General features: G+C 42.6%; 10 protein-coding genes, 1 long non-coding RNA gene and 1 pseudogene across 29 annotated transcripts; 5 read left to right on the forward strand and 7 right to left on the reverse strand.

The window, feature by feature from the left end:
* The first annotated feature begins 37,176 nt into the window (after positions 1-37,176).
* LOC131485331 (cystatin-9-like) lies at positions 37,177-43,345 on the forward strand. 3 transcript variants are annotated; one of them, XR_009248779.1, is made up of 5 exons: positions 37,177-37,477; positions 39,213-39,332; positions 40,217-40,386; positions 42,224-42,337; positions 43,238-43,345. XR_009248779.1 is itself a non-coding variant. In XM_058684704.1 (3 exons), exons 1-3 carry the CDS (start codon positions 37,238-37,240, stop codon positions 40,307-40,309), a joined length of 453 nt encoding a protein of 150 aa, XP_058540687.1. In that variant the 5' UTR covers positions 37,177-37,237; the 3' UTR covers positions 40,310-40,502. The 3 variants fall into 3 exon arrangements, 1 of the variants encoding a protein (XP_058540687.1); XR_009248780.1 differs by lacking the exon at positions 42,224-42,337 and having other exon boundaries at positions 43,238-43,323; XM_058684704.1 differs by lacking the exons at positions 42,224-42,337; positions 43,238-43,345 and having other exon boundaries at positions 40,217-40,502.
* A 5,251-nt stretch (positions 43,346-48,596) lies between these two features.
* Positions 48,597-61,319, reverse strand: LOC131485332 (cystatin-13-like). 4 transcript variants are annotated; one of them, XM_058684708.1, is made up of 5 exons: positions 61,097-61,319; positions 59,241-59,313; positions 58,255-58,589; positions 52,508-52,621; positions 48,597-48,772 (listed from the first exon to the last, which is right to left on the reverse strand). In XM_058684708.1, the coding sequence occupies exons 3-5, from the start codon at positions 58,480-58,482 to the stop codon at positions 48,689-48,691; spliced, it is 426 nt and encodes a 141-aa protein (XP_058540691.1). In that variant the 5' UTR covers positions 58,483-58,589; positions 59,241-59,313; positions 61,097-61,319; the 3' UTR covers positions 48,597-48,688. The 4 variants fall into 4 exon arrangements, with proteins under 4 accessions (XP_058540691.1, XP_058540689.1, XP_058540688.1 ...); XM_058684706.1 differs by lacking the exon at positions 59,241-59,313 and having other exon boundaries at positions 58,255-58,586; XM_058684705.1 differs by lacking the exon at positions 59,241-59,313.
* Positions 61,320-62,494: 1,175 nt separating this feature from the next.
* On the forward strand, positions 62,495-68,487 carry LOC131486232 (uncharacterized). The gene is made up of 3 exons (XR_009249253.1): positions 62,495-62,573; positions 66,500-66,755; positions 68,212-68,487. It is a non-coding gene; the product is annotated as an uncharacterized LOC131486232 (long non-coding RNA).
* Positions 68,488-90,012: 21,525 nt separating this feature from the next.
* CST8 (cystatin 8) lies at positions 90,013-104,305 on the reverse strand. Of its 2 annotated transcripts, none has more exons than XM_058684710.1 (4): positions 104,211-104,305; positions 100,483-100,832; positions 96,809-96,922; positions 90,013-90,189 (listed from the first exon to the last, which is right to left on the reverse strand). In XM_058684710.1, exons 2-4 carry the CDS (start codon positions 100,711-100,713, stop codon positions 90,106-90,108), a joined length of 429 nt encoding a protein of 142 aa, XP_058540693.1. In that variant the 5' UTR covers positions 100,714-100,832; positions 104,211-104,305; the 3' UTR covers positions 90,013-90,105. The 2 variants fall into 2 exon arrangements, with proteins under 2 accessions (XP_058540693.1, XP_058540692.1); XM_058684709.1 differs by lacking the exon at positions 104,211-104,305 and adding an exon at positions 101,044-101,330.
* On the forward strand, positions 91,881-95,176 carry LOC131486138 (large ribosomal subunit protein eL31-like; annotated as a pseudogene).
* A 13,061-nt stretch (positions 104,306-117,366) lies between the features above and the next one.
* On the reverse strand, positions 117,367-121,539 carry LOC131485334 (probable cystatin-15). Of its 2 annotated transcripts, none has more exons than XM_058684713.1 (3): positions 121,233-121,539; positions 118,312-118,419; positions 117,367-117,567 (listed from the first exon to the last, which is right to left on the reverse strand). In XM_058684713.1, the coding sequence occupies exons 1-3, from the start codon at positions 121,425-121,427 to the stop codon at positions 117,487-117,489; spliced, it is 384 nt and encodes a 127-aa protein (XP_058540696.1). In that variant the 5' UTR covers positions 121,428-121,539; the 3' UTR covers positions 117,367-117,486. The 2 variants fall into 2 exon arrangements, with proteins under 2 accessions (XP_058540696.1, XP_058540695.1); XM_058684712.1 differs by having other exon boundaries at positions 118,312-118,422; positions 121,233-121,533.
* A 4,265-nt stretch (positions 121,540-125,804) lies between these two features.
* On the reverse strand, positions 125,805-129,274 carry LOC131486233 (probable cystatin-16). Its single transcript, XM_058686355.1, has 3 exons — positions 128,724-129,274; positions 126,827-126,935; positions 125,805-126,001 (listed from the first exon to the last, which is right to left on the reverse strand). The coding sequence occupies exons 1-3, from the start codon at positions 128,915-128,917 to the stop codon at positions 125,921-125,923; spliced, it is 384 nt and encodes a 127-aa protein (XP_058542338.1). The 5' UTR covers positions 128,918-129,274; the 3' UTR covers positions 125,805-125,920.
* Positions 129,275-148,461: 19,187 nt separating this feature from the next.
* Positions 148,462-151,024, forward strand: CST11 (cystatin 11). The gene is made up of 3 exons (XM_058686397.1): positions 148,462-148,695; positions 149,322-149,426; positions 150,941-151,024. The coding sequence occupies exons 1-3, from the start codon at positions 148,471-148,473 to the stop codon at positions 151,022-151,024; spliced, it is 414 nt and encodes a 137-aa protein (XP_058542380.1). The 5' UTR covers positions 148,462-148,470.
* CSTL1 (cystatin like 1) lies at positions 150,524-163,888 on the reverse strand. Of its 4 annotated transcripts, XR_009248781.1 has the most exons (6): positions 163,791-163,888; positions 162,729-163,145; positions 159,566-159,679; positions 158,742-158,827; positions 157,937-158,041; positions 150,524-152,001 (listed from the first exon to the last, which is right to left on the reverse strand). XR_009248781.1 is itself a non-coding variant. In XM_058684716.1 (5 exons), exons 2-4 carry the CDS (start codon positions 162,945-162,947, stop codon positions 158,744-158,746), a joined length of 417 nt encoding a protein of 138 aa, XP_058540699.1. In that variant the 5' UTR covers positions 162,948-163,145; positions 163,791-163,888; the 3' UTR covers positions 157,220-158,041; positions 158,742-158,743. The 4 variants fall into 4 exon arrangements, 3 of the variants coding, with proteins under 3 accessions (XP_058540699.1, XP_058540697.1, XP_058540698.1); XM_058684716.1 differs by lacking the exon at positions 150,524-152,001 and having other exon boundaries at positions 157,220-158,041; XM_058684714.1 differs by lacking the exons at positions 150,524-152,001; positions 157,937-158,041 and having other exon boundaries at positions 158,710-158,827; positions 163,791-163,887.
* Positions 163,889-178,772: 14,884 nt separating this feature from the next.
* Positions 178,773-219,831, forward strand: NAPB (NSF attachment protein beta). 8 transcript variants are annotated; one of them, XM_058684725.1, is made up of 11 exons: positions 178,775-178,963; positions 194,559-194,638; positions 197,303-197,419; positions 199,251-199,297; positions 199,446-199,523; positions 206,778-206,833; positions 207,006-207,090; positions 214,259-214,363; positions 215,342-215,396; positions 215,781-215,831; positions 216,826-216,894. In XM_058684725.1, coding segments are annotated over exons 1-10 (723 nt in total). In that variant the 5' UTR covers positions 178,775-178,865; the 3' UTR covers positions 215,783-215,831; positions 216,826-216,894. The 8 variants fall into 8 exon arrangements, with proteins under 8 accessions (XP_058540704.1, XP_058540707.1, XP_058540708.1 ...); XM_058684720.1 differs by having other exon boundaries at positions 178,776-178,963; positions 215,342-215,410; positions 216,826-219,831; XM_058684722.1 differs by lacking the exon at positions 178,775-178,963 and adding an exon at positions 184,731-184,948 and having other exon boundaries at positions 215,342-215,410; positions 216,826-219,831.
* A 1,796-nt stretch (positions 219,832-221,627) lies between these two features.
* Positions 221,628-232,888, reverse strand: GZF1 (GDNF inducible zinc finger protein 1). 2 transcript variants are annotated; one of them, XM_058684718.1, is made up of 6 exons: positions 232,764-232,888; positions 228,758-230,156; positions 227,263-227,357; positions 225,509-225,676; positions 224,598-224,755; positions 221,628-223,784 (listed from the first exon to the last, which is right to left on the reverse strand). In XM_058684718.1, exons 2-6 carry the CDS (start codon positions 230,131-230,133, stop codon positions 223,434-223,436), a joined length of 2,148 nt encoding a protein of 715 aa, XP_058540701.1. In that variant the 5' UTR covers positions 230,134-230,156; positions 232,764-232,888; the 3' UTR covers positions 221,628-223,433. The 2 variants fall into 2 exon arrangements, with proteins under 2 accessions (XP_058540701.1, XP_058540700.1); XM_058684717.1 differs by lacking the exon at positions 232,764-232,888 and adding an exon at positions 232,139-232,415.
* Positions 232,889-253,463: 20,575 nt separating this feature from the next.
* On the reverse strand, positions 253,464-256,757 carry NXT1 (nuclear transport factor 2 like export factor 1). The gene is made up of 2 exons (XM_058684727.1): positions 256,395-256,757; positions 253,464-254,211 (listed from the first exon to the last, which is right to left on the reverse strand). Exon 2 carries the CDS (start codon positions 254,150-254,152, stop codon positions 253,730-253,732), a length of 423 nt encoding a protein of 140 aa, XP_058540710.1. The 5' UTR covers positions 254,153-254,211; positions 256,395-256,757; the 3' UTR covers positions 253,464-253,729.
* Between the last annotated feature and the right edge of the window lie 30,136 nt (positions 256,758-286,893).

Genomic DNA, 286,893 nt, shown 5'->3' on the forward strand with positions numbered 1-286,893 from the left:
CCTGACAGTAGACTAGCTTGGGATTAGCTACTTGCAGATCAAGAAGGAATTTGTGTAATAACCAACACCTGCTATATCTGGATAAATACTTCTGGGAAGGTAGAGATACAGTTACGTGAAATACATAAGAGGACAATTAATTTAAAGATGTATCCCCTTCTTTGGGATCATTTCTTGACTTACTTGATTCTAGCTGGTTTGGTTCATGGGGACCCTGTCTCAGGAGTGCTCTCCAAACCATGGGTATCATTTTTAAAAAATATTTTTTTAATGTTTATTTATTTTTGAGAAAGAAAGAAACAGACAGAGCATGAGTGGGGGAGGGGCACAGAAAGAGAGAGAGAGAGAGAGAGAGAGAGAGAGACATAGAATCTGAAGCAGGCTCCAGGCTTTGAGCTGTCAGCACAGGGTCTGACATGGGGCTTGAACCCACAAACTGCAAGTTCATGACCTGAGCCAAAGTCGGATGGTTAACCGACTGAGCCACCCAGGAGCCCCTCCATGGGTATCATTTTATTGCTAATAATTATTATTATCTCCCTAATACACTACATTCCCTCAAAGGGTGTTTTTTTGGTTTTTGGGTTTGTTTGGTTTTTTTGTTTGTTTGTTTGTTTGTTTGCCAGAGAGAGTGCAAGCAGGGGGAAGAGGCAGAGGGAGAGAGAGAGGTTAGTCAAAAATATCAAAAGGTTTTTAAAACACTTGATCAGATAGGATCATAGGTCACTCTGAAACAATACTTAGTTATCCATTTAATCAAAGTGACATTAAAGACTTTGAAGGCAAATACAGAAAATAACATAGCTATTAAAAAAAGGATCCTACCAAGTACTCTTGACCACTGACACTGCTGCCTAGTTACAGGGTATTGAAACTTGGGTCCATATTTCAAAACCATCTGACATCTTGTCCTTCACAAGTGCTAGAGATTCAGAATCAAATTGATGAGAAAGAGAAGTAGCCAACATTGAAGAAGGCTGCTCCACCCAAGATGTTGGATCAAGAACATATTTTTCCTTCCCTTTTTCCCTCTCTAACCACCCTTTTCCTAATTCTTACATTCTCAGGGTGGAGCCCAATGCAGGGCTTGATTCCATGACCATGGGATCATGACCTGAGCTGAAATCAAGAGTTGTACACTGACCCGACTGAACCACACGGGTGCCCTCAAAAGTTTTAAATGCATGTAGGCAATCATTGACCAGGTGATAAATGGCCTCTGACCAACTAAAACAATGAAAGAAAACAGAAGAGTGTAACCAGCTCCAAGAATACAAGCTTGACATCTCTTGTAACTACTACTCTGACACCCCAGAGGCAACGATAACTGAGAGTTACACTAAAGCCAGTATCTTCTCAGAACTCTTGAATGGTCAAGAGGATGATCAAAAGTGAAGCAAAGCTGTTGAAACAAATTTTTAGATTCAAGATAGAGCCACTGCTGCTCAGGATGCCACATCAGCAAACCTAACTTTCATGTTCTGTAGAGTCTCCACTTGACCAGAAACACAAAGCATCCAGTCAGCCAAACCCCAAACGCCAGTCCAACTCTGAGCTTTATACTTATTTTCTTGTTCTTTGATCTTTCCAAATAAGGCCAGATATGCATCCTCAGCCAATTATGCCCTGTCTCCATGTTGCTGCTCCTAATGTTATATAAAACTTTCCCTTGACCAAAATTCCCCAGGAAGAGTGTGCCACCACTTCAGTGGCACTGTAGTCTCCCAATTCGTGCAGTTTTTCCTTGTATATAAGACATGACACTTACTACTAAATTGTTTTAGTTTAGTTATTTGACAATCCCATGAACAAAGACAAAAGACAACCACAGAATGGGAGAGAACATTTGCAAATAATATAGCTAGAATGGAACTTGTTTCCTGAATATATTACAACTCAATAAAAAGACAACTAACCAATTTTTAAATAAATAAACCTAATTTTAAAAATTAAAAAGTAACCCAATTAAATTTTTAAAAAGACAACCTAATTTTAAAAATCCCAAAGGATTTGAATACACATTTCTCCAAAGAAGATATGCAAATGACAAAGAAGTATACACACACACACACACACACACAAATGCTCATCATTAGCCATTAGGGAAATGCAAATCAAAATGGGATATCACTTCACACCCACTATATGGCTATAGTAAAAAAAATTAAAAATCAAACAAAAACAAAACAATAACAAATTGGAACCTGGTACTGTTGGTAGGAATGTAAAATGGTGCAGCTGCTTTGGTAAACAGTTTGGTAGTTCTTCAAAAGTTTACACAAATGGTTACTATACCACCCAGCAATTCTGCTCTGATACAGATACCCAATATAAATGAAAACATGACCACATAAAGACTTACACATGAATGTGTGTAGCAGTGCTATCCATAATCTCAAAAAAAAAAGAGGAAGAACTCACAAATGTCTGTCAATTGATGAATGAGTAAATAAAATGAAGTACATCTATACAATAGAATATGGTTGTGCAATACAAAAATTAAGTTCTCATAGATGCTACAACATGGATGAATCTTGAAAACATTACGGTATTTAAAAAAAGTCAGCAACAAAAGGACCACATATTGAATGATGTCAAATGGCTAGAAGGAACAAATTTATAAAGACAAAATGTAGACTGGTGGTTGCCTAAGGCTGGAGGCAGTGGTGGGGTGGGGAAAAGCAGAGAAGTGGATGGTGCTAAAGGGTAAAGGCCTTCTTTGAGGGTAATGAAAATGTTCTAAAGTTAGATTGTAGAGATATTTGCCCATTTCTGTGAATAGACAGAGAACCGCTGAACTATACACATTAAATAGTTGAATAGTGTGGTATGTGAATTATATCAGAATAAAGCTATTTGAAAAAATCCATCCCGAAGCTCCATTTATCCAAGCCACATGTTTACTCTGTGTTCTTTCCCATTTCAAATAATTTCCAGCCACATTGTCCATTCAAGCCTCAACAAAATTAAACAAGTACAATTAAACAATTGTACTCTCATTATAAATCAACATAGAAATTTCCCACCATACCTCCCCCCACCCTTATTAACTCATTCCCAGGAAAAATTAAAGTTCAAGACTAACTCCCCTTGCAAGGTGAAGTGCTAAAACATTAAAATCCAAAGGAATTAAAGCCCCAGGCAGAATTCTCTTATTCTTGTGTGACGTAAAACATCCAAAATTTTAAGTCAAAGTTTATAAACTATCCTCCCTAAATTCTTATTCAACTCAGACTCAGCCAAAATCTGAACCATTGAGATTCCCAGTTTCAGTGCTTGGGTAAAGTCCAACTTCCTACAGCAGCTAGAGCCTGATTCTCACTATGATTGGGTATAGGGTTGAAAGCAGCAATTCCCAAAGTGTGGTTCTTGGATCAGCTGCAGCAGCAGTAACAGCAGCCAGGAATTTGTTAGCAATGCAAATTCTCAGGGCCCACCCCAACCTTGATGAATCAGAAACTCTGGGGGAGGGTCCAATAATCTGTGTGTTAATAAACAGGCAGCCTCCTGGGTGGCCCCCATGATCTTCTCCTGGTCTGCACACCCTTGTGTAATCAGCCCCCTTCCCCTGAGCATGGGCTGGTCTTAGTGACTAGTTTGCAATGAAAAGGCTACAGCAGAAATGAAGACATGTTACTGGCAAAGCTAGTCTATACAGTCCCTAAAGACTGTGACTTCCATCTTGGGTACTCCCTGGCTCTCTAGCTCTCAGATCACTAGCTTCTGTGATGAAAAGACACTCAGGAAAACTGTGGAGACACTCACATGATGGGAAAACAAGGCTTGCCAGCAGCCACGTGAGAAAGTTTGGCTGCAGTCCCCCCACCAAACAACGCCAGACAGGCCTCCATCAGAGACCACAGCTCTGGCCAACAGCTTGGCTATAACCTCACAGGGACCTTGAGCCAGAGGCACCCAATTAAGCTGTACACGCATTCTTAACCCACAGAAACTTAGGTAATAAAAGGTTACTGTCTAAAGCTTCTAAGTTTTGCAGTAATTCATTACACAGAAATATGCAACTAATTTACATATTATTATGTAATTAGGTGATTCTGATACAGGGTAAGGTTTGTAAACCACTGCTTTCATGTTGGAGGAGGTCAATCCCCAACTGGAGCAGAATTTCTCACTCTTGCCCTTGCTTTGCAGTAAGGATCAGGTAAGTTTTGATGGCTTTACCTACTTCTCAGATTGGTCATTAACTTTTCCTGACTCTGGTGGGGCTTGTGTTATTTGCCAGACTGAGTGCCTCCCTTTCTTGCTTTTACTTTCTCCTTGCTTTCAAATCCCGCTCATTTCCTCTTTTTACACTATATTTTGCCCGAGTGGTACCCTCTAGAAAGATATAAATCAGTAAGAGCTAGTCTGTCAAAGTCATCTGCTATTGAAACAAGTCTTGTCCATTATCTCTTCCTGAGATGGACAATTTGCATCTAAGGAGACATTTCCCATCACAACGTCCATTCACCTCCGCTCCCTGTGGTGTGTCCTGTCTCTGCTGCACTCTCCCTAGTTTCCTTCTGTTCATCAAGCACACTCTCCTGGAAGTGAAGCAAACTTGCATCTCCACCTATAGTGTCCACATCACCTGGAAACCCAGCAAGAGAACTCTAATGAGTTTACATTGATGAAATTGATTGACAAATCCAATCTAAGCTGTTGTCCTCACCCTGGCTGCACAAAGAATCACCTAAGAGCATTGGACACATACTGACCCCCAGACTCCACCCAGACTGCTGAAGTCACACTCCTCAGGTGATTCTCATGGTTTTAGGGAACAATCCCTCAACTCTTCTTACTGTGGGTACTCTTTGTGCAGCACCCTTCCCCATCCCCATAGTTTCATGGATCTTCCCCCTCCTCTACAGGTGTCATTCCAGTCTGTCCTGAAACCTCTCTTTTCACCAGTGGGATGCCTTTGGCTCCAGGCACTGTTTCTAATTCAGTTATAACATATGTCTCCTTTACCTCACCTTTTTAGTGCCCCCTTCAAGAGCAATTATGCACACTGGTCTCTATTTCCCTTTCCTGGCCTTCAAATCCATTTTGTGTTTCATGTCAGTCTCATTGATCCAGGTACTTAAATTCCTAGGGAAGACTCTTCCTTTAGCTAAATTGGTGGGTATATCAGTTAGTGTTCTCCAGAGAAACTGAGTCAATAAGTTTTATGTATATATAGTAAGAAATTTATTTTAAGTAATTGGCTCATGTGATTATAGGGGCCAGCAAGTCTGGAATTTGTCAGGAAGGCCAGCAGCCTGGAAACTCAGGAAGAATTTATGTTATTATCTTAAGGCAGAATTCCTTCTGGGAAGCTCAGATTTTGCTCTTAAGGCACTAAACAGTGGTTGGACAGGACTTATCTATAACATTGCCAAAGGTAATCTCCTTTACTTAAAGTCAGGTAACTGAAGATGTTATTCATACCTCCAACAATGTCTAGACTAGGGTTTTACTAAATAGCAGAGTCAAGGAGATACCTAAAATTTAATATCACCATTGGTTTTCTTCATTTTTGTTCTTATTCTTCCTCTGTTCCAGTTTTGGAAGCTAATCTGAAGAATGAAACACTTCTGTTCTTGCTTACATTTCCAAAGAAATATCATTCTAGGGACAGAATGTTCCATACAGAGGTCTTTCAGTGGTATTTCTGGCCTTTAGCTTTACAGTGATATCACTGAGAATATAAAAAATTATTTTTAGAATTAGAGCAAGGAGTGCAGTGACATCAGCAAGAAGGCTGTTTTGGGCCATAATATGAGCTTAAAAATTTGAGAGGATACTCACCTGGGCCCAGGTTTGTCTTTCAGAACCAGTGTTATGGCTGGACTGGTCTTTGTGGTTCTTATTATGATGGCAAGATGCCCTCAGTAATAACCAGAAATATGTAGAAAACTTAAAGATGCAACAACAACAACTATTAGAACAAATAAATAAACTAAACAAAGTTGTAGGATACAAAATCAACACACAAAAAAATCAGTTGCCTTTCTATACACCAATAATGAACTACCAAAAATGAAATTTAAAAAATTCCACTGACAAGAGTACCAAAAGAATAAAATACTTAGAAATAAACCTAAGTGAAGAGGTAAAAGACATGTACACTGAAAACTATAAAATACTAATGAACAAAATGAAAGCAAAAACAAATAAATGGAAAACAGTCCATGTTCATGGATTAGAAGAACTAGTATTATTAAAATGTGTATACTACCCAAGCAAATTTACAGGTCCAATGTAAGCCCTATCAATATCCCAAATATATTTTTATATAAGTAGTAAAAACAACCTGAAAATTCCTAAGGAACCATAAAAGATCCATGAAAAAATCCAAAGCTGAAGGCATCACACTTTCTGGTTTCAAAACATATTACAAAGGTATTGTGATCAAAACAGCATGGTACTGGTATAAAATAAACATACTGACCAATGGAACAGAATAAAAAGCTCAGAAATAAGCCCACGTGTATACATTCTACTGATTTTTGTTAATGGTGCCAAGAATAAACAATTGGGAACAGATAATCTCTTTAATAAATGATGTTGAGAAAACTGGATGTCTATGTCCAAAAGAATGAAATCAGACCCTTATCTTTCACCATAACAAAAATTAACTAAAAATGGATTAAAGGTTTGGACGCAGATTTGTTACCCCAAGTTCCCAGAAGAAACATTACAGAAAGTTTCTTGACACAGGTTTTCAGCAATAATGTTTTGAATGTGATACCAAAAGCATAGACAACAAAAGCAACAATAAACAAGTGGGACAATATCAAACTGAAAAGCGTCTGCACAACGAATGAAACAATCATCAGAGTCAAAAGGCAATCTACATAATGGAAGAAATCAGCTGCAAACCATATATCTGATAAGGAGTTAATTTCCATAATGTAATTTCATAATGTATAAGAAACTCATAAAGCTCAATAGCATAAATAAATAAAAAACCCAATTTAAAAATGACCAAAGAACTTGAATAGACATATAAACAGTCAAGAGTTCTATAAAAAGATGCCCAATATCACTAATCATCAGGGAGATGCAAATAAAAATCACAATGAGATGTCACTTCACATTGCTTAAGATGGCTGTTATCAAAAAAACAAAAGATAAGCATTGGGGAGGTTATAGTGAAACTGGAAATTATACAGTGTTAGTAGTAATATAAAATGATGCAGCTGCTGTGGAAAATAGTACGTAGATTCCTCAAAAACTTAATAACAGAAGTTTCATATGATCCAGCAGTCCCACTTCTGAGTAGATATACAAAATAACTGAAATCAGGATCTCAAAGAGATATCTCTTTATCACATTATTCACAATGACCAAGATATGGAAACAATTTAAATGTCCATCAACAGATAAATGGATAAAGAAAATACAGTATATATTACACCACACACACACACACACACACACACACATACACACACACACACACACACAATGAACTATGTAATTCCTCCTTTTAAAAGAAGTAAATCTTACCATTTGTGACACTGTGGACGGATCTAGAAGACATACCAGGTGAAATAAGTTACTCACAGAAGGACAAATACAGTATGATTCCTCTTACTTGAGGCATCTAACATAGTCAAAGAGGTAGACAACAGAATGATGGTTTCTAGGGGTGGGGGAGTATGCAAAGTTGCTGTTCAAAGGGTAAAAAGCTAATTTTACAAGGGAAGTAAGTTCCAGAGATCTGCTGTACAAACATAATGCCTATGGTTAACAATAAGGTATTGTGTTCTTAAAAATTTGTTAAGAGAGTAGATTTTATTTTAAGTGTTCTTATTACAAAAGAGGAGGGCGCAAGAAGACTTTTGGAGGTGATGGATATGTTTGTTACCTGAACTGTAGTGATTGTAACATGAATGTATGCATATGTCCAAACTCACCAAATTATGTACATTAATTATGTGCACTTTTTGCATACCAATTATACTTCAATAAAGCTGAAAAAAAATAAAACAAAGTAAATTCAATGTGTGACCCTGGATTGCATCTTGGTCTGGGGAAAATCATTTCTATGATGGATATTAGTTGAACAAAATCTGTATGTGGACTGTAGATTAACTATTAATGCTATATCAGGTTAAGTTTCCTGATACTTATAATTGTCTTGTGTTTCTGAAAAGAATGTCCATATTTTTAGAAAAGACAACTAAAGTATTTTGGGGTATTACATAATTGTAAAATGTACACACGAAGAAAAAAATAACAAAAATGTGGCAAAAAATGTTAATAATTAATGAACCTGGATATATGGGAGCTTTTGTACTATGTTTACAGCTTCCTTAGAAGTTTTAAATTATATCAAATAAAAGCTTAAAGGAGAAAAAAGATCAGGGAGAGGAGTTTATGACGCTCATGAATCTGCATTCCTTCTGCCCACACCTCCTAGCCAGTCATAACTCACTGGGCACCCCCAGCTGCAAGGGATCTGAGAACTGGTGTCCAGGCAGATGGTCTTGTGCCAAGTAACAGCTCAAGAATTCTATTGTTAAACAGAATACATACAATATAGCAAGAATGAGCAAATGGACCCAATTGTTATTCACATAAATAAAATGTATCTGTGTCACTGCTTTCTATATTCTATAAGTTAAACGTCAATGTCCATGAAATTGAACTGATCTTGTATGAATGCAAAATATACCATCACCCTTATATGTGACTTAGAATCAAGGAGGGAATCTCCACCTCCATGAAATACCTTCCTTCTTTTATGTGTCCTGGATCCACTTCCTTGGGATATGCACAGCCTTCTGAGAGCAATCTCCTTTCAGACATCTCTCCCCCTGTTTCCTCTAGCTAGACAAGTCTCCTGCTGGTGCCACCCTACCCCCCACCCCAACTTGGCAGAGCCCAACAGAGGGCAGCTGGTCGCTGGCCCAAAAGTGCTGCAGAGGTTCATGGCCAGTGCCAGGGCAGAGACTGGAGGGGGACCTGTGAAGCTTAGAGGCAGCAGTTGCTGACAATTGGAGAAGGTAGTCACAGACCCTTGTTCAAGATACAGTTACAAATTTAAACCCAGCTTGCATGTGTGCAAAATATTTTCCACCACTTAATAGTTTTGTTCCTTCTTTAAATACGTGTGTATGAGCAAAGGGAGGGAGAGAGGGGGATTGGTTCTCTGATGGGTTAGATCCTTCATTTGGTTTGGGAAGGCAGGAGACACTATATCTTAAAGAAATTAGGGTATATGCTTTCAGGTTTTTAGGATTTGTGAGTCAACACCCCAAACGTGGATAAGTGGGAATCAGACAACGGAAAAATCACTGGCAGAACAGACCAGGTGTGGGGCAACAGTGCTATCATTCCAGGTACACGTTTTTGCTCTTTGGTGCTACATTTTCAAATAAGAAATTCCCTTGGGGGCCAAAGGTTAACTAAAACTCTAAGTGACCATTAGGACAAGAAACTTAAACACAAGCACATTCTATTTCCAGGGGAATGACTACATTTTCCGCTAATTCCCTAAAGCTCTTCTTCCTTACCTTTTCCTTAACATTCTTACCTGTGTTTTAAAAATATGTGGACAAAGCATTCTTCTACCTATAAAATTAACCCCTGACCCTAAGTGCGGCCCTTATTCCTTCTCGCTGATATTTTTCCCCTTTGACAATTGTTTCTTCCCTGTATCCTATTCCAAATGGCTGTGGCCCTCTGTTTTTCTCTTTTCCCTTCTCTCTCAGAGCTCCTATCTGGTTTTAAAAATGTAATTAGCACATCATTTCAGATGAATGCTATTTCCCAATCTCTAGTTCAAATACCGTTCCCAACCTCTTGTTGGAGAATTTCATTTGGATGTAGAGAAAGTCAGACACAAACTAATATCCAACCCCACATGGAAACGTGGGCAGCCCCAGGACGTGATGAAAATATCCCAATCCTGAGGTTCCACACTGAGAAACAGATACTGTGTTGTCTTCTGTCTGTACTGGGGCCATTTGACAGGTTGCTGTGATGATGCACACGTTTTCTATCCACTTGTGGCAATTGAGCACTTGAACTGTAGCATGTGTGACTGAGAAACTGAATCTTTAATTTGTTACTTTGTTTTGAATTTTAAAACTGAGCCATATAAAACTTTTTTCATTAAACACAATTCTGTTGTTTTGGTAGGATTACATTTAAATTTAACTGCTGGAAATTTGGTGTCTGGATCAAGATAAACTTGGTACTACAGAGCATCTTATTAATTTTTTTATGTTGGTTGCCTATTGAAATGATAATGTTTTGGATACATTTGATCGATAAAACTATATTATTAAATAACTTCACCTGATTCTTTTTCCTTTTGAAAATGCAGCTCCACGATACTTTGAAACTATACACATGACTCGCATATTTCTATTGATAGTGCTGGTAAGTATGGTAATGCATTTCAAATTATTTCAGCATAAACAGTGGAAAGTGTATGTGTTCACAGAGATAAAGTTGCCACAATCTAAAAACAGCTGAGTGCTCAGGGCTTCATCAGGAATCTCCATCCCAGGGTGGAGATTTGAATCAGAAGTCACTAATTAGCAAAATGGCCAGCAAAGTAACATCCACTATTATTGAAACCTACACCAGAAGGTTTAATCAGCATAAAAGCTGATAGAATTTGTGTGTGTGTGAAAATGGTATAATGTTTTGGCTGAAGAAAAGTTGCACAGAGTCTGCCACCCTCGGATAAAGGAGGCAAGCCCAGAAACCCCCAGCATCTCGCAGCAATGCTCAAAGTGGGTGGCTGTGCTGGCCCTGTGACACTCCATTTCCTGGAGGTCCTCATGCTGAGCCACGCCCAGAGAAGGGAAGCTGGCCCACATAATGTCTTCATTCCTGTGTCACCTTCTCAAGTAAACACCAGCTAGAGAACGGAGAGTGAGCCACAGGGAGAGCCCACAGGACTGCTTGGTGCCTGCAAGTTAATAATGTGTGTTTGGAAAAGTTGGATCTGAGGCTTGTTTCTATAGCTGTGTGATGCGGTTGGGAGGAAGGGGAGATCAAGTAGCCCTCTCTTAACTTTAATTGGGAAGGATTACTGATACCGATGAAAAGAATTGACTTTTACTAAATGACCAAATTAGCTTACTTTATTTCAGGACATCCCTTCATGGGCAACAAGGCTAGGATAACTAAGTGGGTTATAGTGCACCACGTGCTACTACAGACATACATCTTTTTATTCCTCTCTCCCTCCTGCACTCTTAACCTACCTCTTTTTTTTTAATGTACCTTCTTTCTCTTTTCCCTTCTTTGTCCCTAATCACCTTCTTTCCTTAATTTCCTTATCTCTGTTAATACAGCCATCATTTTCTTTACTACCCAAACTGAAACCTGTGTTGACTTCTCCTCCTCTCTCTTTTCTCACCCCTCTCCATATTAAAACAATCTTCATGATTGAGTCAGTAATCAAAAACTTCCTAACAAAGAAAAGCCCAGGAACAAATGGCATTCACCTTTCAGTAGGTGAACAGATAAATATGCTGGGTACATCCACACAACAGAATATTATGTATTGCTACAAGAAAATGAGTCATCAAGCCATGGGGGAAACTTAAATGCGTATTAGTAAGTGAAAGAAGCCAATATGAAAAATATTGGGGAAATATGTGGGATTCCAGCCAGATGACATTCTGGAAAAAGCAAAACTATAAAGGCAGTAAAAAGATCAGTGTTTCCAAGACTAAGGAAAAAACAGGAATAAACAGAGCATAGAAGATTGCTCTTGCATTCTCTCTCTTTCTCTCAAAAATAAACATTTAAAAAAAAACCTCTCTTTTAAAAATTCATTTAGATTTTTTTAATGTTTATTTATTTTTGAGACAGAGAGAGACAGAGCATGAGTGGGGGAGGGGCAGAGATAGAGGGAGACACAGAATCCGAAGCAGGCTCCAGGCTGTCAGCACAGAGCCTGACGTGGGGCTCGAACTCGTCAACTGTGGGATCATGACCTGAGCCGAAGGCAGACGCTCAACTGACTGAGCCACCCAGGCGCCCCAGAAAATTCAAATTTTTAATGATAAAAATGAAAAATAGAGACAGAGGAAAACTACTTCAACATATTAAAGGTCATACATGAAAAACCCACAGCTAACCTCATTCTCAATGGTAAAAGAATAAAAGCTTATCCTCTCAGATCAGAACAACACAAAGATGTCTGCCTTTCCAACTTCTAGTCAGTGTAGTACTGGAAGTTCTAGCCAGAGCTATTAGGCAAGGAACAAAGACAAAAACCATTCATATTGGAAAAGAGAAAGTACAATTATATCTGTTTGCATATGACATGATGTTATATGTACAATACCCTAGAGATCACACACACGTTCGAACTAATAAATTCAGCAGTTGTAGATACAAAATCAACATAAAAAATTATTTGCATTTCTATACACTAATAACAAACAATCTGAAAAAGAAAGAAAACCATTTTATTTCAAACGCATCAAAAATAATAAAATACTTAGACATAAACTTCACTAAGGAGATCAAAGACTTATATACTGATGAGTACAGGGTGTTGATGAAAGAAATTAAAACAGACACAAATAAATGGAAAGACATCTCGTATCCATGGAAGATATGACAATATCATTAAGATGGCAACACTATCTCAAATAATCTGCACAAACTAATCCCTATCAGAATCTCAATGACATTTTGTAGAAATAGAAAAATCCATTTTATAATGAATCTAACCTTAAGAGACCCTACATAACCAAAACAATTTCAAAAAAGAACAAAGTTGGAGGTCTCACATTTCCTAATTTCAAAATGGACTACAAACTTAATCAAAGCAATGCCATCCTGACATTAAAAAAAAAAAAAAAAAAGACATAAAGACCAATGGAATAAAATGGAGAGCCTAGAAACAAACTTTTGCATATATGGTCAAATGATTTTTGAGAAGGATACCAAAGCCACTCAGTTGGAAAAAGAGAGTCCTTTCAACAAATGGCTAAAACAAGGCAAGGATACTGCACAAGCTGGGAAAACTGGATATCCACATGTAAAAGACTGAGGTTGGACTTTACCTAACACCATATACAAAAGTTAACTCAAAATGGATATAAGACCTAAATGTAAGAGATAAAACATAAAACTCTCAGAAGGAAACATTGGGGAAAATCTTCATGATACTGGATTTGGCAATGATTTCTTGGATCAAAAGCACAGGGGACAAAAGAAAAAAAATAAATAAATTGGATGCTTTTGTGCATCAAAGGGCATTATCAACAAAGTGAAAAAACAATCCAAGGAACAAGAGGAAGTATTTTCAAATCACATATCTAAAAGGCATTAATATCCAGAAAATACAAAGAACCCCTACAAGTCAACAACAACAACAACAAAAAACAAACTCTATTCAAAGATGGACAAAGACTTGAGCAGACATTTATTCAAAGAAAATATGCAAATGACTAATAATCCCATAAAAATAATCAGCATCACTAATCATTAGGGAAATTCAAATCAAAACCACAATGACATACCATTTCACACCCATTAAGTATTAACAGAAATGATAAGAAAAAACAAAGCAAAACAACAACAAAAAATGCTGATGAGGATGCAGGAAAATTGGAAATTCAGTCCACTGTTGTGGGAATGTAAAATGGTATAGCTGTTACGGAAAATAGTATGGTGAGTGTGGTGATTTCTCAATAAATTAAAAATGGAGTCATCAAACAGTACAGCAATTCCACTTCTGGGCATATACCCTCCAAAATTGGAAGTAGAGACTCAAAGAAGTATTTGTATGCCCATCTTCATAGCACCCTTACGACAGCCAAAAGGTGGAACAGCACAAGTGTCCATGGACCAATGAATGGATAAACAAAATGTGGTATATACATCCAGTTGGGTATCATTCAGCTTTAAAAAGGAAGGAAATTCTGACACCTGCTACATGGATGAAACTTGAGGACATTATGCTAAGTCACAACAAGATAATCGCTCTATGATCCCACTTATATGAAGGGCCTGGAGTAATCAAATTCGTAGGGATGGAAAGTCTAGTGGTGGCTGCCAGGGAATGGGGGGAGGGTAGAATGGAGAGCTGTGCAATGTATACAGATGGGGAAGATGAAAAGTCCTGGAGATGATGGTGATGATTTCAACAGCAATGTGAATGTACTCAATGCCTCTTAAAATGGCTAAGGTAGTACATTTTATGTTACATATATTTTACCACAATAAAAAAAATGGGGGAAAAAACCTCCAAATTCAGGCAAATTAATTTTCCCCTAGAGTGTTTCTTGCATTGATCACTTCCTTTTCAGTGGTTGCAGACACTGAAGTCTCGCCTCATGCCAGAAACAATTTTCCAAAATGGCAAGTTCATTCATTACCCATCACTAAGACTAGGATGATCAGAGCAGGGTTTGGAGTGTGGATTTCTGAGGACAGTTCTCATCTCCCACAAAAGGCTCTGATGTTCTCCAATAGGGACTTGCTGGGCTAGGACCCAAAGAGGGTCACAATAAGAAGGAACGGTGTGTGCTCTTCCCATGAGAGCTCCTTTCAGTGCCCAAAAGATCCATGACTTGCAAGAGGCATGACATGGGCAGGACACTCCTTATGCAGTGAGCTGTGGGTAACCCTGAAGAAACTTCAGATCCTCCTCCTATTAACATGTTGTCTTGTGCTTAGGGATGCATTCATTGCATCAAAAGATGGTGACACAGGAGAGGTCACAGGACCCTTGAGACCTTCCGCTCAGTGGTTTCCAAAGGCTGGCCTATAGATGATGCCCTTCCTGCTGCATCAGACTCACTTGGAGAGTTTGTTTTAAAAAAAATGTAGATTCCCATGTCCCACTGCCAGAGGGTCTGAGTCTATCAGATAAAACCTCAGAATCTCTATACATTTTTAAACTCTCCAGGTGTTTCTGAAAGGAAGTCAGATTTCAGATTGTTGCCAATGGCAAGTAACACTGAATGTAACCTGCAATTGAAGTTGAAGAGTTTGAGTGTAAGTCTGGTGGAGCTTGGTGGTCTCCCTGTAGCGTAAGGAGGATTTGGACCAAATAGTCCCTGCCCATGCCCTCTAGGACCCAAGTAGACTTTGAGATTGGTCACACCTCCAAGACTTTAGTAACCCATCTAAGGACACAGTAGAACGTGTGAGCCTCTGGGGCTAGAGCACACCTGTGCTGGGCTGAATTCAGTACTCTGAATTTTCACTAAGGAATCCTTTGGTTCCTTGGGTATTTTTGTTTGTTCAGTTGGTTGGCATTTTTTTTTTGGTTGTGTGTGTGTGTGTGTGTGTGTGTGTGTGTGTGTGTGTTTAGTGGTAGAGTGCATAAACATTGTTGTGAATCAATTTTTCCAAAGAAATCTTGCAATATCATGAGGCAGGATAGTGTGCAAGCTCTGAGGAAAAACGTCCAGAAGCAGAGACAGGAGCACTGGGGAGCCTGAAGGCAGATTCCACAACCTCAGAATCTGACTGTGAAGACCCAGGCTTCAAGCTCTTGATACATGTGGTAGTGAATGAAGAATTTTCCAGGATTATCTTAGACCATTTAATTGTAAAACTAAAGACAAGTGCCACAAATTATTCCCCAAATGTCTCACTGTATTTTTCAGGGGCTTTCCTGCCCTTCTGTCCTGCTGCTCATTTGGGTACCCATAAGGAGAATGGAACACCCCAAAGGAAGAGGGAGCATCCCCTAAAGAGAATGGAGCACCCCCTAATGCACTCTTTCACCCTACTCCACCCTTCTTTCCCTGATCCCCAAACTGTATCATCCTATTGACTCTGACAGCTTCCCTTTACAGTCAGGAAGATGAAAAAAAAAAAAAAGCTGAGAACCATTATTTTATTTTTGTCAAAGTAATCTCTGATAGAATAGGAAGCATAGCTGAACTTAAGATGAAAAACAATAGTCTCCTCTGCTCCAAGCTACTGTCCCGGCCCCGAGAGCAGGCTGGTATCCTCCAGTTCCTCTAGTGCCTTCCCTTATGACTTGTCTAGGCCACAGTCTTATATCACCCTAACCATATTTTTCAGTGTTGGACAAGATCTGTCAGGTCTCTGATATGAAAGGTAGCAATTGATCAACACAGACATAACCCCATCTCCAATATTTGATGTTTATACTTCAATACCACTATTTGCTATCTTTTAATTTGAACTACTATGTATGTGGACAATGGAGATATATATCCCAAACCTAATTCCTTAGCCTGAATTCACATGGATTTCCCTGAGGCTTAAGAAAGACATTAGCTTAGTCAAGGACAGCTGATGTGCCTAGAAAAGTAAAAAAGGTGGAAAATGGACTGGTTTAGTATTTTGTTCCCCAAAAGGAAGTGTTATCTTTGCAGCAAGTTGACTGTTTTATGTTTCCAAAATAAGTGCCAATGTTGGACATTTGTGGTTGATCTCCAAACGACACTAATTGAGGAAGTGGAAATTTGGCTGAGTCAACGGAAACTGCTGCAGAAGACCCGAAAGGAACTCTGAATGGAACTATTTCAGGGAGAAAGCAGCCGTTGTCCATGCATGGATAACCATTAAGGAAGGCAAAAAGGACAGAGTTGTCAAATTGGCCAAGTTTAAAAAGACTGTTTTGAAAGAAGCCGCAGTAAACATTGCCCCAAACTGCCAAATTGAAAAGAATTGAGAACACTGTGCACAATGTGAGTAAAATGTCTAAGGCAGGACAACCTCGATAGGCAGTGCAGACAGGGCTCCTGTGACAAAGAGCCAGTGTGAAATAAAATGGAGCAGTTGGATGGAGATTTTTTAGGTTCTATTGCTTATTTCTTGTTTTATAATGCAATAAAATTTGCTCCCAGTAGAGAACAAGAAGATCCCAAGGGTGCTTGGACTTCAGCATGGGGGTAGAGAACAGGGGTAATACACAAGGCAGCAGTTAAATTGTGTGTAAGAGGCCATACAGCATCTCTGTACATGCCTTGCATGTAACTTGACACAAGACCATGTCACGGATGAGGGGAAGGGGCTGCAGGAAAGCTGAGTATGGGGCAGGGAGTTCCCAGCTGCAAGGTCAGAACACAAGGACTTGAACCCAAGCTTCTCAACACCAATTTGAAGCTTAAGAGGGTGACTTTGGTCGGCAGAGCCTCTCAAAGAGAAAACCATCATACTTGATTCTCCAGAATACGTTTTTTTGAGCTCTGATCTCAACATGAATCAGACCATAAGTCTAAACTTAGAGCCAAACAACAGTGTCTGTTCCTACGTCCACACCATCCCAGGGAGCCTGATAGATGGTAACAGAGCCATGGAAACCTCTGTTCCCCTGCCTTCCCCACACACGCCCTGGTCCCACAGCTCAGAATATGTAATAGTGCACACCTTGGCTCCAGTCATCTCCTGCTGGGTATGATAATTGTTAGAACAAGCTTGGGCCCTGAGGGACAATTTTCCAATAATCAAGGAGAAGAATCAAGCACCACAAATATCATTTGTTGAGCACCGAGTTCTGCCAGACATTCTGCCATTGGCTTATGTACCATTGTCTCATTCATTTCATAACAACCCCTTGGGTGAGATACCAGATGATTCTAATTTCACAGTTGTGGAAACAGAAGCTCATGTAAAGTAAAAATGTGCCCCAGGACTGCAACCAGCAAGAGGTGCAAAGGGGACCCAAACTCAGGTGTGTCCAACTCCAAAGACCTCGTAAACTCAGCTTTGCCTCCTTCCATGGTTTCTATAAATTACATCATACTGATGATGCAAATCATCTGAAAACTTGAGCTTCTATAAATGGATACAATGATGGTACAGCTTGTTCATAATCAACCCATATTCTCAGTCTGCATCCCCAGGTTTTTCTCTTGCTCTTCTGGGCAAGGACTTGCCTATATCCAAGAGATAATTCCAACTTCTTTGCAATACAAACTTCTTGAAGAATAAAACTTAAAAAAGTTCAGAAAAGGATAAAAGAACAAATTTCATGTTTCCAAATGATAAAGGAATAGGGTGCTGGGGATGCTAACAACAGCATAGCTTATAATGGCTCATCAAGGAAGACCTTCCTAAAACCTGGAATAAACCCAGACCACCTTCCCCAAAGCCAGACTCTAAGTGCAGAGTACAAAGGGCCACAGGCCTACTGACCTAAGGCCACAACCACAAGTTTGGGGCTGGAAGGGAACAGCCCTGTGCAGTAAGCAAGGCCAAGGCCTACTAATAATGTGTCCTGACATTTTATTCCCTTTTCTGGCCAAGGTTAAATAATCACCTGCTTATGTTAGGCCTATACCTTCTTAACCCAGCCAAAAGAATATAAAGGAAACTGAAAAGGAACCAACATGTCTGGAAAAGAGGCATAAGATAGATATGATTTTGGAATCTGAGAGTAAAGAAAAAATTGTTCCATGAACAACGCCAAAAAGCCACCTGTGCACCTGGGGACAGGTGTCAAGCCTCAGATCCCTACTTTACACCTAACACACACTCAAACTCCAGCTGGATCACACACCTAAAGGAAAAAATCAATGAAAATAACACAGTTCAAAGAAAATATAGGATAATATGAGAAAGGATTTTAAAAATAAACATAAAAAGAACACCAACCCTCAACAAAGATGTTGATACACTGAACTGACTTCAACTTAATCTGTATAATGTAATGTCTTCAGTTTAATCTGTATAATAACAGAAATCATTAGCACAGTGATCCTTGATGAGGCTAAAGGGGGGGTTATCCCATATCCTAACAATATTTCTTCAGAGGTCCACCCCAGAGTAACTAACACATCTGCATGTGGACACCAGGATGAAGGTGCCTGTTGCAGGACCAACTCTAACAGGAAAAGAGTAGGTCGACCCAGTGTCACCCAGAAGAGAATGATTTCATCAACAATGGTCAATTATGACAAGGTTCTAATGCATTACTCAAAAGCAATGCCAGTGGAAGAACTAGATTGACAAGTGCCCACATGGGCAACCTCGCCGATACAATTTGAGTAAAGCATAAAGTTGCAAGAAATGCAGTATGATATTATTTATGAAAAATGCTAAAAGCCTGTAATTTAATGTTATACATCATTTTGGCTGACTTTCTCCTTGTAAGCATCAATGGGACAATACATGTAGAGAGCCTGGGACAGTGCCTGGCAAGAGTGAGCACACATGAATATCAGCTACCGTCCTTATTAAGAGAAAAATAAACCTCTTGCTTGTTGAAGGCCCTGTTATTTGCAGTTTCAGTTCTGCTGAGGTGGGCTTACATTTTACCCAGTAAAAGTGGTGGAGTACCATTTCATATTTGTTAAATTTATTTAGAATATTTTAAAATAAAAAAATAAAGTACATACAAAAGAAAAATAATGGGCAATGTTAGGAGAAAATTCTGTTCTGGGCACACAGAGACTTGTTGAAGGAGAAGGTGGGTGCAGGTGCACCTTAGACAAAAGTGAGACAGTTCAGGACCTGTTGGAGTGAAAGAAAGATGTTTTAAGAGACAAGATCTCAGCAACTACAGTCACATTTATAACAGGATTGGCTGTTTTTCTCCTTGTTTCAGTTTTCAAATCCACTTTGTCCACATATAGCTAACCCTTGAACAACATGGATTTGAGCTGCATGGGTCCACATATAGGTGGGGTTCCTTCAATAAATAATATCATACACTGCTATCAACACATTTTTCTCTTCCTTGTGATTTTATTACTAACATTTTCTTTTCTCTAGCTGACCTTATACAGTGTACAATACATATAACACACAAAATACAAATTAACCAACTGTTAAATTATCAGTAAGCCTTCCTGTCAATCATAGCTAAGTTTTTGGGGAGTCAAAAGTTATAGGCTGCACAGAGGTTGGTGCTCCTAACCTCCACATTGTTCAAGGGCCAGCTGTATAGACCAAAGTTCACAAAAAGCCTCTATGTTCATGTAAACAGCAATGAAAGAGATGGAACAGCCAGCTCTGGTCACAAGAAAGGCAAAGGACAGTTTCCAAAAGTGAGGAATGGAGTGGTGAGTGGGGCAGCACTCTGGCTCAGTGGGAGCATAGCTTCCCTGAGACAAGAGGCTGGTGGGTTCCACCTATGTGCACTAGGCAAGACCACTAGCTCATGATCACACTGCAGGCTGGATGGGTGAAAGGAGGAGAAACTGCCCTGGTGATTTTCCACCCACGCATACTGCAAGTGATTCCTGATTGAGGCCTCACCTATTTTACGGTAACGTTAACATTTTTATTCTTCCTTTGGCCATTTATACATTCAGTTGTTACTCTTCTTCATCAGTTTAAATTTTCTGGAAGTTTAAATGAGATGCAGAGATGCATGCCTTAAATGATCAGGACTCAAAGTCTCCTGAAGACTCAAGCAAGAAGAGCACTCCAGATGGAAGAACCAGGTGAAGGGAGGGCCAGGGTGGAAAGAAGCTCTGCCATACTTGGATATTTCCTGCTCCCTCAGTGTTTTCCTTTGACCTAACTGTGATCATTGTATTCTGTGATGAGTCCTGGGGTTCTCTCTGGTGCTGTTTTCCTCTTTTGCTCACATAGACTCTGGGCACATTCTTGTTTCCCAGTACAAGAACATGAGCAATCTTGGGTTATCGGGGTAGAGCCCCATGAGGGAATATTAAGCTGTAAGTGCAGGGCCCTTAGTAAGTGGTCTGGAAACAAAACAAGCAATCCTGAGCAAGATGGTGCAGGACAGTTGGAGGGTGGGGCTGAATCAGGCTGGATAGTGAGTTAGACCACCTGGTAGGTGTTGAGCTATGAGGTCAGAGGGAGGGAGCTCAGGAGGAGGAATGCCACGTGTCCAGAACAGAGATGACGGCTTTTGCTCACCTGCTGCCTCACCTTTGGCTCCACAGAGAAGAGCTGGTGGTTTGGTCCTGGCCATGGCTGACATTTTCTGATTTCTGAAAGGAATGCTTCCAGAAATATAAGGTTTTGCATAAAGAAATTCATTGATAAGAATACAGCAAAACTAGGGCACTTAACATGCCACTTACAACAATGAGAAGATCATCTAAGCAAAAAATCAACAAGGAAACAATGACTTTGAATGACACACTGGACCAGATGAACCTAACAGATATATTCAGAACATTTCATCCTCAAGGAGTGGAATACACATTCTTTTCAAGTACACATGGAACATTCTCCAGAAGAGGTCACATACTGGGTATTAAATCAACCCTCAATAAGTACAAAAATATTGTGATCATATTTTCAAAACACAATGCTATGAAATTAGAAATCAATCAAAGGAAAAACAAGAAAAAATTGGAAATCCCTCAAATACATGAAGATTAAAGAACATTCTACTAAAGAATGAATGGGTTAACCAGGAAATTAAGGGAGAAATAAAATAGTATAAGAAAACAAATGAAAATGAATATGTGACAGTCTAAAACCTTCGGGATGCAGCAAAAGCAGTACTAAGAGGTAAGTATATTGCAAGAAGCAAGAAAGGTCTCTGAAAACGATAGCATACCTATGAAAGAAATTTAAGAGGACACAGAGAAATGGAAAAGCATTCCATACTCATAGATTAGAAGAACAAACATGGCTATAATGTCTATACTACTGAAAGCAATCTACATATTTAATGCAATCCCTATCAAAATACTACTAGCATTCTTTGCAGAGTTAAAATAAACAATCCTAAAATTTGTATGGAACCACAAAAGACCCTGAAGAACCAAAGAAATTCGGAAAAAAAATGGAGGCATCACGATTCCAAATTTCTGGCTAAATTTTAAAGCTGTAGTTATCAAGATAGTATGTAACTGGCACAAAAACTGACACATATATCAATGGAACAGAATACAGAACCCAGTAATGGACCCACAACCATATAGTCAACAAATCTTCCACAAAGCAGAAAAGAATCTCCAACACAGAAAAAATCTCTTCAGCAAACGGTGATAGGAAAACTGGACAATGACATGCAGAACAATGAAACTGGACCACTTTCCTACACCATACACAAAAATAAATTCAAAATGGATGAAAGACCTAAATGTGAGACAAGAAACCATCAAAATCATAGAGGAGAACACAAGCATAAACCTCTTTTACCTTGGCTGAAGCACTACAGAGGCAGAGTAGAGCTCAGGGAAGCACTGAACCATGGCCAAGTGTTGCAGGATGGTGCCTGAGCCCTGGGAACTCTTGAGACAGGCCTGGATTTGGGGTCAGTTCCAAACTTCCAGTGGTGAGTTTCTCAAGTCACCACCTGCCCCAACACTGGGCTCTTGGACTTTCCCCTGAGAATCTCTGAGGATCACTGAGTGTATAGACCTTGATTTAAGTCAAGCGGCTATAAACTTTACCCCAAGAAGGACATAAGACCATTGGGTTACCTTGCTTCACCCCTGGAATAAACCTTGGGGACAGTCACCATATACAGCTCCCTGAATTACAGGGAGACAGATCTGGATGCAAAGGCAGCTTACCTCCTATCTTCCTGCCTCCAAAGTTCCGAGGTTAGGACAAGGCATAGGCAGGGAATGAGTTGGCTCAGTGCCCCAGGCCAGATGAGCTCCCAAATCAGGAAAAAGGCATAAAAATTATCAAGGATGCAAGAAGAAGCTAAACCACTCTCCCAGAAGCCTACAGAATAAGGAGAGGAAGTTCCAGAGGAACCCTGGCCTGGAAATGAGGCTGCTTAGGGGCATGGAGGCTGCTTGGAGCTCTAAGCACCTCAGGTCTATTCAGGGATGGGAGATGAGAGCTCTGAGTGAAGACTGCAATGAGGGAACCCCAGCAGATCAGCCCTTTCTGCCTGCCAGATATACACCAGCCAAGAATCCTAGGGGAGCATGGCTCAGCCACACTCACTGAGCCCCCTGTGTTCTATGCAGGCCCCTTCCGGACTCAGTGAGTTCAAACCACATACTCACGGTTTGATAAAGTCTTAAATGCATTTCCATTGAATATCACTCAATGCAAAAAGGGATAGACACCAACATTGCCAATATACTTTTCATGACTTACAGCCTAACTTCTGATCCATGAGGAATTCCCTATCAACTTCTGACATTGAGGCATGTATATCCATCAGCCCTAATGTTGCTGCTTTCCCTTTCATAGACTATAATTAACATCTGCACCAGCTTCTGCTGGCCTTTGCTTCTGAGATCACCAAGAACTCAGCCTGGGCTCTCAGTGGGAGCACTAAGAAGCCGGCAGACCCACCTTGAGAATGCAGACTCCGGAGAACATGCTCTCACAGAGGGCATCCTCCCAGGACAAGACAGAGTCTTCTGGAGAGTTGTTCTGCCTCTTTCATCACTGTCTGTCTTTTGTGTTCCCTGTACCTTGCTCATTGGCCCTTTATATTTATTTCTCAGTCTTATCCACTTTGCCTTCTATTCTCTCAAGTTTGTCCTCTCTCCAAATTTTTCCTTTTTCTCTTCTCAGTTTTCATGTTGATTTCTTCCCTAATGGATTTGATAGGCATTTAAGACATATTGTTTTTTTAATATGAAATTTATTGTCAAATTGGTTTCCATACAACACCCAGTACTCATCCCAACAGGTGCCCTCCTCAATGCACATCACCCACTTTCCCCTCCTTCCAATCCCCTATCAACTCTCAGTTTATTCTCAGTTTTTAAGTCTCTTATAGTTTGCCTCCTTCCCTCTCTAACTTTTTTTTTCCCTTCCCCTCCCCCATGGTCTTCTGCTAAGTTTCTCAGGATCCACATAAGAGTGAAAACATATGGTATCTGTCTTTCTCTGTATGACTTATTTCACTTAACATAACACTCTCCAGTTCCATTCACGTTGCTACAAAAGGCCATATTTCATTCTTTCTCATTGCCAAGTAGTATTCTATTGTATATATAAGCCACTTCTTTATCCATTCATCATTTGATGGACATTTAGACTCTTTCCATAACTTGGCTATTGTTGAAAGTGCTGCTATAAACATTGGGGTACAAGTGCCCCTATGCATCAGCACTCCTGTATCCCTTGGGTAAATTCCTAGCAGTGCTATTGCTGGTTCATAGGGTAGATCTATTTTTAATTTTTTGAGGAACCTCCACACTGTTTTCCAGAGTGGCTGCATAAGACATATGTAAAATATTTATTTTGCTACCTTCATACATTTTCTGTGTAGATATGCTGCAGTTTAGTGATCTGTTCACAAAGTCTTTGACATTCTTTGACATGTCTTCAAGACATGTAGTCTGCTTCCTTTCCCAATTTCTGTTGGCTGTATTCAGTGTCTTGCTTCTAACTGATAAATAAAGTAGAAGTGACAGTCTAAAACTTCAGGTACTGGCTTATAAATGGCAATGAGGTTTCCTGCTTTCCTTAGTCCCTAGCTTTTTCTTGGATCACTGCTTTGGGTTGAGCCAGGTGTGGTGTGGAGCATACCTACAGAAAGGCCCATGAGAAGATATTTGCAAATAACATATCAGATAAAGGGTTAGTATCCAAAATCTATAAAGAGCTTATTAAACTCAACACCCAAAAAACAAATAATCCAGTGAAGAAATGGGCAAAACTCACGATGGGACACTTTTCCAAAGAAGACATTCACATAGTTAACAGACACATGAAAACTTGCTGAATATCACTCATCATGATGGAAATGCAAATCAAAATCACAATGAGATATCATCTCATACCTGTCAGAATGGCTAAAATGAACAACTCAGGCAACAACAGATGTTGGCCAAGATGTGGAGAAAGATGAACACTTTTGCACTGCTGACAGGAATGCCAACTAGTTCAGCCATTCTGGGAAACAGTATGGAGGTTCCTCAAAAAATTAAAAATAGAACTATCCTACAACCCAGCGATTGCACTACTAAGTATTCATCTGAAGGATACAGGTATAGTGTTTTGAAGAGACAGGCACTCCAATGTTTATAGCAGTACTACTGACAATAGCCAAAGTATGGAAAGAGCCCAAATGTCCACTGACAGATGAATGGATAAAGAAGATGTGGCATATATAGAGGAGCCAAGATGGCAAAACAGCACAGAGGCCTTTTGTGTGTTTTGCATCCATGAAATACAGCCAGACCAACACTAAACCATCCTACACACCTAGAAAACTGATTGGAGGATTAACACAACAATCTGCACAACCTGAACCACAGAATTCAGCAGGTACTTGGTGCGGAGAGCTGAACTTGGGAAGTGAGAAGCCATGAAGGGTAGGGAACCCCTTTTGCGGGCAGAGAGAAAACGGAGACTGGGGAAGGGGGGAGAATACGAGAAAAGCACCCTCCCCAAAAGCAGCTGGAGAGAAAGTGGAAAACTGGAAATAGCCACAGGGACTAAACTAAAAAGGGAGAAGGGAGAAAGGAGAAAGGAGAGGGTTTAAATTCCATTAAGACTGTAAACAAGGGGAGCACAAAGGCTGCAACTCCGCAGCTTGATACCTGGTGGTGCTCTGGTGGGAAGAGCGAATCCCCAGGAACAGAGTGGTGTCCAGGACGTTCTCAGGCTACACAGGCAAAAGCAGTTCCACTGCTGTAAGGACATTTGGTAGAGACTGTTGAAGCCACCTGGTCCCAGCAGACTCCAGAAGGTGGCCACATTTGCTGGTGCTGGATAAAGGTCATTAAGGGTCTGGCCTGGTGCCAGATGTGTGTGGTGATTTTTCCATAATCCCTGAAATGCTGCTGCTACACTGTCTTGCGAACATTTTCTGGGACAGGCTGGCACCTGGCTGCAGTCTCGGGGCACTGGCAGCAGCAGGGTCCAGCAGGTGTTCCTGGGAGCAGCCAACATTCGTCCATTGCTCATTTGGCCATTGCTCCTGTGAGACCCTCCTGCAGAGGAGCAGAACGGGTCAGAGCCACAGTCCTTCAGAAGTAAGGGGCTGGAGAAAACAGCTGCATCTGAGACAAAACTTGGGAGAGAGGTACTGCCTGGGACCTGGTCACAGAGAGTGAAAAACCAGGGATTGGACAAGAGCTGAAGACAGAGGACAGGTCTGTGATTGCTGATCCAAGAGAACAGACTGTGTAGCTGGGTGGCGCCATTTACACCACTCCCACGCATGTGCATACGCACCTACAAGCTCCGCAACAATCCACTCCAGTAAGCTATCACCTCCATCTAGTGGAGAGCAGAGCTGTTACATTGAGCCCCGCCCAGCTGGGCCAATTTCGTTCTTCAAGAACACAAGTCTCACCGCCGGCTTAATTTATGGACTATAAAGAGCTACACAGACTGACTTCTAGGAGAAAACGAAGCAATGTTAGTCCTACTTCAATCTGCTAGCAGGTTCATCTATTCAATTTTCTTGTTTTTTTTTTTTTTTCATTTTTATTTCTCTCACAATTCTTTTCTTTTTCTTGGATACAGAAAGAGAAAAAATTCATTTTTATTTTCAATTTTTGTTAAAAATATCATTCTCTAATTTTCATTACCATATTTTTTTTATTTTGTGTAATTTTTTTTTCAAATTCTACTTTACTTCCATCATTTTATTTTAGTCTACTTCAGTGTATTCACCTTTTCAAATTTTCAGTCAATTTCCTTTTTTTTCTTTTTTCTTTCTTTTTCTTTTTTTCTCTTTTTCATTTCTTTTCTTTTTCTTGAATGCAGAAAGAGAAAAAACATCATTTTTACTTTCAATTTCAATTAATAATATTCTTATTTAATTTTCATTACTGTATTTTTGCTTTTAAGTAAATTTTTTAAAAATCAATTTTACTTCCATCATTTTATTTTAGTCTACCACACTGTATTCACTTTTTCAAATTTTCAAATGATTTATTTTTTTATTTACTTTTTATTTTTTCATCTTTTTTCTCCTTTTCATTTATTGTCTTTTTTCTTAAATGCAGAAAACAAAAAATTCATATTTATTTTTAATTTTTATTAAAATATTTTTCTTTAATTTTTTTTTTTACTATACTCTTTACTTTTGTGTATATTTTTTCAAATTATGTTTTACCCTTACCATCTCATTTTAGTCTACTTCGGTGTATTCATTTTTTCAAATTCTCAAACGATTTCCTTTTCTTTTCTTCCCACCTCATTTTTATCTTTTTTCTTTTCTTTAATATGTCAAACCACTTTCAACACCCAGATCAAAACACACCTAGGATCTAGCATCATCTATTTGATTTGTGTCTGTGTGTGTTTTAATTTTTAATTTCAATATTTTTTAATTTTAATTTTTTTATTTCAATTTTTCTACCTCATTAGTTCCTTTTCTCCCTTCAAAATGACAAAATGAATGAATTTACCCCAAAAGAAAGAGCACGAAGAAATGACAGCCAGGCATTTAACCAACACAGATACAAGCAAGATGTCTGAACCAGAATTTAGAATCACGGTAAGAATATTAGCTACAGTTGAAAATAGAGTAGAATCCCTTTCTGCATAGATAAAAGAAGTAAAAAATAGCCAGAATGTAATTAAAAATGCTGTAACTGAGCTGCAATCATGGATGGATGCAGGGGCAGCAAGGATGGATGAGGCAGAACAGAGAATCAGCGATATAGAGGACAAACTTATGGAGAATAATGAAGCAGAAAAAAAGAGGGAGATTAAGGCAAAAGAGCACAATTTAAGAATTAGAGAAATCAGTGACTCATTAAAAAGGAACATCAGAATCATAGAGGTCCCAGAAAAGGAAGAGGGAGAAATAGGGGTAGAAGGGTTATGTGAGCAAATCATAGCAGAAAACTTTTCTAACCTGGGGAAAGACACAGACATCAAAATCCAGGAAGCACAGAGGACCCCCATTAGATTCAACAAAAACCGACCATCAACAAGGCATATCATTGTCAAATTCACAAAATACTCAGGCAAGGAGAGAATCATGAAAACAGCAAGGGAAAAAAGGTTCCTAACCTACAAGGGAAGACAGATCAGGTTTGCAGCAGACCTATCCACAGAAATGTGGCAGGCCAGAAAGGAGTGGTTGGATATATTCAGTGTGCTGAATCGGAAAAATATGCAGCCAAGGATTCTTTATCCAACAAGGCTGTCATTCAAAATAGAAGGAGAGATAAAAAGTTTCCCAGACAAACAAAACTTAAAGGAGTTTGTGACCACTAAACCAGCCCTGCAAGAAATTTTAAGGGGAACTTTATGAGGGGAGAAAAGATTAAAATATATATATATATATATATATATATATATATATATACACACACACATATATATACATATATATATATATACATCTATATATATATATATATATATATATATATATATATACATATATACCAAAAGCAACAAAAGATTAGAAAGGACCAGAGAACACCACCAGAAACTCCAACTCTACAAGCATCATAATGGCAATAAATTCATTTCTTTCAGTACTCACTCTAAACGTCAATGGACTCAATGCTCCAATCAAAAGACATAGGGTAACAGGATGAATAAGAAAATAAGATCCATCTATATGCTGTTTACAAGAGACCCACTTTAGACCTAAAGACACCTTCAGATTGAAAATAAGGGGATGGAGAACCATTTATTGTGCTAATGGTCAACAAAAGAAAGCCCAAGTAGCCATACTTATATCAGACAATCTAGACTTCAAAATAAAGACTGGATCAAGATATGCAGAAAGGCATTATATCATAACCAAGGGGTCTATCCACCAAGAAGACCTAAGAATTGTAAACATTTATGCACCAAATGTGGAGGAACCCAAATATATAAATCAATTAATCACAAACATAAAGAAACTCATCAATACTAATACCATAATAGTAGGAGACTTCAACACCCCACTCACAACAATGGACAGATCATGTAATCAAAAAATCAATAAGGAAACAATGGCTTTGAATGACACACTGGACTGGATGGACTTAACAGATATATTCAGAACATTTCATCCTAAAGCAGCAGAATATACATTCTTCTCCTGTGCACATGGAACGTTCTCCAGAACAGACCATACACTGGGACACAAATCAGCCCTAAGTAAGTACAAAGACTGAGATCATACCGTGCATATTTTCAGACCACAACATTATGAAACTTGAAATCAACCACAAGAAAAAATTTGGAAAGGTAACAAATACTTGGAGACTGAAGAACATCTTACTAAATAATGAATAGACTAAACAAACAGTTAAAGAGGAAATTAAAAAAGCATATGGAAGTCAATGAAAATGATAGCACCACAACCCAAAACCTCTGGGACACAGCAAAGGCAGTCATAAGAGGAAAGTATATAGCAATCCAGGCCTCCCTAAAGAAGGAAGAAAGATCTGATACACAACCTCACCTTACGCCTTAAGGAGCTGGGAAAAGAACAACAAATAAAACCCCAAACCAGAAGAAGACAGGAAATAATAAAGATTATAGATATTAATATATTATCAAAACAAAAAAAAACCCCAAAAAACAGAAAACAGTAGAATGGATCAATGAAAACAGAAGCTGGTTCTTTGAAAGAATTAACAGAATTGATAAACCACTAGCCAGTTTGATCAAAAAGAAAAAGGAAAGGGCCCAAATAGATAAAATCAAGAATGAAAGAGGAGAGGTCACATGCAACACAATAGAAATAAAAACCATAATAAGAGAATATTATGAGCAATTATTTTCCAATAAAATGGGTAATCTGGAAGAAATGGACAAATTCATAGAAACATATACACTACCAAAACTGAAACAGGAAGAAATGGAAAATTTGAACAGACCCATAACCAGTAAGGAAATTGAATTAATAATCAAAACTCTGCCAAATACAAGAGTCCAGGGCCAGAAGGCTTTCCAGGGGAATTCTACCAAACATTTAAGGAAGAGTTAACACCTATTCTTTTGAAAGTGTTCCAAAAAATAGAAATGAAAGGAAAACTTCCAAACTCTTTCTATGAAGCCAGCATTACCTTGATTTCAAAACCAGACAGAGACCCCACTAAAAAGGCGAACTATAGACCAATTTCCCTGGTGAACATGGATGCAAAAATCTTCAACAAGATATTAGCCAACCAGATCCAACAATACATTGAGAAAATTATTCACTACGACCAAGTGGGATTTATACCTAGGATGCAAGGCTGGTTCAATATCCACAAAACAATTAGTGTGATTCATCACATCAATAAAAGAAAGGACAAGAACCATATGATCTTCTCAATAGATGTAGAGAAAGTATTTGACAAAATACAGCATCCTTTCTTGATAAAAACCCTCAAGAAAGTAGGGATAGAAAGAGCATACCTCGAGATCATAAAAGCCATATATGAACAACCCGATGCTAATATCATCGTCAATGGGGAAAAAGTGAGAGCTTTCCCCCTAAGGTCAGGAAAAAGACAAGGGATGTCCACTCTCGCCACTGTTATTCAACATAGTATTGGAAGTCTTAGCCTCTGCAATCAGACAACACAAAGAAATAAAAGGCATCCAAATCAGCCAGGAGGAGATCAAACTTTCACCCTTTGCAGATGACATGATACTCTATATGGAAAACCCAAAAGATTATACCAAAAAACTGCTAGAATTGATTCATGAATTCAGCAAAGTTGCAGGATATAAAATTAATGCACAGAAATCAGTTGCATTCCTATACACCAACAATGAAGCAATGTAAAGAGAAATCAAGGAATCGATCCCATTTACAGTTGCACCAAAAAACCATAAAATACCTAGCAATAAATCTAACCAAAAAGGTGAAAAATCTATACACTGAAAACTATAGAAAGCTGATGAAAGAAATTGAAGAAGATACAAAGAAATGGAAAAAGATTCCATGCTCATGGATAGGAAGAACAAATATTGTTAAAATGCCGATAGTACCCAAAACAATCTACATATTCAATGCAATCCCTATCAAAGTAACACCAGCATTCTTCACAGAGCTAGAACATATAATCCTAAAATTTGTATGGAACCAAAAAGACCCCAAATAGCCAAAACAATCTTGAAAAATAAAACCAAAGCAGGAGGCATCACAATCCCAGACTTCAAGCTGTACTACAAAGTTGTAATCATTAGGACAGTATGGTACTGGCACAAGAACAGACACTCAAATCAATGGAACAGAATAGACAACCCAGAAATGAACCCACAAACGTATGATGAACAAATCTCTGACAATGCAGGAAAGAATACCCAATGGAACAATGACAGTCTTTTCAGCAAGTGGTGCTGGGAAAACTGGACAGCGACATGCAGAAGAATGAACCTGGACCACTTTCTTATACCATACACAAAAATAAACTCAAAATGGATGAAATACCTCAATGAAAGCAGGAAGCAATCAAAATCCTTGAGGAGAAAGCAAGCAAAAACCTCTTTGATCTTGCCCACAGCAACTTCTTATTCAACACATCTCCGTAAGCAAGGGAAACAAAAGCAAAATGAACTAGTGGGACCTCATCAAAATAAAAAGCTTCTACACAGTGAAGGAACCAATGAGCAAAACTAAAAAGCAACCGACAGAATGGGAGAAGATATTTTCAAATGACATATCAGATAAAGGGTTAGTATGCAAAATCTATAAGGAACTTATCAAACTCAACACCCAAAAAACAAATAATCTAGTGAAGAAATGGGCAAAAGACATGAATAGACACTTCTCCAAGGAAGACATCCAGATGGCCAACCGACACATGAAAAAATGCACAATATCACTCATCATCAGGGAAATACAAATCAAAACCACATGAGATACCACCTTACACCTGTCAGAATGGCTAACATTAACAACTGAGGCAACAACAGATGTTGGCGAGGATGCGGAGAAAGAGGATCTCTTTTGCATTGTTGGTGGCAATGCAAGCCGGTGCAGCCACTCTGGAAAACAGTATGGAAGTTCCTCAAAAAACTAAAAATAGAACTATCTCAAGACCCAGCAATTGCACTACTAGGCATTTATCCACGGGATACAGGTGTAATGTTTTGAAGGGACACATGCACCCCCATGTTTATAGCAGCACTATCAACAATAGCCAAAGTATGAAAAGAGCCCAAATGTCCATCAATCGATGAATGGGTAAAGAAGATGTGTGTGTGTATACACACACACACACACACACACACACACACACACAATGAAATATTACTCGGCAAACAAAAAGAATGAAATCTTGCCATTTGCAACTACGTGGATGGAACTGAAGGGTATTACACTAAGTGAAATTAGTCAGAGAAAGACAAAAATCATATGATTTCACTCATATGAGGACTTTAAGAGACAAAACAGATGAACATAAGGGAAGGAAAACAAAAATAATATAAAAACAGGGAGGGGACAAAACAGAAGAGACTCATAAATATGGAGAACAAACAGGGTTGCTGGAGGGGTTGTGGGAGGGGGGATGGGCTAAATGGGTAAGGGACATTAAGGAATCTACTCCTGAAATCATTGTTTCACTATGTGCGAACTAATTATGATATAAATTTTTAAAAATTAAAAATAAAATTAAAAAAAGATGTGGCATATATACACAATGGAATATTACTCAGCAATCAAAAATAATGAAATCTTGTCATTTGCATCAATGTGAATGGAACTAGAGCATTTCACTTATGCTAAGCGAAATCAGAGAAGGACAAATGTCATATGACTTCACTCATATGTGGAATTTAAGATACAAAACAGATGAACATAAGGGAAGGGAAGCAAAAATAATATAAAAACATGGAGGAGGACAAAACATAAGAGACTCATAAACACAGAGAACAAACTGAGAGTTGCTGGAGGAGTTTTGGGTGGGGGAATGGGATAAATGGTCAAGGGGCATTAAGGAGGACAGTTAACTGTTGGGACGAGCACTGGGGTTATATGTAGGGGAGGAACCACTGGACTCTACTCCTGAAATAATTATTGCACTATATGCTAACTAACTTGGATATAAATTTTGAAAAAATGAAAAAAGTAAATAAAAATTTTTCTTTTTATGTCAAAAAAGAAAAAAAAAGGCCCATGAGTATTCCTAACACAACTGGTTAGGAAGTGTGGCCTCCAACCAACAGTCATGGGGACAGATCTCTTAGAAGTAGATCATCCAGCCCAGTCAAGTCTTTAGGTGACAACAACCCCTGCTGTCATCTCATCTCAACCATAGCATCATGAAACTCTGGGCAAGATGTACCAGCTAAGTCACACTTGAATTTCTGACCCACAGACATTGAAATGATAATTAAGGTTGATTTAACCAAGAAAAAGAATGTGTGTGTGTGTGTGTGTGTGTGTGTATGTGTATAAAATGACGTGAAAGATAGATAATTGACAGATGATAGATAGATGATAGATAGATAGAGATATATAATGATGATGATGATGATAGATAGATAGATAGATAGACACACAGACCTGGTTGAAACTAAAATGCAAAGCCCCCTCTCCCCACTAGTTAGGAAAGTTGCTTCTTTGGAGCCCACAACAATTGACTTTTTTCCCTTGGGTACTCCTTCTATTGCCTGATGTCCTTGCATGATCTGATCCTGTGCCTCAGCCTCCGCAGCATGCTAAGATGAGATCTAGGGACAACTTGAGTCTCATCCTCCCATCCTTAATCCAGCAAGAAAGAGGGTCTCCACTGTTCAAAAGCCAAACTGAAATATCAATGTGTCCTCTTTTTGTTTCTAGTACAACAGTCAAACTCTTTTGTGAGCTAAAGATAAGAATTGTTATTAACCACATTGTAATATGATGGTCAATAAGTCTAATATGATGGTCAATGAGTCTATTGGGGCAACGGCAGGAAAGACTTGAGACAAGCCACCTTGATTTCATTGTGAACCTTTTAAATCCTAGTACCATCTGAGCAACGAATCACCCTGCAGCTACAGTCCCCATGCCACACACACACACCATACCTCAGTCTTGGAACAAGCACTTAAGACTAGATTTTAAATACTTCCTTGGGATATTGTTGTTTCCGTATCAATAATGAGATGGTGGACAGAACCACTTTTATGCCCTTGACTCTTTTTGTCATGAGATTATTCCACAGAGATGTTCTAGAATGGAATATCTTACCAGCAGAGAGATGATCCTCACTGATCATTTTGAAATCAATGCCATAGAAATAATCATCTTAAAACAGAGAATGACAATGTTTGAATGACCTAAGAATGGACATTTATACAGACATATCCTAAGAGAGGGGCAATATGCAACCCTGACTGTGGGGAATTTGCCTAAAAATCACTGGAGCCCAACGCTTGATGGAAATGACCCCAGCTCAGGCAGGAACACTCAGGGAGCTCATTGCAGAGGGGCATTACTAATTTAGCACACTGAGAGGCCTGCCTCACATTTGCTGGAAGTGGACAGTGCATGAAAGCAATAATCTGAAGGAAATGCTGTTTTAGACTATACACTTGCCCATGTAAGGGTCAGAGCTAATGCCACCTCCAGTGATGCCTCACCGGCTGTGGGCATCTGCCAACGCAACAGCCTGGCTCTGTGCCCTGGACTCATAGGCTGTGGGGACAGGCTTTGTTCCCAAGCTTCACCAACGGGGGCTAGAAATTGGCCTCGCACAATGATAACAGCCAGAACACTGGGCAACCTTGGAAGGAAAGACATATCTGGACATGAACACCTGACACTATGTGTTGGTATTGGCAATTTCCATTCCCTGGAACCACCTGAAAGCCAAGATTTCTGACAAACATTCTCAGGAATGAATTCCCAGGCCTGTAGTCGGGAATCATGTGGGACATTAGAAGAGCATACCTATGTTGGTTATCAAAAGCTCAGCTCTGTGGTCTCTTCTGCACCAGCCAGGGGACACTGGACACTACTTTCGGCATTCCCACGGTGTCAGAGTCTGGACACATCCTAGGTAAAATAAATACAGGACTGCACACAAAGTAGCAATGAAGTGGTGAATAGCTGCCTAGCCTTCCCCCTTAGGTAACAAAGAAAGGAGGAAGAATGCTAGAGCAGGGGACGATGGACTCTCTGGTAATGTACATAAGGACCTACTCCAGCTGTCTGAAGTCCTGCCATGTGTGTGAGACTCACCAAAGCTCTCCACATCTCTGAGGAAAATAAGAATACCTCCATGACATGGAAACATATATGGCAGCATCAGGTATATTGCAGTTTTAAAAAATATAAAGGTGTAGGGTAACTCTGAAGGGGAAAATAGCACCAAGCAACCTATATCAAGGCTGGAGGGGCTTCCAGGATGGATAAACAGGTACAGAGTATTCCTAGAAAGGTCAGTGATTGAGATTTGGACTTATCAGAGGGTAAAGCAATTGCTTACTGTCTGGAGAAGCCAATATAGATAGAATCATCATCAATATGACTTGGGAAAAATTTTTTTCAAGAACAATTACAGGGGACATTTACAAAATGTGTATTCAAAATTCTGAATAAGTTAAACAATATAAAATAAGCAATTGAACATCTGGAAAATTTGCTTACAAAGAAAGAATAATCAGGTATAAAAATAAAAACAGTAAAACCTTGGATTCCGAGTAACTTGTTCTGCGAGTGTTCTGCAACCTGAGCAAACATTTCTAATAAGTTTTAACTTCACTTGATCTTAGCCAAAAGGCCGAGAAGCGATCTAATAAGTTTTAACTTGATAAACAAGTGATGTCTTGTCATACAAGTACTATGTGATGCCAAACATCACATGATCACAACTGAGCCAATGGTTCTTGAAATTCACTGTGATATACAAGTGCTTTCTATTACAAGCATCACTCCAAAATGAATTATGCTCGCAAACCAAGGTTTTACTACATAAAAAAGAAATATTTGGCACAACACTTATCACAATAGCTGACTATAGAAAAAAAAATGAATCAGTCAATTCATGGGCATTGTTTAATGTGAGAATGAGTTTTGAGAGGCCTCATCCTGGGAAGGACGCCAGCTCTGAGGGCCTCTGTGCATGAGAACAGGCTGCCAGCTTCAAAGCAGCCTTTTTTCCATCCATAGGGCCATATGGTCACTGAGGCCTGGGGGTCTGAAATCTTACAGCAGGCAAGGAGTGGCAACCCCTTCCCTGATCCACTGCAGCCTCTACAAACCAGCCTCAGCTTGGGCCCATGCCCTACACTAGGGTGACTTATTGTGATTCAGTGGCATCCTCTCCAGGGACTCACTCAGAACTGTGCTCCCCAAAATGTGGTCCAGGACCAGGACCAGCAGCATCCCCCAGGAGCAGGTGAAGATGCAAACTCTCCAGCCCTGCCAGACTTGACTGGGTCAGAATCCTGAGTGAGGAAAAGGTCCAGGGTCCTGGGTGTCCACAGGCCTTCAGGGCATTCTGGTCCCCCTGAGTTCACAAGTAGCTGCAGACATGTGCTGAAGCCTTTCACAGGCACAGAGCTGAAGACTTGTTTGGAAAGATGTGTTCTTTAGTTCTTCCAGGGCCTCATTTGCTATTCCAGATGGAGGCTGTGAGGGTCTTTCTCTAGAACCCAGACTGCACACAAGAGATTGTGTCCACTGAACCCTGAGAACCAAGGCCACTAGAGGGCACCTATGCTCACCTACTGGTCACAGCTCAGCTATCTCGAAGCTCACTGGCTTTGCTCTGGGTCTGTCTCTTACTCCACCCTCCCTCCCCTAGAGCAAATTCCTACAAAGGGATCTATAGGCCCAGGGTGTGTCAAGGGTCACCCTGCTGCAATACCTTTGGAGACAGGACTCTTACATCATCCAGCCAGGCCCCCAGGCTGAGCACATGGCTGAGAAGTGCAAAGGGAGATGCAGTGAGCTCAGCTGGAACCTCCTGCTTCTGGGATCTCAAACTCCCATAGCCTGGCATAATCCCAGGAGTCAATGAGCCTTATCTGCTCTCCTGCTCAAGGTGGGCTGGGAAGCTGAGGAGGGACACAGACACATGGACCCATCAAGACCTCCATGGTCTTTCCTTCACAGGATACCCATTTTCTCTGGACAGGATGCCTTCTGTCTCCCCCAAAGCTAACTCTTGGCAACTAACTCAACCTTTTGGCTCTGTCCTTGTTTCAGTGGCTCTTGTTCTACTGTTTTGCCCTGGGATCACCTTCCACTTCTACCTCTTGCTCTTGTGTCCTTGTTTCAGCCTGTGATTCTGGGGCATACAAATGAAGTCCCTCTCCAGTGAGGTGCTGAGGGAGAGGTTGTCTGGAAATCAGCTACAGGGGACCCCTCCCTCTCACTGCTGGTTCTTTTCAAACCACCCTGCCTGAGCTTGCCCCCCTCTCTAGACAGGAGGCAATTATGCAGCTTGGGATGGGGGAGTCAGGGTGACATGTGGGAAGGGACAGGGTATAATAGCAGAGAGGAGATCCAGAGGGGGGAGCTGTTCTGAAGCTGATATACTGGACCAATGCCCAAGGAGGCTCAGTGGGAGCCTGAGCTAGAAGGACAAAGGCCATGGGTGTCCAAGTATCTGTAGTCATTCCAAACTGGCGGTGCCGGTGGGCTCTGCCCTGGGCCATGCTGCTGCTTCTCTTAGGTTCTGAGTTCCTGGAAGAAGTAGAGAGTGAAGATGAAAAACCTACGATGAGCTACTTACTTGCAACTGTGGAATATGCCATACACATATTCAACCTGCAGAGCAACGATACAAATGCCTACAGGCTGGTGCGCATCTTAAAGCCCAGGAGAGAGCAGGTATGTACCACATCTTCTGGCCTAATTACCAGCACTTGCTATGAAGTCAGTATCAGAGGTGCAGTCAGGGGTCCTATCTAGGGATATTGTTCACCATCTGAAGTCCGTAATACAGCAAAAATACAAACACCACAGTTAGTTACAGTTTTATGAAAGAAACAATTTAAAAATGCAAACACCCAGCTCAATGTATACCACATGTAAGATGTTTTCCTCTTCATCATTTTTAGAAGTTACTTATTGATGATCAAAATATGGACTATGGAATGGTAGTCCTATGAAATGATCCTGAGTAAGGCAAAGACCAAGACAGAAAGGAGGAGAAGGAGACAGATTGAGAAATGCAGAGGAGACATAATGAAGAAATATTCTAAGAAAACATATGCAAACAGGAACAGAGAACAGACACCAAGAGAGGAGGGAGTGGGGATGGAGGATCCAGGGAGAAAGGATTCTTCCTCATCCAGAGCAGCCACTGTGACCTCAGGGCCTCTTCTCTGCACTCCTCCCATACTCTGCCTAGACCATGGTTCTCAATCCTGGAGTACTGTTCTTATAATGGAGAGTCTACAGAATGCAGCCAAGAATGCCATTTTCACAGGGGCTCTAACAGGAACAGGTCTGGTTGTGTGTATGAAGGGGTTTGGGGTGTGTAAGTGTGGGTGTGAGTGTCTCAGTGAATTTGAGTGCAAGTGTATATGTGTGTTAGTATTAATTTTTGAGTGAGTGTGTGACTTTTTGTGTGTGTAGGTATGAGTGTGAGTGAGTGTGGGTTAGTGTGTGGTATGTCTGTGAGTGTGAACATACAGCAAGTGTATGTAAGTATGTATGTCTGTGAGAGAATTGTGTGTGCACATTGGGAGCCCAGGACCTTCCTCTCTCTCCCTCTGGACCTCTGCCCTGAGAGCCTGAGGGAAGGGCAGTGGGAGCTCCACCCTGCATGAGCTCCACCCTCTGTGGACACTGCAATGCCAGCTTCCAGCTGGGTCTGCCACCGAAGCTCTCTCAGGCTGGGCTCTCTCTACTGTGGGTTTCCTAGATCTGCACTTGCACTCAGTTTGGGAGTTGGGGGAAATGGAGGGTGGAGTGGGGGTTATGGGATGGAATGAAGCATAATAGAGTGGAGAAGAGATAAAAAAAATCAGAATGTACTTTGTATTAGAACAAGAGGTATCCAGAAGCCATGTTCATGTGCGTGTGTGTGTGTGTTATGTGTGTGTGTGTGTGCGTGTGTGCTCACACATGTGTGTGTACATGTGAGTGTTCCGGCAGCATTGCAGGGCATTTTCCTATTGTCAGGCAGGTGACAGGTGTGACAATGGGGCTGTAGATGCGCCTCTCACTCTGGGGCTGTTACTCAGCAAACTCTTACAGAGACAACACCCTGCCAGGCCCTGGGCACCTGTGCCCCAGGGGTGCTGTTGTAGCTTTAGAAGCATGCTGGACGTCAGGCTCGGTCTCCTTGGGGTATTTGGGGACATGGGACAGTGGGTGTGATGTATTAATGCTGAATGACTCACCTGGCATTTCCCCCTGGCCTAAATATCAACCACAGGCCTCTTTGCTCTGAATTCCCCAAGCTTGGCCTTACCCCCAGCAAGCTGACACAGCCCCAAAGGAAGCTCCTTAGTGGAGGAGTGTTTGGGGCTGTCTCTACACTGCATGGATCTACAGTAGCAGTTGCTCAAGGGTACCATGTGGTGGGTTCTCATGTTAATGTCCATGTCTGTAACAGTTCAAGGAGGACAGCACATTGGCATTCTCTTTTGAGCTTCAGCTTAGAAGAACAAGATGTGGGAAATTTGATGAAGACATTGACAACTGTCCCTTTCAAGCAAGTTCAGAGAAGAACGATGTAAGACACACAGCAGGTCCTTTGGGTTACACAGCTGAGGATGCAGCATGGAGCTGAGGGGAGGTGGTGAAGATGACAGTGCCATTCCTTGAGACACAGAGGAGTGAGGGAGCTTCAGGCCTTGTCACACCCATGGCTGGTGCTGCAGTTGGAGCCAGCTGGGAAAGCCAGCCCCAAGATCTACTTGTAGGTCCCTAGCCAATCTGGGAACTGATTCTGAATGCTCACCCCCTGCTAGCTGCCTGTCCCCAAAGCCACAGTGGTATCAGATTGCTCCTGGTCACGAGGATTCAGGTCTCCTGGGAAGGCCATAGGATATCCCTTCTCTGGTCTTTATTGACCTCCTTTTTCTAAATAATTCATGGGGAGCATATTGAGATGGGCAACACGACCTTTGCCAAAATGGCTTTCTCAGGTCCCACTGAGAAAAGAATCAATGGCATGGGGATTGAGGAGGGACCCATGACCCTCCTTCCCATGCCTTGACCAGGTTCCACTGACTTATCAGCTGCAGCTCCAGGGGAAATGGTCAAGGTGAACCCCAGCTCTGGGATATACCTCACCAGGAGTGAAGGGCTCTTCTGAGCTAGCACCCCCTGGGAGAGAGCACCCCAATGCTCTACTAAGGGTCTGGGTTACACTGGGTCAGCCTAAAGGTCCCCTGGAGACCACTGGCCTAAAAATGAGAAAATGACACAGGAGTCCCTGAGATCAGGACAAGGGCCCAGGTCCAGAACAGGCAAGAGGATGCACCTGAGGGCCACAGCCTGCCCCACAGGTGCTCATCCTGTGATGTGTGATTGGGATGTGTGCTGTGTTTAATGCTGAAGCTACTATTTCTAACCACTCTCCACTCACCTTCCATCCCTGTGCTTGACCCTCAGATCATCACCTGCTTTTTCACCATCGCCAGTGAGCCCTGGTTAACACTGTTTGAACTCTGGAACAAGACCTGCTTGGATGGCTTCCACAAATGAGACTCCAGCCTATCTAGCTCTGGCTGCTCTCCTCTGGGACACCAGTGATGTCCTGTGGGTGGCCTTTCAGTGGTTGAGTAGGTCCAAGTTTTGTTCTCTTTATTTGTAAATATCTGGTATCTCCTATTGGGGCATTGTGAAAATTCCTCATTACTTCATATAGAAAAATCATTAAACATTAGCATTCCAAGAAGCTTTGTGTGGCATGGTTCCAGAAGGATGGGACGAGCAAGTGAAGAAATCATCCAGCAGGGAAACATCATAGTCCCAAGTGTGTGAGTTCTCTTCCCTCTAGGACCTCTGCTTTAGTAAGTCATTAGTCTTATTATCATTGTCTCAATGTTGCTTTTAAAGCTCCATAGAGAATGTGAACACATATTACAATGTTGTCTTTCAGTGAGACTGTATCTACACACACACGGGCAAGGATCGGATTCGGTCCTCAAGGCCACGGATGCCTCCCACCCCCACACAGATTTTCCTCTAGTGCCAGTGCAGCTGGTGACCCCAGGACCTGACACTCCATACTCCACATCAATATCTTCCTCCACCCCTAGCTTTGGTTAGCAAGGCTTTCTCTGTACCAGTGGCACTTCATCAGCAGAGGACACACATCTCAGTGGGGAAAGATAAGGACTATGGACAGCACTTCACCCCCAGGAAAAGCTTCAGTGGGGAAGGGCTTAGGGTCCCAACCTCAGACTGGCAGCCAGAGATGAGAACCACAGGGTTCTCACACACTTCAGCAGGACAAAACTCGTGGCTGCTCAGTGACTCATAAAACAGCCACATTAACTTTCTCCCTCCTCTGCTTCCCTTCCTCTCTGTGTCCCCCGTTATCACTTCCTAAATGCACTACTTGCCCCAGAAAGTCTTCATTGCAGGGTCTCCCTGGGGACTTACAGCAGACATGTATGCTACAGGGCTCATCCTCTACAGCAGACATCTTCAGGGCTCATCCTCTACAGAGACCTGGATGGACCTCCCAGGAATGTATGATTCTAGGCTGAGCCACAGGGAGCCACTGCAGCGTCCACAGAGGCTGGAGCTCATGCAGGGTGGAGCTCCTACTGCCCTTCCCTCTGGCCCTCAGGAAAGAGGTCCAGAGAGAGATAGAGGAAAGTCCTGGGCCCCCAATGTGCACACACACACTCATTCACAGACATACACACTCACACACGCTGCAGTGCCAGCTCCCGGCTGGGTCTGCCACCCAAGCTCTCTCAGGCTGCACCTCTGCTGTGGGTTTCCCAGATCTGCACTTGCACTGAGTTTGGGTATTGTGGAAAATGGAAGGTGGAGGGAGGGTATGGGATGGAATGAAGCAGAATAGAGTGGAGAGGAGTAGAGAGAATTCCAGCAGCACTTTGTAATAAGACAAGAAGTATCCAGAAGCCATGTTCATGTGTGGGTGTGTGCACGCCTACATGGGAGTATCCCATCAGCACTGCAGGGCCTTTTCCTATTGTTTGGCAGGTGGCAGGTGTGACAATGGGGCTGTAAATGAGTCTCCCACTCTGGGACTGATGTTACTCAACAAACTCTACAGAGCCAACACTCACCTAGACACTGGGCACTGGGCACCTGTGCCCCAGGAGTGCTGCTGCAGCTTCAGAAGCATACTGGATGTCAGGCTGGGTCTCCCAGGGACATCTAGGGACTTGGAGCTCCAGGGTGTGATGTATTAATGGTGTATGACTCAGCTGGCATCTCCCCCTGGCCTGAATACCAATCACAGGCCTCTTTGCTGTGAATTCCCCAAGCTTGGCCTTACCCCCAGCAAGTTGACCCAGCCCCAGAGGCATCTCCCTAGTGGGGGAGTGTTTGAGCTCTCCCTACACTGCATGGATCTACACTAGCAGCTGCTCAACAGAGCCATGGTGGGTTGGCATTTAATGTCTCCATGTACCACAGATAGAAGAGAGCCTGGCCTTCTCCATGGAGCTGGAGCTTTGCAGAACCAAATGTGGGAAATTTGATGATGACATTGACAACTGTCCCTTCCAAGAAAGCCCAGAGCTGAACAATGTAAGACACACAGAAGACCCCTTGTGTTACATAGCTGATGTTACAGCTTGGGGCAGAGGGGGAGGGGGAGTAGATAACAGTGCCATTCCTTGGGACACAAAGGAGTGAGGGAGAAACTGGCCCTGTCACACTCATGGCTGGTGCTGCAGTAGGAATGAGCCAGGCAGGCCAGGCCCAGGGTCCACTGGTAGGCCCTTAGCCAATGTCATAACTGACTCTGTCCACTCACCTCATTCTAGCACCTGTCCCACGGGCCATAGTGGGGTCAGGTTGTTCCTGGCCACAAGGGTCCATGTCTCCTGGGGCTGAGACAGGAAGTCCCTTCTCTGAGCTTTATCCATCTCCCTCTCCTGCCTTCAGGAGAGGGGCATGTCAGGATGGGCTACATCACCTGGCCTGTTGTGGCTATTTCTGAGGTTCTCTTGTCTCTGCCAAGTGCATGAGGGTGTGAGGGTTGAGGAGAATCCCACACTCCTCCCTCCCATGCCCTAACCTGCATCCCACTGATCTATCAGCTGCTGCTCCAGGGGAAAAGTTCAAGGTGAACCCCAGCTCGGGGACATGACCACCTGGTACAAGGGGCTACTCTGACATAGCATCCCCTGGGAGAGAGCACCCTAATGCTCTACTAGGGGCCTGGGTCACACTGCATCCACCTGAGTGTTCCCCTGGAGTCCACTTGTCTAAGGATGAGAACATGGTACAGGAGCCCTTGAGGTCAGGACAAGGCCCCAGGCACAAAACAGACAGGGCTCAGGCAGAGATGCACCTGAGGTCCACAGCCTGCATCCCCAGCTGCTCATCTCAGGAGGTGTGGTTGGGATGTGTGCTGTGTTGAGAGCTAGAGTCTCTGTTTTCCACCACTCTCCATTCACCTTCCACCTGTGCTTGATCCCTCAGACTTTCAACAGCTTCTTCACCATTGCCACTATACCCTGGGAAACCACCTTCAAACACCTGTACAATGTTTGCTTCGAGGGCTTCCATTGAGTGCTGCTATACCCTGCCTGACTGTGGCTGTTCTGGATCCAGTTGCTCCTTATAGGTGTCTCTTCAGTGGCTGTGCAACACCAGCTCTGTTTGTTTTCTAGCAAGTGCCTGGGTCTCACTTCCAGCCATTATGGAAATTCCTCATTGTCCATTTTTTTCATATAGAATAGATTATTAAAAATCAGCATTTCAAGAAGCTTTGTGTGTCAGGGTTCCAGAAGGAGGGGATGAGCAAGTGAAGGAATCATCCAGCAGGGAAACCTCATGGTCCCAAGTATGTGAGTTTTCTTCCCTCTACGACCTCTGGGCCAGTTCCAGGTGGCACAATCTAGAAGCACAAGTGCTTCTGAGCTGCTGTTCTGGGCTCATGGGGGATGACCTACATCTCCACATGTGCAATGACCATGACTCTGAAGGCAACCCAAAGTAAAAGATGAACCCAGACAGGCCCTTGGCCCTCAGGACAAATGTGGCACCTGTCTCATGAATCTTCTAGAAGAAAATTTGGCAAACTTTTGTCCTTTGAGGGTCCAATGGTCTTGTTCTCAACTCCCCAGTGCTGCCTTGAAAGTACCATAGACAATATGAACACAAATAAGGGTGTTGTATTCCAGTCAGACTGTATTTACACACAGGCAAGGGCCACATTTGGTTCTCAAGCTGTGGCAGCACCACCTAACCAGTCATCCCTTCAGTGCCCATGCAGTTGGACTACCCGGTGGCTGACATTCCCTGCTTCACCCCAATGTCCTTGTCTCCCTCAATTTCTGTTCAAGTCTTCCTCTGTGCAAGTGGCACTCCAGAAGCAGAGCAGGCACACCTCAGTGGGGAGAAGTAAGGCAACATTCCATCCCCAGGTGGGGCTGTAGTGTGGAAAGGCCCAATATCCCAGCCTCAGAGAGGCTGTCAGAGGCAAGATCCACAGGGTATCACACTCTCCTGCAGGACAAAACCCATGGCTGCTCAGTGACCCATAACAACAGCCACATTGACTTCTCCCTCCTCTGCCTCCCTTTTTTTGTGTGTGTGCCCTTGTGATCATCTCCCAAATGAATTATCTACATCCTCCAGCCTGCCTCACAGGGTCTCACTGGGGATTCAGCAGACATGTGGTATTAGATGTCTTCAGAGCTTATCCTCCATAGAGACCTGGATGGGCTTCCCATTATTCCAGACAGAGACGGGGGAGAGCCTGGCAGTGGGCATCCTTGCTGCTGGCTGAGCATCACTCAGCATGGACACAGCTGTGCTCTTGTCCCACAGCACCCCCAGCTAGTCCCAGACTTGAGCAGATTTTTCTGAAGATCCTCCCACCCACCACCCTCCTGCCTGCTCCCACATTGGTCTGTTCTGAGTTGTGCCTCAATCCACAGAGGGAAGCATAAAGGGGCCTCTTTATCCACTGTGATCCCAACATATTTTCCACAGTCAATTCCACTAATTCTACTGAAGTACCATCATGTAGCTCTAGGAGACAGTCTCCTGTGGTGGGAATGGGAGAGGTAACTGTCCAGGCCCTTTGTGAGCTCATCCCACCTCCTGGAACTGGGGGAGTGGAGCCAACAAGGTAAGGCATCAAGTTGTGGTTCCTGGCAGGGTCTCACTAAATTTTGTACCAGATCACATTTGTGGGGCTTCGTTAATCGTTCCGCCCCTCCTTCTCCCATGGGAATCTACAGAGAGTAGGGATTTTGTCACAGTTTCTACTGTGCCCAAGGCCCTGAGGGTGAGTACATGTTTCAGGTGTTCCAGCTTTTTAATAAGTGTAGGACTGAGAGACCAGTTCTTGTGGGAACACCCCTCTCCCTTACCCTGTCCATCCTTATTGGTTTGGGGTGGTCCTGCCTGCTTCTTTTCCGGAGTCTGTGTGTTAAAGGCACAGGGAAATGGGTTTCTGCATACTCACTGTTGCCATGAGGTAGGTCCTTAGCAAAGCCCTGCCAGAGGCAGAGACAGAGGCAGCAAGTTGCTAGAAACATAATTCAGCTGCCTGGCCAGGTCTCAATTCCCAGAAAGGAAAAGAGGCCCAGTCCACGGCTTAGTCTCAGGAGGGCTTCTTCTTCTCCTGAAACATGAGTCAAGTGTTGACTCCACCACCCTAGCTGTTGGTTGACCTGCCAGCCTCAGTCTCTGGGTCAAGACCTGAAGCCTTGAAAATAGCTGTACTGGCTATCAAATGCTCTTCACATATTAATAGTGTTCTGCTCTGTGGCCACTTCACCAACTACCAGGGGACATTGACACTTTCCTCAACTTTTCCAGGGTGTCAGGGTCATGATATAGCCTCAAGTAAATACAGGACTGAACACAAAGTAACAACAAAGTGGAAAGCTTGAGGAGGCCTTGGAGGATGCCCAGGCTTCTCCCATTGGGGCCAAAAGGATAAGGGGGGTTGGAATCTGGGGGAGGGGAAGCTGGCAGGTGATGTACATGAGAATATATCCCAGCAGCCTGCAGTCCTTGCCATATGCGTGAGCCTTAGCATGACTCTGTACATTCCAGATATCTACTCCAGTCCCTGATGCTGACACCCCTCAGATCTCAATACCTTACATGAGATTCAGACATGGGTTTCTCCCTGGCCCTTGTCTAGCCCAGGAAAGGAGCATGCCCTGCTTCAAGGTACATATTTGACTCTCTTTTTTTCAAAATTTCTCATGATCAAAGGGAAAACTAGGACATGGTGGCAAAGCCAATGCTTCTGGCTTCCATGTGTCTTCTAAAGAGCACAATTTCCAGAGAAGTGTGAGAGAAGGATGCAATTTCTCTTTGGCAGCTGCCTCCCCACACACACCAGTGGCCCAGGCTTAGCCTTAATGAGCCTTCGAATCTTGGAAGGGAATGAGCCAATATTCAGACACTCAAGTGTCTCAGAGCCTGTACATCCACACATTCCAGTTCTCTTCATGCTCACATATACCCCTGCCAACTGTCGAAATAAAAACTCAGAAATCTCAGTCAATGTAACTGTCTTGATCCTGATTCTTCATTCTTACTAACTCAGTGCATCAGAAGGGCCCAGGTAGTTTTGGAGAGTTAAACCCAAAGCAGTATCCCACTAATATTATCCAGATGACTTGACTGTGGTTAGTACAGTCTGATTTGCCCCAGATGTTTCAGGTATTATGGATAAGATGCAAACAATCAGTCAAGGGTGTGTGAATGTGTTAGGTCTTTCCATGTGTGGAACCTTATTGTCAGGGCTAGGGGAGAAAGTCATGTGCCAGGGGCTGCTCATGGGAACAAGTGGGGCTGGCTAACTCCAGTTATAGAGCAAGAGAGAAAGTGTGCTGGCAGTTCAGGCTGTTCACCCACAGTGGTTGCAGGCTTAAGTGCAGAGGTGGGCAGAGAAGTACAAGATATAGGTGCTGCAGGTATAGGGATCCTCATCCCAAGGTAGGGGGAGCAATGTGATGAGACCCACTCTGACTGTGTCCCCAGAGCTCCATGACCATGTGGAGGAGGATGGAGGCCAGGGTGTGCCTTCCCCAGGACACCACTGCTGGCTGAGGTGAGAAGGTGCAGACAAACTGTGTCCTGTTGCCTGGCTTCCCCCAGACATAGCTCAGGTGGTCCCACGCTGTCCCTCACAGTGGATCTGAACTCCACTATGAGGTTGTTTCCTCCAGAATCTGACCTTAAGACAGAAATTCAAGTGCAAGTTGTTTATTTGGAGGTAATTGTAGAAAATACCAGAAGACAATGGGGAAGTAGGAATGGGAAGCAGCATACAACAGTGAGCAGATTAACAATGTGGGCAACTAGGGCTTTTGTCTTTTTACCTCTCGGAGACTGGATAGAATATGCCTCAGTGTTTTCTTCCAGGGGTACAAAGTCTGAGGCATTCCCTCCACAGCACTCCAGCCACCTCCCACAGGTGGAGAGAAAGCCTTCAGACAAAGAGGCTCAGTGTGGGTAGTGTTTACCTGTCAGCCAGGTGGCCTCTGATCTTCACTATCTCTTATATGTCTAAGAAGACGTGTCATCTAAGTAGCTCCTGTGCTACTACTGACACTGCCCTGGCTGGCCTTGACCTGCACATTAGTGCTGCAGTTTCCACATCCAGGTTTCAGAAAGTGCCTCTTTCTGGTCATGTTAACTATCTTCATTATCTTAGCCCACATCTACACACACACACACACACACACACACACACACACACTTGTGCACAAACACACACACAGTGGTAGCCAACCTCCAACATGGCCTCCACTGATCCTCATCTCCTGGTCTCACACCCTTGTAGAGTCCCCCCAACACTGAACCAGAACTAATCTGGGTGGCAAATAGTACAAGGAAGAGGTGATCGTGTGTGACATCTGAAGCTGGATCACAAAGGGCTCAATGCCCTTTGGCTTCCATCTTGGTCTCTCAGAACATTCTATCTGGAGGAAGCCATATGAAGCACATAGCAGCCCTGTGGAGAGACTGACATGGAGGAGAACAGAGATCTCCTGTCAATGGCCAACGTCAACTTGTAGTCATGAGTGTGAGCCACCTGAGAAGTGGATTCTCCAGAGCCAAATTAACCCTCATGTGAGGGCAGTGTAGTCAATGACTGAGTGTAGATACTCAGACACTCACTCAAGAGAGACAGTGACACCTGGAAACACCCCACCAAGTCTCCCTCAGATCCCTGACCCACTGACACCCTGAGAGACTTAAATTTCTTAAGCCACTAGGGGCAGGGTGATTAGACATGCAGCATTAGATAACTAACACATAAAACTGTGCACACACACATACACAAAACAGCTTACTATCCATGAAACATCAATCCCCTTGCATTTTTTCTGCTTCACGTCAAAACCAAAAGTACATTGCAAATCTAAAAATGACCCAACTATCTTCCAGTTGGATTGGTTGTCTAAAACTGTTTCTAAACCATTGGACTGTATCTTCCCTGGAGTCCTAGGCATGGAGATTTTTGTGGAAATCCATGGAAGGAACACTCCCAAATAAGTCAGACCCTCAGAACCTTGATGAAATAACCCACAAGCTCAAAACAGTTGAGCTTAGTTAGTTCTCCAGAAACAGCTGTCCTCCAGTTAGTTCACCAGAAACAACTGTCAGTGAAAAGTAATTTGTCCTCAGAGTTCAATGAGATATTGGAAACAGGTTCATACATTCTTCCATTTATTGGTAGCAGATTGTCCTGCTAGTAGATGACAGAGTCAATTAGAACAGGCTGATCAATACTGTAAAAAGGCATTATGTTCTCAGTATCAGCCCCTAAAGAGCCGATAAAAAAGCAAAAAAGTCACAAAAATGAAGTCAATGGGTCAGTTTATTTAAATGTTTTGCAAGTGTCTTTGCTTCTTTAAAATGGAAGTGAGAGCAGCTGAATATGCTAGAAGATAATTATACCTCTTTGCATTGTTTCTTCAGCATAGTGAACTCAAATTTCCAAGGTTTGGTTGCAACAATAAAGGTGCAATAAAACATCTAAAAAATACAAAAAGAATAATCAGCTTATAAGAAAGAAAAATAAAAAGCAAACAAATAAACATATGTTTCTATTTCCAGGTACCAGGATTTGGCTTCAGGGTGGCTAAAGGCTGCCTGAGCCAGTCATGCCTCCACAGTCTCTGGAACTGTTGAACCTGAGGCTGTCTGGCAGAGGAGCCAGCCTCATTCACCAGGAAGGACCACTGCCAATTCATCTCCATGTGATCTGAAGCCATCACGGATGTCTGAGCCATCATGGATAGCTGGACCCCAGAATAGCTGGACCCCAGAAACTGATTATTCTCAGAAATCCTCATCTTCAGATCTGTTGCTCATCTAGCCACCCTGACTTCCCTGCAGCCCACTGAGACTCCATGTTGCATGGAAAGCCCAGTGAATCCTACCCAGGAGCTACAACCCAACAAGAATAGTATAGAGTCTTGTATCCCTTGGTTAGGCTGGTCAAAATCAGGCCAGAGATGAGAAGCAAAGACTGCAGCCAGGGAGCTAAGGGGACACACAGAGCTCTTCCCAGGGCCTTCAGAAGAGCAGAACTTCAGGTTCCTGGTGTGGGATGAGTTCAACTAAAATCTTTATTCAGTTAGAATAAAAATATAAACTAGGAATGCCTCCACTATATCAATGGAAACATGAATGGCAACATCCAATAGAATTGAAGTTATATAAGATACAAATACTGATATACAAGTACTGATAAAAAATCAGCTTGAGGAATAAAATAGGACCAAGCTACCAGCAATCCAGACAGACCATTGGAGAACTAAGGCCAATCCAGGGATGCATCCCAGCTAGAGTGGCATCTGGGATGGGTTCAGCTGGTTCCCAGCAGTGGTAGGAAGGGGAGAGAGTGGATTTATCAGAGAGTTAACTAATTGCTTAATTTCTGGATCAGCCAAAGTAGACAGGAAACAATCAGAAAGAAGAGAAATTGAAAAACAAAATATCAGGATCAATTCTAGAGGACATTTAAACAATGTATATCAGAAATCTTTAAGAAGCGAAAAATCACTAAATGAGTAGTTCAACTTCCAGGAACTTTACCTGCATGGAAACAATAACCAGATATACATTCAAATAGAAATAAAGGATATTAATTAAAGCACTGTTCATAATAGCTAAAAATTAGGAAAACTTAACCAATTCTCAGGAATTGGCTTAGAAAAATGTGTAAAACCATTAAATGAAATCACAGTTTCACTATATGATGCTCTCACATAATTTTACAGTTTTAGAAATTCTTAGAACTTATTATTAAGTGAAAATCTAGATTATAATACAGTAGAGAGTATGATCCCAACTGCACAAAAATACAAATATAAAATATAGGAAAGTTAATATAAATAACAATATATTGACAGTGGTAAACTCTACATAAGGGTATTTATAGTTGATTTTAAATAATTTAATACTTTTGAAGGTTCCAAATTTTCTACATGAAATGAATCAGGCCAATAACTATTTAAAATCATATCAAGTTTTAAATTTATATTCTAAAGAGCTCAGATGTTTGCCTTTTCTTCATTTCTAAATCCCAACAAATAATTGAAGGAAGTGTTTAGGTCAAATCTATAAGAGTTCTATGAAATGAGAAAGGACCCTGTGCAAGGACAGAGACAGAGAGGATTCTCCATGTGATAAGAAGTGGATGCAATCAAGGTGATGAAGTCTTCTGAGCAGCAGAAGCTCCATGTAGAGGATGAGATCATAAGAGGAAACCAAGCAAGCAAACTGTCTCTAAACCCCACAAGACTTGAAGTCATCCTCAATTCTTCTCTCAGTCTCCATGGCCAATCCATCAGAAATTAGAACCAAGCCTTTCACAGACATCCAGAACCCAGTACCTCTAGCATCCTAACCAACATCACAGACTCCTACTGATCTCGCTGTCTCCATCCCTGCCCCCATGCTGGCTCTTCTCCATGTGTCTCTCCATGTCTGCACTCCTATTTCTACCTGGCATGTCTCGAAAGCCCAATGACTTCTATGGGCTGTGTCAATGGGCACCTTTACCCTATGACCTCTACTGTCTGTGCCAAGGGTGCCTTTGCCCTCCAAGAGCTGTGTCAGTGGGCACTCTTGCCCTCTGGCCTATATAGACCACATCAATGGTCACCCTCTGGCTTCCAGTTGGGTTCAGCCAAGGAGAGACAGAGGCAGGAAGTGGGAGGCATGAGGAGTTGAGGTCAGAGGGTTCCAATGGGTTGGCTGTGGTTCCTGACAGGGACCCACAGATTGCTCCAGAAAAAAAAAAAGATATTAAAAAGAAAATCTTAATGATTACTAGGGATATTAAAACATCTCAACCTTACTAGAAATCAGGAAGTGACAATGTGAAAAGGTGACAAGATCACCTTTCTCATACATCAGAATGAAAACATTTAGACTCGACCCCAAGTGCTGAGGGAACATGAACAACAACACACACCACTGATGAAAGGTATGCTGGTTCAGCCACTTTGGAGAGTAAAACAGTTTGTAAGTCACATGTGGTAGCCCACGAACGCTTAAGCTGCATGTGTGGCAGTATGGTGGCCCCACTCCCGAGCCCCCCCTGCCCCGGGGGAAACTCCCAAACCTGCTCAGTCAGCACCTGTCTCAACAGTCACTGCTTCACTTGTTAAAAGTGAAAATTTAAGACAACCACAGGTATGTAAAATAGCAAGATAGTTACATACAATGTAATACAGTCATATAAGAGCTTAATATGCACTAATACAAATAATTTTAGCCAATTTCTATATACATTAAATGACCCAAGAAATCATTTGGCATAAATAATATTAGATTGTACTAACATAACAAATCTCAAAACATATTGTTGAGTGGGAAATAAAAGAACAAGAGAAAGTTCCAAAATTTGTGTACCTTTTGAAAAACACGCAAAACTCTACATACACAGATTAAATATATTTTTTTAAAAAACTGGTTAAGAACACCTCTCTCTCTCTCTCTCTCTCTCTGCCCCTGTCCTGTTCACACTGTCTTTCTCTATTTCTCAAAATAAATAAATAAACTTTAAAAACCTTAAAAAATAAAAATATTACTTAATTGAAAAGAAGTTCTAATAATTTATAATAATAGCCAACTTTCTAGATGTAGCCATCGACTTGCATTTGGTATTCATTAGAATACCTACTATTCATTGGAATATGAAGATGTGTTTTATTTGCACATTTGGGCAATTTTCAGGAACCACTAGTCTGCCATTATTTTTGCTTAGCCATGTGTCATGCCAACTTTAAGTATATACTAAATAGGTGTCTTCTGTGAAGACACAGAAATATACATACTTCTTTATGCAGCTTCAATTATGAAAAAGAAAAAATGGATCTTCTATGAAAAGATAACCAAAACAAATTTGAAAAAGTGAAAAGGAAATTTACATCTGTCCACCTGAACCTAGCCCGGCTTGCACAATAGTGAGAAATAATGAACAGGTGTTGCTTTAAGCCACTAGGTGTCTACATGTGTGGTGGTGGGGGTTAGGGGAAGGTGGTATCAGCAAAAAACAAAACAAAAAATAAACAAACAAACACCAATAAAAACGATAGAAACAATCTCTGTGTCTAGACTGGCCATCCTGGATCCTGAATATGATTTAGAATATGGTTTAGAAAGGAAACTAGAAAATCAAAGCAGGATTGGTCCTATTGATGTTCTCAGTCTGGTACACAGACCTAACTAAGGACTGTCCCCACTTGAGGCATATACCTTTTGCATTTGGGGGTCCTGTTGTAATAAGCAGTTTTCATTTTCTCCTGAAATTTTCTTGCACATTGTTCGGGCAATTTTGACTTCAAGAAAGTAATCCAAACTCTCTGTGACCTGTCAAGGAGCAATTTAAAAATTAGAGATCATAAACGAATACATGATATCAACTGTCATCTCTGATAAACGAGCATGTCGTTGACTACTTACAGCAAAGACTGTCTCCCTGTCTGCCTCCCTCCTACAGTTTCCTTGCCAGAAACTTTGGGATAACTGGAGGGGCAGGGGTTCTTCCCTTGATCCCTCTCCTTCTGTCTGTCTCTCATCATGATGTTGAATGTTAAATAATGACAACTGTCCCCAAGATAAGGCAAGAAAACTATCCCCCCAAAAATGCTTTCCCCAGAAAGGTAATGGTTTGCTTATTGGAACCAGGTAAATAAACAGCAGAGTTTAAAATATCTTCATACTTAGTGAATAGATATTGGGGGAAGAAGACAAGACATCCCAGAACTCAAATTTACTTGGAGGTATTGCTTCTCTCTCTAGCTTCTCTCCTCGGTATTTTTAACAACCCCTTGTGATACACTCTCCTAAGTCTCTGACTTCAGGTCCTCTTCTTTACCTGTGCAGAACCCCCCACCAGTCCTTGTATTCCAGAGGGACCCATGGGGAAATTGAAATGCACAATGGCAAATGGAGACTTTCATTATTTAAAAGTGAGAACAAGGTAAGATTTTACAAGACTTAAGGGAGAGAAAGTATTAAAGAGAATGACTAAGTTAAACAGAATAATTGACCCTAGAAGAATCAGAGACAATTCAGAAAATACAGTAAGCATTTTGGACATTCAAAAAAGTTGCCCAGACATTAAAACAAAATGGTTGTGGAGGGCAGAATTCTAAGTATGGATTCTTGAATATCATATATACTTTACATTTTTTTCAGTTATGTATGTATGTGTATATAAAATGTTTGTAAGGACAGAGCCAACTGCCCTCAGGAAACGATGAGTCAGAAATTGAATCTTCATTTCCATTTTTTAACTCAGCAACATCCAAACATACTCCTAGAGTTTGTTTTTATGATGGGATAACAAGTTTCTTAATGTCAATACAATCAGCTTTTGGGACTGGATCGATCTTTGTGGTGGGGGCTGTCCTGGGAACTGTAGGGTGCTTAGCAGCATCCCTGGTCTCTGCCCACTAGATGTCAGCAGCAGCCCCCTCTGGTTGTGATGACCAAAGATGCCTCCAGATACTGCCAAAAATTCCCTACCAAGCAAAATCCACGCCCACTTAAGAAACACTGCTTTATATCTGAGTAATACTTCCAAGTTAAAATTATTATAAAAACAAACTGCTCTGAATCATACTCAATAGCCACCAACTGACCACCAGCCCTATCTTGACCCCTAATTGCCCAGAAAAGGGAGGGGAATGGGGGTCCTGGCTGCTGAGGCAGCCCTGCCATAGACAGGCCCTCTGACCCTCCAGCTACGGTGTCCCACTACTCACACTTCATTCATATCACTTAATCAGTAACATGTGCTCATTCCTAGCAGATATCCTGGGTTTAAATCTTGGCTTTTCTACATACTAGCTGTGTGTCCCTGAGCAAATTACTAAACACTTCAGTGCCTGTTTCCTCTTTAAAGTGGAAGAAAGTAGTTTCTATGTAATGAGTTGTGAGATTTGAATGAGCATATGAAAAGCAACCAGGCCCCAGGGCTGCTGGGTAGTTAAGTTTCTGACTCTCTGGCTAAAATGAACAAATCAGGAGACTCTAGATGCTGGAGAGGATGTGGAGAAATGAGAACCCTCTTGCACTGTTGGTGGGAATGCAAACTGGTGCAGCCACTCTGGAAAACAGTGTGGAGAGTCCTCAAAAAATTAAAAATAGATCTACCCTATGACCCAGCAATAGCACTGCTAGGAATTTACCTAAGGGATACAGGAGTGCTGATGCATAGGGGCACTTGTACCCCAATGTTTATAGCAGCACTTTCAACAATAGCCAAATTATGGAAAGAGCCTAAATGTCCATCAGCTGACGAATGGATAAAGAAATTGTGGTTTATATACACAATGGAATACTACTTGGCAATGAGAAAGAATGAAATATGGCCATTTGTAGCAACAGGGATGGAACTGGAGAGTGTTAGGCTAAGTGAAATAAGTCATACAGAGAAAGACAGATACCATATGTCTTCACTCTTATGTGGATCCTGAGAAACTTAACAGAAGACCATGGGCAAGGGGAAGGAAAAATAAAGTTACAGAGGGCGAGAGCCAAACCATAAGAGACTCTTAAAAACTGAGAATAAACTGAGAGTTGATGGGGAGTGGGAGGGAGAGGAGGGTGGGTGATGGGCATTGAGGAGGGCATCTGTTGGGAGGAGCACTGGGTGTTGTAAGGAAACCAATTTGACATTAAATTTCATATTAAAAAAAAGCTTCTGACTCGATTTTGGCTTTGGTCATGATCTCGTGGTTATTAATATGGAACCCCACATTGGTCTTGGCAGTGACAGAAAAGAGCCTGCTTGGGATTTTCTCTCTCCCTCTCTGTCTCTCTGTCTCTCTCTCTCTCTCTCTCTCTCTCTCTCTCTCTCTTAAATAAACTTTAAAACAAAAGAGAGAAAGAAAAGGAAAACCAACCAGAGTTTACCCTTGAACAACGTGGGGGTTACAGGCACAGTCAAAAATCCAAGTGGAAATTTTGACTCCTCAATAACTTAACTACTAATAGAAGCCTTAACAATAACATAAACAATCAATTAACACGTATTTTGTGTGTCATATATATTCTATACTGTATCCTTGCAATAAAGTAAGCTAGAGTAAACAAAATTGTATTTAAAAAAGTCATAAGGAAGAGAAAATATATTTACAGTACTGCACTGTATTTCTTGAAACAAATTAGCATATAATTGGACCCATGATGCTCATTTTTACCATCATTCACCTCGCACAAAATCTACAGCAGAGCCTTAGTCAACTGTGAACTAGAGCAAATGGTTGCAAACTTCTTTAAGAACTGGAGGGTGAATATTTTAGGCTCAGAACACACAGTCTTCTCATTGCAGTGCAAAAGTAGCCTTAGACAGCACTCAAATAATTCAGGTGACAATGCTCAATAAAACTTTATTTATAGACACAGAAATTTAAATTTTATGTAATTTTCATATCACAAAATACTATTTTTATTTCTTTTAACCATTCTTAGTTCATGGGGCATACAAAATAAGCAGCAAGCCAGACTTGGCTGGAGGCTATAATTGTCTAACTCCTGATATAGATCTTTGTACATTTAAGTTAAATCATCCAGTAAAATAAAGCTCTTTTCTTTATATAGAACCTGTGTGTGTGTGTGTTACTAAGTTTAATCTGAATTATCACCAAGCACTTTTCTCTTTGCTTTTGTTTTGTTTAACATTTATTTATTTTTGAGAGACAGAGAGAGAGAGAGAGAGAGAGAGCAAGTGGGGGAGGGGGAAGGAGAGAGGGAGACAGAATCTGAAGCAGGCTCCAGGCTCTGAGCTGTCAGCACAAAGCCCAGTGAGGGCCTCGAACTGACAAATTGTGAGATCATGACCTGAGGTGAAGTCAGACACTTAACTGACTGAGCCACCCAGGTGCTCCAAGGAATTTCAAATACCTCTGTTCTAGCCTCTTTTTGAATCCGTTTCAACCTGATTCTTTTGAATTCTTACCTGCATTCAAGAGTTACCATGAGCTGAGAAATAAAATGTACATTCGTGGGGAAAAAAATAGCACACAGTACAAAATAATTTATAATTTGGAGGACATGAGAATTTGCAGTATATTTGATTAAATACCTGCCTGTTAAGCAGAACCATTTATTTGTGGAAGTGAAAAAGCACAGATAAAGAGAAGTCCATGAAAGTATAGTTTTGGACAAGGTGGGAACTTCATTAAGGACAGGCACTAACTATAAATGATACCCAAAGACAATTGATATTTATGAGGCTTTACTTTGGCCACCCCGTGGTGAGGAAGAGAGTCAAAGTCTGTGTGTGTGTTGAGGATGGACAAGGGGTCAAATGTCCCAGCCTCATAGAGGATGAAGCTGCCAAATGAGCCTTCTCTCCTGACCCTGTTAAGAAAAGAGTAACCTGAGTAGGTTCCTGGTGACCTGGAGGGATGTACAGCAAAAGTTAGAAGGAAGAGGGGCAAGAGGGGACAGAGCTAGCGAAAAAGGAAGAAAAGCAAAAAATGCATCCCTGTACTACATGTCACTTTGATGTTGCAGGGTAGCCCCCATGCCCCATTAGCCACTCTCTCTTCCCTTTCTTAAAGTCCAGCCAGACTGGCTGAACCCCCTTTCCTTCTGTGTGCCTACTGATTACTCTCTGGGGTTTTCCCAAACCACAGTCCAATCATCGTTCTCAGGAGACAGCATCGGTACTCTCTTCTATGATACAGTCCATATTCCAATTCCTCCAACTAGTCCAATAACATCTTTTATATGTTTTTTTAATTATTCAAGAGATAAGACAAGACCACACATTGAATTTAGTTGTCCTGTTTCTTACATCTCCTTTAATCAAGCAGTTTTCCTGCTTTTTCTCCTTGTCTTTCATGACACTGATATTTTTAAGAGGTCTTACATAATGCTCTATAATATGGATTTGTCTAACTGTTCCTTCGTATTACCTTCAGGGGATGGATTTCTTTTCTCCCAAGATTTTATTTAAGTTCAAGTTAGTTAACATATAGTGTAGTATTGGCTTCAGGAGTAGAATTTAGTGATTCATCACTTACATATAACACCCAGTGCTTATCACAACATCACTCCTTAATCCCCATCACCTGTTTAGCCTGTACCCCCACCCATATCCCCTCTAGCAACCCTCAGTTTGTTCTCTATAGTTAAGAGTCTCTTATGGTTTGCCTTTCTCTCTGTCTTTATTTTATTTTGTTTATTTTATTTTATTTTATTTTATTTTATTTTATTTTATTTTGTTTTTCCTTCTCTTCTTTCAGGGGATGGATTTTAGACAAGAACACCATAGAAAGATAAGGTTGTGTCCTTTCCATGACATCACATCAGGGACACATGATGTCAATTTGTCCCAGTGTTGGTGATGAGCATTGGGTGAGCCAGGCATTCACCAGATTTCCTAATTGTAAGGGTATATTTTCCCTCTTATAATTAATGAAAGAATCCCTCCAGCAATTTGTCCTCCACACTGTCCCACCAAGTGGATGTAGGATTCATTGATGATGTTTGCCTGAAGTAGTTGTTGTCATTATGATTTGCTACTTACATAGTCTTTTACATCTAGAGGTAGGCATTTTCCTGTAAAGAAGAGCCTTCCCTTCTCTGTCCTGGTTCCTTTTTTTCAGCAAAAGCTGCACGTGCACTTTCTTTGCTTTTTCACTGTTACAATCCATGCCTGTAATTACTCATTTTGATGATACCAGCCCAAACTATCCCAAACTGGGTCCTTCAAGAGCCCTTCTTGGGTTCTTACCTATGCTTTCTGATATGACTGTAATCAATTTTGTTATTTTAATGGATATTTTATGTTTCATCCTGGAATAATAAAGGATGAATCCTAATTAATTTTCCTCCCAAAAACCCTAAAATAAAATTAATATATATTTGGCTAAAGACATTTCTCAGCTCTTTTCCACTCCCTGGTCTCTGTGGCCCTCCATGGATAATAGTACCCCCATGACTGCATCTTGGAGAGAAAGAGCAAGAAGAAAATGCTCACTGACCTGCTCCTGGGATTTCAGGACCTTCACCACCTTGTAGCTGTACTTGTCTTTGCTGGTCTTATTAAATTCTTTCATGGCGAACCACAGTGCTTGTTGCACATAGACGTAGGTTTCAGGGATGTCTTGGAATTTCCTCACCACCTTTGGCCTGCCCCAGGCATGAACACTTCTGGATACAAGGGCCACAGTGGCCACCAGGAGCAGCAGGCTCTGGCAGAGTCTGGCCATGGCACCTCAGCCAAGGGGGCACACACCTTGTTCCTTTTTTCCTTCCAGGGCTGGACTGGGCTGAGCTGGCCCTGCTGCTTCTGCACCCCTAGATCTTCCTGGCACTGCTAGGAGTGAAACAGGGATAACTTCTGTTATCTTTGTGTCTTCTGGGCTTCTCTTTCTTCTTTCCCAAAGAGAAGAGGAGTGAGAAATCACAATCACAATTCAGAGCATTTTCCCATTTTGGCTGTTTCTTTCTGGAAGGATGCATGCCTCCATGCACTCACAACCTTTCCCTTCCCTACCAGGAGATTCCTGCCTCCTTGTCTGTGAGGTCCCAACACATCCACTGCAGGTGCCTGCCTGTATCAGGTTTCTATGCACAGAATGGGATAAGGACCTGCAACAGACACACTGCCACAGGGAGAACATTGGTCTCAAAACTCATCTTATTATTTCCTCTCCAGGAGCATGTATGAAAATCCTCAGCCAGAGCCTTTGTCCTGCCTCAAAAGTACCCCCTGCATCTCCCCTGTTTCCAGTCAGGCTCACTACCAATCACACTGAGATCTATTTATGGAGTATTATTGAGTCTTGCCAGGCCTCATAATAAGGATGTTACATGTTTCTCTTATTGAACTATCCCCTTTGGGGCCACATAACGAGTAGCCCCTTTTTACACAGGAATAAAGTGGGACTCAGAGAGTTCAAGTAAATGCCTCAGGCTGTTTGACTGTCATAACTTTTGCCTGCCTGACACATACCTTCATACTTACCTCAGTCTAACAGATGAGAATGTGTAGATCACAGCTTGTAGTGTAAATTTGTTTTTGAGGAGATTCCATTCTACTACAGAAGGTGAATCAGGATGTAGTTTGTGAGACAGAGGCACAACAGTTAATGTGTTAAATATAGGTAATGAAGAAACAAATCGCTTGAGAGATGCAGGGGTCAAGATCAGACCACCTCAAAACGAGCCACTTTAGCATGAAGATTATTTTGATTTAAAAAACAATCAAAACCAGGGCTCCCAGGTGGCTCCAACTCTTGATTTTGGCTCCAGTCATGATCTCATGGTTCATGATCAAGCCCCATGTTAAGGCTTCACGCTGACAGTGCAGAGCCTGCTTAGGATTCTCTCTCTCCCTCTCTCTTTCTCTCCCTCTCTCTCTGCCCTTTCCCTGCTTGAGCTCTCTCTCTTTCTCTCTCTCTCTCTCTCTCAAAATAAATAAACTTTACTTTTTTATTTTTTTATTTTATTAATGTTTATTCATTTTTGAGAGAGAGAGAGCACTAGAGAGGGAGAGGCAAAGCAAGAGAGAGACACAGAATCTGAAGCAGGCTCCAGGCTCTGAGCTTTCAGCACAGAGCCCAATGTGGGGCTCAAACCCACAAACTGTGAGATCATGACCTGAGCCAAAGTTGGACGTTTAACCCACTGAGCCACCCAGGTACCCCTAAATAAATAAACTTTAAAAAACTAAAAATTAAAAGTAAAAAACAATCAAAATCTAGTAGATTCAGGAAAAGTTCTTTACTTCCTTCCCTCCCTCAATTGCCCAAAAAGAATTTAGATAGAGGGCCTGCTCCAGAAAAAGAGCTACCACCACAAACAACTATATTATGCTGTGAACAAGGTATGGTAGACAGGAAGGAACCTAGCAAGGCCTCTTGGATCAAAGCCCTCTCTGTGTTCCATTGTTTCTGTGGGCCCAACAAAGATTTGTTTACCAAACATCTATTCTTTTTCATTCTTCCTGAGGATTACATCCCTTCCCCCTTGAAGTTCCAGACCCTGCCCCTTTTTCCTTAATTCAGAATCACATGCATACCTCAGTTTGCCTGTCTTTGGAATTTCCATATCTGTGTGGGTTCCCCATGTATATGAAATTAAATTTTATTTTTCTCCTGTCAATTTGTTGCATGTCCATTTGGTTCTTAGTCTGGTTAGAAGAATCTTGAAGGAGACAGGAAATTTTTCCTCCCCCAGCAGAAACAAAGGCAGAATCCACAAGTTGTGTTCATCACAGACAAGCAGTAAGTACATCTTGCCTAAGTTGAACAAAGAATGTGATGGCAGAACGAAAAGACACCTGATATCCATCAGACACTAACTACACATGAGTTCCATGGAACACAGAATATTTATGATGTCTTATGTCAACCACACAACAATGATGCTATCCTGGCCCCATGTGTCCTCACCCTAGGAACCACCAACCAAATCCTCAGGATGTCTGGCTGTGACAGGCAGACCTGCCTGTGTGTCTCCTCAGTGCCAGGGTGTGCTTCTGACCTGCTGTGCAACTTTGATCAAACCCCCACTGTGGACACCATAACCCCATCAGTGGGGAGCCTGAGGCAGCAGAGAGTTGCCCAAGGTCCTGGCAATATGGCCTTTCCATCTCCCCTGCTTGCTTCCATATGTGGAGTGTGTTAATCTGCTCCCTTTCCTTTCCTAGCCTTTCATCTGATGGTTTGCACTGACTTGATACACATGGGACTTGCTCAAGCAGCCAACTTTGGCCTATGAGTTTCTCTGCTCCATGATATCTGAATGAATTTCCCAGGGCACACTTGGAGGCCACCCAGGCATCACAGTCCTTCCCCACCAGCTACACCCCAGATGTACCTTAGAACTAAGCTCTTCACCACTTTCCTGCTTGCTGAGGCTTAAGCTGGCTGTCCTCACCCACAGGTGGTATCTTTCTCCTTCCTGAGGACTTGAGCTCTAAGCAGCTCCCTTCATGAGCCACTCTCCAGCCCCAACACATTCAGTTCATGCCTCTGGTCAGGGTGTCAGTCAGACCTGAGCTCAAGGGTGCTTCTGCCCTCTGGTTGCACTCCCTGGCCGGGTGGTCACATCTATGACCCCTTTGTGAGGTAAGCCCAGCCCCTCTGATGCTGTTCTAGTGTGGGGCACCTCTGATTGGTCACTCAGCTCTCAGAGGCCCACAAGGTCAGTAAGAGCCACCAGTATCTGCCCCTAGTGCAGAAATCTTGCCTGTTCCATACCTCCTTGCTTTCTAAATTCCTGGGCTTTGGAATTGACCCCTTGGGAATTAAAGCACCTCCATGGCCATTTCTGTCAGGCTTCTGTTATATGACTCCATAGTCCTAGAGGCAGGATGAGGCACCACACTGCCAGTCTTAGGGAATCTGGGACCAAGAGGCCCTTGAAGAGGTGGTATCTATGGCTTGCCAGGAGCTGCCCCAGAAACACCAAGTAGAAGGCATCATTTGGCAATGGCAGTGCTCACATAACATACCTCTATAGGATGAACAAATGAGCAGACCCATTAGCTATATTTCCATCGTTAATCTTGTCCCGGATAAGCATTCCCCATTCTGCCTCCCTCCCCCTTGTTGGGGTTCCCTCTTCTGGTAGTGATTCTCAGGCCCCAAGCCAGGCTCCGCTGAGGAGCACCTTCCATCCCACTCTGTAGTTAGAGCTTACAATGACAATGAGGGAGCTCCCAAGAATTCAGAAACCTGGGAATTAATATTTGTGTTTCCAGAACAAAATATAAATCAGCATAATGAGGGTCATACCTGAGGTATATAAGCTAAAACTCCAAACAGGAAATCTTAGGCACATAAAACTTGAGTCACCTGGCTAACAGGTGTTAACACAAACACAACTGTGTGCTCTATTTGAGGAGACCTTTCTAAGCATGCATAAAACCCAGACACCAAAATGGTAAAGAGCGACTCATTTGGCCACACATTTTGTTGCACATACACATATGTACACAGAGTCAAGAGATTAATGGGAACACAGACTAAGTTATTTGGAAGATATTTCATATTTGGCAAAGGACTAAATTCTCTTTTATGGAAAAAGCTCTTTAAAATCCAAAAGTAAGAGACAATTTCCCCATTGGCTTGGCTCAAAGTGAACCAAGAATTCAAGCAGACTATATACTCAAAAGAAATCCATTTCTCCCCTTGGCCACACATCAATTGTTAGAAAACAACTGGCCTGTGGTGAGGCCTCTCTGTAGCCACCTCTGTTGATCCACATTATACCTGGCATCTGTGCCATAGGTCTGGACAGGAACCCAGGCATTTGTGACCCCATATCTTCTGAAGAAGGTGGTATTCATAAGGTAAGAGGGGCTGTGGGGTGGGAGAGTGGATGATGCTGTGATGGGTGTGGACCCACAGGTCATTTTGCTCATGACTTCAGCATCAGGATTTGAAGAAAGGCCCAGCTGGGTGCTTGTCACTCAAAGTGTCCCTTGTGTTCGAAGTGCAACTGGGATGCATCTGGGCTCACTACTCATGTGTAGGGTAGTCTTCTAAACAACTTTATCTGAATCTAATTCCCATACCATGCATCCATGTATGTAAACAATTCAGTGGTTTGTAGCATATTCACAGAGTTTAATGGCCAAACCCACAATCAAGTTTACATTTTCATTACCCCAAAAAAAGAAACCCAGCACTACTAAGCTGTCACCCCAGCCTCTTGACCCCCTTTAGCCCTAGACAACCATTAATCTCTTTCTCTATTGATTTACCTATTCTGGACATTTCATATAAATGGAATCATATGATACCTGACCTTTTACTGGTCATGGCTTCTTTTACTTAGCATTTTTTCAAGTCATCCATGTTATAGCATGTCTTGCTACTTCATTTCTTTTTATTGCCAAGTAATATTCTCTTGTATGTGTACACCACATTTCATTGATCTATTCATCAATTAGTGCACATTTTGATTGTTTCTACTGTTAAAAAGAAAACCACAGGTCCAAATATCATCACTGAGGTTAAGGCCCCAAGTAAGTAAACCAAGACTTAATACCTAACCTAACTACAGTTTCAACCACATAGAGATGGAATCTAACCAGCCAACATGGAATTTCCTGGTCAGCACTAGGAAATTAACTGATAGGCCCCCCTTTTTTTTTCCTTAGAAGGGCGACTTTGCTTAAACTTATTCCTTGCAAATAAATTCCTTTTTTCTTCTCCTACCCCTCATCCTCCTCTACCCCTTCTTCATCTCCCTCTCCCTTCTTCTTGTGCCTCTTCTTCTCCTCCTCTTCCTCCTCTTCTTCTTCTTCTTCTTCTTCTTCTTCTTCTATTGCCCTCTACCTTTAAAAACACTTGTTTATTTGCTTGTTTGTTTAACTCAGCAGAGTTCCCTTCTACTTTCTAGACAGGTAATGCCTAACTCATGAATCATTTAGTAAATCCAATTAGACCTTCAAACTTATTCATTGAATTTCCTTTTAACACCAATTTTTGGTTATTATGAATAATACTGTTATGAATCTTTATTCTAAGCTTTTGTATGGACAGTTGAGTATATACCTAAGAATGGAATTATTGGGTTGCATTGTAACTCTATATTTAATTTTTTGATGAACTACTGGATGGTTTTCCAAAGTGGGTGCACCATTTTACATTCCCATCGGCAGCATATAAGGTTTCTAATTTCCGTGCATCCTTGCCAAAACTGGTTATTGTCTTTTTGATTATAGTCATCTTAGTGGGAAGGAAGTAAGACAAGTGCTAAGAATTTGACAAATGTGACACAGTAAATTTTAATTTCCATAATATCAAAGTGCTTTTAGGAGTAATTTTTTAAGACAAGAATCCAATAGGAAACTCAGAAAAAAAGTCATGAACACACAAATCACAGAAAGGAAATATATATGTCTGTGATACTCATGTGGAAATAAGTTTAACTTCAACAATAAAAATTCAAGTTAACCCAGCAATGAAATGTCACTATTCTCCCATACATGGGGGGAAAATTAAACACAATGACAATGCCCTGTTGATAAAGCACCTTCATCTGCACTGACAGAGTAGGAATCAAACAGTCTTTGTTAACAGTGATTTAGCAATAACTGTTAAACATTTAAAAGTTACATATTATTCAGCATAGTGTTCCACAATCTGGGACATTGTCTCACAGAAATACTTTACTATCAGCACAAAATTGAAAATTATTCACTGTATTACAGTTTCTAATCAAAAAAAAAAAGACATGAGGAAAACAGCCCAAATATGTATCTATAGTAGACTACTAAATAAAATGTTTAATATTCTGCAGCCACTGTGGAAAACAGTGTGGAAATTCCTCAAAAAATTAAAAATAGAACTACCCTAAAATCTAGTAATCACACTACTAGGTATTGACCCAAAGAATACAAAAATACTAATTCAAAAGAATATGCGCACCCCTATATTTATTGCAGCATTATTTACAATAGCCAAATTATGGAAGTAACCCAGGTGTCCATCAATAAATGACTGGATAAAGAAGATGTGATGTGCGATATAGGTATATATATACATATACATATATATATATATACATGTGTATATGTATATATATATGACTGGATAAAGAAGATGTGAGATATATATATATATATATATATATATATATATATATAATACATCCATAAAAAAAGAATAAAATCTTGTAATTTGCAAGAACATGGGTAGAGCTAGAGTATAATGCTTAGTGAAATAAGTCTGTCAAAGAAAGACAAATACCATATGATTTCACTTATATGTGGAATTTAAGAAACAAAACAAACAAGCAAAGGAAAAAAAAGAAAGAATGAATGAGAGAGAGAGAGAAATCAAGAAATAGACTCTTAACCACAGAGAACAAACTGATAGTTACCAGAGGGGAGGTGGGTGGAGGGATGGGTGAAACAGATGATGGAGATGAAGGAGTGAACTTGTGATGAGCACTGAGTGATGTATGAAATTGTTGAATCACTATATAATACACCTGATACCAATATAACACTATATGTTAACTACACTGGAATTATGATAAAAACTTAATAAACCAAAATATATGTAATATCTATGAAATGAGATCTAAAAAAGTCAATCAAAGCATGGGCATGTATTAACAAGGAATGATATCTGCTCTATATAAATAAGCAAGGTGTAAAACATTAAGCAGAGAAAGGTCTGGATTTGTTATGAATACATCATGATTTGTCAAGCTCAAAAAAAAAGAAAAGGAAATTTTAGGGTTTTGAACCATTCACAGGCCAGTGCCTGATGTATGGGAATACACAGGAACATCATATTCTAAGTTAATTATTTCCATAATGCTCTAGCTCTTAATAATAAAATAGAACTAATAATAAAGTGGAATAACTTCTATAAAAATTTCAAAGCTCCATAGTAAAAATAAATGTAGAGAAGACCTTAAGATGCAGAAAAGCAAGTACCTAATCCACTCTTAACCTCTCAGTTCCATTCCACATGTCTCATAAAAGATATTGTGAGTTCTTGATACAAAAGATGAGGGTTTGGTGCACATGCTAGCTCTTTATCTTTCCCCTTCTGCTCATTGGATGGATGGATGGATGGATGGATGGATGGATGAATGGATGGATGGATCAATGGATCAATTGATCAATCAATTGATGGACTGATGGACGGATCAATTGATGGATGGACTGATTGATGGATCAATCGATAGATATTCTACTTGTTACTTGTATAAGTTTAAAAATATAATCAAACCTCTTTTGATTCGTCAACTTCCAGGAACTTCTTTTGAACCTATCTCCATAGGATAAGGGTGTTAGCAGCCCCATCTATTCAATTACCTCCTTTATCCCTCTGTCCCACCATATGTTGTTCAAATCCTCATTTGTCCCTCTTCCCACAACTGTGCTTTGCCTGTTGGATGATCCAAAAACTTGAAAAACAAAACAATAGATGCTTAAATATGGCGTTATAGAGGACTGCCATGGTATGATTTCTATTTTTTTTTTAATGTTCATATCATAAATTTTATTGGGCCAAGAAGCTGACAAGTTTGTTCAAAAATGATGATGGACAGATTTCTGAAACAAAAAGTATCAATAGCAGCTTTTAAAGTAGGATGCCTTTGTTCAAAACATTTAATGTCCAATGTAGTGAGTACTTTCTTCCTTTTCTAGTCTTAGAGTGTTTTTTATGGCAAAGTCCATATTTTCTTGAAATTCTTGATATGTATTGGTGATTGGAAGAGCTAAACATTTATTACACTTGTTTCCAACAGGACAATTCATATGAAGACACTCAGTTGAAGGAGTGGGTTTAAATCCAGCAGGTGGAATGGAATTGCAACCAGTTGCAAAAATAAGAATGTCTTCCATTGTTACTGCAGATTTACCATCCTCAACAGCCTGTAAATAACTGTTCCAAAACCCCAAAGACTGTACGTTGGATAATGTGAGGACTGTAAAAAGATCACTAAGGATTTCTGCAGAAAGATTCTCAGGTTTATGACAGAAGATGCTATAAAGTGCTTCTGGGTAAGTCTGAATTTTCTCCAAAACACCAAGAGTTTTCAGACCCTGCTTAAAACTTTCAAAGGGTGCTTGGACTCTCTTAATTACATGGTAAACTAGTATATCTTTTGCCAACATGTATTTGTCACTTATTGATGTTATAAGTCTTAGACATCCAATAAGCTAGAGATAGTTATAGCATTCATTTACTATTGAGTTTAAGTCAGCCACAGTTGTTGCAGTATTTACCCTGATTATCATTTGCGCCACGTCAAAGTCTGAAACATCGTCTAAAATTGGTTGGGTATTTTCTGGTCCATAAGCAAGGCAGTCAAACAAGGTTTTAGAAAAGAAACCAGGTGAAGGACCGCCATGAACCAAGGAAATGGCAAGGATTTTGCCAGCTTCATAGTAAAGATTCTCTTTCAGAGCTTGATAATTTAGAGACAAGTTTTTAGACAAGGACCCTTCAAATATTGGTGAATTCTCAAGATGCTGCATTAAGAGACTTAGGAATTCTTGCTTTGATCCAGGTGATTTCTAATTTTTAAAATATTCTCTGTATGATGAGAGATGATTGATTGAAATAAAACAAAAGTGGCAGAGGTTTGATTCTCAGTGAAAAGGTTGTTGGGATATTGCAGTTGGTAGGAGATGGCTGCTGCTGGAGTATAAGCAAACAAAGGGGCAAGTAATGCCTGGAGTTATGAGCTGGTTGAGCTAACCAGGCCTGGAAAAAGAAGAATCAAAAGTCAAACATGACCTTATATAATAAGTGGCTTATGCAGCAGATGGTGTGTCATGAGCTAAGGTGGAGACTGGAGAAGGTTTGGGCAGGAAACATGACAGTTGAATGTGGGGCAAATGGAATGTCAGGTATCTGCATGATACACCGGTTTCGGGTAGTCCTCACCCTTCCTACCCCCTTGCCAATCAATCTCTAACCCACTAACCCATTCCATTAGCACTTATGAATACTGGAAATAATGTTATTCATTTGTTCATTGGTCTGTTGTCTGTTGCCATCTCCCTCTTTCCCCATCATATAAACAAGACCTTTCCACCTGTGATGGCTGAATAATGTCCCATGATTGATTTAGTCTAGCCTCTATTCTGAACACATGTCATCTGAATCATTGCTAGTATTATTAGCAGCATAATGATCATTCTGTGCATATCTCTTTGCACATATCCAATTTATTGCTTAAATATTTTCTTGAAAAATCACATAGTCACCATGCATGCAAATGTAATAAGCAGAAACTCCCTCAAGCACTGTAGAACAATCTCGTGTGTGTGTGTGTGTGTGTGTGTGTGTGTGTGTGTGACAGAGAGAGAAAGAGAGAGGGAGAGAGAGAGAGAGAGAGAGAGAGAGAGAGAACATTAGCAGTGTATATAACTCATTAAATTCCCAAAACCAGGAAGATAAGCTTCTGTACATGGACTTAGTGATTGACATATACCTTGTTCCCACATCAAGGCCAGTGGAGAGATGAGAAGGAAGTGGAAAAGAAAATGAGAGAAGAGGAAAAGAGAAACAGGGAGGAAAGTGTGAACCAAATGGAAAGCAAGTAGGAACAAGAGGACAGTTCTGAGTCAAGGTTAGGGATTCAGTGAGGCCTGGGAGCTCTCAAAAACCAGGACAGAGACCAAAATACAGACATGTGTCTTGTACCTTCCAAGGCTTTGGATGTTCCTCATCCCCTTCCTGAGGAAGGGGAGGCTGGGCTCTGTTCCTGCTCCTTCACCTGCTATCTTTAACCCACAGTCAATCCTCAACAATGGGCTGGAACCTCCTGAAAAATGGTTCCTGGTCCCACAAACCCACTCCAGGAGGGTGGCAGGCTCTACCTGGGTACCTCCCTTTTTGGCCTTTCTGGTTCAGGGCTGCGTGTTCTCACTTGCTGGGACAGGTACCTGCACAGACACCCACTATCATTGGAGATGTGTCTGTGCCATCTGGTGGTTCTTCTGACTTCTGCTGTCTCTATTTTGAAGCATATATATAATTTGGGGTGCATTTAAGTTCAGAATTAACTACATTTTCAGGATGATTCATCTTTTATGACATTAAGTATTGTCAAGAGATATTTTCTAAGGTCTCCTGCATAGTCACACTGTTCTAAACATGACAGTCAGGGCTGGGCTTCCATAAAGCATGGATGGTAGGCTGCACACCTGCTCAGATAACTTATACAGGTCTAGTGACTGGGTATATTTTTCACCAGACTCTCTTAGATTCTCCAGAAAAACAGTCATACAAAAAGAGATTTCTTTAACCTATTTGCTAGTATTTGCACCAGTTCTTCCTCACTGCATTTTATAAAACTTTCTAAACCAGCATCTATTCTAGTTCCTGTGTCCTATTTTCATCCATCTATTCACCTACAATCTTTCTTTGTCATTTAGAATGACAGTTATCTCTTGTAAATGTTATATTTCTGGACATTAAAAAATATGAAATTATCTGCTTTTGAAGAAGGAATTTAATCCACTCACATTTTTATGATCTCTAATGGATACACTTTTAATCCTTACACAGCTATTTTATTTTCTTTAATCATGAACGTAAGTAGAAATTTTTCATTTTAATTCTTTTCTATTGGTTTTATGTATTAAGAAATATAACTCATGAAGATCTTGAAAGGGCCAATTATCCAAGATTATCAGGCAGGTGCAACGTAAACACAAGACTGCTTATGAGGGAAAGTGGGAGGCAAGAGAACGAGTGAGGATGTGACAGAGACAGATGTGAAAGAATAAAAGGTTGGTGCAAGGATGCTGCATTGCTGAATTTGGAGATTGGAGAGACAACCAAGAGCCAAATGCAGGTGACCTCCAGAAAATGGAAAAGACAAACAAATGAATTCTCCCCCAGAGCCTCCAGAAGAGATACAGCCTTGCCAATCCATTTTGGACTTCTGGCCCCAGAACTACATGGTAAAAATAAGTGTTCTTTTAAGCTCCTCCAAAAAAAAAAAGAAGGAAAGAAATGTAATTTTTCATATGCCTTTTGTTTTGTCACTAGGTTATCAATAATGCTAGCCTCTATTCAAACAACAGAAATTTAGAAAGGCTTTACTTAATTCTGCTCACCCACCATCCTAACCAAGTCTAACAGGTGCTGTGGAAATCATTATTACTTTTTATAATAATTGAATAAATTATTAAATTATTAAATTGGTGTGATAATATTGATAATATTGAAGATAACATTGATTTTTAAGCATAGCTCATGCTGGCCTTTTGACAGCTGCTGTATCCTGGATTGCACTCAGCATTTTCTCATATACTTAAGAAGTCATTACATGTGTTTCTTTGTGCCTTTTAAACTGTTCTTTCTCAGCAAAGGGAACCCTTTCCAGCTGAACCATACAGGCTATGGGTGTGAGATGATGCAGGTAAGAAAGAGCTGTGTTCCTACCCTTCCTGTGTGCTACTGGCAGGTTTCAGGACGTTGAAGTTTCTTAAGTGGATCCCAGAGGTGTTTTTTTTCACAGAGAGCTGTCTAATTGATGCCCTTTGTGGAATGATGGATGCAGGGTCTCCCATGTTGCCTCTTAGAGATGTCACTCCAACTTTTTCTTGGTAGCCGGACTCAATGTCTTGGGTAAAGTGAACTATAGTAAACATGCCTTCAAGAGTGTAGTGGTGGGTGTGGGGGAGGGAAATGCTCTATAGTCCCAGGGTTAAATCTGTTTTTCAGTGATCCTGTGCCTTTCATCTGTGAACTTCACAAATGGCTCCCCTGTTGTCACCCCACATAGGTGGGGACAGCATGGCTAAAGCCAGCTAGAAGATGTATAGTTCCCTTCCCAGTGTCAATGAGGATCTGACAATATCCCCAGCAGGCCAAGCCCTGGTTAACTTGTTTCCCCTGAGGGTAGGCCTGGTTAAGGACAGGGAGCTTATCAGGGATATTGGCATAGGCCTGTAGATATTGGTTGTGTCTATATCCTTGATGAATCTGGATGTAAAAATTCTCAACAAGATACTAGCATATTGAATTCAACAATACATTAAAATAATTATTCACCATGATCAAGTATGATTCACTCTGGGCTGTAGGGCTGATTCAATATTCACAAATCAATGTACATGATGTACCACATTAATAAAAGAAAGAATAAGAACCATATGATCTTGTCAATAAATGCAGAAAGGCATTTGACAAAATACAGCATCCATTCTTGATAAAAACTCTCAACAAAGCAGGGACAGATGGAACATAACACCAAAAAGGCCATCTACAAAAGACCCACAGTTAATATCATCCTCAATGGGGAAAAACTGAGAGCCTTTCCCCTAAGGTCAGGAATAAGACAATCACATCCATTCTTACCACTGCTATTTAACATAGTACTGGAAGTCTTAGCCTCAGCAATAGGACAACAACAAAAAATTAAATGGCATACAAATCAACAAGGAAGAAGTCAAACTTCCACTATTTGCATATGACATAATACATTATGTCGCAAACCTGAAAGACTCTACCAAAAAGTTTCTAGAATGAATACATGAATTCAGCAAAGTCTCAGAATATAAGATCAACATGCAGAAATCTGTTGCATTTATATACACCAATAACAAAGCAGAAAAATAAATAAATCAAGGAACCAATCCCATTTACAACTGCACTAAAAGCAATAAGATACCTAGGAATAAACCTAGCCAAAGACACAAAAGATCTATATGCTGAAAACTATTGAAAGACTATGAAAGAAAGTGAAGAAGACACAAAAAATTGGTAAAACATTCCATTCTCATGGATCAGAAGAACAAACATTGTTAAAATGACTATACTACCCAAAGTAATATACACATTTAATGCAACCTCTATCAAAACACCAACAGCATTCTTTGCAGAGCTATATCCAACAATCCTAAAATTTGTATGGAACCAGAAAAGACACTGAATAAACAAAGAAATCCTGAAAAAGAAAAATAAAACTGAAGGTATCACAATTCCAGATTCCAAGCTGTCTTACAAAGCTGTAATCATCAAGACATATGGCATGGCACAAAAATAGACACATAGATCAATAGAGCAGAATAAAAAACCCATAAATGGACCCAAAAAACTATATGGTCAACTCTTCTTTGATAAAGCAGGAAAGAATATCCAGTGGAAAAAAGACAGTCTCTTCAACAAGTGATGTTGAGAAAAATGGACAGTGACATGCATAAAAATGAAACTCTACCACTTTCTTATATCAAAACAAAAAGGAACTTAAAATTGGTGAAAGACCTAAATATGAGACAGGAAACCATCAAAATCCTACAGGACAACACAGGCAGCAACCTCTCTGACCTCAGCCAGAGCAACTTCTTACTAGACATGTCATAGAAGGCAGGGAAATGAAAGCAAACATGAGCTTTTGGGACTTCATCAAGATAAAAAGCTTCTGCACAGCAAAGGAAACAATCAACAAAACTAAAAGGTAGTCTACATAACAGGAGAAGATATTTGCAAACTATACATCTGATAAAGGGTTTGTATCTAAAGCCTGTAAAGAATTTATCAAACTTGACACCCAAAAAACAACCCAGTTAAGAAATGGGTAGAAGCCATGAATAGACATTTTTCCAAAGAAGACATCCACATGACTAACAGACACATGAAAAAATACTCAACATCACATCATCAGGGAAATACAAATCAAAACCACAATGAGACACCACCTCGCACCTGTCAGAATGGCTAAAATTAACAACACTAGCATTCTTCACAGAACTAGAACAAATAATCCTAAAATTTGTATGAAACTGCAAAAGACCCCGAATAGCCCAAGCAATTTTGAAAAAGAAAACCAAAGCAGGAGGCATCACAATCCCGGACTTCAAGCTGTATTATAAAGTTGTAATCAAGACAGTATGGTACTGGCACAAGAACAGACACTCAGATGGATGGAACAGAATAGAGAACCCAGAAATGGATCCGCAATCGTATTACCAACTAATCTTTGACAAAGCAGGAAATAATATTGAATGGAATAAAGACAGCCTCTTCAGCAAGTGGTGTTGGGAAAACTGGAGAGCGACATACAGAAAAATGAACCTAGGCCACTTTCTTACACCATACACAAAAATAAACTCAAAATAGATGAAAGACCTAAACATAAGACAGGAAGCCATCAAAATCCTAGAGGAGAAAGCAGGTAAAAACTTCTTTAGCCTTGCCCGCAGCAACTTCTTACTCAACACGTCTCCAAAGGCAAGGGAAACAAAAGCAAAAATGGACTATTGAGACCTGATCAAAATAAAAAGCTTCTGCACAGCGAAGGAAACAATCAGCAAAACCAAAAGGCAACCAACGGAATGGGAGAAAATATTTTCAAACAACACATCAGATAAAGGGTTAGTATTCAAAATCTATCAAGAACTTATCAAACTCAACACCCAAAAAACAAATGATCCAGTGAAGAAATGAGCAAAAGACGTGAATAGACACTTCTCCAAAGAAGACATCCAGATGGCCAGCCGACACATGAAAAAATGCTCAACATCACTCATCAGGGAAATACAAATCAAAGCCACAACGAAATATCATCCCACACCTTTCAGAATGGCTAACATTAACTACTCAGACAACAACAGATGTTGGTGAGGATGCAGAGAGAGAAGATCTCTTTTGGACTGCGGGTGGGAATGTAAACTGGTGCAGCCACTCTGGAAAACAGAATGGAGGTTCCTCAAAAAACTAAAAATAGAACTACCCTACGACCCAGCAATTGCACTACTAGGTATTTATCGAAGGGGTACAGGTATGCTGTTTCAAAGGGGCACATGCATCCCAATGTTTATAGCAGCACTATCAACAATAGCCAAAGTATGGAAAGAGGCCAAATGTCCATCAATAATGAACAGATAAAGAAGATGTGATATATATGTGTGTGTGTGTATATACATATATATACACATATATATGTATATATACACATATACATACAATAGAGTATTACTCGGCAATCAAAAAGAATGAAATCTTGCCATTTGCAACTATGTGGATGGAACTAGAGGGTATTATGCTAAGCGAAATTAGTCAGTTAGAGAAAGACAAATATCATATGACTTCACTAATATGTGGAATTTAAGATACAAAACAGATGAACATAAGGGAAGGGAAGCAAAAATAATATAAAAACAGGGAAGGGGACAAAACACAAAAGACTCTTAAATATGGAGAAAAAACAGAGGGTTGCTGGAGGGGTTGTGTGGGGCGGGGGTGGGCTAAATGGGTAAAGAGCATTAAGAAATCTACTGAAATCATTGTTGCACTATATGCTAACTAACTTGGATGTAAATTAAAATAAAAATTAAATGCAAATTTTTTAAAATGTAAAAAAAGAAAAAAGAGCCAAAAGCTGGAATCAATCCAAATTTCCACCAAAAGGAAAGTGGAAAAGTACAGTGGGTATATGGAAACAATGGAATAGTACTGAAACATGCCATACATTATAACATGAATGAATGTACAGACAAAATAAACAAAAGAAGCCAGATATTTAAAAAAAAAAACTATATAGTGAATAATTCTATTTATGTGAAATTCAAAACCACTAGGCAATTAGGTAGCAATATTCTATTTCTAACCATAGGTGTTGGTTACACAGGTGCTGGATTTGTAAAAATTTGTTCACTGAGCCATACTTTTGCATTATTTACCATGATATTTTGCACAATAAATAAGGTTTTAAAAAATCATTAAAATTTTAAATAAAAATAAATAAAATTAACAACAAAAGAAACCACAGGTGTTAGTGAGGATGCTGAGAAAGGGGAAACCTCTTGCACTGCTGGTGGAAATGCAAACTCGTGCAGCCACTCTGGAAAACATTATGGGTGTTCTTAAAAAAACTAAAAATAGCACTATCCTATGTTCTGACAATTGTACTATTAGGTATTTACCCAAAGGATTCCCAAATACAGATTTGAAGGGATACATGCACTCCAACGTTTGTAGCAGCATTATCAACAATAGCCAAACTATGAAGAGAGCCCAGGTGTCCATTGACTGAGTGGATAAAGATGTGATATATATATATACAATAGAATATTACTCAGCCATCAAATAAAATGAAATCTTGCCATTTGCCATGATGTGGATGAATTAGAATGTATTATGTAAGTGAAGTAAGTCAATCAGAGAAAGACAAATATATGATTTCACTCATATGTGAAATTTAAGAAACAAAACAGATGAACAGATGGGAAGGGGAGGAAGAGAAGATAGGGAAACACACTACAAGATACTCTTAACAATAGAGAATAAACTGAAGGTTGGTGGAGGGAGGTGTGTGGGAGATGGGCTAGATGGGTGATGGATATTAATGAGGTCCCTTGTGATGAGCACTGAGTGCTTTATGTAAGTGATGAATCGTTGAATTCTACTTCTGAAAATAATATTGCATTGTATATTAACTACTTACAATTTATTTTTTATTTAAAAAAAAAAAAAAGAACTGAGGACTCTGGGGTATTTCAAATGGTTCCTTTTCCTTCCTCCTGCCTCAAATAGGAGGGGGATTTTCTCTATTTACTGTGGGAATCAGGTTGAATTGCCAGTGGTCAGTCTCACAATATTGTCTCATAACTGCAATGCCTGGGCTTCCCTGGAGTTTTTCTCAGAGCTGTGCTCACTGAGCCTCTAGCAGTTTGTCAACTGAAGTTTAGGCTTGCCTTCTCTGACACTGGCTCCAGCAGCAGTTTCTGCTAGTGTCTGTTCTGGTAAACCATAACCCCCTGAACTTGCCTCTGGGTCTCTCCAATATTGGGGGAAGCAGTTTGTCCTGTATCTTCCAATCTCTTCTGAATCCATGAAGGGTTGTTTGTTTGTCAATCTATTGAGCTTGTTCTTTGTTAGGAGAGAGAAGTGAATACCAAGTTCTCAGGACTTTTTTTTTAAAACTTCTTAAAACTTAAACTTATTTATTTTGAGATAACTCCAGTTCACTTGCAGTTGTAAGAAATAATCACAGATTCTGTGTATCCTTTACCCAGTTTCCTCCAATGGTAGCATCTTACAAAACTATACTCCAATATCACAACCAGGATATTGACAGTGAGGCAGTCAAAATACAGAACACTTCCATCACCACAAGGACGCCTGTATAGCTTCACCGCTTCATCATGCTTCCATCCCCACCTCAATCCCTGGAAACCATTAATCTGTTCCTTATTTCTGTAATTTTGTCACTTTAAGAATATTATATGATGGAAACAGGCAATATACAATCTTTGGGATTTTTTTCACTCATCATAATTCTCTGGAAATTCCTCTAGGTGGTTACCTGTGTCAATGGTTTATTCCTTTTTATTCTTCAGTATTCATAGTAAGGGTGTGCCATTCACTGAAAAGTGTCTGAATAGTTTCCAGTTTGGGGCTATTATGAATAAAGTTGCCATAAACATTCATATTCAGATCTTTGTGTGGATACAAGTTCATTTTCTGGGGTAAATGCCAGGAGTGAAATTGTTGGGTCTTATGGTAATTGCATATCTAATTTTTTTTGTTATGATTTTAGAGACAGAGGGAGAAAGGGGTGGGCAGATGAACAGAGAACCTTAAGCAGGCTCTACACTCAGCGTGAAGCCCAATACATCTCGAGTCCCACCACCCTGGAATATGGGTCCCACCACCCTGGAATCATTATCTGAGCAGAAATCAAGAGTCAAATGCTCAACCGACTGAGCCACCCAGGTGCCCCACAATTTTTAAAGAAACTGCTAAACAGTTTTCCAGAGGGGCTTTACAGTATTATGTTCCCACAAGCAATGTTGATTGGAATTACCCAGCTTTTCTGCCTTCTCAGCAGTATTTGGCAGTGTCACTCTTTTTTCTCCAGCCATTCTGATAATGTATAGTGGTATCTCATTGAACTTTAATTACAATTTCCCTAATGGCTAGTAATGTTGAACACATTGCATGACCTTATTTGCCATCTATATATCTTTTGGTTGAGTTCTGGTAGTTTGTGTTTTTTGAGGAATTGGTTCATTTCATCTAAGTTGTCAAATGTATGTAAATAAAGTTGTTCATTCCCTTATTCTTTTTATGATTGGGTCTGTAGTGATACTGTCTTCCCCTGTGTTATTAGTAATTTGTGACTTTTCTCACTTTTTAGACAGTCTTGCTAGAAGTTAGTCAATTTTATTGATCTTTTCAAACAAGCAACTCTGTTTCATTGGTTTTTTGTTTTGTTTTGTTTTCAATTTCATTGATTTTTTTTCATTATTCCCTCCCTTTTGCTTGTATTGGATTTATTTTGCTCTTCTTTTTCTAGGTTCTTTAGGTGAGAATTTTCATTATTGATTGGTGAGTTTTCTTTTTTTCTAATACATGCATTTAGTGCTATAATTTTCCCTCTCAGCAGTTTTTGCTGTGTCTCACAATTTAAATATGTTGTATTTTCATTTTAATTCAGTTCAATGTATTTTTTATTTCCATTGAAACTTCTTCTTTGGACCATGAATTATTTGGAACTGTGCTGTTTAGTCTCCAAGTGTTTGGAGATTTTCCTGTGATCTTCCTGTTATTGATTTTTAGTTTGATTCCATGTGGTCAGAAAACATATTCTGTTTGATTTTAAGACTTTTTTGTTAATTTGTTTTTGAGAGAGAGATAGAGACCAAGTGGAGGAAAGGCAGAGAGAGAGGAAGACAGAATCTGGAGCAGTCTCGGAGCTGTCAACACAGAGCCTGATGTGAGGATCAAACTCACAAACGGTGAGATCTGAGGACCTGAGGTGAAATTAAGAGTCAGGCATTTAACCGAATGAGCCACCCAGGTGCCCCATAAGATTTTTTTATAAGTTGTTTTTTTTTTTAATTTATAAAGTGTGTGTTATGGCCCATAATGTGGTCCATCTCAGTACATGTTCTGTGGACACTTGAAAAGAATGTGTAGTCAGCTGTTTATGAATGTTGATTATTCCTGTTGGTCAGGGGAATTGTCAGGTTCTTCTGTATCCTTGCTGATTTTATGTATAGTTTTTCTATCATTTGTTCCATCTACTGTTGACAAAGTTAAAGACAACTGAAGTCTTTAACTGTAATTATGGAATTAGGTATTTCTCTTACTCAGTTCTATTAGTTTTGTTTCACATATTTTCAACCTCTGTTGTGTGGTGCATGCACATTTAGGATTGTTATACCTTCTTGACTTTTTTGTCATTACATTATGTCCCTCTCTGTCTCTTTTAATTTTTTTTCTCAGAAGTCTACTTTCTCTGATATTTATATAGCCAGTCCTGTTTTCCTTTGCTTAATGTTTGCCTCACATATTTTATCCATCCTTTACTTTCAACTTTCCTACATGATTAGACTCAAAGTGAGTTTCTTTTGGACAGCATATAGTTGAGTGATGTTTTTACTTTTTTTTTTTAATTTAATTTCTTTTTTTTAATTTACATCCAAGTAAGTTAGCATACAGTGCAACAATGATTTCAGGAGTATGTCCCTTACCCATTTAGTCCATGTCCCCTCCCACAACCCTTCCAGTAACCCTCTGTTCTCCATATTTAAGACTCTCTTATGTTTTGTCCCCCTCCCTATTTTCATATTATTTTTGCTTCCCTTCCCTTATGTTCATCTGTTCTGTGTCTTAAAGTCCTCATATGAGTGAAGTCATATGATATTTGTCTTTCTCTAACTGACTAATTTCGCTTAGCATAATACCCTCTAGTTCCATCCACATAGTTGCAAATGGCAAGATTTCACTCTTTTTGATTGCTGAGTAATACCCCATTGTGTATATATACCACATCTTCTTTATCTGTTCAACCATTTGTGGACATTTGGCCTCTTTCCATACTTTGGCTATTGTTGATAGTGCTGCTATAAACATTGGGATGCATGTGCCCCTTTGAAACAGCATACCTGTACCCCTTCGATAAATACCTAGTAGTGCAATTGCTGGGTCGTAGGGTAGTTCTATTTTTAGTTTTTTGAGGAACCTCCATTCTGTTTTCCAGAGTGGCTGCACCAGTTTACATTCCCACCCGCAGTCCAAAAGAGATCTTCTCTCTCTGCATCCTCACCAACATCTGTTGTTGTCTGAGTAGTTAATGTTAGCCATTCTGAAAGGTGTGGGATGATATTTCATTGTGGCTTTGATTTGTATTTCCCTGATGAGTGATGTTGAGCATTTTTTCATGTGTCGGCTGGCCATCTGGATGTCTTCTTTGGAGAAGTGTCTATTCACGTCTTTTGCTCATTTCTTCACTGGATCATTTGTTTTTTGGGTGTTGAGTTTGATAAGTTCTTGATAGATTTTGGATACTAACCCTTTGTCTGATAGGTCATTTGGAGTGATGCTTTGAAATCCACTCTGCCAGTCTCCATCTTTTAATTTGTGTATTTAGACTATTTAAATTTAATTTAATGTAATTATTAGTATGTTAAAACTTAGGTCTGTTATTTTATTTTCTGTTGTCCTTTCTCTCCCTCTCTCTCTCTTTTCCGTTTCATTGATTCTTCCTTCCTATGAATTACTTGACAAATGTTTTCAAATCTCATTTGTATTTGCCTTGTTTTGGGGTGATATCTCGAAAGAAGTGACAGCTTCTTTAGTGGTTACTGGAAGTAATTATATACACACACACACACACACACACACACACACACACACACAATTATCACTGTTGCTGGCTCCATCATTTTACCAGTTCAAGTGAAGTATAGGAACCTTTACATTTCTCTATATCTTATTAACTTCCCACTTAATATGTTATCTTAAGTATCTCCTCTACATATATTTAGAACCACTTCAGACAATGTTATGATTTCACTTCAACCATCAAATATAATTAGAAAACTCAAGAGTAGAAGAAAAGCCTATTTATTTACCTACATTTTTGTTTCCTGTGTTCTTTTTTCTTTTGTGATGTCCTAAGGGTTTCTCTTCTTCTGTTTCTTTTCTGTTTAGAGAACTTTCTTCAGTGATAATTTTAGTGTATGTCTCCTGGCAACAAATTTTCTTTGTTTTCATTCATCTGAGAATGCCTTGATTACCCCTTCATTCCTAAAGTATTTTCTTTTACCGTATATATAGGATACTGGGTTTACATGCTTTGATGGAAAAAATTTATACCAGTTCTTTCTTGCTCCAAGGTTTCCAATGAGAAATAAGCTGCCCCTCAAATTGGTTTTCCTCTATAGTTAGAATGTCATTTTTCTCTAACTGGTTTAAAGATTTGTTTTATTTATCTGTAGTTTTTAGAAGTTTAAGTTACAATTTTTGTGTAGATTTTGTTGGAATTATTCTGTTTGTGATTTGCTCAGTTTCTAGAATTTGTACAGTTATGACTCTAGCTAAATTTAGGAAATTTTCAGCCATTTTATTTTAAAGTTTTTTTTCATTTATGTCCTCTTTCCCCCTTTCTAAGACTCTGATGAAACAAATTTGAGACCTTTTTGTGGTCATACAGGTCCCTGAGCTCTGTTCTTTTTTTTTTTTTTTTAAGCCTATATTCTCTCTGTTGTTCAGGTATCTATTATTCTTTTTTTTTAATGTTTTTTATTTATTTTTGAGACATAGAGAGACAGAGGATGAGCAGGGGAGGGGCAAAGAGAGACAGACAGACAGACAGAATCCCAAGCAGGCTCCAGGCTCTGAGCTGTCAGCACAGAGCCTGACATGGAGCTCAAACTCACAAACCAAGAGATCATGACCTGAACTGAAGTCTGACGCTTAACTGACGGAGCCACCTAGGCACCCCTCTATTATTCTATTTAAAGCTTAGTATAATTTTCTCCGTGCCCTCCATTCTTATAGTGAGCCCATACATTCAGTGTTTTTTTTTCTTTTTAATTTCATCTATTATATTTTTCATTTATAAAATGTCCAGTAAGAAGTATGGTGGGCTATGGTGGAAGCCAAGGGTCTTGGTGCCCCTTTTTCCATGGTTATATCGATCAGTATTTTCTCCACTTGATATGAACAATTGTACCTTTCTCATTCCTACATAAACTGTGGGAAAGCAGATCTAGACAAGTCCTCCAACTCCTCTTCCACCCAGATTGCTATGGGTGAACCCATTCTTTGCAGAAATTCTGGAACCACCCAGGCTATAGGACCAGGTAACATTACTGAATTTTATTGTTTATTTCTCTCTCTCTCCCTCTCTCTCTCTGTCTGTCTCTCTCTCTCTCCAGGCCTCTTTCCCTCTGCTTTGACCACCCTTAAGTCTTCTTCACCTGTACAACTGAGGATCTTCCCAGGGGCATGGATGCTAGCCATTTCCCAGAGAGAGACCCCTTGTAACAGGTTGTGTAACTAAGGCTTCAAATTCTGCCTCAAGGGAGCCTGTTACATTTGGATTAATGACTTTGAGAAGCAAATGAGCCTGGGAAGTAAAGTGGTCCTATCATCCATTCCTTCAGGTTGTCCATTGTTTACTGGCCATTTGCCAAGGCAGATGCTGAGCTACTGAAGCAGTAATAGCCAGGGATGTTGCCAATCCAGCAAAACACAGGACATACCAGCCCTGGAGTCAGGACACCTGGGATCTCATCCCATTTTGGAAAAGCTTATCCTTCCTGGCATTCTGCTCTCTCTTTGGAGCAGCTGACTTATAATTCTAGCTATGTCTTATAATTCCAGCTATGATAGTCTGACTTGATTCTTCTTATAGCAGTGCCTTTAAGCTTTGTTACACGGGTGCCTGAATTGGGAAGGATTCTGCAGAAATCACCCTCATTTCAAATAAAATCTCTTTTTGGCAGGAGGAAGTCCAGGGACTTTAGAACAATTCTCTCACCTGTAGCCTGGCTCAGGGCCTTCTAGTATTGGTGAAACTTGCTGTAACACGAAGCAAATTGAAGCTAGTTCCACCATAGGTCAAGCTCCCTATCTTGGCAATGAGAACAGTCCTACATCCCTTCTCTTTTTCCAGTGGAAAGGAGAGGCTGAGTGAGTGAGCGCTGAAGGAGTTTCTTTTGTATGCACATTGCAAAAGGGGTCAGGTGTAAGCCATGAGTTCCCAACAGAACAGATCAGAGCAAACTGGGCACCTGAACGCATGCGCATGCCTTGGGGTAAGCCCACTCTGTCAGGAAGCTCTGGGGGGCCATCACTACAGTCTCCAAGATGGGAGGCTGTGTGGGGCAGGGAATGAGATCATTACCCTCTGGCAATTCTTTTTCTAAGAGTGGCTCACAAATTCATATCCCCATTCACATGGATAAGAGGGTGCATGCTACAGATGTGCCCTTGTATCTAAACAAAAGCTGGAAAGCTCCCAAACTCAAGCCCTCCCTATTGCCAATCCAAGGACTCTCTGTTCTTTGGCCAAGAGCATTGCAGTCTCTCTTTTGTCCCTGGCCTACTTAGAAGTTTCGACAATCAAGCTCTATGTCAGCTCAGGAATAAAGGAGAGCATACAACTAACATTTTTCAACTCTTTGGTGGGACAAAGCCTAGAGTAAGCGGGAGGAGGCAACAGAGGCAAGGACTCAGATATTGCCACTTCTATCATCTGTCCCCAAGGCCACTGCCCTGATCTGAGTGGTGACTACTGGTGACCCACAAATGTAAATGTCCTAACAGACCCACAGCCAGACAGGGGACGCTCAGCCCTGCCACCACGTGAAGTGCACTGAAGCTGACCTAGTACCTGCATTCCCACTCCCTCTCCTAGTTGTCAACCACCCTGCTGAGACAGGCAGGCATATCATTCTCCCAAGTTGAAGGTGAGCCAACTGAGACCAACTTATGTGGTGAAGGCCTTAAAATGGACAACTTGGGACAAGAACTCCTGTCTTCTGAGCTGGCTCCCTACTGTACCCCTGCCCCTATGGGTTTCAGCAGCCTGGGGCTCAGAGATGCTGGTATCCATGAGGGGACAACAAAGCCAACCCTATTTTTGACCTCGTTTCCATGGCCAGTGAGGTTCCTGTGGCCTGGCTATGACCTTGAAAACTCATTTTCCTTGTGCTCACATATCCTCATGTCTGAGAAAGAAGACTATTGGCTAGCACTAGTCACCATGTAGCCAGGCACTGCCTGCCTGCACAGATGGTAAAACATTTGTGGGGAAAGGAGCAGCCTCCACCCACCCTCCACCTCCTACCACCAAGCCTGGTTCCACAGCCAAGGGTAGTAACCCAGACCACCCAGTCCTCTTTTCATGCCCCATTTCCCAGTTGCCTCTGTTTTCCAACTCCTGTGGCTCCTAGGCTCTCATCCCTCTATGGCCCAGGCCGGGCCCCCAGGGATGCAGCCAGTGATCTGGAAGGCTGTCAGTCACTGGGGAACAGCCCTGGTCAAGAGTAAAAACAAAGGTGTGTGAAAAGTCCCTGCCAAGGGGGTACCAACCCCAGGGTGGGAACACTTCCTGGGTCATGGTGTGGAGTGAGCAGGGCCTCCTGGGAGAGAATAAAATGGCTCTGGGCAGGATTGGAAGCACAAAAGCGGGGGCTGTCCTATCCCCACCACCAATAATGTCACCAGGCCCGCAGAGGGGCCATCCAGGCACTGAAAGTGTCCTCTCCTTCCTGATGAGCCATACCGATAGGCCCATAGGAGATGTCTGATTCCTTGGGGAGGACTGAAGGGCCCCTCTCACTGGCCTGGATGAGGTTGATGGCAGTGAGGTGACCCACCCCCAGCACATCCATTGGAAGGCTGGCAAACAGGGCAAAAGAGGACTTTTGTCATGTCCCTTTGCTCTACAGAAATCAATGTCTAATTATCTACTCTTGAAAGTGAAGAAAATGCATTAAATAAGAAGAGAAATGGTCCTGGTTATGCACAAGTGCCCTTGATGGGCCTTTGAATACTCAAGGGTAGGGGTTGGTGTCATGATAACAGTCACATATTGGCACTGGCTGAGCTAGGAGGTGATGGAGAGGGAGACTGAGAGTTGCTGGGAACATGCCACCTTCAGGCCCTGCCATGAAATCGGGAGCCTTGGGCACACTTGATGAAGTGCTATTTTCCAAGGACAACCAACAGGGAGAACAAAGCACCCACAGTCAGCAGTAGAGCCATCTTTTCTATCTCTCAACCTGAACAGGTGCCATCTGGGGTCTCCTGGCCATTTTCTCAAGCCCCACAGTCCTGGGCTTCTCTCTCTCTCTCCTTCCTCTTCCCTCAGAGAGTAGAGCAAAGTCCAAATTTTTATGTCCCTCAGAAACAAAAGGGCCTCATTATTTTATTTATATCATCTAGTTTTTTCATATTTTCCCCCTACTTGATGTGCTAACTTATTGAAAGAGATTTCTCAATCTTCTATTCTATTTGTGATTTCATTATTTCTGTACTATTTGACTTGGGTGTCCATCAGTGACAGCGTATTTGTATTTTCTTGGTATCTTAGAATAAATTTTACAGGGGAAGAATTCTTCTTCATCCCACTTAATGCTCTTTGCCTAAATTCTACTATCCCTGATATTAATATTTTCTCTCCTTTGTTGTTTAATTACTAGTTCTTTTGGTTTCTTTGTCCATCAACAAATCTTCAACATGCTGGGATTAGTTTGTGGTAGATGTGTCTCTTATGAATATCCTACAGGTGTGACAGTTGTTAGAAAATAAAATTCAGCTGAGTAAAGTTTAAACATCTTATTGGCTTTATTCAGTGATTCATGAGTCGAGCAGCATCCAATCCAGCAGATAGAAAAGAACTCAGAGGAACTGTACAAAATGAAAGACTTTTATAGGCAGGAAGGAGCAGGAACAAGGAGGTTACAGTGGGCAAAAACAAAGAGGTTGGTTATCACCAGACCACTTTCCATTAGAGGATGGCAGTCAGATTGCATTACTAGTGCTGATCAGAAGATTTCTGACGACCATTTTAAGATTCCATTTCTGGGAGAGCCCAAACCATAGTTAAGGGCTATATAACTATAGTTATATAAGGGCCTGTTTTCTTGTTTTTAACATACTCTTACAAAATTCAAGAGTCTCCATTTTATCAATTTACAAATTCCAACCACATTTTGATTTTCTTAGTTTGGTGCTCCTCTTTATTATGCTTTATCTCCTGGGTTTGGTTTGGGTGTATTGTTGGCATTCCTCTGGATTTCCCACTTATGGGTTTGTAAATGCTACCTATTTTTCTATTCTGCTAACACTTACTGCTAAAACTTATAAACTATGTATTTACCCTGATTTGTTTTCAGTGCATAGATCAGTATCTTCCCAAAAAAAAACAAACAAACAAACAAACAAAAAAAAAAAAACACTTTTTTACAAGTTTGACATTTGCCAGAGGAAACTTGTTTTTCTCCCTTCTTTTTTTTCCACAAAAGCTAATTAATCTTTTTTCATCTTCTTTTTAAGAAGGCAATGTGTTCTTTTTGCAGTGGGAGCCAGATTCTGGGTCATTAAATTCTCCCTCATGAAAACTACCTCAATGACACTTACTAGTTTACTAGAACATCCCTGCACCATCCTTTCTGTTTTATTTAATTCTATTTTTAAAATGATGTGTGTGTGAAGGCAATTTTCAATGTACATGCTCTGGTCAGATCTTTACTCCGGATATGTGGTTTTCTGGACCCATGCTTCAGCAAATGCTGGCTTTCCAGCAGCTTACAGGGATACACTAGTGTGGTTCTCTTTCAAAATCAAAGTCAGTGGCTAATTTAACAATAAGAAATGGCTTTTATGGGGCCCTGAGGTTTTTGTCACCCTATCTCTGGCACAAGGCCTAGTTCCTGAGTCTTTGTCATATTTGGGGTTTTGCCAGCTGCACCTGGGTAGTCTAGCTACACCGTTGGTGCAGGTGACAAATCCCTAGGAATCAGGTTAGCAGGGAAGAAATATGGCTCTTCAGGCCAATGGGACTTGCAGTCAGTGCTCTCTGGTGTTCACTCATAATGTCTCTGTTTCTGGGGAATCCAGATGTGTGTTAGAAACAAACAAACAAACAAACAAACAAAAACTCTGAAAAGTTTGGAACTGGAAAACAGGAAAGTCTATTGCTCCAAGAGCAGGCTGCTCATTTTCTTGCCTCCTGGCATCCTAAGTTCATAAACCAAAAGTCCCTATCTGCAATGGGGGGGGGGGGGGCAATAAAGGCAATGTGAAACCTTACCTAACTACCTGGATAGGAGGAGGTATTTAGCAAGGGCCAAATATGACATTCTTGGTGTCATTTTCTCTGGACTCCCAGCTGACAGCTTCTAAGCCACTGAACAAGGGGCCAGTGTTTACATCCATCAGGACAGTTTTTGACTCACTAATATTTTTATTTATCACTGTGGTCTTGACCACTACTCCCCTCCATGGCAAGTGGTAGGTGTGTGAGGAGGCCTATTTCAGAGTCTCCCTGAATCAACCTGGTGAGGGATGGAACTCAAAGAGGGAGGGCAGCAGGTCCTGAATGCTATGGGACATACCCAATGTCTGGCATGTGGAGAACTTTGGGAGGGTCACATGGAAGTGTCAAAACATAATTTTCAGAAGATTACAAACCTGATCCACTTACTCACAAATATAGAATGTCAAGGGGGAATTCCTAGGTTAGTTACAAAATGAGCTTATTTCTCAGAGAGCAATAAAACCATAACCAGTGGGGTGAACTTTTCTATTAGACAGTAATCATTTGCACCTCTCAGGGACAAAAAGACCCACAAGTAAACATATAACTTCAGAGTCTGGTCTTTACTCAATAATGAACAGAACATAAAACAGAGTTACATTCCCTGGATAACTCAATAATCCCCATTAGACCCACCCAACAATGTTCAAAATGGCATGGAAAGCACGTGCTGACTTCTCTGTAGCTTATTCTAAGTTTCAGGTAATTTTTTTTTAACAGAGAATGAGAGGAGAGCAAGGAGTAAAGAACATGGCACTGGAGGAGGGGAAGAGGTCCAGCCTCTTCTCTGAGCCTTGGGTCCATTTCCAGAGCTTGGCCAGGAGGCCCACCCCCATGAAGCCCCCACCACAGAGCATGGAAATGGAGATGGTGCCCCTCCACACTTCCCACACTCTCACCAGCTGCCATCTGTCCCTGGGTCTTGATCAACTGTCCCTGACTCCTCTGGAGACACTAGAAATACATCTACTGTATCTAGATGTACCAACTGCATAGAAGGCTCACATGGCAAATGACTTTGCTTCCATTCCAGCAGGCCTTGGGAGCCAGGCAGTCCAGATGCTCTCCCAGATCATGGTGTACAGACCAAGAGTAGGTTCAGTGGTAAAGGTACTACAATAGAAAGTGACAGATCTGGGACAATGCTCACATCTTCTGAGATGGAGAGCAAGACCAGGCTGCACTCTCCACATGGCCCACTTGGCCTTTTCCTAGGTCTGAGGCCCTGAGCTCCCTTCCACTGCTGTCCATGTGTCCCCAGAGCACTCACTTCTGGTCCTGGCAGGCCCCTGCCTCTGACCTCATTTCCCACTAGCTTGTGGGGTGTCAATCACCCAGCCCAGGATTGGACTAAATGCATTCATTCCTTGCTCTCACACACAGAATGTCCATGACTGGTCACCCTGCAAGAATGGGCATGGGACAACCCCCCCCCCGACTGCTGAAATCAGTGCTGAGCCTGGGCAGCATCCAAGGCCATGTGGCTTTTCTGGTTAAGCCCCATTTCCCAGATGTCCATGGCCTCCCATGGCCCTAGTGCTCCTGTGTCCCAGACCCAGACAGACAGAGCTTGGGGTCCAGGCCCCACAGGTGGAGTTTTAGTAGAACCTAGTGGAGACTTCAGGCACTAGCTTGGGGGACTCCTCTCCTCCTCCACAGGGGAAGTGAACGTGTGTGTGTGTGTGTGTGTGTGTGTGTGTGTGTGTGTTGGAGAGAGAGAGAGAGAGCACAATAATAACATCTTAGCAAAAAGGACACGAAATCCAGCAAAGGAAAGCCTTGCATTTTATTTAATGTTCAAAGAGAGGAAATAAAAGAGATTTGGAGAGATAGGTTGAAAAGAGATGAGGGGCGCCTGGGTGGCGCAGTCGGTTAAGCGTTCGACTTCAGCCAGGTCACGATCTCGCGGTCCGTGAGTTCGAGTCCCGCGTCAGGCTCTGGGCCGATGGCTCGGAGCCTGGAGCCTGTTTCCGATTCTGTGTCTCCCTCTCTCTCTGCCCCTCCCCCGTTCATGCTCTGTCTCTCTCTGTCCCAAAAATAAATAAAAAATGTTGAAAAAAAAAATTTAAAGAAAAGAGATGAGGTTAAATTAAATAAAACTTTAATGTTAGTTAAAATATACTTAGAAATAGACCCCTGCACATAAGCACATGTGCACACAAAGCACGTCTCTGGTCCTGCCTACTCCAGATGTCTGATTCCCTGTGCTTCTCGCTCACCTGCCCATAAGAAAAGACAATTCCACAATGTTGTTCCAAAAACAGTCTTTCCTAAGATACTTACATGTACTTACACTGTTCCACAAACAGCAGAGACCCACAAAGCTGTAAGCTGACCCGTCCTGCAAGCCCCCTAAAACTGGGTGCTGGGTCTGCTGCTCTCATATGGGGTGTTCCATCAGTGTATCCAAGGTGGAGGGGTGGGGGTGGGAGGGATTTTTGATAGAGATCTCCTGGCCTAAAGGAAAGAACCCTTTTTAATCAGGATAAGTACGGTCCTATAATAAGTAGGTCCTGTAATAAGTAAATCCAAGTAATGCAAAAATATGTTTAAGATCCAAACCCTAATAAGGATATTGAGAAGGGGAAGAGAAAGCAGGGAAGCACTTCCTCAGAGAAAAGTGGGCATGGAGGTGGGTGTGCCTGGAAGAGAACCATGGGGGGCTGATGAGGGAAGAGCCGAGACAGCCAGAGGAAGAGCAAGGTCTTTGCAAGGTGAGTCCCCTGCCACTCCAAATGGTATGTTTTGTCACATGTGAAACATCCATTAGGTAAAACACAGGGATTAGAGACAAAAGGAATGGACTTTGAGTTTCATGGCCTCTTTCACTCTGGGGCAGAAATACTGCAATCCCTACCACCTGCCAGGCCCTGTGATGTGAAGCCTGGCCGGTGCATGTGCACATTTGAAATTTAGTTGGCCTCTGGAATCACACTCAACACCACAGTTAAAACATCCATATACACTTATTTTTTAAAAATTTTAATCATGGTAAGTACACATAAAATCTACCATATTAACCATTTTTTTTAAAGTTTATTTGTTTTGAGAGAAAGAGAGTTGAGAGAGAGAGCACAAGCAGAGGAGGGGCAGAGAGGAAGAGAGAGAATCTCAAACAGGCTCAGTGCTATCAGCGCAGAACCCTATGTGGGGCTGCATGTGGGGCTTTCAATCTCATGAACTCTGAGATCATAGACTGAGCAGAAATCAAGAGTCAGATGCTTAACCAACTGAGCAGCCACCCAGGTGCCCCAACCATCTTAACCCTTTTTAAATGTGCAGTTCAGTAGTATTAAGTATATTCACCCTATTCTGTAACTAATCTCCACAACCCTTTCATCTTGGAAAGCTCAGTACCCATTAAATAATTCCCCACTGGACAGACTTGTTTAAGTTTATTTATTTATTCTGAGAAAGGGAGCACAAGCAGGTGAGGAGCAGAGGGAGAGAGAGAATCCCAAGCAGGCTCCATGCGCAGCACAGAGCCTGATGCAGAGTTCAATCTCACAATTGTGAGATCATACCCTGAGCTGAAATCAAGAGTTAGATGCTTAACCAATTGAGCCTACCCATGAACCCCTAGACAGACTTATTTTTAATGATGCTTTTCTTCAAGAGAATTTCATCTCCTGCTATCATCCCTGTTTTCCTATTTCCTTCTCCACATTCCCAATCATCTCTCTCTCTCTCTTTCCCTCCCTCCCTCTTTCTCAGTCTCTATCTCTACACACACATAACAACAACAACAATAATGCAGCTTATTATGAAGGCATTATTGCCCTCCCCCTCTCTCTGTATGACCACTGTTGACATTTACATGAGAAAAAACACACATTCCCTACTTCACAGAGACCCTGAAGGGAAAGACTGTTCCTCCAAAGGGTTTCTCCCAACCCAGGTGACCTGTGGGCTCAGGACCCTCAGGAGGAAGGAGCCTCAGGTTAAAGGAGGTATCCAGAAGGAATCTGCTGAGTTAACACCCACTGGCTTAAGACCTCTGGAAGGAGTTGTTACCTAATCAAAAAGGGATCCCTCCTCAGATTTGCAGTGAGAATGGAATCATACTTCACTCCAAACTTTGTAGTCAGGGACAAACTTATTCCTGGTGGTGAGCCACCAAGCTGGCCAAGGTCAAGGGGCCTCTCTTGAGGGAAAAAAAATTGGACATACCCCTCTTTTGTCATCACCTAATAAGAAACTAAGAAACTAGGAAACAAAACAAGCATAGAGGCATGCATGAGGAAACCACAATGGTAATACCAGTGCATGCCATTTTTCTCTTTACAGAGAAAGGTAGAGATGGTGGTAGGGGCGAGTTCCAGAACCCCCTAAGCATCCACACACTGCTTCTTCATCACCGTGAATTCACCATTCCAGGGGAGTGCTCCGACCAAAAAACTACACATTACTTTCTGAAAAAGACCACAACCACAACAAAATCAGTAATGCCAAAAAGAAAAAAAGTGTCCTGTTGCTAGGTGTTAGCTTAGGAATATGCTAGAGGATAGGTCACCAGCCATCAAGGAATGCTCCCATGAATCTGCTAGATGTTTCTAACCAACAGCAGATACCTGGAAGGGTCTCTGTTCCCAAACCAACCATGGATACACAGCAAATACTAACAATCATGGTGTTTTTCTGGGAGATAAGATATAAAATTGATTTTAATTCCCTTTAATATTTTCCATAATGTAAATAAAGCAATTTTATGTCAGATATAAACTAACATATATTATCTTAATTAAATAATGTCTTTTGTTCTAATAACAAGCCTTTTGTCTAATAACAAGACCAGTTTAAAGGGTTTCTAGCACCTACCATCTTTTATTCCAAAGAGCTCTTCTCTCCATTTCAAATTTTTTTAATGTTTATTTACTTTTGAGAGAGAGAGAGAGAGAGAGAGAGAGAGAGAGAGAGAGGAAGGGCCAGAGAGAGAGGGAGACACAGAATCCAAAACAGACTCCAGGCTCTGAGGTGCCAGCACAGAGCCTGACGCGGGGCTCGAACTCACAAACCATGAGATCATGACCTGAGCCGGAGTCAGACGCTTAACCGACTGAGCCACCCAGGTGCCCCTCTTCTCTCCATTTCAAAATACTATTGAAATAACAAATGAATATTCTATGTGTGTGTGATAGATCAATGGGTGGATGGATAGATAAGTAGATATATAGACAGATTACAGATGATAGATAGAAGATAGATAGATAGATGATAGATAGATAGATAGATGATAGATAGAGATCTCTATCTCTATCTATCTACATATATAGAGATATCTATCTACATATATAGAAATACTGGAAAAACAGCAAAGAGCATCCTAAATACCTGGAAGCATTGAGGTACTCCCAATGAGCTGTTAGGAGTCAGAGAAGGGAAGCTTGGTATCTGCTGAATATTGGACACATGCAAAGAAGGACTAAAGAGGCCTTTTCCCCCAGAAACCCAGACAAAAAATACCAAACCAAGATGGCTTTATAGACAAATTATACCAAATCTTGGGAACAAAAAGCTCCCATGATCTCTAAATTGATCAGAACACACACACAAAAGATGGAGAGCCCTCATTCTTATTATTCCAGACCAGAAAAATCCTGAAACTAAAATATAGCTCTTAAATAAAGAGAAAAAGCTGAGGGTTGCTGGAGGGGTGTTGGGTGGGAAGATGGGTTAAATGGGTGATGGGCCTTAAGGAAGGTACCTTTTCAGAATGAACACTGGGTGTCATATGTAAGAGATGAATCACTGGGTTCTACTCCTGAAGCCAAGACTACAGTTAGTATGTTAACTTGAATTTAAATTTTAAAAAATTTTTAATTAAAAAATATATAATGGAGGGGTGTCTGGGTGGCTCAGTCAATTGGGCATCCGACTTCAGCTCAGGTCATGATCTCATGGTTTGTGGGCTCTGTGCTGACAGCTCAGAGCCTAGAGCCTACTTCAGATTCTGTGTCTCCCTCTCTCTCTCTGCTCCTCCCTCACTCATGCTCTCTGTCTCAAAAATAAACGCTAAAAAGCTCAAATGTATCTAAAACAAAAATCTTAAAACAAAATACTAGCAAATTAAAGGCAGTTACATATTAAATATTTAATGTCCCTGATGCACTGTTTCTCAGACATTCCCAGTGATATGAAATATGTGGAGTGTCTGTATCTGAAAATTCTGATTCAGTAGGTTTGGGATGAGGTCATGGAATGTGTGTGTGTGTGTGTGTGTGTGTGTGTTCACCACATGCTGCAAATGATTCTTTTTTTTTTTTAAGTAATCTCTACACCCAATGAGGGCCTCAAATCCACAACCCAAGATCGAGAGTCACACACTCTACCAATTAAGCCAGCCAAGCACCCCTGATTTTTTTTTTTTTTTTTTAATTTTTTTTTTTTAACGTTTATTTATTTTTGAGACAGAGAGAGACAGAGCATGAACGGGGGAGGGGCAGAGAGAGAGGGAGACACAGAATCGGAAGCAGGCTCCAGGCTCTGAGCCTTCAGCCCAGAGCCCGATGCGGGGCTCGAACTCACGGACCGCGAGATCGTGACCTGGCTGAAGTCGGACGCTTAACCGACTGCGCCACCCAGGCGCCCCTACCCCTGATTTTTTAACATTAGGGAAGTTTAAGAGTACTTAATGTATATATAATCAAAATTCCTAAATAAAAAAAGTAGCATGTTGAATCTCACCATATTCTATTGATTTTGAAGGGAGTTCTCTATGTCTCTTGGACTTGGTGCCTGTTTTCTTCCCCAGATTAGGGAGGTTCTCAGCTACAATTTGTTCAAACAAACCTTTTGTCCCTTTTTCTCCCTCTTCTTCTGGGACTCCTATGATATAGATGTTGTTTTGCTTCATGGAATCACTTAGTTCTCTAATTCTCCCCTCATGATCTAGTAATTTCCTTTCCCTCTTTTTTTCAGCTTCATTATTTTCCGTATTTTCTATTTCATCTATTCTCTCTTCTTCTTCTTCAGTCCTCATTGTCACTGTATCTAGTTTATTTTTCATCTGAAGTTAAAGCATTTTTTTTAATTCATCCTGCCTAGTTCTTAGGTCTCTGATCTCTGCAGCAAGGGTTTCTCTGGTGCGTTCAATGTTTTTTTCAAGCCAATATGTTGTTTTATGACTGTTGTTTTAAATTCTTATTCAGTTATATGAGCAATAATTTGGCTGTTATTTCTTCTTGACTTTTCTTTGAGGGATAATTCCTTTGTCTTGCCATTTGGGCTAAGTTTCTGTCTTTGGCACTTTTTAAAAGCTTGTTATGTGTCCTGCACCTGAAAGTACTACTGTATGAAAAAGGGGTCATACTCTGTTCAGGGCCTGGCACTCCAGAAGTGTTTCTGGTGTATACTGTGTGCACTCTGCTGTTGTGTTTTGGCTACTGTATCCCACTGGTCAGTCCTCTGGACAGTTCCTCCTTGCTTGCAGTGGTGGAGTGTTTGGACCTTTAGGGTGTGTGCTTTGATTTGTTGAAGTAACTCTGGATAATAAGAGTGAGGCTGATCCCATAAAAACAGAAAAAGGAAAGAGGAGAAAAGAAAACCAAACAGAGAATCAAAAAGCTATGACTGATTTCAAGGAAAGAGAAGGGAAGAAAAAAGGCAGAAGAAAATAGAAAAGATGGAAAAGAATAGAAAAGACTGAGATATGTATATATATAATATTATATATGTATATATATGTATAATATTATATATGTATTATATGTACTATGTATATGTATTATATATAATTTATACATAATATATATTATATATATTATATATAGCCTATATATAATATATAAAATTATATATACAATATATTAAAATTTTTCTTATATATAAAATAAGAAATGACAAAAAAATCAGAAACTATGAGCCTGATTCCAAGAGAAAAAAAGAAGATGGAGGAAAGAAAGGGAGAAAAGAAAGAGTTGCCTGTTGGTGCCTGGGGCTGGTGGCTCTGCTGGTCTGGAGGAGAGGCCAGCTGCTTTGGTTCAGTCTTGACCCAATAAATCAGCATTTGCCAGACACAGAGAAGCAGTGTTTGGTGTCTTGCCTCCACCGGGGGCCACTGTGCTGCTCTACGAAGTCCCATCCTGCTGGTGTTGGGGGGAAAATGGCATCATCCCAATCTCTCCTTCCCAGACCAGGTGTCTCAATCCTGCTGTTCAGGTAGCCTTCACAAAATAGCGAGGGCAGTGAGCTTGCCCTGTGCCACAATTCTCCTGTAGCTTGTCCTTGGCATTCAGCTGGGATTCAAAACCTGAAGTCTTAAAGGACCTGGCATAGTGCAGACCTGCACCCCTCCTCTGGAGTAGAGGCTTTCCACCCTGCTGATGAAAGGCCTTTGGCTGGCATCTGCAGGCGTTCTGTCCTTAGGGAGACAATAAACCCTCTTGCCAAAGCACTCCAGGAAGGAGACTGTTTTCTCCCGTGCACCCCGGAGATTGTTAATCCACACTATGTACTCCAGGGCTAGCTCCCTCCTCCCCAGGAGCACGTGCCATGGATCCACTCTGGAAAAAGTCACACACTTTCAAAACCTTGGAGTTTTGAAACAGTTCTAAAGGCTGTTTGCAAAAAAGAACTAGTACACTCGGTACTTCTCGCTCCCTGGTCTATGGCCCAAAGAGGTTTTCCTCTTGTGCTAACTCAATGCCACACTTTCACAACCCCTCTCTCTCTCCCTTTTGTGTCTCCACAGAAAGGGTTCCCTCTCCTTCATAAGTTTTCCGTTTTATCTCCCCCAACTCACATACACACACAACTTGACCCTGCCAAGCTGTCCAACTGTGGAGATCCTTCTGCCACTCTGCAGATTTATTTCCTGGGTGTTCCAGGTGATGTGATCTCAATACAGCTATGTTTGAGGGACAAGGAAAATCCCAGTCCCCTTACTTCACCATCTTAACTCCTCCCCCCACCCCCAAATCCCACCATGTTCTAAAAGACAAAGGCAGACAATCCATCATGCTCTTCATTTCCAAACTGGGCCTAACAGAATAGCTCCCACAAAGAAAGGCAGCAAGAAGAAAGACTGTTCTGGCATCAATGATGTGACCAGAGAATACACCATCCATGTTCATAGAACATCTACGGAGTGACCTTCAAGAAGTGTGCCCCCAGAAAATTCAGAGAGAGCTACAAATTTGACGTGAAAGAGGTGAATGTGCATATTGACACCAAGCTCAGCAAAGCTGTCTGGGTCAAAGGAATAAGGAGTGTGCCATGCCATATTCATGTGCAATTGTCCAGAAGACATAATGAAGATAGAGATTCCCTGAACAAGCTTATATATCAGTTACCTATGTAATTGTCACCACTTTGAACAACCTGCAGTCAGTCAACATGGAGGAGAAAAAACCACTGACAATCCAAGCTATAAAGTCCCCTTCAAAAAAGGCCATATTCTAGACATGTAAGAATGACTATTAGTGAATTCATTATTTTATTACACTAATGGATCAAAGAAGAACAATTATTCAATATACTTGGTAGACACTGAAAGAATAATTGATAGATGAAACATTCTTAATTAAAAAAAATAACTCTTGGCAGAAGGAATTGGAAGAATTCCAGAAATCAGCACTTGATATAATATTTAAAATAAGATATAAATACTGAAAGCACCATAATCAAAGCCAGGAATAAGAAAAACTTCCCAGCATTACTATTCTTCAGTGTTATTCCAAAGACTTGGAAAGAAAAAAAATAGTTTTCATTATTGACAAATGTGTGTGCTTAAAAACATGCACCTTAAAATTTGGGATGGTCCATGGAAGCTTTAGATAAAATAAGTGGGCTCCTTGAGGACAATTCTCCTTAATTCTAAGATTTTCTATAAATAGGTAAAAAAGGAACAACTTTTCTATAATCCTAATGGGCTCTGTAGAGAATATAAATTTGAATCACCCATACTTCTACTAAGAGTAAAAGATAAAGAAAAGTAACATAAAAGCCAGATGGCATGAAGACATACTCCCTGTTTAAATGTTTGCCCTGATAGGTGTCTACTATTAACTGGAAATGATTGGATTTGTTCAGTTTGAGCATACAGTGTCAGCTTTAGTGAGACATAGCAGAAGTACACTTTGTTAATGGGCCCTTGCAATTTCCTGTTCCATGGCTACATGAAATAGTGGTTCTCCAAGTATGGTCCCACAGCCAGCAGCAGCAGCAGCGGCTGGAAAATTGTTAAGAATGTAAATGTTGGGATCCCACTCCAAACCTACTGAAGACATACTCAATCCAAAACTCTGCAAGTAAGACCCAGTCTTCTGGGTTTATCGAGGCTTCCAGGTGATTCTGGTGCCTGCTCACTTAAAGAACCACTGGTGTAAACAAAGGCAAAGACACACCTCTTGGTCAAACCTGCAGAAGGTCTGGGGCCTTCACCAATCTCTTGCATGAATCTGGGGCTCTCCCCACCTCTGAGATCAGAAATACAGGCTTAATGCTAAAAGCTCCTGAGTCAGGTCAGCCTGTTAGTGGGGATCTTTGGGCTCTTCTATGACCTTCCTGGAAATCATGGCTGACCCTGGCAAGAATCAACTGTAAGTCTGGAAGGATGGGAACACTGTCTGGCCTAGTCACTGCTTAATCTTCAGCACCCAAAATAGCACCTGGTGCAAAGTAAGCTTTGGTGAGTAGCTAAGTGAATGAACAAGTTTCCTTTTGTGCCTTCACAAGGATGAGCAACTGTGGGGACCAGTGGTTAGGTTGCTCATCTTGGTCAAAGAGGATAGACTTTCAGTGAACGTGTGTTGGGAAGTTTTTCTGCACCAGGAGGCCAGAGTTGATGAAACTTTCACAATAAGAATGACCCTGACAGCATTCTGTCCCTAGGATGAGGGGTGGGGAAAGACTTAGAGGGATCCACCACATTCCATCACTCTGTTGCCTCTGCTCTAAAAGTCACAAGGTTGCCCATCTCTAGACAAAAACTTGGGGAGTGATCCAGACCTTAGAGAGAGGGTGTGTGCACCCCAAGTTCTTCTTACTAGGGCTCAGAGCAGCCAAGACCATCACAGAATGTTAGTCACCTACCTTTTCCAGTTTGGTGTTCTCTTGAATGACACAGTTTTCAGTACCATTTGAAAGCTTTCTGCAATTGCTGCGGGCAATTTCAACATCAATAAAGTATTCCAAACGATCTGTGACCTGTCAATTAGCAATTGTGCAATTTTATTCAAAAAAACTTTTATTTTACTTTGTTAAAGTTTTAGCCAAAAAAAATCTTTAAAAAAATGCTCTCCCCCTCATCCTCTCTCCCTATCTCCTACTACTTACCCCTTCCCTCTCAAATATATCTTTAGAGGAAGGTCTATGACATCCACTGCCTAGATTCCTTTGCATGCTGATATCAGTTAGACATTGGAAACCACTACCTGGAGCTGTATGTATGCTCAGGGAAAAGTCTCCTTTTCAGTGTAGGGCCTCCTTGAAGGCAAGACTTTCTAATTCCATTTTTGTCCCAAAGTCCAGGGCATGCTTCATGAGATGGGGGAGAAGGATGAGTCACCAGAACCATCAGCTCTCTTGAGCCCAAAATGTTACAGGTTCACACTGAACAGATAGGAGGACAGGCCCTGTGGCCACACTGGATGCCCCTCCCTGATTCCTTTCCCACACTTCCCTTCATAGTCTGTTTTCTGGTGACATCTCCTGCTTTGGAGGGCTTCCCCCCATCTTAGGAAGCAACCCTTAAAAGTGTCATGCTTGTTGGAGTTTGTCATATTGTTCTCTGTTGAGTGTTTAGTAAGCAGACAAACAGTAGGTCTACAGCAAGGCATCAGTAGTTACTGAACTCATTAATGACTGACTCTGGTTAAAGCTACTCATCATGCCCATTTAAATCAACTTTCATCTGGTTTTAAAAGATTATAGTAGGAGGAAAAAAGGAGTGTCTTTCTTCATTGCTATCTGCAGCCTTTAATAAGGTGGTATTAAATTTTAGTTACATTTCAAAGAATTAACAAGGTGACTTTAGCCTGCATGGGAGAAGCTGGTTAGATAACATCAAGAGCTGCTGGTTTGAGAATGAAGTTGGTCCTTAGGGAACCTCAAAAATACCATGGAGGCAAACCCAAACACCCACAGCACTTCTTATCAAGTCCTAACACTTGCTAACGCTCATGGAGTGCTTGCTCCCTGCATAACACTGTTCTTGGGGCTTGGCACATGCCCACACACTAACCCCCTACAGTGAGGCTGTCACTACCATTGTTTTCAGGGATGGAAACTAAGCAGAGGAACTAAGTGACCATCCAATTATCAGGCAAGATAATCACCATGCTGTCAGGGTAGAGCCTGCTTGGGATTCTCTCTCTCTCTCTCTCTCTCTCTCTCTCTCTCTCTCTCTCTCTGCCTCTCCCCCACTCTTGCAAGTTGTGCACACACTCTCTCTCAAAATAAATAAATAAACTTAAAAAAAAACAGTCTAATCACATGGATCCCTGGAACTCCCTGACCTAATGTTTATTTGGCATCTCAGCATTCCTAAGATAGAATAAAAGATTTTGCCCATGGCTTTCAAGACCCTGCATGGTCTGGTCCCTACCAGTCACACTGGCTCCTTTGAGTTGCCGAAGTGGGCCATGCTCCTTCCCAATGGCAGCCTTCTATGCCTGATTGATGTTCCCACCATCCCCCCCTGCTCCTGTCCTGCAGCAGATGCTGTGAGTGGTGCCCATGGCCCTTGCCTTGCTGTTCCCAAAACACACTGTCACTTCCCAGGGTTCCCTGCCTGGAGGCTTCCTGACCAGCAGGAGAAGCCAAGAGTAGTTCTTAGCCAATGACAGACAGGAATTGATACGTAAGCAACCAAGTTCCTATCTTATAGTGTGGCTCAACTCCAAGGCAGGCTATGCACCCTCTCCTGAAACCCCAGGAAGACCAAGTCCAGAGGCCAATAGTGGTCACCTGCATAGTAACTCTGTCTGTACTGACCACTTCCCCCACCTCCTTGCCCCTCCAACCTCCTGGTGCTTCCCAGGATGGCCTCCCAAATAAACCACTTGCACTTGACTTCTAGCACTAGCATCTGCTGTGGCAAACCCAAACAGAAACACTTCCCACCAGCATCCTTCACCTGATTCCCTCCTAGTCTGCCCTCAGGTTTAGCTTCAAAAACACACCCTAGGGAGGTGGTTCTCAGCCTTGACTGTGTATTGGGATTACTTGGAAGGTTTTAATACCTATTGAGACCTAGGTCTCACACATGGATCTTCATTAAATTGGTGATGATGCAGCAGGTACAGTAGGATATTTACAAGCTCCTCAGGTGAGAGTCTGTTCAAGGAAGCCTTCCCCTGACCCCAGACCCCAAGGTACCATGCCACCAGGTCAGATGCCCCAGCTTTCATTCCAGGTTTAGTGCTATTTCTTTCTGACTGGAATGCTGGCTCCCTGGGAATGTGATTATTTCTGTCCATCTCACCTCCCCATCTATAGCAGTTAGCATAGAAGTGGCTGAGAGAAACTTGCTGAATGCATGTGCTACATGGATATCAAAGAAAGACAACTGTTAAGGGGCCTGGGGAAGCTACAAGAGTCAGAATCCATTCTTTATTTCAAAGGGCTGCAGGAGTGCCCTGGTGAATTATGCAGTGTACCCAGTCAATAAACAGAGTGCTATCAGCATAGTGTACTGGAGATATAGGCTGGTGGCTCACATGGTCCCAAAGAGACAGGGTCAGAAGTACCAACAGAGAAACTGGCTCAGTTCCTGCAAGTGAACATGGCATATGGAGAATATAAAAAATGAAGTAAACTCAGCCAACAATGACGTCTCTGGTAAGTATCTTTACAATTCATTTCCAAAAGTTTCACGGTGGAATTACAAGCCACAGCATCAACCCACAGACTAAGGATGGTACAATCAGATGAATTCCAGCTTTGGGGGATTTTCCTCAACCATGGCAGGCAAGGCCATGTGTTTCTTTTTTTTAATGTTTATTTTTGAGAGAGAGAGAGACAGAGCACGAGTGGGGTAGGAGCAGAGAGAGAGGGAGGCACAGAATTGGAAGTAGGCTCCAGGCTCTGAGCTGTCAGCACAGAGCCCGACGCAGGGCTCGAACTCACAAACCATGAGATCATGACCTGAACTGAAGCTGGACGCTCAACTGACTGAGCCACCCAGGCGCCCCAAGGCCATGTGTTTCAAGTCACCCTCAATGGAATCCAAGTAAGCAATGCTTCTTAGCATTTGGACCATGCATAGTCATGTGAGGAGGGATACATTTTTCTGAACACTAAATCAGAATGTCTGTACTTCCACTAAATGAATGTTGGATTCAAATAATTATAGAATATAGGAGGAAGGACTTTATTACTTACATATTGAATAGTGCCACATGTCTCTTTTCAACCCCACAATGCACGCTATGTGTTTAGATTGAAATGTTGCCTTCAGCAGCATTATTGCAAAATATTCATGGCACTCAATTTGTCTCCCAATACTAGCAAATGCAAATCATGGACATTTGATTTGCAGTTTAGAGTCTAAATGAATAAATACACATAAAGTACTTAGAACAACACTATAAGCATATATAGAAAGTGCAGTGATGTTATAGCGACATGCAAGTGAGTATGTACTTGAACACTCACATATTTAGAACTTTCATGTATCATTGTTTTTCTTGCAAGCCCATTCTTTCAGTATGGCTTCAGTCTGTGCCACCATACCAAATATGCATATTGGGAGAGAACACCTTTACCTGCAACTGGGCTTGTACTGTCTTGATCACCTGGAAGATGTACTTATCCTCACTCTCTTTGTTGTATTCTTGCATGGCAAACCACAGACACTGCTTCACGTTGGCATTTGAGGCATTGATAACTTTTAATTCCCTCAACACTTTGACTTCATTCTTGTCTGGATCTGTGCTGGCCACCAGGGCCACCAAAATGGTGATCAGGAGGAAGCAGAACTCCCAGGATCTGGTCATGGTCCCTCCGTCCAGGGACACAGGTGAGCCTCCTCGTCCTCTCAGGGCTGGAGCTGCAGGTGGGGTGCAATTTCTGCTGCCACCAAAGATTCAAAGATCTTACAATAGCATCAGCCCAGCTGCATTCAAGAAAGAGCCATTATGTTCACTCTTTAGGGCTATCCCTGTCTCCAAGGAAATAAACCTACAAGAAGCCAGTTAAATAGTCCCTGCCACCAGCCTTCTGCCCTCTATACCCCAGGTGTGGTCTGCAGTTCATGGAGAACACTTAGGCTCAGGTATGCCAGCAACTACCTTGTGCACTTCACCCCCCCACTCCTGTTTTTGCACCTCAGGCCTGTAAGATGTGACCGTGAAAAATGTTGCTGCTCCAAGGTTTCCTGGCTCCAACTCTCTAGGTGTTCTCCAGCTGGCTGTACCCAGTGACTGCCCCCTCCTCCTTTTGCCGTTGGCTATGGCCCACGCCCCAGCCTGTGGTTCTCCTGGCTCTCTAGTGCTCAGTTTGTGCCTAGGCCCTGGTCAGGGGCCTCCCTCACCTCTGATACTCTTCCCTGTCCATGCCCTTGCAGGCATGTCACACTTTGTGATGTAATCCAGCACCTGTGACACTGCCACTGTCTTTCAGTGCAGGCAGTTCACATACAACAGGCAAGCTGTGAGGGCCCCCAGAGGTTTCTTGCCCACTTGTGCAGTGACCCCAGCTTCCTAAATTTTGGCCTCTGGACTCCCTCTGTTTGGGCCAATAGCACTTCATTCTGCTGTAATTGCCAAGGTGAGGGTCACTCAGCCCACCTGATGCTCAAGACCATGCCTTAACAGAAGGGGTGCATGCAACCCTGAGCTCTTAGAGATTCTGCTTCTTGTGAAAATCCCAAGTCAATGTCCAGCAAGTTTCTGCAGGGGCAGAGAGGTGGGCATGTGTCTCAGAGCCAGAAGACTGATGGGCTCTTGACCATGAGAAGTGGCAATGTATAGGAAATCATAGACAGGCATAAATATGTGAAACATTGCAGTGTGAATATACCCTATTGTATTTAAACTGACTGCCTGTTGATGGTTGTTTGGTTTGTTTCTCATTTACAGCTGTTACAAACAGTACTTAGTGGACAATACTTTTCCAATATCTTTATGAAATTACACAGTTATTTCTGTATAATAGAAGACTAGATAGAAAATTGATGCAAAAGCTTTATTCAAATTAAAAGTTAGTATATACTGCCAAACTGTTAATTCTGTGCTAGTAACATATCAATGATTTTCAAATTTTGCTACATGTTAAAGGCACTTAGGGTGCTTTAAGGAGTACTGAGGCCACTCCCACCATTAAATTCAATCTTCGGAGAGGGCCCAGTGATGAGGAAATCATCATTTTTTAAAGTTTCTAGGGTTTCAGTGCACAGTCGGTTTGAAAACTAGTGTACTGCATTTATGTTTCTTGTGTATCAATGTGCACAGGAACCACGATGCAAAACACTAAATAACCAATTCTTAATAGATAAAAATTTTTTTTATAAAACAAATGTGAAGGCATCTTGATCACACTTTAGCTGTGTGCACCCACACCTTCAACCACATCTCTAATAGCCCCTCCCACCTCACCAAGGACCAAGCAGTGCCCTGCCTCCATACTCAGGCCCAGCATCCTTGCTGGGGCTTGATGTTGCCTCTGCTGGATGTTCATCCATCACCTCCATCCAGCAGTTCATACACCTGCAAATCTCAACACAAGTGTCATTGCCCCCACCCAAATCTAAAGTGCCTCTCCCAGCTATTCCCATCTATTCCCAGTTACTCCCAGCTACTATTCCTGCTTACTTTCACCTACTCCCTACATATTCCCACCTACTAATAGCTGCCTGCAAGGATCAGGGCACATGGATCTCCATTCCACTTATATTTTACCCAATGGTAGCCCTCAGGCCAGGGACCTAATAACTCTGAAAGCCAACACCCATATCTGTAAAATGGAGACAAGCTTTTTCCTATCTCTGATGGTTCCCATGACACAGGGAAATAGGGTGGGTGAGGCCCCTCAGGAGTGGAGCCCATATAGATTGAGAGGTACCCCAAGGCCCTTACTGGGCTCCATCGTCAAGGACCAACCCCAGAGACACAGCCCAACAGAAAGAGAGTCCACTTCACAGGGTCTCTGGCACAGGAAGTCCCACCACACCAGGGCCCACTGAGTCTTGGCTGCTAGAGTAACTCCACTAAATGCCCATCAGTCATTTCCTAATTAATAACCAAATCCAAAACACCTGTTTGACTTTCTCTGCCTCTATGGTGCATTTGAGTTTTTTGTTTGCTTGTCTTTTTCTTTGCTTATGAACTGGAGTTGCCCAGAGTTTGCTTAAACATGATGTTTTCCTTTGTTCATGACACACCTGGCATTGGTCCATGTGTGGCTGTATGAGGCAATGAAAAGCCCACGACCCATTGACCAAACCAAGAGCTAGAATGTTATCAATATTTGAAAATATGTGCTCCTTTTTTAATACACAATACCCAGTGTCCCCCAAAGTGACCCTTATCTGAATTTCATATTTATCATCCCTGCCTTTATTTGCACACCTGACGTGCCTAGCTTTGCTTGGGTTTGTACTTTGTAAAAGGATAACTACCACAGTGTATGTAAGACTCCTGGGACTGAGATTTGTTCATTTAGCATTATATTACCAAGTGTCACATACTGAGTCATCACTGAAGTCCTCCAAGCCTTCCTGTTTAAGAAAGGTTCATCCGTACCCATTGCCTTCTCAGGACCTCCCCCTACAGTGGATTGAATCTACTTCTCCAGCCATTGTGGTGGATTTGGGCATATGGCTGGTTTAGGCCTGTGCAGTGGAGGCAGAAGTGACCATGTGTCAGGATTATAGTGAGATGTGAAGACGTACTGCCTTTATCCACTTGTCCTCTGGTCATTTTCCAAGGTAAGGGGGTGCCCTAGGACATAGACTGAGAATATGTCATGTAGGAACACCCAGTCCAGGCCCCAGAACAATGTTCAGAACCCACATGAAAGCAAGCCTAGCTGCATCATCCTAAAGTGGAGCCACACCACACCTCCTAGACCAGGTAGTATAAGTGCCTGACATTAAGCTTATTGATTGTAATGTGAGTGCCTGTCTTGGGTTTTGGTTGCCAAGGCATCCATTTCAAAGACATCTATCTCAAACACTGCCAGCTATAGACACAACTACTAGCAAACAACTAGATAAGGAAGCAGGCCACCCCACCATGAAGGTCCTTCTTTCAGAGAGCCTTGAGTGACCTCAATACCTGACCATGTGAATGACCCCACTTCTCCCTTCCCATGCTCCACTTCCCGTTCCTTTTTTTAAGGTTTTTTTTTTTTAATTTATTAAGTAATCTAGAATTCACAATGCCAAGATCAAGAGTCACATGCTCTTCTAGCTGAGCCAGCCAGGTGCCCCTCCACCTCCCCTGTTTTGCTTTAAATTTGTTAATAAAGAGTGAACCCATGAAACCCTGGATACCTCTCCCTCAGCCTCTAATGAAGGTGGAGCCCCAGGTCTGTGCGTGTTCTCTCTCTCTCTCTCTCTCTCTCTCTGTCTCCCTCTCTGTCTCTCTGAGACCTTGCTGTGTGGCCACCAGGTGTGTCACGTGCCCTCCAGGACTTGTGAGTAATAAAACTTGTTATTCATAGTTCCCTGATGATTTTGCTGAGGTGTTTCCCTCTGTCATAATGGTACCAGAAAGGCCAGTCCAGCCACAACACTGACCCCAATGGGATGTGGTGGAGGGAATATCTGTGGGGCTTGTTATAAAAGACAGGCTCAAGTGAACATGCAACCCTGTGAATAGGCTTGACAACAATCAGCCAAACTGCAGTCAGCCCTGAGACCCATGCACTGTGTACTAGACACTTGCTGTGGTTAGCTATGATGGTAAGGAGTAAGTTAGTACACAGCATTCCTTTGCAAACAGCAGAATGATACACACTAAAATCCACACAATTAAGGCAGTATTTCTAGGGTAGGTTTTAGAGAAATATATAGTTACAGTTGTTGATTTTGTAAAAGATCATGCCTCTAACTCTCATAACCCTTTGGTCTCACAAGTATACACACACATACATGCACACACACACACACACACCATCATAATGTTGATATTACCTAGACAATTTTAATTCTGGGCTTCTCTGAACATAGTCAAGCTGTTTTTGTGATTCTGCATACTTGTCAGGGAGGAGTAAATGCTTTGCTATAGGCTACTGAGATTTTCAGGCTGCAGCTGTAGCTGATTGATATAAAGCCTTTATACCTGAGGTATTTTGTCTTCCTTTTAATTTTGGACAATGTGTCTCCATTCTTCCTTCAAATATTTCTACCTTTTTATTTTTGTCTCCTTTGGGATTTCTATGTTCCCACTGTTGCAGTTGTCCCTTTTACTTCTCTCCTTTGCATCACTTCATTTTTCTCTTTATTATTTTGTTATCATTTCCTGCTGCCTCCTGAGAGCATTTCCCAGCTAGCTTGTCCACCTCGTGATTCATTTCTCTCTTATATGTGTCCCTCTTAATATCCTATATGTTTCTCTGCTTTACCTATCCACCCCTTGGGTTTTTTTTATATCTACTATTTCCACATGGTTCTTTTTTTTTAAAATAAATGTTTGCCCATTTTTTTTTCAAATTACAAAAACCTTTTTTTACCTTCTTAATCATTTTATCTTGCTTGTTTAAAATTTTTCAGCAATCTTGTCTGACAATTCTGCTTCAAATGGTATATTATAGAGCAAGGACCAGAAAACTTTTTCTCTAAAGAGGCAAATAGAAAATATTTTATGCAGCCTCTAAGAATTTCTTAACTGAGCCATTGTAGCCTGATAGCCACCAGAGCCAATATGCTTCTGTTCCAATAAATAAGTAAGTATTTCTGTTCCAATAAAACTATTTATAAAAACATGCAGTGGTGGGGGGCGGCACCTGGGTGGCTCAGTCAGTTAAGCATCCAACTCTTGATTTCAGCTCAGGTCATGATCTCACAGTTTGTGAGTTTGAGCCCAATGTCAGGCTCTGCACTGACAGTGTGGAGCCTGCTTGGGATTCTCTATCCCTCTCCCTACTCCTTTCCTGCTCGCTCTCTCGCTGTCTCTCCTCCCTCTCTCTTTTTCAGAAACAAATAAATAAAACTTAAAGAAAAAAAACAGGCAATGAGCCAAATGTGGTCCACGGCCAATAGTTTAATCACTCTTATTTAGTTGAACCACAAGGAATTGCTAACATTTGGCTGATATTGATCTATAAAAACAGTGGTTTTATTTGGTTTAGCCTAATTATTGTAGTCCTCAGATTTTTATTTATTTTGGCCAGAAAGTTCACATTCCCTTGAGATGTGTCAGCATCTCTGTCTGGAATGGTGACCTGGATTAGGACTTTAAATTTGGTGAACTTAAGGAAAGGAAAGGTGATGCATCCCAGAGCATGAAGGTCCAGGTACCCTAGAGGCCTTGTCTATCACCTGCTTTGTGCCACTCCACTAAGCAATCACTGAAGTGAAGAATTCCCCTTTAAATTGTGATGAAGCAACCTTCAGAGGAGGCAGACACCCTAAAATAAAATCCACCTGTTTCAGTTTCCTGTTGCTGTAACAAATTACCGCAAACTGAGCAACTTAAAACAAACAACACAGATTTATTGTTCTACAGTTCTGGAGGTAAGAAGTCCAGAACACTTTTCACTGGGCTGAAATCAAAGTACAGGCAGGTCTGCATTCCTTCTGGAGACTCTATAGGGAAATGCATTTCCTTCTCTCTTCCAGCTCAGAGGCTGCCTATATCCCTTGGTTCACTGTCTCCTCCTCCATGAAGCATCTTCAAACCTCTCTCTGTCAACTTCTCTCTCTCTCTCTCTCTCTCTCTCCCTCTCATCTATCTCCTCTGCTACTTCCATTTTCATATCTCTGTCTCTATGATTCTGAGCTTCCTGCCTCCCCCATTACAAGGACCTTTGTGGTTACACTGGTCTACCCATATAATCCAGGATAATCTCCCCATTTCAAGGTTCTCAATTGCATTTGCAAAATCCTACATGCAGAATACTTTCACCCCAAACCAACATCCCCACCAGTCTTAATCCCTTTATAGCACCACAGATTTGAAATGAGCTACATAGCTTCCTGGAAGCAGACCTTGACCCCACTGGTTTTCACCAGCTCTTCTTTCTGGAAGGAATCTTGTCTTATTTTGACCCCACAGCCCTGGTACCTGCAGCCCTGGAGGTTGCTGCCAATTTCTGTGGTGAAAAGGTAAATAATGATTACCATAAAACAAGAGTAAACCTGTAGCCTCCACAAGAGTCTCACATGGTTTTTGTTTTCTTATGCTTTGCTAGTTTACAGGAATCTCAGTTTCTCTCATTTCTATAGTCTTTCTAACATTGATCCTGGGAAGGACCAAATAGCCTCTGGTAGTTCACCACCTTGGCAGGAACTGGAAGCCACAGGAGTAAATAAGCATGAAAACGGCTTTGAAGTTAAGTGGGCAATAATCAAAAGAACAAAAACAAAATGGAACCAGCAGAAGAAACTTCAATTTACCCATTGAAAATTAGATTAAGAGGGCAAAAACATAAAATTAGAATATTCAATAAAAGAGAAGTGTTTAAAATGGCAGAGAAGGCATGTAGTATAATAGTAATAAAAGTAGTTCATTAAATAAAATGTTGAAATTCACAGATTACATTTTTTTAAAAAGACCCACAGCATGGTATCTATAAAAGATACACTTAAGACAAGAAGGCACAGAAAAGATAAAAATAAAAGGACAGAAAAAATAGGCAAATATGAAGCAAAAAGAAAATTAGAGCATCAGTCTTTAAAAAATGACAAAATAAAGATTAAGGCAAAAAAAGTCAGACTATGGTAAGCAGAACTCTAAGATGACCCCCAAGATATACCCCCTGGTGTATACATTCTGTATACTTCCCTACCATTGATTGTGGGTAGAACATGTAAACATGTGAGATACCATTCCTGTGATGAGGGTAGGTTATATGGCAAAGAGGAAGACATTTTGCAGAAGTAATTAAGATCTTTAGTCATTGACCTTTAAGATAATACAAGGGGAAATTATGAGTAGAGCTGATCCAATCAAATGAGTCCTTTAAAAGAGGGTCTAGAGAAGAGTTTCATTTTCAGGATGGTAAAGAACTCCATGGGCCCATTATCCATAAAATACAAGGAACCCAAACTAGACAAAAAAAAGTTGCAAAAGCAGGACAAACTTCGAGAACTCACTCTTTCCAATCTCAAATTTTACTCCAAAGCCACAACAATCCGAAAAATTCAGTCCTAGCATAAGGATGGATATGCAGTTAATTTTTACAGCCATTGGCTTTAGACGTGGGACCCAAGACAATTTAATAGGAAAATACAATTTTTTTCAACAAGTGGTACTGGGGCAACTCAGTATTCACATGAAGAATGAACTTGGACTCTACTTCACACCATATATAAAATTTAACTCAGAATGGGTTAAAGACCTAAATGTAAAAACTAAAACAATAAAACCCTTAAAAGAAAATATTGGTATACATCTTTGAGAACTTTTTTTTAAATTAAAACCTTTTTTTTGTTTGTTTGAGGGAGTAAGAGCATGCAAGCAGGAGACAGGGGCAGAGAGAGAGAGTGAAACCCAAGTAGATTGGATGTGGAGCCAGACACAGGGCTGGATCCCATGACCCTGGTATCATGACCTGAACCAAAATCAAGAGTCAGCCCAACTGACTGAGCCACCCCGGTGCCTCTATTTGTGACTTTTGATTAGGCAGTCCTTTCTGAAACAATACCAAATGTACAAGCACCCCAAAAAATGTATAAAAGGACATAATCAAAATGGAAAACTTTTGTATTTCAAGAGCCACTACCAAGAAAGTGAAGACAACCCACATAATGGCAGAAAATTTTGAATATCACATATGACTTAAGAGATCTGAATCTAGAATATATTTTTTTAAACTACCACAAATCAATAATACAAAGGCAAATAACCCAATTAAAATATGGGCAAAATATCTAAATGGAAATTTCTTCAAAGAATATATGCAAATGTCCAATAAACACATGAAAAGATGTTCAACTTTATGAACCATTGGGGAGATGCAAATCAAAGCCACAATGAGCTCACTTCACACCACTGGGATCATTAGAATAAAAAGGATGGATTATTTCAAATATTAGTAAGGATGTGGAGAAATTGTAACCCTCATACACTCCTAGTGGAATGTAAAGTGGCACAACCACTTGGAAAACAGACTGGCAATTCTTCAAATGATTAAAGAATAGAATTACCATATGTTCCAGCCCTACTACTTCTAGGTATATACCCAAGAGAAAAATTATGTCCACACAAAAATGTATACACAGCACCATTACTCATGACTGATTAAGGGTAGAAACAACCCACATGTCCATCAAGTAAAAAATGAATAAAATGTAATGTGGCATATCCACACAATAGAATATTACTAGGCAATAAAAAGGGATGAAGTACTGATTACATACTATAGCATGAATGAATCTTGGAAACATTAGGTTAAGTGAAAGATGCAGAGTCATTATATTGTATGATTCCATTTATGTGAAATGTCCAGAGTTGGCAAATCTACGCAGACAGAAAGCTAGTTGCTGATAGGCCTGGAGCAGAGGGAGATTGGGAACTGGAGGGTAATACCTAAGGAGTATGGCATTTCTTTTTTGCATTGATGAACATGTTCTAAGATTGATTCTGGTGATGGATGCAAAACTTTGCGAATGTAGGAAAAGCCACTGGATTGCACATGTTAAATGAGAGAATTGTATGGCCTGTGAATTATATCTCATGAAAGCTGTTTTTTTAAAAAAATTATCTAGAAGAGACAAGAAGAAGCAGAGACACTTGCCTGTTAGCCTTGAAAGAGCAAATGGACATGTTGAGCAGAAGACCATGTTAACAGAAGATAGCAGCCTCTAATGGCTGAGAGTCTCAGACCTACAACCACAGGAACTGGATTCTGTCAACTACCACGTAAACTTGGAGGAGGACCCCCTCTCAGATGAATCCTCAGTCTTGGCCAACACTTTGATGCAGTCTGCAGAGACCCTGAACAGAGGACCCAGATAAGTCTGACCCACAGACACTATAAGGTAATAAATGGGTATTGTTTTAAGCTGCTAAATGTGTGGTTATTTGTAACGAGGTATAGAACTACTAATATAGGGACAAAAATGGACAAAATAAGAAATAGAACAAGAAGATACAGTCATGAAAATATCGATAGGCCTAGCACAGCCTAACACAAACCTAGCAAGAAATGAGACAGCTGCAGGGGAAAACAAGTAAGTGGTCAGCTTTTTACCTGACAGATAAGAAGACAAAAATTAGATAGATCAAGAAGGCCCCAAACAAGCAGAGGTGAAAAGGCCTGAAAATACATTAATAATCTGTAGTATGAAATGCCACACTCCAGGTTAAAACTCACAAAATTTAACATGTCTGTTTCACAAAAGATACCATTAACAAAAGTCAAAGAAATTTGACAAATCTGAGACTAAGAAATGAGCTACTATTATGAGTTAGGCATTGTCTGAGGGGAAATCTCAGACTGAGACTACAAAAATATATTCAAACCCACTGGTAACCAAAGAAGTGAAAATAGGTATCACCAGTGAAATAGGTTAATCCTTTTCACCTACTAGGCTATCAAAAATGAGAAAGCTTGATGAGACTGATCACGGGGGCACAAGCGAGCTCCTGAGCTGCTGGGGAGCATGAGGACTGGCACCTCCATTCTGGAGGATAAATTGAGGTTTTGCAAAGCCCAAGATGCAGCAAGTCTGTTCCTGAGTACCAATCCAAGGAATTTCTCAGCATATCCATAAATGACCTAAAAGAAGACATTCACTACAGCAAATTTGATAGGAAACTCAGAAGCTCTCTGGAGGTGGAGAATGATGGGTAAAGTATGATTCAGATCTGGAAGCTAGACTGGATGTATACAGAGAAAGAAGAGTGGATCGTTTATTTATTTTTAAATGTTTATTTCTTAATTTTGAGAGGAAGAGGTAGGGGTAGAGAGAGAGGGGAAGAGAGAAACCCAAGCTGACTCGACGTTGTAAGCGTAGAGCCTGGCGCAGGTCTTGATCTCAGGAACCCTGAGATCATGACCTGAGCCAATATCAAGAGTCAGTCACTTAAGCAACTGAGCCACCCAGGTGTCCCAAGAATGGATATTATAAAATACAATGTTAAAAGGAAAAAGTCAAATTCAAAAGAAAATATATCGTACAACCCAATTAAATAACTATTTTGGACACAAAACAATACTACCCACTCTTCAAAAATACCGATGCGAAGGTACACATAAAAGGCATGAGAATGGTTGCCTAAGAATAGGGGAAGGGGACTAGAGTAGGTGTGGGGGAAAAGACAATAAATTAGTGAATGAATAGGAAGCAAGCAAGCCAGAGAGGACTCCCAAGTTCTTGAGAGGGTGAGGAGGAAGGGCTAGGAGTCAGAAAGTATTGAGAACTGAGTCTGAGTGAAAAAAAGTGTCAAGTGCGCCTTTTCCATTAGGAGGTCCCCCAAAGCAGTATCTTGGTGGAGCACCTTCCCTGTGGGTTGTAGGGGCATGTGAGCCCTTGCCTGCAGTTCTCATCAAAGACTGCAAATGTGTGCAAGGGCTGGTACTCGAGGCCAACTTCTGTCATGAAGCCTTCCAGGTGGAGCCTTTATAATTACCTGCAGCCTGAAAAGTTACTTCTAGGAGTTTGGCCTGGATCCAGTCTCCTCAGAGGGGATCCCCTCAGAAGTTTCTCTGTAGGCAACAAATCCTCCAAATCCATCCCCCTTAATCTCTGGGTCACTTTGAGGAGAGAGCCAGCAGAGAGGATGGGAAGGGTCCACAGAAACAAGGGAAGCTTCTTCTGATCTCTGGAAGTCTCTTGCATTTTCATATTGATTTCCACCTTAATTTCACCATGGTTATTAAATGATCTGCATAGTGTCAGGCCTGTGAATTTTGTTGAGACTTACTTTGTTATACACAATTGATCAATTCTGGAAATGTTTCATATGCACTTGAAAAGAGCATGTATGCATGATCAGTGTGTAAGTGATGTTCAGTGTAAGTCAAAAAGAACAAGTTGGTACCTCTCTATAGGAACTTTAGAACATGGCTGATGTACTATGTCCACTGAGTTTTATCAGCCCCTGTGGGGTGTGTTTTGTATCCTCTCGCTATGGTTGTGGATTTGATTATCTCCCCTTTTTATTCTTTCTGTTTGTGCTTTGGGTATTCTGAGACAGACGCCTACATATTTAGAGTTGTTACATATTCCTAGTAGATAAACACTTCCATCAGTAAACTGGCCACCTTTATTTCAAGTGCTGTCTCTTGTCTTAGGGCTTATGGAATCTTAGTACTGTTATACTGACATTTTTTTGGTTAGCGTTGACATAGTATACTTTAATCCATTCTCATTTTTCCAAAATCTCTGTGTTCATGTTTAGAAGTGTTTCCTCTTTGGGGCGCCTGGGTGGCGCAGTCGGTTAAGCGTCCGACTTCAACCAGGTCACGATCTCGCGGTCCGTGAGTTCGAGCCCCGCGTCAGGCTCTGGGTTGATGGCTCAGAGCCTGGAGCCTGTTTCCGATTCTGTGTCTCCCTCTCTCTCTGCCCCTTCCCCGTTCGTGCTCTGTCTCTCTCTGTCCCAAAAATAAATAAAAAACGTTGAAAAAAAAAATTAAAAAAAAAAAAAGAAGTGTTTCCTCTTTGTTTTGCCTTCTTGTACTTTTCCAGCAGTCAACTAACTTTTAACTAAGTTTTCCAGTGCATTTACATCATCCTAGTCGCATTGATTCCTGTTCCACCTTTGTGCTATTTTCATGTATACTAATTCTATATGTGTTTTTTTAATTTTTTTTTAATGTTTATTTATTTTTGAGACAGAGAGAGACAGAGCATGAACAGGGGAGGGGCAGAGAGAGAGGGAGACACAGAATCTGAAACAGGCTCCAGGCTCTGAGCTGTCAGCACAGAGCCCGACCCGGGGCTCGAACTCACGGACCGTGAAATCATGACCTGAGCCGAAGTCGGACGCTTAACCAACCAAGCCACCCAGGCGCCCCTAATTCTATATGTATTTAACAATATTCAATACAATATTATTTCTTACAATCAATATATCACCTACATTTATTTACATATTGTTCCTTTTGAGTGTTCTTCCTTTCTTCCTACCATACTATTTTTCCATCTGGACTTGTTTTTCCTTCTTCCCAGAGAATTCCCTCCAGTGTTTATTTTAGACCAATTCTACTGGCAACAACTACACTCCGTTATGCGTTTAAAATAACTTGATTTTGTATACATTTTTGAGAGAGGTTTTTGGTGGCTGAGGGATTCTAGGTCCATAATTAATTTCCTCCAGCAGTTAGCACGTGCATGGCATCTTCTGACATTTCGTTGTTTCCTGAGCTCAGCTGAAAGCCCGATAATGGTTTGTTTGAAAATAAGAGATATTTTTACCTCTGGCTGATTTTAAGATTTTTTTCTCCTAAAATTTGACTTTGAACTCTTTTATTCTCAGTTATGGGTTTCTTTTATTATACCCTGCTTAGGGTTTATAACATTGCTTAAATCAATGGCTTGATGTCTTTGGTCAGTTCTAGAGAACTCAAGCTTTATATTTTTTTCTTTTTTTAATATAATTTGGCTGTATATGTATTCAGTATAATACAAGTTGTCTAACATACAGTGTATACAGTGTGCTCTTGGTTTTGGGGGTAGTTTCCCGTGATTCATCTCTTACATACAAGACCCAGTGCTCATCCCAACAACTGCCATCACCCAACAACTTCCCCTCTCCCTTGCCACCCCCCATCAGGCCCCCAGTTTGTTCTCTGTATTTAAGAGTCTGTTATGGTTTGCCTCCCTCCCTCTCTGTAACTATTTTTCCCCTTCCCCTCCCCCATGTCTTCTGTTAAGTTTCTCAAGTTCCACATATGAGTGAAAACATGATATTTTTCTCCGACTGACATTTCACTTAGCATAATACCTTCCAGTTTCATCCACCTTACGGCAAATGGCAGGATTTCAATCTTTCTTATTTCCAAGTAGTATTTCATTGTATATATATACCACATCTTTACCCATTCATCAGTTGGTGGACTTAGGCTCTTTCCATAATTTGGCTATTGTTGAAAGCACTGTTATAAATATTGGGTACGTGTGCCCCTATGAATCAGCAATATTGCTTCTGTTCCATGGTGTGTTTCTTCCTCTATGAGGGAGATCTCACCTTGCCTTTCTCATGCTTCCCATCTTGTATCTGTTCAGGTCTGCCTCCCTGCTGTCTAACTGTCATGTAGCTGCTCTGAATCTGAGGTTAACCTGCCTATTGCATTATTCATTTCCATTACTATATTTTTCAGTTCTAGAACTTTCCTTTTATTCTTTTATGGTAGCTTCTACTTCTTTGCTGGTATTACCCATCTTTCTCCCCTGAACCTATTCATCTTGGACACATTAAAGCCCCATATCTGATAACTACACTGTCTAGGTATATTTTCAGTTTTGTTTCTATTATTGAATTTTGCTCTTTTTTTTTTTTTTTTTTTAATTTTTTTTTTCAACGTTTTTTATTTATTTTTGGGACAGAGAGAGACAGAGCATGAACGGGGGAGGGGCAGAGAGAGAGGGAGACACAGAATCGGAAACAGGCTCCAGGCTCCGAGCCATCAGCCCAGAGCCTGACGCGGGGCTCGAACTCACAGACCGCGAGATCGTGACCTGGCTGAAGTCGGACGCTTAACCGACTGCGCCACCCAGGCGCCCCGAATTTTGCTCTTGATTTACCCATCAAGTCTTGTCTTTTTTATGATTGCTTTTGACTGAGTGATGGACATTCTGTGTTTTAAACATGTGGAACTAATTGAGGCTTTGAATGATTTGGAAAATATTTTACCTTGATCTGACAGCAATGCATACGATGTAACCATAGGACAGGACTACATAAAATATACATAGAAAGTTTCAGAGATAACAGATGTCATTATCTAAAGACTAAATTCTGAAAGTGGGTATGACCAGGAGACTGGAGAGGAAAGAGAGGTCATACCAGCTTTATGAGCACGCTGGGAAGACATAGGGCAGATGCTGAGGAATGGCACCTGTGTCTAGGGCAGTTGGAGACAGAGGTGAGGGCTCAGCCTAACAAATATGATGCTCCAGGACATTGATTTGTTGGTTTTGATTCATTGATGCTATTCCTGGGCTGACAATGTAGCTTCCTAAGAGAGGACAGGAAAACTTATAAACAGCAGCAGTTTCTGTGGTATATGATTTTGCTTTGACAATAATATTTGGAAAGCATCACAAAAAGGAGATAACAAATGACTAGTTACATGTATTTCTGAGCCTTTGTTTCTTTGATAATGTCTATGGATCTTTGCATTTGGAAATCAAAGAGTTAACATGGGTAAAAAGAATTAGGTTCAATCTGTGAACTCAGTTTAGGAAACGCACAGTAGAGAATCATGAGACTAGCTGCCAGGGCCCTGGCAGGGAAATGGGGAAGGGTGCTGGTGGTGAGGGTTAACAGAGATCATCTCATCACTTAAATTTCATGACATCAACCTTGCAGGGAACATCATTCCTTTACTTCTCTTTCACCTCCTCCCTTTTCACTTTGAAGCTTCCCCAGAGAATTCAGTGCTGAGATTTTGGTTTAAGCCCCCATTTCAGAAGGGGTCTCACAGATATATTACAAACACCTCTGCTCCTTCAAACCAGTAAATCCCATAAAACATTCTGGGTTTGTGGAAATAGAGAATTTCTGAAATGCATGTCAATGTTTCTATATGGGTTATTATATTGTAACTTTCAAGTATATTTTTACTCCCTACTGATTTTGGGACAATGAATGACTGGGCTGGATCTGGAGAGGTCTCTCTAAGACACATTGACACAGGACAGGCTGCTCCTGGTGCTGACTCACCTTGGATAATGCTGTATCATTCAAAAGTTACTAATGTGTGCTCATCAAAGGCAATGGTGGCAGGCACATTTACCCACCTTGCCAAAGACTCTTGCACAAACAATGACCTGTGATCATGAGTTGAGTGAATGTGGCCATGTTTTTAATTCTATATTCTATGAAAGCACGAACCAGAGGTAAGACATAGGTCACAAACAAAATACACTAGCTACATTTCACACATTTCTAAATATTTCAGTTCCTTAGAAAACTATTTCCCAAATGTGACCACAGTGCCAATCACCTGGAGACTGTATGTATTTCTGATTTTGGTTCACAAAGATTCTTCTTTAGTAGAGAGGGTGGGTATGGCCTGATCTCTAGATTTGTAAAATTAAACCAAGGGGTTTTCATGGATCAGAAGACACAATAGACATAGTGAGAAAGAACAGGACACTAGGCCTTCCTCAGGTGAAGCCACAATCCCTCAGAACCTGAGTACTCTCAAGAAAGGATGGGTAATAGTGACCTATTATCTGTTGGCCACACAGACTTATCCTTGTAAGTTTGTGTATGTCCCTACCAAGGCGTGGGAGAGGTCACAAACTTTATACACAGATGTGTCAAAGAACCAAAGCTGAACCAGACCACTATTTTTGTGCTATACTCAATGGAACTGTCCAAAATTGTCTTGGAAAATTCTGTCACATCATCCCTATGACCATTTCACAAAAATAGATGGGCCAGGAAACAGGCAGACTTTCAACAAGGAGCCACTCAAATCAGAGTCCTTAGAAACCCAGGAAGAAGGAAGAAAGATGCTCAGCCCCTCCATTCTGAAGTATTCCTCCAAGCAGTATTGTTACTGCCTCTCTGACCCAGTCATTCCCCCAGGTGCTCCCACACTCTCTTTACTCTGCCCCTCCAGGCCATCCCCATGAGTATCTCAGAAGACAGACTTACTCATCAGGTTGGGTGTCTGTAACCACAGTGGCTGTCCCGGGAGTAGTGATTGGCATTGACAGCCATGGAGGTCAGCCTGTGCTGGGAGGGGGTTACAGGCCTCAGGGGGCAGGTGAGACATAGAGACAGGAGCTATTGTGTTCTGAGTTATCATCAGAGGCTTTGGAGAAGATCTAATTATGTGTCAGTGAGGCTTATGTGCAGATGCCCTGATGGGTGTCCAAGAAGGGCAAAGCCTTTTGTCAGCTTCATTCACCCACCTCCAATCCCTGTGATGAGATATGGCCCCACTTCAGAAGGACCACCCTGTTGTGAGTGCTGAAATAAAGAAGATACAGGTGGATGTTCCCTCACAAAATTGTCTGCATTCCTTTTGAGTGGAATAGATGAGGGGTTGGAGAGATTGGAGAATGAGTGAAGAAATGGATACATGGATGGATGGATGGATGGATGGATGGATGGAAGGACGGATGGATGGTTATATTAATGGATGAGTGAATGAATAAATATACCAACCAACCAGTGGGGGCCCTGAAAGAACCACGAGGGCAGCCTCCCATGAGTTGGGGAGTCTGATTGACTCAACACTGTGCACCAATAGCCAATGTAAGAATAATAAGGATGATCAATTCTGTACTTCTTGTCACAGCAGCAACATTTATAAAATAAAAATGATTCAGGAAAGTGCAAAACTGACAGGGACCCAAAAAGTGCTCTGAGATTCTTTTAATTCTCCTGGTGCTGAACAGACCTGGGACTACATACAGACTGACTGTTGCTCTCTGGAGGAAAAGGATCTTTTGTATGAGGAGCCAGGGGCCCCTTCCCAGCCTATTTCTGCACACAGGTGCTGTTCAGGAGGGAGAACTGGGAAAGCCATGGTCTGATATCCACAACAAAGGTGCAGTCCACCTAAAAAAAAGTAATTATGAGATTAGAACAGTTTCACACATGGAGAACATTTAGCATGAAGGACTGAATAGGAGTTCAAGGTGCATGAAAAACTACAAAAGATGAAAAGCAAAAACAAACAGTGACCAGGGGTAGGACTTGAGGAGCTTAAGATTCCACCAGAATAATGGGCAGGGGTTGCTGAATCTGCACATGTGGAACAAGGGTTCCTGAGAGGGCATGTGGTGGGACCATTACTTGCCCTTTCAGAGTCTTGTCAGTGCAGATTATGCTGCCTTAAGCACCCGCCTCCGCCCCCCTGAGTTCTTAGGGAGCCAGCAGACTGCCCAGGAGGTGGTCCATCTAGTGCTGCCAACACTCAGCAGCAGCTGCAAACCTACCCTGAAAGGATGCTACCCCCAAGTCTGGGATGGGAGTACCGAGATAAGCACCCATCCTGGCTGAGCATCATCCTGGCTGAGGCTCATGCCTGGGGTCCAAGTCTCCTGAATAAGATCAGCTCATAGATGATAACACAAGAAGGCTACTATAGAGGCCAGCTGTAAGTACAGGGCTCAGCTCGCTGCCCTTCTAGGAGCAGCTCTTGTCTGCCTGGAATGACCACATCCCCCTTCAATGGGAAGCTCTGGAACCTCGAGAGAGAGGAGCCAGACTCTTATTCTGGCCCATGACCATCCCTGACAATTTCCCTAAGCCTCCTCCCATCAACCCTCCTTTATGTGAATGTTCATCATATTCTCAAACCTTTTTCTCTCTCGGGCCTTCTTGTAAGGGACAGTTTTCCAGGTCTTCATCCTGTTTTGAGCAAATGGTTTGGCCCAACTCCAACTCCATTAAATATATCAAAGTAAACTGCTGTTAAGAACAAATTGTAGAAACTGCAGTGAAATACTTTGCATTAATGAGAAAAACAGAAAACTATAAGGAAAACAGGCAAAAACTGTGAATGTGCATATGTAAATGAATAAGGACATATGTATGTGTGATGACTCTTATTTTTCTAATTTAATTGATTTTTTATTTCACCTTTTCCTCTTCATTTTCCCTTTTTCCTTATAAGAAGAGGTCCATATGTACATGCACTAGAATCTTCCCTGTAGCACTCTTCCTGATAACCTGTAGCTTTTACTCACATTCACAGCACCATGAATGCACAGAATGGAAGACTGCACAGCAAGGTGCCTGCATGGTCTGCAGCAACACTGACAGCACCACCCATCTCTCATTGGACACCTACACAGCATCAGCCAGACACAATGTGAGCACACCAGTGAGTCCTTCTCTGGACAGTAGGATAACAGGTGTGTTAGTCCACTGATCAGCCATCAGAGCTTGCCATTCCTTTCGGGACAGCATCTAGATGGGGACATAGAGGGTCCTGGGGGCTGGGAATGCTCTGCCTCTCTTCATGTGGGAACTGGCTATACAGAAAGGCTCTTCTTGCTAATGTTCATTAAGGTGGATATTTACAAAGCAGTGTTGTTCCATGTGTTTGTTAGGCTTCTAACAAGAATTATTAAAAGTTATTATTTTATTTTGTTAAATAGAAATAAATCCACAAAAGCACAAGAAGAACTCAAACAGGAGCACCTGGTTGGCTCAGTCAGTTAAATGTCCAACTTCAGCTCAGGTCATGATCTCCCACTTCATGGGTTTGAGCCCTGTGTTGGGCTCTGTGCTGACAGTTCAGAGCCTGGAGCCTGCTTGGGATTCTGTATCTCTGTCTCACTCTCTGCCTCCCACCCCCACTTGTTCTCTCTCTCTCTCTCTCTCTCTGTCTCAAATATAAACATTAAAATTTTTAAGTAAAACAAAAAAAAAAGAGGAAGAACTCAAACATAGAAATATAGTCAGAATTCACCATAAGGAGAAATCTGCCTCTCAGTGGACTGATTTGGAATTGTCTAGAAAGCTGACTTCATTTGAGACTCAGTTCTTACAGCTGACACATGATACCCACTCATACCTAGACATGTACCATCAACATCATACACACCACCAACACACACACACACACACACACACACACACACGCACCACCAGCCCCACTTGCATGTTCACCAGACCCTGAGCTGGGACAGGGCACAGGGGCTGAAGCAGCAACTGTGGTCTCTATGCCCAAGGAGCTCCTGCGGCCTCCAGGTGTCCAGGGCTGGCTGCTGTCTAAGGAAGAGGTGGAGGGTAAGGAAATGGGAAAGACTGAAGGAATCTGGTGGGCTATGTGCATGGGCTGTCTTCAGGAATGTGGTGAAGAGTTGAGACCCTCTCCATCAGAGCCCTGCTGGCATGGCAGGCTATCCTGGCTCAGGACAGTTCATGCGGGGACCAGAATCTGGGCATGGACAGAATGAGTTCTGGACAGCAGTATGTATTCTGTCCAAAGAAAGCACAAAATGGTAAGAATAAACAGCAGTGGGAAAGGTTTTCCCAACAGAGACTAATGACACGTTTCTATCAGACCCAACCTCTTTCTCGCTTTTAAGGCTCTATAACACAAGACCTTCTTCTGCCTGGGCTGTTTCAGGAATCCTAAATTCCCAGATCTATTTGTGTCTTCTCCAAACCTGCTGTGTCTTTTCAGTTGATAGAGTCACTGCACACCCATGTGTTCTGGAAAAACACCCAGGGCCCGTCCTTGAGCCTCTTTCACACCCTCATACCAGTGCACTCCACATCAACCTCCAACAGATACAGAAGCCAGCACTTCTTCCATTTCCCAGTGATCACTGCATCCCAGTGGCTGTGGAGCCTCTGAGAGAGCCCCTTCCATGGGTCTCCAGAACTCCAAGGATAACATCCCAAGTCTTCACCTGGGGCCCTGAAGGTGCCCCTAGTCCCACTTCCCACTGCACTCCTGCCTCTCTGCACCTCTTTCATAGCAAATCCAGTCCCTGGAATTTCAGGCCATCCCCAGGGACACTTGTTGCTTGTTCCTCTAGGGTCCTCTCCACAGCTGCCTGCCCTCCTTATCCCCACCCTCCATGTGACTGGGTCCTTCCAGGAGTACCTGTCATTTAGATGCCTTCCCTGACCACTCCCCATACCTCTCACCTCCCCTCAGCCCTGGGCCCCCACACGTGCAGCTCTTGCCCCAGCTTTCCACTATTTCACTTATGAACTTGGGGGCCGTTGGCCTGTCCTCACCAGCATAACAGTCACATGAGAACACATCCCTGCCTGTCGTCTCTGCCATCTCCCACCCAGGCTTGGACCCACAGTGCTTCATACAGGAGCCTCACAGCTCAACTGCTGTCATGCCTTTCCTTCTCAGGATTTTGTTTCCCATCTACCACTTTTCTTAGCGTTTCTTGTTTGTTTGTCCCACTCTAGCTTCTCTCAGCTGCCTCATCAGCCCCTGTTCTTCCCTCTTTCACTCCGCAGCTGGATCTCTGTCTTCAGTACTTGCTTTCTGCTCACCTCTTTCCTTCTCCCCTTTGTTATTCAGGGGCCTCACTCATAAGGAAAACAAATTGGAAACCTGGAACACTTCTAATGAGAACTTGTGTTTTTTTACCAATATTTGCCAAATTAAAATGATGATACAACAGACAAAAACAGATCTGGGCATTTAGGAATGCTCTTCCCTGTGGATCCAGGACTCGCCCCTCCTAAGTGTGGTCTCTAGGTGAATATGGAGCCACAGGGAGGGAGGATAGACCACTTACCTTGCGCTGGCTTCGCCGTACCCACAGCAACTTGTATGCATACTCATCTGGATAGACTTGGTTGAAATGGAACACTGCAAACTCCACACACAGGGCAAAGTGATTTGCTCTCTTACTAATGTCCACAAAGTCAGAACTACAGACATGAGACACCAGTGTAATGAGCCCCAGAAGCAAAGGTGCCTTCAGGAGCATGCTGTCTGGTGTCAGCCCTGGAGGCCAGCAGCACACAGATGGCAGGGTAACAGCTGGTGTGGGCCCACTCTCTGCAGCTCTGCATCCCACACAGCTCTACCCCAAGGAGTCCCTGGCCGTTGGCCAGTGCTCTGTCCAGCTCCTCCCTTTCACTGCCTGCCTTGTCCCTCCCATCTTTACAAACAGAAGGCAGAGCAGAAGCTCTCAATCTCCACCCCTTTGTTCCATAAGCCTTGGACACAGGGACACACATGAAAGATGCTCTGTTTGCAGGGCTACATCCCCCTGCCCCAGCCCAGCCCAAATAGGCCCTGATTGGGGGCCTTGAAGCCACCTCTCTTCCTCTCATGGCAGTTTATCTTACAACTGGCAAGTCACAGGAACACTTAGGAACACTGGTAGGCCCTGAGTCCTGGGGATTTGAGGTAAAAGCCAGGTCTACCTCTGACCATGGCTGCCACCTATTACCCCTGGGGGCATCAAGAGGGTACAGGGAAGGGCGACCACTGGGGCTGGGGTACCATCATTTCCATCACCTCTGGCACCTACTGACCTACTTGCCATGAGGTCTGACTGTACTTGTCAGTGGGGAGAGAGATTTCTAATGTCCTGGGATGGGTGGAGAGAATGCCCAGGACAAGGGGGGTATACTAGACCAGAGCAGGTCTCTGCTGGATGGCAGCCATGGACATGGGTCAGGAGCTGGGAAGGGCAGACCTGGCTCAGCCCCAGCCCACATGCATTTCCACACAGCTCTGAAACTTTGACATCCCATGGCTTTTGCCATGCCATTGTTGTCAGGCTTTTCACAGAGGAGAGGTACTATGGTACTTGCCTGACTTCATACAAAGCAATGGGGAGTGAGCAGACAGGGAAAGTACAACATGCTGCCCACATGTATGAGGACACTATGCAAGGGAAGGAATTTTCCACTTGGGCATGGAGTAAATAGACACAAACATATTGATGATGATCCCAGAGAGGGTACGGGGCCAAGGCCACAGCTGTGGGGACAGGCCATAAGTACACACTGGGGCTACCCCATGAAGAGATGGGAGTGTGGCCAAAATAACAGACACTCTTGTGAACACCTTCCCTTTTGCACATCAGTATATGGTTGGAGGTATGGGCATCTAAGGACAATCATCACAAGGGCTCTAAAACCTACCTCCAAATATGTCTGAGTCTGAGTGTTTCCTCCCCCGAGGAGCTCAGGGCCCCGACACTGGTTCTTCCTCTCTACTCCTGGCAGCAGGATGACTAGAGTGGCCAGTGTAACCTTTTGAGAACTGCAGGATTTATAACAAGGCCCCTTTACATTACTAACGTGGGTTGTCACTGCCTCACTTCTAGAACTCTCTTACTGGGGTTCAGGGATTTCATGAGGCCTGTGAATGGACAGCTGTTGGATTCATTGACCCTTTCTATCAATTTATTTCTTCTTTCCTTTAACTATGCTTTTTTGTGATAACTTCCTCTCATTCTTGAGAGAGAGACTATGATCATCAGTCATCCTAGCGTCCATCTTCAGCATGTGCCTGTCTGAACCATTGCTTTCCTTGAAGCTGAACCCAGCATCACCATACATACTTGTCACATCATAAGTTTTAATCATTTCCTTTGATAATATGCCCTAATCAGAACTGAGATTACTTCTCCAGCCCATGTGTTATTTAACGGCGGATTACTGACTCAACAACCACTTTTCTCCTTAATTTCAATCTTAATACCACTGCAGCCAGAGAAATTATTCCATATAATATCAATTCTTTCAAATTCATTGAGATTTGCTTTATGGATCAGAATATGTTCAATTTGGATCAGTATTCTATTAGCTGAAGAATATATGTTGTTAGTTGGTGGTGAATGTTCTATATAATTGTTATTAATTTGTCAAAATAACACCAAAGGGGAGCACAGAGTAAGGCATGGTAAGTCACAGTTCAGCAAGGGACCATGGGAGAAGTTGAAATAGATGACTATCACTCACAGGTCCTGGGGGAGGCACTCAGCAAGATGAAGCGGCCACATGGGGAGGTCAAGGCACAATACAGATGGAGCCAAAAGATCTGGAGCACATGGCTTTACTGGGTAGAATGCTTTGGGGTTCTTAGGATAGGGCCAGATTGGGCAATTCAACTCTTAAGAGCAGGGTCCTGGTAAACCTCATAAGGGTCTTATGTAATGGCACACAAAGGGGAGACTCTGGAGGCAGGGGAGACTGTTGCTCACAAGGGCTGTACGGGAAGTCACTTCCGGTGCTTCCATTTGCTTTTGACTCTAGGGCACATGCTTGTGCTTATATGAAAGGTTAGTGTCACTTTTAGGAACCCTCAGTCTCCTTGGCCACACAAAGTGGATGCCAAGGCAGCAGTACTCTGGAATAGTTTAGCTAAACTCTGAACAATAATCAAAAATCAATGTATTCTTAAATTTTTGTATATATTTTCTGATTTTTACCTGGTGGGGTCTGTCAGTTATTGGATCAGGGTTTGATTGTTCTTCTAGACCTGGGTGTGGCTTTACCAATCTGGAGGCCATAAGAAGAGGTGGCCTAAGAATAGAACTGTTGTAACTTTCATATTCAAGCAAAGCTGTGACCTTCAGTTCTCAAACGGCTATGTTTCTAGTCCCATACTTTTTGAGAGCTACAGGAGGCCACAGTCAGAATCACAAACCTGCACTCACACCTTTGTGTCCAATAGGAAGCTCATTAGAATCATCAGTGCAAGGCTTATTTTTTTGTTTATTTATTTATTTATTTATTTATTTATTTATTTATTTTTGAGAGAGACAGAGAGAGAGAGACAGAGAGAGAGGGAGACAAAATCCAAAGAAGGCTCCTTTGGACATCACGAAGGTTCGTGATGTCAACACAGAGCCCAATGCAGGGCTTGAACTCATGAACCATGAGATTATAACCTGAGCCAAAGTTGGATGCTTAACCATTTGAGCCACCCAGGTGCCCCTGTGCAGGGTTTAAAATAACCCAGTGGCTGGGTCTGCTGGGAGACATGGCACTAATACAGGGACATTTGCAAAGCCCCTAGGTGCACATAAGGTGTATCTGAGCTCAAAGCACAGCATAATTGAAAAGAACAAGATTCCAGGCCTTCCCAGTGTGAAATGGGAGCAAAGGTAAAGGTGTTCACCTATGAGGGGCACCTGTGAGCAGCACCAATTAGGGCTCAGAGAGGCTCTGACTGTCCTAGCCAGCACAGCCCCCTGAGCAATGGATGGCTAGACCACTATGAACCTGAGTGATGTTAAGCCAAGGTCAGGTATTATGCTGGCTGTGCTGACCACACCTTGTTTGTTTATATTTGCCCCTATCATATTGTGGGGAGATGCCAGAAATTCTATACACAGGTTGGTCAAAGGACCAAACCTGACTCAGACCATCTTTATGCTGTGCCCAGTGAAGCTGCCCAGAGTGCTTATAGCCTCATCTTGGGAATACGTCAGCAAGAAAGGGACAGAATTTCAACCACAGTTAAATTAGACCCCCTAAAAATCTAAAAGTGGGTAGGATAATCCCTAACCCCTCCATTCTGAAGGATTCCTCCAAGTGTCATTGCCACTGCCTCTCTGTCCCAGTCATGCCCCCAGGTGCTCCCACACTCTCTCCACTCTAGCCCTTCAGGGCTACTCCCCACGAGGATCCCAGAAGACATACTTACTCATCAGGCTAGGTGTCCATCACCACATGTCTGTTCCAGGGGTAGTGATTGGTATTGGCAGCCTTTAAGGCCAGTATGGGCTGTGAGGGGGGGTACAAATATATCAGAGAATAGGTGGAACATGGTGACTGAGGTGTCATGTTCTGAACTGTCCTCAGAGGCTCTGAAGAAAACCTACTTGAAAAGCCTCAGGGGGCTCATGTTCAGATGTCCTGATTGGTGTCCATGGAGGACAAAGCCTTTAGTCAGCTTCACTCACTCACCTCCTATCCCTGTAATGAGATATGGCCCCTCTTCGGAAGGACCACCCCGTTGTGAGCCTTCCCCCAGAGCTGAAATAAAGAAGATACAGGTGGATGTTCCCTCACAAAATTGTCTGCATTCTTTTTGAGTGGAATAGATGAGAGCATGGAGAGATTGGAGAATGAATGAAAGAATGGATGGATGGATGGATGGATGGATGGTTATATTAATGGATGACTGAATGAATAAATATACCAACCAACCAGTGGGGGCCCTGAAAGAACCACGACGGCAGCCTCCCATGAGTTGGAGAGTCTGATTGACTCAACACTGTGCACCAACAGTCAACGTAAGAATAATAAGGATGATCAATTCTGTACTTCTTGTCACAGCAGCAACATTTATAAAATAAAAATGATTCAGGAAAGTGCAAAACTGACAGGGATCTAAAAAGTGCTCTGAGATGCCTTTAATTCTCCTGGTGCTAAAAAGACCTGGGACTACATACAGACTGTTGCTCTCTGGAGGAAAAGGATCTTTTGTATGAGGAGCCAGGGGCCCCTTCCCAGCCTATTTCTGCACACAGGTGCTGTTCAGGAGGGAGAACTGGGAAAGCCATGGCCTGATATCCACAACAAAGTTGCAGTCTACCTGGGGAAAAAAAGTAATTATGAGATTAGAACAGAGATTAATACATGGAAAACAATGAAAAGCAAAAACAAACAGTGACCTGGGGTAGGATTTGAGGAGCTCAAGACTCCACCAAAATGCTGGGCAGGGGGTTCTGAATCTGCACATGTGGAACAAAGGTTCCTGAGAGGGCACGTGGTGGGACCATTACTTGTCCTTCAGGGGCCCTACCAGTGCGTGTGACATGGCCTCAACACCATCCCCCACACACACATACGTGAGTTCTGAGGGATCCTGCACACTACCCAGGAAGTGGTCCAGCTGGACCCCCAATATTCAGCAGCAGCTGCAAACCTACCCTGAGGGGAAGCTACCTCTAAGGCTGAGATGCAAGACTGAGACACATCCTTCAAGCCCAGGGGAATAGAGGAGAAAGTGGGATGACCAAACAAACCAAACAGTCCTCCAAAACCAAAATACAGTAGCAAGAGAAAAGCTAGGACCACAGAGAGTGAAGAGTGTCTGCCTGAACCTGAGGTCTCAGGAAGCATCCAGGCTGGGCTCTTGGGGTGGACTCCATCCTGGGAGGAAGGTCATATGGGTGTCTGCAGAGGATCTCTGGTGGACCAGCCAGGTGAGCACAGGGCTCAGCTTCACTGCTCTGCTGGAAGCATCTCTGTCTGCTTAGTGTGACCAACTTTCCTTCCTGGGGATTGGGGGTGTGGTGCCCTGGAACCTGGGGGAAGGGGACAAAATGCTCATTCTGGCCCAGGATCATCCCTGACAACCACCCAAGCTTACTTTCATAGACCCTCTCTAATATTATTTTTAATTTTATTCTCAAACCTTTTTCTCTCCTGGACCTTCTTGCAAGGGGCAGTTGTTTATGTCTTCATCCTGCTTTTTACAAATTGTGCGGTGCAACTTCAGCTCCATTAAAAATATCATTGTCCACCTCTGTCAAGAAATTATAAAACAACTTCTAAATATTTGCTTTCCATGAATGAATAAAAGACAGAGAATCAAGTAGAAAAGTGGACAAAAGATGAAAATATGTGTATAAATAGGATATATAAATCCTCTGTAATTTCTCTGTAAGCATATAATCAACAGAAAAGTGTCCCTATATGAACCTAAAGCATGCACTAGAATCTTCCCTGCAGCACTCTTCCTGATGATCTGTAGCTACTAGCCATGTTCACAGTGCCATGAATGCACAGATTGGAAAGCTGCACAGCAAGGAGCCTGCATGGTCTCCAGCTACAGTGACAGCACCACCCATCTCTCATTGGACACCTGCACAGCATCAGCCAGACACAAGGCGAGCACACCAGTGAGTCCTTCTCTGGACAGTAGGATGACAGCTGTTATCCACTGATCAGCCCTCAGAGCTGGCCATTCCTTTCAGAGCAGAAGGGCAGGACATAGGAGGTCCTGGGGGCTGGGAATGCTCTGCCTCACTTCATGTGGGAGTTGGCTGTACAAAAGGGTGCTTCTTGCTAATGTTCATCAAGGTGGATATTTACAAAGCAGTGTTGTTCCATGTGTTTGTTAGGCTTCTATCAGAAGTTATTAAAAGTTATTTCTTTTTTATTATTTCTTTTTTTTAATTTTTTTTTAACGTTTATTTATTTTTGAGACAGAGAGAGACAGAGCATGAACAGGGGAGGGGCAGAGAGAGAGGAAGACACAGAATCTGAAGCGGGCTCCAGGCTCTGAGCTGTCAGCACAGAGCCCAACGCAGGGCTCGAACTCACGGACCGCGAGACCGTGACCTGAGCCGAAGTCGGCCGCTCAACCGACTGAGCCACCCAGGCGCCCCTCTTTTTTATTATTTAAATTCAAGTTAGTTAACATAGTGTAGTCTTGGCTTCAGGAGTAGTCCCATATGCCTTATATATGACAATGAGTGCTCATCTGAAAAAGTGCCCTCCTTAATGCCTATCACCCATTTAACCCATCCCCCACCTACCTCCCCTCCATCAACCCTCAATTTGTTCTCTATATTTAATAGTCTTTTATGGTTTGTCTCCTCCTCTGTTTTTGTCTTATTTTTCCTTCCCTTCCCCTATGTTCATCTGTTGAGTTTCTCAATTCCACATGAGTGAATTTATATATCTGTCTTTCTCTGACTTACTTCACTTGGCATAATACCCTCTAGTTCCATCCACACTTAAAATAAAAGTTATTATTTCATCTTGTTAAATAGAAGTCCGTGAAAACTCAAGAACTCAAACATAGAAATGTAGCCAGAAATCACCATAGTAAGGAACCTGCCTCTCACTAGACTGACCTGTAATTGTCTAGAAAGCTGACTTCATTTGGGACTCAGTTCCTAGAGCTGACACATGATACCCACTCATGCTCCAACACACACCAAAAACACACTCATATACACATACCCATGCACCCCCAACCCCACTTGCATGGTCACCAGACCCTGAGCTAGGAGAGGGCACAGGCACTGGGAGAGCAAGTGAAACACCTGTGCCCAAGGAGCTCCTATGACCTCCAGGTGTCCAGGGCTGGCTGGTGTCCAAGGAAGAGGGAGAGGGTCAAAAAATGGGAAGACTGAGGGAAACTGGTGGGCTTTGTGCACAGAAGGGGCTATACCTCATCTCTTCAGGAGTATGATTTAGAGGTGAGACACCACCCCCCTTCAGAGTTCTGCTCGCATGGTGCCTGGCTCATGGCAGTTCGTGGGGACCAGAATCTGGGAATGGACAGAATGACAGCCACCTACCTTTTGCTGGGCCCACCCAGCAACCTGTATGAGTGCTCTTCCCTGTTGTCTTCATTGAACAGAGCCAAAGCAAACTCCACAGATGCCACAAAATAACCATGGTGCTTACTAATGTCTACAAATTCTTTTTTAATGGTCCAGACATGAGCACCCAGCACAATGAGCCCCAGAAGCAGAGGCATCTTCAGGAACATTCTGTCCTTTGTCAGCACCAAGGACTGGCGACACACGGAGGGAGGAGATGGTAGCTACTGCTGGGCTGCCCTCCATAACTCAATATCCCACACAGCCCTGCCCTCAGACCTGCTGACCTCCCCGTTTTGACTGGCACCTCTATCCAACTCCACCTCTACATCCACCTGCCTTGTCCCTCCCATCATCACCAAACAGAAAGCAGAGCAAGGGATCACATTTTCACCCCCTTATCACAAAAACCCTGAACACAATGACATGCATGCAACATGCTCTGTTCCCTGAACATCTCCAGGGATGCCTACCCGAGCTGCTCCCTAAGAGGGTCCCTACTGCTATCTCAGCCCACTCCTGCAAAGTCTTGCATCCACCTTGCTTGCCCCCCTGGCAGTGCACCAAGGACTTCCAGAATCACACTAATCCCTAGGAACCCTGGGGATCCCATTTCTGAGGAATGGAGGCAGTGGCCAAGACTGCTTACAACCGTGGCTGGAGCCCACAGCACCAGCCAGACCCAGGGGAGTACAGGGTGTGTGGCCAGCAATGAAACAGGTGGGGGAGCTGTCTGATCCTCCTCTTCCAGAAAGTACATCTGGCTTCATCCTCCCAGGGTGATATGCTTATTATTAATTTTCCCTAAATTCAAAAAATATATTCTTATTTTCACCACAACTTCTTTCTTGACCTGTGGGCTATTGTAGATGTGTTGTTTAATTTCTACCACAGCCAACTTTCTAATCATCTTTTATTGACTTCCAGCTAAAGCCCGCTATAGTTAGAAAATATCGTATTATTTCTATTTTTCAAAATTTGTTGAGATTTGTTTTATTGCCCAGAATATGGCCAACACTCTATATGTTCTTTTTTTTAAGTTTTATTTTTTTTTAATTTTTTAATGTTTATTTTTGAGACAGAGAGAGACAGAGCATGAAAGGGGGAGGGTCAGAGAGAGGGAGACACAGAATCCAAAGTAGGCTCCAGGCTCCGAGCTGTCAGCACAGAGTCCGACACGGGGCTCAAACTCACAGACTGTGAGATCATGACCTGAGCCAAAGTCGGATGCTCAACCGACTGAGCCACCCAGGTGCCCCTATTTTTATTTTTGAGAGAGAGAGAGTATGAAAAGAGAAGGAGCAGAGAGAGAGAAAGAGGGAGAGAATTCCAAGCAGGTTCCAGTCTCAGTGCAGAGCTAGACATGGGGCTTGATCCCATAACCACGAGATCACAAACTGATCAAGAGTGGGACACTTAAGCAACTGAGCCATGTAGACACCTGTATATCTTCTTGAACACAATGTGTATTCTGTATCTTTTAGGAGTTGATATCTATCTCAGTACACCATTTCATTCAAACCTTCCATATATTTACCCCTTTTGTTTTATTTTGTTGTATTAAGTTTAGTTTGATTTGGTTTGGGTTTGGGTCACTTTTTTGTCTATTTTTCAGAGATGTGTTAAAGTCTCTCATGATTATGATTGTGAATTTATCTGTTCTTCTTTTCTCATAATTTTGCTTTATATATTATGAGACTATAATTAAGTGCTTATACAAATAGAACTGTTACTATTTTGGTGGTCAACCATTTATCATTATAAGTTGTACCTTTTATCCCAAGTAATTCCTCTTGCTCTGCAGTCTATCTTGTCTGATGTCAGAGTTACTACAGCAGCATTGTTTTCATTGTTATTTTCATGATATATCTTCATCCATCTTTTTTCTCACAGATGATGTCCTACTCACTAAGATGTGCTTTTGTGAGCAGCAAACATTTTTTTTAAATTTTTTTTTAACGTTTTACTTTATTTTTGAGACAGAGAGAGACAGAGCATGAACAGGGGAGGAGCAGAGAGAGGGAAACACAGAATCTGAAACAGGCTCCAGGCTCTGAGCTGTCAGCACAGAGCCCGACGCGGGCCTCGAACTCACAGACCGTGAGATCATGACCTGAGCTGAAGTCGGACGCTTAACCGACCAAGCCACCCAGGCGCCCCGCAGCAAACATTTTTTAAATCAGTCTAAGGGTCTTTTATTTTGGGGATTTATTCCATTTACAATGACTCAGATTACTGCTCACTGACAGCTATTATTGCCATTATTAATATGTTAGGGTTCCAATCAGCCATATTTCTACATGTTTTCTAATTATCTCATTGTCTGTTCTTACATTCCTTTGAATTATCAAGATATTTTATTATTACAATTATTCCTCTTAATGGCCTTATTTACTCCTTATTTTACTCTTCTTTTAGTGGTGCTTCTAACAATTGTGATAAGCAACATTTAGTTAATTGAGTCTACTGTAAATTAATACTTTTATCATTTCAAGGATGGTGAGAATACCTTAGAATACTACTACTCCTAACTTCCCACTCACCTTGTATGTTCTTGCTCTCATGTGTTTGAATTCTACATATTTGAAAGCCCATAAGACAATATGATTGTCTTAAATAAATTGGATTTACCCTTCTTCTCTGCATCATTCCTTCAACATTACTTTCACTGTGACCATCTTCTATCCCCTAAAGAACTCTCTTAAGGATTTATTTTTGGTTGGAACTTGATAATATATCTTTTAGTTAGTTAATTTTTTTTAAACCTGTCTTATCACTAAATAATTCTACTCCCATGGGAGTCCATGTCTTAGGGATTTAGCCAATTTTCCCACTTCTCCCCTCTCTGTGTCTTTCAGGCATGGTTAATATATGAAATTTAAGGCTATAAATTTTCCTCTGTGCCCTGCTTTGGTTGCATCTCAGAAGTCTTGCTATGCCGTATGTTCATTATCTGTCAGTTCAAAGTATTTTCTTATTTCTTATATGATTTTTCATTGACCCTTGGATTATTTAGAAATATACTACTAAATGTACAGGCAGTTAGAGTTTTTCAAATTAAGTTTCTATTGTAACTGCCTACTGTAAACAGAAAACATACTCTGAACCCTTCCAATCTTTAAATATTTTTGAGGTTTCTCTCCTTTTACTTGGTCTGAGAATTTCTTTATTTTACCTTAATTTTTTTTAATTTTTTAAGTGTTTTTTTTTTATTTTTGAGGTTGGGGGGACAGAGAATAAGTTGGGGAGGGGCAGAAAGAGAGGGAGACACAGAATCTGAAGCAGGCTCCAGGCTCTAAACTGTCAGCACAGAGCATGACACAGGGCTTGAACTTGCCAGTTGTGACATCATGACCTGAGCCAAAGTCCACCACCCAACTGACTGAGCCACCCAGGCACCCCTACTTTCATTTTTGAAGAATAATTTTGCTGGCTATAGAATTCTAGGTAGTTATTTTATTTCAGTTCTTTGAAGATTCAAAGTGGCACTTTGAAGTGGTCTGTTTCCAGTCAACTTTTACACAGAAAATATAGCCCTTCATGGTCTCATCAGCTCTTCTTCTTCAGAGGTGCTGAACTCCATGTTTTGTCACCCATTTGAGGCAAAAAAGCACCTCTTCTCCACTGTACTGAAAGTCACTGCCTCCTACTCTTCCATTCATACCCTAGTGCCCTCACCCATCCCTCTCTCCCCTCCAGGTCTTTCTTTGAGTCAAACAGTATAGGGATGATACAGTTCCATACAAGGGAAGTGTCCACCATCACTGTCTCTTCCAGGGGCTGTGAGTAGTGCTTCAGCCAAAGTCCTCACCATGAATACCAGGCTGAGTCCCCACATGTGTGAATTTAAGCATCAAGGAGTAGGTAGGGATATGCTGAATTGAGCTGCTGCCTTCTGAATTCAATTGCAGTACTGGTGGAAGTTTTCTTTGAATCTGGTGGCCCCTGTGCTGTGCCCCTGGTGGGCATCTATAGGTGGACAGAACCTCCCTTGGCCACTCTCTCATGTCTCTCAGATTTGGGTATGGCTCATCTAGATAATACCTGGGTCCTGTGAGCCTGGTGGATACAGCCTGAAGCAGAAGTGACATGTCCTTCCTTGATTCCTGAGCAATTCTCCTGTAATCCTTGACTTTCAGAAAGTTTATGTGAAAAGAAGAAAATTTTGATTCCATTTGAAATAACATTGAACTTCTCAACCTGGCTCTGCCTTAAAGCTTTCTTCATTCTGTTTTTGACCTCTCATCCAGGGTCCAACACTGTCTCTGGGACAGTCAGCAGGGCTGTTTCCCTTCTTCCCTATAAAGGTCAGGCCTCCAGGTGACTGGACTCACTGGAGGCTCATAGATGAAGCAGAGAGCTACCCAGGTCAGGGCCCCTGGGAGTTCTGCTGTAGTTCAACAGTTAATTCTCCAAAATGGGGCTCAGGACTGAACAGATATGTACACACCCATGTCCACAGAAACATTTGTCACAATATCCAAAAGTCTGAAAGCAACTTATGCCCATCAACAGATGAATAAACAAAATAATGTATATTCATACAATAGAATACTATTCAGCCTTAAAAGGGAAGGAAATTTCTGTTGCAAGCTATAACATGGGTGAACATTGAGAGCATTATGTTAAATGAAATAAGCCAGTCACAAAAGAACAAATATGGTATGATTTCACTTACATGAAGTACCTAGAATATTCAAATCCATACAAACAAAGTAGAAAGGTGGTTTCTGGCGGGGGGGAGGGGCAGTGGGAAGAGATGAGGTGTCATTGTTTAATGGGTACAAAGTTTAATTTTAGGAAGATGGAAAATTTCTAGAGATTGGTGGTGCTGCACAATAATGTAAATATACTTAATACCAGTGGAATATATAACTAAAAATGGTTGAAACTATAAATTTCATCTTATGTGTCTTACCACAATGAAAAACATTATATATACATGATAGGGACTCAGGAAAATCCTGAATTACAAAAAAGAGAAGCACATGGTTCCAGAGGGCATGCTGCTCCTATAAACACCTGCTGGCACTGCCCTCTGGTCCACATGTGTCAGCAGGGGGAGCAAAAGGGAAGAGAACCTCTTCCTTGAACACAACCCAGCTTGCACCTGCTGGCTCTCCTCTGGTCTCCCAGCTGGCCTGAGCACTGCTGCCTCTTTCTAGAGCATCAGTGTTGTCCAAGAGCACTAGGGGCTAATGTTGGCCCTTCTCAAAGCTGTGCCACGTGTCTCAGAATATCTGATGCTTGCCTGGGTGTCTAATTCTTGTATCACATTTGACATTGATCATTCCATGGGAAAACTCAACAGAACACAGCAGAGCAACCACCTATTATAAGAATATTTTATCCTCTTGAGAGATCTGAAGGTTTAGATAACAATGTTGGGGTTTTTTTAATGGTGCAAAGGAAAGGTCTTTTCCTTAGTCATTCAGCCATATATCAGAACCAGGATCAAGCACCAATGTAGTTCAAATGCTTGGGGAGCCCAGAACAAAGCCAATAGGTTTCTGCTCTCCTGTCTCATCCCATAACTCTGACCTTGTCTTTGAGATGATAAACCAGTGAATACACATGCTTTCTATGAGGACATTCCTACTCCTTAGCTCTAAATGGGTCTGATTGTTACCATTTCAGAAGTTGTGAGAGATCAAGGCAGCTGGCAAGGCAACCACTGAAAGACCAGAGCTTCCCATTTTCAAGGGGGCAGGGAGAGCTGGAGCCTTGAGAGGAGGTGGGAGGTGTGTGTTCACCGAGGCCAATGGGCACAGACCAGGAGAAATCTAAAGACAAGCTTCTGCACCAGAAGAGCCCTTACCAGGATGCCATGCTAGCACACACATTAGACAAATAAAAACTTAGGGAAATTCTGTACTATAATGGCACTTCAAAAATGTCAAGGTCATAAAAGTCAAGGAAAGACTGAGGAACATTTCCAGATGGAAGAGCAAGTGTGCCCATGGTTCTTCATCCTTTTGTTGTGGGGAACTTGGGAGGAGAAGAGATCCCTTATCCTGGGAGGCCCAGCACACATATCCTGCCACGTTGCCATTGGCTGAGGCTGGAGGAAGCATGCTCATTCCCTGACAGGCACTGAGAATCAGGCAGGAGGTATGCCTGTGTTCACTCCTTGGCCTTCATGTTTGCATTGTGGTTAGGGAGGAGAATGTGCCTGTTTGTAGGAATCACTCATTAACATATTCAGGGTGATGAGGCATCAATTCATCAACTTCCTTTCAAATGTTTCAGGGGAAAAGTTCTTTGCATTGTAATTACAGCATTTCTGTAAGGGTCAGATCCTTTTAAAATTAAACTTCTTTTAATAAACTCAACAAGACTGAGACAAGGCAGTCTCCTTGGCACATGGAGATGCATGAAAAAAGGAGGGAGATGGGCCAGTAGGACAGGACACTGTCCCAACAGTGGGGAACACAAGCTGAAGTAGTGGCTGTGTCCCTGTGCAGTACTGTGATCCATCTCTCTTGACTCAGCAGCAGTAAAATACTTTTGTTTTTTCCTTTGTTGCTTCTGACAAAGGATCACCCATTATTGCAGCCAGGAGGGTCTTAAATATAGACCAATGCCACCTCTATGGAAATGAGAAAGAGGAGAGGCTGAACAGCTGAATGGAAGCTTCTAAAGGCCATTCCTCCACTGGTCATTTCTGGCTTAAAGCTGTTCTTCTTCAGATAGGTGAAGACACCATGGTCTGTCACATCTGCCTGTAGGACAACTGCATAGCAGGTTCTATTGGTACCAGGAAGCACAATGAGAGAGGCAAGGAAGGAAGCCAGTTCCAGATTGCTGATGAGTAGTTGACTGCTGTGGGCAGGTGGGGCTGTGTTCCATGAGGATGTCTGGGAGACAATATGGAGCATATACCTCAAAAGTATGTTTGTCCATCTGAGTCACAAACTAGAATATTGAGTCCTCAGCTCCTGCCTGACATGTATAGTGGCTGCTCCAAAGTGCATACATTGTCTGCCAGTTTTGGCCTATTCCATAATGGGCAAATGTGTCATGTACCCAGAGAAAACTTCAGACAAAACCATGGAGCATGCACTGAGTCCTCCTCTAAATGAAGAGTGTGAATAAGAGAGGATTGAGTCTGGTCTATTTCCGTGGAAAATATGCCCAAAGTCTTCTCTGTTCTATTCCCCCAGGGATTGGTCCTGTTCTATGGCTGGCAATGCCTTGGAGCAGACTGGCTGCACCAATCCAGCCCCATATCCCTGCTCCATCCAGTGCAGAGAGAGACTATGGGCTTTCTGAAAGTTCCTGTGAAAGAGGGAAATGGCTCATTGTTCTGGGAGGGCCAGCACACAACTGATGCTCCACCATTGACTGGGGTTGGAGAAAATGTGCCTGTCTCTACCTATTTGTAGGTAAGGCTATGGTCTGCACTGATCGGCCTGGTTCCATCAGAGACCATCCCTGATAGGGGTGGGTTCAATTCTTCTTACAAACATGGCTAGAGACAAGGGAAAGTGTGGGTCCCAAGGGAAGTCAGAATTCTGTCTTTTCCCCAAAGGCATTCCCAAAGGGAAGGAAAGAGAAGGGCCCTCTATACTCCTTCAGGGAAGTCAGTTACTAGAGGAAGGAAGACAACCCTGAAACCCCAGAATACAGGCTTCATGGATGTAGAGTGTTTCATGGAAAAGTGGCTTTTAAAATATTGGGATGAAATGTTCCAGTTCCAGGTAAGACAGAGTTAACACATGACACCCTGGCTCTACCAAAGAATAAACATCAAAACCTGGACAGAATGCATGGAGCAGCCACCCAGACACTCTAAAACATACATAGCAGCAGACAGACAAAAGAAGATTCGAATTTTAAATACCAAAGAACCAAGAAGGTTTACCATTGCTTTTCTTCTTGTGTCCCCCAGTCTGGGCCTCAAGAAGCCAAGAACCTAGAAGTGGGGACCACGGTGTGGAGAGAGCTCTGGGAGAAGTCTTCTATTCTTTCTCAAGAAGCAGTCAAGGAACTCATGAGACAGACAGTAGGAGTGACCCTCATGTTTTCTTTTCTCTGCTCCCTGATGCCCTGGCCCCTGGGGCAATCCAGTAGTGGCAGCAGAGAGCACATCAGTGTTTCAGGAGGGGAGACACCAAGAAGCAAACCCTTGTTGCTTTTTTTCCTATATCTGTCCTGTTCTGTGGCCCCAGAACTGGGTGTAGATATGGACCTGCCCAGCAGAGCAGGGTATGGGAGGCTCAGGGAACCAGACAGTACTAGAGAGATTGTGGGGAGTGAGGATCTCAGAAACACAAACCCTAATTTGCATAAGTGCAGGTCTAATCCTACACTGCACACCAAAGACTTGTAGAACTGAATGAAGGGATCTAGCACGACCCAGCCAGACTGGCCACTTGAAGACCCACACTCAACACAGATACAAGCAGCACAGCAAAGTCTTGCTTTGACACGAAGCTGACATTGAGACCACAACCAACAGAAGGCTGGTCAGAACTTGGAACCTGAGCCCAATGGGTTAACAGCCTGTTGAGAAAATAAATACCAATATTCCCCAGAGGATTTAAACAAGATACAGAGTCTCATTACATAACTTTCAAAATGGCCAGGATGCAATCTGAAACTACTCAGCATATGAAGAACCAAGAAAATTTCAGCTCCCATGGAAAAAAAAACAAACAAACAATTAACAAACACCAAGGTTAGAATTAAGAAGATAAGAAATAACAAGTGATGGTGAGGATGTGGAGAAAAAAGAAACCTCGTGCACTGTTAGTGGGAATGTAAATAGGTACAGCCACTTTTGGATATAGTATGGAGGTTCTTCAAAAAATTAGGAATACCATATGATCCAGTAATTCCACTACTGCATGTTTATCCAAAGAAAACAAAAACACTAATTCAAAAAATACACACATCCTTATGTTTATTGCAGCATTTTTTACAATAGCCAGATATGAAAGCAACCCAAGTGTCCATCAATAGATGAATGGATAAAGACGATGTAAGAGATAGATAGATAGATAGATAGATAATATAATGGATTATTACTCAGCCATAAAAAGGAATGAGATCTTGCCATTTACAACAACACAGATGGACCTAGAGGGTATTATGCTAGGTGAAACAAGTCAGACAGAGAAACACAAATATCATATAATTTTACTTATATGTATAATCTGAAAAATAAAACAAGCAAACAAAAACCAGAAATAGACCCACAAATACAGAAAACAAACTAATGGTTGCCATGGGGGGCAAGGATAGAAGGAGGGACAAAAATGGGTGAAGGGAGTGGGAAGTACAGGCTTCTAGTAATGGAATGAGTAAGTCAAGGGGGTGGAAGACATAGTATAGAGAATATAGTCAATGGTATTGCAATGGCATTGTATGGTGACAGATGGTAGCTACACCTGTGGGGAGCATAGCATAACATATAGAGCTATTGAATCACTCTTTGTACCCTTGAAACTAATGTAACATTGTGTGTCAACTATAGTTCAACTTAAAAAAAAAAAACAGACGCCAATGCTGACATAACTCAGATATTGACTATTACCAAACATTCCAAGAAGTAAGGATAAGCACTTTTAAAATGAATGGAAAGGTAGGAAATATTAGCAAAATGAGAAAATCAAAAAAAGAGGTAGCAAACAAAAGCAAATACTAAAATACTAAATTAAATCCAAACACATCAATAATTACGTTAGATGTAAGTGATCTAAATTAAAAGAAATTTTCAAAATGAATAAAAATATGACCCAACTATATGTTCTCCTTATTTATATACAGCATGATTATATGTATACCTAGAAACATTGTATGATTATATGCATTGTGTTGTGAAAATCCCAAGGAACCTACCCCCAAATCCTATTAAGCTAGCGTATGGTTCTTGCAAAGTTGTATATAGATACTTGGAACAGAATAGTCAAGAAACATAACCCTTGATAGCCTACTGATTTTTTACTTTGATTTAAAGTCAATTCAATGTAGAAAAACACTCTTTTCAACAAATTGTGTTGGAATAATCAAGCTCCTTTATGCAATAAATGAACCTCAAACTCAAGGAATAAATATAGGGAAGGAAGAAATAAAGTCATCCTACCATGCTCATCCTAGGGGGATCAGAAGCACAGAAAAACAAAACAAGTCTAAAGAGTTCATTTTTTGGGAGGGAAGGAGTGAACAGATAATAGTCTTGAACAGTAGGCATGATTATCTTTTTAAAAATAGGAAAATATAGGTTTATTTGGAATTAATACTGGGCTAGACTGACAAAATGGTTACGGTTCTTTAAACCTCCCTCTGTCCACACACTTTGCAAAGATGACTTTGCAGTTCCCCCCTCTGAGAGATGGAGTCCACTTTCCCATTCCATGGAATGTAGCAGAAGTGTCTATGGGCCAATTCCAAGCCTAAGCCCCAAGGACCTAGAGCACATCCTCTCACCATTGTGAGCACAGGCCTTGGTTACCTTGTTGTAACATGAAAGACCATGTAGAACAGAACCAAGTGGACCCAGCTGAGGACCCCGACACATGAAAGAATTCAGCCAAGGAAAGCACAGCAAAGATTATTGTAAAAAAAAAAAAAAAAAAAAAAAAAGTTGGAAGAGGAGCTGAGAACACAAAATAAACCCAAGGAAAAAGTCAGAACTCTTAGAATACTAAATATAAATTAACTCTGCACAGACTGTGTGCATTGAAGCTGAAAGAATGTGGGCAAAGCAGCAGAAGCCCCTTTGGAAGGTGAGAAGCTACGGAACTTTCATGAGAGCCTTCTCCTACCATAGAAGGCTTTACTGTGACTTCTTGTTGTTCAAACTGTAGTCACAGACCATTGCTGAGTTATGATTGACATTTATTTAAATATAAAATATGCATGTTATTTATATCTATATAGATAAATAGATAATCTTCAGTTTTATCTATAATTTATAGATAATATAGATTTATTTATTATCTACATTAGCTTAAGAATAATTTAATAAAGTACAAAATAGAGTGCATGCATGGCATATACTGAAAACAGGAAATATACATTAGTTCATTAAACTTTTATTTCAGTTACTTATATGGTCTTATATATTTAGGTATGAGCTGGACCATAAAATACACTATATTTCTTACTGTGGAATGATCCAACATGCTTGAAATCCACTGTTCTTATATCCCAGTACATTGAGCAACGAAAGAAGCTGTGTAGCCAACTGAAAAGGCCAGTACAAGAACAACCACCCTTTCCATTCTGTACACACACCATCTTAACTCCTCAAGGCCAGCCTATAATCACTCTTTGATAGGCTCATACTTTGTTGCCTTGTGTTTTCATATTTGTAATCAGGGAGTGATCCTTATTTAAAAGAACTTTTAAAAAAAGAACATCCTGCATATGTTGTAACTACTTACAAGGCTAGGAATTCTGGTAACACCATCCCAGATATTTGTAATTCTGCCAAAAGTTTAGAAGTTGTTTACACCTCTTTGCAAGGTTTTTAGAAAAGACTCTTTTAGAAGGTATGGCTTCTCACAGAATGCTATCCCAAACTCCTCCAACCCACGGTTTGAAAGGGCCAGTCAGGAAATTCAAGTTAATGGATCTATCAGTAACCAAAGCTGGAATCTTGCATGCCTCACCTGGTTTCATTTTTGTTTGCAGTGGACAGCATTTCCCAGAGGTCTTAATGTTTAGACAGCTAGTGAATCAGGACTCAATGCTTACAAGAACACTAAACTGTCCCAGTTAGCATCTATAACAGATCAGAAGTTTCCCTTTGGTCCTGCCATTGAGCCTCCATGACCACTCTCAACGAAAACTTCCAGGAGGGGTACATGACTCAATATTTGCTTCCATAGGAGAACCTTTTTCCCTTGCCAATAAATACATGACCAGAAATCTCTCCCTAACATTAGGAAAGCTAGCCAGTCCCACAGCCAAAGCAGTAGCAGCCCAACAATGATCACTTGACTCCTTGGCTAAAGTAGTTATGGACAGTCACATGGCCCTTGATTATTTACTTAATGAAGTAGGAGACATTTGTGCAATAGTGAATTCCACTTGTTGTACATGGATAAATGCCTCTAAAGAAGTAGAAATTCAATCACACAAGATTAGAGAACAAGCACACAGGTTACAAGAAATTTCCCCATGGTCTTTTGATCTGTTTAGCTGGCTACCTTCAGGTTTGAGCTCCTGGTTTAGAGTCATCATACAAACTGGATTTGTCATATTACTTCTAATTCTGCTTTGCATAATTATTTTTAAACCTTGTACCTGTTGCCTGTCAAATGTCTGCAGAAACAATGCACCAAACAGGGTGATGCTGTTTCAATGCTTGGAGTTGATCTCCAACATTATGACCTTGATAAGATATAGACTGTAGGTGGAAGAGGCCTGAGAGTTATCCCTCTTACCCTTCCTAGTTATTCACATGTGGTCTCAGTGGTTTCCAATTGGTGCACTTTCCCTCCAGCATGGACATGACAGCCAGGACAGGACCTTTCTGACAATAAGGAACAAAACCATTAAATGGGAAAAACCTGATCTGTAATTGGTGCTGCTTTCAAGGGAAGATCTTGACCAAAAGGGGTAAATGCGAAAAGGCACAAAGGACACCTCATTTATTTTTTTAAGTTTATTTATTTATTTTGAAAGAGACAGAGAAAGAGTGAGTGGGGGAGAGGCAGAGAGAGGGAGAGACAGAATCCCAAGCAGGCTCTGCACTGTCAGGACAGAACCTGATGTGGGGCTCAAACCCACAAACCATGAGATCATGACCTGAGCCAAGATCAAGAGTCAGACACTTAACCAATTGAGCCTCTCAGACACTCAAAGGACACCTCATTTGAAATGGAGTCAGGAAGCCCAGAAGGGGGTGCTCTCTTCCACATACCACTCATTGCAACCTGCATTACAAGCAGGAACAGAAAAGATAAAAATTATCTTGAAAAGGGAGGACATTTTTCACATAGGAATTTCATCTCCTGCTTTTAAGAAAAAGAAGGAAGGAGTTAAGATGGTGGAGCAGCATGGAGACCCTGAGCTTGTCTCATCCCTAAAATGCAGCTAGATCAGCACCAAACCATTTTTGAACACCTAGGAAATTGATCTGCACAACAATCTGCACAACTTGGGCTACAGAATTCAGCAGGTATGTAGTGAGAAGAGGTAAACTGGGGGAGAGAAAAGCCGGGGAGGCTAGGGAGATATTTTTGCAGAGAGAGGACAGAGAAAGAGGGAAAGTGAGGTGCATCAGGATTGTTCAAGAAAAGCACTCCCCCAAAAGTAGCTGGAGAGAAAGAGAGAGAAAAAGTGAAGACACTCACAGGGGACTGAACAAGAAATCTGTTCCCCAAAACCTTTATGGGAAAAAAGGAGAGGGTTGCAATACCATTAGAATTCTATAAATAGTGGAGCACAGAATCTGAAGTTCCAGAGCTCAGTGCCTAGCAGTGCTCTAGTGAGGAAGTAGGATGAATCCCCAGGAGCAGGTAGCAGGGCCTGAGGGGTCTCTGTACCACAGGTGGAGAAGCAGTTCCCCTGCTTGGAGTGCATTTGGTAGAGGCCATACAGCCTCCTCACAGGCAAAGGTCCCAGGAGACCCTATAGAGCAGCCACGTTTGCTGGTATTGGGACAAAGACGCCCGAATGCAGTGAAACCTGGCACCAGCTGTGTGTTGTGATTTGCCATAATCTCTGAACCTCTGCCACTGAACAATTGTGTGAACGTTTTCTGGGGCAAACTGGCTCTCAGCCATTGCTCAGTGAGACCATCCCCAAGAGAGTCAGTGCAGGTCCAAACCACAGGGGTCTCCGAAGTTTGAGGTTTTGAAACACAAACCCATCTGAGATTAAACTGTGAAGAGAGGTGCTGCCTGGTAGGCAGACAGCTTGGACACAAACAGAGTAGAGGCAGGGAGTGGACAGAGGCTTGAGACAAAGGAGGGGTACTTGATTGTGGGTTGGTGAGACCATGAAGTTCCTGTGTCAGAGACTAGGGAGTTGGGTGAAGCCATTTTCACCTCTCCCAGGCACAGGCATGCACACACACGTGTATGTGCACCCTGATCCACCCCAGTAAGCTAAGCAGCACAACCTAGTAGAGAACAGAACCCTTACACCAAGCCCTGCCCAACTGCGCCCCCAAGCACATCCCCTAGAAGATCAGCACAAGTCACTCCACTCGCTTAGTACATGGGCTATAGAGGCTTCATAGTTTCAGTTCTAGTGGAAACTGGATATAACTTCATTCGGGTTTCATTCTGTTTGCTGGTTCATTTATTTGTTCATTTTCTTTGCTTTTGTTTTTGCTTAAGTTGTTTGATTTTTTTTTTCTTTTCCTCCTTTTTCTTGGATACAGAAAGAGAAAATTTTATTTTTATTTTCTTTCTTTACTTTCTTTTTTTATTTCTTTAAATTCTTTATTCTATTTAATTTTCTTTATTTCAATTTATTCTATTTTATTCTATAATTTTTTTAATTTTTAAAATTTTTCTTATCTTTTTTCCCTTTTATTTACTTTTTTCTCTATTATATCAAGCTTCTTTCAAAAAGCAGAACCAAACACACCTAGGTTCTAGCTTTCTTTATTTTATTTTTGTTTTGTTTTTAATTTTTTAGTTTTAATTTTTTTTAATTTTTTTAAGTAAAGGAATATTTTAATGAAGATTAATTTTATTTAATCAAGTATTAAGCATCTTGTCTTTTTTAAAGTTTATTCACTTATTTTTTTAATATGAATAAATCAATAAAAATTGGTTTCCATACAACACCCAGTGCTCATCCCAACAGGTGCCCTCCTCAGTGCCCATCACCCACTTTCCCCTCCCTCCCACCCCCATCAACCCTCAGTTTATTCTGTTTTTAAGAGTCTCTTATGGTTTGCCTCCCTCCCTCTCTAACTTATTTTTTCCCTTCCCTCCACCATGGTCTTCTGTTAAGTTTCTCAGGATCCACATAAGAGTGAGAACATATGATAACTGTCTTTCTCTGTATGACTTATTTCACTTATCATAACACTCTCCAAATTATGGAAAGAGCCTAAATGTCCATCAACTGATGAATGGATAAAGAAGTTGTGGTTTATATATACAATGGAATACTACTTGGCAATGAGAAAGAATGAAATATGGCTTTTTGTAACAATGTGGATGTAACAGCCAAGAATTCTTCATCCAGCATGGTTTCATTCAAAATAGAAGGAGAGATAAAGAGTTTCCCAGACAAACAAAAACTAAAGGAGTTCATGACCATTAAACCAGCCCTGCGAGAAATTTTAAGAGGGACTCTTTGAGCACAGAAAAGACAAAACAAAACAAAAAAGACCAAAAGCAACAAAGACTAGAAAGGAGCAAAGACATCACCAGAAACACCAACTCTACAGGCAACACAATAGCACTAAATTCATGTCTTTCAGTACTCACTCTAAATGTCAATGGACTAAACACTCCAATCAAAAGACACAGGGTATCAGAATGGATAAGAAAACAAGACCCATCTATATGCTGCTTACAGGAAGCTCATTTTAGACATAAAGACACCTGCAGGTTGAAAGTGAAGGGATGGAGAACCACCTATCATGCTAATGGTCATCAAAAGAAAGCCAGAGTAGCCATACTTATGTCAGACAAACTAGATTTTAAAATAAAGACTGTAACAAACGATGAAGAATGGCATTATATCATAATTCAGGGGTATATCCACCATGAAGATCTAACAATTGTAAATGTTTATGCCCCCAAATATATAAATCAATTAATCACAAACAGAAAGAAACTCATTAATAATAATACTATAATAGTAGGGGATTTCAACACCCAACTTACAGCAATAGACAGATTAATCAGAAATCAATCTGATTTTCTAATCAGAAAATCAACAAGGAAAAAATGGCTTTGAATAATACACTGGACCAGATGAACTTAACAGACATATTTAAAACCTTTCATTCTATCTTTAAAAAATAAATAAATAAAATAAAACCTTTCATTCTAAAAGAGTGGAATACACATTCTTTCCAAGTACACATAGAACATTCTCCAGAAGAGATTACAACTGGATCACAAATTGGCCCTCAACTAGTACAAAAATATTGAGATCATATTTTCAGAACACAATGCTATGAAATTAGAAGTCAACCACAAGAAAAAATTTGGAAATCTCTCACATATATGGAGGTTAAAGGACATACTACTAAAGAATGAGTTGGTTAACCAGGAAATTAAAAAGGAAATAAAATAGAACAGGAAAGCTAATGAAAGTAAATACATGACAGTCTGAAACCTTTGGGATGCAGCAAAATCAGTACTAAGAGAAAAGTATATTGCAATACAGGTCTACCTCAAGAAGCAAGAAAGATCTCAAATACAAAACTAACCTAAAGGAGCTAGAACAGTAACAGCAAATAAAGCCTAAAGCTAGCAGAAGAAGGGAAATAATAAAGGCTAGAGCATAAATAAATAATATAGAAACAAACAAACATAAAAATCAGTAAAACATCAAGAAAACTAATCAAACTTATCAAAAAGAAAAGACAAAGGGCCTAAATAAATAAAATCACAAATGAAAGGGAAAAGATCCCAACCAACACCTCAGAAATACAGTTATAAGAGAATATTATGAAAAAATATATGCCAGAAAACTGGGCAATCTGGAATAAATGGATAAATCCCTAGAAACATATAAAGTACCAAAACTGAAACAGAAAGAAATATAAAATTTGATCAGACCCATAACCAGTAAAGAAATTGAATCAAGAATCAAAAATCTCCCAACAAACAAGAATCCAGGGCCAGATGGCTTTCCAGGGGAATTCTACAAAACATATAAAGAAGAGTTAACACCTATTCTTTTGAAGCTGTTCCAAAAAATAGAAATGGAAGGAAAACTTCCAAACTCATTCTATGAGGCAAGCATTACCTTGATTACAAAACCAAATAAAGACCCCACTGAAAGGAACTACAGACTAATTTCCTTGATGATAATGGATGCAAAAATTCTCAACAAGATACAACCAGATTCAACAATACATTAAACCAGATCCAACAATACATTAAATGGATTATTCACCACTATCAAGTAGGATTTATTCCTAGGATGCAGGGCTGGCTCAATAGTCACAAATTAATCAATATGATACATCACATTAATAAAAGAAAGGATAAGAATCACATGATTCTCTCAACAGATGCAGAAAAAGCATTTGACAAAATACAACATCCTTTATTGATAAAAACTTTCAAGAAACTAAGGATAGAAGGATCATACCTCAAGATCATAAGGGCCATATATGAAAGACCCACTGCTAATATAATCCTCAATGGAGGAAAAACTGAGAGCTTTCCCTCTAAAGTGAGGAACATGACAAAGATGTCCACTCTCACCACTGTTATTCAGCATAGTGTTGGAAGTCTCAGGAATCAGCAACACAAAGAAATGAAAGGCATCCAAATTAGCAATGAGAAAGTCAAACTTTCACTCTTTGCAGATGACACGATACTCTTATGTGGAAAACCCAAAAGACTTCATGAAACAACTGCTAGGACTGATATATAAGTTCAGCAATGTCACAGGATATAAAATCAATGTACATAAATTGGTTGCATTTCTATATGCCAATGATGAAGCAGCAGAAAGGGAAATCAAGGACTCTCTCCCATTTATAATTGCACCAAGAACCATAAAATACCTAAAAATAAACCTAACAAAAGAGATGAAAAATATGTACATGAAAACTATAGAAAGCTTAAGAAAGAAATTGAAAAAGACACACAAAAAATGGAAAAGCATTCCATGCTTATGGATTGGAAGAACAAATATTGTTAAAATGTCTCTACTACTGAAAGCAATATTTTCAATGTGATCCCTATCAAAATAACATCAGAATTCATCACAGAGATAAAACAAACAATCCTACAATTTGTATGGAACCAGAAAAGATCCCAAATACCCAAAGCAATCATGAAAAAGAAAAACAAAGCTAAAGGTATCACAATTCTGAACTTTAAGCTTTATTACAATGCTATAATTATCAAGACAGCATGGCATTGGCACAAAAACAGACACATAGATCAATGGACTAGAATAGAGAACCCAGCAATGGACCAACAAACATATAACCAACTACTCTCTCACAAATCAGGAAAGAATATCCAGTGGAAAAAAAGACAGTCTCTTCAGCAAATGGTATTGGGGGGAAAACTGGACAGCAACATGCAGAAGAATGAACCTGGACCACTTTCTTATACCATACACAAAAGTAAACTCAAAATGGATGAAAGACCTAAATGTAAGACAGGAAGCCATCAAAATCCAGAGGAGAAAACAGGCAGCAACTCTTTGACACTGGCCACATCAACTTTTTACTTGTCATGTCCCCGGAAAGGGGTTTAAGTGCTTGCCAATGGGGAAAACTAAGATAAATTAAAAATTAAATTCCTATTGACATGTCCTTGAAATTGGCAGAGTGACCTCCCTCTAGGAGCTCAGCTGCCTCGATGATGACACTTTGGTAGGGGCAAAAGAGAACCTTACCTTAACATTATCCCAACCTCGAGGATCCTGTAAGTCTACTTCCTTTATCTCAACCCCCCAAGATATATGCCGGCAATCATACTCCAAGTTTATGGCCCCCTGATTTACATCTGAAGGGTCTCATGACTGCGGTTTTACTAAATAGTAATAAATAGCATTTCCCTAACAACAGCTAGCGCCTCAAGGTCCTGGAAACCTTGCTTCCAAAATACCTTAGAAACTTACTCTATCCCTGACCCCTTCTCAACCTGAGAAAGTTACTGAGTTACCCATTGAGACCCCAGTGCAGTTCTTTCTGCCCATGGGTCCTGTCCCCGTGCTTTAATAAAATCACCTTTTTGCACCAAAGACATCTTCAAGAATTCTTTCTTGGCTGTCAGCTCCAGACCACCCTACCATCACCCCCAAAATTTCATCAGAAATACTTAAGTAATTCAAAGGGTTGTTATTTATTTATTTATTTATTTATTTATTGTTAATCTCCTGACAAATTGCCCTAGTAACTCAAAGAAGTGAAGGAGAAAGCAGCTGTCTCACCATCCAGATATTGATTTGTTCAGATGTTTCAATGCCTGATGGTACAATAAAACCACAAAAAAATTCTTTAAAAAAAGAATTATTAACACAGAGAAAGAGACCAAGGTTTGGGTCTGAGGGAGAGCTGGTATCCTGGTCAGCCAGAGAAGGGGGAGAGGGTGACAAGAATACAAGGGAAAGTCAAAGGACAGGGAGGATGTGGTGTTCACTTGGCTGGCTGCTCTTGCTCCAGTGCCCTGTGATCCAGCAGCCCCCGTGTCTCCATTGCTTCCTGTCACTCCATACTGCCCACAGCTCTGCTGAGATGGGTTCAATAGACAGAAGCCCCTGGCCTGACTTCCACCTGCTGGGGCATCAGGGGAGTATGTGTTGCTAAGACAGAAGCTCCCCAAAAAGAAGAGATGAGTGTTTGCATGAGTGTGTGTGTGTATGTGTGTGTGTGTGTGACAAAAACATATGCAAAAAGAAGGAGAAGAAGTGGGAGCAAGCTTGCCAACCATGGCAGGGTGTTCTTGCTCCTCTGCCAGGTCCAGCTGCAGATGGAGATGGAGGAGGAGGGCTGTGGGTGTCCCCTGACCATTTAAATCCAGCCAGCCACAGAGGATCGGTGGGATCCTGCCGGGCCCTGGAGGGTGAAGAGGGGCTCTTCCTGTTCTTCCCCAGCTGAGGGATAATGGCCAGACCCTGGCAGACCCCACAACTCCTGCTGGCCATCCTGGTGGCCCTGGTGGCCCTCACCCACCAAGAAAGAAGGAAAACCTTTATGAGTGTCGAAGAAGTGCCTGTGTCAGAGCCCCATGTGATAGCCACCTTGCAGTTTGTGATCAACGACTTCAACAAGAAGAGTGATGACAAGTACAATTTCCGGATTGTGCGGGTCCTGAAGGTCCGGAAGCAGGTCAGCACAGCCCCCCTCTCCTAGTCATGCTCCTCCAAGGGGACTCTCCAAAGGGGACACCCACACAAGTAAAATTCAGCCTTGGTTAGTTAGTTTCACGTGGGCATTTTAAGAAAAACATAAATTCACTGGAATGGATGAAGTCACTTAAATGATACCTAAGACTAGGGATTGACAGATTATACCCCAATAGCCAAGTAAGCTTGCTGCCCATTTTTGTAAGCAGTTTTATTGGTTCCCAGCCACACCATGCATGCACATATCATCCAGGACTGCTTTCGAGCTGCTGCAGCAGAGTGGAATACTTGCAACTGAGACCCCATGGCCTGCGAAGCTTAAAATCTTAACTATCTAGCCTCTTCCAGACAAAGTTTACAGACTCTTACTCAAACAGCATCATTTTAGTGGTCTAAAGCATGTCTTTGCTCAGAGATTGGTTTCTGGAGAATCTCCTTGCATGGCAAGTGGAGGCATTGGTGTCAGATAGGAAGGGGAGAGAGAAGCCCACCAACTTGTCCAGGATGAGATCCTTAACCTTAGGCACCTTGCAAAGGAGTTCTTGCCACCAGAATCTAAAAATAAAGGACAAGAAGTCCTTTTATCTTCTTTCCACTTGCTCCCCACAGGTTACTGACCACATGGAGTATCATGTGAACATGGAGATGCAGCGGACCACCTGTCAAAAGCTGGAGACTACTAACTGCATGTTTCAAGAAGGGGAACTTTATAAGGTACTGGGTGAATGCACATTAACTCAGAAAGAAGTCACTGGGATTTTCTGTGCTTTTAGGATGAGGTGGGGTAGAATTATTGGGGATATATTGAAGCTTACTTGAGAAGAAAACATAGGCTTGCTCAAAGAGGAAAAGTGAAGGTAAGAGTGATCAAGATCCTGCCTGGCAGGCACTGCTCCTTTGTTGGAAGAATTATGGGAGGTGGAAGGGGTCCAGATGGGGAAAGACAGATGCGGGTGGCTGAGCTGAGGGGGGCAATTGGCGGCTGAGAAAAGTAATATTTTAGCAGCCAGTGGGACCTTATTGTTGCACCCAGCTAAATACCTGAACAATAGCCTGATGGGAGCACACAGTTACTGGGCTACAAGCCTCTTCCTTTCATCAAGCAGTGTTTGGGCAAATAGGAGGAGACAAGAAAATGGGTTCAGAAATATTTCAACAGGGGGTAGGTGGTGAGGAAGACAGAGGTGGTTACAAACCTGCATGTGTGTTATCTACTGAGAAGCCACCTCCCCCAACAATGGCTTACTTCCTTAAGCATTTCATTCCCACCAAGTGTGGTCACATATGAGGGATACTGACCTGACCATCACCACTGCAATGTGCACAGTTGGGATGGGCCCACTTGCACAAGGACCTTAAAAGTCTCAAGTCCTATAAGCCCTGAAAATCACTATGAGGATGATCATATGTCCCACCTTGCCTGAAATAGTTCTGATTTATGCCTAGCTTCTTGTAATCATTTATAGGAGCTCTGAAGGCTTACAATGTGTCCTGATCTGGTTCGTAAATTCTGTGGTCACCCTGGTTATAGTGATCTGGATGTTATCAACACAGAAATATGTCCATCCCTTTATCACCTTCCACATAGAAATTTTTCAAAATCTAGCAAAGCAGACTTTCTTGGTTCTTCCCTGGAGAAGATCATGAAACCTATGAAAAGAATAACTGGATAGAACAGTAGAGTTAGAGGATCTCCTTTATGTGAGTGATTGAACTGGTGGAGTTGGTATTCTGATTTCCATTTTAGGAGAAATATAAGTGTTTAAGCCTCCCATCCCCTTGGCTTTCAAATGAAGAACAAGAAAACAAAATTGTACTAAGAAGTTATGTTTATTGATTTTTCATTATGGGACAAAAAGGAAGTGAAAAAGAAAAATCTTGGGAGAGAATAGGGACACGGTAAGGAGAGAGAGGGTATGATGGGTGAATGGCTGGACAGACAAATGAAGAAAGGTACAAGGAAGGAAATATGGATGGCAATGGGTGGGTAAGTGGATGGATGGATGGATGGATGGATGGATGGATGGAGCCAGAAGAGGCCAAAAAAGGGAAAGTGTGAAGTAAATAACACAATAACTAAAGATAAAGAGGAAAAAATAATCATTAGTTATTGTGACTATGGCAGGAGGGACCCTTTTCTAGTCTCCAATTTTAGACTTTTAAAATGTCTCTTTTAAAATTTTCACTTTGCATATTGACCTTTTTTAAATATTGTTTTTGTTTTTTAGCAAATTGAGTGCTTCTACTCAGTGTTTGTTGTTCCCTGGTTTGAAAAGTACAAAATTCTGAACAAAAACTGCACCAATGGCTAGGTGTTCTGAAGCACATATCAGCAGTCATACATTAAAATATCATGCAATAAGCAGTAATTCTCAATATAGAAAATAAATGTTTGTCAAACTATTATCTCAACACTCTTAATGTTTATTAGTCCACTTTTCCCCTAAACTCTTCAGCTCATAATAATGTAATCTGAAGGTATTCTGAGCTAGGATAGTTTTAGGATTCTAATGAAGTGACATAGATAATTCCTGTCCTTATAGCCTATACCTGCATGATAGGAGAACTTCAACCCCATCCTCATATCAAGTAGGAGTCTTCAGACTTTACAGTAAGTAAAAAATGAGGAGAGGAGGAGGAGGAGGAGGAGGAGGGAAGAAGTTCTAAGTTATTTACCTGATCAAACAAGACATGTTTGTAAGTATGGCCTACAATGCCATCTCTTAGGGGCCCAATGAGGACTACCTCTTTTCTTGCATAATGTGTTGAATAAGGAGAAATAATACACGTATTTTTTTTAAGATGAGCGTCTTTGTCACTGACAAGGATTAAGTCGGGAGATATGCATTATTTTTGCAAGAAAGTGCACTTTCTAATACGAAATTCTAACGTTAGACTGACACCCCCAGCATCAGCAAAATTGGACCAGAGCAGGTTTCTTCAGAGAAAACTTCCTCTTCTAGAGTTACCAAGGAAACTGCCTGTGTGGGAAGGAGGAGGAAGGAGACTACCATGCCTACATTATTCTTCCCAGATAGAACAATCAGAATAATTCCTCCAGGAGACATATGACTAAGGATAGAGAGAAACCAGGAATACCATGTTAAAGGGGATCCTTTTTCATGGGTGCCATATCAGCAGTGGGGAATAAGCAACTCTCCCCTCCACCCAGCCAACAGTTTGATTCAGGATTTTGAACAATATCACCAATTTCATCTCTTCACTCCACTTCCTTCATGTAGTCTCAAGGGCGCTGCCAGCAGCTCACTGGGTCACATCTGTCCTCATCCTGTAGGGGAGAAAAAGATCTCATCCCGAAGAGCTGAGACAAAAGCTATGTGGTTTAATACCACTGGGGAACTCTAGGGACATTATAGGATACATAAACACACACACTCACACTCACACCTCTCTTTTTCACACACATGTGCACATGCACGTGCACGCGCACACACACACACAGAGCATCACAGCATGTGTCTACCTGAAGGGAGTGAGAGTTAGGGTATTTATTGAACAGCCCCAGTCAATTATTGGGTGCAGAAAATCTCCTAGGAGGCATTAATTCCCTGGAACCCTGGGCGTGGGGTGACTTGAGGGCAAAGCAGGCAGCCAGAGATAAAGGGGCATAGATGGGGCAATTGGAGCTTTGGAGCTGGTGTGCATAGACAGACAAGATGTGAGAGGATAAAAGTAGGGTGCCAACAGGATACTCTTTCCACATGTGGATTGTGCACTGGGATGCAAAGTAGACACACCAATTCTCTACCAGTTGGAGATAGCTGGGAGTTTTGAAAGAATAATATGTTTGCCTTTTATGCTCCCTACCAAAGTTCTGGAGTGCTGAGGACCTTGTTTCAGGTGAGGCCCAGGTAAGATTGCCCTCCACCAACTATCCAGAAAAATGCTAACCTACAATTTACTCATCTTTAACTGAGAATAACAGTACCTATTTTGGGGTATAGTTATAAATATTAATGGTGATAGTGCATGTAATTGCTTAACACAGTGCCTAACACAAAGCAAATATTTAAACAAATGTTAATGATTAGTAAGAATATTGGCATAGTAATTTAATATTAATCAGTCATTCAACTGTCTTCTGGCATTTTAACTACTTTGTCTGAAGGCAGTGGTTATTAACCTGGGGTATAATGAAGGAAAGGTAGAACATTTGTGCCCATTGATCTTTTGGATTTCTCAGATTTCTCAGCACACAGTGTTGTTGTTGTTTTTTTTTTATTTTTGAAACAATAAAAAGAAGAAAGTTACAGGATAGCACAGAGAGGTCTCTTGTACCCTTAATCTAGTTTCCTTGCATGGTTTTCCTTGCATATCTTTTGTACTTATAGAAAAATACCATAAGCAGGGTTCCTGGGTGGCTCAGTTGGTTAAGCATCTGACTCTTGATACCAGCTCAGGTTGTGATCTCACACTCATGAGATTGAGCCTGCATCAGGCTCCACACTGAGCATGGGGTCTGCTTAATATTCTTTCCCTCATTCTCTCTCTCTCTCTCTCTCTCTCTCTCTCTCTCTCTCTCTCAAAATAAATAAATATAAAAAAATAAAAAATATAACAAGCAGGAGATTGACACTGATATAGTTTGCATGTGTGTTATTTTGTCATATGTGTACATTTGTGTGACTATCACCATAATCAAAATATAGAACTATTTCATCACCACAAAGATACTCTTACTAACCCTTTAGGGTCACATCTCCCTTTCCCCACCATCTGAAACTCCTGGCAACCACTAGCTTATTCTCCATCTCCTTGGTTGTGCCAGTTTTAGAATGTTATATAAATGGAATCAATACAGTATGTGAACTTTTGAGATTGGTGACAATGCCCTTGGGATCCATCCAATGTGTTCTATGTTATCATGAAATACTAGTATACTAATGGTATACTCCAAAGCCACAGTTTAACTATTTTAGGATGTGTTTGTTGTTTTCAAGTTTGGAGCTATCACAAGTAGAGCTTCTGTGAACAATCATTTACAGGTTTTTGTGTGGACATAAGTTTTCATTTCTCCAGGTTAAATGCTGAGGAGTGCAATTGGTGCATCATGTGGTAAAGTATATTTTAGGGTATTCTTTTTTGTGAAAAAATAAACTGCCAAACTATTTTCCAAAAGATGTAGTACTATACACTGTCCCTCTATATCACTGGTAATTTTCTTTACTTTGAAGTCTACTTTATCTGATATTAATATAACTTCTCTTATTATGTTTACATAATATAACTTGTTCATCCTTTCACTTTCAACCTTCTCATATCATTTTTTTTGAATTTAGTTTCTTGTAGACAGTGTATAGGTTGGGTCATGTTTTATTTAACCCACTCTACCATTATCTGTCTTTTAATAGGCTTATTTAGACCATTTACATGTAGTTTGCATATACTATTTAGTATAATTACTGATACTTAGGGCTTAAGTATTTACTTTTGTTTTTTCTTCTCTGTTTTGTCTCTATTTTCTTTATTCTTCCCTCCTGTGAGTTACATGAACATTTTTTAAAGGAATTCCATTTTTATGTATCTATACTATTTTTCAGTATATCTCTCTGCATAGCTTTCTTAGTGGTTGATCTAGATATGATATTATGTATACATAACTTGTCAGTCTACTGGTGTTGATGTTTTACCGCTTTAAATGAAGTATAGAAAGTTTACCTCCCTTTTATATCTTTATCATTCCTCATTTACAAATGTCCTAAATATTTCTTCTACATACATTGGGAACCACATCAGACAATGACATAATTTTTGTTTTAACCATCAAACATATTTTAGAAAACTCAAGAGAAAGAAAACTTATTGTATTTACCCATAGTTTTACTTTTTATGTTCTTTTCTGATGCTCCAAGAGTCTTTCTCTTATACTGCATTTCCTTTCTATTTAGATAACTTATTTTAGCTATTATTTTAATGTAGGTCTTCTGGTGCACATTCTTGAGTTTCCCTCCATGTGGGAATGGCTTGATTTCCCCTTTTATTCTTGAGGGATATTTCTGATGGATATAGGATTCTAGATTGACAGTTTTCCCTTTTAGCCCCTGAAAAACATTGCAGCACATCTGGTGTCCACGGTTTATTATGAGAAATCTGTTGTCATTCAAATTGGGTTTTTCCCTAAGGAGAAGGTGGCTTTTCTCTCCTGTTTTCAAGATTTTTTTTTCTCAGTCTTTAAATGTCAGAAGCTTAACTCTGCCATGTTTTAGTGTGGATTTTGGGGGGATTATCCTATTTAGGATTCACTCACTTTCTTAAATCTACAGGTTTAGATGTTTTGCCAAATTTAGGAAGTTCCTAATCATGATTTCCTCAAATCATTTTTTATCCCCACCTCTCTTCTTTTTCTGGGATTCCAATGTGTTAGATATTTTGTAATATTCATACCAATTTCTGAGGCTTTGTTCACTTCTATTTGGTCAACTTTCTCACTGTTCAGATTGGGTCGTTTCCACTATTCTCGCTTCCAGTTCACTTATTTTTCCTCTATTCCTTCCATTCCACTGGTGAGCCCACCCATTTAATTTTGTATTTCAGTTATTTTAGTTTTCAATTCTAATGTTTCCAATTGTTTTTTTTCTTTACATCTTCTGTCTCTGTGAAGAGATTGTCTATATCTTTGCTGGGACTTCCCATTTGTTCATTTATTTGAAGCATATTGATAATTGGTTATTGAAGCACTTTGATGATGACTGCTTTAAAATCCTTATCAGATGATTTTAAGATCTGTGTCATCTCTATGTTGCCATCGTTCATTGCCTTTTCTCATTTAAGTTGACATTTCCCTCATTCTTAGTAGGACAAGTGATTTTCTATTAAAACCTGGGTGTTTTCATACTGTACCTCTGGATCTCACTTATATCTCTCTTAGCAAACCTTGACAGTGCTCTGAAGGAAAAAGAGACAACACCTCACCACTGCTAGGTGGGGACTGAAGGTCAGGTTGAAACAGGTGTGGGGAACCCTCATCACAGCTGGATGTGTAGGAGTTCAGCCTCCATGCACCCTGACCTCTGTTGGGGTGATTCTGACTCTCACTGGAAAGGGCAAGGGTGTCTCATCACTACTCCCCACGTCTCTTCTCACACTAGCTCAGTGGGGAGAAACAGAAGTCTAGGCTCTCCACGTGGCCTCCAGTATCACCACAGGATGTGTGGGGCTTGTTGATACTCAATGGGGTGAAATTCCTGGCACCTTACTTGGCTTTCTCTGACTCCATTTCAACATGAGTATTGGGATCCTCATTAAAGTCTCAAGAGGGTGAAAACCTATGTTCCCTACTCAGCCTTTGCTGGGAATGAGAAGATTCGGGGAGCCTCATTTTTTTACTGTGGTGTTTGTCTGGAGTAAAGCATTTATGACTAAATGCTCTCTTTCCTGATGGGCTGCCCCACATTGGCCCTTTGGCTAGAGAGAGAAAGCTTTTGCTGAGGCATTTTTATCTTCACATGTTGTCATTTCCAGGTTTTCAGCTTCTTCATCTCTAAGTCTGAGATATGAAGCAAAAAGGAAACCCGGTGTATTATCCTCCTCTAGCTGCTGTAACAAATTTCCACAAACTTGGTGACTTCAAACTGTAGAAACTTTTTCGTACATAGTTCTGGAGCCACAAAGTCTGAAGTCAAAGGTGTTGGCAGGACTGTGCTTCCTCCAGAGGCTGTAGGAGAGAATCTGTTCCTTGCTTCTTCCAGCCTCTGGTGGCTGCTGGCTTTCCTGGGCTGCGCCCACATCACTACCCTCTGCCTCTGTCTTCACACACTTTCTCCTCCATGTGTCTCTGCTAAATCTTTCTCTGCTTCTCTATTATAAGGAAACCTCTCTTGGGTCTCTTAGACATCAGGACTTAGACTCCGACTCCTATTACAGAGGCATAACTTGTGCCTGTCCTTCGTAGCTGCCATTTATAAAAAAGCAAGGCAGATGGGTGGAGCAGGGAGAGTTCACTTTAAAAAGTTCACTTTAAAAATTAGCCATAAAGCTTGGTAGCATATTATCAAAAGAATAAAGTGACATTTGAAATTACATAAAATAAAGATACAAATTAACTAAAAAAGCCATATAACTAAAATGTATTTTAAAAAGTAAGAACTTAGAACTTGAACAAGGTTTAAATCAATAATTAAGTAACATTAGAGAGGTAAATTAAGTAAAAAAAAAATCACAAATGTTTTTAAAACTCTTGAATAAATTAGCTAATGTTTGGATGCACACTTCTGCTATTGTCCACCAATTCCACCCTTAGGTGTGTACCCAACAGAAACACATGCATATGTCCACCATTAGACAGGAGCATGCTTGTTCATTCTTAATAGCTATTATTCTTAGAAGTTAGAAACTACCATAAAGTTCATTATCAGTAGAATTGATAAATACAGTTAGGTATATTCACACAATAGTATTCTACCCAATTTTAAAGTGAACTACAATTACACACAATGTGAATGAATTCAGAAATATGTTGAGTGAAAAAAATCCAAAACAAAAGAATATATACTGTATGATTCCATTTGTAAAAGTTCTACAAACAGGCCAAATTCAGCTAGGATGGCAGGATCTGGAGAGAGGCTACTCACCTGTAAGATGGAGGTGAGAGTTGCCATTTCATAGGATTGTCGTGATAACCAAATGAGAAAGTGAGGAGAGGAGGCCCATGCCAGGCACTCACTCAGCCCTTAATGACATTAGATTTGCAGAGCTGGATGCTCTGGGATTCTCTCTTGCATGAGAATTTCCCCACCTTTAACACTGCAACTCTACTCTCCCTTCTCCCTGAAGCCTCTCAGGTGAATTTGAAGTTCTAGTTTGTGTGTTCACTCTTCCCCTTTGGACATATTCTCTCAAGTTGCTATTATGAGTGTGCTGATGGGCATGGTCCCTGAGGAAGCTCTCAGCCCACATCTGCTCCCCATTTCTGATCCAGTGTACAGCTATTCTGCTCAACTGAGTCACATGAGGGAAGACCCCATAAGTCTCATTCCACCAGCATTGAGCACATGGGAGGCTCAGGAACTCTCTGTGAAGGAAAGAGTTCACACAGCCAGTCAAGACTGCTGTCCTTGGAAAGGCCCACTTGTAAAGTTGGCCTTGATTGGAGTGTCAGAACCTGGATGGTAAACAGTTCCCTACACTGATACAAAACTTTCCCCAAGTAATGAGAGGACCTCATGTGTCTACACTGTTTGTACAATGTGATTTATGCCACACACCTGCTTTTCTTCTGGAAGCCTGAAGTTTGGACACATGCTAAGCAGAGGCCCCCCATGTGTGTACTCCAGGGAAAATCTGTGGCACTCAGTCTCTGCTGAGCTTCCCTGGGAAACACTTTTTACACATGTTATCACAACTCACTGCTGGAGAATTAAGTGCATTCATGTGATTTCATCAGGAGAGGACTCTGGAAACCTGCATCTAGTTCCCCAAAATTTCTTCCCATCAGCCTTTTCTCTCTGCTGGTTTTGTCTTGTATCCTTTCACTGTAATAAGCCATAGCTATGAGTACAACTGTATGCTGTGTCCTTGGGGTCCTCCTACTGAGTTACTGGACTAGTGAACTTGGGGACCTCAGCCACACTCACAAAGATGTGCAAGTCACAGAGAGTGTGGGGAAGAAACAGAGATCCTGCAAGCTCAGACCAGAGGTCGGGATGTGCCAGAATCACAACTCTCAGAGATATGTGCCAAAGTAGAAAAACTATGTGTTTCTTCCAAAGAGTTAACAGCCTTCTGTTCAAATTGTATCAGCCCCCTAAAGGCCACTGAACATGTGTATGAGTGAGTGTGAGTGTGTAAGCATATGAGTGTGTGCATGAGTGTGGGTGTGTGAGACTGCATATGTGTAAGTGTGCCTGTGTATGCATCCATTGTGAGTACACATGCATGTATGTGACTGTGGTGCAAGTGTGAGTGGGTGTGTGGAGACCCTGCTGAGAAGGAATGAGGCCTTTCAGAAGTCTAATAGAAAGTGCACAGAGTGGCCATCTAAGTTTTCATCAAAGATCTTTGCACCGATACATTCAAGCCTCGAGACAGGAGTTGTTCCAGAGTTGGTAGTAGTTCATCCAGGGCACAGTGTACACCAAAAAATCACAAATGAAACTCTGCGGAAGGAGAAAGAAAACCACTTTTTTAAGGTAAACAAAAAACTTTTGCCCTCGCCCCAAGCCCTTGTCTGGGGAGTCTGGACCAGTCACTGTTATCTGCACACTGGCCACATGGGTGGGGGTATCTGCTCACAGTCATGTTGTGGGGCGGAGTGGGGCCAGCCTGAACAGGGATGTCACCATGGGTGTCCCTCGCCCAGTTACTTGGGACCTGGAACAGGTGTGCCTGGTGCTTGCAGCCCAGCAGGACATGGGGATGAGGTCTGTGCAGGACATCAGTCCTCCTGCACCTGCATTCAGGCACAGAGGGTTCCTCATGTCTGCCAGCATGCAGGTGGTATCACCAGGAGGAACTGGGAAAAGGTGGAAAAGATGGGCAGAGGTTGGAAAATGAGACGGAAACTAGACCTCAGGGTCAATCCTCAGGGACCTGGGGAGTGTGAGCCAAGACAGAGTAAATCGCCAGGGAAAGTAAACCACTTCCACTTGAGGGCCAGGATGGGACTAGGAGAGGAGACAGAAGGCCTGTGGCCAAAGCTGTACGAGCTGCAGGTGGGAAGACTGTCCATTCTTCCTCCCACCTCTGAGCATCTCCAGTGGCACCAGGAGACCCTCAGGCTGTCCCTCACCCTGCCCATATCCACATAGCTGGAAAAGCTGTCCATGTCCAATTCTGGTCTACTTTTACGATTTTTACTTTTCCCCCTTTGATCAGAAGGCCCTGCCACCACACACCTTTTTCAGCTTTTTTTTGTTTTGAATGGGGCATGAATGGTTCCTTGTGCCATTCCTCTCACATTTGGTCCGGCTAATCTTCACAGTGACCATATACTCCACTCCAGTCGTCAGCTACCAAGAAATAGTGCCACTATTAGTATTGACTCCAAGCATCCAGTTGCTGGACCTCTCCAAGTAAAGCTAGGATGAGATAAAGCCCCAGGAACCACAGCCCCTCTTCCCAGAGGTTATCCACCAAAAGCATGGCTCCCTCTTCAAGTCAAGCATGGCCCCTGCCAATCCCCAGCATGTGCAGAGCCCTGCCCCTTGCTCTGGACCAGCTTCACTGTTACAGCCACAGATGGCTTCTCACCTCTCTCCCTTGCATCCCCAGGATGAGGGAGGCAAGACATGGAGCTTGGCTGCCAGCAGTCCCAGAATACCCGCCACATCTGTACACGTGATCCTCAGAATACCTACGGGTGCATCTTGTCTCAGCTTCATCCATGTTCTTCCTCCCTACTCTCCTTCCCAACCAACCTGAATGGAAGTTTAACAACAGAGCTGAAAAACACAGGCTTAGGAACTGAACTGATTTGGGGCCTTCATTCCCCACCTACTAACACTTTGCCTTTGAGCAAATGCCCAGCAGCCTCCAATTCTTCAACTACAGAGTCCAGATAATTGTGACTGCTCAGGGAGTTGTTGCCTAGGCTAAAGAGAAGCATGCTTCTCGCTTAAAGCACAAAGAAAATTTTAAAATAACTTATTATGAATTATTAAATATTTTAGCAAAGTGTGGGGAACATTACTCTGAAGCAGCAATGGAGTTGGAGAAAGCAACAGAACACAGCAGAATTGTGCTACAGTTCTGGCTTTAACCCCTGCCACCTCCCTGACTCAGTTTTCTCATCTAGAGAATGGGGAGAAGAGTGAATGTGTAAACCATGGAGAACACACACCAGGGCTATTCCCAGCTGTTGGGATCTGTCTTCTTGTGCTCATGTTCAAGTGTCAGGCTGTGAGGACACAGACAGGTAGTCTGGGAAAAGTGGAGTCAAGTGTCAGGCAGGGAGGCTGGGAAAGCCCTTTGTGGCCGGGAGGACCCACAACCTGAAATGAAACTCTAATCAATGCTTTGGTGAGTCATGTTCTCTGTTGGAAATAGCTGGATCCCTCAAGTCAATGTACAGGATAGAGAGCTCTGCCTGGGGGAGGGGAGAAACTCCTGGAAGTTCCCTGCTTCCTTGTCCCAGTGTTGTGTCAAACCAAAGGAGAAGTCTTGGCACTCTCCCAGGTGGATGGAAGTAGAAGGAGAGTGTGCCCACACTGCCCCTGGAGGAAAGTGTCCTCAGAAAAGCGCAGGGTGGTTGCAGGGGAAGGAGGCCCGAGGGTAGTGTTGGCATCCTGGTTCCACATCTGCTACTGGAAGAACTTCCAGATGCAGGGCTCCAAGCTCTTCATCAAAGGACAGTTCCATCCAGGCATTGGCATCCTGCAGGGCTTTCACATGGACCTTCATCATGTTCTGTATGTATGAAAAATCTAAAACACTGGCCATGAATTTTACTAACATTGCAGTGTGCAGGGTGCCTGGGTGGCTCAGTCGGTTAAGTGTCAGCTCAAGTCATGATCTCATGGTTTGTGAGTTTGATCCCCAAGTCAGGCTCTGTGCTGACAGCTCAGAGCCTGGAGCCTGCTTCAGATTCTGTATCTCCCTCTCTCTCTGCCCATCTCCTGCTCATGCTCAGTCTCTCTCTGTCTCTCAAAAAAAAATGTTAAAAAAATTAACATTTCAGTGTGCAAAATGTTTTCTTATTTATTATTAGACTGCACTGCTAGATAATAAGAAGAATCATCAAGTAAGACAATTATTTTCATGAGTGCTGCTTCACTCATTCTTCCCACTTGCAGGTGAGGAAACTGAGGCCTGGAGAGTATGGGTGGCATTTGACCAAGATCCCACAATTAGGAGGACCTAGAGCCTGGGTGCAGGCAGCCCACCAGGCCCACCTCCTATACCCCTCTGTGAGGTATTAGGACAGAGGTAATCATGTGGTAAAAGGACCCTTAACCCAGGTCACTGCCACCAAGGGGCACACACATGCTGTTCTTTCATCCATTTGAATGACATCAAAAGTTTGCTCATAAACTATTCTTTTAGAGTTAACTGTTAATAATGGGCTGACTCCACAAGACAGGCCTTCTGGGATTCCCAATTTGGCAAGATCTTTGGTCAACAGCCACCACCTTGTGGCCAAGTCACTTCAGTGTTCTTGGTCCTGATAAGCACCACCTTGGGGCAAAAGTATGTGACTGAAACAGGGACAGGCTGATGTCCACACACTATGATGTCAGGCATGCTTTGTGTCACACTAACACTGCCCAACCCTCTCTGTTCCCCGCCCTTGCTGGTTCCTCCTGTTCCCACTGCCCCTCTCTCTGGCCAGAGACCTTTTCTCCTGTCAATCTTTTTTTCCAAATTGTATTACTTGAACTAAAATGTGCTATTGTCTCTGCCCTCACTTACATATAGTTTACCATGTAAATTTGAGGGACAGTTGGACCCACAAAAGTGGTTTTCAAATAACTTTTTTTCTCTCTTATTCCCAATTAATATATTTCAGAGAAGCTTTGTATTCAAAACACATAAAAAGAGAAATGATCTGGTTGAAGCCTATCTCTCACTCCTCCTCTTGCCTCCACCCAAAAAAACCCTCTGTACAATTTCGGATTTCTGTAGAATACAGCTAGAAAGTCCAAACTCTACAGCCCTGAACATTGAAAAACTATTGTTGAGGGGGAACCTATAGAGAATATTTATATTTTAACAAAGCATAACATTAAAAGAAACAAAGTCATCCTCATTTGCTGTCACTCTGGCAGGACTAATTTCAGAATTAAAAAGGCAACTCTTCCCAAGGAAGAATAGTTGAGAACCTCAGGGGCCATCTTTACTTTAGACCAAGAGTGACAGAGTTTCATTCCAGTCCTCAGGCTGGCATTTCAAAAGCATTGCTAAGGCAGTTCTGGGGTCCAAACAACTGCAAAGCATGCTCATCCTAAGTGAAGCCTCCCCCTGCCTTGGTGAAACAATCACTTGGTTCTCTCTGGGAGCCATACCATGTCCCCGCATATCCAAATGGGCACTGCCCATATCCAGAGAAACCGAGGCACAAACCTGCATCTGACTTCGAAGTAGCTTGTCAACTTGAAATAAGTAGGTGTCATTGCTAGCATTGTTGTAGGTTTCAATGAAGAACTTGAGGGTTGAATTCATGTTTTTCATGCTCGTGGACTTCTCCTGGAAGCCTTCCCACCTTTGAAAGTGACCCAGCCTGGCTGCCAGGACGAGAGCAGCCAACAGCAACAGAGGATTCCTCCAGCATCCAACTCCCATCTCACAGCCTCAGAAATCTCCTGTCTGCTGCACCTGCCAGGGCGGGCTGGGGCCAGGCTGTAACTCGCTCACCCTCCTACAGCAGTCTTCGCCAAGTGGGCTTTCCCAGGTTAAATGGAGATTGAGAACCCAACCTCGTCTTTCAAGGCTCTACCATAATCTGACCAAAGGACCAAACCGTGGTGCTGCTGGGTGGCTCTGTTGGTTGAGCATTAGACTCTTGATTTTGGCTCAGGTCATAATCTCTCAATTCATGAGATCGAGCCCATGACAGGCTCTGTGCTGACGGTGTGAAACATGCTTGGGATTCTCCCCCTCTCTCTGCCCCTCCCCTGCTTGCATGCATGCATGTGTTCTCTCTCTCTCTCTCTCTCTCTCTCTCTCTCTCTCTCTCTCTCAATAAACAAACATTAAAGGAAAAACAAAAGGACCAACCCATGAAATCTCCCTGGGTGGTTGCCCAATTCACTCTCAGGTCCATACATTTTCCACATATTTATGACACCAGCTTGGTTCCCTTAGTTATTCAGACAAGCATAATTTCTAAACACCTTACCAAAATGGGCAAGACCCTCTCCCTACCCTCACATCTATTGAGGAATAAAGCCCCCAAAACAGAGCCTTACAGTGCTATGCAGTAAGAAGCATATTGGACAGAGAAGTTCCAGTTGTGGAAATTGGGGAAGGCTTATAGAGAAGGTAGTATTTGAACTGGGATATGAGGAATCAGGGACATGGGACAGGGCATGATACATTCTATTTACATTCTGTGGGCTCTACCTGTCTAACCTGGCCATCAACTATTCCCCGTGCCTCCTTTAGGGACAGGTTCTCTTTACTAACCTGCCACCTTTCTCACCACAGATTTCTGGCTGCTGGATCCCACTGTGCCTGCAGGCCCTGGCACCAGCTCTTGCTATATTGGTGTGACTCCAACAGAGCTTTGTGAGGTAATCTTGGCCTCCCTGTGAGGGAGGAATAAACCCTGATCCTTATTCACAGATTAATCATGTGGCCCCCTGAAGGTTAGGTGCTACTTATGTCAGGCAAGAAAAATTCTCCTCTACCCTCTTTGGGTCTCTGGCTGGGCCTTAGAATTAACTAGCAGGAGAAAAACATGGCTTAATTGACCTTTTATATATACATGGGAAACTTCACAAGAGAATGAGGATGTGAAGTGGCCAGAACAAGAAGCTTGCATACCCTGTAGACAAGGAAATAATAAATGTGTGAAGAATTAACAAGACAATGAAGTTGAGACTAGGGGTAATAAATGGTGAAGAAGTTGTAAGGCTTGTTTATATAGGCTTCTTGACCCTGAATTCCGTGTCTCCAGAGATAAGGATGTCCTCCATGTCCATGTACCAGGAGGGTGTCTTTCACATGAGAGGTTTGTCTCCTATTTTCAAGGAAGGAGGGCTATGGAGGGGGTCAGAGTATCCTTCTTGCTTCACCGTTTCCTAAAACTCCTTTGTCTTAAAATCTTCAATGCGCCAAGGTGCCATATTTTGGCATAGTATGTCCTGAACCCCATCACCTGCACTCAGAAGGCTGTAATAGCTTCCTATTCTAAAAACTTTTGTTAAGGTGGGACCCTAAATGGGATCCTGAAGAAAAAAAAAATAGTGGGACAATTGATGAAATGTGAAGAAAGTCTGTAGATCAGTTCATAGCATTGCGCCAATGTTAACTTTCTAGTTTTTACCATTTCACTGTAGTTACAAAAGATGCTAACATTTGGGAAAGTGGGATGAAGTGTATATAACAAAATTCACACAACTTTTGTTGCCTTTTTCTAAGTCTGGAATTATTTCAAATAAAGGTTAAAATGTTCAAAAATAAATAGGACCTGTCTTTGAGAAGCAGCACCACCTAGCAGTCCAACTCTCCTGGGTTCAGATCCCTTGCTAGGTGACTCTAGGAGAGGCAGTTAATCTCTGAGTCTCAGTTTCTTCATCTATAATATGAGAATGGGGAAAACTACTAATCTTGGTTTGTGGTGGAGACTAAATCCATGTAGCAAACAACCTGTTCCCAGGTCAAGCATCAGTCAGTGCTCAGAAACATCCTCTGGGTGATTCTTTCATGACTCTGAACCCAAACGCTGAAGCCCATAGTGATTCGCATGCCAACTGCCCTGGAACACAGACCACCTAGTGAAAATCCTACTAGACATGTTATGACATCCTCCCCTGACCCTCAGAGGCTGCCTTGTAGGACTTGCCCAGCTGATGGAGGTGTCTGCTTTGGAACACTCTGACCCAGAGCTGCAGGAGTGTCACTGTCAAATAGATACATAAGGATTCTGAGTAATATGTGTGAGTATTCAGACCTGGACAAGGGCAGCCTGTCCTGGAAACCTGAGATATGCCCATCAGACCATGGACCTGAGGAAGGAAAAGTAACATTCATTGGGCTATATTAGAAAATATAAGAAGATGGGGCTAAATACATTAAAAAAATGATCTACTTATAGAAATATGCACCTTGGTCACGTCTATAAAGTAAGAGAAAAATGAGTCCCCAGTAATTTCCATGGAATAAGAAAAAAATATATAGACCCTGGTGATATCCATAGAATAAAACAGAAAACAGGGATCTTTTCTGTCATTTCTGGAGTTCTTTGACTTATAGCAGCATAAATCCAATCTCCACCAGTCTCCACATGGCCTTCTTTTCTGTCTCTTTGTCTCAGATTTCTCCCTTCTTTCCCTTAAGAATACCAGTCATTGGATTTGGGACCTACCCTAAATCCAATATGATCTCATCTTAAGGTCCTTAATTAGGCCTGCAAAGATTCTATATCCAAATAAGTTCACATTCATGAGTAGTAGGGGCTAGGATTTGCACATATATTTTTGGGGACCACAGTTCACCCCACTAAAATGTCCACCAAATAAGAGAAATTTGGGAGTATGGACGTGTCCATGTGTATTAGTTTCCCATGGTTTTGTAACAAATTACCTCGATATTGGTGGTTTAAAACCACAGAAATGTATTATCTTACCATTCTGGAGGCCAGAAATCTGAAGTCATTTTCACTAGACCAAAATCAAGGTGTTGACTGGGTTGAACTCCCTCCAGAGGCTCTGGGGGAAAACCACTGGATGCTACTCTTCCTTGGCTTATGGCCACATCACCCCAGTCTCTACTTCTGTGGGCATATGACCTCCTTCTCTTCTGTCTGCCTCCCTTTTATAAGGAAATATGGATGGCATTTAAGACCCACCTGAAAAATCCCGAATGATCTGTCTCAAGATCTTGAACTCAATCACATCTGTAAAGTCCTTCTTTACCACGTAAGACAATGCTCACAAGCTCCAGGAGTTAGGATGTGGACATCTTACAGTGGGTTATTATTCATCTCTCCACATCATGGATTCAGGGAAAATAGGAGGGGTGATTATTTCCCCGGAAGGAGGGAGAACAGCGGCCCTGGTGATGCCCCTGGAGAAGGGAAAAATGAAAATAAACACATCCATGGAAATGGAGGGAAATAGGAGGCCTCATCAATTCTATGCTTAATGTCCATGGAGTAAGTAAAAATAGGGGATCTGATAATACTCATGGGATAAGATGAAGATAGGGGACCAGCATTATATCGATGGATCAGAGGAAAAATACAGGAGGACAAATGATTTCCATAGATTGAGGGAGAAATGGTGGTTTTGATTATGCCCATGGAATGAAGAGAAAATAGGATTCCAATAATGCTTGTGGTGTAAGGGATAAGCAGGAGATTTGGTTAAAATCACAGAATAAAGAGTAAATAAATTGCCTGGCTATATCCAGAATAGACCGCAAGAAAAGACAGCAGTATATTGCCCATAAAGTGAGGGGGAAATGGAGGACCCTAGTCATGTCCATGGAATATGGTGAAAATAAGGGGCCCGAAAATGTTCATGAATTAAGATAAAAACACTGAGCCTGATAAATCCATGGAAAAGGAAACCATTAGGCTTTATTATATCCATGCAATGAGGAGAAAATACAGTGCTGAGCATGTCCCTGTAACACGGGAAAGTAGGGGACCTCGTTATATCAATAGAATAGGGGAAAAGCAGAGTGCCTTGGTCATATCTATGGAATGAAAGGAAAATAGGCAACCCCATCGTGTCCATATAAAAAGAAAAAAATAGAGATAATGACTATGTCTATGTAGTGAGGGGAATATAGGGACCCTGGCCATGTCCATGGAATGTGAGTATGCAAAAGAAGGGAAACAGGGAACCTGGCATGTCCATGCATGAAGAGGAAAATAGGAAGCCTAATAGTGTCTGTGAAACAGGGAAGGGCATGGGGGTCTCACTCTTTCCCACGGAATAAAGGGAAAATAGAAGCCCTAGATGTCCAGGAATGAGAAGAAAATTGGAAAGATGGCCATGTCCATGGAATAAGGGGAAAACATGTGACCTGGTTAAGTCTATGAAAGTCTATAAGGAAGAAATGACAGGGAATGATTATATATATTTAATAGGGGGACACAGGGAGCCTGGTCATGTCCAAGGAATTAGAGAAAAGTAGGTTTCTAGATATTTCCATGAAAAAGGGAAAGTAGGTAACAAGGAAAAACTCAGCTTCCCACCTGGGTAGGGAAAACGCCAGCTCTTCCCTATGGTCTTTTTCTCCCATAAGTATCATTTTCCATCTTGCAAAATATACTTTCTGACATTTCTGGCTGCCAAATATGTGGGGGTTTTCCCCACAACAAGCAATTCTCTCCAACACTAGCTGGGTGTCCTACAAGTTCACTCTGCCTGTAAACAGGTGAAGGGATCAGTCTTACAAGATTGCCCCACCATCACCACCACCTTCAGATGCCAGGTGCAATTCCAGGTTGTCAGCTATGCTTCTGACCAACTTCCTATAAACCTGACGTTCCCATGGCCCACTTTTGGGTTCAATTAATTTCCTAGTCTGGTTCATAGAACTCAGGGAAACACTTTTACCAGTTACCTTATAAAAGGATATGACAAAGGATATAGATGAACATCCAGATGGAAGGAAGGTATAAGGCAAGGTATTTGGGAAGACTTCCATGCCCTATCTTTGAGGGCAACTCTCCTGGTATCTTCACATGATGACCAACCTGGAAGCTCTCCAAACCCTATATTTTAGGGATTTTATGGAGGCCTAATCATGTAGGCATGATCTATCACTGACTCCATTTTTAGCCCTTCTCCCTTCTCAAGAGAGTGAGGGACAGGGCTAAAAATTCCAAGTTTCTAAACATGGGTTGTTCTGTGTGATGGCCAGCCTCCATCCAGGAACCCATCTAAAGTCACCTCATTAGAACAAAAGGCACTCCTATCACCTAGGAAATACAAAAATTTCAGGAGTTCTATGCCAGGAACCAGGGTTAAAGACCAAATATTAGAACAAAAGATGCTCTTAGTTCTCTTACTACTTAGGAAATTACAAGAGTTTCAGTTCTGTGCCAGAACCAGAGGCAGACACCAATATATATATTTTCTATTTACTATTAAACAGGAAACTTGATTATGTCCATGAATAACGGGGAGGTAGAGGTCCTGGCTCTATATATGCCTGGTCATGTCCACTAAACAAGGAGACAATAGAGAATCTATTTACTTTCATCAAATAATAGGAAATTGTGTTGCCTGGTTACAGCTGTGGGAGAAGAGGAACTAGGGACCCTGATTTTTTTCCATGGAATAAAGGTACATTAGGGGCACCTGAGTGGCTCAGTCAGTTAAGCACCTGACTCTTGATCTCAGCTCAGGCCTTGATCTCAGGGACGTGAGTTTGAGCCCCACATTGGGTTCTGTGCTGGCAGCACAGAGCCTGCTTGAGATCCTCTCTCTTTCCCTCACTCTCTGCCCTTCCCTCCCTCACTCTGTCTCTGTATCTCTCAAAATAAACAAATAAACTTTAAAAAAAATATTAAATATAAAAAGCAAAGAAAAGACTGGCCTTATCCAGAGCCACAGAGGGGCAAGTATGAGAAGATTGAGGCCTGAACCTCAGCCCCTCCCACCTTCCTGGGCCTAGGCCACCTTCTCATTTGCTGCTGCACGATCCAGAGGAAAACAGTCAACCTTGTTAGTAGTTGGTGCTTAAGAAAGAATAAGCATCTTTCCAAGAACCCAGAACACCTGGCCTTCTGAGTCACAGGATGAACCTGGTAGCAGTGCCACTGCTGGAGCAGTCATAGCGGCAAGTGCATGGAATTTGTCTTCCATCAGCCTACAGCTGTATGGTTTGTGGGTGACATGGTGGGAATGTATGGGGAGCTATCTGTGAGCTGCACAACTTCCTGGTTTTGTCTATTGCCAACCAGGCTTGGAAATTCTTTGTCAGGCTGCTCCCAGGGAAAAATTAGCAGGAAATAGAGGGAGAATATGTCTTATCACTGCAGACAGTAAGGTTCTGCTTGTGTGGGCTGAGGAGTTTGGAAATGGGGAGTTTCCTGGCTGTGGTTTTTAAAACCACATCTTATCATTCCTGACCCTCCACCCCAGATGAACTTCTTAGGCTCCTCCTTGATCCCAACTCCCTTGGGCTGGCATAGACCACTCATCAGCCTGGTCAAAACATTGTTCATCATGATATGCTTCTGATTGGAAACCTGAAGTGTAGTGCCACTGCTCCCCAAAGCAGGAAGGGACCTGGAGGTCATCTAGCAGGTGAGAATTCATGCCCTAGGATGCCAGGCATGTTCCAGGACAGATAGCCAAGTAGACCATCCCCTACCCAGCCAGGCTGAGTCCAGACATCCAGGCTGGTCAGTTCTGTTCTCACTGTGGAGTCTGGAGCTGTTATGAGGGGTCGGAGAGATGCAGAGCAGAGTCAGATGTGAGGCAGCCCTTCCACTGTTGCTTGGCAGCTGCTTTACCTTCTGAGTCTGTTTCCTCATCTGTAAAATTTATATAATAGTAAATACATCAGATTATTGTAAAAGGTGCAGAAGTGCCTGGCATAGTGCCTGGCACACAGGGCTCAATCATGTTGACTATTTCAAGAAGGGGAAACCTCCTCCAAGAAGCCATGGAGGTGCAGCAGGTAGAACTTCCCTGGGGCTCCAGGCTATTTTCTGTGATCTCCCCCCTCCTGCCCTCTCTCTATCCCTGTCACCACTGACATCATAGGGGCTGAGAGAAGATGATGTGACAACTCTCAGAGAACAAATATGCCCTTGTAAATAGCAGGGTTGATCTCATTTGGGTTTTTCTCCCACCTTATTTCTTTCTTTCATTCATTCATTCATTCATTCATTCAAGCACTGTTTGATAAATTCTTCTTTGTCCTGCTCTCAACCAGCTGCTGACCTGGATATTACCCTGGCAAGAAGAAAATCTATTTGAGACCTGCCCTGTCACCAGAAACCCTTCAAAGCCATCCCAGCAAGGAGCAATATGCCGTCTGGGTACCTGTTTGAGTACTCTCCCAAGGGAAGCTGCAAGGAAGCATTGCCCAGGCTACCAGCAGCAGCCCCCACTGCAGCCCTGAGCCCCTGAGCCCTCATCCTGGGGCTGCAGCAGAAGGACATGGCTGACATTGGCTGGAGATGCCCGCTGGTCCTGGGGAGCAGGCCAGCAGCAGGCACAGAATGCCAACAATGACAAGGTAGTGCTACAGATGGCTCAGAGCTGGCATCGCCCCAAAAGGCTCAGTGTACATTTTCTCTTTCCAGACAAGGAAACCTGAGAAACCATGAGGCTCAGAATGTCAGAGATGTCACAAGAGACAGAACATTCTCACTGTCTCTGTAGGATCTCCATCTGGGGACCCAGGGTGGCATGGTTTGTTGGCAGGCCATCATCCTTCATGCAGCCTTTGGTCTCATTTCTTTTTCTTTTTCTTTTTTTTTTCTTTTGATTTTTAAGTTTATTTATTTATTTGGAGAGAGAGAGCATGGGCAGGGGACGGCCAGGGAGAGAGAGGGAGAGACAGAATCTCAAGCAGGCTCTGCACTGTCAGCGCAGAGCCTGACACGGAGCCTGAGCTCAGAACTGTGAGATCATGACCTGAGCCGAGATCAAGAGTCAGACACTTAACTGGCTGAGCCACCTAGGAGCCCTACTTTTGTTGTCCTTTCTGCAGCTGTTTTCACTTGTGCAGCATTAGTTTACCAGCTCCTTAGCAGGCTATGCCATTTAAGTAACCATCACGTCTCATTTCAAAAACAAATAAAAGGCATGCAGGCTCTGCAGACTGTTGTGCTCCAGCTTCTGGTCTCCTGCTCTACTGCTGTTTTCCATGAGCACTCCTCCATCTTCTGACACAACAAGCGGCCAATGCTGAAGCAGGCCAAAACTTTGTTGTAACCTTCAAGTCTTCAAGTTCAAGTCCTTTGCTCATCTTTTCTATTTGGTTGTTTGCCTTCCATTGATTTGTAGGATTTATTTATCCTTAGTAATAATTATTTTGGGGTTTATTTACTGTAAATATCTTTTTCTGGGTTGTGGTTTTGTCTTTTCATTTCAGTTATGCTATGTTAGTGAAAAGAAATCCTTAATCTTAATGGAGTGGATGTATTGATTTTTTTCTCTTATGGTTTGCAATTTTGATGTCTCATTTAGGAAATCAAGGTCATGAAGCTACTTTCCTGTATTTTCATTTAAAACTTCTAAAAGTTTTCACCTGAAACTCATGTGACATTGTCAACTATACTTCAATTTAAAAAAAGCAAAAAATAACTTCTAAAAGTTTTAAAGTTAAGCATTTCACACTTATGTCCATAACCATTAATATTTTTTGTGCATGGTGTGTTTGCTAATATCTTGTTCAGAATTCTTTTATCCATGTTCATGACTAAGACTGGCCCAAGATTTTCCTTTCTCATATGAGACTTTTATAGTTTGAGTTTCAAGGTTACACCCCATACAACAAGCTGGGGAGCGTGTCAATCAGGGTCCCCACAATAAACAGAGGTACACTCACTATAGGAAGGTTTATTTATTGGAGGTACTTACAGTGCTGCAGGTGCAAGGGAATCCAGGGCACATGGTTGTCATTTGCTGGAAGATGAGGGGAGCGATCTAGACATCAGAGAGCCTCAGCTGACCACCCTGCAGAAGGACTGGGAAACAAATGCCATGATCTCACTCACCTGCTGCCCTCCATCGTATGCTGGGCATCTCACTGGCCTAATGCAACAAGATGCCAGAAGACACAGGACCCTATTGATGGAGCCCCTGTAGGTCAGCATGCTGGGGCAGAGAACAGTATAAAGCAGGATAGTGACTGGGATGGAGAAGAGGGGTTGCAAGATGATCTTAATCCTATAGAAGAGTTGGTAGTCTTTTACTTTTTTTGTCTATTCCTTTTAGGGATTGGGAAAGAGAGATTCTATATCTGGCTTCATTTCATTTTCTTTATTGAGAAAGCCTCCCAGTATACAGCTAATTTTCATCAATCAAAATAAATATGGTCTATAAAGTCGCCATAAACACTGAGTTAACAAATACTGAACTATTGCATCTAAGGAGAGCACAAGTTTGGGTCCTTTGAGTTTCTGGTCACATTTTTGCCAACCCATTAACACATAACCTTGTTTTATATGTATTTCTATTTAAAGACACTTTATTTGACCTACATCTTGACTAGTTAACATTGAACTCATAGCCAACAGCACTATAACTTGTGTCTGAACAAAGCTTATCTAACATATGTATTTTCTCTTGAAGGCACAGCATAGCTTTCTTGTGCTGAGGAAGACACATTCCAGCACATTCTTTGGAAGTCACTTAAAATAGTGAAATCACCAAAAAAGTACAAAAAAAATGGAAACCATGGCACTAAATAGACCATGAGAAAAATACTTATTACACTATGAAAGCCAAAAATAAAAACAAAAACAAAAACAAACCAAACAAACAAACACAAAAAAGACAATGTTGCCTTGTCCAGCCTAAGCTGAAAAGATGTATATCAGGTCACTCCAATTTTTCACTGCTCTGCATATGTCCATAAATGACTGTAGAAATGCCATAGTATTCATTTGGGGATTACAAATAAATTTTAGCGAATAGGCAAATTCACAAGTATAGAATCCATATGGGACCTGTAGGTGGCTCAGTTGGTTAAGCATCTGACTTCAGCTTAGGTCATGATCTCACAGTTCATGGGTTTGAGGCGTGCATCAGGCTCTGTGCTGACAGGGTTGCAAGATGATCTTAATCCTCTAGAAGAGTTGCTAGTCTTCTCTGCAATGAAGTCTGCTTTGGATTCTGTGTCTCCCTCTCTCTGCCCCTCCCCTGTTCAGCCTCTCTCTCTCTCTCTCTTTCTCTCTCTCTCTCTCTCAAAAGTAAATAAATAAACATTAAAATTTAAAAACAAATATAGAATCCACAAATGCTGAGCATTAACTGTATTTTCAAATGCAGAGCATTTTGTATTGTATTTACAACAGTGCAGAGTGGGCTTATGAAGGCTCAGTTCTTTCCGACTGAGTATGAAGAGATGTTAGCACCACACCCTAAATAAGCTTGTGACCGTGTGACCACTGATAGGAAACGCCTTCTTCATTTTGGGACAAACCCGACTATTTTGGTAATAAGCAAATAGGATGAACCCCCAATGTGTCATAATAGGAAAGGGTTATATAAAATTTGTGCAAAGAACTATTATCCATCAACAATTCATTGCAAAGACTGGTAGCAATCTTGAAAATGCTTATGTTTCCTAAACAGACAAAATACAAATATACACTGTGATAATATCTGCATATTTATAGGTTTAATAAAGATTTGATAGGAAACATATACATAAAAATGAATAGAAATGAATAGAAAAGAATTCTCCTAAAATTTATTTTAATTAAAGAAGTTTAAATCAATTAAATTAAAATAATAATGTGAAAGGAAATCAAAATGGTCCAGGAAATAAACCATTTTTCTCTGTAAGCCATTGTGCCTACAGCTCAGAACCATAACTCTGGGAAGAAACATATTGAGCCTATAGGAGAAAGGTCTTAGAATTTATCATATAAAAAAAGTTGGGGCATCTTTGTTTTATATCCATTTGCCATTTTTAAAGTTTATTTATTTATTTAGAGAGAGAAGCACACGAGCAGGGGAGGGGCAGAGAGGAAGAGAGAATCCCAAGCAGGCTCTGTGCTATCAGCACGGAGCCCAACTCAGGGCTGGATCTCACAAACCCTGAGATCATGACCTGAACAGAGATCAAGAGTCAGACACTTAACCTACTGAGCCACCCAGGTACCATTTGCCACTTTTAAAAACATCCAGTTAATTTCAAAATGTGTTCTGGAATTTCAAATCAGTTAATGAAAAGAATAACATTAATTAATGACATAATGTTTTTTTTTTCAGAAGTATTTACTTGAACTTAATTTACTATCTTCTATGTTTCCTCTAACAGATACTTTGTATATTTAATTTTGCCTTTTCTAATTCTTTGGTCTAAATTTTACAGAATAATTTCTCAAGAAAATGGTAAATAATATCAACAAAGGAATATTTGTAGCAATTTCAACACAGCATGAAATGTCTCAAACACACACACATACATACACTAACTACTGTTTGTTTGAAAGTTTAAAAAATATATAATAAAAAACACTTATCAAATTATCCCCCTGAAGTTTCCCATTCATTGCTCTCAGGTTTTGCGAGTCCACGAGGAAAATGAAAATAATCACTGTAAATAGAGTAATTAAATTCTATCCTCAAAGCTGCACAAAGTACAGAAGCCCAACCTCATCAACATGAATAGGGAACATTTATTTTCATTAATTAATTACTTGGATGCTTTCTGATGAAGAGCTTTCTGGAATGAATTATTTTCTTACCTGTCTTCTAAAGGGGACAACACTAGAGGAGCCCTGGCCTTGTCCCTTCCAATGCCTCTGAGCCACTCTTAGGTTACAGACAGAAGTGAAGCTGAGATAGCACTGGAGGAGGCAGCTGAAGATGGGGCAGACCCTCTAGGGATTCGAAGGCCCTTGGAGGTGAGGGGCTGCTCCCCAGCCTGGGGGCTGTAGCTTCACAGTTTTGTCAATGCAACCAGGGTGGGGACTGGCTCCCTTGAATGTAACTCTGGGGGGTTTAACACATCTGCAAATCCTTAGAGACACTCCCCTTGAATATGGGTGAGCCTGAGCTATTTGCTTTAGGGAAACAGAAATGATGCCTTGGAACTTCAGAGATTAAGTCCTAAAGGTAATCCAGCAGCTGCCTGGCTCCCCTCCCCCCATCACTTTTGGAGCCCTGAACACCATGTAAATGTTCAGAGAGAAATACCAGGAGCCTCAGCTGCTCTGGTCTTTCATGTCTTCCTATCCCAGGCAGCAAGCATTAGCAGAAAGCCCTGAGGTGACCCCAGCTCCAGCTACTACCTGAAAGAGAGACCCCCAACTTAATGGGGTCTCAGATGCCACCCATCTGAGCCCAGTCAGCTCCCAGAACCACAAGTGATGATACTAATAAATGATCATTGTAGTTTGACACCACTAAGTTTGAAGTGGCAACCAGAACCCCAAGTATACAGTTATCCACAGATGACAATGCTGATTTATGAATTTGTAATGAACACCACGACTGTGCATGGGCACCAGACTATGCCTATTGGTCGTCACTGCATACACTCCCTGTCTTAGTTTATGTTCTCCCAGAAGTAGACCTTGAGACAAGGATTCCAGTGGAAGCAATTTCCTGGAAGGTGACACCAGAAGGCAGCACTGGTAGGAGTATGGGGAGAGGCAAGGGAAGAAAGTCAATAAAGAGTACAGAACTAGCAACCTTCTCCTGTGAGCACTACTGTATGTAATGAGTGGGGCTCATTACCACTGGGAAACTACACAAGACAGTGTGAAACATTGCTCAGAGATGTCCTGCCAGAAAATTATCTTCGAATTTTCCAACACTCATTGATTGAGGGCTGCTCGTGGAAGGCCAAGAGGCATTAATTCCCCTATTAGCGTAGTTAATTAATCCTCCCCACTTCTCCAGCATTCAAGCAGAGCAGGCTGGAAGGCCAAAGAGAACACTTAGGAGAACTCCAGGTGCTGGCAGTTGGGACCCACAGGCATGGAAACACCCAATGCTAGTCAAGGCCAGAAGTTTCCTACAGACTTTAGAATCAGAGGGAAAGGAGGTGGGTGACACTAAATGAACTGGTACCACTTAGTAACTGGTACCTGCTGTTCAGCTGCGGGTAGGGCAGTAGTAGCAGGAGCCAGCTACACTCAGCTCTAGGGAGATACTCACCCAGGGCACTGGGCACCTGCACTGGTCACTGAAGACACCAGCCCACGCAATCCTGGAAGTACAATGCATTTGTGCCTTCTGCACCTTCCCTTGGTGCTAGTCTCCACTCAGGACTCTAGCCATGCTGCACCCTCTACTGTGAACACGTGAAGATGGCCACATCTTGTTTTTCACACAGATAATTTTCTGACTCTGCCTCTCTTAGAGCTGGCTATTCTCAGATGGCTTCAGCCTTGCCTTTGCAGACCACCTCTCAGGGTGAATAGAGGGATACTTGACATTCCAATTTAACCTCCTGTGTGTTCATTCAGTCTAAATGTCTGTATGTCTACCCTGATCATAGGGGAAGACCTACAGATCCTGCTTGGTTCTGCCTGGTTCAGGGTGCAAGCTTCTCCTTTCCTGCTCCATCTTCTCAGAAACAGTCTGAAATCTTTTCTTCTAAATGCCCAGAGTTGCTGAAAGGCAAAGTATATCTAAGTCAGCGTTGTCCACTAGGTTATGCTTTAAATAGAAATGTTCTGTATCTGTGTAGTCCAATATGGTAGCTGACTAGCTACATGTGGCCATTGAGCAGTTGAAATGTGGCTAGTGTGACTGATGAATGAAATTTTACATTTGATTTCATATTATTTGATTTACATTTAAATGGCCACTTGTGGTGAGTGGCCAGCATCCTGGTCAGCACAGGTGTAGATCCTTTGGACCTACTCTAGGACAGCTCCTACTTGAGGGCCTCACGCCCTCCCTGGCCCACATGAGATCAGGTCTCCATTTCTCTCCTGCTTGGTGGATTCCTTATCTGTCTCTCAGCCATCCTCACTCTGTGAGGTTTGCCTCGCTGCCCTGCCACATCCCCTAATCTAGCCTCTGGGAGAAGAAACATGTGTTCTACACAACAATTACAGCTTGAAGTTTTTATGCCACTTGGGTGTGGACTGGGGAAGGATGTGCCTGACAGAAAGAAGAGAATGAAGGAAATACCCAAACATAAAAAATGTCACTATGTGCCCTGCCACTCTTAACTGCATGTTCTGGTTTGGAGGAGGCAGTCCATTCCATCTCCTTTTGAGCTGACCACAGATTTGAAAATCTAGAACTGTGTGCTTGACAATAGCAGCAGAGAGTTCCTTTTAAAATGTACATTTCCTAGATCTCAACTTTAGGAGATCCCAACAGAAAAAGCCAGGGGCTTAGGAATCAGTATTTCTTGAACAGCCTTTGGAGTTTCTGCATTGGGCCAGCTTTGGGAGCTGCTTTATTCAACATAATGATGCCGCACTTAAGAGCTTTTGAGTTGGCCTCACTCTGTGAAAATCCCTGTGGACTGCTCTGCTTTGCAAGTGCTTATTTCCAGTTTTGCAGTTTTTCTCATTACTCCTGCATTTACTGCCACCTCTAATTTCCTGCCTCCTTCTTCTCCAATACTGCTTCAAAAGCACACAAATTGGGATTTCGAAGTTAGAGTATTGCATGTAGTAATAGTAAGTAAACCTGCTTGAAGATCTGATAGAGTGATTCTAGAGCACCTTCAATGTATGAACTCTGCGATCTATGCTTTAGTTACCTTTCAAGGAGTTTCACCCTTGTTGTCTTTCTCTCTAAAGATAGACTTCATTTTCTTAGATATATATTGTGTTCCAGTGCCCACAGTGTATTTATTAATAGTTTAATGTTGTCACAAGTTCTCATTTGGCAGTGATTTTCATATTTGCTTCACCACCTCTGCTTTAGCATTGCCAAATAAATGGTCTAGACTTTGTATTTAAAAAAAACAAAAACAAAAACAAAAGCAAAAAACAAAACAAAACAAACAAAAAAACACCTCCTTCCCGGACAGGCCTGGAAGTTGTTGGCACACGATAGCATCTATCTATGGATAGTCTTCCTGGCAGGCAGAATTGTGCTCCAGAAGACTCACCCCCTATGGCCAGCACCATGTAAAGGATACGAGAGTTCAAAGCCTCCCATCCATAGAAAATAATTCAGTCAATTAAAAGAGTGGATTACGCATATATAGCATAAATGCAACTCATTTATAACCAAGGAGGAGAGGGCCAACATAAGGCTGAAATATGGGGGGACTGAAAAATAACTCTGAATTTATATTGGGGAAAATGATTACATTCTTAAACGCCTTGCTCTGGAGATAAAAATGGCTCTCTCTGCCAGCTGTTGCTGGCGGGTGGGTGGGTGGGTAGGCATCACATGGTTAATGAAATTGCTTTTGGTGGCTGCGTTACATTCCCTTTTGCAAAATTGGGGCGTAGGTTGAACGTTCCAATCTGTTATCCTCCGTTTGCTCAACCATCCCATTGCCAGGTTATCAGTCGTGGTGAGCAGGGATTCCTGAACCAACGTGAGGCTGCATGTTTGAGGTTATCCTTACTGGAAAGCCACGGGGCATTTTCCATTTCCCCGTATACTTGAAAGATTAAAGTTCACCTTGGACTAAGACCCATACAGAGAGTCACACCCCCCATCTCGAAATCCCGGACGCCGCTAGTCCGCTAGCTCAGATCTCCACCCGGCCCGGCTCAGCGGCCTTCTGGGAATTGTAGTTGAGGCCTCGCGCATCTCCGCCGCCAGTGACCAGCTTTGGACTACAAGTCCCGGTAGGCCTTGCGCGCCATGCCTGCGCGACGGGCTGCTGCGAGAGGAGGGTGAAAGCGCGGAAGGCGCATCCGAGCCAGGTTAGGAGGTTGTGGCGGCGATAGCAGGCGACATGGACAGCGCGGGGAAGGAGCGTGAGGCGGTGCAGCTGATGGCGGAGGCGGAGAAGAGAGTCAAGGCCTCCCACTCCTTCCTCCGAGGGCTGTTTGGGTGAGCGCTAGACCGCGCGTGCCCTGAAGGGGTCTCCTTCCCAGGCCCTCTCCCTAGCTGCCCGACCCCCATGCGCGCCCTGTTGAATCCCCCCTCCACCTCTGGAACGCCCAGCGGCCCTCATTTCCCATACATCCTCCAGAGAGCTCCTAAGTCTTAGAGCCTCCCAGGGACCCCTCTCCCAAGAACGCCCCAGGGGATCTTAGCACCCCTGCGTGTCCCCCATCCCCTAAAGCCCCCAGACCTCTCCCTCACACGCTCCCCAGAACCTCTACAGTCTCTTGCGGTCCGTCAGCCGCAGCGCACCCTCCAGATATCTCCTGGGGTCCCCAGAGGGCCCCCCCACCCCTCCACGCCCCCTCCGGCCCGGCGCTGTCCCTGCGTTGTTGCGGGGGTCCCGTGGCCTCTTTTGGAGGAGGGCCGTCACCGCCGCGGCAGGACAGTTTGTTCTTTTCCCCACGGCTGAACCGGCATCTCTCAGAGACTTGTGTTGGCCGGAGGCGAACCCAGGAGGAGCCGGAGGGGCGGGTCCGGGGACCCCTGCCCCGGCGCCTGGCCCGCGCATCTGGAGGCATCTGGCTGGGCGGTGGGCCCCGAGCAAGAGCAGACTGGCGCGACGCCCCCGTTCCAGAGATGGGGTGCTCCTTTGCCTTGCGCCAAGTAGGCATTTAATAAGCGTTCGTTGGAGAAGGAATACGTTTTCTCAGTATAGTATTTTTACTTCACCAGAGATTGATCGGTTTGCCAGGGCCTCCTGTTTGATTAAGGATAAACGCAGCTCCTAAGTAGGCGTCTTTTGGGAATCCCGTTAATTTTCTGTAATTTTCTGTTCTCCTGGGGTAAGGTTTTAAATTCGGACTTCCCAAAAAGCAGAGCCTGTACTGACCGTTCTGGGTGGTTGAATATGTGAATGATTCAGCTGTTTAGGATTAGAGAGGCTGAAATTTCCTGGTGGTGGTGGTGGTGGTGGTGGTGGTGGTGGTGGTGGTGGTGGTGTTTTTCTTTTCGAAAGTTAAGATCCTTTGCCGACAGCAAGAACATATTTTTATTTTTGAGAAGGACCAATACTTAATTGTTACATTATTCAACAATTTTATTTTATGTACTAAATTCAGTTTGGAATCTGCTTGTTTTGCCATCTTCATTCTCTTGATTATAATATAATACTTTACCATTGTGGATACATCTCCAGGAAATGCTTAGATGCAGGTTTCATGCAGTGCACAGTAGTACAGGAAGCAAAGATGCATAAAAGTAAAGGTTCCTAACCTCAAGAACCTTGGGAAGGGCATTTATCCTAGCTGGTTTCTAAATTCTCCTGTGATGTGTAGTTTGGAACATAGCAGTGAATTATAACTTTGTTCCCCTTTAAAAGTTATGATGATTTATAAGGAGCATTCTCTCATGCTTGATGCTAACACCAAACAATAGCGCCTTTCTGTGATTCATAAAGCATTTAAAATATATTTGAATAGAATTTAATGTCCTAGCACCTCCTGCCTGGAGGTGATCTTAATGTCACAGCATATTTCAAGTCAGGATGTGTTTCCCTGGAAGAGAATCTATAATTGGCAGAGGAGAACATTACAGCACTTGATACTTGTCTCAAGGGAACCCTCCTTTTTGTGAAGTGGTGTTGCGTTATTGTTTTGATGAAGCTAGGCCAAGTCTTGAGCCAATAATCCTAAAAGGATTTTGAAAAGGCTTTTGTTTGTAAACAAACATCTTTTCTCTCCTTGATTGTTGATCACCTATTTCATTGACAGGCCTTATAGGAAAACTGTTGTCTTTAACCTGCATAAAAGTCATTGCGTCCCAGGTCTGGCCTGGATATGGCAGGCTTTTGGATGGGGGGCAAGTTACTTAGCCTCTCCGTGCCCCAGTTTCGTCTGCTGTAAAAAGGGGTAATAATAGTACATCTAATAGTGAGGGTTCAGTGAGTTTATGCATGTAAAACATTTAGAACCATTGGAGAAGGTGACTATGATATTAATTAGCATACTTGCCAAAATTGTCAGCTGATATTTACCAAGGAAGTAGAGGGCCAGACAGATTAAGTGACTTTGACAGGATTTCAGAGCCAAAGACCTTTAGGACTGGATCTTTGGTCCTTTAATGAAAGATTTGAAAGGGCTTTGTACCATGTGTTACTTATCCTATGGGGAGTAATTGTGTTATTTTCAGTGATACTTGGTTCCAGGAAATCTTGGGGAAGAAGAGTACTCAGTTCTCTGAGTTTTAATAGTATATAATTACTTGAAGCTAAAAACCAGCCCTAGTTTCTCTGTCAGTTACTGTGGGAAGACCGATTCTGTGTCAATTTTAGATGTTTAGAATCTTCTATTGTGTCTGGCATCATCTGTACCTGTCCTCATCCTTCTAGACTGGGTTACCTGGTAGTCTACCCTGTCACCCTTCTTTTGATACAGAATTTTCCCATCTACTTGTTATTCTTTCTTGAAACCACAGTGTAGTCCACTACCATGTTAGACTCCTGAATGAACAAAACTCACATACCGATGTATCATCAGTATCAGTATCATTTGAGCCATGTATTTAAGAGCCGACCAGTTCGTGCTTTAAAGGCGACAGATGATGCTGTTTTGATGACATGGCAGCCATTAGAATTAGAAGGTGCTCAGCCTATTGCAGCATATTTTACATGGACTCATTCTCATTATCCTAACTGCAGATTAAAATGTATTAGGAGCTCATCTCCTTCACTCCATGTTTATCCAGCACCCACACTGGTTTTGTGGCAATACTGTATTGTCACTACTATACTATAGCTCTTCCTTTTTTGTTGCTTTCAGTAAGATTACATGAAAATATACATTGTATATTCCCGAGAAAAGGTCAGTCATGTATTCTGTGTACAAGGCACAAGTCCCATGCTAGTCTGCAAGATGTTCCTAAGCCACTAAGGGGTGCAACCGTCACAAAATACCCCTTATTGGTGTTCTCCTTTTCTTCTTGACTGCCATTTAGACAGTAGTGTGTTTTTGTAGTTGTGGAATTGAATTAAAACTTACTCTTTCTGAAGGGCTTAGCACAGTATAGCAAAACTACCACCAAAAGAGTAGCGTTTTCAATTCGTTTGTTCCCAGGAGTGAGCTATTAAATTTTGTAGTTAATTTCAAATTCAAATGTAAAATCTTAAAGAGCTGCAAGTGAGATCTTAAACTGGCCTGAGTATGACAGTAAAGTAAAGTTTGGAGTTGCTAAGGCATCTCTTGCTGTCTTCTCCATCTTGTTAGTAGGAGGCCAGATGGGGGCTAGCCAGCACAGTACACATGAAAGGGAATGGCTGCTTAAGAATGACAGTCAGAAGATGTTCTGCATGGTTAATACTGCCTTCTCCTGCTTTTGAATGCTGTCCAGCTATAAAGCTTGTAAAGAGCCATAAATTTGGCAGTGTCAAAGTAAATTTAATGAAAGATCCTACTGGGTTATCTTGAAACAATTATGAGTCTATAATTTCCTAGCTGTTTTTGAAAATTGGGAATATTTCTTAAACATTGTAGGCCATAAATTTTCAGTATTCTTCACTCAGCTTTATTTCTACAGAGATTGTGTTTAAGTTTTGCCAAAATATGGTGAGGACATATGATAGCATTTGTAAAGCATTTAGTACCCCCTCAGTTACAATAGATATTCAAGTGTAGATTGAACGTTAAAAAAAGAAAAATCATTAAGCTCAGATTTATTTAGAGACAAGTAGTATAGTATATGAAATATATATGTACATTTCTTATAAATTTATTATGTTAGAATATAAAAAATAGACCTACATATTGGGTAATTATAACATATATACAAGCTATAATAATGTATCCTATATTATTACCTATAGGAAGACCAAACCTAGGTTCAGTCTCTCTCTATTAGTGTGGTGACCCCTAGCCCGGTAAATCATTCTTGGAGTTTGTTTTTCTCAGCTTTCAAATGGGCAAAGGGAAAGAATCTGCTTTTCGGAATTGTAAGGATTGACTGAGGTATTAGAATGCTTATTAAGCTGCGTGGAGCTATATTACTGTTAATTTATGAACATTTGGTTTTCTAATATTAGTGCCAAGTTACAGTTTATGTATAAAATGGCAAACTCTTTCTAGATTGGCCTTATTCTGTTTGCGTTTTTGCAGTGCTCACCGTATATTCTCTCATTCTCATGAGCCCTGTGAGGTGTGTTTGTTTAGAAGAGGTAGAAGGGGACCCAGCACCCCAGAAGAGTTATATTTTGAATGTCTCTTTAATATCTGTGGAGACAAACATGATTTTTCTCCTTAGTTACTAATATGTTAATGATTGGATAACCTCATATTGAACTGTTGGGACGTTCCTTGAATTCCTATGGATTATAATGTATTATTTTTTAATGTGCTATTAGATTCTGTTTTTAAATATTTTCTTTTGAATTACTGTCTTTGCAATTCATTTGTGGATCGTCCATCAAGTTGAAGTATTGATGTGACAAGTGCCTCATGAGAATACAGACATTTTCCTTTCACCCGGTGCTCTGGTCTTTGAAGGTTCAGGTTGGAACCCTTTTCTAGTGAAATCTGGACTTTTTTTAATGTTCTTTATTTCAGTAGTTGTTTTCCTCTGTCACTTTTGTGTTTGTGTGTTTCCCCTTCTCTCTTGATTCTTTTGATCCTTTTTCTCCTAACAGCTAATATTTTGACTCAGAGGTATTATTAGTTTCCTGTTTACTGCTTTATTTACCTCTGTTGCTCTCTTTTCTTTTGCCCTCTGGCTCCTTTGGGGAAAATGGAGGATGGAATATTTCAGTATTTCCGTTATTTTAGTTATGTGGATCCAAATATTGATGTATGAGTTTTCCTTTAAAATTGTGTTAACGTTTTAATTGTATCCCCCAGATCCTGGTATATAGTGTTTTTTATTGTAATTCGTTTCCCCTTTGACCCAAGAGTTGTTTGCAGGTTGTGTTCCAGATGAAGGTGCTTTTTTCTTGTATGTGATTTTTATTTTTTTATTTTTTTAATGTTTATTAATTTTGAGAGAGGGAGCACAAACTGGGGAGGGGCAGAGAAAAAGGGGAACAGAGGATCCGAAGCAAGCTTTACACTGACAGCAGCTAGCCCAATGTGGGTGGGGCTCGAACTCAGGAACCATGAAATCATGACCTGAGCCGAAGTTAGACACTCAACTGACTGAGCCACCCAGGGAGCCTGATTTTTTATTTCTGGTTTTATTTCATTATAATCAGAGAACTTACTGAGGTTTTCTTTCCCACCTGATATATGATTGGTGTTCATGAATGGCCCGTGCACACTTGCAAAGAAGGTGGATGTTCTCCTCGGAGTGTATGACTTGATAGAGATCCTGAAAATCTAGGCATTGATTATGTTGTCAAGGCCTTTCACATTTGTGTTTATTTTTTGTCCCCTTGACTTGCTTTGGACTAATGGGTATAGTCATGTCTCCTCTTATAAGTGTGTTTCTGTCTTCTTGCATCTCTTGTCTTGTAGTTTCTGCTTTATAAAGGTGTCTACTATGTTTTGGTATATAGATGTTCACAACTACTATAATTTCATTATGAATTGTATCTTTAGCATTAAGAAGTGAATTTCTTTCTTTCTTTTGATGTTTTTGAGCTCAAATTCTGCCTTGTTTGATACTGGAGTAGCAGTCCTTGCTTTCTTATTTGCGTTTGCCTGCTTTTAGGACTGTATTATGTAAGAGGATTGTACATTCTGCCTGCTGCCGTGGGACCTGTGCTGCTGGGCTCTGGGCAAAGTGCACTTCCCCTCCCCATTGAGTCTGTCCTGGCCCTTGGCTGACTTTGACTGGGGGAGCAAGTGCAAGGGGGTGTGCACTCTACCCAAGCGGAAGCTGCAGGGGCTATCCCTTGCTTCTGCTGTGGTTTTTCTCTGTCTTAAGAGTACACTAGAGAGAGGGCTGCATTCAGAATAGAGAGACATGACACATGGAGAAAGAACCAGCACCATCAGTCTGCAATAACAGGTAAAGTGAGTGAGAAAGAAGCTTGTGGAGATTGGGCGGTTATTTGTTGTTGGAACAAATCAAATAAAAGTTGGTTGATGTATGTGGTATCCTTTTGACCATGTCTTTATTCTTAAACCTTTCAGAATAGCTTTATTTTAGTTGTATTTCTTGTATTGAGCACACAATATTGTATTGGCTTTTGTTTTCTGAGAAAATCTAAAAATCTTCAGTCCATTTATATTATTGGTATGACTGGTATATGATTGGTTTTTAATTCTGTCATCCTGCTTTGTTCTATTTATTACGTGTAATGTTTTATTTGCAGTCTTCATGTGATCTCTTTTCTTTGGTTTTTATTTAGGAAATTTTGTATTTTTGTTCTACTGGTAACCTTTTTTAGTACCCTTAGCTCCAGTAAGCATCTAGAATTTGTTTGCTGTGAAAGACACCCATTACCTATGTGCCAATCACTGAGCCTGTTCTAAATTTTCCCCTTTGTCCAGTGATATGTGTGTGGGAGGACAGGGTTCAGTTATTTGTACTTTTTGGGAACAGATGTTGGGAAGATCTGTTTTGAGAACAGATTCTGTCTCTTTTTGTTTGTTTTTTGTCTTAGATCTATAATAAAACATATTCCGTGCCACCACCATCAGCATTTTTACTTATGTTCCCTAGTTATCTCATAGATGGAAGCCAGTGCGATATTCCTTAAGTTCTTGCTTCTATCGCTGGTATTTAATGGTTGGCTTGGCTGGTTGTGTAATATTTGGCTCACACTGTTTTTCCCTTGAGCTTGCTCAGAAATGTTTCCTATTGTTTTGCTTTGTATGTTGTCTTGCTTTGTATGTTGCTGTTGACGTCTGGTTGAAGTTAACCTGATTTTCTTAATTTTGTAAGTGACTTTGCCTGGAAGCTTGGAGCTTTTCTTTATAAAATATACTAGTTTTATTTTATGTGTTTTACAGTAGACCATTCTGAGTCCGTTTTCCCAGTACGTGGTAGGCCCTTTTGGTATTTTGATTCAGTTCTTCTTTTGTTTCCATAAAATTTTTTGAAAGTGTAGTTTTAAGTATTGTTTCAATGTTTTGATATATTTTACTTCCCTTTTCAGGGACTCCAGTTACATGGATATTGGCTCTTTGCTTATCCTCTCTATCACTTTTTCTTAGATCCTTTTCCCTCCCTTGTTTCATTTCCATTCTCGTGGGTGTTTTTATTTTTCTCCTCAGTGTCAGTAGAATCTGTTCTCCCTGTAGGTGTGTTCTAGCCAAGATTTTATTTCTGAGATTATTTGGTCTTTTTCTTTCTTTCCTTCTAGAATTTCTAAAATTTGAAACGAGTTCATAGTCTTATTTTTTTGTGCATGTAAGGAAGGAAGAACTTCACCTTTTTTCTCTACTCCCCTGGGTTCTCCAGCTGGGTTTCTACAAATTAGACAGAATATAGACTAACAAGAATAAATAGTGTATTGAACATGTACAGTGATGGGTAACTCAAAGGGGTGATTGGAACTTGGGCTTATAGCATCTTAAAGAACAGTGCATTTGTAGAGAAGTGTCAAGACAAAAGGTTTTAGGCTTCCAAGAAGCAGCAGACTGGAGAACAAAGGAGTGAGGTTTGTTTGTGCAAGCCCATCTCTGTATCAACTTTCCATCTGCTTCACGACCATAAAACTTTTCCAGGAGAGGGGATTTATGGCAGTCCCCATTTCTTAGAAGTTTCTGCATTTATTCAAATAGGGGAAGCTCTGAGAAAGGGTCTTTCTGTATCTGCTATTCTCATTTTCCTCCATTCTCATTTTCCTTATGCCAAAGTAGTTTATTTTGAGGTGGCATATTCTGTTCCCCTGAATGCTCTTGCATTCTGAATTTTGAATTTCTTAACTGTGGTATAGTTTCATATCTATAAATGATTGTTTAATAATATTTAAGTTATATGGGATTGTTTGCCTTGGGGTAGTTTGGGGGGAACATTTTTGTCAGCTGCAGAGTTTTTATTCTTGGAACATTGTAGCTTTGTATGGATGCTGCTTACCTTTTTCTGTTTACAGAGTGTTGGAGTTTCTTGGTCTCATAACAAAATGTGTTTCTGTGATGAAAGATGAGGGGTTTGGGTGGTTTCACGGGTTTCTTAATTTGAACGCTCTCTTCTGTTGATACCATTAAGGACTTTTTCTGATGACAAGTATAAGGGAGGGGTGAGTAGGGGCTTGGTGTGACTCCCAGTGCTGTGACACCCCTTTGTTTTCTAAGACTCTTAGCTTCCACCACTTGCTGTCTTTCCCTTCACGACTAAGCTTCCATAGATCTGCCCCTGCCTCCCCCAGAAGCAGGGCCACCTCTAGCCAAGTTCCCCTCTAGTTCCCCAGGCCCAGTGCTCCAGCTCTGTAGGTCTCCACCTGGCTTCCATGTTCCCTCACTCTTGTGCAGCCCTTCCTTGCTGCTGGACCCTGCCTCATCCCCTCATGTCCATGCATTTCCTCCTGTCGTCCAGCAGGAGCAGTGTCACTGGCTCTGCTAGTTGGGGGGTTTTATTTCTCCAGTCTATTATTTCTTCATCTTGTTGAATTCTCTCTCCTAGTTTTGCTGTTGACACGGATTACAGGTGGTTGTATCTGCTCCTTGTTGATGTGTCTGGGTTTGGAGGATGTTAGGACAAGTTGGTATTTAGTCACTAACCACGATCCTGTAGAATTTACAGGTCTCATCAGTGTTTCTTCCAGATTGAGATTCAGTTTGAAGATTGAATTTTTATAAAGATTGAGATTAAATGTAAAAACTTCTCATAACAAGTCATGTTGTGCATGTCATTTCTGAGTTTATCCAATAATTACTGTTGTTCGTTTTCTTGTATATTTAAGTATCTTGATTTGTTTTATTAATAGGTCCAAATATACATTCTCTCCTCTGTAAGAAAGGTGACTCTCCATACCAAGTCCAGGCACTGGGACTGTTACCAAAATCAAAACCAACTTTCTTTGCTCTACATGTTCTCGCAAACTTCATTTCAGGAAATGACACTTTTGTCAGACATTCCTTAAATGTCTCAGATTGTTTCCTGTGTCTAAGAATCTATGATTATTTTTAAAGTGAAAAGTTCTCAGAAAATGGAATCCAGAGGCCAAGACAGGGCACTGAGGCTGCATCAGTGTTGATGGTGTGGTCCTCATGCCCAGCTTCTGCTGGCTGCTCTGGTGGAATTTCTCTGAGGCCCTGGAGGGGCTGCCTGCTCTGTGCTGGCAGGACCTATCTAATAAATGACAGTGTTCCTATAGTCTGACTTTGTCCAAAACTGTGTCCTTGTCACTACTCCTCCTATTACTGTTTGTGAAAAAACAAATGACCTTGATCTAATGGTTTTATAGACATTTTTGGCATAAGAGTTCAAGGTAGCTTGATGAAGAGCTTCTCCCTGCTGCAGACCTCTACTCTCTGCATCGCATGAAAGAAGTTGGACTGTTTAGAAATATATTAAACTTAGCAGTTAATTAATCTTGAAAGGATTGTGTTTATCTAGGAAAACAAGTTTTTAGAATCTAGAGATTATAGAAATGAAGTGCAGATGAAAATAAATTGCTTATGGAAGGTAAAAAATAGTTCTATGTGGCTGTGATGTTGTGATATAATGGGAAGTATATATTTGTTCTTCATCCCTGGTTCCTGACACAGTAAAGCCCTTGTGGGATCCTGAGTGGTGAGGGTGAGAGAAGCATTTCCTGTATCATAATAAGCCCCTCTCAACCATACTGTAGTGTATGCTAATGAGGTGACTGTTGGTGGGTTCCCAGTTGGCTTCAGGATGGGGGCTGGTTGTCAGAGGAGCCAACCATATGATTAGAGGGTTGGAAATTTCGGCCTCACCCCTAAGCCTCCCAGGAGGGGAGAGGGGTTGGGGACTGAGTTAATCACCAGTGGCCAGTGATCAGTCATGCCTTTGTATGGAACCTTAACAGAACTCTAAATGATGGGTTTGGAAAACTTCTGAGGTGGTGAGCATGTGGAGGTGGTAAGCATGTGGCACCCCTGGAGCTGGTGTGGATGCCCCTTGCACTCCCTGCCTATATACCTCCCTGGATACATCTCTTCCATTTAGCTGCTTCTGAGTTACATCATTTGTGATCATAAATAGTTTCCCTCAGTTCTGTGAGTTCTACCAAATTAATCAGATTGAAGAGGGGGTTGTGAGAACCCCTGATTTGTAGCCAAGTTAGAGATATGAGTACTTTGAGGACTCACTGCTTGGGATTGGTGTCTGAAGTGGGGGCAGTCTTGTGGGACGAGGCCCTTAACCTGTGAGGTCTGCACTGACTGGGTAGTGTCACAATTGAATTGAATTGTAGGACACCCAGCTGGTGGCTGCAGAGAACTAGAAAATTGCTTGGTGTGGAAAATGCTGCAGGTTTGATGTCAGAAGTGTTGTGAGTAGAGAAACAGTGTTTCTATTAATGGTAGAGATATTTTAAACAGATTCCTAATTTTCCTCTCCTTTTCTGGATGCTTTCTGTATTTGCTTATTGTTTCGAATGATATATGAGAACACTATCAAAAAACTGTACTATGGATAGTTTCTTCCATCCAGACTCTGAGAAGTCAGCATTATTATTGAGGCCTGTGTGCCAAGCCCTGTGGTAGTGTCTGTCCTCAGTCAGCCTATAGGCTAAAGTAATGTTGCTCATAGTGAACATAAGGAGCTGTCCTGTTTGTGGGGCTTCTCCCTGTTTGTAGTCCTTTGGTGTAGTTTGACATCCCTTCAGCATACTCTGATGATAGGGTTAGATTTTGTCTCTAATTCTGCTTTCACATTATCACAGCACTGTCAGTTATCACCTTTTATGATACTTTTACTCAGGTATTTTGTGATTTTAGAAGCAGCTTTATTTGTACCTCAGCAGTTGCCTCCTTTGCTTTTGGGTAGGTCTCAGGATGTGTGTGCCATTAGTCCTCATGATTCTACTTTAACGTCCCCCTCTTCCCACCCACAGTCTTAGAAGAGAATGTACTATAGTTGCCAGTGTTTTGTAGTGCTCTGAAATAGTTCTTACTCAGGATGAGGAAAAATCAAGACTTCAGATTATTCGAGGATTAATTGGTTTTTAAAAGATCAGTGATTTGTCTGCATGTAAATGTTATTGGAGCTCTTTGAAATAATGGGATGTAATTTCCCAGTCTGGCTTCTTCTCCCTCTCCCCCCACCTCCCCAGCATCTGAATGGGAACAGACAGGATGGGATTGCAGCTCTGCAGTTCACCAGTGGGACATGTCATGACTCTGACCACATCTCTTCAGTGGAACATGGAAGGTGGGATCTCAGATCTTTTCCAGCCCTGAAGTTAAATATTTTTTCCTCAGCATTCTGATCTCCTCTTGGGCAAGAACATTCTTTTCTTAGCCTTTCTGACATTTACTGATCTCAGTGAATGTCTCCTGAATAAGCATAATCAAGAAGAGGAGGGAGGCAGCCTTGCTCATAGAATTGAGGGGTGGTGGGGTCAGCTGGGGCTGCATGGTGGAGAGGATGGAGGTGATGGTGGTGGTGGTAGAAGTGGTGGTGGTGGTGATGATGATGAAGGTGGTGGTGGTAGAGGTGTCGGTAATGGTAGTGGTGAAGGTAGAGGTGGTGATGGTGTAGGTGGTGGTGGTGGTGGTGATGGAGGTGTTGGTAATGGTGGTGGTGATGGTAGTGGAGGTGTTGGTAATGGTGATGATGGTGGTGGAGGTGGTGAAGGTGACTGATGGTGGTGGAGGTGGTAATGGTGGTGGTGATGGTAGTGGAGGTGTTGGTAATGGTGATGATGGTGGTGGAGGTGGTGAAGGTGATAGATGATAGTGGTGGAGGGAATGGTAGTGGTGGTAGTGGTTCTTATGCAGGCTAGTCACTGTTTTCTTTCATGGTGGAGAAAGCATTTTCTTCTTCAAATTCAGGATAGGATAATCTCCAAAAATAGTTAAGTTTGTCTCAAGTTAGCTTTTCTTCTTGTCAGTTCAGTGCCATGTACTTAAATTCTATCACTTCATAATGTAGATCCTCTCATAGAAACTTGTTTCTCTTTTCAAGGATCTTATACCTCATTTATGGAGGCCTAGGATAACAATCATTTGAATTATTTGAATGTGAATTCTGAATGTTTGTCCTTAAAACTTATAAAATTTAGCTTTCACATGCATAGAACACAGTAGGCATTTGGAGTGATTTCAGAAGTACATTTTTCATGAATTCTTAAAGTTATGTTGTGTTTATGACAAGTGAGTTTCTCTGGTGCTTTGAAAATGAGTATACTTCTTGTGATTCTGTTTTAGGAGAGGTGAGGGTCTTAAGTCTTCATAAAAAAATACATTCATTATTTATATAATGATCACTGAATTTGACGTCAGGTGTCAGCTCCACCACTGACTTTAGCTGGATGACCTTGGGCCAGCCATTGACCTCCAGGTACAATTTTCTCTTCTGTCAAATGTAGTTAGCATCTTTAATGGTGGTTGTAATAAAGAAAATGACATAACATATGTGGAAATATCCAGCATAAACCCTAGCATAATGTAGGCGTTCTATTATTCCTAGCTGAATCTGTCTCTGAAAATAATAGGATAAAGTACATTTTAATTAAGCTGGTTTTATTTGAAAACCTTTAATAAGAATGATTGAACTATAATTACAGTGCAAGATTCCTGGTATGCTTTAGAAAAATAAGACAAGAAAGTGGTAAGTCTTTGTTAACTCCAAGGAGCTATGGCTAAAGATTGAAAACTTAGGAATTTTCCATTAGGATAATTAGCTAATTGGTTTTTTTTAATATGCAGATTTGAAGTTGAGAAAAAGGAACATGAGGGTGTGATTAAAGGAAAGCTTTGCTTATTCTGACACCACATTTTTGGTGTCGCTTTTCACCATCGTGTCATTTGCTGTGTGACATAGCTGCCAAAGTTTTGTTTGTTTGTTTGTTTTTTCCTTTTTTTGTTGGGGGAAGGGAGTGGTGCAACTTTAAATATAATTCACATACCATGTGATTCACCCATTTATTTATTTTTTTATTTTTTTTTTTTAATTTTTTTTTAACGTTTATTTATTTTTGAGACAGAGAGAGACAGAGCATGAACGGGGGAGGGTCACAGAGAGAGGGAGACACAGAATCTGAAACACGCTCCAGGCTCTGAGCTGTCAGCACAGAGCCCGACGCGGGGCTCGAACCCACGGACCGTGAGATCATGACCTGAGCCAAAGTCGGACGCTTAACCGACCGAGCCACCCAGGCGCCCCATGATTCACCCATTTAAAGTGTCCAGATAGCTGTGTAACTATCCTAACAGTACATTTTAGAATATCACCGCCACAAAAAAAAACTCTATCCTCCTTGCCCCTCCTCCTTTTTCTCCAACACTGTAGGCAACCTGTTTACTGTCTCTATAGATTTGCATATCCTAGATATCCTACAATATGCTCATGCGTGACTGGCTTCTCTCACTTAGCGTGATGTTTTCAAGGTTCATTGATATATCAGTACTTCATTCCTTTTTATTGTCCAATATCCATTCCATGTATAGACCACATTTTATTTATCTTTTCTTCAGTAGATGGACATTTATGTTGTTTCCACTGTTTGGCAGTTACGAATAATGCTGCCTTGAACGTGAATGTTTGTATACAAGTTTTTGTGTGGACATAGTGTTTTTATTTCTCTTGGGTGTATACCAAGGAGCAGAGTTGCTGGCTCATACAGTAACTATGTTTAACCTTTCGAGAAACTGCCAAGTTAACAGTGGCTGTGCCATGTTATATTTGTACCAGCTGTATAGGAGGGTCCAGTTTCTACACATCCTCCCTAACATTTATTCTTATCTGTCTTTTGATTTTGGCCATCCTAGTGGGTGTGAAGTGGGATCTCATTTGTGGTTTTGACTTGCATTTCCTTGATGGCTAATGATGTTGAGCATCTTTTCATGTGCTTATTGGCTATTTGTGTGTCGTCTTTGAAGAAATGTCTAATAGATTCTTCACCTATTTTTTAATTGAGTTACTCGTCTTTTTTATTTTCGAGTTGTGTTGTTTACATATTTCAGATACAAGTCCCTTATCAAGACAGATCCCTTCTTTGTACAAATATTCCCAAAAGTTTTTATGCCTTCAGTACATCAATCTAGTTACAATAATCATCCTGATTGAGTACCTACTCTGGGTCAGACCCTGCAAGGGCAACTATATATGGATTTTTTCTTTTGATCTGTATAATAACCCACAAGTATTATAGCGTCCGGGTGGCTCAGTCGTTTAAGCGTCCAACTTCGGCTCAGGTCATGATCTCACGGCTCATGGGTTCAAGCCCCCCATCAGGCTCTGTGCTTACAGCTCAGAGCCTGGAGCCTGCTTCAGATTCTGTGTCTCCCTACCTCTCTCTGCCCCTACCCCACTCATGCTTGTTCTCTCTCTCTCTGTCCCTCAAAAATAAACATTAAAAATTAAAAAAAGATAATAACCCACAAGTATAGATCATATTATCCACTGTTTACACATGCAACAATGGAGGCCCAAAGAAGTTAAAGAACTAAACTGGGGTAAGACAGTTAGTAGTTACTGCCTAAGGTGTGAGTCACACTTGGGCCTTAGTGTACTGCTCTGGGACACGTATTGACACAGAGCTGTCTGTGTCCTTCTGTGGGAGCACAGAGCCTGTTCAAGTTTCTGGCATATGCGTATGTGCTCACTCTTGTTTAGATTGTGCCAGTCTCTAAGGGTCAGCCTTGACCTCCCCTTTCTCCTAGTCCTTATGTCCTAAACCACTCGCACAGAGTGCTTTGTCTTCATTCTCTGGTTATTTATGTTTTCAATGTAGATAGACGAGGTAGAGAGGGTCCTTAGTTTAGCTAAGAACAAGGTTGAATTAGAAAACCCTGGTGCAAGTTACAGAGGATTAGTTTTGCCTTTATGTGAGAAGAAATGTCTGAGCAGCTAGAGCTTTCCCTGAGTGGAATCAGCTGTCTACTGAAGAACTTTCCGGAACAGTATGTATTCCAGTAGCAATAGAGTTTCTTCCTCTCAGGATGTTGTAAAATACATTTACACATGGGGTGAGCAGCTGGACCCTGAGGCCCCTTCTATGTTGGAGAAAGGAACATTCCCTGCCAGAGCTGATAATATAGCAGTCAAACAACATGGCACTTTCTTTTATGCTCCGGCTTCAACTTGTTGTTGTTGTTTTGTTTGCTTGTTTGTTTTTGAATAAGCATAGTGCTAAACTCTTCCAAATTAACAGGGTAAAAAATGTATCCTTCAAATTTAATCCTATTTGAATAATGTACTTCTTATTTCTCCACTTCATCCAAAACTACAATTTCCATGCATGAAAAGGACTCTGGTTAAGGTTGTAGGCTCTGAGATCAGCCAGATATGTATTTGAGTCTCAGTTCTGTGACATTCTTGTTGTGTGACCTTGGGTTATTTACTTTTGTGCCTCTGTTTCCTGATTTGGGAAATAGGGATAATAAGAGCGTACCATTTGAGCACCTGTTAAAATTCTAGAATACTTGGCTGGCACATAGTAAGCATTCATTAAATGCTTATTATTTAAGGGAGGGTGAATTGGAGGTGTGGATGGTTGCTACAGTAAAACTTAACCTCATTTTTAAATTTTTCTCAGAGGAAACACAAAAATAGAAGAGGCTTGTGAAATGTATACCAGAGCTGCAAATATGTTCAAGATGGCAAAAAATTGGAGTGGTATGTATAAAGTTTTTGTTTATTTCGCTTTTCAGGCAAATAACTTTAAAATCATCTTGAAGGAGGAAATAACTGTCTGCATTTCCTACTGTTGGCTGAGACGTGTGTGTGCTGAATAACTGGTGTGGCCACCATGGTGTGGGAGAAAAGAACTTTGATCTAAGTGAACAAAGCCTATTTTTCTTTACTTACACATTGGTTGAGAATTTCTTACTGTGAGAACAGCTCTGTGGTAGCTAATTGAGGTTCCATTGAGAAATGTGACAGCCAAGGTGTTATTTTTATAAACCCCAACAGATTTACTATCACTTTTTAACATAATGCTTTCTATCCAGTGAAATTACACATAACAAAATCAGTGGAATTATTTTATCGGTCTGAGAGGGGATAACCCTCTATACACTGATTTGGGAAACAAATTCATCCCCTACCCTTGTGCACAAAGAGGGCTTGTTGTCTCTGTGATAGGGTATTTCTTTAGTGAAAATGGAGACAACCTTCACCTGGAGCAGGGACATTGTTGTCTAGCCCTGGCCTGTAGCTGCTGCTTGATCTAAAGTAGGACCCTTACACTCTGCAAGTCCATTTCCCCATCTGCTTTTTCCCTAGCTTTATTGAGATATAACTGACATAGAACATTGTCTAAGGTTAGGGTGTATGTACAGTGTGTTCAAATCAACCCATTAAGGTTGACACTTTAAAAGCATTTTAATGAAGAAATTGCTGTAGAAATATATGAATGTGAAAGCCCTTTCTGACTGTACAGTTCTTTTATAGGTTTAGTTTTAGGTTAAAAGGATATATTTCCAAAATGCATTACACCTGAATTATATGTATTAAAAACAGTGGAGGAGAAAGGAGTATTGTCTCAGTATTTGTATCTCTTGCATGGTGTAAGGGTGTGGTCTAAGGATAGATTTGCATGTACTAATGAGAGTGGCCAGCATGTGAAAAACTGGAGCCAGCCAGTACAGTGAAGCACTGTAATTGGGAGGTCCATGTTGTAACTGTACTCTCCTGAGGCAGAGCCCATCAAGGCTGCCATTCAGTTAGCCGCTACTGAGGCACTCCCCTGGCAGCATCAGCCTTGACCCCTTCTCCGGGACCCCCGACCCCATAATCCACAGTGTAAGAGTTAAAGCCTGGTAGGTGGGGGCTCTCCAGTCCCAGCTCCAGCTGGGGGCCAGCATCCTAATTGCTCAGCCCCTGTGCCATGTAATGGCTGAGTATTTTCAAAACTGCCTGGGCACTCTTTTTGTCTTACACAGAGCCAGAATTGAACCTGGGCAGGCTGGATCAGGAGTATGTACTGCTACTTTTCCCTCTGGTGGAAGTGCAGAAACCTGAGTAGGAATTGTGTGGTTACCTCTGGAAGAGGGGTCAGGACAAGGGATGACAGCCAAAGCTTTAGTTGAATTGAATGCTTTATTTCTTAGTACCAGCAGTGGGTATTTTGGTGTCTCCCACAATTTTCTGTACTTCTCTGAATGTTTTTAAAATGGCTACAAAAAATATATTTTTTTAAGTACTAAAAGGTCTCATGATGTTCTTCATCATGTTTTTCCTTGTAGAGGGAATTCTTTCCCCTCCATTCCTATTAGTGCTGACTTCCCTATTCCACACCTTACTGAGCTGTGTTCTCCACGGGCCTCATGTTTTCCAGTCTGTGGTAGTTCTCTCTGAGCCAAGAACCTCATGACAGTGGGGGTTTATCCTTGTCCAGGTTCCTCATGCTGATATTTAAAGCCTCCCAGAACTGGCCCAATGGCATCTTCAGCCTTCATCTCTCCTGCCCACTACATTTATCCCTCCTGCAGGCAGCATGGACTTGTCACCGGCCTCTGTTCCCAGCCTTTTCTTGCCTTCAAACATTTGTTCCTTGTTCACATGACTGCTCTGCTGTGGATTCCTTCCCTCATTCTTTTCTGCCCCTCTAGAGTCTACAGTCCCTGATCAAAACCTTTTCTGAAAAATTTAAGTGCATAAATCTTTACACTGTACCTCGTCCCAACAGAAACCTCGGCAGCACCTTGTAACCAATCCCACTGTATAACCAAACCTGCAGGGAATGTGCAAGTTGTCCAACCTAAGTGGGTAACGTAAAGTCAGGTTAAACCTCATACAAAGTTCAGTCAGATTTTGTTATAATTTAAGAAGAAACTTTGAGTTTTGAAATTGTGGACCTAACATTCACTCTTGAGATACTTACTTTGTTCAAGGAGCTTCCATTAGCAGTTTCTTCAGTGATGACAGCCAAGGCCAGTGGACACTATGAGATAGAAAGATGAGCAAATAAGTGTCCTTGACCTCAGTGTTTTAGCTTTCTTTAAACATGTGTGGCTTGAAGCCCCAGTCACTGTTTAGTATATGCTGGGGGACAGAGTTGAACATGACTGGCTTTGGTACTAAATGGAGGCCCATCACCCAGGTGCCACTTGGGAGGTCTTCTGGGGCTGAGAGAGGCTTTTGTCACCGGTTGAACTTGTTTCTGTTTTTTTATACACACCTGAGAGGCACTTGATCACATTTACACATCCTTCTGACTGCAACGCTTCTTTTCAGTGACATGGAACTTTTCTAGGAGTAGGTGCAGCACTTAGAGCATGGGCCACTCTGGGGACACTTGCTCCTCTGTGATTAATTGTAGTGACTTGTCTTCCTCAGCTGCAGGAAATGCATTTTGTCAGGCAGCCAAGCTCCACATGCAGCTTCAGAGCAAGCATGATTCTGCCACCAGCTTTGTGGATGCTGGGAATGCTTACAAAAAGGCAGACCCTCAAGGTAAGACATGCCTCCACCTCTGCGTACCCAGGGCCATCGGATCAATGTTGGGGGCCTTCTCTCAGGTTACGCTGCTGGACCTTTGAGTCCTGTAAAAAAGAAATGTTTGTGCTTTGGGATAATAGAGATTTTAGTACCTTCAGGGTTTTTTCTATAATCACTTTGAGCTTTTACAAGGAGAAATTATGTTCAATTTGTCATAATACCTATTTTCTTAAACTCCATTCACAGTGCATTTTGGAGAATGTTTCGGAAATTAGCTTTAATTTTATCTACATCTTACTATTATCTTAATTTATGAATATATATTACTCATTAAATAAAAGTAATGGTCCCTCACTCCTAAATACCTGGTACATTTTAAGATCCAGTTAATGGGAGATTGTAATATCTGATAGTTAAAAACAACTTATTCACACCGTATTCATCTGACTTTTTTAAAAGTACTGGTTTTTCAAGTACTGGTTTTGAAGAAATAATGAACTTGGGTATTTAAAATGGCAAAAGTTTACAAATGTTATTTCTTTTTTAGTTAAGAGTATACACTTAGCAATTAAAAGCATTAACATCTTCCCTGTGGCACATGCACTGGTGGCTGTGGAGCCTCCGTATTTTTCTTTTAGCAGTGCACTTTAGCACAGAAATCTCAGCTTTTATGAATGTATCATTGAGAACTAAGATACTTCAAGGGCTTTTGTATAAAGATTAATTGCATTCTGTTTCTGAACGTGAAAAACTGGACACAGCCTAAATGAACAACAAGGGTGGAATAATAAAATTATAATGCATCAGTATTCCAGGATATGATGCAGGCATTAAAGTCCCTGGATTCAGAGCATCTCCAATGACCTGGTAAATGTCCACATGGTAACCAAAGAACCACACAAGAATTGAGGTCTCAAATTTATTAAAAAATTTGTGCACATGGAAATGCATCCAGAAAACACTGGAAGGAAAAGTACATCAAAATACCAGCAGTGGGTTTGAGTGGCACTGTGGGTAGCTTACTTTTCTATATTTTTAAAGGTGTAACAATTCACATTTCTTACATAGCTTGGGAAGAAATTGCTTTTAATTTTGTTACTCCGTGTTACCTTTCTACTTTTCAGTCAGGCCTTTTCTCTTTGCTTACCTCCTTTAAAGCAAGAACAATAAACTTGGAGCTGTCATCTGTATGCTAGCATTATAAACACCACCATTTTGTGACAGGAAATTTGTTGGCTCAGTGTTTTAGAAAATTAATAGAACTTATTAGCAGTATCACTTACTAGGTTTCTTTTTCATACCCCAAAAGTTAGCATCTTTTAACATTGTACAAAATGCTGACTTCACCTAAGAGTTGTGTGAACAGGTATTTTCAAAGTGCTTTTGATATTGGCTGCATGAAGAGTTGAGTCTATTGAAGTGATCTTCCTTGTGAAGGACTGTCTTCCAGAATTCATATATATACATGATATCAGTGAAGAATGCATTTACACTTATGTTTTAGCAGCTAGAGCTGATCAGTGTTGATGACAGCCCCCATGGCTTTGTCTGCTCTTTAATGTGGGCTTCACCCTGGCTGGGTCCTCACTGTCTGGCTGAGACAACTGAGCCAGTCCACCCCCCCAGCTACAGTTCCCTACTTGGCACTGAACCTGCTGGGGACTGAGCATACTGTGGGGTCTGGCCTTGTGTGATTTCTGCTTGCTTTTCACTAACTCACCTGCGTACCCTCCACCCCAAGTGCAACCTCCTTAACATTCTAGTAACAGCCAAGAAGATAGGCTCCCCAGAACCCTCTTTGACTGAATGGATTTTTCATTGTTTTTCTTAAATGCCTTCGCTTCAGAGGCTATCAACTGCTTAAATGCAGCCATCGACATTTACACAGACATGGTAAGACCCTGCCTTGCGTGAGCGGCTGTGGGGTGGAGTCCTGGAGATGGCTTACAGTTGTACTTTTGTTGTTGTTTTTTGCTTCCCAAAGTGTTTGGCTTTCAAAAAGGTGAAAGCAGAATGGGACTGTTTTTTGTTTTTCCCGCAGGGAAGGTTTACGATTGCAGCCAAGCACCACATCACCATTGCAGAGATCTATGAGACTGAACTCGTGGACATCGAGAAGGTGAGCTAGGGCAGTGTTCCTCCACAGGTGGGTGTGAGGCAGGTAGACAACATGACTCAGGGAGCCCTCCCCCTTCCAGTGGAGCTGAGTGGTGCAGAACTATTGAGATTGCTTCATTGTAGAGATGGGGGACCTGGCGGGCTAAGGTCTGGATAGGCTTCTCTTCAGGGAAGTGCCTGACACCTGAGAGCTGGGTAACATTTACCAAGCCTGCCCGCTCTCTCTGCTCTGGGTGATTTGTGTCAGGATGGTGGTGTTTCCAGAAGTCTTCCTTTGGGCTTCAGGAAGGAAGCTTTGGGACTGCAGGGATGTGCTCACCTTTATAATTTAGGCCCTGACCTGGAGGAAGAAGGGAACTGAACACTGGCGTAGCCATACCTCTGTTTCACATGGGGCTGGTTTTCTGAGCTGTGGTTTATAGCAGCAAAAGAGAAGAGGAAACACTGAGCACCACTCTTTCCCAGGCTCTGTCGTTGCTTGCATGCTGTGAAATTTTACCACTTTTTAGCTCTTATAGCACAGAGGCCCCTTTATGGATGTGGAAGTTAGGGCTCGAAAGGACTGAGCTGCCTGGAACCATTCAGATTGGATCCAGCAGAGCTGATGCAAAGCCGGCCCCAGCACAGGGCTTCATGCTTTATCACCCTGTCTTCTCAGTCACAGGATCACCTGCAGGGCTCAGGGCACCTTGGCAAGAGGAAGACATTTGTCAGATCCGGAGACTTCGTCAGCTCAGACTAGAGACACATGTTTATGTAACACCGTCCTGACTACTGTGGGAAACCAGAGGTGTGAGTGAGAAAGAAAAGCAGCAGTGGAGGCCAATGGTTCCTGTCAGGCTGATGAGCACCTGGCATGCTCTTGGGGTTACAGTTCTGTCCTATCTGAATGGTCAGGGCACTCGCTGAGCCCCATGCAGCATCAGACAGGCATCCCTCTTCCTCTTTTATTTCATGCCGTCTCTCTGCTTCTGGAACAGGTGACTGATGGTGCCTCCTCTTCTCCCCATACTCTGGTGTGGGGCACCCTGGGGCTAACTCCTTGTCTTCTCTCACTCCACATTGCTCTCTTGGTGCTCTCTCTGCACTCATCGTCACTGCTTTACAGACTGTCTGCCAGTGGCTCACAAGTCTATCTGCAGCCCAGACCTCCCTCCACACCTCAGATCCCTGTATCCTCCTGTCTGCCAACCATCACTGCCAGTCCAGTGTGTCTGAGACAGGATTCCGATCCCCCCCCCTCCACTGTGATATTCCCCCTCCGAACCACAGGCATCCTCTTTTTCTCCACATCCAGTCTGTGGGCGATTTCTACAGTGTTGTCCTCTAAGCTCCCAAGTCCCCGCCCCCTCACTACCACCTTGTGCCCCCAGCTTTCACTGGGTCACTGCAGGAGCCTCTAAATTGGCCTTCCTGTTTCTGCTCCTGCTTGAGTTCTGAGCCCTGGGCATAAGGTCCCTATCACCCTTTTCTTTTGGATTCACTCTCTTTGCTTTTGTGCATTTTCTCAGGGAAAGGGGGGCTTTATACTAAGAAATAGCAATGTTGACTAAAATCCTAATGGAGCATCAAGGAGTTAGGTGTAGTATGGCAGCCACTTGGAAGTTAGCAAGACAGGTACTGTTGCCAACATATGAGAACTTTTCTCCTGGTGTGAAATGATAATTTCATATATATTACACTGGTTTTTGTCAATAGTAATGTCCCCCCTCCCTCCAGTGTAACAGAACAGCCAGAGCAATCCTTAGGTAAAGTAGATCAGATTGTGTCTTCACTGCTTACAACCTGATGTTACCCTATCTTCACTCAGAGGAATAACCAGAGCCTTCAGATGGCCTCCGAGGCTCCACTGATTCATCCCCCATCCTTGTGCCTCTCTGAACTCTCTTCTTGCTCTTCCCCACCTTCTTCCCCCGTGCTATATACCATGCTGTGGCCTCCATGACCTCTTTGCTGATCCTCACACATGCCAGATGAGCTCCTGCCTCAAGACTTTTGCACTGTGTTTCCTCTGTCCTTGGGGCTCTTCCACAGATGCCCACATGGCTTACTCCCCTTTGTCCTTCAAATTTTTGCTTAATTTGTTGCCTTTTCTATGAGACCTATCATGACCACTTAGTTAAAATTGGAACCCCATCTTGTCACGAATACATACCCAAACACCTCCCCAACTCGGCTTTTTCTTTTTATTGCAGTGCACATGTCACCTTATGTCATATGCTACAAATGCTTACTCATCATTCCTGTTATTCATCGTCTTTCCCTGCACTAGAGTGGGCACCCCATGTCAGCACGGAGCTTTGCCTCTTGTTTACTGATGAATTCCAAGAACCCAGAACTCTATGTACTTAGTAGACTCTGACACCCCTATCTCTGCCATAGCAATGTACCTGCCAAAGCACATAGAATCTTCGTTTGGGGAGGTGTCTCTGACTACTAAAGTTGGACTGGAATTAACCTTCACCCTCTGACTTCATGCTAATCACCACCTTGTGGTTATGTAGCACAAAACTCACTGTGACTTATTTAATAGAATTCATGATTTGGCCATTTTGTCATATATGCCATGGTTTTCTAAGGGTGCTCCAATCTTGACTAAATAAGAGCCACTGACTGCATTGCATGTGGCCCTTCTCATCAGAGAGGTTATCTGCAGACCCTGGAGAGGATGGGGAGACCAGACCTGAGCCCTTCTGTGCTCCCTGCTGCAGAATTGGTGATGGAACAGAAAGGAGATGGGTCTGGTGTGGCTGGGATATTTATTTTTCAGGGTGTCTCGGGTGGGCACAGTATCTTCACCAAGGTTGAATTATCTTAGGGGGACAAGCACTCATGCAGACCATCTTTCCAGTGGAGGCTCCTTCGTTGGCTTCTCCCAGGGTGGTCAGGAGAGTACGCTGGAGCCAGGAGCCTGCAGCACTGTGCCATCTCTGCTGCCAGGGCATGCTCTTGAGCAACCACTTCACACATGGGTCTCCGTTTGTGAAATTCAGGGTGGATAAAATGATCTGTAGTGTTCTCTTGTTTTCCTTCTTTTAAAAAAAAATGTGTTTTGGGGCGCCTGGGTGGCGCAGTCGGTTAAGCGTCCGACTTCAGCCAGGTCACGATCTCGCGGTCCGTGAGTTCGAGCCCCGCGTCAGGCTCTGGGCTGATGGCTCGGAGCCTGGAGCCTGTTTCCGATTCTGTGTCTCCCTCTCTCTCTGCCCCTCCCCCGTTCATGCTCTGTCTCTCTCTGTCCCAAAAATAAATAAAAAAACATTAAAAAAAAAAAAAATGTGTTTTGTCAGCTTCTGAATCCCCCCAGAACTCATGGTGTTCCTGCCATTCTGTAAGTTGGCCAGCAGGTGGCATCTCCCTACACTAATGTGACATGCCCTTTTAAAAGCAGTTTAAGAACCCTACTCAGCATGGGGCACTTGGGTGACTCAGTGGGTTAAGTGTCCAACTTCAACTCAGGTCATGATCTCATGGCTTGTGAATTCAAGCCCTGCATTGGGCTCTGTGCTGACCGCTCAAAGCCTGGAGCCTGTTTTGGATTCTGTGTCTCCCTGTCTCTCTGCCCCTCCCCTACTCATGCTCTGTCTCTCTCAAAAATAAACATTTAAAAAAAAAAAAAGAATATTACTCAGCACACAGAGGGTTACCTTGCAGTATTCCCTGATGTTTGGTTTCCTGTGTTTAGAAATCATTACCCTTGCTTCCTGGGTTGGACTCACCAGATTATGGTCAGTAGTGCTTGAAGTTTAAGTTTGAAAATCAGTTCTATTAAGGTACCTTACATTTGATTTATTACAAATGAATTTATTCTCTGTTAATATAAGCCACTGTATGTTCTATAAGTCATGCACAGACTTTAGCTAGTGACCAATGAAGTGTGTGAAGTTTCAAAGGCTCACATTATTCCTTTGATTTCATGAAATAAAACATTAAACAAACTAATAAATGGGTCCTTTTTAAATGGGCTTTTAAATGACCCAGAGGAATTGTGACCATTTCTGTTTCAGCCCCTGGAGAACATGATTTAATACTATTGGTTACCATGTAGGATGTACCTATGGCAAGTTCATGTCCTGTCTGGAGGTATATATTCTAAAAGAGTTGATCCCATCTGAAGGTTAAGTTGACCTATAAAGTGGACTCTTAAGCTTGAGATGTGGAAATTGCATTTGCTTTAAGACTGATGAGGACTGCAGTCCTAAAGAGTGTTGTCTCTCATTTCAGGATTCATGTATTTTCCAGCATTGTGACCTTCACCAGATTCCCCAAAAAAGAATATGAATGTAGTTCCTTTGGTGGGCTACTTAAATAACAGGATAACGGATGATTTTGTGTCTGGGTTTATAGTTAGGTGTGCAGTTATTATTGGTGGCTGTCTTCTACTTTTGATATTTATCATGATCTGTTAAATTGTAAAAAACTGGGTAATTTTGTAAGGTGCGAGGGTCTACTTGTGGCTGGTAAATTTCACTGCATGTTAAAACTCCAAACTAGGTGTGAACATCCAATGATAACCTGTGCCAACCTCTTTTCTCTGAAACTTCTTTGTTAAGCCACTAGATAAGATTTGATTTCAACTATAACCTCTGTCAAAACTTGGAAGTATTAGTTTCATTATTGGCTTAATTAGCACTATTAAAAACTAAGCTTTAAATTTCTTTTTACTGTGATGAATCTAGCTGTAGTTTACAGTTACATTTTGATGAACCAGTATCATTACTTAATAAGTATTAGGTTAAACCAAATTGTCCCTATTTGGCCACTTATTTTTACCTCAAAACCGCAGTTACATACAGTTAACCCAATACTGTTCATTGAGTTCTGGTGTTGTGAGAACTAGAAAGATAAGTAGTGAGAGTCCCCACCCCCACCCCCTGGCCCCACTCCCTGAGGTTATATCATTTGACACTCTTTAGTAAAGATTCAGTCACACTTCTCATACTTTACCCCATCTGTTACAATGGAAAACTGTGTTAAATACTTTAGAGAGCATGGGAACAGTTCAAAGAAGATTACTTTTGATTAATTAGGAATTGACTGAAACACTTTCTGGGCATTCCACATTAAGATATTGGCAGTAGTTTAGTAGGGGGCTATCACTTGAAATGCAGTCTGCCTTTACTCACTTAGTATCTGTTTATTGAGCACCTACTATATGATCAACACTCTGCTAGGTTCAGCGACATAATGGTGACACCTGCCCTTACAGAGCTTACATTTTAGTGGGAGAACATATATATTCATCACATCATCCCACACATTTGTGTATGTGACAGCTCTGATAAGTGTGCAGGGAATCTATTCCAGATGGTTTCCCTATGTGTCTATGTATGTGTGAAAAGAGGACTGCAATGTTCTTTCATGGCTGTTTGTTAATTTAATATTTCATGGAGAACTTTCCGTATTGATACTTTCTGTCATTATTCTTAATCTTAGCATAGTAGTTTATTATATTTAACCATTTACATTGTTTCCAGTTTTGCCCCTGTTATAAATAATACTCAGAAGATTTGTTTGGGGAGTATATTAGTTAGGGTAGGCTGACCAAATGGACCCAAAACATAATTATTCAAGCCCAGAAGTGTCAGTTTTTCACAAACCGTCCATGATGCTCTGCAGTCCAGACATGGCTAATGTTGGCCTCAGAGGTAAACAAATTTTGTAAACCAAGTCAGTGTTGGTCTTGATCATTACACTAGTACCTGCAAGAAGGTGGGGGCTGAGGCTTTATGGCCAGGTCTTTCTGCTTCCAGTCAGCTCCCAGGAGCCACGGCTAGAGTGATCTTTAACATAGTTCCCTAGCCTGTTTGTTTTCTTGTCTTTGTGCCTCTCTGTTCAGTCATTGGGTAGGACTTCCTTGAAGCTATGGGCTTAGTGGGAAGGGAGCACCTGTAGTCTGATACCAGCCATCTTCCTCTTTATGGCTTACTGGGAAAACCTTGAAATTTAAGGCAGAGGTCCACAAACCCACCACCTGTTTGTGTATACCCAAGTTAAGAATAGTTTTCATGTTTTTTAATCATTAGTCAGAAAACAGCACTTCACAACATGTAAAAACCATGTGAAATTAAAATTGTCCATAAATAAAGCTTTTGGAACATAGACCCACTCATTTGTTTACTGTTTGTGGCTGCTTTTGTGGTACCGCAGGAGAACTAAGTTGTTGCAACACATCATATGACTCACAAAGCCTAAAATATTTATAACCCGGGCTGTTACAGAAAAGGTTGCCAGGCCCCTAGTTTAAAATGTTCAGACTTATCTTTTGCCATTTGGGGTATAGAAGCCATTGGCCTTTCCAGTTGTATGAGGCCCTATCACTGGACTTTGTCTGTTTTCTTTCATAATTGCCTACAAAACAAGCTAATTCTTTCCAGAGTTCTCTCTTACAAAGCTTTGCTGAAAACAGCAATACACACTATTATCTGTTTCCATACAGCTTCTTCCTGTAGAGTTTCTGGATCCAGTAGGGATGTGTTCTGCCTTCTGAGCTGTCATATGCTTGATTTCAGTAACTGTTATGCCACAGCGTGACAAGGGCTTCTAGCTTTCCAGCTTAAAACCTCTGTTTCTTCTCCACTTGACTGTTAATTCATCACCACACATTTTAGATTGAAGGCAACACTATTATTCTAGATGACACTTAAGGTATTGATGAGGAAAGTCTATGCTGCTGAGGCAAGCTGTAGACCTAAAATGTAATAGGGCTTTGTGTGTCTCTAAAATAACCATCCAGCGTAGCTGTTCTGGTTTTGGCAGCAGTGGGTACATGGTGATTGAGGTACATTCTGCCCTTTGTAGTTATTTTGGAACAAGGTGGACAGTTCTGCCATCTTCGATTTGTGGCTTCCACTGTCACTCCAAACTTGGTCATTGCCATTCTAGCTCATTGAAAGGGATGAGGCCTGAAGAAGAATACACGTTCAGGTGGATAAGGCAAGCCTTGTAGAGGCCCACAGCATGTCTCTTTACATTCTGTTGGAAACAGCAGGTCACAGCTGCCCGGAACTGCAAGTAGGGGCTGGAGAAATAGTGTAGCTGGGCATTTGCCTTGGAGGAAGGGAAGAAGAAAATTTGGTGGACAGTGAGTATTCCGGATATGCATGCTATATTCTTTTCCTCAAGTAAAGGAGGCCAAGTTATGAAAGGTGTGCTGTTGAAATAGGTTTAGCTATAGGAATAATACCTATGCAGTTGTAATTCTTAAACGTAGTTCTTCAGACAAGTAATTTGGGTAAAATACATTTGTGTTTTTCAGGCTATCGCACATTATGAACAATCAGCTGATTATTACAAAGGGGAAGAATCCAACAGGCAAGTGTTGTTTTTCTTAATATAATTAAATGGGTTTTGTTATGTGTGGTAAAAGAAAAACCTTCACCATACTCTGTGAGCATATCGGGCTGTACCAAATGAGGGTGTACTGGAATACGTTTCCATTTTTGCATTGGATTGTTACTTGCTCTGCTCTGGTTCTTGATTGCAGTTCAGCTAACAAGTGTCTGCTGAAAGTGGCAGCGTATGCCGCCCAGCTGGAGCAGTACCAGAAAGCCATCGAGATCTACGAGCAGGTGAGGCTGCCGCAGTCTTGCCGACTTACAGTGGAAGTCACTCTGAGTCTTTTTTTTTAATTAAACTTTGTTTAATTTTCCTTTTTATCAAGATATAATTTGGGGCGCCTGGGTGGCTCAGTCGGTTGGGCGTCCGACTTCGGCTCAGGTCATGATCTTGTGGTCTGTGAGTTCGAGCCCCGCATTGGACTCTGTGCTGACAGCTCAGAGCCTGCAGCCTGCTTCAGATTCTGTGTCTCCCTCTCTCTCTGACCTTCCCCCCTTCATGCTCTGTCTCTCTCTGTCTCAAAAATGAATAAATGTTAAAAAAAATTAAAAAAAAAAAAAGATATAATTCACACATCATATAATTCATCCTGGTAAAGAATACAAGTCAGTAGGTTTTAGTATATTCACAAAGTTGTGTAACCATCACCAGTACCTAATTCCAAATCATTTTCATCATCCCCCAGAAGACACTCCTATCTCCCCTTCTCTTGGTCTCTGAAACCACTCTCTACTTTCTGTCTCAGTGGACTTGTTTATTCTAGGCCTTCTAGGAAATGTGGCCTTTTGTGACTGGCTTCTTTTGCTTAGCATAGTTTTTTCAAGGTTCTTCTTAAAACCTTGAAACACGTTTGTTTTAGCATGTAATGATACTTTTCATAGCTGAGTAATATTCCGTGGTTAGTTTACCTGTTTATCACTTAATGAACATTTGAGCTTTTTTCACTTGAACTATTATGAATAATTCTGCTCTGAAAACTTGTGTTCATGTTTTTGTGGCGGTATGTTTGCCGTTCCCTTGGTTGTATATATACCTAGGATTGGGATTGCTGGTTTATGAAGCAAGTCTGTTTCTACCTTTTTTTGGGGAGAGAGCGTGCAAGTGGGAGAGGGGCAGAGAGAGATGGGGAGACAGAATGCCAAACAGGTTCCATGCTGTCAGCACAGAGCCCGATGCAGGGCTCCATCTCACAAATTGTGAGATCATGACCTGGGCCAAAACCAAGAGTCAGACACTTAACCAACTGAGCCACCCAGGTGCCCCTGTTTTTAACTTTTTGAGGAACTGCCAAACTTTCCCACAGTGACTGCACCAGTTTACGTTCCCACCAGCAATGTGCACGGGTTCCAGTTGCTCTGCATCCTCACCAATACCTTCTGTTTTCTGGGTTTTTGATAATAGCTACCCTAATGAGCATGAAGTCACACTTCATTGTGGTTTTGGTTTCCATTACCCTGATGGTTAGTGATGTTGAGACCCTTTTCATGTGCTTGTTGGCCATTTTTTTTAATGTTTATTTATTTATTTTGAGAGACAGGCTGAGAGCATGAGTGGGGGAGGAACAGAGAGAGAGAGACACAGAATCGGAAGCAGGCTCCAGGCTCTGAGCTGTCAGCACAGAGCTCAATGCAGGACTCGAACCCACAAGCCGTGAGATCATGACCTGAGCTGAAGTCAGACGCTTAGCCAACTGAGCCACCCAGGCACCCCAGCTTGTTGGCCATTTGTCTATCTTCATTGGAGAAATGTTGGTTCAGTTCCTTTACCTGATTTTGAGTTGGGTTGTATTACATTTTAGAAATTCTTTATATATTTTCTCCCATTCTGTGGGTTGCTTTTTTTACTCTGTTGTTGGTGTCCTCTGATATGTAGTTTTTAACTTTGATGAAATCCAGTTTCTCTGTGTTTTTGTTGTTACCTGTGTTTTTCACATCATATTCAAGAAGTCATTGCCAAACCCAGGGTCCTGAAAGCTTCTCCCCTGTTTTGTTGTAAGAGTTTTATAATTGGAGGTCTTCTGTTTAGGTCTTTGATTCATTGTGAATGTATAGTGTTTTGTGTATACTGTTAGGTAAGGGTCCACCTTCATTCTTTTGCTTGTGGATATTCAGTTTTCCCAGCAGTGTTTGTTGAATATACTGTCCTTTTGCCATTGAATATAGTCTTGGACCCCTCACTGGAAATTATTTAACGGATATTCTATTTGACCATCTCTTCTATCCCATTGGCCTTGTATGTCTGTCTTTCTGCCAGTATCAGTCACACTGTTTTGATTATGTAGTTTTGAAATCAGGAACTGTGAGTCCTCCAGCTTTTTTTCTTGCTTTTTTTCAAGATTGTTTTAGCTATTCAGGGACCCTAGCATTTCCATATGAATTTTAGGATCAACTTATCTGTGCTAAAAAGCCAGCTGGAATTTGATGGGGATTGCATTGAATCTATAGACCAATTTGGAAAGTATTGACATCTTAACATCATTAAATCTTCCAAACTCTGAATACAGGGTGCCTTTTCATGTGTTTAGATCTTCTTTAATTTTGTTCAATAATATTTTATAGTTTTTAAAAAGTGCACAAGCCTTGCACTTCTTTAGTTACATATACTGCTAAGTATATTATTCTTTTTGATGCTGTTGTAAATGGAATTGTTTTCTCTGTTTCCTTTTCAGGTTGTTAATTGCTAGTTTTATTTTTATTTATTTATTTGCTAGTTTTATATACTGCAACCTTACTGAACTAGTTTATTAACTCTAGTGGGTTTGGGGTTTTTGTTTGTTTGTTTTGATTTCTTTTTAGAAAATCATGTATTCATGTCATCTGCAGATAGCTATAGTTTTACCTGTTTTCAAATCTGGATGCCTTTTACTTAATTTTCTTGTTAGTTACCCTGGCTAGACCCTCCTGAACAATGGTAAATAAGTAGCAAGAGCACACATCCTTGTCTTATTCCCATTTTAGACAGAAAGCTTTTCGTCTTTCATCATTAAATAATATGTTAGGTGTAAGTCTTCTGCAGATACCCTCTATTAGTTTGAGGAAGTTCCCTTCTCTTCCTAGTTTGTTGAGTGTTTTTATCCTCAAAGCATATTGGGTTTTGTCAAGTGCTTTTTTTCTGTTTCTGTTGAAATGATCATATGGTTTTTGTTCTTTATTAGTATGGTGTATTTTATTGGTGGATTTTCATGTTTTGAACCAACCTTACATTCCTGGGATAAATCCTGCTTGATTATTGCAAAGTTTGGGGGTCTTCAAGGGCACCTTCAGGTTTGATAATTCTCTAGAAGGACCCATAGGACTCAGTGAAAGCTATTATGCCACAGTTATGGTATATTATACCAGAAGGATACAGATTAAAATCAGTGAAAGAAAGAGGTGCTTAGGAGCAGGGTCCAGGAGAGTTGCAAGTGTGGAACTTCCTATTGTCCTTCCCCAGTGGAGTACTTCCCCGAGCAACAATGTGTGAAAGTATGCATGGAGTATTACCAACAGGGGAAGAAGTTCACCTGCGCTTGGCATCTAGAATTTTTATTGTGGCTCATAGACATGGCTGATCTTATTCTCCAGTCCCTCCATATGTTGAGCTGAACCACGTTGTCAGAGACACTCAGGTAAACAAAAATACTCTTCAGGTAGGACATTCCAAGCAAGGGCTTAGAGATGACTTCCCAGGAGCCACAGACAAAAGCAAGACCTCACTTTGGACAAAATTAATTTTTTACTGTATAGTCATAATGTGTAAGCCTTTTTGAAAGTTTTCAGAGTTAGTTTGCTAGTATTTTGTGGAGGATTTTCAATCTGTATTCTTTAATTTTCTTGTGAGATCTTTGATTTTGGCAGGAAAGTAATACTGGCCTCATGGAATGAGTTGGGAAATATTTTCCCGTCTCTGGAAGAATTTGTGAGGGATTGATGTCCTCTCTTTAAACATTTGGTAGAATTCAGTGATTTTCTCTGTTTTTCTGTTTTCAGTTTCTTTGATTTCTAATGCTATTATTTCATCCTCCTACTGTCTTTAGATTTATTTTGTTCTTCCTTTTTTAGGGAGTTGAGGTGGGAGCTGAGCTTACTGATTTTCCTCTTTGTTGTGTACACATGTTGAGTGCTATCAGTTCCCCTCTAAACAATGCTTTGTGTCTCACAATTCTGTTAAATTGTTTTATTTATTTCATTGTATTTATTGATTTCCGTGGATTATGTAGAAATGTTTTGGTTAATTACCAAGTGTTTGGAGATTTTCCTGTTTATCTTTCTGTTGATTTCTAGTTTGATTCCATTGTAGCTGGAGAACACACTCTGTGTGATTTCAATTCTTACCAATTTGTTAAAGTTGTTTTATGGCTCAGAACATGGTCTAACTTGGCATTTGTTCTGTGGTTCTGCTGTTGCTTGGTGGCATGTTCTGTAATGTTGATTAGACTTTCCTGGTTGATGGCGTTGTTGAGTTTTTCTGTATACTCTATTTCTGTCCATTGTTGAGAGTGTAGTATTGGAGTCTCCAACTGTGATTGTGGATTTGTCTCTCTTCTTTCATTTCTGTCAGTCTTTGCTTCGCATATTTTGGAGCTCTGTTTGCGGCAAACATGGGATTGCCATGTTTTTTTGGTACGTTGATACTCTTATCATTTTATAATGTCTTCCTTTGTTTCTGTTAATTTTCTTTGCTCTGAAGGCTACTTTACCTAATATTAATATAGCCTCCAGCTTGCTTTTGGTTAATGTCTGTATGAGATAGCTTTTCCCATCTTTTTCATTCAGCCTGCCTATATTACCGTAATTGATCGAGTGAGTTTCTTGTGGACAGCATGTAGTTATGCCATGCTTTTTAATCTACTCTACTAATGTCTGTCTTTTAATTGGTTTACCTGGAGCATTCACATTTAATGTAATTTTTGATGTATCAGGACTTAAGTCTGCCATTTTATTTATTACTTTCTATTTATGCTCTGTTTTTTGTTTTTTTGTTTTCTTTGTCCTGCCATAACTTACAGTGGGTTGCTTGACTATAGTGTTTTCAAGTAAATGTCTTTGAGTAGCTGTTTTTAGTGATTGTTCTAGGTATACCGTGTACAGAATTTATCACAAGCTAATGGTATCATCATTTTTATTATTTCCAGTGAAATATAGAAACCTTCCTTTCTGTCCCTTTCTCCTCTTCATTCAATGTATAATTTTCTCTCCATACTTTGAGAACTACCTCAGTCAATGATACAATTTTTACCTAAACTGTCCAACATAATTTAAAAAACCCAAGAAGACAGGAAAAGCCCATTGTATTACCCATATTTTGCTTACTATGTTCTTTCTTTCTTCTGATGTTCTAAGATTACTTCTTTCATTTTTTCCTTTGCATTTAAGGAACAGATATCCTTTTGCCATTTTCTTTAGGTCAGGTTTACTGGTGACAAATTCTCTTATGTTCCTTCGTCTGCGAATGTTTTCATTTCCCCTTCATTCTTGAAGCATCTTTTCCCAGGGTATACAGCTCTGGGTTGACAATTGATTTCTTTAGTACCTGAAAAATGTGCCACTTACGACTTCTGAGAAGTCTGCTGTCATTCAAGTTGTTTTTCTCCTGTAGATAAGGTATCATTTTTTTCTGGCTGCTTTTAACATTTTGTCCTTGGCTTCAGTTTTTCAGAATTTTTTGCAGTTTGGCCCAGGTATTTTTGCTTTCATCCTGTTTGGGTTTCACTAACCGTCTTGAGTCTGTAAGTTTATGTTTCTTGCCACATTTAGGAAGTTTCAGCCATTATTTCTTGAAGTACTTTTTCAGCCCCTCTCTCTGTTCTCTTCTCCCAGGACTTGGACAACTTGAGTATTAGAGTTTGTTTTATAGTCTGATAGTCCCGGATACTCTGTTCATTTGTTTTTTTTCAATCTGTCTGCTCTCTGTTGTTGAAACTGAGTAATTTCTAATTACTAATTTCTGTCATTAGTTCACTGATTCTTCTTTTCCATGTATTCTGCTGTTGAGCCTATCCATTTTTTATACTGGTTATTGTGTTTTTCAGTTCTGAAATTTCTACTTTTTTTTTTTTTTTTTATATCTTATGGATTTTTTTTTCTGCTAGAAATTTCTTTTTCTTTGTTGATGCTTTCTGTTTTATCTTTAGTTTTAAGCATTATTTTGTAATTGCTGCTTGAAGCATTTTTATTAGGGCTCCTTTTAAATCTTTGTTGTGTAATTCTAACAATTCTATCCCCTCAAAGCTGTCATCTTTTGGTTGTTGTTTTCCATTCAGGTTAAGATCTCTTTTTTTGGTGTTGTGAGTGAGTTACTGTTGACAACTGGACTGGAACCTATTTAAACCTTTCCTCTCAGCTAGTGTCCTGTGACCCTGCTCTGGCTGCAGTAGGGGCCTGTCACTTCACTGCCGCCGGCTGGAGCTTGAGGCTCAGTCCCCACTCGGCCTCCATTAACGTCTGAAATATAACGTCACTACTGTTGCTGGGTGGAGGCGGCCACCAATACTATATTGGGGTTGCTCTGCCAGGTGGTGGTGGAAGTTGTAAGCCTCCATAGGCCTCTTCTGACATCTCACCTGCTGGGAGATGGGGGATGACCCCTCCCTCCTTCCTCCTGGGTGGAAGTGAGGCCCAGGCTCCCCAGGAGGTCTCCAGGTCTCCACTGCCTTGAAGCAGGGGTGAAGGGTGGGCCACTACTAGCTGGTGGGGATAAAGGCTTGGTTCCCTACTGGGCCTTTGTGAAGCCACCTAGGCAGGGGGCAGGGCTTTGGGGATCTCCCTTGCAGTCTCAGAAGGATGGACATCTTAGCTATGTCTGGGGTCTTCGCTGAAGTGAGTGGGGGTGGAGCCACAGTTTTCTGTGGTATTTGGAGTAGAGCAGTAACTTCCTAAACTTTTCTGTCTTGCTAGGCTCCCCCTTTCTTGGTCTTTCAGCTAGACAAAGCAAACTTTTGTATATTCTCTCTCTCTCTCTCTCTCTCTCTCTCTCTCTCTCTCTTTGCTGCATCTAGTGTGGCATTTATGGGTTGCTAACTTTTTGTTCCAAGTCCAGGATATATGAAAGAAAAAGAAAACGCAGGGAACCTGTGCTGTGTTTTCCACGTGTCTCCTCCTTTCAGTCTCCTTATGTTGGTTCTATATAAAATGGGGCTTTTAGTTGCACTTAGCAGGAGGGATGGAGAAAAATAATGTCTATTCCGTCTTCCTGAAAGTAATAGTCTTCTGGGTCATTTTTAACAGGTTAGCACTTTATGTATTAAATTCCATTTCTTGTCTAGTAGAATTTCCTAGTGTGTGATACTGGGTTAAAAGGATGTATCTATAGCTAAACTGATGTAAGTAAGATAAAACAAGTGTCTTCTAAAGGGTAGATGAGGATCAGTTTGCCTAATAGGAAGGTAAACCTTTGAAATCTAATTCTGCTTTCTGTGCCTAGGTTGGGGCAAACACTATGGATAATCCTTTGTTGAAGTACAGTGCAAAGGACTACTTCTTTAAAGCGGCCCTCTGTCACTTCATAGTAGATGAGCTGAATGCCAAGGTAAGGAGGCCCGCAGTGCCAGTTTCTGCTGCACTTGACCCATGAGAACAAGTCTCAGGCCCCCTGTCGTTCGTGGTGTGCTTCACTGGGTGATAGTGGTTGTAACAAGACCAAGCTGCCCTCATTAATATAATAATAATAATGCTAATACTGTGCTGTGCATCCCAGTTGTAATCTTGTTACAGCTGCCAAACTGGTAGTCACATTCCCTTCAGTAGTTTTACTTTAAAGAAATTAGGGGGTTAAGGGGGAAAAAGCAAAAGTAGAATAACATCCTTTCTTTCAAACTCCAAAATCAATTTGGAATGGGGATTGGGGAGACAGGAGGCAGAGATTTGGGCATCCTTGCTGTGTCCTTCTGGAGGTGGGAGGGCGGAAGTGAAGCCACTGAAGGGGAGGTGTCCTTCCTTCCAGCCTCCAGCCAAGGTCTCACTGGGATTTATTTGCAATCTGGACAGTGTAGTGGATGGAAATGGACACCTTGTCTGTTTGTTTTTAAGAATTAGATTGGGTGGGGCGCCTGGGTGGCTCAGTCAGTTGAGTGCCCGGCTTCAGCTCAGGTCATGATCTCACGGTTTGTGAGTTCGGGCCCCGCATCGGGCTCTGTGCTGACAGCTCAGAGCCTGGAGCCTGCTTCGGATTCTGTGTCTCCCTCTCTATCTATCCCCTCCCCCACTCACACTCTGTTTCTCTCTCTCTGCCTCTCAAAAATAAACTAATAAAAAGAATTAGATTTGGTCCACATTGTCATCTCTACAGCAACCTAATACAGAAAAATTAGTTTAGAAATGTATTCATAATTGAAGTTGGTAATTCAGATTGAATAGGTTTCCTGTGCTGATAGTATAACAGCATACTTGTTATACATCTAAGTAGGCTTCAGGTAGATCTTACTGAAGGACTAGGATGTTCAGATAGAAAGTGCTTTATTTCCTGATTCAGCAAGTCACACATTAACAAGTGTTTTTTCTCTTTTAGCTTGCTCTTGAGAAGTATGAGGAAATGTTTCCAGCCTTTACTGATTCAAGAGAATGTAAGTTATTGAAAGTAAGTAACATCACAATTTGAAGAAGAAAAACAGTCTTTGCTGTCAGGTGGGATTGGATCTGAAGTGAAGTTCTAATTCTGTGAGGAGCGCTGGCATTCTCCTGCCTTTGCAGAGTGGGTCTCAAATGCCACCAGAGTCAAGGACGGAAATATTGTGTTCTAACCCAGGCAGCTCGGAAATGTTAGCCCAAAAACTGGGTCCCTGCCTTAGGGTAGCTCTTGGCTTACATTTGAGTATTTCCTCAATTCTGTAAGGTGTTTGGCAACATCAGTTAATGTGATACTAAGGCTATTTCTATATTTGAAGTATCTATCCATGGGTGGGACTGTTTAGCCTATCAAACTAACCTTTCCATACTTACGCTACCAGAAACTTCTAGAAGCTCATGAAGAACAGAACAGTGAAGCTTACACTGAAGCAGTAAGTTATGTGTTTGGGATGTAGTACATTCTTTGAAGTTTAAATTACAGAAACTTCTTTTCCTTTTCCTGTATAAATGCTTTGGAATGGGGATTGGGGAACATTTGTTTGAACATTTATCCAATATACCCAAGTTGTATTTTCCAAAGGTCATGTTTTATATATCCCACAAACCTTTACAATTAGACAGTTCCATTAGCCATGCTGAGTTTAGCTGGGAGACAAATTTAAGAGAGAGTATCATAAACTGTTACACTTTGCTATTTTAATGTTTTCCTTTGAAAATACCTGATCTATAAATAACTAAAGTAAAATCAGTTAAATATAGCTTAAAATATAAAAACAAAGCAGTGAGAGATTGCTATATTCTTGGAATAAAAAAAAATGGAAGACTTTTTTTTGTGCTCATTAGTTTTCTATTTTCCCGTCTTTTGCCATCTTGTGTTTAGAATCCAGCAGATTTCTCAGTATCCTCCATTAATTTATTCATCATGGCTTTGAAGTGATAGTAGAAAGGAATATTTTCCCATTTAACTTTTGCTACCAAACCATCACATCCTGTTAAGATATCACTCTTTGGTAATGCATTGAAATGAGTTAAAGGGATTCTGCTTTCACATGTTCTGTGTCTGCAAGCACGTTCATGCATGCAACACCAGTAATTTTCCACATTTTCTTCTTATACACAGTCTCATTTCCTTTGTCACATGAAGTATGCTCTTCCAATTATAAAGGTGGTTAGGAGTTTAGCATGTTAGCATACAGAGCAGTATAAAAAGCACAGGAATTTGTCGCTAGCTCCACCAAAATAGTCCCAGGATAATGAAAAAACATATTATTTTTAGATGAAAGTTATAAACTGGAATGAAAGGTTTAAATGAAAAAAAGTTGGAGGATTATCACTGGAAATATTTAAACAGCCTGGGGCATTATTTTTTTGTGTGTTTGGTTGTATTTCCATGGAATAATTCCTGTTCCTCTTTCTTTAAACTAGGTGAAGGAATTTGACTCAATATCTCGCTTGGATCAGTGGCTTACGACCATGTTGCTTCGTATCAAAAAGTCCATCCAAGGGGATGGAGAAGGAGACGGGGACCTAAAGTGAACATTATGTCTTTGTGGCATGCAGCTGACTCCTCTTTAGTTTCATGTTAGGGCCACATGATCTTTATGGGATGCCCATTTAATGGCTTCTTTGCATATGAGCCAAACCGTGTGTGTATGTGTGTAAGCTCCCTGTGTTTGTGTCTTTGTGAAGCAGACAGCTGGGAAGGTCCTGTGCATATTTTAGGTGTGATAGGCTATTCCATGCTCACTGGAGCCCCCATGGTTTTTTGAGAACCACTTCACAATCTTATTCCTATCATTTTGATATTTGCAGAGCCCATGTTTAACTTTGCCACGTATTTTTATGTCATTTTCTTGGACTGGAGTACCAAACCTAATCATGGTAATAGATGCTTTGCCTGTTTTCTATAAATTCGTACCTGGATGTATTCTCTAAATGTACATGTTTATTAGTTCAGGATGGCTGTTAGGAATGAGTTTTATGACTTCACTTATTAGAAATTGTTTATTTGTTGTTGTGATTCTTATGATGGTGCTAGTGACCAGTGTGTTTGCTTTTTATATTGTTGTATTTGCTGATGTGCATGAGGAAATTCAGAACATCCAGGGTCTGTCAGCAGCGCTGACTTACGTTGTGAGAAAAGGGAGCTTCCTGGCAGGGCTTGCTTACATGTATGGGTGGATGTCAGGGTGAGTTTGACCAATTTGTACTCACTCACACATGTAAGATCTATAAGAAACAATTTTTCCTTTTCCTGGAATTTGTTTCCACCTTTTGTTGGGGTGGAATCCTTTCTTTATATTCACATAAATGTGATTCAATTGGCATGTCCCTTTTATTTTCATGTTCAGATACTTGCCCACGTTGAGACGGTGCCTGCTGTGCCCCCGCCATGTGATTCCTCATCAGAGCTGGGGTTTATCTAGGTCAGAGCTTGAGAGAACAGTCATTATTTTACCCATTTGTTGAATGTGTTGGGTTAGGTGGGGTAAGTACAGGTACAGGGGTTTACTGTGTGTCCAGTTAGGGAAGAAGGCCAACCAGCTTCTGAGGAGGATCGATTTGCCTCTTGGCTGATGGAATTGTTTGAGCTTGTATATTTTAATTTAGTTGTATCATTTTGGTTTACATAATATGTGCTCTATTGACTTATAAGCTTACATTCTGTGGCTTTAGACATGCTCTTATTTCCTGAATCTTCTCTGTGTGTATTCTTATGCTTAAATGACTTAAGTTTGATATGCATTTGTTCCTAGACTAGTTTAGGGGTCTTTCTAAATTATGCTGCTGTCATTAAATACAGATAATGAAATTCCCCATGTTAGGTCAGATAGTAACTGGAATTTGAAGGGTGTTTTCATTTTTAGATGTCCCTCAGCTGGGATTGGTAGGCTTTGGCTGGGCAGAAGTAGAGGGTGTGGCCAGTCCAGGGGCTGAGAGAGAAGGAAGGCATGGGGGTGGTAAGCAGGTTGGGCTGGGATGAAGGAGAACATAGCAAGAAAGGAAGATGGAAAGGGCCAGCTGAGTCCTGGTGGTGGAGGCTGTCCTTCAGGTGGCTGAGGATTTCCTGGCTGCAGTTGTGGGGTCACCTGTGCAAGGTAGCCTGGTGGGGAGAAAGGTCAGTGATGGCTAGAGAGGAAGGTCAGAAGCCATGGTACACTCTTGCCTTTGGCCCTGAAATCTGATGAGTGTTCCTTCCTTCCTCCAAAGGTCTGGGATTCTTACAAGAAAGAGGGCTATCACTTATGGTACAATTGAGAACATGGCCCATTTGCTACTTTCTTCACTTCCTATTGGAATCTCTTATGAAGAAATGATTTGCACAGGGTGGTTTCCTATGCTCAGTCTGTTCCACAGCCAGCTGAATGCACTTGTGTGAAAGTGAGGCGTGGTGAGTGCTTTCCTAGCCTGTGTCCTCAGGCTGTGAGTCTTTCCCACCTGGAGAGCATTTAAATCCTACCTGCCAGGTGCTTGTTTAATCACTAGTGTGAAGGTTTGTTTCACTTGTTAAAAGGACTTTCTGGCCTGACCACTTGAAGTAAGAACAAGATGATTTCTCTTAAGGCAATTCCTTTCCCTGCGCTTGTGGCCCCTACAAGCCCTGTCTGAGGAAGTGGTGGTTTGTGAAAACAGTTGGAGAGTTGCTTGTTTGTATTGAAGTAAACAAGTAAACAGGGATCAGTGGCTGAGTTAATAATTTTCTGTGTTTAATATTTACATGAAAAGAGTTAAAATAATTGTAATGGCTAGAACAGAACTGCCAGAAAATAAAAGGAAAATGAGAACAGTCCTGTTAACATTACCCAAACTTCCTTCTTTTGAAATGTCCCATCAGCGTTGGGTAGTACCATGACTGAGGCCCGAGTTAGTTTTCAGGGGTTACAGAATATTCTTTATGAACAAAATATAATGAGTATTTATGTTCCAGCTCTTGTATTTTAGCAGATTGGGGGTTAGTTCATAGTCCGAGTCAGTCACAATTTCTTACAGGAAAGCTTTGCTTTTTGTGGCAACATTTTTATATAGCTTATGTGAGTTCCTCCTTTTTTTATTTAATGATTTGAAAACAGTATTTTTGCACAGTTGTGACCGTGCGTGATGACATCCCTGTAACCAAAGTGTGTGCATTTATTGTATCCTCTGATACTGTGCATTTAAAATGTCCAAATGCAAACCTTTGTGGCTTCCGTCGGAGGACCCGGCAGCACGGCATGCCACCCGCGACCCGCCTGCCTGCAGTGTGAGCTGTGGACCAGAGCAGGCTCCCGCCGCCACGTGCTGAGCCGGCCATCACGGGGTCTCCTCCCTTGACCTCTCGGGTGGAGGATTATATTATGAAAACTAACCGTGTGACCATCACTCTACCTTAGCAGAAAGAGTATGTATGTTTTACATCACCCTGTACAGAAAATAAAGTGGAAATTATGAATACTTTGATGGGTCTTTTCTAGATAAATTTAAACAAATCAAACTTCATTTCCTTGAAGTTGTTCCCATTAAGGTTAAGGTAATGGGCATTAATATTCTCTAAGCTCTTTGAATTTCCATCCAAACACGAGTTGGGCTCTGCCCAACCTCCCTCACTTGGTGGAGGTCTGCTGCCCTGGGGCATCTCTGCCAGCAGAGGCTTTGGCGGCAGCCCTGGTTTCAGCCTGTAGACGCAGTCCCTGGATTTGCATGGTACCATCCCTCTGGCTGCCAGGGGAAGGACTCCTGCCGGCATCCCTTTAGGCCACAGTCACTTGCCAAGTGCAGGGAGAGCAGGTTCCTAGAAGACTGTTGTGGGGGGAGGTGAGGAACTCTGAAGCCCCTCACCTCTGTGCAGTGTGGGTGTTCATGTCACTCTGCAAATGTCTATACAGGGACAACACGTGCCCCTGGGGAGGAGCAAGCCCATGGGCCACTCGGGCTTCAAGTTCTGGGGAGTAAGAGGATGCCCTTGGGGACAAGGCCTCTTGCAGACCGGCTCCTCCCCTCCGAGAAGAGTGGTCAGGTCCATAAGAATATTCACAACAGTTTAAAGAGAATTCAAAGCAAATTTTTAAAAATGAATGGCGGAATAGGCTGTCCAGCCTAGGCATTCTTAGTTGTTGATCATTCTAGTTTAGTTCTCATTCAGGTGTCTCTCCCCAGGACCCTTTCCTAACGGGAGCTGCTGTGGTAAGGGTCCCTGTGTAGACAGGCAGAGGTATGTGGGTGGTTTCTGGGGTTCTGCTAGGATGATCTGCCAGGTGGCCCTTGGAGCCGTTTGTAGCCTGCCCAGTTCTGTACGCCCACCTTGGTACAGGTGTACAAATGGCCCTTTGTGTGAGTGCCCAGGCCCTGTATTCCCCATCAAAATAATACTGTTAACTTCCAAGTAACATGAACACCATCAAGTTCGGGAACAAGCGCTCATTTGGTCTCAGAAAATGTCCGTGGTGTGGCAAGGTTTAAGATTTTAATAGGTTAGAACTAAATTATAATTTACACTCAAATCTGTTGGATTATCACCTATAGCAAAACCACATTTCTGTTAAAGTCAACTTTAGTGTAAAGGTCTTCCCCACCCACCACCACCACCACATGGCTTTCTTTTTCAAATTCTGTACAGCAAATTTTGGTAAAAGCAAAGGCAACAGAGTGCTTGGGAGTTTGCACTGAGAGTATTTCCCACAAATGTTGGGAAGGCAATAAATCATCCCCTTGGTCACCTTTCATGATGCTCTGGGACAAGCAGCACCAGCACCCAAGACACTTTCCTAATCACACATTTGGGACTGACATACTCAGAGGGTAGCCTTGCTTTTTCCCAGCAAGACTGTACTTGGGTTAAGAAATTGCAACACCCCACAAATCCCGCTGTGCTGGATCTTCTACAAGGTTTTTTCATTTTTCTGCTCTCCCAGGCAGCCTTACCATCCTGGGAAGACAAACAGGTCTAGTTGGAGACACATCTGTGATGGGAACTGTAACATCACACTGAAGAGGCCTCTGTGCAGACGCCAGAGTCCTGGCTGCTCGAGCTACCACCCCTGCATGCCAAGGCCAGTGTCCCTCACAGCCAGGTGTTCACGTGGAGAGTGCATATGCAGTGCAGATAGTTATGGAGACGAATCCTAGGACTACAGGCCCTGATTTTGAATTTCATTACCCATGAAATGAAGAAAATATTTGTTTCAATTAAGTATCTTATTTCTACAGAGCCTAAATTCTAACTGCGGAAATAAACTTCAGATTTGCAAAACTTTTTACAAAGCAAACATTTATTAACACAGTAAATGACTTTTTGTAGAATTTCTAAAGAAACAAATTCAAGACAAAATTTCTTCCAGTAGGTAACAAAATAATCTATTATTTAAATTCCTTCTCATTAAGATGACTTTATCCCATGAAACAGTACATCAGCTGGGCAGGCTCATTCTCTAACCGAGAACAAAACTGGTTGTGTGACATCACTTTTATTCTATAAACACAACCACATGTTATCATTGAAAATTCAGTACTGTGATTTTCAAGAGCAAGTGTGAAACATTTTATCAGCACCTAAAACATCTCAGAGTGGCTTTCCTGTTTAACATGTCACAAGTTAGAACAAAGTAAGCATTTAGGGAGAATGTCTTCCTGCATTAGTCTCTGGCATAGTGCAGGTGTGACTTCATTCTGGAACTCAGGATAAACTGCCTTTCTCTTAGAAAGTGTGTATGTTTTCACAGCAAGTTTAATAAATTAAAATGTAGGAAAAATAGCAACTAATAAAAGAATTCTTCAGGATTCTCTTTTTACATTAGCATGTTTAGGGTTACACGTGAATCAAAGCACTTAGCGTGTGGCAACATACCCAAGCCACTGGAACCAAGGATCAGGCTTAGCAAATACAGCAGAGTTATCTTCATTGCAAATTCATTTTGAGCAAAAGGCCAGCACGAGTCAGCCTCAGAAGCACATAAGACAAAGTTACTGGTTCTTCACAATCCACTCTTAAGGCATAATCAAAGATGAGTTCCAAACCTTTGGTCCCTTCTGCTACATGCTCACGTGCTCCCAAGGAAACTCTGGGAATTACTTTCCTGTGTCAAGCGCTTGATACATGAATGAGAAATTCTGGGTTTCTGAACATCACGGAGTCAGTCAAGAATACCTAGCAAAAAATACTAACACTCTGTGTTCTAAGATGTGCCAGACCACCTCATTGCTACTTGTGAATAAAAGGACTACATGATGTTTCAAGTGTTCTAAATCCTCTTGCTTAATCTTTTACACCTCTGCAAAACAACTATACCATTTGCTGCTAGAATCTTTGGTAGGACAGCTTTTACCTAATCAGATTTTAGGAATGAAACCCACCAGCCACATTTCATTTTAGCAGTTATTCCAGGACCAATTTCCTAGCTGCATATGTGCTGTGAGTAGAGAGTATACTAAGCCATTCTGCAAGCGTTCAATTTGTCATTTCTTCTTCAGTGCCTAGAAAACAAGAGGTGGAAGGGAATGGATGCAACTGTCCATTTCTTCAGTCCCATTCAAGGGTCCCCAGAGCAAATCAGACTTGCTTCAGTTCAATAGGAAAGAGTTGAAAACATGGTCCCAGTTTTATTTCAGCTTAATAGCCTAAAGGTATCAGAGTAATAAACCCACACTGAAGTGTAAGGCAGGCTGAGAGACGAGGGAGACCACCAACACTAACTTTATAAGCTGGGCCAGGGCTCTGGACCTATAGTTATGTAGTTGTCCAAACTTCATACACATCAAGACAAGCAATAGAACGGTTATGCATACAACCTGCACCAGGATTAAGTGAGGTCATGTTAACTGCCTTGTTTCTTGATCAAGTGTAGCTGAGGTCATGCAGACTGGGATTTTTAAGGGAAAGCTCTAAAAATGCTTTGATAAAGACGTGCAAGTTAGCAGAGATTCAGGAAAATGTGCAGAAGCTATTCTTGCCCATTTTGCCCACACAGTTCTTGGTCTTGGCCCCCGATGCTAACTTGTGTACAGTGATCACTCACACAGAGACGCAGCGTAGGATGTGCTTGGCAGGTGACTCCAAGCTTTCATTCCATGTTGGTCAGAGAGTGAAGCTGTGTGGGCATCGGGTCTGTCTGTGGAGTCAGCTCACTAAGCTCACTGATGGTGGTGGCCAGCAGAGCGTCCTGAGACACCACAGAATCATCTGACTTGCAAGCTGTGTCTGCAGAACTGTTCTCGTGCACGGCAGGTACACTAGCTTGGACTGTGGCTAGGTTGTGAAAATGGCCATTTTCTGCAAAAGACAGCAATTTATCTGAAAGTTTGGATGGTGTGTATTCTTCGTCCGGCTGTTCAGTCTTGTGTGTGTCATCATTCTTGGGTGAGCCATCTACAATAACAAGGAAAGACTTCCATGGAGTATTCTTATCATGTATCTACGAATCAAACACAAAACAAAAATCACAACGTGTCTCTGAACAAGTACATCTTTTACATTTTTTTTAATGTTTATTTATTTTTGAGAGAGAGAGGCACAGAATCTGAAGCAGCTTCCAGGCATTCAGCCTAGAACCCGATGCGGGGTTCAAACCACGAACCGTGAGATCATGACTTGAGTGGAAGTCAGACACTTAACTGACTGAGCCACCCAGGTGCCCCAAGAACAAGTACATCTTTTATTTTTTATTTTTTTTTTTTTTAATTTTTTTTTTTTTTCAACGTTTTTTTTTATTTATTTTTGGGACAGAGAGAGACAGAGCATGAACGGGGGAGGGGCAGAGAGAGAGGGAGACACAGAATCGGAAACAGGCTCCAGGCTCCGAGCCATCAGCCCAGAGCCTGACGCGGGGCTCGAACTCACAGACCGCGAGATCGTGACCTGGCTGAAGTCGGACGCTTAACCGACTGCGCCACCCAGGCGCCCCAAGTACATCTTTTAAAACAATGGTCTCTTTTCAACTTAATTTTGCTTCTACCACAACAAAATACCCTTTCAGTAATGGCCAAACATTTTCTACCACCACTGTTACTGTTAGGAAGTACTTATCATAGATTGTGCCTTTAGAGTCCTGAAACTCATTTCTTCATTCACACTGGGAATGTACACCCTGAAGAGAAAACCTGAAAAGGAGAGACCTGTTGTCTTCTATAACCACCTTATGGAACGATGACCAGCATTTCTGACTATCTAGAGTTAAGGGTATGTGGGGCCCAGAGATTTGTCATTCCGAAGCTACAGTACTGCTTACCGAGGTGTGCCGCCGCAGAGTGGACTTGTCAGTAAACGTCCGCCCGCACGCGTTACACATGAACGGCTTCTCCCCTGTGTGGATGCGATGGTGACGCTGGAGAGCGTTGAGCTGGGTAAACTGCTTGCCACACTGGTCACAGCAGTAAGGACGTTCCCCTGAGACAGAAGAGAAGAAAACCACTGGTTCATCTCTCCAGCCTACTGTACTGAATTCTGATACACTCTGGAATCGCCCACTAGAAGGTATCAGCAGAGGGGTGCCTGGGTGGTTCAGTCAGTTAAGCGTCCAGCTGATATTGGCTCAGGTCATGATCTCACAGTTCCTGGGATCAACCCCTGCATTGGGGTCTGCGCTGGCAGCATGGAGCCTGCATGGGATTCTTTCTCTCTCTGCCCCTCCCCTGCTCGCCCTATCTCAAAATAAATAAACTTTTAAAAAAAAGAAAAAGAAAAAAAGAAAGCATCAGGAGGAAGGCTGCGCTGGGAATGACCGGAGAGTCGACTGACAAGTACAAATCTATCCCTCGAATAACAGAGGAGTTTATGGCCTACACCCAAAGAGAGCCAAAGCCAAAAGCTGGTATTACATCTACAGAAATTCACCTGTTTTCCACAGTAACAGAATATAAAATTCCAAGTCCCACTGAAACTGAATTTGTGCGTGTGTGTATACACTAACATGTAGATCATTACCCCAAGTTCAAATGTCCACATATCCACATACACATTCAAACATTCATACCTTTTCAGTTTGTCAGAGGCAGAAACTAGAAACTCAGAAATTTAAAAATGCTATCACAACACACAAAACAATGCTCAACTCCAAATGATTTTCTAGTGAATCTAAAACCTTTGGGATATTATTCTTGCCACACTGAACTCCCTTCCCTGGCTACATTCCAGCCATACCTGTATGGACTTTAATATGCTGGTAGAGCGAATTCCGTTGGGCAAAAGTCCTGAAACAAACTTCACATTTAAAGGGTTTGGATCCAGTATGGATTCTGTTGTGATGTTTTAAATACTCCTTAGAAGCAAAACTCTTGCCACATGTTTCACACATAAAAGGTCTTTCACCTACATGAAAAGATAAAACAGAAAGTTAGAAATGATACAGGCACCAGAACACTCTAAGAGTTGGCCCACACTCTAGATCACCTATGAACTCGAAAGCACCGTGCTGGGCAGCACGTTACATCTTCTAGTTAAAACTGTCATAAAACACCTATTTGTGTAAGATGTCTGCTATCTGCTGAAAGTTCACGTAAAATACACTTGGAAATCCCAAGAAGGATTCCACTAGCCTAGAATTAGATCATTCAGTCAGCCCACATTTTGGAAATTCAGTCATTCCAAACAAATTTTACAACTTCTTTGGGGGAACTGTTGGATTTTGCAAAGCAGCACTCCTCTGGCACTTTATCAGGGCAAAAGTCCCCCTTGGGAGGATAGGAAGTTTACATGGCTACGTATGCACAGCTGCTCTCAGGCAGCAACTCCCATCAACCTGGACTAGAGTACATAACAGGAGAAAAATGTTCCCACTTCATGTTGTATAATTTGAGTCTTTTAATCCCACAAATCAAACGCATCTGATTACTAGATGTGCCCCTGATTTCACAAACAACAAAATAAAAATACTGCCTTTAACAGAACCCAAATACATTACTATTTTCATCAAATGACCAGTGCTTATTTAATGATTCAGTGTAGCCTGACCTCACCTCCACCCCCAATCTTCCATGAGGCACTGATTCTCATTTCACAGTCTCAGTAATTCACATCATTAAATGCCTTGGCTCTGCTTCACCTGCATTTGAACTTGAGGCTCATATGGCAGTGTTTAGAGATAAACATTTTAAAATGCAAGCAAGTAAGAAAGAACTGGGTTAGTATGGTAACAGCAGCATACAATAGTTAGATTCTGTATTGTATACAGCAAGGTTCTGAACCTCAGCATTACTGTGCTGAATTTGAATAAAGCCAACTTACATTTTCTGCATCACATAATAAAATCACATCACAAAAATTTAGAAGATAGAAATGAGATAATCCCACTACCTAATACATCATAGAAATTTGTTTTCATCTAGTCTCTTATGTGCAGGTTTTCAATGTAGCTGGGATTAGCTGTATGCATAATTGTGCGTTTTCCAGTCCACATCCGGGCACAGGCGTTTTTCATAACGTTCAGAGCCCTGAGAGCCACCCCATCAGGAGCCGGCAGGAGATGGATTTACCAGTTTACTGGACCACTTCCTTGTGGATGGACAATCAGGTTGTTTCCATTGCTCTGTTATTACAAAGAGCAAGTAGGTGGGTGACAGCATATAGTTTTTTCCCATATTTTGAACAATTTCTTCAGGACAGATTCCTAGAAATGGAATTTTGGGCTAAAACACTAGGAACTGTTTCATACCTCATCATATGTAAGACTCCCTTGCCACCTTCCACTTCCCAGTGTGCACAGGCCGCTACCTCAAGCACGCCAGCACCAGGGGCAGAGGCATATTTTATTTACTCGTTTTTGCTCACTTATGAGATGGAAAAGCTATATCATGGCCTTAGCCTGCACCACTTTGGGAGATGCCAACTTCTAAATTAAATGGCAGTTTCTTCTACAGCTACAAAGACATTCAATCACAACAGCATTGAGTATTTACCTGTGTGACACCTTTTATGATAAATCAGCATGTGGTTCTGAGTGAATCTTGCACCACATTCATCACAGACAAAAGGTTTTTCCCCTGTATGAATTCTGAAAGTACAACATTCAGATGATAACTTAGGATGTATCTCAAAGCCGACTTTGCAATACAATTTCCACTGTAGCCTGCAAAGGTGGTTATTCCAAGAGACCGAATGAGAATGGCCTAAGTGGAAAGACACAGGCCCGTGACCTCTGTCCCCAGATCCATTTCCAGCAGGGGCCAGCAGGCTGCCACACTTCCCCGGGGGGAGGGGCGCAGAACAGCCCCTCACCGCCCTCTGGTTTACACTGCATGGCTGGCAGACACGCACCTCTGCACGCCTTCTTAACTACTGAATGGTGCTGGGCCACATTTGTATAAAGCTTCCTCGTGAGAGTGATCAACCACAGACACCTTGGGGACCACGGCTGACAAAGCACCACATGATCAAAAATGACCGGGCCAGTGCTCGCTTCGGCAGCACATATACAAAAATGACCGGGCCAGAAAGAACGGTTCTCAAAATGCTGAAGAAGCCTGGTTCCCGAGGAGGACACCTCAGCATTTTAGTTTCCCAACTAGTATGTAGTAGCCATCGACCACAACTCTCTAAGCACTTCCTAAGCCAAGTTTTTAAACTTCTCACATAGAGTAAAAAGACAATGAATGCCATGTGACCGCCCCAAAGACTGGCCCCGGCCTGACGGCAGGTCTGTACTACAGGAGAAACTGCTTGTCTGGATTTCAAGCATAAACAGTGAAGCCTGGAAGGACACCTACTTAAAAACTGGTGTACCCCACCTACACTTTAGAAATTATGAACAGAAAACACTGTCCTGATTCTGGAGGTTGGGCTAACCAACAGCACACTTTCCAAGCCCAGAGAACAAACACCTAAGACCAGAGGAATGTCTTAAAGCCCTAAATGGCCTCTCACTGAGGTCGTTAGTGGGACCATGGGACCCAGCTGGTCACAGGCCCAAGTTCTAAATAAACAGTCAGGAAAAGAGCAATGAAGGTGATGAGCTCAACTGCCCCTCAAGCATGGTGGCACTGTAAGTTCCAGAGGCTACTCTGAGATCAGGATAGCCTGGCCTGCATGGCTGCAGAACCAGACTGGTAGACCTGGTGTTCCCAGTGGCCTCTGCCTGGGTGGGCCAGGGCTCGGTATCCAGGCTTCTGTGCTGGCACTGGGCACAGGGTGAGGGGGACAGCCATCAGCCTGGGACCTGTAGGAAGGCTGAATGAAAAGACACCTCTACTCAGGAATAGAATTCAGAGGTCCGAAAGCAGCCCCCCCAACTTCTAGAGGGCACAGATTAAGATACAGAATGTTCTGGATGTGGCCACACTGGTCAAACCCTGGAACTACCTCGATCTCTCGACACCTGTCTCCAGAACATCAAGAGGCTGCATCCCAGGTAAAAAGCACCCTTGCAGCGGCTTCAGCTGGTGGCCATGGCCCTACCTCATGTGGGTCTTCAGCGCCGAGGGCTGAGAGAACTTGGCCTCACACTCGGTGCAGCCATACGGCTTGTGGCCCGTGTGCGTCCGCTCATGCAGCCGCAGCGCCGTCTTAGAGCTCAGGCCCTTGCCGCACTGCTGGCACTGGTGTCGCTCGCCGCCACCCTCGTGCACCTGCACCACGTGCCGCTTGACGTCCTTCTTCCTCTTGAACTTCTTGCCGCATAGCTCACATGGGAAGTGGCGCTCGCTGCTGTGCACGTGGCGCTGGTGGCTCTTGAGGTTGCAGCGGTTGGCAAAGGTCTGGCCGCACGTATCGCAGCGGTGAACCACCTCGGTGGCCACTCCGTGATGGTGCCGGATGTGCTTCAGGAAGCTCTTCTCATAAAGAAAGGCTTTCTCGCAGATAGTGCATTTGAAGTTGCTCTTCCTCTTCTCACCCTCCTCATCCTCGTCCTCGTCCTCCTCCCGACGGCCTGCGTCCTCCCGGCCACCCACTTTTGGCAGCACCTGCACTGCTTCCACTGCCGTGCCACATTCTTCATGTTTTGTGACGGGCTCCATTTCTGCACCCATGGCATCCGGGCTAGGGTCCTGGGGGCTGCAGTAGTCCCCCATGTTGTCCTCGGCACTTCTCTGCTGCTCCCGGAGCCTTCTTGTGTATTTCTTTTTAGGGATTTCCACAAACACCTTTCTTCCAGCCAGCCTTCCACTGGCCCTTCTGATTTTTGGGTAGGGAGGCTTGACTGCATCTTTTTTCTTGTCTGGTTTCTCCTTGGACTTCCTGGGGGGCATATCTGGCAACACACCATTGCTGATTGTCTCTGCTGGGGGATCTGAGGAATCCCCGAGGCCGTTAGCAAGAGGACTGTCCACGGTGGGACTTGCCCTGGGGTCAGGGGCAATGGTGGCTTGGGAGCCACTACTCCCTTCTGCCTCCTGTGACTCGGAGAAGTTCTGCAACTCCAGAAGTACCGACTCTAACATCTGCTTCTTCAACTGAAAACAAGTTTCCGATAAGTCCAGACATTTCAGTTTCTCGGCCATTTCCAGCATTCGCTGCACCCGATCTTCCTCTACCTGTACCTTCGCAGTGTAGACAAACTCAAGAAATGAAGCAAAGTCAACAACTTGCACTTCATTTAGGTAGACATTAGTCCTCGTACCATCCACAGTCTTCTCGTTAAGAAACATTTCTTTAAAGAACTTGCTGGTGGCTGCCAGCACAGCCTTATGAGCCATGAACTCTTCACGGACACCCTGGTACTCCACGCTGACAGTCACATCACACAGGTGACCAAGAAGGCGCAGCTGATGCATTTCATGCAGAAGGTTGAATGGTGAGGATTTGGATTCCAGCAGAACTGCACCACTTTCCATGTTTCTTCTTTCCAAAAACAGCTCTGAAAACAGAAGCAAGAATTATTCATGCATGAGCAACCACTAAAGCAAGAGGATTAAAAATTAGAATTATTTCAGTTCTCTAGAGGATAGGAGCTGATTAACAACCAAAACCCAACTTTCCTCACATAAAGATATAAATCACACCACGTTTTTTTAAAAGCTTATTTATTTTTGAGAGAGAGAGCATGAGCAGACTAGGGAAAGAGAGAAAGGGAGAGAGAGAGAATTCCAAGCAGGCTCCACACTGTCAGCGCAGAGCCCAATGCAGGGCTCAAACTCACGAACCATGAGATCATGACCTGAGCCGAAATCAAGAGTTGGACGCTTAACCGACTCAGCCACCCAGGTGACCCCAAATCATACCACTTCTTAGCGGGTTTCTAAAGTGAAGTTTTGATGTACCCTCATAATATTTAATGAAAGAAATAATACTAAGATTTCTCCCAGGGATAACCATAAATGACAAAAGTGAGGCCTAATGAAATATATTCTGGCAGGAACTTGCATACCTAGAACATTTTCTACCTTCCTTATAGACCCAGACCTCAAAACTGTAATAGAATTTACTGCAACAATAATGTCTAGCTCTTTGATTTGACTAAGAAACCAAATAATTAAAACAAAACACATGGCTGCCACTGAGAACAAATCTTAGAGAATCATGTCTGCCTTTGAAAACAACCAACTAAGGGGCGCCTGGGTGGCGCAGTCGGTTAAGCGTCCGACTTCAACCAGGTCACGATCTCGCGGTCCGTGAGTTCGAGCCCCACGTCAGGCTCTGGGCTGATGGCTCGGAGCCTGGAGCCTGTTTCCGATTCTGTGTCTCCCTCTCTCTCTGCCCCTCCCCCGTTCATGCTCTGTCTCTCTCTGTCCCAAAAATAAAATAAAAAAAAAAACGTTGAAAAAAAGAAAACAACCAACTAAATAACTACTTTCCATGAGGAAAACTTCATGGAAAAGCAGTCCATAATCCATGGCCATTTCCAGCACCCCTAAACACCTCATAATTTGAATTCCTATCACTTTATGAGAATACTTTCAGGAGCTGTGCTAGTGACCAAGTAACTTAATTTCTCTAAACTACATACAGTCTGCTCTTTTGTACAAGATTGCCAGGCCATGCGAGGCTTCAGTGAGTACAAGCATATCAAGTGCTTACAAGGGCACCTGAGACTTGTAAGCTACTTGCTACTGGCTTCCTAGGCCTGGGTGTTACTGTTATCCCCATTTCACAGAAGAGGAACAAGGTAAACCTTGAGACTGAGGTTTGAGGCTTGGCCTGGTGGAACTGACTTGCACTGAAACTGCTCATCAGGCCCCTCACTTCAGCCATGCCAAATGCAAAGAGCTGCTTTTCCTCCCTAGGTTTTTCCACAGCTGTGGATGCTGCAGATTTCACCCCCACCCAGAGGTCTTCTCGCCTTGGTTTCCATGGCACCCCACACCATCATGGGTCACTTCTGCTTGACTGGCACTACTCTCGCCTCACACTCTCTGACTATGTGCTTTCTTCTCATAGAAAGCTTATGCTCCTGAATCTCCCTTCCTCTTCCCAGTATGTTTTAGTTCCTAAATCTCCAGCACCCATCCAAAGTACCTGTCCTCCTTCAGCCAGATCTTAGATGTCATCTCAGACTCAGCATGTCTAGAGCAGAACTTGTCTTCATTTTCCCTGGAAAACCAGCCTGACCTCTCTCCACTTCTCTATTCCCACCAGTGATACTGTTTCCAGTACCTGGCACTACAATTTGCTCCCTACAAACACCAGCCCCCCACAAACATGAAAAAAGACTGCCCTCTGAGAGTTCAACTGTAACAAGAACATCCAGGAAGCCTGAGCACTCACCTGAAAACACCGATAAGCCTAGGTAAAGAGTTATGGTGTTGGGGGGAACAATAGGCCAAGGACTGTCATGCATTCCAGCCCCAGCCTGGGAGAAATGGCTGCAGAGGGCTTGCTCAGCATGATGCCCATACTCACCAGCAGCCCTCCACTTTCCCAAACCTCTGCCAAACGGCACCTCGGGCAGACGTGTGAACATAGAGGCGGCCTGATAGTAATTTCTGAGTCTATCAACAAAATGATTTCTGAGCAAGATTTCCCATCCTGTCTGAGCACAGGAAGGAAAGGCAGTGATCATGGCGACAGGAATCCTCCGGCCTGGGTGACAGCTGCATCTCCCACTGTAATTGAATGGCACCCGGCCGCACCTCCGTCTCGAGCATCGCGCTCCAGGCGGCGGCTCTCCGAGGCCCCTCCGCACTGGGGAGGGTGCAGCGCTCCCGCCCAGCCGCGTCCGGGTGGGCGTCGCGCTCCAACGGAGGACGCCCCCGCCTCCTCCGCCCCTCCGACCAGCACACTTCCGAGGGAGGGACACACACCCCCGCTGCAAATGGACTCGGTGGTTGCTGGGCCGCGGGCGTCCACGGCGCCCGCGTGACCGGGCCTGGACCTCCGACTCCCGGCAGTCCCTGGCTCCTGCGCTCCCGAGGCCCGCGGCTCCTCCCGGAGGGCACGCGCGGCCGGCCCGCTCCCCGCATGCGGACAAGTCGGGAGGCAGCAGCTGGGGCGAGGAGCCCGCAGGGCCTGCGGGCCGCACACTCACCTCCCAGCCGGCGCCGCCGCCGCCGCCGCTGCAGCCACCGCGCGTCGGCCGGACCAGGCCCCGGGGGACCGACGGCCGGCTGGGCGGGGCGCGGCACCAGCGCGGACGCTGCCGATTGGTTGCCGCAGGCCCCGCCCCACCCCAGACATCCCCGCCCCCTCCCGCGGCTGGGGGAGGGGCTGCGCGCGCACGTCCGACTGCGGAGGCCGTTCAGGGAAAGTTACGTGATTCGACGTACGCTTAGGGCCTGAGTCTCTCAGTCCGCTCGGGATTGCGTCACCCGCCGCGAGCCAAAATCTGCGCCTGCGTAGAAGACCGCGAAGGCGTCTCACAGGGTGTTCACGGCGCGGCGGGGGCGGGGCTGGGCCAGCCCCAGAAGGTCACGTGAGCGTGGGGGCGGGGGCGTGGTCACGTTCAGGTTCGTCTCGGGTCGCTAGTCCGCGGCGCCAACTACCCTTGTGCTGCGCACAGTCCCGGGTGGGGTCAGCCATGCGGAGTAGGGGACCGTCTGCAACGCCTGCCCGGCACCGGGAAGGGGCAGGCGTCCCGCGCGCGTCCTGGGACTGGTGGGCGGCGGACAAAGGACTTCCACGTGCGACTGGACGGGGTTGGCGAGGGGCCGGGGTGATCGGCAGGCATTCTTTCCTCACGGCCCCGGCCCAGGGTTCCCCCTAGCTCACGAGAGCCGAGAGCACACCACACACCTTACTACAGCGTGCAGTGTAGTATCCCTGAAGTCTGCAGCCTCGCACGTGGTCATTACAGAGCTTCCCAAGACCCTGCCGCCCTTGGGTGGAAAGAATTCATGCTCCGTCTTCGAACACTTAAGCCCAAAACCTTTCTGCTGCCACGCATCCTTGTGCAGTCTTAATCAAAATCCTGCTTTGGAAGACTTGTCTTAAACTAAACTTAAAGTTCTCAATCCAGACCCTGGCTTCCCTCTTCGAGTCACCGCTAAAGATTTTTGAGGTCCTGTTCCCGCTTTCTGTGGCCAACCATGCACTGGGCGTCGTCTTACCTACAGGATGTGTTGGTGATGTGTGGGACTGTAAAGCAGACATTTAAAAAATAAGATGCTTAATTCTTCCTTTTGAAAATATTTATCTCTCCTTTTTCTTTCAACATTTAGTTTAGAAAAGGGATCATTGTAAGTATTCTTTGAAATGTACCTAAGTCCTTTTGAAGACTACCTAGGCCTTGGGTCAGCTTTAAGACCTAGAACCTAGAAGAGTCTTGCTCCAGGGCCCTGGAGCCAGCTGTTTGCAGTGTAAACATCCAGAGAGAGAGCACCCAATCTCCCAGTTTCCTAGGACACTAACTTTAGTGAGCGCCTTGCTCCAAGTTGCACAACTAACTCCTATCATGAGTAGCGTGTTTTTTCCTCTGGATAAACTAAATAGCCAACCTAGATGGTCATCCCAGTCACCAGGTAGAGAGGGTGAACTACATGTGATCAGTAGTGCTGTCTAGTCCTTTTACTGGGGGACTAGTTATTACTGTTTATGTTGAGAATATATATGAAACAGATCACACCAGAAAATATGTATGTAACAGCTAACATGAAGGGGTGAGGTTTCTGTCAATTGCCTGTGATGCACATCACATTCTTGTTTAATGCTTATTTGATAATAAAAGTGTGTACTACCTTTATGGAGAAGATTTCTGGGTTGGGAGAAGATTTTCTTTTTAATTTTAACAGGAGCCAGCTTACCACACATAGTAGAGCAGGTACTCAGTATTTGAAGAATTAGTGAGAGGTGGCTTTGCTTAAGCACACTACATTTGCACTCCATGCTTCCAGGAAACTGGAATGAACACAGTTTTCACTTGGACCCCAGAAGGTCCAGAATGATTTAAAAAAAATTTTTTATTAATGTTTATTTTTTTTGAGAGAGAGACAGAGAGAGAGGGAGACACAGAATCCAAAGCAGGCTGTAAGCTCTGCACAGTCAGCACAGAGTCCGATGCAGGGCTCGAACCCATGAACCATGAGATCATGACCTGAGCCGAAGTCAGACGCTTAACCAGCTGAGCCACCCAGTGCCCCAGTCCAGAATGATTTTTTAATTTATGATTTTGTTTTGCATTACGAAAAGGTGATTGCTTCCTCACTTAAATCTTCAGTGCTTACTGGCCATTTCTGTATCTCCTTTGGAGAAATTTGTATTCTAATCCTTTGTCTATTTTTTTAGTTATTAGTCATTTTATTATTGAGTTGTAAGAGTTCTTTTTATATTTAAATAAAAGTCCCTCATCAGATAATACAATTTGCAGACATTTCTCCCATCTTGTGGGTTGTCTTTTCACTTTCTGGATGGTGTCTTTTGAAGCATGGGACTTTTAAATTTTGATAGACTCCAATCTATTTTTTTCTTTTGTTGCTTTTGGAACCTGTCGCCTAATCCAAGGTCATGATGATTCATACCTGTTTTCTTCTAAAAGTTTTGTAGTTTTAGCTCTTACATTTAAGTCTTTGATCCATTTTGAGTTAATTTTTGTATACAGTATGAGATAGGGGTCCTACTTAATTCTTTTGCACGTGATTATCCAGTTGTCCCAGCATTTGTTAGAAAGACTATTCCTTTCCCCATTAAACTGCCTGGTCTCCTTGTCAAAAATCATTTGACTGTAAAGGCCACCATTTACTTCTGGACTTTGTCAGTTGATCCTCGGGACTATCCTAATGTCAGTACCAAACTATCTCCATTATTGTGTATGTTTTTCCTTTTCATGGAGAGGTTTTAAATTTTTTGCTGATCAGCCAGTCCTGGCTTTTGGGTTTCTTCTGCTGATTGTAAGCTCAGGAAACACTTCTAAATATAAAGCAGAGAGAATAGGAAGAAAGGAGGTGCAGAGATGATGCCTTGAACACTTAAGCCCAAAACCTTTCTGCTGCCACGCATCCTTGTGCAGTCTTAATCAAAATCCTGCTTTGGAAGACTTGTCTTAAACTAAACTTAAAGTTCTCAATCCAGACCCTGGCTTCCCTCTTCGAGTCACCGCAGAGGGTGACTCCGCAGAGCAACACCGCAGTCACAGACTTCAGATTTGGCTCTGAGATTCCTGATGGCCAAAGAGAAAAAGACCTGTAAATCTTTGTCTACAAAGCAAATTTAGTTTGCTCAGAGGAAGTTTTATATACATTGTAGGCAATATATGTCCTAAAGAGCATTCTTAAGATGAACTGATCTCTGTGCTCTTCTCCATCATGATTTTCATCTTTTTCCTCTTCTTCAAGTTCGCATTAGATGAATTTGCTGCCTCCTCTTTCACAGCCAGCAAATTACCTGTGATTGGCTCCCACTGAGGATCCAGGGTCTGATGCTGCCCCTGTGTTCCTTCAGAGACATATGTCTCTTAATTTTTTTAAATGTCTATGTTTCAAAGAGAAAGAGAGAGAGAAGGGGAGGAGAGAATACTAAAGTCTAATATACTCATAATAGGACTTCAAGAAGAAAAAACAAAATAGAGACTGAGAGGCAATATTTGAAGATATTGACTGATAATTTTTAAATATGATTTATTGTCAAATTGGTTTCCATACAACACCCAGTGCTCACAACAAGTGCCCTCCTCAATGTCCATCACCCACTTTCCCCCCTCGCACACCCCCTTCAACCCTCAGTTTGTTCTCAGTATTTAAGGGTCTCTTATGGTTTGCCTCCCTCCCTCTCTGTGACTTTTTTTTTTTCCGCTTCCCCTCCCCCATGGTCTTCTGGTAAGTTTCTCAGGCTCCACATAAGAGTGAAAACATGTGGTATCTGTCTTTCTCTGTATGACTTATTTCACTTAGCATAACACTCTCCAGTTCCATCCACGTTGCTACAAAAGGCCATATTTCATTCTTTCTCATTGCCAAGTAGTATTCCATTGTATATATAAACCACATCTTCTTTATCATTCATCAGTTGATGGACATTTAGGCTCTTTCCATAATTTGGCTATTGTTGAAAGTGCTGCTATAAACATTGGGGTACACGTGCCCCTATGCATCAGCACTCCTGTATCCCTTGGGTAAATTCCTAGCAGTGCTATTGCTGGGTCATAGGGTAGATCTATTTTTAATTTTTTGAGGAACCTCCACACTGTTTTCCAGAGCGGCTGCACCAGTTTGCATTCCTAGCAACAGTGCAAGAGGGTTCCCATTGTTCCACATCCTTGCCAGCATCTATATTGACTGATAATTTTCCAGAACTAAATACAGAAACTCTCACGTTTGGGAAGGATGGATAAAAATAAATTCATACCTAGATACAATGTAATAAAACTGCAGAACAGCAGAACCAAAGAGATCTTACAAATATCCAGAGACAGACCAGACAGAACTGATTAAAATTCTCCAACAGCATAAAAGGAAGCATGTGATCTGTACACAAGATTTGTGTGGAGGGCCTCCAGGTCAAGGGAAGGAGACAGGCACCCATAAATTCAGCAGCAGAAATGCTGCTGACCAAGTGTCAGCCTTCCTTATGGAGAGAATAAAGGATGAAATGCACAGAAGAACAAAATTCCCCATTCAAGAACTGAGATTTTCCTTCCCCTCGATTTTTCAAGCCTCAGGTCTTATCCCAGGTGTGACTGTTAATTTTGTTCCAACTTCACTGGCCCAAGGGAGACCCTGACAGCTGGTGAAGCAGTATTTCTGCGTGTGTCTGTGGGGTTGCTTATGGGAGACATTAGCATTTGATTGAGTAGACTGAGTAAAGAAGATCCACCCTCACCAATGTGGGCAGCAGCATCCAATCCATTGGGGGCCCACCTGGAACAAAAAGGCAAAGAGGGGGCAAATTCTCTCTCTTCTTGAGCCAGAACATCCATCTTCTCCTGCTCTTGGAGCTTGAAGTTTGGGACTCCGGCCATGTACACCAATGGCCTCTGACTTCAGACTGAAGGATACCACTGGCATGCCTGGTTCCCATCTTCAGCCAGTAGACTGTGGGGCTTCTTGGCCTCCAGAGCCACATGACCCAGTTCCTATCATGAATCTCCTCTTATTTATCTCTCTATCCTACTTCTGTTTCTCTGAAAATCCTGGACTAATACACCAGGACAAAGTCTATCATTCCATATCCTGTAGTCACCTTGACCTTGAGATATTCCCCCCTGCCCGCCCCTCACTTTAACTCTGTCACTTTCTGACATTCTTGGCATAAGGATATACCCTCAGGACAGAAAACCTATTAAATCATGGCCTCAATTAATTCTTCTCCAAAGTCCTCAAACCAATATTTCTTGAAATATGTGTCAAATTTTCTCATATGAGTCCATTATGCTGCATTCAAATTTCCTTATACTTGAAAGAGGGTCCCTTTTTAATGAATCTACACCACTACAATGTAAAAATTCTGATAGAGTTTTTATTAAAATTGGATTTTATATTTTACTATTATTTTCAAGGGAATGTCTGGTGCAAAGTTCAACTTCGTAGAAATAAATATGACATTAGATGATGATTCCCTGGCCATTTGAACATTTGTAATGTTCAAAACGAAAGAGTCCAGCACACAGACTCTAAAATCAAATTATAAATCTTAGCTCTCTGGCGATTAAACAAGCATTTCTGCCATTTGAATGTCTTATCTCTTTTGCCAGTTCTTCACTAAGCAATTCCAACAGTCACTCCAAGTGATTAGAAGTGTAAACTCTGACAAAACACCGACAAAACCTGCCATAATTTATTGTGCACACATATTCCCCCCCAACACACACACGAGTCGCTAATGTGTGTGTTTCAGGTGGCTCCCCGCAGCATCCACATTTAAGGGCCTTCTTGGTAGTGTGGGTTCCCGTGTGCCTGGTACACTGCACTTGGTGACAGATGGGACAAGCCTGGAGCTTCTCCTCCTTTCATGCCCCCAGAGGACAAGCCACTCTATCCTGTTGTCAGAGGGCACTGGGAGGGGTGCCGTTCTTCGAGCAGTAGAGCAGTTGGAGGTCATCGATCCCACCTGCAAGGATTCCATCATTCTGGACTGCCTGTGGTTCTCCAGGCTCTGGGGTCCAAGAAGAATGTAGCCATGCCTAAATGGGCCTCCCCAGCAAGGCTGGCAGCTTCCTCACTGTCTCGGTAGTGGCCCCCACCTGCTCCGCTCCCTTCCATCTATCCAAGGCATTTCTAGTTTCCAGTCTTGCCCCACCTGGCCCTTTGCATCAGGGCACTCTAGCTGCCCACCTGCTGGCGAGGCTCTGTGCACACACATGCTACAGTTTTCTCCTGGCAGGAGATGCCACAGTCAGGGAGACACCCTAGTCTACTTTTCCCATCCCCGACCACTCACACAGCCAGTGCTCTGAAATGTTCCTCCAAGCCTTCCGTTTGCCCTCATTTCTTCACAAATATCCAGCACTCAGGTCTCTCGGATACCTCTCTTATATGGTGCAAATTTTCTGGTACAGTTTGTGCACTGTAAACAAATTCTAGAAATGAGGCACATTCCTCTGTGTCATCAAAGCAATCTCTCTCCTGATGTCTGAGATAGACCTTGAAGCAGCTAAGATGCTTTGTGGACCAGAAGGGCTTCCAGGGTCCCCAAGGAGCCAGGTGCTGCATCGCCACCCACTATGGGCCCAGCCTGTAGGGGCGTGCAAGATATTCAGAGGCTCCAGGCAGCAACTTCATGCCTCAAGAGCTGTTTCTTCTTCTCCATTTGGTCAGGGAAGGAGGAAAAAAGGAATAAGCAGAACCGGATCAATTGAATATAATTTTAAGGACCATCATTTAATTTTTTTTTTTTTTTGCTCAGGGACAGAATTACAGCATGAAAAGGACTCGCCCTTTGTGAAAACAGTGTGACGTGGTGGAAGGGCATGGAGTCAGTAAGTCTAGAAGCTGCGTGGCCTTCCTCCTGCAAACACAACCTCCTCCAAACTGGTCCCATTTCGGGTTAATTATAATGAAAATAAGAACAAAATGTGTTCCATGCTTACAGTGAGTGAGCCACCATGCCAAGCACGTTGCTGGCATTACTCATTTCTTCTCACAAAAGTACAAAGGAACAGAGAGGGTAAGGAACTTACCCAAGATCACACAGAGAGCCAACAAAGAGCCAGGATTTGAAGCTCTAGAGTGCGAGCTCTGACCAGACCATAAAGCCTCCCAGCTCAGGTAAAAATCAAAAGGGGACTGGAGAGGGTGTGATTAAATAACATCCTAAATGTCCCACATCTTTGGTTTGCATGATTCCAAAAGTGAACACTCAGAAGTGTGGTTCATGCAAGAGGTCAGGGATCTGGCCCTTCTCTGCCTGACCACATCGCTGCCATTGCACGTCTATACTCCTGGCCACCCAGGCCAGGGTTCAAGTCTGGAAATGGCCACACATCCCCTCAGCACAGGCCATTTGTGCATCCTGGTCTGATCTTCCCTCTTCCCCCATTTAGTTCCTACATATCGCTTCAGCTTCAATTCAGTTGTCTCCTCTACAGGAAAGCCAACCCCAGTGCCCTGACTGTGACAGAGCCCCGTCCCATAAGCTCACAGAATACCAGGTACCACTCAATAATCACACAAATGACAAACATGATTTTATACTTATTTGGTGACTGTTGGCTTAAAAATCTTTCTCCCCCCCACCCACTAGACTGTGAGGTTTATGAGCACAGAATGGTGAATCCAGCAGCTAGCTCACATAAGTCCTTCCTAAATAAAGGAATGAGAGTGAATAAATCAAGGAATGGCCACTCATTATCTCTTGCACAGGGTCTGCCAGGCTGCTATGCTGTCAACTGCCTCCGGTGTAATCAGCTCCCTGGAAATTTCATAGCAGGTGTCATGCAGCTTCCTAGCCTTTCCTGTTTTCTGTAGCCTCCTCACTCTTTTGCTTGATGGTTAGTATGTCTGGTTGACAGACTTTTGACTCTCTGTGCTGTCCTGGACATGGTGATTTGGGATATGGGCATTGTCATATGCCCTGAAGAAGCCAAACTGGAGACAACTACACGATTTCAAATGACTATTTGTTGCTTCTCCTGTCTGAATTCAGGAGCCTGGAGCCTGCTTTGGATTCTCTCTCCTGACCCCTCTCTGCCCCTCCCTGGTTTGTGCACATGTGCATTCTCTTTCTTTCAAAAATAGACATTAAAAAAAAAAGCAACCATACAACCAGAGGTAAATCTGCACATCGTTTCAAAGTATTCACAGGCCTCCACAGGCCCATCTGTTAAAGGGAAAGAATGACCAGGGCCTCAGGCTATCTCATATCAGCAGATATTAATTTGTGACTTATTTTTTAAGTGTTTAAACATTAAGAAAATTATATGTCTAGGCCAAAGTTTCACTTTTCCTTAAGGTTAACCTCTGCTCACTTCCAAACATCCTTGCATCCTCCCAGCTTGCACCAATGTTCACTCACACCAGACCTCATCTCTGCTGGACTCCAGGGTGGGGACAACTGACATATTCTGTCAGAACACACTAGCTGGTGGCAAAGCTGAGCTGACAGAGGGACATGGTTTCTGCACAAGGCTTCATAAAGATCTCTGAGATGTGGTTTGTTGAAAGTTTTTGGTTTGATGTGCTTGATGGCTTTGACTGGAAACAGAGCAATGGAGGTTGTTGGTTTCAACTGGCCTAAGCTCACGTCGCACAGGATCATGAGATTCTGCCATGCCTGCCAGAAATGGCAAGGTATCAGCCGCATAGTCTCAGTTTTAGCAGCAACAGCGGCATGACTTCCAGGTCACTATAGGTATTAAGAAAAATTGGCAACAGTCTAAACACTAAAGGTGAAGGAGCTGGAAAAAGGTCATTTGCTTTTTAAGAAGTGTTTTTAAATTGCAGGCACTGCTCCTTCGAGAATTTGTAAATCATTTCACCGTGGTTCTGGATTGAATCCTTTTTTTTTTTTTTAATTGTGATGAAATATATGTAATGTAAAATTTACCAGTCGAACCATTTTTAAGTGTATACTTGGGTGGCATTAAGTACATTAACAATATTCTACAACCATCACCACTGTGCATCCCCAGAACTTTTTCATCATTCCAAACAGAAACTCTGTATCCATTAACAATAACTTCCCATTCTGTCCTTTCACCAGGCACTGGCAACAACCACTCTACTTTCTGTCTGTATGAATTTGACTCCTCTAGAGACCTCATGTACATGGAAGTATACAAACTGTGGCCTTTGGGTCTGGCTTATTTCATTTAGCATAAGTTGATCCATGTCAAAACGTGTCAAAACCTCATTATCTTTTAAGTATGAATAATATTCCATGGTATGTATATACCACTCTTGTTTATTTATCTGTTGATAGATATTTGGGTTGTTTCCATCTTTTTGCTTTTGTGAATAATGCTGCTATAAATATTGGTGTGCAAGTTCTGAGTCCCTGCTTTCAGTTCTTTCAGGTATATATTTAGAAGCAGAATTGCTGGATCATGTGGTAATTCTATGTTTCTAATTTTTCTATATCCTCACCAATGGATTGAAGCATTTTTAAGCAAGGGGTTTTTACACATATATAATCTTTTCAGCATGGTGTTCTCAATAGTTTTATCAAAGCTCTCAATACTCTCCATAGTTAAAAACAATAGTTGTCAGGATAGGGCTCAGGATTGACCCCAAATATAAATGTCTCCAGGAAAAGTCTAAATGATAACTCATGATGGGAGACGAGAAACACAGTAACAAATGGCACTTGATTTTGAAAAGAGCTCAGATTCCAGGAAGAGTTAAAAATGCATATCTCCTCTCATCAGGCACATCACAGTAAGATAAATTTAATCCAGCCATTACATTTAGATAAATTTAATCCGGCTTTTAAATCAACTTTGCTTAAACACAGAATGTCAAAATGGGCATTGCACCACTTTTTACAGAACAATTTAAAATAAAACCTTGTTGTAATACTACTGCAATCTTACTTTATCACTATGAAGAATCCCATGTAAGTGTTTAAAACAGTACATGAAGTATTCAGAATGTTTCAGAAGTCTAAGTAGACACAAAACAACATATGTGGACAAGAGCAGCTAGGATCCCTGTTCTGCCCCAGTTAGTTAGCATTCACTGGTTCACCGCTGAAGCACAGATGGGTGTCATAACAGCTTTAGTGCCTGACCAAGTGAAGAAACCAGACATGATTATCATAAACTTTATATTCAATTCCCTTTAGAAATGCTACATAATCAGGTTCCCAGATGGAAATTACATCAAGCTTTTTAAAAGAACTTTGAAAATCAATAAGGAAAAAAACCCACCAACAACCTAATACAGAATTAGCAAAGAACACAAATAGGCAATTCACACACAGGAGTACAAATGGCAGAGATTTCACTGACAAATGGAATACTATAAAAACAATGACAAACCAATGTCTGGACAAATTGATCTACAGTTAAACATAACCTCTGACTCAGCACAAGTATGCATGGGAAATGCAATCTCAGGAGCAGTTAGGGGAAAAAAAAATCTATGTACTATCTGTATGTTTATCCATGGAACTGTCCTCACCCTTTAGCCATCCTGAAGAAGTAAAAGGGAGTGAACAATTTTCACGTAAAGGCGTTCACTGGAGTGCACTTATATTACTAAAATTTTATAAAAAACCTACTCACCCATAAGATGACTGAATAATTTGCAATATAGCCATGCATTGGCTTATTATGTGGTCATTAAAGTAACGTTTACAATTATTTACTGGAACTAGTGGTAATCATTTTACAATGTATGCATTTATCAAATCACAGTGTACACTTTAAATACAGTTTTGTCATTTATTTTCAATAAAACCGAAAAACTTGTAATGGCTTGGAGAAATGCTCCCTATATCATAATGAGTAAAGATTACACTATTCTCATAAATTATCTGATTTAAAAACAAATCTAAAGGGGCTCCTGGGAGGCTCAGTGGGTTAAGCCACCCGCTCTTGATTTTGGCTCAGGTCATAATCTCACAGTTGGTGAGGTCAAGATCCATGTGGGGCTCTGCTAACAGTGCAGAACCTGCTTGGGATTTTCTCCCTCCTTCTCTCTCTCTGCCCCTCCCCTTCTCCTGCTATATCTCTCTAAATATAAAAAACAAACATTAAAAAACAGCACAAATCTATAAAACTAGACTGTAAAGAACTATAAAGAATTACACCCCCAGCTCTACACCATAGTGAGAGGAGCGGAGACACGCCCCTGACTGCCCGCCCCGCCCACCTGGCGCCAGCCCCGCCTACCGCCCCGGGCCCAGCCATTCAACTTGTGCCGCCAGATCCGCTCTCCCGGAGCTCTCAACCGGCTCTCGGGGAGCGCCGGGGAGGGGCGGTTCAAACCCGCGGTACTCACCGCCCATTGGCTATTGGGACGCCGGCCCCGCCCCACCCCGCCGGGACCAGGTTCTCTCCTTTTCAGGGCTCCTCCGAGGGCTTGAAGCGAAGCTGGGGCGCTGGGTCACGTGGGACGCGCCGTTGTCAGTCTCTGCGGTCAGGCAGTGTTACAATTCGCTCTGGGTGGTCGCCAGATGATGACGTTAGCCACCATCCGTGAGACCCGGGAAGTCCCGCTAAAGCATGGGCTAAAGAAGCTTAGGCGTCTGGACATTCGCTGCTAGCTAGCGAGGCCGGGGCTTGTGGTCTCCACCTCTCCCCTGCATAGCTGCCCTCAATCGCCTTATATTCCCTCTCGCTCGTGAAGCACTACGGTCAGTCAGCTGAACGGAAAAGCCCAGAGCATCGGCGGGGCATCGGGTTTGCGGGCGGCCTAAGCGCACCTGCGAGGGGAGAGCAGGCCCCTCAGGGCCGGAGGCCGCTGCGACCTGTGGTCTGGGCACCAGCCCTGCGGGGTCTGGGCTCTCTTGGAGTACCAACGGCGCCGCCTAGTGGATGATTTTCCTAATGGTTGGGTGCCCGGGCTCCAAAATGCTACAAAGTAGTAGGTTAGGTTCCAGGAGAGCAAATTAAACATATTTACACAACTTGGGGGTCAATCAAGAGTTTGAGTTTTAACACCCGCCTTAAATTTGGGCAGGTTAGAACTTCAAATTAGTTCTCACAAGGTTAATTGGTGATTTTTAAATGTGGATTTTTTTGGCGAGATCCCAATGTATCTCAGTGAAACATCTACCTGGAGACTTCATTGCTCCAGGTGAGGCTCAGGTTGGCTGTTCTGTGGGGAGAAGTGAGGCCTCTCCTTGTGGATGCCTGCAACTTGAATGTCCTTTACTTCTGCCTGCGAAAACGTATTCCTCATTCTTAAATGAAATTTGAACTGAAAAGCAAGACACTCACACTGTAAAAAATGGAGAATCTAAGAACATTTAACAGCAAATGCCTTGTCCCCACATTAAAACCCTAGAATCCAAGCCCTAAGGACAGCCATCGTGAAGTTTTTGCCAATCCTTCAAGAAGGTCCATGCTTACAGAGTAAGCCTATATGGAATCCCATTTTTTTAAAAAACACGAATCAATTTTCTCATCTATAAAATGAGGTTGGAAATAATGCAAAACACCTTGAAAACTTCTTGGGATACTGATTTCACTGACTGTGATTACTATTGTTAATGTTCTACAAAGAGTTTGAACTTCTCTATTATGAATCTCAAAGATTATTTCATGCCATTCATATCATGTACAGGTCTGCCACTTGTTTTCAAGGCTGCACAATAATCCATTCTGTGGGAATATTATAATTTCCTTAATCTCTTCGTGTTTTCATATTTGAGATGTTTTACTGTTAACACAAAGACTGCCATGATGAATTATCTTGTATGAAGATGTGTGTGTATATGGCCAATCGGATCTGCAAAACATGCATACAGTTGATCCTTGAACAACACAGGGGTTAGCGGCAGTGACTCCTGTGCAGTTAAAACTCCACATGCAACTTTTGACTCCCCCAAAACCTAACTACTAGTAGCCTACTGCTGACCAGATAATATAAACAGTCAATTAATACATATTTTTATGTTACATGTGTTATATACTATATGCTTAATGGGGCTCCTGGGTGGCTCAGTCGGTTGAGCGGCTGACTTCGGCTCAGGTCATGATCTCACGCAGTCCGTGAGTTCAGCCCCGCGTCGGTCTCTGTGCTGACAGCTCGGAGCCTGGAGCCTGCTTCAGATTCTGTGTCTCCCTCTCTCTGACCCTCCCCCACTCATGCTCTGTCTCTCTCTGTCTCAAAAATAAATAAACGTTAAAAAATTTTTTTAAAAAATGAATGCATTTACTGTAATGTAAAAAATCCACATATAAGTGGGCCCATGTAGTTCAAACTCATGTTGTTCAAGGGTCACCTGTACATAGAAATGGAACTACAAAGATAAGAGAGGTGGATTTTAAATGTCACTTGACCTCAGAAGAGACTGGACTAATCAACACCCCAAACAACTGAGCAGGAATGCTCTTTTCCCTGGACTCTGGCCAACATGGAGTACAACAAAATGTTTTGGTCCATTATCACTATGATGAATGAAAAGTAATAGTGATTCATGTTGATTGGACAACTTTATTGAAAGTTGCTGAAAGGCCCATCAAGCTCTCTTGCATGTTAAAAAAGATTAATTGACTCCCAAAAGACCTGGAGGTGGTGCACATGGGTTTTGTGGTTGGATTAGTTCCATAGTGCATCAAAGCTCTGATGCACCCAATTTCTTTTTTCCTCTGCTCTTCAAATGTTTGCTGGGCCCAGGTCCATGAACCTGTTACTTCTGGAAATGGAAGCAGGATTATTCTGACTGCCTGAGACCAATTAGGAAGTTAACCCAGAGATGAGCAGAGGTCAATCCCTTGAAAATCTGTTACAAAGGGGATTCCGGGGACATGGCCACAACATCCACTACAGTCCTCTGCAACATGCATTTTAAAAATGAGGGTGCAGTGAGTGTTTTGTCTGATCTTAAGAGGCCATCTGTATTTCTATGATATGCATGCATTAATCTTTTTCCAAGTTTTGCATTTGCTAAGCCTTTTACTGATTTGTAGAAATCATGCCTTTTACTGATTTGTAGAAATCATGGTAAAGGAATTGGTAAATGGTAAAGAAATTGTTTTCATTTTTTTAAAGTTTATTTAGTTTTGAGAGAAACAGAGAGAGAAAGCACAAGCAGGGGAAGGGCAGAGACAGGGACAGAGATCCCAAGAGGGCTCCATGCTGACAGCAGAGAGCCTGATGGGGGGCTCAAACCCATGAACCTTGAGATCAATACCTGAGCCGAAGTCAGTCGCTTAACCTACTGAGCCAGTGGGGCCCAGGTGCCCCAAGAAATTAACTTTAAATTGTTAATAAAATACCATTGTCCTGTGTAGCAAATATTTACCCCGATTCACTGGCATCCTTTAGGCTCCGAGAGTGGTACCTCCTTAAATTTTGTCCCCTAGGCACCTCACTTACCCAGACCCAGCCCTGTCTAAAGGACAAAGGAACCTTCTGTAATTTTCTGTTTGCTCTTTACAAAGCAGAGATGGTACCAGAAATAGGCTGGTGGAAGGGCACTATACCAGAATAAGGAAGTGGTCCATTGGTCTGAGGGAGAAGTAGTGGGGCCCTGACAGGCAGAGGGACAGGAGCAGGGGTGGGGGCAGGAGGAGGAGGTGAAGGGAGAGTGACTTGGAACATTCTGGCAGAAGAGAAATAGTATGCATGTGAAATGGTCAGTGAGCAAAGCTGAGGGAGTCCTGAGGAACCATTGTAACTCAGATTGGATATTCAGTGAATGTCAGGAAATCAAGAAGCTTCTGAATGTGCTCAGAGCAATAGGTACACACCAGTCCCGTTTACTCTTGTTGTTCATGATCCATTTAGCAGGCTCTGACCTAAGAAGACTTCACACACTTACCCCATCATACAAACGAAGAAACTGAGGCTTGGAGATGCTGAGCAGCAGCGCAAATGTGAGTCCAGTTCATGGGTCTGCAATGCCCATTTTTTGAACTTCATATTCCTCTGACAGATCATAGTCTCCCAGCAAGAGAAAAGGTGAGATATTACACTAAACTAGTGGTCTTCCAGCCTTAGTGAATATCGGAATTGTCATGGACAGCTTGTTTGGTCTCTGGTGGGGCCTGAGAATCTATACCCTTAGCAAGTGCCCAGGTGATGGTCCAGAGAACTACTGCTCTTGAAGTGTTCTAGAATGCATGTGGAAATAGGGATCAGTCTTTGAAGACTGTCATTCTCATGCTGCTTCCCAGGCTTACAGCTCCTGATGTCCCGAAATGGAAACACTGGCCCAGCGTCCAAGATTATGATCTCTTCTTTGTATTTCAAAAAATGCCATAAGCTAGCATGAACAGCCACCACCAAGCTTGTCAATGTTTCCTACACGAGCGTGGATGAAAAGAGGGACCAGCTGTCCCTGCTGTATGTGGAGAATGCCACACTGATGTGTGATGGAAGTCCCATCTCTAGGCAGAAGGCCCTGGGCGAGTTACTCAGCTCTCTGCTCTCCTGCCTATTCTGTGTCAGCACAGTCCACCACCAGCCCAGGAAGCACCTAGAAATGGATGGCCAGATGAGCATCCTTGTTGTGACCTATGGGATAATGAAGTTTGAGGGCTGCCCACAATGCAACTCCCACCAGACCTTCATCTCAAAAGCACTCCCCTGGCCACCACATGCAGATAGGTCTCACAGCCGTTGCTCCAGGTGGAGAGGGACTTGAGAACACCCTCCACATGGTCTCTAAAGTGGAGGCCCCACTTTCCTGGTGGTGGACAGGGCTGCTGCAGCTCTGTGGTGTCTGAAGTTCAGACCTTGAGTATTAGCTGCCTATCTGCTGAGTAATTTGCAGTTTGCTAGGATTCCCTTTTAACAAGCTATTTTTCCCCTTGCCCTATAAAAGGACCTAGTCCTGAAATGCTGAAAAATAAAGATGCAATGGAAATGTTGCCAATTTTGTGTGGTTGACATTGGAGAGGGTGGGTTGGAGGAGTGCTTGGGGGAAGTAAGACACCTATGGCAAAATGGGAGGGGCCCGTGGCCTTGGCCAGGCCCCACACACAGTTCAGACACATGCACACACATGCACACATGTGCACAGCATTCCTTAGTGAAAAAGCTCATCTTCAGGCTAGAGCAGAAGATTCAGGCAAATACCTTTGCCTTTCCACTCCCACGTGACCCTGGCAGGAGAAAGAATATTCTGGGAATTGTGCTAGTCAGTGAAAATAAGCCAACTGGCCACCTGACTCACCTCCCTCTCCCACCTAGCAGGTGACAACTAAACAGTGCCTGCAGAGCACAGGCAGGGAGCGGGGCCTTCACTTTACCTGAGGGTGGCTCAGCCAGGGGACATCTTCCTGTCTGCATTGACTTTAGGTCACATCTACCTTTCCATTTATTGGTTTTCCCCAGAACAGTTTCAAGCCCATTTAAGGAGGAAGCCTCATTTTAAGGAGGAAGCAGATTAAGTTTCCCGATGTTCTTGAGAAGTCAAGGAACAAGGTCTTTCCAGCTTTGCCTCAATGGAGCCTTGATGGGCAGGAGAAATTCCCTCCTTAGGACATGGAGGGTTTCTGCATTTTCTGTCCTCTGCCCTTCGAGGACTGTAGAAACCTGTGGGGTTCTGAGACATATGCCAGCTAAGGAACTCCCTATCCCCTCTGGAGACTCAGGCCACAGTGGTGGTAACACTGTTTCCTCATCTCTGGGTTTCCCAGCTATCTGGGAATGTCTTGAGACCAGCCATTCTGCTTTCCCTATGCCATCCAACACAGCAGGAACCAACCGCATGTGGCTATTCAGATTTAAAGTAATTAAAGTGAAATAGAAACGCAGCTCCTCAGCCACATGAGTATGAGTATGAGTATAAAGTGCTCAGGAGTTGCAGGTGGCTGGTGGGACATGTCTGCCTACAAGGGCTCCTCTGCAAAGACTGATGCCCTCCTGTTCTCAGCACTGCGGGCCACAGCCCCTACCACTCCCCTCCTCCCCCATTTCCAGAGACCACAAAGCAGTGGGGTTTACTGAACTGCAGCATAAATTGGGCTGAGAGCAGGGTAACCAACTAGTGTTTGCAGGATTTTATTTATTGTAGCACTGAAAGCCCACATCCAGGAACCCCCTCGGTCCTGGGCAAACTGGGATGGTCAGTCTACCAGACTGAGACCCACAGAGCAAATAATGTCTGATGGGGCTGTTCCTGGGATGGGGCCAGAGGGCAGCTCATGCTGCCACACATGGTTTCTTCAGTGGAGACACTTTCACCAGCACCCTAATGACACCTTATGCTCACTTCTAGATGAAACAGTCCTGCATTCACCTTAATTCTACTTCCCTCCCCAAAGCCTCAAGCATGAGTAGAAGGCTCTGTGCATTGCCCCTTCCCTCAGCCAGGTCAACCACCATCTTGGAGGAGGCAGAGGCGCCCCTCTGACCTCCTGAACCCACCACTGTCACCTCTGAGTTTCTCAACCCTGAGCCTTTGGAGGTGAATGTTCTTGTAGGGGGAGTTTGCTTTCTCTGAACTAGTGATTTTTTCCTCTCCTGTGAGTGGGTTCTGAGGGCTTTCACATCGCTGAGGTGTTCTGCCCTTGGAGAACAGACCTCTTTTTCTGGGGGGCTCTTGCTCCCCTAGGAACTCAGGAACCCTGAGGACCATCTCCACATTCCTGTTGGCCCTTCCAATCACCCAGTTCTGGAGATGCCCTCCAGGCTGGGCTCCCTGCTCAGTCCCGTGTCAGCCTGGGATACTGACCCGGGCTTCCTCCTGAGTACAGGCTCACCTCAGTGCAGCAGTCACTGCCCATCCTCCTACCCTGTCCCCTCAGTCTCACTGGCTGTCCATCTAGTTCCCATGGTTCAGACCCCTTTGCTCCATGTCAGAGGGAAGGGAGACCATTCCTAACATGGCAGCAGTGTCCTCCCTAACCCAGGTATCCCAGATCGGGGCCACAGCCTGGGCTCTAGGTCCTTTCAGTCTGCATTCAGTGGGGACTTGTAGACCCCAGACCATCTATGTCAAGCTAGGCAGACCCCATTGAAGCTCCTTTTCTCTGGGCTAGGGGTAAGGGAGGTGGGACCTCACCACACTTCCCTGTTGAGGGGCCTTGGAGCTGTGGGGGGCAGCTTTCTCTCAGGAAATCTCTCCCCCAAAACATTCAGCTCTCCCACTCTCTTCACCCTCTCTCTCCTAACTTATGAAGCAATCAACACTCACACCCTGATGGCCCCATTTGGCAGACATGGGGGCCTGAGGTCTCCTGGCTGTTGCCAGTCTGATTGGATGGGAGGTGGTAGCTCCTGCCATCACTTAGATGGTTGATATACAATGGGGAGGGGATGGAAATTGTTAGTTTATTCATCTTCCTTCATCCCTCCATCTCTTCCTTCCTTTCTCCCTCCCTCTCTTCCACCCTTCCATATATATTTTTGTGATTTGCCTGTTCTTTCTTGTGCTATTTTTTCTCTTATTTTTTTTTCCTTACTGATTTAAGGGTTCTTTAGATAATAAGGAAATACTATGCCTTTCCTTTGTTGTACATACTTTTCTCTAGTTTGTTACTGATGAATACGTTTGACTGCATGTAAAATGGCCCCCAAACAACAGTGGCTTCAAGAAGATGGAAGTGTATTTCTTGTTTCCCCTGAGAAACCAAAGGTGGTCATCCAAGGCTGATGAGGGGCTTCATAAGATTGACAGGCACCCCAGGGCCTGCTTTCCATTCCTCCACCCCTTGCATGTGGCCAAATAAGCCTCATGGCCCAATAGTTTTTAGAGTATCAATTCTTACACCTGCTTTCCAAATGGCAAGGTAAAGGAAGGTTTGGTGGGAGAAAAGAAAGATTGGCTGCCCCAATCTTTCAAGGAGATTTCTCTGATGTGTCTTCCTCATATCTCTCACTGACCCCATCGGGTCTCAGGGCACACTATGAGGTCTAGGGAAGGCTGGTCTTTCATTTGAGTGCCTTCCTCAACTGAATCCACTTTCTATTGTTCCTGAAAGAAGGGAAAATGGATATTCGGAGGCCACTAAGAGGTCTGTCCTAGTGCCCTTCAGAATGCCATCTTTACTTTTAATTTCCCAAACCTGTTGTCCCACAGGAACACCCACAGCTGCTGTCTCGAAGCTTTTCCGGCCAACATGATTCTCAGACTCCAGAGATTTCACATCAAGCTCTCTGATGGCCTGATGGGACTCACACCCTCTATCCAGGGCTGAGGTGAAGCAGGTGGCATCCTACCTCACCCCTTAAGGACAAGGGCTTTCAGATTTGAAGCCCATCTCCACATCAGTCTCTGCACTAATCCTCCTAGCCCATTCTACTCTCCTCCCTATGGAACAGAGCTTGAGTCCAAAAACCCCACACTGGAACCTCATGGTTTGGGACCTTACTTCCAACCTCACGTGTATTTTACCCCGTCTCAGCTGAACTGTTGTCTGCATGGCTTGCTATGCCATGCAGCTATAGGACTGATTTGACCACTCGTTATATGTGGTTTTGAAACTGACTTTTTTTTTTTTTTTTTTTTTTTACTATTTTGATGTCTTGCCTCCTGATTAGACTGTGAATTCCTGAGGGCACCTGGGTCTACTTTGGTTCCCCAGGGTACCACAGCAGAGCCATTCCCATATAACACACTGTCTGCCCCTGTTGCAAATCTTCGTCCTCATTTGGGATTAGGTTTCCCTGGTGGTCTAGTGGTTAGGATTCTGCGCTCTCCTTTGAGATTAGGTTTTGCTGTGGTAGCTGAAACCCACCCCAAACCAATAAGGTCTTCTAGATAAAATTTCTCATTTAAAAAGAAGAATTAGTGTAGGTAAATTAGGGCCATTTGAATGGTCCCACATATCATCAAGGATTCAGGCTCCTTCCAGTTTAACACAATCCTATCTCTAGGGTAAAGCTGTCTCCATGGCTCAGAATGAGCCAGAGCCAGTGGTCAGGCCACCTTAACTGCGTTCCAGGAAATGCGAGGAGGAAGGAAGGGTCTATGAAGGCAAACTCCTCCCACAAGTCCCCTCTGCTTTCCCATCACTAGCCAGAACTTAAGTGATACATCAAACCCTCTTTTTGGTGGTTACTTTGTCCTTCTCATTGTCAGGCTTCAGAAACTACAGAAGGGGAAGGGTGTGGGGAGGAAACTGCCATCTGTGCCACCACACACATCAGTATTCTCCTTCTCAAAAGTTCCCATTCCAATATTCTAGCCCACAAACCTCTCCCAAAACTAGCACACTCTTGTCAAAGAAAATTTAACTGGGAAGCTACATGGCCATGAGATCTCCTTTATTAGTCACAGGATGATAGAACCTTCTAGTTCTCTATTCTTTTTTTACATTGGGAAAATGCAATTAGAGTTGACCTTCAGGGTCAATAAAACTAGCTTCTAATACTGATGCCTATTCCCCCCACCTCAGTATGTCTCCCTCTTAAAAGCAGTTCATCCCTCTTTATAAGAGTAGTTAATACAGCTGCTTCATTTATAAGTAGTTATTAACTAACTCCTTAGTATTTCACCTGTTGGTATTCATTCAACTCAGCTCAGGTTCTGAGGTAGGACCCAGCCATCTGTTAGGCAATTCTGATGTACTCTAAAAGTGAACTACAGGTTAAAACACCCAGGTACTTGGGAATAAAACACCATTCCCAGCCTACCCTGAGATCTGGGTAGAGCCCCAACTCCAGCACACCTGAGCCAGGTAAGTGCTCTGTCCTGGACCTCACACCTTTGCAGGTACTTTGTACTAAGCTTCCTGCCTCTAATCCTCCTTTGATTCCTCCTGCCTCAAAATCTGGACAAACACATTGAGCAAGGGAAAAGAGGCAACATTTGTATTGTTTTATTTGTCAGAATTTCCAGAACCAGGATATCAACTGAACAAGTAGAAAAATAGAAAAGTTTACTACTTTGAAAAGGCATCTATGACAAACAAGAATATGCTCAGAAAGGGGCTCATGGGACTCCAGAAAATGCAAAGTTAAGATGGGGTGGTGTGGCCTGGAGTAACAGAAAGGAACTTATGTCTCCACATTTTGAGATCTATGTTTCCCTACAGAGCTGGGACTGAAACAGAGACCTTTCTTGCCTCCACTAGCTGGCCCAGTCCTGGAACCGGAAGCAGTCACTTGCTATTTTCCACACTGTGTTGCTGGGTGAGGCCTGGGCGGTCAGGATGAAGTTCTGGTTAAAGTCCCGTTGCTTGTTGCCCTCAAACTTCACTGTCCCACAGATCACAACGAGGACTGTAGTCTGGCTCGGGGTGGCTTCATCGTGGACAGGCTGGCAGTCTACCACGTTGATTTGGAACTCACTAGAAGGTAACATTTCAAAAAACTCACTCAAGGACTCTTGTCCTGAAACAGCATTTCCATTCCACACCAGGGTGGCTGTGCCCATGTACAGGCGGGACAACAAGCGCCGCCGCTTATCCATGGTGGTATAGTACACATTGACGAACTCCTCAGCAGCTCTGCAGGCCTGATCCACGTAGGTCTTGAAGTCCACCGATGCCATCTCTGGCCCTGCTGAAGGAAGCCTCTGCCCAGGTGCTCCTGCGCCCGAGGGAGCCGGGGCTGTGGGGCAGGAAGGTTGAAGAGAACCCATGTGAATGCCCAAGTTCATTTTGCCCCAACAATGGAGCAATTCTCCTTTTCTATTACAATTCTTCCTTTTCAATTACATACCGTAGAGAAACGACTCCAGGCTCAAATTTTGCCAACATCTAATTTTACTAAACCTCAGTTTGCTCATTTTAAAATCAAAGTTGTAACATGAGAATCAAATAAGATGTTGTATACCGAGTGCTTAAAAAGCCTGACACTTACATGATCAAAACATCGTAGCTATTACTGTGAATTTTAAAAATCTCATTTTATAAAAGGTAGTACATTTGACTATGGAAGGTCACTTTTTCCTGGAAGTGTGGATCAGGTGTGACTGCCCGTAGGGCAGTGGAGAAGCAGCAGATCCTGGATAAAGATAGTGGAAGGAAACAGTGGCCCAATAAAGATCAATCAGATGGCATATGCTCCTCAGCTGGGGACAGTCTGAGAACGCCTATCATGAACTCACCCAACAGATACTGGGAGAGTAAAAAGAAGGCAATTTTCTTAAGAGAATAAGAGAACAAATGTCACTAGGACAGTACCAAAATGGTGGTCACGACGCTCATGACAAGCAAACCAGTAGCTGAATGGGAATGAGAAGGGAAGACACCTGGCTTCTGTGAACACTAATACCTACCAGGCAAGTCCTGTGAGCCACAATGGAAAGACAGGTTAGAATCAAGCAAGTTCTATGGGATGGAGGGTGGGGGATGGTGGCATCAAAAAAGAATCTCAACTGTAGCTGAAATGTCACAGTTCTTAAAAAAAAGTGCAAAAGCATAAAGAAATATTATTTGCTTGTCTCAGAGTATGGTACAACTGTCACAGTTCCCTGTTCCTTTTTGTGTCATTAAAAGATTTCACTAGAAAAAATTAATGAGAGAACATTACTAAAATAATGGATATGTTTGGATATACAAACTTAAAACATTTTTTTATTTCAAAAATCTTTTTTAAAAATATCAGGTTATGAAAAATAGATACAAGATTTCACATAGAGTTGGGAAAGAGTCCCTTACTTTTAGGGCTGAGAAAGGTGGAGGCCTCTGTGTCAAGAACTGTGAAAAGCAGTCAAGGAGCTTGGTCCTGGAGACCAGCAAGGACAGGACCAGGCACAGTTAGAGCTCTTCCCACTCCCTCCACCAGCTTAAAGTCAAGCCTCAACAGACAGACCCCAGCTGGGAATCTGCTGTGCACTTTATTTACATGCATCATCTCATTTACTGCTCACCATGAAACGATGAAAGAATCTCACAAATGAGAAGGGAGAAACCCAGGGGATGGATTAAGGTCCTGACAGTAAGTACACTCTGATTTATCATTTATAAGAACGCGTGTGGCCTCTGAAAATGTTGTCAAAGCTATGCTGTCCTTTTACTTGCTTATTCTGTAAGTCCTCTGCTTAGGAAATCAAGGCTCTAAAAGCACAATTCCAGGCCTGCTGGTTTGAAACCGTCCTTTCACAGGCTTCACTTTCTACCTTGCTGGAATTCCCAACCCCCTGACATCCGTAGTACTCCTCACCCTGACGTGCTCCAGACCCTCCACCATTTCAACTCATTCTCAAAGACGTCCCCTCCTCCACCCTTGCTCAGTTCAGCCAAAGCCACTTTCCAAACACAGCTTAGCAACCTGTCCCGACCCCATACCAGTAGGATAACCACCTCCCTTTCTCATGATTCTGCTACCTACAGAGCTGGCGCCTTGCCCTTTTCTCTCAGATCAGGGAAAAGAATCTTGAAAAGTCAGATAAGAGGCTGTGAAGATGCCGCCTTCTCTCGGAGGCCACACCGTCAAGTTCTTTGGCGCTGGACCAGAGAGGATGCAACAGGCCTTATTTCTGGCGGTGAGTCGCTTTTCATCAAACACATAAGGCCCGCCCACGCTAACCATCTCTGGCCCGAGACCTGCTCCAGTGCACGGACTGGTCACCACAAAGCGGATTCACTGCCCAGCACTTCGCACCGGCAAACACCTGAAGCAGCACAGCAGCTACACTACCAGGGAAAGAACAAAACCTGGCTGCTTCCTGACAATGGGGGGGGAGGGGGGGAGGGCGTGGGGAATGCACGTGGCAGAGATCTTGGGAGACCCTGGGAGCCTTGGGGTCTTCAGATTGCCAAGCGCGGGGAACCGTGAGGGACACCTACTTGCGTAGCTGGTGACGTCCGGGGTCGGCGGAGAGCGGTGTCCCCGGTAGGCCGGGGTTGGCGACCTCGGTCAAGTGAGCGGCCCGAATCTGCGCGGGCGTCCCTGGTCAGCGGGGCGGGGACCTCGGCCAGCGCGCGTGTCCCCCACTCAGCGTGGGCGGCGGCGCCCCAATCGGGCGCACCCGTTCGGCCCCCAGTTCCACTGAGGGCCGACCCCTGAAGGTCGCAGGGCAGGGCTGTCGCTGCTCCGCACTCCTCCGCCGCTCGCCTCAGGAAGAGCCGGAAGAGCCGCTCTTCTCCCACCCTTCCTCCTGGATCCGCCTAGGTCGCCGGGTTCCCGAAACCCGAGGACTCTTCGCCGCCGACCACGGGTTCCCGCGCGCGGCCCGCGGTGTGCTGCGCAGACTCCAGCTCCCACGGCTCCGCCCGCTCCCGCCTCCCCGTGACGGGCAGCCATGTCAGCCAATGGTACTTAAGGCAGGGAGACTAGCTCCGCCTTGGTGTGGCTCAAAGAAGGTTTTGGCTTCCGGGAGAAGCTCGTTTTTTCTAGACTTCCGCAGAAAATCCGCGCTCGAGTTTTCATTGGTCCAACTAGTCACAGAAACCGGTCCAACTGGTTAGGTGGGATTGTTGATTGGATAAAATGTCCCAGGTCCCGCCTCCTGAGCTAGAGGTGGTTAAGGTCTCTCTCCGCAGCTTGGAGGCCGCATGACAAGAGACGGGGAAAATGTGTGAGGCGCGCTTAGTTCCTTGCCCTACGACTTCCATTCACCTGCAGTTGGGGTAATTCTAGTCAAAATTCTAGTTAAAAGACGACTTGATGCAATCGCGGGAAATCACCACCAGCAGCCGACTGTAACCCAACTAAGGCTTTAAAACAGGCATAGCAAGTGCGGCACCAGGATGTCCTGGGGTGGCACAGAAATATTAATTCTACTGAGCTAGTGAAGCCCGCAAAGCCCCTGTTGAACTCTGCCTGATGAAGTGTGTCAGCTGGTTACTCTCCTTTATAGTTTAAGCACCTAAGGGCTCTAGGAGTCCTAATGACACAGGAAAACCCACTTTAGTTAAGTGGGAAATTCAACTAAACGCGTGTGAAGATTCAAGCGGAGAGTGGGAAGAAAGTCTTAGTCTGGGAAGTAACAAAAGTGTGCCAGAAAGGGAAACGAAGGCAATTTCCTCTCATGTCCTGGTAATTGAGAAGCTCCAAGGAAAACTGCCTGATTCCAGCTATGGCCTATAGCCCGGTTGGTATTATGTTCCTGTTCTCCAGCTCTGGAACTAGCTCATTTCAGCCAATCTGGAAGTTGGGCTGAATTTTTACTGAACTTTTGTTTAAAACAACAGTCTCACCCGGATGGAAACAGTTCATGTGGGACTTGAGAAACATAGTTTACAGGAAAAAAACAAACAAAAAAGGTTTCTTTAGACACCAGGTCCTCAACTCCATCTACTGGTCTGAGAGACTGAATAATTCGTTGCAAAACTGGGAACCCTCTGGGCACTGTGAAGTTTACTGATGTTGTCATGTCTTTAGAGTGTGGTGCATTTAACCCATACCTTCTTGGCTTTGGTGTACCTTTGGTTGCATTCCTGAGAGAACCCTTCCTGTCAGGCTTCATGATAAATTTAGAAACTGGATGGGCTATTTAATACAGGCAAACCCTCTCCTCCACTTATCAAGTAGGTGAAGAATTTGGATTATAAGAAATAAGGTGGGGCTGAGTAGAGAGGGTGAAATAGCATCTGTGGAGCGGTATTCATACAGACGTTGTCTTTATAAAGTCCAGGACAGTGAAATTAGGAACATGTACAAAAATCCAAATCACGGCATCAATGGAATGAGGGTTGACTTACTGTGTGCCGGTTGGGTTGGATGTCGTCCTGCTTTAAGTTTCATCATGTTTCCCATGTAAGCCTTCTCCATTTCATTCTTGTAACTTTGGGGGAGTTATTGTTATTCTTGATTTTAGAGATGAGGAGGCTGAGAGGCAGAAATTAAGTGTTGCAAAACTGCTTCGAAACTAGAAACGCTGGTTAGGAGAACATAAGTCCAGCTTCACATCCTTGTAAGAGCACAGGGCTTTATCCCTAGGAGGCAGCAGAGCCAGCAACAGGAGGCTAGGAGAGCAAGAACTTTTCAGGTTTGTGTCCCAGCATCTACAATTGTGCCTGACCCATGGCAAAGGCTCAGTCAGTACTGTTTGAATAAACAGGCCTGGGTTCAAGTCACTCCACAACATTCTAGTTGTGATGACTCCTCTCTAACAGCCACTCTGCTACTCTTGGAAACAAGCCTGTTTTTTACTCCCTCCCTGCAGTCCTTAAATTTGGGAGGTTAGAGATACTTTTGGCCTTAAGAGAAATGGCAGTTGCACTGAACACAGTTCTGGGGTCGCCCAATTAAGGTCACTGAGCTTGGAGAAAGTATTTGCTAGAGGACTGGGGGAAACATGCTTTTTCTTTCTCCTCCCAAACATGTGGAACATGGATGGTGCAGCTACAGCCATCTTGCCACCCTTAGGGGGAGCCCCTGGACAGAGAGACAGGGAACAGGGGAAGAATTCAGGCCTTTAGTGACTGTGTTGGGAACCAAATCAGACCTGAAGTTTGGACTTCCAGTGAATTTGCTTTATTTTTTAATACTGTTTAAAGTTGGGTGTCAGCATCAAGGTATTTATAACCTAATAGTGTGGCTTGGTGCACTAGCAGAGTGATGGAGGCCAGTGAGTTAACCTCCCAGAGGCTCAGCTGCCTCATCAGTAGAAGGGGAACAGTAATGATATCCATCTCCTTAGGTTGATGTGAGGAGCAAATGAAATAATGGATGGTAAGTGCTTAACACAGGCCAAGCACAAAGTAAGGATCCAGAAAACATTAGTACGCTTTGACATTTTGCATTAATAGCAACTTGCTTATTCACCAACAATTCCTCCAACAACTGGCTTTTAAACTTGGAACAAGTGTAGTGACAGATTGGTAGGATTTGTCACCAATCACATGTGGGCCTTCTGGAAGATGAGCCTGGTTTAAGCAGCAGTGGAGCCAGTGGCCCCATTTGCTGTATGGAGTCCATTCATGGAGGAAGGGCACTTCTGGTCACATATGCTGTGCCTCCAGCAGCTCTGAAGACAGTCCTGACTTAAGAATGTTTCAGTCTGTACACACAGGGTTGAGTTCTCCCCCATTGTCAGTGTAGTTCTCTGGTGCAGGATCTAACACGTTTGCTTGCCACGAGAGGCTGCATCACTTGGAGGTAGGCAATCTGCAGCAGTGGCTGGGCAGGTGTGCCCCCAATGCATTGTCACCAAAACCAAATGTGTATTGTTTTTTTGTTTTTTCCCCCCTGTCTTAGCAGAGTCAAATGAGTTGCTGCCGGACCAGAGTGAACTGGGGCTACATTTCTTTGTCCCTTGAGGACTTGATTTTTGGGGAAGGCAGGAAAAATTGAGGCCTACAAGCTGAGTGTGGTCTTGAGAAGCACAGAGAGTGAATGAAGAAGAGGTGAAGAGCTATGCCACCAGAAGCAGGGAAAGAGGGTGAGCTAGATTATACACACATATACACACACACACCTCACACTTACACATACACACTCACAAGCTATGGAGCGTGGCTACCTTGATTCCTAGTAGTTTTTCATCCTTATTGTGACAGATTATATTTTCCAAAAATGACCACAAAAATATTTCAGTCCCATGTGCCTGTCCAGAATCTTGCCACACTCCCCTCACCCCATTAGGAGATGGCCTTAGGTCCCCTTGATGGGCTTAGGCAGACCTATGTGAACGTATAACTTGTGAGATACAGCCTCTGCCAGGCTTTTTCGGTTCTTGTGTGCTGTCAGTAGCCCAGGCCACATGGGCAGGCCACCCTGGAAGCCAGCAGTCCTTGAGTAGACAGCTTTGGAAATGAACCCTCTAGTCATGGGTGGGCTTCCCAAGGCTGGTGTGGCATAGAGCAGAAATGAAGCCTCCTAGCCTAGCCAAATTGCAGATTTGTGAGCAAAATAAACGATTGTTGTCCAATTAAGCCAGTAGGGTTCATGTTGGTCTGCTACACAGGGAGAGTCAGGACTCTTCCTCACCATCATCCCAGAGTCTTGCTGAAGCCCTGCCCTGAGGTATCAAGAGAAAGTCTCAAGTGACAATACCTCTCTTTTAAATTTACATCTGTATGAATCAGGTTTGCCACCTGCTGCCAAAGGAACCTTGAAATGGCGTTCCAAGAGGCCTTGCAAGGTGATAGCACCTCAAAGAACTCACCAAGGTCCTGAGGCTGGCTCCCTCCTGATCACTGAGCATTAGTCCAGATTGCACTCTGGAGAAGGTGTCAGCTGTTCATCTACAGCCAGAACCAGTTTCCCAGCTTCGCACATGCTTCTTTGGGAGACAAGCATATTCTCTGTGAGCAGGGGAGGGGGAGCCTCAGCAGCATGGGCAGAAGGCCTGGTGAGCACAGGTCAGAACAAGGAGAGGCGATGATATGTGTGATCCCTGCAGCCAAAGGGCTATAGAGTTGAGAGGGCTGAAGGACTTGTGTTCCAAAGAAGGGAAGTGCTCAGATAGAAGGGGGGACCAGATACCGAGTTCAGTGAGCAGAGCTCCTTCCTACCAGCACCACCCACGTTTACCCCTTTTCTTGTGAGTTTCTGTACTTTGCTGGCAAATACCTCAATCTGTTCACTGACATCATAGCCTTAGGGGCTGGAAGCCTCCTTTCTCTTAAATATGACATTGCATCTGTCTGCTCCAGTCAATGTCCACCCCCCTCACTTTTAACCCTCAGGGGATGGTCTTTGTTTTCTGTTTCTAAGCATGTTTCATGAATTAATGTATGTGAAGTGGCTGGTGTGTAGATGTCTTGGTTTGCACTGATTGTCCAAGAGGTGGAAGTCACAGATTTTGGGAGGTGCAGAAGCACCAGTAGGGGAGTGGAGAATTGAGGGATAGCGTAGATGTGATATTGCGATTTATGATGGGAAATATATATTTGATCATCTGTTCCTAGCACAGAGCTCCTAAAGCTCTCAAAATTTCCTAAGTGTTGAGAGCCATAAATGTGTTAATTAAAGGCTTTTGTTATGTTAATGAGGTAATTTTGGGGAAAGCCCTTAGATCTCTGAGGACCTTGCCTGGTTGCCATGGGAACCAACCCTGTGATTAGAGTGTTGGAACTTTCAGTCCCACAGTGAACCGCTGCGGAGGGCAGAGGGTCTGAAGATTGAATTTTAATTACCACTACCAATAATGTAATCAATTGTGCTTATGAAATAAAGCCCTAGCAACCCAAAAGGCCAGGGAGCAGAGAACTTCCGAGTTGGTGATAACAGGGAGATTTGGGGAGAGTGGCATGCCTGGAGAGGGCAGGGTAGCTCTGCATCCTTTCTCCACACCTTGTGCTATACCTTGACTGTCCCTGAGTTATAACTCCTTTTATGACAAACCAGTCATCTAGTAAGTAAAATGTTTCTCCCAGTTCTGTGACTCATTCTAGAAAATGAATTAAACCCAAGGAGGGGGTCCTAGCCAGTAAATCAGAAACACAGGTAACAACCTGGACTTGCAAATGACATTAGAAGTGTGTGTGGGGCAATCTTGTAGGACTTAGTCCTTTATCTGTGGGATCTGATGTTCTCTCCAGGTAGATAGTGTCAGCATTGAGTGAATTGTAGGATATCCAACTGATGTTGGAGAATTGTTTCTTGCAGGAGACAAAACCCACACATTGGAATTGGTGGTCCCAATCAGAATATTAGTAGATTACTTAGTCAGTTCCCACCATGGCCAATGGAGCCTAACCATGATGCAGAACTCAGCATAGAGTAGCACAGAACACAGTCTTCAGAATGAGCCCACCTGGAGGGCTGGAAGAGGAGGGAGCTATGGTATTCACACGCCAACTCCTGAGAGTTGAGGGCTGCCTGGGAGGGTGTCATTTCCCTGGCACTTCTGGCCTTGCTGGCAAGAGGGGCCCAGAGGTTTCCCTTCCACATCTGGAGAAAGCCCTTAGGCATTTGGAAATCAGCCCTAGCCCACTGTTAAAAAGGATACAGCAGGCCCAAAATGAGATCACTTGTGCTAAACCTCCCACCAGCAAACAAAACTTAATACCTAACCTAACTGAAGTTTCAGTGCCCCCCTCCCACCCTCCAGCATGTAACCTTTTAACCAGTCACCATGGAATGACCTAGTTAAAACTAGTGAAATAATGCACCCTAAAGACCCTTCCATTCCCCTTAGGAAGGCAACTTGACCTAAAACAATGCATTCTTTGCTAATAATTTCCTTTTCTGCCCCCTTTCTGCCTTTAAATACCTTTCCTTTTCTACACCTCAGGGGAGCTCCTTTCTACTTGCTAGATGGGATGCTGCCAATTCATGAATTGTTGAATAAAGCCAATTAGATCTTCAAATTTACTCAGTTGATTTTTTGTTATTTGACACCACTGAAATGGGAGGTACCAGGCCCATGGTGGGCACAATGTATTCACTGCAGCAGACATTGTAAGTGGTAGTGCACAGAACACCCGAATGATTTGGCATACTCAGTGTCCTTCATAGACATCACTAGTGGGTGTGGCCTGTGAGATGGCTGGTGCCAGCGTTATCACCCCCAGACACCCAACCATGTGGACTGACTGCAGATCTGGGGGTGGGGCACCAGCATCTCTGTGTACCATGGTTCTCCGAGCTGGCCATATGGGGAAGAATAAAATGTTTCCAGATCCCTGCCTTCAGTGAGCTGAGGGGATGAAAACTAGCAACATGGGAGCTTTGGGGAATGGTTGATGACCCTGTAAAATGTCGAATAAAATGCAAATGGAAATGCAAATCAAAACCTCAGTGAGGTTCCCCTTTGTATCCTCTACAATGGCTATAATCAAAAAGCAGAAAATAACAAGGTTGGCAAGGATGTAGAGAAATCAGAATCCTCATACATTGCTGGAGGGAATGTAAAATGGTGCAGCAACCGTGGAAACAGTCTGGTTGTTTCTCAAAAAGCTAAACATGGAGTTTCCATGTGACCCCACAGTTTTACTTTCAAGCATACACTCAAAAGAATTAATGACAGGTACTCAAACAAGTGTATGGACATGAATAGCCAAAAGGTGAAAACAGCCATCTATGGATGAATGGATAAACAAATTGTGGGTTAGCCGTACAACAAAATATTACGCAGTCATCAAAATAAGTGAAATACTGACACATGCTACAATGTGGATGAACCCTCAAAATATTATGCTGAGTGAAAGAAGCTAGATATAAAAGGTCACATGTTGTTTGAGTCCATTTATATGAAATATCTAGACTAGATAAATCCAGAGAGAGAATACAGATTGGTGTGTGCCAGCAGGCAGGGAGGAAGGGAGAAAAATGGCTTATGGGTGAGGGGTTTCACTTTGGAGTGACTTGTGATGTCTACAGAGCATTAAGCTCCTCTTGCTTCATGAGGCTCTGTCTCCCTGTGTGTCAGTTAGCCTGTCCCTCCAGACTAAAACACAGGCACCTTCCTCCAGCACTTTACTTTGGTCTCACCATCACTCATGCCCCTGCAGCTCCTATGTGGATCCTGGAGTTCAGGCTCCACTGTCTTTCTCTGGAGCCATTAAAACAATGCAGGTGGATAGAGCAGAAAGATCATGGGAACTTGGGGCCAGATAGACCTGAATGACCAAACCCTTTGGGGGCTCAGTTTCCTCACCTGTAAAATTGGGGCACCAAACTCTAATGCTGACATGTGGATAGACAGGCGATGCCTGACTCACAGGGGCACAGATTGTCATGACAGCACCCCAACATCTGTTCCCATCTTCCCTTCCTTTCCTTACAGGGATATTGGCTTTTCTGATCAGGAACCCAAGCATGCTCTTCAAAAAGATTTGCCCAGGGCAGGGCTCTCATCATGCAACATGGGCTCCTGCTCTTCCTCTCCCCCATACCAAGCTCCAGCCACAGTGGGTCCTTCATGGCTTCCCCAGGCCTCAGGCTACTCCCCCACCACACCTGTGCTCCTGGAATTCCCCACATCTGCACAGGTTCCCTCCAGTTTCAAGGTCAGGTCCAGATACCCCTCTCCTCCCAACCTTCTCCACTTTCCTGAACTGTCTATCCCCTGTCTGAACAGTTCCTGTGCCCCATTTACAGCTCTTGTTCTTTGCTGTCTGATCTATCTCAGTCATCTGTGGAAAGGCTCTCTCCCACCTGAGGATTGGGCACAGCAGGCTGTCTTGACCCTGCTTTGCCCAGAGTGAGCAGAGATGTTTGAATGGTGAATTGATCTCAGGCTGATCCTAGTTTTCCGGGAGGCAGCTCTCAACCAGGAGATATGGAGGTGTCTGGGGAAGACAGCAACCTGCCTGAGCTGCACAATGTGATGTAGTCACAAGACTCAGGAAGCAATGCAGTGAGAGGGACTCAGGCCCACCTTCCAGGGCCCCATACCCCTCAGTGAAAGAGATTTGGGTGTCTGCAATGAAGACAGAGGAGGAGAGGAAGAAGAGAAAGAGGAAGGAGTAGGAGAAGGGGAAGAAGAAGAAAAAGAAAAAGAAAATTATTCTGGACTTCATGGACTTTGTGCCTTGATGGTGAGGAAGATTCTAATAAGGAACCAGAGGCTCGGAGCTCAGACACGAGTTACAAGAATTTTCCTTTTTGCCATCAGCCTAAGAAAGCTGCCTGGAGCAGGTGATGGGGTGCCTTCTGTTTCCTCCTTCCTGGATGAGGGTCCTCTGGCCACAGACCTGGGCCTCACCCAGGGCAGGGCAGGAAGCCCCCAGGGTTGGGGGCTATACCCAAGAGCCTCCCTCAACAATGACAGAAAGGTGATGGAAGAGAAGTATCCCTGCTTCCGTGACCCCTGTGTGAGATATGCCTTATACTGTCCCCAAGAGCTCCCCAGGGACTAGCCCCAGTCACTGACAGTGCGAGCCTCCCCAGAGACACACCCTATACTGGCTTCTTCCCACAACCCAACAGATGCATTCTGTGACCACCTCCCTAATATGCTGTTTGCACTTGAGTGATTGGTCTCAGGGTTCAATGCTGAGGGAAACCAGTCAATGCCTTGAATGATAAGACAAGACTCTCTCTCATCATTAAAACTCCTAGGGAATCTCCAAAGGGGTTCCCCTGGTCCCCTGAAGGGTCAGTATTTCAGTTATCAGGTCTGTTTCTGTGATAAGCAGTAATAAGCCCAACCACATCTAATGTTAACAAACTGTAAGCAGAGGTTCGTAAACTTGAGAGAGCATCAGAACCCTCTGGAGGGTGTTTTAGCTTACAGATGCTTGAGCCTAACCTTGGAGTTTCTGCCACAGGACAGAGTGCGGACAAGATTTGCAATTTCCAGGGCATGCTGGAACTGCTAGACCACACTTTGAGAATCTCTGCTCTCAGATAGAGGACAAAGCACATGAGGACCAGGGCTCAGAGGTGCTCCAGGGTCAGGGCTGGTGGGAAATGCTCACTGAGGCAGAAATTTTCTAGTTTCTGCTGATAAAAATGACCACCCCCCTTTCATGCCTGGAATTATAATTTAATGTCTTTAATAATGTTAAAATATTAAAAATTCAAGCATATTTTCCACTCTCCTGACAATTAGTTCAGACCTGCCTGTGGAGAATACTTTTCCTACCTAGGAAGCTGTCTGGACTCCTCCAGCCCTTCATTCTGGGTTGCTATTCACAGCAGCGGCCACAGGAGTGCAGTCTACACTTTGGAGAGAGCTGTTCTTGGATTCTGAGCCAGGCTCCCAAGTGGATGGATGGCTCAGGGACTGTGAGGCTGTTCTTATCATGAACAAAATCTCTCCATTCCTGGATCAAACATTTAAAAATGTTGCAAAGTCCCAGGACACCTCATTTGACTTGACAGGTAGCTGTGCAGAGGGACTTTTTTGTTTTGTTTTGTCTTGTTTTTTCTTTCCCCAAGAGGAAGTTTTAGAAGTCTTTTGGAAGAGTGGATGCCCCTTTACCTTCCCAAAGCAGAAGACCTTGCATTATCTGGTGCTGTCATTTAGGGTCTCTGAGGTGCTGTCTCAGAATGCCTCTTTGTTAGTGTTTTTAGTCAAATGTTTGGCATTTTGAACTTCTATCCTGCGGTGGTTTCAAGGCAATGAACGAACAGTGTACAATGGGACAAAATGACTAAAAGGGTGAGTGGGTGGAAGAATCAGCTCAGGTCCCTCAGTCAGCCAACTCTTGTCCACCAGGTCCCAACCACATTGGGGAGGCGGTGCTATGACCCTGGCCCCCATATAGGCTCCTTGGCTTCTCCCCAGGGGATCATCAGATGGTCAACACAGGCTAACACTTGCAATGTGGTCCTCCTACTCTGTGGTGCCTACAGGTGCTCAGGGCAGTGAGGGATCCTGTCTCTGCTGGGGAGCCCTGGGGGGCCCTGAGCAGGAGAACTGCCCATGCCTCAAGCCTCCCAGCCATGCCCTCCACAGTCCTTGGATGTCCTGGCTTCCTGGGGTGCAGAGGGCAGCTGCCAGCAAATGGCCACATGGCTCTATCCACTTTCTAGTAAGTGCTGATCCTCCATCCTGAGTGGAAGCAGAGGCTTCCTTGAATTTAATTTAAAAACTGAAGTCAAACCTCTGGCACATAATAGAATTATCAAAGCATACGGAAGAGTTTATAAAGCATAGTTAGTGTCTCTTGTACTGCCCTCTTTTCCTCCCAATCCACATCCCTGGGGCAAACACTTGCAACTGTTTCTATTTTTTTGTCTCTTTGTTATCTCTATAAATTGAAACAATAAGCTTGTAATTCAATTGCTTGATTTATCAAGTTTAGATAATCTCCAATGGTCCCATTACAATAATAGCTTAGTTACAAGGTAGATTCTTAGCAAATTTCATCATGTTTAGTTCTTGCTGTGGTAACCTTTGTAGCTTTATTTTTTTTCAATATATGAAATTTATTGTCAAACTGGGTTCCATACAACACCCAGTACTCATCCCAAAAGGTGCCCTCCTCAATACCCATCACCCACCCTCCCCTCCTTCCCACCCCCCATCAACCCTCAGTTCTCAGTTTTTAAGAGTCTCTTATGCTTTGGCTCTCTCCCACTCTAACCTCTTTTTTTTTTTCTTCCCCTCCCCCATGGGTTTCTGTTACGTTTCTCAGGATCCACTAAGAGTGAAAACATATGGTATCTGTCTTTCTCTGTATGGCTTATTTCACTTAGCATAACACTCTCCAGTTCCATCCACGTTGCTACAAAGGGCCATATTTCGTTCTTTCTCATTGCCATTGGGGTACAAGTGCCCCTATGCATCAGTACTCCTGTATCCCTTGGGTAAATTCCTAGCAGTGCTATTGCTGGGTCATAGGGTAGGTCTATTTTTAATTTTCTGAGGAACCTCCACACTGTTTTCCAGAGTGGCTGCACCAATTTGCATTCCCACCAACAGTGCAAGAGGGTTCCCATTTCTCCACATCCTCTCCAGCATCTATAGTCTCCTGATTTGTTCATTTTGGCTACTCTGACTGGCGTGAGGTGATATCTGAGTGTGGTTTTGATTTGTATTTCCCTGATGAGGAGTGAAGTTGAGCATCTTTTCATGTGCCTGTTGGCCATCCGGATGTCTTCTTTAGAGAAGTGTCTATTCATGTTTCTGCCCATTTCTTCACTGGGTTGTTTTTTGGGTGTGGAGTTTGGTGAGCTCTTTATAGATTTTGGATACTAGCCCTTTGTCCGATATGTCATTTGCAAATATCTTTTCCCATTCCGTTGGCTGCCTTTTAGTTTTGTTGGTTGTTTCCTTTGCTGTGCAGAAGCTTTTTATCTTCATAAGGTCCCAGTAATTCATTTTTGCTTTTAGTTCCCTTGCCTTTGGGGATGTGTCGAGTAAGAGATTGCTACGGCTGAGGTCAGAGAGGTCTTTTCCTGCTTTCTCCTCTAGGGTTTTGATGGTTTCCTGTCTCACATTCAGGTCCTTTATCCATTTTGAGTTTATTTTTGTGAATGGTGTGAGAAAGTGGTCTAGTTTCAACCTTCTGCATGTTGCTGTCCAGTTCTCCCAGCACCATTTGTTAAAGAGACTGTCTTTTTTCCATTGGATGTTCTTTCCTGCTTTGTCAAAGGTTAGTTGGCCATATGTTTGTGGGCTTAGTTCTGGGGTTTCTATTCTATTCCATTGGTCTATGTGTCTGTTTTTGTGCCAATACCATACTGTCTTGATGATTACAGCTTTGTAGTAGAGGCTAAAGTCTGGGATTGTGATGCCTCCTGCTTTGGTCTTCTTCTTCAAAATTACTTTGGCTATTCGGGGACTTTTGTTAACTTTTGTAGCTTTAAATAAATGACCACCTCTATGCTTCTTACTCCATCTATGGTAGAGAATATTGGCTCTCTGTGCTCTCAGAGGAAGTTAGTGGTTTTCTCAACCATCTCTTCTGAAGTCCCACCTTTGTACATAGTCAGCGAGTTGCTGTCACACATGGCTATCCAGCTTAAAGACTGTGCTGCTTCCCCCCCATTTTTTTTTTTAATTTCAAGTCAAGTTAGTTAACATACAGTGAAGTCTTGGTTTCAGTAGTAGAACCCAGTGATTCATCTCTTACGTATGATACCCAACAAGTGCTCATCCCAACAAGGGCCCTCCTTAATGCCCATCATACATTTAACCCACCCCTACCCCCCTTCCAGCAACCCTCAGTTTGTTCTCTGTATTTGAGAGTCTCTTGTAGTTTTTCTCCCTCTCTGTTTTTATCTTAATTTTCCTTCCTTTCCCCTATGTTCATCTGTTGTGTTTCTCAAATTCCACATATGAATGAAATCATATGATGTCTTTCTTTGACTGACTTATTTTGCTTACTGTAATACCCTTTGGTTCCATCCACATTGTTGCAAATGGCAAGATTCCATTCTTTAACATCACCAAGTATTATTCCATTATATATATTTCACATATTTTTTTTTATCTATTCATCAGTTGATGGATATTTGGGCTCTTTCCATAATTTGGCTATTGTTGATAGTGCTGCTATAAATATTGGGGTGCAAGTACCATTTCGAATCAACATTTTTGTATCCTTTAGATAAATACCTACTAGTGCAATTGCTGGGTTGTAGGGTAGTTGTATTTTTAATTTTTTGAGGAACCGCCATACTGTTTCCAGATGAGCTGCACCAGTTTGCATTCCCACAAGCAGTGCAAAAGAGATTCTCTTTCTCTGCATCCTCACCAACATCTATTGTTTCCTGAGTTGATAATTTAAGCCATTCTGACAGGTGTGAGGTGGTATCTCATTGTGGTTTTGATTTGTATTTCCCTGGAGCATCTTTTCATGTGTCTGTTAGCCATTTGGATGTCTTCTTTGGAAAAGTGTCTATTCATGTCTTCTGCCCACTCCTTCACTGGATTATTTGTTTTTTTGGGTGTTGAGTTTAGTAAGTTCTTTATAGATTTTGCATACTAACGCTTTATCTGATATGTCATTTGCAAATCTTCTCCCATTCTGTTGGCTGCCTTTTAGTTTTGTTGATTGTTTCCTTTGCTATGCAGAAGCTTTTTATCTTGATGAGGTCCCAATAGTTCATTTTTAAGACTGTGCTTCTTAGTTTCTCACAGTTAGCTGTGACATATGACTCTTCTGGTTAATGAGACATAACTTGAAGTATTGTGTGGGACTCCCCAAAAGTAAGGAGGTTGGGCCTTGGGCCATTTCCCTCTTTTCTCCATTCTACTACCTGAAATTCAGATGTGATGGCTCATGCTCTGGCTGCCCTTTTAGGCCAGGCAGATGTGGGCTATATCCTAGGGATGGTAGCGTGGAGATGGAAGGACTTGGCTCCCTTGTAATTTCATGAAGCTGCCATAAGAGCTCTGGACTGCTTATGTGCAAGCTTCTTGTAAGTGACTGAGAAATACAAATCTATTTTGTTTACATTATTTGGGGCTCATTTGTTAGATGCTATAAAATCTAATCCTAACTAATTTAATTGAGAATATCTTCGCATTTACAGTGTCAAGCTTGAGTATATTCACCTCCCATTCTAAAACAATGATTATATCTCTTATTCTTTGTCTAGTGGAATTTAAATATTGAAAATGAATAAACAGGGGCGCCTGGGTGGCGCAGTCGGTTAAGCGTCCGACTTCAGCCAGGTCACGATCTCACGGTCCGTGAGTTTGAGCCCCGCGTCAGGCTCTGGGCCGATGGCTCAGAGCCTGGAGCCTGTTTCCGATTCTGTGTCTCCCTCTCTCTCTGTCCCTCCCCCATTCATGCTCTGTCTCTCTCTGTCCCAAAAATAAATAAACGTTAAAAAATTGTTTTTAAAAGAAAATGAATAAACAGAGTTTACATTACTATGTTTGTGTAACTATGGATCACTACAGATCCACACAGTATGTGAGGATTTGCTCTTTTCTCTCTCTCCCAACATCTGTACCACCCCAAGGATGATGTTCTCGGATCAAAACTTCCATTTGTTCTCTTGTCCTACACATCTTAAATCATGTTCACTTTCCTTTGTTTCCTATTTGGATCATGTCTTTATGGTGCAGCATTTTGTTTTCCTTGGAATTTCTTTTTTTTTTGGGGGGGGGGGAGTTATTTATTTTTAGTAATCTCTACACCCAACATGGAGCTTGAAGTCATGACCCTGAGATCAAGAGTTGCATGCTCTTCTGACTGAGCCAGCCAGGCGCCCCTTTTTCTTAGAATTTCTAATTGTTTTTATCTTTGTTATCTTTGTTGTTGACAAAATAATAATGTGCCTTAATCACCCTCTACAGTCTACCAGCCTTTCAAGAATATAGTTTGTTGACTAAATACCCTTTACTAGTAAAGCCATTCCTTATGGACATTTGAATCTTTCCAATTCAGATGGGTTTTCTTCAACTTGTGAAATGTTATCCCATTTTTTTCCTGCATGAATTTCTCCTCTCTACTTTCTCTACCTTTTCTTTTGTCTCGTAATTTGGGCATCTCTCTCTCCCCCTCTCTCCCTCTTGCCTATGACCTGATATGATGATTAATTTTACCTTGACTGGGCTAAGGGATGCCCAGATACCTGGTAAAATACTATTTCTGGGTATGTCTGTGAGGGTGTTTCTGAAAGAGACTAGCATTTGAATTGGTGAACTGTAGGAGAAAAGCAGATTGCCCTCACCAATGCAAGTGTGCTTGAGCCAATCCATGGAAGGCCTGAATAGAACAAAAAGACAGGAAGGGAAGTTTTGTTCTTCTTCCTTGAGCTGAGACACTCACTCATCTTCTTCTGCCCTCAGGTATCAGTGGTCTTTGTTCCCAGCAATGATGTATCATTGTTTTGCTGGTTCTCCAGGTTGCAGACTGCAGATCACGGAACTTCTTGCTCTCCATAATTACATGAGCCAATTGCTAGTATAAATATCTCTCTTCTCTCTCTCTCTCCCCATCCCTTGTTCTTTCTGTGTCTCTATATATCCTCTTAGGCCTGGTTCTCTGGATATCCCTGATTAATAAATCTATGAATTAAAAAAAAAAACTTTATCTTTTATCCTTTCTATTGGTTTATTATTTGTCTTATTTTGCCAATTATATCTTTATTTTCTAAGCTTTTTTTCATGAACTCATATTCTCTGGCCTTTTTTCCTAACATTCTGTTGTATCCTACTTTTTCTTTTCTTTTTCTCCCCCCCCCCCCACTCTTCCTCCTCCTCCTTCTTCTTTGTTTTTAATGCACTGCTTACAATAGCTTCTCAGATTTCCTGAGACTATGGTTAAGTCCATGGAAACATCTGGGCAGCCTGTGTTCGAATTCTGGTTCTGCCTAGAGCTTCATGGTCTTAGAAAAGTTAACTAACCCCCCAGTGCCTCAAGTTCATCAACTGTAACATGGGGGAAGGCAATAGGACACCTTTCATTATTGCCACCTGTCGAGTCTCTGACAAGTGCTGTGCAGATTGCGTTGTCTTAGGTGGCCATGAAGTGTTGTAGATCTCCCATACCACCTGCTTTTACATAGCATATGCTCTTCCGGAGAGAGGTGACATCTGTGTTCTCCTCCCCACTGGGATCTGGGCGGAAGTAAGTTCACAGCCTCATCATAAAATGTGAGATGGTTTCCACCTGGCCCCACCTCCTCTCTCCTTGTCTCTCTCTCTCAGGACACTTGTCCTTGAACTCAGCTACCATGCTGTGAGAAAGCCTGAATGGGGCCAGCCTGAAAAAGGACTTGGAGGAGGCCCTTGTGAGGAGGAGCCCAGGACCAGGTGACAGACAACACTGACAGTCAGACATGTAGTGAATAAACCTTGTGCCTCTGAGTTTTCCAGCTGAGGTCCCAGATAGCATGAAACAGGAACCAGCCATCCCATTGTACCCTATTGAAATTCCTGATTTACAGAAATCCTGAGTGTAGTAAATGGTTGTTCCATGCCACTAAGTTTAGGGCTGATTTGTTACACAGTCAGAGGAAGTTTCACAGACTCTTAGCTGTGACAAAGCACAGAGTGATTTGATTGGGTGGCACTGAGAACAAAAATATGCTGGAAGAACCACCAAGCGAGGCAAAGCAAAGACCCTGAGGGTGTGTCACTTTGTCATGTGGTCCCTTGGTGCCCCTCCCTGCATGGGTCTCCTTCCCCAGGAGAACAGAGGCTTTGGAGGGAACACACAGCCAGTGGCTTTATGGGGCAGTCATGCAGGCAGCCTTGTGTGGGTGATAAGAACTAGTTGAGAAGCCTCCTCGGGGAGAGGCTGCCATGCAGGCCACTGCCCTCTGGGGTGCAGGCAGAGCATGGGTCCAACAAGGACCCTGCCTTGAAGCTCCCCGGCATCCTTGGCAGTGGCAGGACTGAGGGTGTTGAGGCAGCTGCGAAGTATCTGATGGTCTGGAGCACTCCTGTGTGAGGCTGCTCACCAGCAGATTGATCCCAGAGAACAAAAGTCTCCAAGAAATGCTGCCAGAGCTACCCTTGGAAAAGCCCTTCCATTTGCATTGGAAAGTTTTTTCTGCAGTTCAGAGGTCACTGAAACCAAGAGCCCTTGCAGTGTGGCCCACACCCTGCCTGGCCTTGGGCTTGAGTGATGGATGGGGAGCATCCAGTTCAACATCTGTCACCAACAGCCCTCTGGATAGGCTTCTGCTGGCCTGTGCCACACTGGTGGCCAGCAGCTATTCTGTGGTCAGCTACTGAGGGAATTTTGTCCTGAGCCATCAGCACAGAAAGATCAGACAAATGTAAAGTCAGGAGGAGTCTGTCCCAGGGAGTTAAAGAGAAGTGGCTGCAGAGCCAAGCTGAAATCCCCAGCCACACTGAAATCCCTATATTCAGCGTTTGGGCCACTGGGGGCCATTTTCTCCATCAGGAGCATGGAGGAGTGAGGACTGCAGAAGGCAGTGAGGGAGCTAAGGCATATGGGCTAGAGTCCAGGGCATAAGACTTCGAGGGTGATAGTGAAGATGCTGACAAAGATAGGAATGTTTGAGCATTTCTCAGGGCTTCGCTGGCTACAGTTATTCCATCTTTGATCATCATGACAGTGCTATGAGCTATGTCTTAGGTTGGGCTCCCTGGAAGCATGCTTTGAGGTAGAGATTTGTATGTAGGGGCCCTGGGGGTGCTCTTGGGAGCCACACCTGGGACAGGGGGAGCAGCTGGGCCCTGATACAAGTGCAACAGAGGCCTCTGCTGCCCCTGGTGGGTACTGGAGCTTTGCACATATGCAGAGACATCTAAAATTAAGGCAAGGGTGACTGTGCCCCTGCCACAGGGGTCATTAGACCAGGGAGGATGCAGGCCTTTGGGCCAGGTGGTTCCCTTCAGGTGGGGGAATGAGTGTCTTGGTCCTGGAGAAAGGGTAGGGTAGCCCAGCTCAGGGCCCCCTACACATGGGTCCTCACGGGATCCCTTGCTGACTGCTGAAGAAGCAGTTTCTGAGAAGCAAGAGATTTGCCCAAGGGGATAAACCCACCTGGGGTGGAATTGTCACATGGCCCCAGAGGTCCTGACCACTTCCCAGTTTCCCTCTCTGACAAATGTGGTCACAGTGAAAGCCTAATTGAGTTACCACTATAAGTGGCTGGTCCATCTGGGTCCACAGGAGGCAGGCACGTGGGAAGATAGGTGCATACCATGGTTGTGGGGAGTTCCACGTAGCCCAGCATTCTTGGCCTGTGAGCAGTAATCCTGCGTTCGCTTTAATGCTAAGTCCCAGCTTACCTCCATTCTCTCTTGTACACCCTCTGCACCCTCCTGACAGAATGTAAAAAGTTTTTTATTAAGGCCTTAACTGGGTCCAGTCACATAAACCATCCAGATGGTCTCAGCACCACATCACTATCTGAAGGCTGTGTCCTTGGGCAGCCCATGGGAGCCCATAAGACAAGCAGATGCATATTCCAAGGAGAGGGGAGGGTATGGAGAGCATCTGATGGCTGGAGTCCATCTCACAGGGGAACTGGCTATCATGTCCTCTCAATGACCTCCCCCAACACCTGGGGAGTTGGTCCCCAGCATTTGTTGTCAGGCTCTCTCATTGGTTACTGGCCAAGTCTTATTTATCTTGTGGGGTCCAGTTAAGGTTCTGATTCCCCATGATGCTTTCTCAGTGCACTTCAGCCTGCTTCCAGCTTAGCCCTCTTGAAAGGAGGATTTGTGACCCAGACATTCAGTGGGCCTCCACTGGGTGCTGGACAAGTGCTGGTACTCAGAGAGGGCAGACCCCTGCCCTGTGTACCCAGAGGCAAGGTGGGTGAAGACGTGGACTTCTTTAGCTACTGAGTACAGAGGGCTACAACAGGCAGGCCCCTGCTAAGCAAGCTAGGAACCTTGATTCATTCAGCTCTCTGTATACACTGTGGGACGCTCATGCATCTCCACTGTAGAGAGAATAATCAGGGTTAGGAGAGAACTTGACCTGATCTAGACCACTCAGCTATTGAGTGGCCACCTTGATGTTCCAGCCAGGTACTGCATTGCTAGGTTGGGCCTCCCCACCCAAGAACAGAAGCCTCCACCAAACAATGCATCGCCGACCTAAGAATAGGCCCCCTGACCCAGGAACTGGATGCACAAATCTAAGTAAGTAAGTATGGACTCCCAGACCTACAGATGGGTTCCCCAACCCAATATAGATTTATACCTATAGAGGGGGCAGAGAGGGTAAAGAAAGGAGGAAGGGAAAGAGAGAGCAGGTGAAGGATGGATGGTGGATACTGTTGGCCTTTTTATGACCTGGCATTGGTGGTCAGACATTGTCCCTTCTGCATGCTGCATGTGGGATGGGACACAGACTGAGTGGCCATCTTTGGAAAGGACAGCCTTGTAGAAGTTCCATGATCTGATTAGGCCTGACACCAGGAGGATAGCTTTGGGGGTGCTGTATGGAAGCTGGGGGACAAGCTGGAGGCAAGTGCAAGGGCTCCATTGAATCGGGGTGGGGAATGATGAAATATGATGAAGTACAATCTGAGAGAAAATCTGTAAGACGTGGACGCTGATTGCAGATGGTGGGGAGAGGGAAGAATGAGTGCAGAGTCCTTACTTGGAACACTTCATGCGTAGAGATGCCACCAGATGAAATGGGGGATAAAGTAGGGAAGAATAATGCAATTTTTGAATACTGTGTTGAGGGGGGTATGGGTGTCCCAGTGGGGAGGTCATCTTGCGTTGGGGTAAGTTGCGGGTGAGATTCCTGCTCAAGGTGTGGATTTGTGACTGAAGACAAGTGGAAGACAAAGCATAGGCACGGCTGACCTGGTTGACCTTGGTTCAGAGTGTACAATGAGAAGGAAAGGAGCTCAAGTTTCGGTGTTCCTGGCATAGAGGAGGCTCTCAGTAAATGCCAGTCATCATTATCATATAACATTGTATGTTTTTCTAAAGGTCTCTTGTATTGATTGCATCAGCCAACAAATTAGCTGTATTTTACCCTTTGTACACACAGGTGCTTTTTTATCTATTGAATATTAGAATTTATTATACTTCTAGTGGGAGAGAAAAGTGGAAATGGCAAACCAGATAGGAAAATAGAGCTGCTTTCAGAGTAAAGTGAGCTCAGAAAAGATTGCAGGGGTGTAATGAATCAGCTTAGACAATCACCTGGGGAAGCTTCAGGGATTTAATTACCTGGAAGAACAAAGCAAATGGGTGATTCATGGAGGAAAATCACTGGGGAGACTTAGGGGAACTTTGGAAGGATTTAAGGGGGTGGGGCTTCAATGCAGTTCTGGGAAAGGGAAGCAGCCTGAAGCCACTGGAGAGACAAAATGAGTGCGGATCCCGTGTGACAGGTCCAGCCTCAGGTCTGAGTGGGGGCCAGAAGAGCCTGGTCAGGCAGCCTGGGCTTCCCTGGATGGGAGCAGCTACTTAACCCCCAACCCTGGAGACTTATAAGTCACTTTATAGATATCCATCGAGCACCTTTTCTAAAGCATTTCTGTGCAGGCCTCTCAGCCAAAGTTTTCATTAAGTAACAGATAAAGAAAGCATGAATGAAAAGGGAAATGGTCACTTCTGGGACCCCAACACCTTGGCAAAGGGATGAGTACAGCAGCCTGTCCCCCTGGGCAGAATGTAAAGAAGCAGTGCTTAAAAGGTGGTAATATTACTTATCTAGGATGGAATACAAAGGCACCCTGGAGGAGAAGTAAGATTGGAGAGGCTTGGATTATCTGTTTTTATTTACCTACTCCAACAGGCTGAGGAAGCGTAGTTAGCAGAAGAATGAAAACAAGAAAAACGGGACTAAGCATCAGACAGGCAAAGGCAGTGACATCTGTGTTCTGAATGATTTGTTTTCCTTTATTCATATGTTTTGGTTGCTTTTCATCGATTATAGCTCTTACAAGTTGAATCCATGTAAGAAGGGCTTGAAGAACTTACAATAAAAAATATAAAATGGAAACCAAGGGTCCTAAAAGCAGTATTTATTCAGGAAGTGGTGATGTTATTTTACAGTATTGGGTAGTAATTAATAATGTTAATGAAAACCCTCAAGGATGAGTTAGATGATAGAGTTGATGCCCTTCTTTTTTTTTAATGTTTATTGTTCAGAGAGACAGAGAGAGAGAGAGCAGGGGAGGGGCAGAGAAAGAGGGGGACGGAGGATCTGAAGTAGGCTCTGTGTGGACAGCAGAGAGCCTAATGTGGGGCTTGACCCTTGAGATCATGACCTTAGCCGAAGTCAGGCGCTTAACAGACTGAGTCACCCAGGATCCCTGATACCCTTCTTTTTGACCATCACCTGCAGACAAATGGAAACCAACTGAAACAGGAGGATAATGTTTTATAAATGGGCAACCCAGAAGAGGAATTCCCAGGGAGAGCCTAATTCTGTGAAACATCATGTATTACCTGGGTGGAAACCAGTGCTACGAGCAGTTATGCCATGTTGTGCCCCTCATGGCTCCACCAGTGAGACAGATCAGAGCCCACACCTGGCCTTCTGCTTCCATATTGCACACCTGACTAGTTCTGAACCAGAAGAGGGGATGCCTGGCGGTGTGTGCATGGGTGATTGAGGGAGACATTATTGGTGTTAGTAGAAAAATAGGAGATCCACCTCTGGTGAAATGATTCTTTCTTCCAGTGTCTGGCATTTTATTTGAATGATTCTCTAGGAATTATTTAGAAATTTTCTGCTAAGCAATGGTTTGTGTAAATGTCAACCAATAGATCACCTTTATCCAAAGAAGGTGAGATAGGAGGTCTGGAAATTTCTGTGTGGAAATGAACAGGTTGAGTCTTATGTACTTCAGGATTTATAATGGGAAGAAACAAGGGACTCATCAGAATCCTACCATGATGGCTTTTGATGAGGCTTTTGGGCAAAAAGGGTGACTTGATGCTCTGATTGGGTCCCTGGAAAGGGGTCTTAGCTGGTCAGATATGGCTTTATGGAGCAGCTGAGAAACAGAAAAAAGATGTGAGCGTTGTTCATTTCTGTTCACTTAGAAGGCATGGGTGAGGACTGGGTGGGAACCTGCTGGGGCACCCACATGGCCCAGTAAAGGGGTGAGATCCTAAGGTAGTGATTGGTAAGGTGGGGGTACCTTGGTGGGACTGTAATGCACGGCAGTCAGGAGGCCTTGTAGGGAAGCTCAATTTGGGAGGGGTTGTGGGTCTTAGTGCACAAAAGTCTGTTGCTGGAAGAGACCAGTGGGCAGGGATGGGGGGAGGGCAGCTCACTCCATGAGTGTGCAGAACCCAGGCCTCAGCAAACCCGGGGCCAACCATCCTGAGGTGGTGCTACAGAGCCTACATTTCTGGCCCAGAATAAAAGTGTGGTGTTTGAAACCTTGGTGGTTTGGGAACAGGAACAATGGCTAGGATCTCGAGGGCCACACTGGGCCTGGGGTAGGCATTCAGAGTGGCCCCAAGTACATAGGTGACTGGGGATATGGGATGACTTTCCTGTTGGGGCCATCAGAGCTGGGGGTCTGCCTTCCTGAAGAAGAGGAGAAGGTATCCCTTGGGGAGCAGACACAATGCTGAAGGAGGCAGACACACCCAGCTCCAGCTTATCCTCACCAAACATGGCACCTACTGACATATTTGAGACCCCTCCTCCCCCCATTTGCAAAGCTCTCTATTCTTGTCAGTATTTCTTAAAGCCTGTGCTTGTTGCTTAGGAATGAACCCTGTAATTTGGAAATCAGATAAGATGGTATTTCATTTTAAAGAGCTGTATAAAATGATTGCAAACTTATCATCATGCACTGTCAGGAGTCATGACTGACAGCAGCTCCCAAGTTCTAAGCCTCCCCCACTTTTTTTTTTTTAGAAAGACAAATTGATGTTCCCAACTGAAAACTGTTTTTCAAGATTCTGAGTTAAGAGCTGTGTTTACTATCTTAAATAATAGCTACTTCTATCTGTGTATGGCTTTATACATATTTTACAGAGTTCTTTACAACATTTCTGTGAGTTGGGTTTTTGGAATATTTTAATTTTACAGATGAGAAAACCTAGGCTGACAGGGTGAGATATTAATTTGGGTGGCCTGTTAGCTTGCCCAGGCTGCCATAACAAAGTACCAGGAACTGAATGACTCACACAACAGAAATTGGATCCTCGCAGTTCTGGAGATTAGAAAGTCAAAGAGTTGGGTTGCCTTCTTCTGAGGCCTCCTCCATGACTTGTAGGTGACTGTCTTTTCTCTCACTATCTTCACATGGCCTTCCCACTATGCATGTGTGTCCTAATCTCTCTTCCTTTAAGAAATTGTTTTTGTCCCCCCCCCCAGTTTTATTGAGATATAATTGATGTACATCACTGTGTAAATTTAAGAAATATGGCCTATAGACTTGATGCCCTTAAATATTGCAAAATGATTACCACAATAGTGTTAGCTAATGCTTCCATCATATCACATAATTACCAAGTGTGTGTGTGTGTGTGTGTGTGTGTGTGGTGAGAACATCAAGATCTCTTCCCTTAACAACTTTCAAGTATACAATACAGTATTACCAACTATAGTCAACATGTGGTACATTAGATTCCAGAACTTATTCATTATATAACTGGAAGTTTTCACTCTTTGACCAACATGTCCACATTTCCCTCACCCCCTCAGCCCCTGGTAACCACCATTCTACCCTTGGTTTCAATGTGTTTGGCTTTTTTGATTCCATATATAAGTGATATTATACAGTATTTGTCATTCTCTAACTTATTTCATTCAGTATAATGTCCTCAAGGTTCATCAATTTTGCTGCATATGGCAAGATTTCTTTCATTTTTATGGCTGAGTAATATTCCCTGTGCGTATATGTGTGTCACACTGATTGATTTGCATACACTGAACTGTACTTGTACCCCAGGGGTAAATCTCACTTGACCATGGTGTAGGATCTTTTTAATTTGCAGTTGAATTTGGCTTGCTAATATTTTATTGAGAATTTTTGTATCTGTATTCATCAGGGATTTAGTCTGTAGTTTTTTTATAGTGTCCTATGTAGCTTAGCAGGGTAATTCTGGCCTTCTAACGAGGGTTTGGGACTATTCCTTCCTCTTCAATTTCTTGGAAGAGTCTTATAAAAATTGGCATTAAGTCTTCTTTAAATAGTTGGTGGAATTCACCAGTGAGGCCATATGGTTCTGGGCTTTTCTTCATTGGGAGGTTTTTGACTCCTGATTTATCCTCCTGACTGATTATTGGTCTGTTCAGATTTTCATTCCTCATATTTAAATTTATACCATAATTTAAATTTAATTTTTTTTAATTTATTTTTGAGGGGGAGAGGGGCAGTGAGAGAGGGAGAGAGAGAAGGAGACTCCCAAGCAGGCTCTGTGCTGACAGCGCAGAGCCTGATGTGGGCCTTGAACCCATAAACCATGAGATCATGACCTGACCCAAAATCAAGACTAAGATGCTTAGTCTACTGAACTGCCCAGGTGCCCTGAGATTTTTATTCTTCCTGATTCAGTCTTGGTAGATTGTATATTTCTAGAACTTTATCCATTTCTTCTAGATTATCCAACTCGTTGGTATATAATTGTCCATAGAAATCTCTTATGACCCTTTGTATTTCTGTGGTATCAATTGTCATGACTCCCTCTCCCATTTCTGATTTTATTTATTTTAGTCTTGTTTTTTTCTTAGTCTAGCTAAGGGTTTGTTCAGTCTATCTTTTCAAGAAGCCAACTCTAGGTTTTATTAATGTTTTAAATTGTTTTTTTCTGGTCTCTATTTCTTTTATATCTGCTCTGATATTTATTATTTCCTAACTTCTGCTAACTTTGGTCTCAATTTGATACTTTTCTACCTCCTTGAAATGTATAGTTAGGTTATTTATTTAAAGTCTTCTTTTTTCTTAAACTTTCCACTTAGCTTTTGTAGCTTTCCATAGATTTTGATAAATTTTATTTTTATTTTTGTTGTTCCAAGATATCTTTTGATTTTCCCTTTGTTTTCTTCTTTGACCCATTGATTGTTCAAAAATGTGTTTAATTTCCACATATTTGTGAATTTTCCAGCTTTTCTTCTGTTATTGATTTCCAGTTTCATACCATTGTGGTCAGAAACAATACTTGGTGTGATTTCAGTCTTCTTAAATTTGCTAAGACTTGTTTTGTGTCCTACATTAGATCCATCCTGGAGAATGTTCTGTGTGTGCTGGAGAAGAATGTGTAGCCTGCTGCTATCAGATGGCATGTGCTGTGCATGTCTGTTAGGTCCATTGGTCTAAAGTATTGTTCAAGTCTGTTTCCTTGTTGATTTTCCATTTGGATGATCTACCCATTGTTGAAAGTATCATACTGAAGTCCCCTTCTGTTATTGTATTGTTGTCTATTTGTCCCTTCAAATACATTAGCATTTATTTAAAAATATTTAGATACTCCAGTTTTGGGTGTGTATATATATTTATGACTTATATCTTCTTGATTTATTGACCTGTCTATCATTATGTAATTACCTTCTTCATCTCTTATGACAGTTTTTGGGTTAAAGTCTATTTTGCCTGTTAAAAAATATAGCTACCCCTGCTCAATTCCATTTTCATGGAATGTCTTTCTCCATCTCTTCACTTTGAACCTATGTGTGTCCTTAAAGCCAGAGTAAGTCTTTAGTGGACAGAATATTATTGGGTCTTTTTGTTTGTTTATCCATCTAGCCCTCTATGTCTTTTGATTGGAGAATTCAATTTATTTATAATTATAGTAATAACTGATAGGTAAGAACTTCTTAATACAATCTTAATCATTGTTATTTGGCTGTTTTATAATTCCCTTGTTCCATTCTTCCTATCTTGTTACCTCCCTTTGAGTGTTAATTTTTCTGTAGTGATATGCTTCAATTCCCATTTCTTTATCTTTTGTGGATCTACTGCAGGTTCTTGTTTTATGGTCATTATGAGGTTAACATATAACATCTTAGAGATAGAACAGTCTATGTTACACTTTGTTTAACTTTGATCTCATAAAGAAACTCTACCCTATTACTCCCCCAGTTTTTTTTAAATTTTTATTTATTTTTGATAGAGAGAGAGAGAGAGAGAGAGAGCAAGCAGGGGAGGGGCAGAGAGACAGGGAGATACAGAATCCGAAGCAGGCTCTAGGCTCTGAGCTGTCAGTGCAGAGCCCGGCATGGGGCTTGAACTCACAAGCTGCGAGATCATGACCTGAACCGAAGTTGGATGCTCAACCGACTGAGCCACCCAGGTGCACCCCCTCCCCCCAGTTTTATGTTTTTGATGTCACAATTTACCTCTTTTTATGTTGTATATCCATTAACCAATTTTTGTGGCCATAGTTATTTTTGATACTTTGTCCTTGAACCTTCATACTACAGTTAAGTAGTTAGCACACCCCCACATTACAGTGTTAGAGGTCTTTGAATCTGACCACAGGCGACTTTTACCAGTGTGTTATTTATTTTCATATGTTTTCATGTTACTAATGAGCTTCCTGTTGTTTCAGCTTGAATAACTCCTTTTAGCATTTCTTGTAAGTCTGGTGGTTGATGAATTCCTTCTGCTTTTGTCTGTAAGGGGAAGCCTTCATTTCTGAGGGACAGCTTTGAAGGGAAAGTATTCTTGGTTGGCAGTTTCTTTCTGTCAGCACTTTAAATACATCATCCCATTCTCTCCTGGCTGCAAGGTCTCTGCTGAGACATCTGCTGGTAGCCTTATGTGGATTCCCTTGTATAAGAGAATTGTTTTTTCTCTTTCTGCCTTTAAAGTTCTTTCTTTGTCTTTGATTTTAGACAGTTTTATTATAATGTGTCTTAGAGATGATTGTTCTAGACTGAAATAAGAAATACTGGGGAGAGAAGAAGCAGCCACAGGAAGGCGGCCCCATCTGGGGACTGCAGCCTTACCCCACACATCTGGACCCAGGGTTCTGTGCCCCACCTCTACCCAAGGATCCTCCCTCCAGCCGGCTGTCTGTGTAGGACCCATGGGAGTACGGTGCCTGGTCCAGTGGCTCCTCCAGATTTTGTTTTCTCCATTTTGTCAAAAGGGTGAAGTTGTAACCCTAAGCTCCAGGGCAAAGAATTGTCCTACTTCTTATATTTAGCAGCTTGGGGTGAACACAAAATTCCCTTCTAATGGGAAGAGGGACTTTGGAAAGCTGTTCAGACAGAGGAAAATCACCCAGTGGACATTTGTATTTCTTTCAAATAAAGGCTATTACGAAGAGCTTGGCCATAATATTAGTATAATGAAGTATTTTACCATCAAAAAATTTTAATTTAACTTAATTTCAAAATTATTTTAAAGCAGTATCTTATTATGAAATGAGTGGCATCTCCTTGACTCCAAATATTCAGAGATACTGTGTAGCCAGGCTCAAGCACGAGAGTAGAGCCCCCTCTGATCTGAAATGGCCACCAGGTGTATGTGACCAAGGAAAGGGAAGGGAAAGAACATGGGCAGTGACTCTTAAGGACAGGCCCTGAGGTCATGCTTTCTGCTTACTTGGCTGGAAATCAGCCCATGGCCACGTATCTGCAAGAGATCCTGGGAGATATGACCCTGTTGGTGGCCATGTGGCCAGATGAAAATTGGAAAAGATGAAGAAAGTGGTACTGGGGGACAATTTCCTCACTTGGCAGGCAGGCTTGGGTTCTCTTGGAAGTGGATGGAAGGTGTTGGACGGAAACATCCTGCTTCTGCCAGCCAGGCCTGAGACGGATACCACCAGAGGGTCTATAGAGCCAAGCACTCCCATCTGAGCTCTGACCAGGGAACTGGCAGGCCCTGCTGTGGCCAGCATGCTCTCAGATATTCTGCCAGAACTCATTACCAGCTAATTATATATATGTATTGAATAAGTTGGTCAGGCACTGTGCTAACCATGTGATGGTGCTTCCCGGGGCCTCCTCAGTGTTGGTGCTGGCTTGCTGTGAGTTAGAAGCTGTCTCCTGGTTGCCAGATATCTGAGTTCTATGAAGGAAAGGCAGTGCTTACCCCATGTCCCTTTACTCCAGGGCTTGATCTCATAGCCCCTGTAGATAGGGGTGGAGTGTTGTGGATGAGTGGGAAATCAGTATTCTGATCAAACTCAGAGTAACAACAAAACAGGCCCTAGGAAGGGCTGACTCAATGTCTTTCAGGCCATCCTGCCCCAGGAACTGAATCCAGACCCTAAATTCCTCCCCTTTATGTGACAGGTATAGTCCCACACCAGGCAATGACGGTTTTGCAACCTGATAAGGGCAATTTTTCTTGATCTTGAAAGTTCCCAAGCTGGTCTTGGGGCTCTGGGACAAGGGGAAGGATCCTTGCTTCACATGTCACAGTTGGGTCACTTGACCTTGGCTGTGGGATGCAGGCTAAGTGGTGATCTCTTCCCTGCCAGGGTGTCCAGGCTTCTGTGTATGCCCTTTCTGTCTAGAAGCAGTTCTTGCTGATGTGGAAGACAGGAAGTGCCAAAGAGCTCAGCCATCCATCATCTGCTAGAGAGGTCAGTGAACTTTGTGCAAACCAGAGACCTGGAGGTACACTCACACAAGTTCAGGGTAGGCTTCTGCTTCCATGGACGGGAACGTGAATATGGTCAGGTGATACAGCTCTATGTGGCTGAGGCCTGGGAAGCAATAGGCAGGGGAGCAGGCACTCCTCACTCTGTGTACCTGGGTGTTCCCCATGTGCCCACACACCCCAATTGCTCTACCATGTGGCTGTCCCTGGGAACATGAGTCAAACCCATCTCTGTGACCCTGCATCAACTCTACCCACTGGCACAGGAGGCTCCTCCTCCAAGAATACCATGTAGTGTCTCTTCCCTAAAGGTGGAGGATGAGGCCCTGCCTCAGGATTCCAATCCTCCCTCCTACTGTGTGGCTTGGAGCCAGGTGACTCCTTGCTCCAGTTTGCCTGGGACTATCTTGGTCTTAGTACTGAAAGCACCATGTCCCTAGAAACCCTCATTCCTGGGAAAACTAGGATGATTGGTCACCTCACCTCCAGCATGCCACTTTCCCTGGCTAACGCCCATGACCAACCAGGTTTACAGGCATGAGCCCAAATCCTGAACTTCCATGACAGGGTCTACCTTCCCTGGCAGACTGTGGGAGAAGAAGCGACAGGTGGGAATTCAGCAGCCTGAGTGGCTCAGAACACTTGGAATGACAATGTTCCCACAGTTACTCTTGCTGCTACTGTTCGACCACCCTGGTCAGGGCGGGTATGCCTAGCACCCTTATTCCCACCCTGGAGCAGGTGGTAGCAGAATGGTGCAGGCAGTGGAGGAGAATTTTACTTCGCATTTGATCTCTTCCCCTACTTTTACATGATTTAAAAAATGATTTGCACCTATAAAACTTAATTTAAACATAATCAATCAATTAAATGGGACAGCCCTCCCTCTCTCCCTTCCTCCCAGGGACACTTGCCTGTACATGTTGGCAGCAATACACAATCAGAGTTTTAATTGTGAACATACAGCAGGTGTGCAGGAAGCTGGGCCAGGAGCTAGTATTATTAACATCTATCACATGTCATAAGTCATAGTAGCAAAGATGTGTTATCACATCACATATTGTAACAGTAACAAGGTGTTGTATGTCATATATCATAACAACAGCAAAGTATTATCACATATCATTTCATGACAGAGTGTGTCATTATATTATATGTTATAATGCATTGAGTTATCACATATAGCAACAGCAAGGTGTTATCATATGTATCAAAATCAATGTATTATCACATATCATAAGAGGGGTGTTATCACGTGTCGTATATCATAATAACAGGAAGGTGTCGTTGCACATCATATATAATAGCAGCAGTTTTATCACACACCATGTATTATAGCACCAGCAAGGTATTATCACATATATAACAAAACAGAGGTATTATCATATATCATATTAGAACATCAGGAAGGTGTTATCACATGTCATATAATAACATCAGGGAAGTATAGCATATGTCATGTAACAGTGTTAAGTTGTTATCACACATGTATCATAGCAGCAGCAAGGTAATATATACCAACATAGTAGGGAGGTATTAAACATAACATATTATACCATCATAATAGCAGGAAGATGTCATCACATATTATGTATCATAGCAGCAGTGTTATCACACATTATATATTATAGCAGCAGCAAGGTGTTATCACATATCATATTATAACATCAGGGGAGTGTTATCACATATCGTAACAGCCTTGAGTTGTTATCACACATCATATAGCAGCAGCGAAGCAATATCACCTATCATGTATCATAATAGCAGTGAGGTGTTATCACATAGCCTATACCACAATAGCAAGGAGTTGTTATTACACATATCTTACACCATAACAACAGTGACAGTGAGGTACTATCACGCATACATCACAACACCAGGGAGAGTGTCATTAAATAATTAAAACTTTTTTGCATTTCTTTTATTTTTTTATTTTTAAATTTATATCCAAGTTAGCATATAGTGCAACAATGATTTCAGGAATAGATTCCTTAATGCCCTTTACCCATTTAGCCCATCTGCCTCTCACAATCCCTCTAGCAACCCTCTGTTTATTTTCTATATTTAAGAGTCTCTTATGTTTTGTCCCCCTCCCTGTTCTTATATTATATTTGCTTCCCTTTCCTT

The sequence above is a fragment of the Neofelis nebulosa genome, chromosome 9, assembly GCF_028018385.1.
Source record: "Neofelis nebulosa isolate mNeoNeb1 chromosome 9, mNeoNeb1.pri, whole genome shotgun sequence".
In the NCBI taxonomy this organism is placed as follows: domain Eukaryota; kingdom Metazoa; phylum Chordata; class Mammalia; order Carnivora; family Felidae; genus Neofelis; species Neofelis nebulosa.

What these genes read in the sequence shown, in the direction of transcription:
- LOC131485331 (XM_058684704.1), top strand. Translation starts at nt 37,238, where the DNA reads ATGGGTGTCCAAGTATCTGTAGTCATTCCAAACTGGCGGTGCCGGTGG. An exon ending in TAAAGCCCAGGAGAGAGCAG is followed by an intron (nt 37,478 to 39,212) that starts GTATGTACCACA and finishes TGTCTGTAACAG; the next exon opens with TTCAAGGAGGACAGCACATT. An exon ending in CAAGTTCAGAGAAGAACGAT is followed by an intron (nt 39,333 to 40,216) that starts GTAAGACACACA and finishes CTTGACCCTCAG; the next exon opens with ATCATCACCTGCTTTTTCAC.
- LOC131485332 (XM_058684706.1), bottom strand. Translation starts at nt 58,482, where the DNA reads ATGGCCAGACTCTGCCAGAGCCTGCTGCTCCTGGTGGCCACTGTGGCC. An exon ending in TCCTGAAATCCCAGGAGCAG is followed by an intron (nt 52,622 to 58,254) that starts GTCAGTGAGCAT and finishes GCTCCTTGACAG; the next exon opens with GTCACAGAGAGTTTGGATTA. An exon ending in AGGACCCCCAAATGCAAAAG is followed by an intron (nt 48,773 to 52,507) that starts GTATATGCCTCA and finishes TGTATTTTTTAG; the next exon opens with ATGTTTTATTGCACCTTTAT.
- CST8 (XM_058684710.1), bottom strand. Translation starts at nt 100,713, where the DNA reads ATGACCAGATCCTGGGAGTTCTGCTTCCTCCTGATCACCATTTTGGTG. An exon ending in CAGTACAAGCCCAGTTGCAG is followed by an intron (nt 96,923 to 100,482) that starts GTAAAGGTGTTC and finishes GCTAATTGACAG; the next exon opens with GTCACAGATCGTTTGGAATA. An exon ending in AGAACACCAAACTGGAAAAG is followed by an intron (nt 90,190 to 96,808) that starts GTAGGTGACTAA and finishes GGTCTTTTTCAG; the next exon opens with AAAGTAATGTGTAGTTTTTT.
- LOC131485334 (XM_058684712.1), bottom strand. Translation starts at nt 121,427, where the DNA reads ATGCTCCTGAAGGCACCTTTGCTTCTGGGGCTCATTACACTGGTGTCT. An exon ending in TACGGCGAAGCCAGCGCAAG is followed by an intron (nt 118,423 to 121,232) that starts GTAAGTGGTCTA and finishes TGTTCTTAACAG; the next exon opens with CAGTTTACTTTGATATATTT. An exon ending in AAGGCCCGAGAGAGAAAAAG is followed by an intron (nt 117,568 to 118,311) that starts GTTTGAGAATAT and finishes ACTTTTTTTTAG; the next exon opens with GTGGACTGCACCTTTGTTGT.
- LOC131486233 (XM_058686355.1), bottom strand. Translation starts at nt 128,917, where the DNA reads ATGTTCCTGAAGATGCCTCTGCTTCTGGGGCTCATTGTGCTGGGTGCT. An exon ending in CTGGGTGGGCCCAGCAAAAG is followed by an intron (nt 126,936 to 128,723) that starts GTAGGTGGCTGT and finishes TTCTTGACAGAG; the next exon opens with GTGGACAATGATATTTTTAA. An exon ending in AAGGTCCAGGAGAGAAAAAG is followed by an intron (nt 126,002 to 126,826) that starts GTTTGAGAATAA and finishes TTTTTTCCCCAG; the next exon opens with GTAGACTGCAACTTTGTTGT.
- CST11 (XM_058686397.1), top strand. Translation starts at nt 148,471, where the DNA reads ATGGCCAGACCCTGGCAGACCCCACAACTCCTGCTGGCCATCCTGGTG. An exon ending in TCCTGAAGGTCCGGAAGCAG is followed by an intron (nt 148,696 to 149,321) that starts GTCAGCACAGCC and finishes TGCTCCCCACAG; the next exon opens with GTTACTGACCACATGGAGTA. An exon ending in AAGAAGGGGAACTTTATAAG is followed by an intron (nt 149,427 to 150,940) that starts GTACTGGGTGAA and finishes TTTGTTTTTTAG; the next exon opens with CAAATTGAGTGCTTCTACTC.
- CSTL1 (XM_058684716.1), bottom strand. Translation starts at nt 162,947, where the DNA reads ATGGGAGTTGGATGCTGGAGGAATCCTCTGTTGCTGTTGGCTGCTCTC. An exon ending in TACTTCGAAGTCAGATGCAG is followed by an intron (nt 159,680 to 162,728) that starts GTTTGTGCCTCG and finishes ATTTCTTGGTAG; the next exon opens with CTGACGACTGGAGTGGAGTA. An exon ending in ACAAAAAAAAGCTGAAAAAG is followed by an intron (nt 158,828 to 159,565) that starts GTGTGTGGTGGC and finishes CTCCTTCCGCAG; the next exon opens with AGTTTCATTTGTGATTTTTT.
- NAPB (XM_058684719.1), top strand. Translation starts at nt 190,077, where the DNA reads ATGGGATGTAATTTCCCAGTCTGGCTTCTTCTCCCTCTCCCCCCACCT. An exon ending in TCTTCAGTGGAACATGGAAG is followed by an intron (nt 190,229 to 194,558) that starts GTGGGATCTCAG and finishes AATTTTTCTCAG; the next exon opens with AGGAAACACAAAAATAGAAG. An exon ending in TAGATGAGCTGAATGCCAAG is followed by an intron (nt 214,364 to 215,341) that starts GTAAGGAGGCCC and finishes TTTCTCTTTTAG; the next exon opens with CTTGCTCTTGAGAAGTATGA.
- GZF1 (XM_058684717.1), bottom strand. Translation starts at nt 232,298, where the DNA reads ATGATCACTGCCTTTCCTTCCTGTGCTCAGACAGGATGGGAAATCTTG. An exon ending in TCATAAAAGGTGTCACACAG is followed by an intron (nt 225,677 to 227,262) that starts GTAAATACTCAA and finishes CTTTTCATGTAG; the next exon opens with GTGAAAGACCTTTTATGTGT. An exon ending in GCATATTAAAGTCCATACAG is followed by an intron (nt 224,756 to 225,508) that starts GTATGGCTGGAA and finishes CTTCTGTCTCAG; the next exon opens with GGGAACGTCCTTACTGCTGT.
- NXT1 (XM_058684727.1), bottom strand. Translation starts at nt 254,152, where the DNA reads ATGGCATCGGTGGACTTCAAGACCTACGTGGATCAGGCCTGCAGAGCT.